General features: G+C 45.1%; 1 protein-coding gene across 2 annotated transcripts; it reads left to right on the top strand.

The window, feature by feature from the left end:
- The first annotated feature begins 1,002 nt into the window (after positions 1-1,002).
- On the top strand, positions 1,003-226,684 carry SLC2A4RG (SLC2A4 regulator). 2 transcript variants are annotated; one of them, XM_085619616.1, is made up of 9 exons: positions 1,003-1,293; positions 72,850-73,088; positions 184,415-184,524; positions 185,167-185,408; positions 197,851-197,951; positions 198,321-198,585; positions 202,205-202,306; positions 202,429-202,550; positions 223,365-226,684. In XM_085619616.1, exons 1-9 carry the CDS (start codon positions 1,162-1,164, stop codon positions 223,474-223,476), a joined length of 1,425 nt encoding a protein of 474 aa, XP_085475742.1. In that variant the 5' UTR covers positions 1,003-1,161; the 3' UTR covers positions 223,477-226,684. The 2 variants fall into 2 exon arrangements, with proteins under 2 accessions (XP_085475742.1, XP_085475743.1); XM_085619617.1 differs by having other exon boundaries at positions 1,005-1,230.
- Positions 226,685-288,358: the final 61,674 nt, after the last annotated feature.

Consider the following 288,358-nt stretch of genomic DNA (forward strand, 5'->3'; position numbering starts at 1 on the left):
ATTTTGAACAACAACTGCATCTATTTCCCTTTCAGGGAGGGGCGTTTCACACACCCCCTTTTAATTTGACAGTCCAGCGGCTAACGACCAATCACAGGCGAACCCGGTGATGGCCACGTGCCAGAAGAGGTTCATGTTGATTTTCGTCCTACTTTCCTTTCTAAAGGCGCCTCAGCTGGGGGAGGGTCGGGGACTCGGACGTCATCTCACAGCTGAGCGCTTTGCCTGAAAACGTCTGGGCGGAGCCGGGGCTGGAAAGTACCGTTTTGCGTGATTATTGACTACGGACACCAACACAGTCTCTACCCCCTTTCAGAATGGGATGGGACGCACTCCACTCCACTAGTACTAAACGACGACTCTCTACATAAAAGGTCTCTCGCACCTCATATTTTCACAGTTATAAAGAGTAAACTATTTTACCAAAATCCTTGACGTAGTTCACATTCGCTGTTGGCCAACGCCTGTGCGACCTACTTCTGTGATCACTAAAGACTTTTAGCAGCACGACACACATGGACACTTTTCTACATTCTCACTCATGTAAAAGGCGCTCACCGCTTTGCTCTCAAATGGCCGCGTTATTTTTTTATTTATTCAACAGGAGACTCGAAATAAAGGCAGTATTTCTTCTGTCTCTAACCCTCAAAGTAACGCTGCTGTGGGACGATGCTCGCATGGTAAGAAGGATGTGGCTCGTCGAAGGGGTGGAGCACAGACAATGATTGACAGTTCTTGAGCAGATCGGCCAGCTGAGGCATTACTTCTACAAACAGGTGTTTACTGAAGGAGCGTGGACAGAGCCCGAGGGTCATGTCATACTTTGGGTCATCCTCTCATGGGCGTGGTCTGTTTCAGCACGCGGCTATTACGTTGAGGGGCGTAGGGTATGTGCGGAATACAGTTTGGAAATAGTGTGCCTCCAGTGCGTGGGCGTCTCTTACGTCGCGGTGGGCTGGTACTCACGGTCTCGCGCAGTGGGGCGTGTCCTCTGCTTCCCGTGTACTCTTTGGGGCGTGGCTGACGTTGTGACGGGCGTGTGCCACCGGCTCGCGAAGGGGGGTGTGGTCCGTGCTTCTGACAGGCGCCGCCATGAAGAGCGTCACCGACCGGTACCGGCTTTCGGACAGTTAGGTGTTGAGGAGCCCCGCCCAGCCGGCAATGGAGCAGCCGCGGCCCAGCAGCCGAGGTCTGCCGGCCGGGCGCAGAGTGACGGCGGCGGGGCTGCAGGTGAGGAGGTCTGGGACTGGAAGCACGGGGAAAGGAATGACTGTTGGTCCGGGACACACCTTGGTAAGGCCTCCCGCCTCCATTGAGCTGAAATATGTATCCGAAAGTTCCCATGCCTTGGCATTCGCTCAAAGTTGTACAAGAACCGGGACGCCAAAGGCACGCCCCTCCCACTAGCCTCGGAACCACTCCCCTTTCTGTGCACTCTTGTAAGCCACGCCCAGTCAGCTACTTTCATCCGGCCACGCCTCTTTGAGCAACTGACAGCTGGGATATTCCCGCCTTTTTACTTGAAGACATTCCAATACACAGGATCTAAGGTGGTGGCAGAGATGTCTAGCTGTAGTTCCATTGACAATTGTGATTTTTATATGGTTATAATGAAAAGTCATGGGTCGGCTCTCGGGATTCGCAGATCCACAAGACTTTTTTTTATTTTTTATTTGTAGGCTCTCAGCTTTGATAGCTGATTTAAGTGAGTTAGGTTCCAGTTTATTGAAAAAATAGGCACTCCGTTTTGAAGTGGAGGCCACTGGCTTCTGTCCAAGAACCTTTTTTGTTTGCGACCCTTTAAACACACGAGTGGCAGTGTGAAACCAGTAAGAAAACAGTTATGTCTACCATATTGAGTGTTGAAGACCCACCTACATTCTAGCCTTCCAATTCTGAGGTCCCTGAATAAAGACAGGACCTACCCCCTTCCCATCATTCCCAACCTGGTTCACTGTCTGCATTCTCATGAAAAAAGATCTCCCTCTCCAAACCCACTCATGCACTGGACTTCGGTGCCCATGCCATTAAATTTAGGCACAGAACATGCTTATTTTTTACTATTGGTTGCAGGCCCAGCATTCATTTTTTGGATTAGGACTTCTTTCTCATCATCAACATTATATATTGGTGCAGAATAAGTGTAAGAAAAGGAACATAAATCTAGAAAATCACAGGGAGAAAGCAGGGACAAAAAAGAACCCCCAAAAGTGGCAGCCCTGCCAAGTACCATGCAAAGAGGGTTAGACAAATGCATTTTAGTGTTAGTGTCAGTAAGCTGCCTTCTCTACGCAGATGATCTTATCATGGATTTGACGTAAGTCGGTCTGCAGAGAAAGCTAGATGTTTTCTCAGATTGTTGCAATATGGAAAACTTTAGAATAAATATGGAGAAAACTAAAGTGCTTCCATTAGGGGAAAAAGAAGGTAAAGAATTACTGGTTCCTAAGTAATACTAACATCTAGATAGTAGATGCAAGTAGTATGTGAAGAATCTGTCCCAGAAAGGGTACATTGCTTTTTTTTTTTTGCAGGAAAAATCCCTTTCATCTGTGGAGGGACTTAAGAAATTTGATAAAATGTATGGAAGTCCCTTGCTGAGACCTGTATTGGCAGCATGTGAGGGAATAAATTAGGCCACTGTTCCAATATGGCGCTGAGGTACTTTCCATACATAAAACAACAAATTGGGATCTTGAAGATTGTTGTTTTTTAAAAAGATTACTGCCCATGCCACCCTCTACTATGATCCAGGCTGCCAGGGTAGAGACTGGCCTACTGGCATGGAGCTATTTAGCCTTAGCGGGGACGCTAACATTTTGAATGAGATTAGATAGGGCAGAGTTACCCAAAATATCTACACTTTGTACAAAGAAAATTATAAATAGTGTATTAAAATGGGCAAGATCCGTCAGGGACTTAAACAAAAAACCAACAATAAAATGCAACATACCAGACACAATGAAAGTTAGCAAAGCCGATCTCCAAATGTTGACAAAAAACATAGCCAGGGAAGATGATTTGAGATAACTAAGAAACTAAAAAACTTCTGATTACTTCATGGCAGGAGGAGGAAACATTTCCCTATTTTGAAAACTTACCAAATGCACATTCAAGATTGTGCCTCTTGAAATTTAGATGCGGGGTCAACCAGTTTTTAACTTCCCCAAGCTAAGGGTTCCCTTTTAGACAAGGATAATTTTAGTAAATGTGGTTTCGAAACGAACGGTGATTTAATGCTCATTTTAATGGATTGTCTTTGATTTCTACTGCAACAGAAGGCATTATTGAGGCCAATTTTAGAGGAATTGATCAGGGAAATGTGGCAAACAGCTATTTTTCTAAAATTTATTTTTTGTGTGGTTTCTTGACGTAGCCGGCGCTCTGGGGCAATTTTTATTGTCTGCGAATTAAGTTTTAGCAAAAATGTGAGTGTCTTATTGTGTTATTTTTTTCTGGGGTTTATTTATGTCATCTGTTGCAGATCTGGGACTGGTTTTATCTTGAAATGGCATTACCAGTTTATGTACATTTTTAATTATGAGCTTTTAAAATATGTTTATATAATTTGGTATGCTCAAGGTATAGGCATATGAACTAATGCGCTCACCTTAAATGAAACAAAATGCAAGTGGAAATAGTTGGTGGGGGGAATGACCTCTTTTACGTTATGAAAAATCAATTTTGCTAATGCAGTCACTGCAGTTGTCTGTGTTTGTGTTCTTAATTGGAAATAAACAGATTTGAATCCTGGTAGGTGCAGTGGAAAATATTGACTTTTGTGTATCTATAGTGCTAGAAGGTCCCAGCCAGCGACTGAAAAAGTACTGTAAATATGCATGTTATTATTTTGCGTATCACTAGTATTGTCACATCACTCACTTGATCGTAGAATGGCACTCATAAGTATACTGAAACCATGGGTGTGTCATACATAAGCAATCTGAAAATTTACCAGCTATGAAGTGAGGTCGAGAGGGAAAGTGTAGAGTGGTGGAAGAAAGCTTGAAGTGGGGTTAAACACTTGCCATTCTTTGTATTAAAACGTATAGATTTAGGCCCAAATCGCTGTACTGGGGGTGAATATTTGACATTGTTCAGCATTCCGTCCATCGTTGATCTTTTTGCATTTGCCACCCCTAGTGGTACGGGTATGCCCAGATGTGGGTCCCGTGCTCACCATGCCACTGGATTCAAGCTAGCCTGGCTGACGGGTGATACCCCGAAACTGGTCCCAGGATGCTTGTTTCCAATTCAGGGAGGACCTGGCCTGGAAGTTCGGGCTGGACTGTTCCCATGGGGAGCAGGGTCAAGGCTGATTTGCATATGGCTGGGTTTAACCTGGAATGGCATGGTGGGCAAAAAAGCAATGGATTTAGACCCAAAACGCTGTACTGGGGGGTGAATGTTTGACATTGTTCAGAATTCCGTCCATCAATTGTTCTTTTTGCATTATTCTTTGTATTTGACAACCCCAGCATTTGGCAGTGCTGGCTGTGTGCTTCTAATAAAAAACAAATCTAGTTCTTGCACTATTTCTGTTTTTTAACAAATTATGTACTGAGTCCAGGCATTCCAAGTTACCAATTACTCACCTCATGACTTATGTCAAGCCTTTTTGCACTCAGTTCAGCAGTAAATAGGGTTGTCATCTTTGTCAAAAAAGCCGGCCAATTGTTTACTTTTTGTGACTCTGGAAGGTGTAAGAGCTGGTACGTGAATAGGAATTTGTTTACAATTCTCAATATTCTTTTTAACATGACAATTATCCATATGTTTGCTTGAGTGACCATTTAGAAAAAAAATGGTTCTGATGAGATTACCTAACGTGTTTGAATATATTTTTAAGGTCAAACAAAACCAGATTTATTTATTTAGCTGGTCGTGTCATGCAAATATTAGCAAGGCTAGTACAATATCACCCAGATAGCAACCCTAGCAGTGACACCACAAAATGGAGAGGAATAGTGTAGAAAGGAGTAGTAGGGTAGGGTAGAGTTACAAGTTTACCTTTTCTGAACAACTGCCAGATATTGGCACAATCCGTGCTGGGAATTGCTGCATTTATTTTGTTTCATGTTTGTGTTAAACACAATGAAATAAGTCCGTTAACTAAGATTTGCAAGATTTGTATCCCTTACTGTAGTGTGTGAATCCTCTTTGTAGCTTCCCCTTCAGCGAGCACTAAGCCGTATTTTATTGGACTGTGTCAGGGACGCAAGACTCCAGGGCTCGGCTCTCAGCTGGATTACTTCCTTCCTGGAGGACTGTTCCCAGTCTGTTCGCCTCTCCCACTTTACTGCGCCTAACTTGAAGTCAACGTGCGAGTACCTCAGGGATCTTCACTATCCCTGCACCTGTTCAACGTGTATTTACTCCCTCTAATCCTGTCCTTAAGAGAAAGAAATGTGAGCACATGCAATTATGCAGATGACCTGCAACTAATATTCACCATCGACAACCCGTCCGATTCTATCTCTGAATTCTAAGCCACCATGCTGCACATCCGCAACTGGATGAACAGCAACCACTTAAAGTTAAACCCAGACAAAACAGAGTTGATCCTGATAGGAGGTGCTCGAAATCGTTGGAGCTCACACTTCTGACCAGCTAAGCTGGGCTCACCCTCAACTCCGTCCCCCTCAGCATCATGATCAACTGCGACCTATCCATTAGGTCCCAGATTGGAACGGTAGTCTCTATCTGTTTCTTTCAGTTGCGGAAGATAAGGAAAATCATTAGACTTCTTACTAGGGAAGCACCGGTGCAGGCAGTTCTAGCTCTTGTCTTTTCTCGCATAGACTACGATAACTTACTGTACTTCGGTCTCCTGCTGTATCTAGTCAAAAGACTGCAACTTGTGCAGAACCAGGCCGCAGGACGGATTTTTCATCAGTCCAGATGGCAACATGCTTCCCTTCTTATGCGGAGGCAACATTGGCTCCCCATATCACAAAGCTGTGTTTTCAAAATCGGGTGCCTAGTTTTCAAATCCTTGCATGGCGCTTGCCCAGAATTTGTCTCAAATATTATTCAGACACATACTCGCCCGCAATTTGTGCTCAGCCCACTGAAACTTCCAGTCACACCGTCCTATAAGTTGAAGCGGCTAGGCGGCAGCAGATTTGCAGTGCTGGCCCCCCGTTTCTAGAACACCCTGGCCCTTGACATCAAATCCTGTACAGACCTCCCTAAATTCAGGAAACTCCTCAAGACATGGCTGTTCACTCAGGCATATGAAAACTCACCAGAAATCAGGCTACTCATATATATATATAGCGCCAAGAAACCAACCGGTGTACGTGTGCTCTACAAATAATTTTAACATAACATTTGTGTTAAGTACAACAAAGAAAGGATGGCACGAAAATATGCAGGTGCATTTAAAGAAGATTGATAACAAAAACACTATCCGGAATTTCTCTGAAGGCAGTATAAGATAAATACATTATAATTCCCAAGGCCCAAATTGCTGACTTAGTACTGTTGTACAAAGTTCAGACTGCCATATTTTAATAGAGTTGATATGCACCACTGAGAAGAGATTGACGCTGCTGAGTCCAGTATGCAGAACTGTATCTGGATTGGAGTGGGGGCAGAAAGAGGAATTAAACATAATTCACACACATTCCATTAACACCTTTGACAGCTAGCATTGCTAAATATTCAAGGTGAATTAGTCACTGAAGGCTAAAGCCAGATGCCTGGCTCCGGCTCAACCTGAGGTCCTCCTGGACCTTCAAACCCAAAAAGAAGCCAAGTTTAGTCTATAAATTGCCTTTGTGTGCAACCTACACCCTTACCTAATGTTCAAAGCTCTTAACTTCCACTTGTCCTGGCACCCATCCTCCTGCAGCAGAGGTGCTGTGTCGTGCTGGGCTGAGATGAGTGGGCAGTGCTCTGAGAGGGACATAATGCTATTGATTTTTAAAGTAGCTCCTCGTCGAGCAATTTCCAAGGACTTTGCTGGGTCTAGACATGCAGCCTTCTGAACTGCTGTCTGCCCCACCGGCCCCAAGGGAGTAATTATACATACACAAAGCTCTGCTTGAAAGTCTGCAGCATTTGCATCGATTTACCAGACTTTTGTTTTGCTAATATGTGTAATTGGCCGTAGTGAAGTTTTAAGCCTCTCCTAAAATTGGCCTTTTAGTCGGGTATGCTGGTGATACCAACATTAAAATAGTTTACCTGTCCTTCAGTTAAGTTTGTGAATTGTTTCCCCCAACAGAAAGGCTATGTGTCAATTTTATATCATACCAATTTTTATTTAATCCAGTGTCCAGATTTAGCTTCTCAAAGACATATACACCAAACATTAACTTTTGATGGAAAACAGGAGCCAGAAAAAGACACCCACCTTGTGGCTGAATTAAAAAACGTGAAACAAGAAAATGTCTTTCTAATTCTGCTTCCTGGCTTGATCAAATTGTCCGATCCTAGGCAGTTACTCTATTATGCCTTCATTCCTTCAGTAAATTTGAGATCACATTGAAATACACCAGTTCATGTGTGCTGTACAAAAACCTTTCGTATGTTTGTTTTAATAGACAATAACATTACCCCATCTATAATATGTACTTAGTCACCCTGTTTGTGGCACATGACAACTAACTTGCCTCTTAGTTCACAAATGGCATTGTCTCGAGGGTCTTGGTTGGGCACAACTGTTTCTAAGTTAATGCATAGAAACTATCATTTAAAATAAATGCCTCTCCAAGAAGAAATATAATCGAATGCACTAAGGTAAAAAGATCCTGCATTTAAAAAGAAATTTAACTTTTTGAATTTCTAAGTGCCTTTAACATATTTGTACCTCCATGTTTTTGAATGATTTTCCTGCCAAATATTCGGCCTGTGCTCTGGATCTTAGAGCCAAGCTATATCATTGGCTTGGCTCCCCATTTCAAAATGCTGACTTTCCCACCTCCCATGACTTGTTTTCTGGATCAGAGAGGACCTGGCTTTGCAGTTCCCACTACAATGTCCACAGTTCTGCAGAGAAATATTCTTGTTTTCAACGTTGGCGTCTCTTTTTCAGGTCTCGCCTAGCGAAAGCAGCGCTGCTTTCGCCTTGGCGAGACTATTGTTGTTGGTTTGGTTTCGGAAGGGAGACAAACCATGTGCGCGCACGGACAGGCGATGTGCACGCGCATGGCATCTCCTCTGAAGGGGGACAGGAAATGTGCACTCCATACGCGTGCACATCTCCTGTCCCCTTTCATCCCTGTTAATTTCACAACTGTCCCCAGGCTCTTACAGTGAACCAAAGCATTGCTTGTTTGTTTCAGCAGCGGTATCGGCTGGTGCAAGAAAACGAAAAGCAAGACAGAGGTAATTAATTTAGCAATTCGGGAAATGGGGACAGGGGAAACAAAATTACATTTGGCAAATTAATGTGTGAATAAGTTCAGGACGGCCAGTGGGTGCTTAAATCTACAGCACCATTAAAGTCAAGGGCCATTTATCTCAGATGATTGGAAAAAGACAGTTTGACAAACTGTACAGCACCATTAAAGTCAAAGGCCATTTATCTCAGATGATTGGAAAAAGACAGTTTGACAAACTGCAGATTTCTAATCAATAATAATAATAAACAGGGCAGCAGAGCGCGTCGCAGCGGGGGATACATGCCTGCTCTGTCGACATCAAGTGGTATGTAAGGGCTTCGCCAGCAATTGGATATCAGCGCGGAGCATATGCTTTTATAAAAGTGCAGCCTGATTTTACGGAATTCTTGTCACTGAAGAAGGGAAACAAGGAACGTTAACCTAGAAAATGTGAGAAGTGTTGATGTCAATGAAAGACATTTCCAATGAAAGCACACACATAAATGCCTCTGTATCCGCGCTATGTTTTACATAACTTAAAATTATAAAGATGGTTTGTTTTAATATTTTCTTGAATTTTTGAGCAGTTGGGGTATTTGTGCATCCTGCCACCATGTTTTAGTCCATACAGTGGGGCATGTAAGCTAACCCATGCTTGCACAGCACTGACCTGAAAGGTCTGCAAAACTGATACTAAACACATTTGCTACCGGCTACCTTATTTTTTTTTTGTTTGTTTTTTTTTTTAGCTGCAGACAGGGCTTTATTTTTTTATATTGCCACTTTGTTTGAAATACTCGGTCACTAAGACTGGACAATCTTTCTTTGTTTTTGGTCTTTCTGGCATAAGGACCCTCCGATCTACGGTGTCTGTACCATTCTTAGCTACTGTTATAATTTTTGGTGTGTCTCCCAGAGTAAAAAAAAATATTTTTTTTTAAATTCAAACACAAAATCTTCTTTCTCATTAATTGAAAATATAGTTAATTATTTTTTAGTGGCTATTCATGGAAACTTGTTCAGTGCAACATATTTCGGTCAATGGTTTCTGAAAGCAAATTAGTCTTCAAGTTAGAATTTCTGTGTTGTGCTTGTACAGCCAATAAATCAGCATGCTCATAACTTGTGGGTTAATGTGATTTAAACACGTTTTGTATTTGGCGCACTTAATCCATCTCAGTTTCTTCTCTGGCATTGTCTGTATTAGGTAGGTGTTATCTATATACGGTATACTGTTATTCCTACATTCCATTCATCTTGCTCTAGAACAAATTATTCGAGTTTATGCATGAAGAGGTTGATAAGAAAAGTACCCGGAGACCAAGAAAATGTGCATCGTCTGGAAAGAAATGTGCCAGGCTGTGAAGTAAGAAAGCTAACATAAAAAAGAAGTTGCTCATTTCAATTGTTCTCCGAGAATAGTTAGTTCAGCTGCTTCCAATCTGCTGGAATGATGATGGATGTGCACAACGCATTTTGGGAGAGGGGGTATTGTCAGGAGGTATTTTCCAAATTCATATGTGCCTTGAATAACAGATAAATGTGAGGTATCCTTGAATATTCTCGTCTTAATGGCGTTCAGAGAGACACCCATTTATGAGATCCTTTTCTAACTTTTTGTTTGTTTGTAAAATGGCTTGGCCTTCAATCGTAAGATCACATTCCAACAGTAACTCCGTTTGGGTTCATCCAGATTTTCTCTTAATGTTTTGGCAGACGATTCACTAACCATTATGAGGTTAGCCTCACCATTGTCGGTCAAACACATGGTGATTTGTAGCTTTTGTGTATTCATTTGTTTAGTGGGAAACATTCTTTCAAAGACACGTTTTCTGATTTGGTCTATTGACGATAGCCCAGTGCTTTTATATCATTGAAAATTAGTCTTTCAGTTTGTCTAGTAATCTGTGTCTCTTAATGGGCATGAAGTTGGAATTTATTTGAACTTCTTAATTGTATAACCTAATTGTGGCTGGGTGATTGGGTGCTGAAGAAACAATTCTATGTCAGGACCGGAAGCTCCGACTATGCTTCTCATTTCTTTACTACTTTTTTCAGCAGCCAATCAAAACAACCACCATATCACATGACAAACAATATAGAGTCCTATATAAGTCCAACAAGGTCTGTGTCCTCTTTCTTTGCTGCTCCGCAGCCAGTTAAGTGCTCTTCACTTATATCTCTATATGTGATGATGTTTATGGTTTTTTACGGTAAGTCATGCTGCGTTATGTGGTTCAATTAGGAATTATTCCCTGTTAATTGGTGGTTTTTTACTGCTTTATGTTTTCGAGTTCAGTCTCGGTTGAATTTACATTGTTATCCCTACGCGCACATCTCCATTGTTCGAGCGTCACTCACTGTGCATGCTTTCGGAGCGCATTGCCTCCCAGTGGGGCGCCCTGCACCCGTGTCTAATATCCGGTGGAGCGGGAGGAGGGAGCTAGGACGCGCAGTCCTCTTTCTGTATTTAATGAGCGATTAGGTCCGCAAATGCGTGGCGGCCATTTTTAATGCCTCCCACTGTTTGAGAGGCTTAAGTTGAACGTGGGACCAGCATATAACTGCTCATCCATCCCTGACCCTCGTAGCTGCTCCCACTGACGCCCTGTCTGTATAGCTGCAGCAGGTTAGTATAAATTTGGCATATGCTTTGCCTAGAGTGGTTTTTAGAAAGCCCTCCCTCCACCTTTTTATATCGTTTTTTGCATAGCAACTATTGAGTGACTTGACTGGGGTAGCTCAACACCCCCTATATTGCTCCTGAATCGGGGTGTCCCCCCCCCCCCCATCCCCCTTTCTTTTGGTTATTGGTCCTCAGTAGTTGAGATACTAACTCTGCACTGCAGACTCTTACCATGGCAGAATTCTATGAGGAAGAATACTTTGAAGAGGAGCCCTCGGTCATTAGAGCAAGAATTGGTTAATGCATTTGATGCAGTGGTGCAGCATTATTTTAATAAGGCCTAGTCCGGGCCATAGAGCCCTTGAAACGCCACCTTTGTGGCTACGCTCAGCAACAGGGCTGGCTCCCGGCCCCTTCTTTGCAGACCAAACCCAGTGGGAAAGTCCCTAAAGGCCCCCACACAGCGGACTTCGCCAGGCTGGCCAATAGCATGGCCAATGAACACTATTACAAGGCTCCCTCGGAATCGGTGATGGCGGAATCTGTTTTGGAGGAAGTGTAGGACTCCTCGTCCTGCCATACTTCTGACCAGGAGGACGCCCCCAGGCCTAGTAAACGCTTACATAAGGAGCGCCATATGGATCCTCCAGCTCAACCTAAATCGCTAACGTTTGAACCCTCCGAAATCATACACCCAAATTCTACAGCCTGGTTACCACCCCAAGATGTGGCGGATTACGTTTAAACTCACCTGCGTCAGGCTTTTGACAAAGACGTCTGGGCAAGATTGCGATATGAGTGCCTGAAACCAGACCTTCTGGGTAAGGTAGCTGATACCCCGGAGGTAGACCCCACCATGGTGACTTACCTAAAGAAGTACTGGAAGGGCCCCAAGAAGGGGATAGACCGGGCCTGGCGCTCTTGCCAGGACAAGCTCCTCGATATGACTGGCCCCTTGACCAAGATGTTATAATTGGGTTATCGGGCAAAAGAATCGGCCATGTCGATTAGATCCGGAGGAGCTTATAGGTTGGGCTCAACAGGCCATATGCCAGCTGGGGAATGTGAACTGCGCCATGTCCAGCGAGAGACAGCCGTCTATCCTGTTAAAATTAGACCCCAAGCTCCCTGAACTCGCCATGTCCAAAGCCAGTCCACTAGCACATGGCCTTCTTTTTAGACAGCCCTTCCTCAAAGAACTAACTAAGTTTGTGGCTACTTTTAACAGCCTTGACAAAGCTCAAGGGTCCCTTTGCAGAGCTTTCAGACCGGTTTTCGGCAGGGCCGGGCTATTTAGAAGGCACTTGTTCGGCCGGGGTTACCAGTAAAGCCCCCAACGTGGTCAATTCAACCAGCAGCGCAAGGGTTATCAAGATCCTAACAGCGCCTCGTTCTACCCAACCCTACGTTCCAGAAATCGCTTTTAGAAAGGGTAGATACGGAGGAAACCAGGGAAGAAATCAGGACTCAGGAAATACAGGTGAGACTTATTCTATGTTCAGAAGTGATGTTGAATGGCAGGATTCATTCCTTCCTTCATGTCTGGCAATCAATCTCGCAGAATCCTTGGGTACTAGATACTGTGCCGGGGTACAGACTGGAATTGTACAACTCCCCCAAGCAAGTATCTTTTCTCCCAATGATGTCTTATTCCCGTCAAGATCAGACTTTAATCTCCTCCGAAGTTCAATCTCTACTGAAACAAGCATTGAAAATGCAATAGGTCTCGGCTTTGATTAAGTTAAAGCCATTTGCTTTGCTAATGGTATTGTATAGCAAAGCAAATGGCTTTAACTTAATAAAAGGAGAGACCTATTGCATTTTTAATGCTTTTTTCTTAGGGGTGGGTGGCTGGGGTGGGAGTGCGGAGGCTTAATCGGGGAAGGATAAATTGGTGATAATGCGAGGTACTGCACGGTTTGTGTGAACGCGTTTATCGGTGTATATTCTGTCCGTGGAGACCCGAATCACCAGGCCCAGGCAGGCCTGCGCGCTGCTCCCTTTAAAACTGCGACCAGTCCTCACACAGGAACCCTTGGACTCATTCCTTTATATATTTCTCGAGGACTTGAAATAAACTCATCCTGTACATTAGGGGGCCTTATCCCATATTTTGAGGTGCAGTTGTGACATCACAGTGCCTGCTGTCCGAGCCAGCACACACTACGACAAGAAGCGGCTGAGCAGCACACCCCTACAACTCACAATATTAATGAAAACTTTGGTCATCCTTGCATTTTCCTTCCTTTAAAATTCTCATTGCCTGATAAGGAGGCATTTATGGTACTCTTTTTATTGCCCTAAACATTCTAAGCCACAAAGCCAGCTTAAAAGAAGTTGGTAACAAATTACAAGCTGGGTAATGCGTGGCCGTTTTTACATAACCAGTTCCGCTTTTCCTTTGCATGTAACAAAAATAACACTTCCATCAGCAGGAGCAGTGCTTAATTTGATCCGGTGGTTGCAGGTGGGAACCGATGGAACTTATTTTTGCGGTCCTGCACTTAATTCTCCTCATTAGACTTTCCCCCAGAGCAGGAGAGAAAAACACGAAAGAGGGAAAGAAAGAGAAGGACAAAACTGTGACAAAGGGAAAAAGCAGGGTTGGAAAAGAACCTGCAAGAGTTTGATAAAGAGATGGGGAGTGACTGGTGGTGGATGAAAGAGGCATCATGTGGAATCAGGGCTACACAGCCTTAGTACTCGACAATCTCGGATATTCATAGCTCACGCCTCAGATCTTTGACCGACACATTAGGTCACCGGCACTTATTGTTTGACAAACTAAGCACTGAGTAGGAACAAGCATCTAAGGATTTAAAACAGCAGGTTAGGGAAGGGTGATGATGCAACCATGTATTATAAGCAACAAAACATCCCCTATTGTGCAAAAAAACACATTGCATAACACTTCAGAATGACCAGACCATACAAAGGAACTCAGCCTCCAGCCTTGCATTTTCTCATTCATTCATTTAAATCTTTATTTCGACGCATTTGTGTCATAAAAGAGCAATAGAACATTTGTTATCTTACATTTTGACATTTGCTAGCACAAAAGAAAAAAATAATAAAAATAGCAGTAAATAAAAAGCTAACCTATTCGTATATATCCATAGCGTCCATGTATACAATGTCTAGTTTCATAATCTTTGTCAAACACATTTTACCCGGGCGGAAAATTTACAAGGTTAAAAATACAATTTAACAATAAATATAGTTTAAAAACTATTAAAATAGTATTAAATCAGTAACCGCTAGGGCATTTTTTATATAAAAGGAATTCTTAAAAATTCGTATGAAATTCATAAAAAGCAACAACCACATATACCTAGTTGGAAAATAATGAAGCAACAATTACATGTTTTAGTATCATGATCCTATTTAAAAATATCAAATAATGTATCTCCTCCATTTATCTTTTACTTTAAAAATGTAGACCCAACTTTATTCTAATAAAATTAGCAGCAAGAAGAAACCTACTAACTCCAAAAACTATCACCTGGCTGGTGTCAGTTTTTAAAATTCTACCAGCCTCCTTATAGGATCTAGAGCCTATTTTATGGCAGAGTGGTACTATCCACTTTTTCCTTGGTGTTACATAGCTGGAGCAGAATAGAAGTATGTGTAAATCATCTTCCTTAGTACCATGAATACATGAAAGACAGAGATCACTTCCTGATTTCGCCCAGCTTTTTTCAAAGGCCTTAGTTCTAAGGGTACCATATCTAAATTTTAGGTACAAGGTTTTTGATAAAGGCGGATGGATCTCGTCTAAAAAAGGTTCAAAAGATGCAACATCCTTAAACAATAGGAAGTTTTCAGTTAGCGGTCCATGAATTCTTGCATATACTAATTCGTTGCTCACATATGACCAGAAAGATAATTTAACAATTTTCTTGGAGCACGAATTCATAGCCTCAGGATCATTCCAAAAATGGGCTAATCCAATTATGCCTAACCAGATTCTTACATGCTTGAACCAATAAACTTTATTGCAATCGTCGAGATCCATAACTTCTTTCAGGCCATTCTTGTAATTAACTAGTTCTGGGGTCGTCCACAATCTAACCCACAGCAATAATGGTCTCAATATTGCGTGTTGATCTGTTCGTTTCAGGTTTAGATCTAAAAGAAGTGGTATTAAAGGGGTATTTGTAGGTATTTTTATCAACCCCCTAAGAAACTTGTTCTCCAGGTTTTCAAATGTATGTCTACATACAGGACCCCATATTTCCGCCCCATATAATACTGCTGATTGGACTTTATACTTAAAAATCTCTATCGCAGGGGTCACTGCCTTATTCAAACATTCGTTGTGTCTCTTAAGAATTGGTAGACAGTTTTGTTTGAAGATGATCTTATTCTTTTCTAGCTGCGGTCTCCAAGCTAAGGAAGAGTCTATAGAGACACCTAGATATATAAAATTCTGCACATAATCAAGCTTCTGTCCATTTAACATTAAATTTTTCTTGAAGTTCCTATGTGGGCTCAGTGCCATGTATTTCGTTTTTTTTGTATTGATTTCTAGGCCCTTCAAGGAACAGTACGACTGGAATCTATTTAACAAATTTTGAAGGCCCCGTGGTGTTTGGGTAATGAGAATGGTGTCATCTGCAAACAAAAGGGAAGAAACCCGTTCACCCCCTAGTCTTGGAGCGTCGTTTTCACTACACTCCATGTAAGATGGTATATCATTGACAAACAGGGAGAATAGGGTTGGCGCCAGTACACATCCCTGGCGTACTCCTCTTTTTATGGGGATAGCTTTTGTAAGTTCCCCAGTAGGACCCCACCTCACCTTTGCATAGTTGTCCATATGTAGTCCAATAACCAATTTTAGTAGTCCTAGCGGGATCCCCTGGGATTTCAATGATTCCCATAAAAGATCTCGCGGTATAGGGTCAAATGCGGCCCGTAAGTCTACGAATGCCACATACAAATGACCTTTTCGAATAACGACATATTTCCAATACAGACAACAGAGCCTTAGGACTTGGTCGATGGTTCCTGTTTTTACTCTGAAACCTGCCTGAAATTTCGTTAAGATTTGTTCTTCTTCCAACCAGGTATTTATGCGGTTTAGTATATGCCTAGCATAAATTTTTTGGGTAATATCTAAAAGACTTATGGGACGATAGTTAGCAGGATTGCTTCTATCGCCCTTGCACCTCTAGTATGTCATGCAACTCCTCTGTGGCTTGCATTATACAATTGGGAGCACACTATTTCATGTATCCCAAATCAATATCAAGGGAGAATGCTGTTCCTTGCACAGCATCTATTTTAATGAATGTATGAACACATAAGTACATAAATACAACTGTTATTTGGAGGATGGGTCATCAACACACTCGCACACACCTATCAGCACTGAAAGTCCTACAAACACACAGGTTCAACAAAATAAAAATTCAAAACGACTAACAGTTGAATGGGAAGGTCCTGAGGCGGAAGCCGGGACCCTGTGCTAGCGTATGTTGAGATTGTGATTTATTGCTTTACTCTAACTTGAACTTGCACTTTACTCGTTTTTATGCTGATTCTGATTTCATTTTAAATACAAGGTTTCGCGCACTCTGAGTTTGTACTCACATGCTGGGAACCCATTGTCCTCCTCGAAGCGCCATCGCACCCATTGCAGACGATTAGGTACTGCTTGGGGTTGACGACTTCGGGCGCCATCTTGAGTGAGGCGAGGAGCTGGCGAGCGGTCTAGTGCTCGGCCCCTCCCGCCACACAAGCATAAAATGGTTCCCTGGCATAGGAAGCGCAGCGGACGGGCGCAGCGGACGGGCGCAGCGGGCGCGCCAAAGGCGAGCCAAAGGCGAGCCCGTCTGCGCCCGTCCGCACCAGTTCCGGGCCTAGGGCCAGTTACGCTGCCGGTCTCCATTCCACCCTAAGGCACTCCTGGTCTAGATCCCAGCTAATGGCCTTGAACAAGGAAGCTTGTATTCCCCAGGTGCGGTGTAATTTGACCTCGCTTACCCATCCTTATTTTAAATGTAAGCAATGCACTTTTTCTTTTTCGACTAATACATCTATCCCTTCCCCTACATTTACTCCTCCCACTCCGACTCGACTCTACACGGCCGGCCTATTAAACTGACGCTCTCTGCCGTGTCACGCAAGCGACATATGGCTACTACTCTCTGAGATGTCCTGGGATTTACTTTTTCTCACAGAGACGTGGATCAAGGACTCTTCAAATCCAGATATTGCCTTGGCCACACCCCCTGGCTATCGCCTAATGGGAATTAGCCGCGAGGGAGGAAAGCCTGGAGGTGGAATTGCTGTTATTTTACAGAATCATTTAACTATCACCTCGAGGTAAATCCCCAATATAGGTCCTGTAGAGGCACTCTACTTTTCCATCTCAGATGCCTCCACTGCCATATTTTCAGGTGCTCTGGTATACAGCCCCCCTAACACTCCCCAGCCTGCAATTGCCTCATTACTGGCGGCCATTGCAGATCTCTCCCTTAAACACCCTCACTTCACTGTACTAGGTGATTTTAATCATCATATTGATGTATATGATTGTACACGTGCCAAAAGTCTTTTAGACTCCATGCAAGGTTTGAATCTAACCCAAAAGGTTAAAGGCCGCACTCACTCTGCAGGACATACCCTTGATTTAATTTTCTCCAGTTGGTTCGACCTTAATGTTCTTCCACCTAGGCCCCTCACGTGGTCTGACCACTACTTGATTCCGTTTGAAGTTTCTACTCCCAGACCACCTAAGATGACTCCTACCATCAGAGATCAGGGTAGAAAGTGGCATAAAGTCACATGTATGGCACTGGAACAATTGTTTAGGAGCAGCCCTGATCCTCTCGATGCTGATCTTAATGTAGTTGTATCTACTTTTAATAAAGATCTTTCTGCTGCCATTGAACAAATTGCCCCTTTGCAGAACCTTTCCTCTTTACGATCTAAACCCTCAGCCCCATGGTTCTCAACGATACTACGGGATAATAGAAGTAAATGCAAAAAACTGGAGCGTATCTGGCGCCGATCATACGATCCGGGGTCCAAAGCCCTCTACAGATCAGCTCTCAAAGAGTTTCATAAACTCAAACACATTGTCATGAAACAGTACTTTACGGATAAAATTAAAAGAGCTGAAAATTCCACCAAGGCCCTTTTTAACATTATTAAGGAGTTCGCAAATCCCTCTGCTTTGGCATGCCCTGTTATCCCTAGCCAAAAACTTAGCGATGGCTTGTCGGACTTCTTTCATGAGAAAATCGTGAACATTACGGCAACTATTCAACAGATTCCTATAGCAGTTACTTCAGCCAATGACACCACGTGCGCTGAAGTATTTACCTCTTTTAAACCTCTGTCTGAAGACCACGCCTTGTCCTTGTTTCTAAAATGTAAGTCCGGATCCCCGCTCGATCCAGCCCCAGCTCAGATTCTGAATGAAATAGCTCCGCTATTGATTAAACCTCTGTTAGAAATCTGGAACTCCTCCTTGCAATCGGGCCTTTTTCCCTCTTCGTGGAAACATGCGTCGTTACTACCAATCTTGAAAAAATCGGGTGCCGACCCATTATGTTTTAGTAACTACCGGCCCATTTCACTTCTCCCTAAACCAGCTAAAGTGTTAGAGAAGGCGGTACAAGAGCAATTGTCCGAATATCTAGAAACGAACCATCTGCTTCATGACACCCAGTCAGGATTCAGGCCAAACTTTAGCACTGAGTCAGCCCTGCTGGAAGCGTCTGAATCAATCCGCGAATGTGTGGATAGGGGAGAGGAGGCCATGCTGGTCCTCCTCGACCTATCCGCAGCATTCGACACCATCTCCCATAACATCTTGCTAAACCGTCTTTTGGAGGTGGGCATTGGAGGGATCTCGCTAACTTGGGTGAAATCATTTCTGACGGGCAGATTCCAACAGGTCGCACTTGGCTCTTTTGTTTCCACGGAGAAACCATCAATATGGGGGGTTCCACAGGGATCTGCCCTGAGCCCACTCCTATTTAATGTGTACCTCAGGCCGTTTGTGAAGGTGGTCGAATCTTGGGGCGTCAGAGTGATCTTTTATGCTGATGATACTCAGCTTGTGTTCTCATTCAAGGATCACTCCGAAAGCTCCTTAGCTAATTTCCGCCAATGCCTGGTTAACATCGCATCCTGGATGTCTATTAACAACTTAAAATTGAATGCTGATAAAACGGAGGTCTTTTTTTTCAATCAGAAATCTGCCATCCCTCCCAACATTTGGTGGCCATCTGAACTTAATCCTCCCCCGGCGCCAGTTCAAGCTGCCCGCAATTTAGGCTTTCAATTTGACACAGCGCTTTCCTGTAAAACCCAAATTAATAAAGTTTCATCATCCTGTTTTGGAAAACTCCGAATGTAGGAGAGTAGGGTCTGCTATCCTATGGTCACCCCAAATTTTTGCTTTTTGCTTCACTGGTTTTTGACATATTGAGGCTGTGGGCCTGCTAATCAGACCCCAGCCTTCTGTTCTCTCTAACTAAATTGACACTATGCACCCTAGGTGCATAACCAATTGGAAGTGGATCACCCTGTGAGCCCCTGTACCAGTGTACACTAGGTACCCAGGGCATTGGTGTATCTAAGGCCTGCCAGGGGCTGAAGCATGTATTATGCCACCCCAGGCTTGGCCTAACAAATTTGACACAACTGGCTGATCACTCAGCTGGGGTAAGTTGGTGTAACCACCTCTTACTTGGGTGTAGTATACCTATACCTAACCTTAAATGGGACACATGTTAACCTCTAAGTCACTCCTATGGCAGGCCTTAACAATCCTGAAGGCAGAGTGCTTGGTTCCATGTGAGATGGTGCTCTGGCATGAGCTGAGCCTGTCTGCAGTGGTCGGAACAACTTCCTTCTACCGTTTCCAGATATCGTCATACCATATACTCTTAAGTGCATTATGAACCTCGTGGTTAAATGCTATCTTTGGTTTGGCTTTATCAAAACATGTCGAGTAAGGTGTCATACGAATTGGAATACTAACCCCTCGCCAATTCTGGCGACGGGGTTAGCATTCCACCCTTCTAGAGGGACACGACATGTACAGTACCTGAAACCCGGGTAAAATCAGACATAGCCTCAGCTCCACAAAATGGATGCTGCCACCACAGACACAAGTCTGCCCTCCTGCTGCTGGGAGTCCTTCCAGCTTGGGAGACGTGGACAAAGGGTTTCCTGCCAGGGGAGGTGCGAGCACCACCCCAGACAGGATTTTGTGTATTGGTCAGGTAGGGCTTGAATGGAATCAGACATGCCTGAGGCTCACAAGGAGCCTCGGTGCATATGCCAGTTCAAACCGGTCCTGGGGCACACCAGCCCCGGACCTGGGGCGAGCTGGACAAAGGATTGGGGGTGTAACCACCCCCCTTCCTGGTCCCACTCTTAGGGAGGGACCTAGCAGGTAGTCCGGCCCCTAGAATCCGCTTAAAGGTAGGAGCTGTGTCCTAAGACTTCAGACATCCTGGAATCAACTTAACCCCAAGAAGAAGACGGGAACTTCGACGCTCTGCTGCACAGAGGACTGAAGGAAATCTCCCCTATGGTCAGGGAGTGACCATCTTGCTAACGCAAGCACCAACCAGCTATTGAACGTCTGCTTTGCCGCCGCCTCCAGCCGGAGCCCGAGCCCAGAGCCCGACAAGACCTGGACCTCCAGACCTCTCACCGCCCGATCCACAGTCCCTGAGAAGAAGGAACCCGTGGAGGCACCGAGACACGTGGAGCCAGCCATCTTGAAAGACCGACGACAAGCTGCAAGCGCAGCGACAGAGGCTCCCTCCAAGTTGTGCTTTGGGTCCTGAGAAGCCCAACCACCGAGCAGCATCTGCACCAAAGGTGAGCCCTCCAGCATCTCCACGATCTGCGTGGGGCCCCTCTGCTCTTTGCATCTCGACGCGCCTGCCCGGTCCCTGGCCCGTTGGCTAGTGGCCATTTTGGCGACCTAAATTGAAATCAACGATGCTGGTCTGGTTGCTCCAGACTGGCCCTAGCTGCTCTCCAAAAGAGCAGCCCCTCTGACCTTGCTGGTCAGAACAAACAGCTTTCTTGAACTTCCACGACTCCTGCCTTTGCCAAGGCTTGTTTGCTTCTTTCGAGTCGCCGACACCGCCGACAGCGAGAGCCTGCGTGGGACAGCTCGGGACTCGACTCCTGGACGTCGTCGACCTTCAGGGACCACGTGGCTGCGGAGACAAGCTACACCTAACCACCTGTTTGCACCCGACATCGCCTGGTACCTACCTGGTGCCACGCCGGTCACTGGCTAGTGACTGTGAACACTGTCCCCTCTGCTTTCAGGTCTTCTACAACTCCGATCCAACGCAGCTCTTCTGGACCGACCGCCTGCAGCATCTTTGTCACCAGGCTCCATTGAATCGATAGAAGAAACCCGACGCACTTCGAGACCTATGCACCCGCTTCCTGTGGGTGAGGTAAAGCTGGCACTCCGGTGCCCAAGTGTAGAGAATCATCTCTAGTGTCTGTGTTTCAAATCTTAAGATCGTAGTCCACCCAGAAGACCCTTTCTGCAGTAACTTTCTAACTTTTACGCACCCATTGAAAACCTATGGGAGCACACGTGTGACTTTCCGCACTGCACATGCGACCCGTGGACCTCCTGGTCACTAACTGAAGTTAGCTCCTTGTAGGCCCAGCGATTCTAGAGGCCCTAGGCCTTTTCCCTTTCCTGTTCGTGGTACTTATACCACTATTTTAGTATATGGTTTGAGTGGCCACCAGGGCCCATCCATATAAAGTGCAACTTCTGTATATTATAACGTTGTCTTGTTTAACGATTTGTGCTCCTGTGCTCATAAAGAGTCTAGGGGATACTTTGAGAAATAAATACATATATATTTTGAATATATATCTGTGTGGTGTCCTTTCATTGGTATAAAGGGGGGTTGCATTTGGTAAAACAGCCTGCTTAACACGCTTTAACGAGTTTAGCCTCAAAGACTGCTTAGCCTACGCTACCACTAGGGCAGCTAGTCCGAAAAGGTTGACTTACAACCACACCATAAGGGTTGCTTGGCATGGTACAAGGTGGTCACTTTAACTAGTGAACATCATATACCAGGCCAACTTCTCACATTGGTGAGCAGTGGTTGGATTTGAGCTTGCTGTGTTTTACCATTGTAATCTCTTGGTTACCAATTGAAAGATCACATCGGTACCTGTAGGTACATATAAAACAAGATAGATATACTTAAGTTCTACTGAACTTAGTTGTTGTAGAGCAAAGGGAGTAGCACACCCTGACTACAACTACTAGATAGGTTTAGTAGGAAAACCCAAGTGTAGGTAGATTGCAACACATCCACCCACACTTAAGAGCAATTGCTGGGGCAGAGGGGTCCAATGTACCCATCTCTGTTGAGAGTGACCCCCAGAGGGCACCATCCATCTTTGCTACCCTAAACCAAAATGAGCTCAGGCAGTTGGCAAATATCAGGGGCCTTAAACAGCCCAAGAACCCTACCTCTGCTGAACTCAGAGAGCTTTTACAAGCTGATGAAGATCAGAAAGCTCTCAAGAAAGCCTCCCAGTTAGACCCCTTAGGGACAGGAACAGGAGGCCCTCCTTCTGAAGATGCCACTGAAGTACCCCTTTCCCACAGACACCCCTTAGTTGAGAATCTGACTACAGATGATGAGAATCAGCATAGGGACAGGGATGACAAAGGGGGTGAATCTGACAGTAGTAGCAGTTCAGATGGGAGAGATAGCCCAGTGCCAGACCTGGCTCAGCTAACTTAAGGCTACTGGGGACTGATAATGGGTTCACCCCATTGGATCTCCCTAGTGGACTTAACCAGGGGTTTGGGAGGCAAAGGAATCACTCAGGTGAATCTAATGCTTCCCATGCCTCTAGAGGCTCTCAAGGTCACTCCAGGAGAAGGATGACCACCCCTCAGAGGAGGGAACATGAGGCCAGAATGAAGGAAGCTCAGCTGAGAATCAGGAGACAGGAGCTAGAAGTAGCTCTGATGGAAGATAAACTGAGTAAGGCTAGGCAACCTAGAGAGAGTGGGTCTATACCCACTGGTGGCAGCATTGTCCCTAAGGACAAAGATAGGGTCTTTGACAATAGGAACCTGTCCAAGGTTGTGCCCCCCTACAAAAGTGGGGATGACATCCACAAATGGATGACTGCTCTTGAGAGAGCCTGCAAAGTGCAGCAGGTTCCTGAAGACCAGTGGGCAGCAATCTTATGGCTCTCCTTTGAAGGAAGAGGTAGAGATAGACTCCTCACTGTTAGAGAGGAGGAAGTCAGAAACTACAGAGCCCTGAAGAGTGTCCTAGTTGATGGGTTAGGCTTAACCACTGAACAGTACAGGTTAATGTTCAGAGACACCCAGAAGACACAGACTCAGGACTGGTCTGAAAACATTGAATGTGCCACTAAGGCTTTGGAGGGTTGGTTGCTGGGAAGTAAGGTATCTGATTATACAGGATTGTACAATTTGATGATGAGAGAACAGATTTTAAATAACTGTCAGAACCAGCAACTGCATCAACACTTGGTTGACTCAGATCTGACCTCTCCCCAAGAATTGGGAAAGAAGGCAGACAAATGGGTCAGAACCAGGGTTAAGCAAACGAACCAGAACCAGGGCCAAGGGGGTGATCAGAAGAAAACAGACCAAAAGGGTGGAGATCAGAAATCTAAAGACCAGAAGTCTTCAACAGGGCCCCAAACTAGTACTAACAAGGGTGGGTCCCAGCCTAAAGGGAAGAAGAAAGAAGGTCCAAAGAAACCCTGGTTCAAATCTTGCAAGAATACAACTCACTGGACTAGTGATTGTAAGAAGGGTGGAGCCCCCAACACTGTTGCCCCCAAGGCACCTGCTCCCAGTACTACTGTTAGCAGTGTTGGTCCCCAGACAAAGGGTGTAGTGGGAATCACTATGGGTACTGAAGGAGATCCTGACTTAGACAGAACCCTGACGCAGGCAGTCTTGATCTGTGATGGGGACATGGATTTGTCCCTGACTGTGAGCCCCAGTAACCTGGGCAAGTACAGACAGACTCCATTGATAAATGCAAAAGTGGCTCAAGCCTACAGGGACACATGTGCCAGTGTCACTATGGTGACACCAGGCTTTGTGGACCCTGGACAGTACATACCAGGTGAGAATTACCTGGTGACCAATGCCAGCAATGCCACTACTTCACATAGTGTGGCAGTTGTTAACTTCTCATGGGGAGGGGTAACTGGCCTCAAAAGGGTTGTGGTTAGTGCAGACCTCCCAGTAGAATGTTTGTTGGGCATTGACCTAGAGAGTTCTCTATGGTCAGAAGTGGAGTACAGGACACATGCAGAGATGTTAGGTATATCACCACATGTCCTTGCTGTGACCAGGTCACAGGCCAAAAAGTGCCTTACTGAACCACAGGTCTTGGATCCTGGAACAATGGACCAAGCACCTACCAAGAAGAAGAACAGGAGGGTTAAGGCTGTGCCTTCCCCCCTGCCTCAAAGTGATGATCAGCCTTCCCAGGAAGATGATCTAGAGGACCCTGAAGGAACTGTCCCTGAAGAGCTTGAACCTGATCAGGTTGAGTTTCTGGGGACAGGGGGACCTTCCAGGGCTGACTTGGGGCAGGCTCAGTTAACCTGTCCATCTCTTGAACCCCTCAGACAGCTGGCTGCTGCTGAGGCTGCTGGGGAATGCTCAAGGTACCCATAAAGTGTATTGGGATGATGGGCTCCTTTATTCAGAGGCTAGAGACCCAAAACCTGGTGCAACCAGGAGGTTGGATATACCTCTGCAATTTAGGGGCTTCCTTCTTACCTTGGCCCATGATATTCCTCTAGCAGGACACTTAGGCCAGAACAAGACTTGGGACAGGCTTGTCCCTCACTTTCACTGGCCTCACATGAATGAAGATACAAAGGAGTTTTGTCGCTCCTGTGTGACCTGCCAAGCCAGTGGCAAATCAGGTGGCACAACAAAGGCCCCCCTAATACCACTACCTGTGGTGGGGGTCCCCTTTGAAAGAGTGGGAATAGATATAGTGGGTCCCATGGATCCTCCCACTGCATCTGGGCACAGATTTATACTGGTGGTAGTGGATCATGCCACCAGGTATCCAGAGGCAATTCCCCTTAGGACCACTACAGCTCCTGTTGTGGCCAGGGCCCTGCTAGGAGTATTCTCCAGAGTGGGGTTTCCTAAGGAGGTGGTTTCTGACAGAGGTACCAACTTCATGTCCGGATACTTGACAGCTATGTGGAAGGAATGTGGTGTCAACTACAAGTTCACCACTCCTTATCACCCACAATGCAATGGGCTTGTTGAGAGATTCAACAAGTCCCTAAAGGGTATGATCAAAGGATTACCTGAAAAGCTCAGGCGAAGATGGGACATCCTTCTACCCTGCCTTCTGTTTGCTTACAGAGAGGTCCCACAAAAAGGAGTTGGCTACAGCCCCTTTGAATTGTTGTTTGGGCACCCTGTGAGAGGCCCACTGTGTTTAGTGAAGGAAGGATGGGAGTTACCTCTCAAAAAGCCTAAACAAGACATAGTGGAGTATATACTCGGTCTCCGCTCCAGGATGGCTGAGTATATGGAGAAGGCATCCAAAAACCTTGAGGCAAGCCAGGCCTTACAGAAAGCTTGGCATGACCAAAAGGCTGTCTTGGTTGAGTTTCAGCCAGGACAGAAGGTATGGGTGTTGGAGCCAGTGGCCCCAGCAGCACTCCAAGACAAATGGTCTGGACCCCATACAATCCTGGAAAAGAAGGGAGAGGTTACCTACTTGGTGGACCTAGGAACTCCCAGGAGTCCCCACAGGGTACTCCATGTTAACAGGTTAAAAGCATATATTGACAGGGCAGACATGGACTTGCTCATGGCTACAGATGAGGGACAGGAGGAAGAGAGTGACCCTCTCCCAGACTTGTTGTCTCAGAACCCTGAAGATGGCTCAGTTGAAGGAGTGACCTTTGGAGGCAACCTCACTGATCATCAGCAGATTGAATGTAGACAGGTTCTACAATCATTTCAACATATGTTCTCCTTGATACCTAGTCAAACTGACTGGTGTACCCATGTGGTGGACACTGGTGACAGTCTGCCTGTAAAGAACAAACTTTACAGACAACCTGACCACGTCAGGGACTCTATAAAGGCTGAGGTACACAAAATGCTGGAATTGGGTGTCATTGAACCCTCAGAGAGCCCCTGGGCTAGCCCAGTGGTTCTGGTCCCCAAACCAAAGATGGCAAGAGAGAGATGAGGTTCTGTGTGGATTACAGAGGACTCAATGCTGTCACTAGGACAGATGCACATCCTATTCCAAGGGCAGATGAGCTCATAGACAAACTAGCTTCTGCTAAGTTTTTGAGCACATTTGACTTGACAGCTGGCTATTAGCAAATCAGATTAGCTGAGGAGTCTAAGGCCAAAACAGCATTCTCAACCCCAAGTGGGCATTATCAATTTTTGGTGATGCCCTTTGGTCTGAAGAATGCACCTGCCACCTTCCAAAGGTTGGTGAATCAAGTCCTTACTGGGTTGGATGACCTTTGTGCATCATATCTTGATGACATTGCTGTCTTTAGCTCCACCTGGGAGGATCACCTGATCCACCTGAAGAAGGTACTTGAGGCTCTGCAAAAGGCAGGCCTCACTATCAAGGCTACTAAGTGCCAGATAGGGCAGAGTAAGGTTGTGTATTTGGGCCACCTTGTAGGTGGAGGCCAAGTTCAACCACTGGAGAGTAAGATACAATCCATCAAGGACTGGTCCCCTCCAACCACCCAGACTCAAGTTCGAGCTTTCTTGGGCTTGACTGGGTACTACAGGAAGTTTGTTAAGAACTATGGGTCCATTGTGACTCCTCTTAATGATCTGACATCCAAGAAGATGCCCAAAAAGGTTCAGTGGACAGTAAGCTGTCAAAAGGCATTTGATGACCTGAAGAAGGCCATGTGCTCTGCACCTATCCTGAAAAGTCCTGACTACTCCAAAGAGTTTATTGTCCAAACAGATGCTTCTGAGTTGGGTGTGGGAGCTGTGCTGTCACAACTTAATGTTGATGGTCAAGACCAACCCATTGCTTTTATTAGCAGAAGGTTGACCCCCAGAGAGAAGAATTGGTCAGCTATTGAGAGGGAGGCCTTTGCTGTGGTGTGGGCCCTAAAGAAGCTGAGGCCATACTTGTTTGGCACTCACTTCAAGATTCAGACCGACCATAAGCCCCTCTTGTGGCTAAATCAGATGAAGGGTGAAAACCCCAAACTGCTTAGGTGGTCCATTTCCCTACAGGGTATGGACTTTACAGTGGAGCACCGGCCAGGTACAGACCATGGGAATGCAGATGGTCTCTCCAGGTACTTCCACTTAGGACATGAAGACGAGACTGGTCAAGGCTAGTTTAATGTCCCTGCGTTTGTGGGGGGGTTGTGTAGGAGAGTAGGGTCTGCTATCCTATGGTCACCCCAAATGTTTGCTTTTTGCTTCACTGGTTTGTGACATATTGAGGCTGTGGGCCTGCTAATCAGACCCCCAGCCTGCTGTTCTCTCTAACTAAATTGACACTATGCACCCTAGGTGCATAACCAAGTGGAAGTGGATCACCCTGTGAGCCCCTGTACCAGTGTACACTAGGTACCCAGGGCATTGGTGTATCTAAGGCTTGCCAGGGGCTGAAGCATGTATTATGCCACCCCAGGCTTGGCCTAACAAATTTGACACAACTGGCTGATCACTCAGCTGGGGTAAGTTGGTGTAACCACCTCTTACTTAGGTGTAGTATACCTATACCTAACCTTAAATGGGACACATGTTAACCTCTAAGTCACTCCTATGGCAGGCCTTAACAATCCTGAAGGCAGAGTGCTTGGTTCCATGTGAGATGGTGCTCTGGCATGAGCTGAGCCTGTCTGCAGTGGTCGGAACAACTTCCTTCTACCGTTTCCAGATATCGTCATACCATATACTCTTAAGTGCATTATGAACCTCGCGGTTAAATGCTATCTTTGGTTTGGCTTTATCAAAACATGTCGAGTAAGGTGTCATACGAATTGGAATACTAACCCCTCGCCAATTCTGGCGACGGGGTTAGCATTCCACCCTTCTAGAGGGACACGACATGTACAGTACCTGAAACCCGGGTAAAATCAGACATAGCCTCAGCTCCACAAAATGGATGCTGCCACCACAGACACAAGTCTGCCCTCCTGCTGCTGGGAGTCCTTCCAGTTTGGGAGACGTGGACAAAGGGTTTCCTGCAAGGGGAGGTGCGAGCACCACCCCAGACAGGATTTTGTGTATTGGTCAGGTAGGGCTTGAATGGAATGAGACATGCCTGAGGCTCACAAGGAGCCTCGGTGCATATGCCAGTTCAAACCGGTCCTGGGGCACACCAGCCCCGGACCTGGGGCGAGCTGGACAAAGGATTGGGGGTGTAACCACCCCCCTTCCTGGTCCCACCCTTAGGGAGGGACCTAGCAGGTAGTCCTCCAGCATCTCTTCGATCAGCGTGGGGCCCCTCTGCACTTTGCATCTCGACGCGCCTGCCCGGTCCCTGGCCCGTTGGCTAGTGGCCATTTTGGCGACCTAAATTGAAATCAACGACGCTGGTCTGGTTGCTCCAGACTGGCACTAGCTGCTCTCCAAAAGAGCAGCCCCTCTGACCTTGCTGGTCAGAACAAACAGCTTTCTTGAACTTCCACGACTCCTGCCTTTGCCAAGGCTTGTTTGCTTCTTTCGAGTCGCCGACACCGCCGACAGCGAGAGCCTGCGTGGGACAGCTCGGGACTCGACTCCTGGACGTCGTCGACCTTCAGGGACCACGTGGCTGCGGAGACAAGCTACACCTAACCACTTGTTTGCACCCGACATCGCCTGGTACCTACCTGGTGCCACGCCAGTCACTGGCTAGTGACTGTGAACACTGTCCCCTCTGCTTTCAGGTCTTCTACAACTCCGATCCACCCTTGGATCCAACGCAGCTCTTCTGGACCGACCGCCTGCAGCATCTTTGTCACCAGGCTCCATTGAATCGATAGAAGAAACCCGACACACTTCGAGACCTATGCACCCGCTTCCTGTGGGTGAGGTAAAGCTGGCACTCCGGTGCCCAAGTGTAGAGAATCATCTCTAGTGTCTGTGTTTCAAATCTTAAGATCGTAGTCCACCCAGAAGACCCTTTCTGCAGTAACTTTCTAACTTTTACGCACCCATTGAAAACCTATGGGAGCACGCGTGTGACTTTCCGCACTGCACACGCGACCCGTGGACCTCCTGGTCACTAACTGAAGTTAGCTCCTTGTAGGCCCAGCGATTCTAGAGGCCCTATGCCTTTTCATTTTCCTGTTCGTGGTACTTATACCACTATTTTAGTATATGGTTTGAGTGGCCACCAGGGCCCATCCATATAAAGTGCAACTTCTGTATATTATAACGTTGTCTTGTTTAACGATTTGTGCTCCTGTGCTCATAAAGAGTCTAGGGGATACTTTGAGAAATAAATACATATATATTTCGAATATATATCTGTGTGGTGTCCTTTCATTGGTATAAAGGGGGGTTGCAATTGGTAAAACAGCCTGCTTAACACGCTTTAACGAGTTTAGCCTCAAAGACTGCTTAGCCTACGCTACCACTAGGGCAGCTAGTCCGAAAAGGTTGACTTACAACCACACCATAAGGGTTGCTTGGCATGGTACAAGGTGGTCACTTTAACTAGTGAACATCATATACCAGGCCAATTTCTCACACCGAATGATTTAAAAAAATCATCCCTTTTTTGCCTCTTGAGTCCCGCAGAACTGTAGTCCATGCCTTAATAACATCCCACTTGGACTACGCTAACAGTTTGTACGTTGGGGCCCCAGTGTACCTCATCAATCGTTTGCAGACAGTACAGAATTCGGCTGCCAGGCTGATCTGTAACATTCCTTATCGCCATTCGACTTCACCTTATTTGGCCAAACTACACTGGCTTCCATTGAGAGATCACATTCAGTTTAAAGCTCTAGTCCTTGCCTTCAGAGCTCTCAATGGCCGAGGGCCTGCATATCTAATGCATAGACTCAGGTTGACTCAGGCGACGCGGGATCTGAGATCTAACCATCTTCGCCTTATGTTCTGCCCACGCTTCCGCCTGGCTCGTACGGGCGGCAGGGCCTTTGCCGTGGCCACTTCCAGACTGTGGAATCTACTACCGTTGGAACTCAGATTTCTGACATCTGAGCCTCTGTTTCGTAGGAAACTGAAGACATGGTTCTTCTCTCGCCCCTAGCCTCTTCGTTCCTCTTCAGTTTACCCTCCCTGACCTTCTTATTCTCACGTTGTCAGCGCCGAGACACCCCCGTCGGGGGTAGCTGAGCGCTTTATAAATTTCTAAATAAATAAATAAACTGAATGTCAGCAAACTAATGAGAATGTATTCTGAAGAGACAATGTGTCTTATTGGCTTTTGGGAGGGTACAGGAAAGGGTGTGCAGCAGAAATATAGAAGCTGGGATGGAATCACGCAGACCCCCCCCCGTCTTTAACAAGACCGCCACCGTCGTTAGTATCTCTCACGCATCCACAGTGCGTCGCGAGTTGTGGCGCAACCGTGAAGATTCGTCCCACATTTCCTGTATTATGCGTGACAAACAGTTGTAGGTACCTAAACAGTGGTACTTGTGCACTGCGGTGAAATGCTGGTAAACCTTCTTAAATCAAAAAATGACTTTCCTCTTTCTGCACCGCCATCACCCTGGATTGTGCCGAGAGACCACTGGTGGCCACCACGTCCCATTATTTTTAACAGTGGACAACACGTCTGGAAGCGGCCAATCTCCTCCCGCGGCGCAGCCACGACATCATTTGTTGAGTTTCTAGTCAATTAAATGGCAGCGCAGTGGTGCATCCACCCCCTGGCGCAACATAGCGCGAGCAGGTCGGTGGACGGTGCGTCTGCGTGCACGTGCGCCCCGTGTTTTTGTGCACCTCCGTGTCGTACACGCCTGCTTATGTATACGATGTCTTGCATCGGAGGTGTAAAACAAACGGGCAGAATGGGGGCGCGGGGAGTCTGCTGAGGAGTCGTCGTCGCTGTACATGGTGAAAGGGAATACATACACGTATGTCGGTGTGTGCATCATCCAGCCCTCCAGGGGCTGGAAATGGGATCACGGCCTGTATCTCAACATCCATCATTCACTGAGCACCGCACAGGTGCGATGGGATCGCGGCCTCTGTCATACAACATCCGTTAATTCACTGAACACGGTACACGTATGACGGATTAGAGCCTTTTACCTCCCCGCCATCCATGTAGTCAATGAACACCACGAACCACTCAGACATATCTACCTTTGCAGCGTACTTGTAAGTAAACGTCATGTCAATGTATACGAATATCTACACTTCCCTTAGCCCACACACTGCACCTTATGTATACAAACATCTACATATTACACGCCCTGTGCTGTTTCACACATTACACCCTTACACATAGAATGCTGATACGCACTGTAACACTTGCACACATAGTACACGCTCAAACACAATGTACCCCTCTTAGAAATGCAGAAACCACTGTTACTCAAACTGCCCCTTTGCATGCGCAGACCTACAATGCCCGTGCACACAATATACCCCAGGACCGCTCGATTCCACCATTACATAATCACACCTGCACACTCCTTCACACCTGCACATACTCCTCCCCACAGCACAATCCCTTACACAGTCACAGCTATTCTATGCCCACACACACGGACATATCGCAAACTCTGCACAATCACACCTAATCCTCTTTACACACAACTCCCTTACACAGTTACACAAAGATGAGACTTGCGCACATGCGCTTCTTACACGTGCATAGCAGCGCCACACACACACACACTGGGCTCGCATGGTGCATAGCATGGCACAATACACAACACAACCCTTACCCTGCCTTTTACACATTACAATAGTAAATAGTCTACAAACATATTTATAAATAGCTATGCAATACCGTAGAGTACAGTACAACAGGAAACAATGGGAGGACGATGGTGCTGTGTATACAATAAACCGCAAATCAGCCACAACCAGAGATGACGGACAACATGTTTGGGTACTTTCCACACCACCCGTGGCACAGCATCACGCCACATAACATGCCCTATAATCGAGACTATAAACGTGTGTGTCGTGTCACTGGCAGCAAGCCACTCATTCGATGGGAGCAGACCCCCGCCTGCCCCCCACTTCCCTCCCCTGTAATGTCCACCATACCTGGATGTGTGAGGGGACCTGCACCCCTCCAGTCCTCTCTGACATTTCTACCATTTTGTCTCAAATACCCCAAACGAGGTGACCCTCGCTTGACTAGGTGTAGCTGATGTGTCCACAGAAATAAATTCCCCACCTGTCTCAGGTGCCCTCCAGAGCGACCTTTCCCGGGCGACCGTGCTTCTGAGGGGAGCACGGAGCTGCACACTGGGCACTGAACTAGCCGCCAGCTGTGTGCATGGGCACTAACCTGACACAGGGGTGTATCTGAGGGATAGATAGATATAAGGTGGGTGTTCTGAAAAAACGCTGGACAAGCGAGGTGCGGAGCGGGTTAGACAGAAGCAAGGTTTGAGAGAGAGTTACAGAACCAGGGCACTGGGTGTTGCAGAAGCAGGGCACGGTGAGGTTGACAGGTGGGGACGGTGTGGTTGACAGGTGGGGACAGTGACAGGTGGGCACAGAGGGGGCGCCAGGGTCACACAGTGCTTGTGCGCAGAGGAATCCCTCCCGGTGTCTGACAGTCCCCGAGCTCTTCCTGGTTGTACTGCCCGTGCCACATCCTCCCCAGAGCCCCGTACCTGCTTACCTGGAGGTCACCGCGGAGAGCAGGGGCAGACCCCGGGGTGGGTGGGAGGGCGCAAGTTGTCGGGGTCGGCAGCACACACTCGATGCCGTGCGGGGGGAGCGTGCACCTCAGCCTCGCAGCTCCTCCGGTCCGCCTCTTCCTTCTCGTCAGCCGTGTGCATTCGCCAGGCTGCGGGCAGAGCTTCTGGGGTCCAGCGCAGACTGCAAGCCCTCAGCCCATACCTTGATATGGAGCGTGTAAAAAGGGCTGGAGAAACCACCGTGTCTCTGCACTGCACAGGGGCTTACATAACCCGGCAAGAAGAGTGTACTGTACTATTAACACCACGTGTGTGGAAGTATTGAGAGGGTGTTCAACACGAACCACGGCATTCGTTTATGCGGAAGAAAAAGGAGATTTTTATTTGTGTCAGTTTTACACTGTAAAATGAGAAAGTTCTTGCCAGCCGCACTGCAAGCATTGGGATCGCTTGTCTTTATGGGGCCATGTGTTTGAAACACATGGCCCCATAAAGATAAGAAACCTTTCACGACGCATGGAAGGCAGACGAGCCCGTCCAAATGGGACGGCTCAAAAAGCCAAAAGTAAACGTCACTAACAGCTCTTTCCCAATGGTTGGCCACCGTTTAGAATAAACGGTGACGCCAGCCAATGGGAAAGAGGGGCGGGGCTTAAAGCCCTTTACAGAAAATACCCAAAAACATAAAATCTCGCCAGCGAGACTGCGCATGTGCGCAGCCTATGCCAGCCGAGACCTAAAAAGGGGCCATTGTAGTCATGGGCCTAAAAGACGCATACTTATCCATTCCATTTGCGCACCACATTGACGTTTCTTCAGTTCGTGTGGCAAGGAATGTATTACAAATACAGAGTCCTTCCCTTCAGCCTCTTATTGGCGCCATGGTGCTACACAAAGCTCCTTCGGCCAGTTGTAGAATCTTTGAGAGCTCGGGGTGGAGTGGGGGGGTACGACTAATTTATTTATCTGGACAATATAATAATAGCACGCTCCCCCCAGCAAGTAGTCACTCAACTCAAATGGTCTATCGTGCGCCTTCAGAAATCAATTCTGATCCCGTCCCAATCAAGTACATTTCTGGGTTTCCAGATTGATTCCCCTCAATGTCCCCTGATTTTACCGACACAAAAGGTCAGGACTATCAAGAGAGAATTGAGATTGATTTTGAACAGGCAGACTGTGTCATTGAGATCAGTAGCCCACATGGTGGGGCTGCTGGCCTTTTTGATAAAAGCGATTTTTCCAGGCCCGCTTTACTATCTGGCACTTCTTCACAGACTCAAAATTCAGCATTTCCGGAAAGGCCTCAGTTATGCAGAACAGATTCTCCTCTCAGATGAAGCAAGGTTGGAGATGTTGGGGTGGCTAGATCACATGGAGGCCTGGAATGGCAGGGCCATTTTTAATTCCACTCTAGAGGTAGTGATAGAGTCGGATGCCAGCCAGTGGGGTTGGGGGGCTCCATGTGGTCCGATTTTTCCATCGGGGGATGCTGGTCACAAGACGAACTGTCATTACATATCAATTGTCTGGAGCTCCTGGCAGGCTCCTTTTCAATTCGTAGTCTCTCACCACAGAGGACGAACTGTTGTATTTGACTCCGCATGGACAATATCTCAGCTGTTCGCTACGTGAACAAGCTGGGGGGGGGGACAGGGTCCTGAGTTTTAGTCGAGATCGCCAAGGATTTTTGGCACTTCTGCCTCCAACACAGGATATCTGTAGTAGCGGAATATCTACCAGGCCGTAACAATACGGTGGCGGATTAGCAATCCCGGCAACTACAGGACTTCAGCAACTGGAAACTCCATCCTTGGATTTTCCATGCGTTGAATCGACTTTGGGGCCCATGCCGGTTAGATCCTGTTTGCATCTCGCCTCAACAGGCAGCTCCCAATCTTCTTCAGTTGGCACCCAGACCCGGAGGCGTTGGCCACGGACGCGTTTCACCAGGACTGGTCGTCCGCCCTGTGTTATGCATTCTCTCCGTTCTTAATGATCCCCAGAGTATTGGCACAGATGCGCCGTCAACGAGCAGAACTGGGACTGATTACTCCTTTCTGGAGAGCACAAGCATGGCTCCCAGTACTTCTGGAAATGTCCTGTGCATCCCCAATTCTCCTCCCACATCGGTGGAACCTCTTGCTGGATCTTTAGGGCTCCCCACATCCAATGATATTATCAGGGCAACTCCATCCGGTAGCCTGGTGGGTTTCCGGTACAGATGGAGTATCCCTGGCCTTTTGAAAGAAGCTGACTACTTTATCAGTGAGACCTGGTCAGCTAATACCCATAAACGTTATTCCTTGGCCTGGAAACAATGGTGTAGCTGGTGCAGTGAACGGGACGCCAATCCGTTAATGCGCATTTCTCTTCAGTGATCAAATAGCTATCTTCTATCGCTCCCCAGGGATGCCTTACAGAACTGTAAATAATTTTCGGTCAATCATCTCTGCAGTTCACGATCCGGTGGAGAGTAAACCGGTGGGAGAAAATCCCTTGGTGTGCAAACTTCTGAGGGGCATTTCGGATGGCCCGTCCGCCATGCCCAAAATATTCTATTTTATGGGATGTGTCCATCGTCCTACGATTTTTGGAGGCATGGCCAGACGATAAATATTTATCAAGAAAACAACTATCCGCAAAACTGACCATTTTACTTTGTCTTGTTTCATGTAAAAGAGTGTCAGATGTCCACACTCTGGATTTGGCGGGACGCAGATTTTCCCCAGAAAGGGTTATTCACTATTTCCAGACGAACTAAATGCAAACCCTCGTTGGTTTCTTATCCAGCTTTCCCAGATAACCCCAAACTATGTGTGGTACAATTCTTGAAAACTTATGAGGTGAGTATGGCTGAATTTCATTCAGATATGAAGGGTCAACTGTTGATCGCATTGCAGCACATTTCCGCCTAGTGACTCCAGCCACCCTGGCGAGATGGGTGCATTGGCTTATGGGGGAAGCAGGAATTGATGTTTCCAAATTTGAAGCCCACTCGGCTTGAGGGGCTATGGCCTCAAAATCCTTTGCATTGGGGGTCTGTCTTACTGATATCATGAGTTCTGCTGATTGGCCGTCAGAGACCAATTTCAAGACTTTTTATTATGAACCGATTGTAGATGTGGGTTCTGCAGTGGTGGCTAAGCTTTGAACAAGCATAATCGGAGCCTCCGGTCCTGACATAGAATAAGAATTTGCAAACATTCATGACAAGAATTTTCAATTCTATTAAAGACACGGAGGCGAGGATTATCCCACCCATGTTCAGTTATTTATATTGTGTCAAATGTAATGTATCTGATTTCATAATATTTCCCTCCCTCTTTTATTGTCATTTCTTTGTGGCACATGAGAGGAAATCAGTGTTACGGTGTTTTTACCACTACACTTCCAGGTGTGGATGCCAAATAATCGGCTATGGAAAATAAAATTCCTATGCAAGCAAATTGGGGTTTGGTGAGAGAACCGACATTCTTTGACCGGACAGTGGTCAAATTTCTGTTATCGCCGGATGCTGTGCCCGGAGTTGAGCTCCTGTTGGGCCCCGTTTGGGTTCACTAGAGAACGTTCTCCGGATGGAGCTGAATCTACATATTTCCTAGTTACATGGTTGGAACTTTCTTAACCGTTTTGGATTTCTTCAAAGAAAGGGGACACTGAGACCTTAGTTGGGACTTATATAGGGCTATGCTCTATGAATTGTCTTGTGATATGGTGATATCATGGGTATTGTAGTATTACTGAAGCGTTTGTTTTGAATGGCTGCTGAACAAAAGTAGTAAAGAAATTAGAAGCATAATCCTCGCCTCTGTGTCCTTAATAGAATTGAACATTTTTGTCAGGAATGTTTGCAAATTTTTAATTGAGCCTTAGTTGCATCATGAACCTGAACACACACACTTGCCTTTTGAAATTGTGTTTTATTTTAGGCAGGTACAAATTCCAATCCTTTTACAATTCTTTTTTTTCTGTTTACGCTCCAGTCCATTTGGAATCCTTTTTTCTGTTTACGCTCCTAGTTTTATGTGTTCTTTTAGGCTTCTTTGTAAATCGGACTCTGGGCGTAGTTTATTTTTCTCTATATTGTTTTGGGATCACCTCAGAACAGTGGCATGCAGGAATGTGATTTAACCTTAAGGATTCATAGTTGGCTGAGCCTTCAAGTTTTCTAAAACTATTGCTGCTTGGAAAGTATCCCAATTAGATGGAAAGTACCAGCAAAGTGTTACTCCAACCGGTCTGCTTTAATGGACTTTTTAGTTATATTACTGGTAATTTCATACTGTATTCACAGCTTCATTTAAAGTTGGTGACCACTAAATGAATACCATATTGGTCCCTGATGTTGTTTTTTTTATTATTAATGGACCCGTTAAAGTCCACCTTGCACAGATTTTAAGAGATATTTTTAAATGCTTCGTTAACAAGAGTTTGCGTGGGAAATATTCTGCTAAATTTTGCCAAAGGTGACGATGCTGGCAATGGTACTTTGAGCAAACTGGAACTTGTGAAGATTTGTTTTGGGAATCACACATAAAAAAGATGTTGGCATACTGGAGTCTGAATCGTATCAACAAACCCGCCAAAGCAAGATTTATTTTTGTGTAAAAATTCTATTTATCTTTTTGACAACAAATAGATGGCAGAGCGAGACAAGCCCTGCCTCTCAGTAAAGCAGACCCGCCTGGTTGAGACAGATATTTGCCAACAAAAACTACCACTTGAATTACTCCCTTATAAGGTAGGGTGTTATAGGGGAGAAGGGAAGTAGAATGAACAAACTGGCACTTGCTGCACCGCAAACTACATCCTACTGTAAACCTTGTAGACCCTTTTGTTTCATATTAAACAAGCTTTTAATAAGAACAGAATGAAAGACATAAAAGGTCCAGGCCAACTGCACTCCTTGTGCATTCAGCCACGTTTGGATTTGCCACCTGAATGCTGCCCATATGTAGCTGTATTGGTAGGAGTATTGTCTTGTCCTTCCAGTGGTGAGGAAACATACTTGGAATTCAAGAATAAAGTGTGTCTTTGGCTCTTGCAGGATTCGTTTTTTTCCATCTCGGAGTGCGATGATATTCTAGTAGTCGGAAGAATAGGGTGGATTGGCCATTCTGCTAAATCCAAGGATTGTTATCAACTGCAGATATCCGGCCTTGGCGTGTTGCCTGATCAGATCCGCCAGTAGACTTGACAGCATAAGCACAGCTGCCAGTATAGTCGCCTATGGCTTTTTCTACAGGCCAATATACCCTTGCCTTTTTAAGCAGCCTGGAGTGAGAGGCCCACAAGTGGACACACTTGGTGTTACTACCATCCCCACTACAACAGATTCTTACCCTCGTCAAATTTGGATGGTAATGATTGACTTTCCCAAGCCTCAGTCCAAGAGAGGATGCATGATGCAACGAGTGTCATAGTAGTGAGAAAATGTTCAAAAATGTTACCGTCTATTGGCATTGGAGACTCTCCACATCCAGTTGCTGATGACTGTAGTTCTTCTGCCAGTTTACCTTCTTTTCCTGCAGCTGACGGGCAGCATCCTTCTGTAGTTTCAGCCCTAGCTTTTTTCCAGTACTGTATCTTTGTCTAATACAGATTCTCTTTTTTAAATTGTTTCCTGGAACCTTGCTGGTATTAAGCACAAATTGCTTTGTGTAGATTGGGGTAATTTCGTGGCCATTTTGATATATGCATGTCCCAGGAAACCTGTGCTGTCACTTCAGTTTCGGTCTGGGTTTGCGAGTTTCCATCGACATGCCTGCTTTTCTGGTAAAGGCATGCCATAGGGGAGCCTTGCAATATGGATTAAAATAACCTTGCCCTGTACTACCAAAGCAATTGATTTGGGCTCTCCAGAGTGTGTTATTCTGCAATTCACTGTTGGGGTTTCACTATGTTTAATGTCTATTGCAGACATGACGGCAATAAGTCCAATTTGGCTGTCATCGATATAATTAATGCCTACCTACCATCCATACACGTTTTGTAGATGTTGATTTCAATTGCAATTTTAAACCTCTCTGTATTGCCACTGGTATTTTCAGTGGAGAGGAGGATGAAGTGGGGGCAGTCCCAGGGCGTTTTCTAGCACCTGTTGAAAAATGGTCTGCTGCTGCCCTGCAAATCAATCCTTTCACCCTCAATAATGGCTTAAGAGCCTGTAATGGGAGAACCCTATCTGATAGGAAAGGGAAAGATGTATTCAATAGGCAAGGTGGGTCTAGTTCTATTGATTATATACTGATGGATATCAGGTTATGGCAGCAAGTGTTAAATTTGACACTAGTGCTGTGGCAGGTTAGTGACCACAATGGCCTGGATCTGTTCTTGATCCCATTGGGGTCCTCCATTCCTTCCCATGACTATGAACCTCTGAACCGGAGAATTGTTCCCACCAGTAACCGTTGTAGGCTCATAAGGAGTGCTATTGCTACTTCCTCTGTTACCCAGACTAAGTTATATGAGGCACTTGCCAGTACTCTGGAAGCAGTGCTGACTCTGGAAGGGAAGGCTCTTACAGCTGCATCTTGGGAGGCTTATAGTTCTATCCATAACTCTTTGTTTTGTGACTTGGAGGAGCTATTTCAGGTGGAGTCTGAGTCTCTCCCTAAACGGGCTAAAGAGGGATATGGTATACTAAAGCCTGCAGGTTAGCAAGTCGTACCTTGACGGTTACGATTAAAAATGGATACAGGCTTTGAATCCGGGACGTGGGGGCCTCTTATAAGGCCACAATAAGTAAGGCTAAACAAGAGTTTAAATTGGCCAAATGAGAATCGCTACTTCAGGCAGTTAAATCAATTGATCACCGCTTTTTTGGGCAGATCATAGCTGACAGGGGCCCAGATCCTGATGCATCCTTAACCTGTAACATAAGGACTGCTGCGTGGGTTGACCACTTCACAAGTCTAAAGGCCCGTGGACCAGATCCAAATATGTTGGATATTTTGTCAGACCTAGGAGTAGCTGTAAGTGTACCTGGTGTGGTGCCCCACGTTCCAGCTATGCTATGTCACAATGGTGGCCCTAACGCATTTTTAGACATGATTGGGGATCATTGCCCAGTTAGTGACAGCTGCCCCATCTCTTTGAGTGTAGAAGCCAATGCAATTGATTAGATCACCGTAGGGAAGGCACCAGGGCTAGCTAAGGTTCCAGGGGATTTGTTTAAAGCAGAGAAACAGATTTGGAGTACTTACCTTGCCCTGTATTTTAATTATATTATGGACGGGTTACCAATGCCCCACACATGGGTGGGGGCTGAGATCATCCCCATCTGCAAGAAGGGTTTGAGGTCTCTACCATCCAACTATCTGCCCATTAGTCTTATTGATAGTTCACCAAAATTCTTTAGCCAGATTATTTTGACTAGATTGCAGGCTTGTATGGAAGATGTTGGCTTGCTGACGCCCCTGCAAGCAGGGTTCAGGCCAGGGACAAGTACCACTGATCGAGTGCTCCGACTCCAACGAATTCACTGGAAATATGTCGCACTGGGGGCAGTTGATTATATTTTATCTTTGTTGATCTTTGAACATCACTTGATCTTGTTAAGAGGGAGGACCTCTGGAAAGTTATGATTGACCTGGGTGCCCCTAGATATCTTGTATATGTCATTACAGGGATCCAAAAATCCACTCGCAGGAGTGGTATGGACTACTTGTCCTTTCATGAAAGTTGAAAATCCTCTAACTTCAAAAAGATAAACAGACCTTTGACCTCTGTCTCTGAAAGCAGAGCAAATGTGACCAGATAAGATTTAAAGGCATCTTTATTGCTCACAAAGTGAAAGAACAATAAAAATGCAATTAAATCTTGTTATCATGTCACATTTGCTGGCTCTCCGAGACTGAGGTCAAAAGTCAGCTTTTCTTACTACATTTATTTTTCTTTCTGTGACTTAAGTTAGAGGATTTTGTAAAGTGAACTGTGTGACAATTGAACTGTGCAAAACATGTTAAATGAAAGGCTGTAAGATGTCAGGCACAACACTGAAATAGCAAAGTGAACTGTTCAAACATTTCAAATATATTTCACCGGTTATGAAAACCCACTTTTGTAATTCTGTGGTGAAAAAATGTTTTATAGGATCAAAACAAATTAAAACACTTTACTTAGTGATGTGCACATTTTAAATATTTTTGCTGAAACCCAATTTCCCAAATTGCTTATGAGCTATTATCAGTAAAACTACATGCTAGTGGGGGACTTTTTGTCACCATTCCAATAGAAAATATGCTATCTGTAAATGACAATGCACTGCAACATCATGCTTTGGTAATATATTTATGAAAAGTGAGTTTTTCAACATGATTACTTATCCTGCCCAATATGACAATGCTATTAGTGAACTAAGAGGCATGCCACGAATCATGTGTACCCTATATATGGGCTCGATACTTGTTATACATGGAGCAAACATTTAGTCTAGTAAATAAAGTTGTTTTTTTTTCATCTTATACTGAATTGTTTGTGTTTAACATGAGGGATTCAAAATGTATCAATGCTTGTGTAATTATTTTTCTTAACTATACATGACAACTACATACATTGAAACGTCATAGTTATGTCACATATGTATCCCATATTCTTTTATTGTAGTTGTTGTATTTGTTTGTTTTTTCCCGTAAATGTTTCATTTGTAGCTTATTAATCATAGAAGTCTTTTAATATGCATTTTATTTGCTTGGGATTTTATTTCTAGCTTTGATTATTTATAGTTTTTACACTTGTTTGGCTCTTAAACACATTCATGCTCTCTGTATATCTTAGCCAGTGATCTTATACAGGTCTTGGGGTTATGATCAGATGTAGTATTTTTTTTTTACTGTATATCTTTTATATTTAAATAGTATTCTAAGTGTCATGATGTGCCTGGAAGAATGTGTATGAAAATATGAGAACGTATTTATTGGTAGTCTGTAATGTTTATATGTACCTGTCTGCCTATCGGTAATGTAATATACAATGTATGATATATATGTATTATTCCAGTTTCTTTGAAGCTTGGTTTTTAAATATGGTTTTTACAGTGCTTGTCTCCATTAATTTTTTGGTTCTCGAAGGAAGGTAGGGGAGATTATGAGAAATGGGAAATGGTATGCTAGAACAGTGGTGTATATATATATATATATATATATATATATATATATATATATATATTACCTACTGGCGGTCGCCAGTAGGTAGTTATAGTTAGGACCACGTTTCCATAGGAAAACCTCAACATTCTATTTTGAATAACTTTGGCGCCGGTCGACGAATCCTCGCGAATTTCTCAAAATAGGTGGGGCGCTACGCTCCGCTCCTACCCTGAAAGTCTCGGGGGGATTCGTCAAGCGGGGGCTGAGATAAAAGGGGGGTCCCAAAACGCGTTTTTCCCATGCATTTTTCCATAGGACCTTTAGAACGAGCTACAGCCCGAACGGCTGAACAGAATTACTAGAAATTTGGCAGAGAGGTAGTCCCTAGGTCAAGGAAGTGCCTTTTGTAGGTTTGGTGTAAATCTGTTCAGTAGATTCTGAGAAAATAGCCTTTAAATCAATATATATATCTGAGCCCGCTTACGGTACGCTTACCGTACGCTTACCGTACGCTTACCGTAAGCTTACGGTGGCGTGCGCGAGCGCGATTCTGATTGGCTCTTAGATCTTAGTAAACATTCGAATCGGCCGAAACCAGGAAGCGGCGTCCGCCATTTTGTCTCTCGCACTGAGTGTTGTTTATCAAACATGATGGCCAAAAACATGTTACGGGGCTGTTTTGACAACTCCCTCCCACATAGTCATGTTGAGGGAGTCCCCAAACATCCCCCAAGAGCAAAAACGGTTTTATTTTTTTTTCGGCAATTTCGCGGGGTACGCTTATCGTACGCTTACCGTACGCTTACCGTAAGCTTACCGTACGCTTACGGTAAAAAAATAAAAATAAAAAAAACACTATCCACACTTACCCCACCCCCTGTGCTTTTGGTGGCCGCAGGCCACCAAATGTGCAGGGCTTATTAATAGAGAAAAAAAACGTAATTTTGGCAACATGAAATTATAAAATCGAAATAAAAAAAACACTATCCACATTGACCTCACCCCCTGTGCTTTTGGTGGCCGAAGGCCACCAAATGTACAGGGCTTATTAAAGTTGATAAAAACCGTGCACGGAACGAACTGCGTTAAGTGGGCGCGCACGCCACAAATGGCGTAAAGTAACTTAGCATTTAAAAAACCGTACAAATTCACTGAAAAAACCATAGGTTTCACACACGTTATAGTTAGGAAATAGCATTTAAAAAACCTTGCTAATTCACTGAAAAAACCATAGGTTTCACACATGTTATAGTTAGCTGGACATTTTACTGATAAAAAACCAATGAAATTCCCCCGTTATAGTTACTGTAGGCAACTATAACTCACGCGACCGTAATCCTCTGCTGATGACATATGTGTCTTTATGAAAAAAAAATATTTGTAATATATGTATAGCTAAAATTTAATGGAAGAAGATATGGGCAAATAAGTGTCTAAATACAGTATTAGCATCAGCAGAGGATTGCGGTCGCGTGAGTTATAGTTGCCTACAGTAACTATAACGGGGGAATTTCATTGGTTTTTTATCAGTAAAATGTCCAGCTAACTATAACATGTGTGAAACCTATGGTTTTTTCAGTGAATATATATATATATATATATATTCAGTGAAAAAACCATAGGTTTCACACATGTTATAGTTAGCTGGACATTTTACTCGTAAAAAACCAATGAAATTGCCCCGTTATAGTTAGTTCAGCTAACTATAACTCGCGCGCCCGCAATGCACTGCTGATGACGTCACATATTACATCACTCATGACATGGTCAGTGACATCACTCATGACATCACTGATGACATCTCAAATGACATCACTGATGACATCACTGATGACATCATCCTTGTGATAGAGTGGCAGACCTCCTCTTCCCCTAATATAACCTTTGACACACACATTCAAAAATAGAAACTACAATGTTCAAAACAATGGACATACCAATACCAGATAAAACAACCTTTTCAGTAATTCTAAGATCCACATACACATCCACTCATTCACCAACAGTCCAATTCAGTCACTCATACATTTTTTTTTTTTTTTTTATTTATTTTTTTTATTTTTTTTTTTGGTACGCGTACCGTAAGCTCACGGTAAGCGTACGGTTTACGCAACGTCCGTAATCTATCTACGCTGCTTGCGTATAGTTACGCACTTTGCGTAGCCGCGCGTACTGCGCGTGGGACGCGTGCGCGCTTACGCCACACGCGCACGTTACGCGGAAGTGCCGGGAAATGACTGTTATGCGCATGCGCGCAAGCGCGTGTCTTTTTTACGCGCACGCGTACTTTTTGCCGTAAGCGTACCGTAAGCGTACCGTAAGCGTGCGGTAGGTCATGTGATCTTGAAACACAACTTTTGATTGGTTGAGACTACTTTCAGTTCTAGAACTCTCCTACACCACACCCATTCCCCTCATTTCTGCTTGTGATCCCTTGGGAGAAGGAGCTGGTTTGTCTTTGGGATACGATGGCAGAACAGCAGAGCTCTTCTGAGAGTGAGGCTAGCACTAGCAGCACTGTCTTGAGGCAGAGATCGAGGAAACAAAAGCCTTCTTATGTTTGGGATTATTTTACTTTTCCAGAAGGCCAGCAAAAGGTGAATGCACCCTTAGTTACTTGCAAGCTGTGTCAGCGTGTACTTTCTAGAGGTAATCCTAACAGGAAGTATTCCTTTGGGAATCACACCATGAAGAGACACCTCCAGGATGTACACAGAAGGACACATGGTCATCTTTTTGGAGGTAACTCTTCAGAAAGACGAGCCAGTACATCCACAGCAGCTCAGCCTGGACCATCACCTGCAGGGCTTACTCCTTCTTCTGCAGGTCAGGTGAGCCCTTCATCTGTGGGGGGAGAATCTCCTTTTGCTGGCCCTCTGGAAATGAACCCTCGATTTCGGAAGGTTGATATTCATTGCACATTTTGTAAAGATCTAATTTGCCATAGGGAGACCAGTGTTTCCCTAGTGAACAACAAAATAGATCAGCACATTTGTCGCTTTGAATAATTTTCCCATGCTTCCTTTCCTCTGTCCCTGCATGAACACAACGGTTCTTTTAAGAGCCAACCTTATCTTTCATCTTTTTTTTACATATGTTTTTAAAAACTTTTTTTAATTTTTTTTTACCGTACGCGTACGGTGCGCGTACTTTTTTTTTTTTTTTTTTAAAAAAACACTAAAAATCATTTATCACATTACATTGTCCTTGAGAGACTACAATTATTATTATTGACTTACCATACTCACTGAAAAAATATTTATTCATTTCTTTTTTTAAGAAATAGTTTTAAAAATGTTTGTAGTTTTCGAAAATTTTCTATATCTATCTGGAAAAAAAGAAAAAAGTATTAATATTTTTTAAACATTTTATAATACAGTACACATATTTACATTTTTTACCAAAAAATCTTTTTGCCTTATTTTTGCTGTTTTCAGAATATATTGCATTTCACTATAAATTGTGAAAGCAATTGCATTCATCATTTTACAGCGGGCAAAAAAAAATACCAATCACAAAGATTGTATTAAAAAAGCCCTGATTCTTTTTTTAATTAAACTTAACATTATAGAAATGCATAATATTGTAAAAAAATATCATCTAATACCAATACTTATTTCTTTAAAATACCGTCTGATATGTTTGTTTCAGAACTATAATCACAATATTATATCTCAAATAACTCCAAAATACATCTGATTTCATTTCCTTTAGGCCAAATAGTAATTTTTTTTTTTTTTTTGGAATAAATTTCCAACGGAAATCCAATAAAATTCTAAAGTTTAATTTGTCCAGATCTCACCGATTCTCTGTAACATTTTGGTTCACGAAAATTTTTTGAATAATTTATTTAGTCCACAATAGAATTGGTTACTTTTCCACATGGCCAAATAGTAATTTTTTAAATCATTTTTGAAAAAATTTCCAATGGCAGTCCAATAACATTCCAAAATTTAAAATGTGCAGAAGTTACCGATAATCTCTAAATTATTGGTTTTTCAAAATTGCATTAAAAATTAAAAAAGTCCACATTACAATTGGTTATCTTTCCATTAGGCCAAATGATAATTTTAAAAATCTTTTTTTTTACAAAATTGCAATGGTAATCCAGTAAAATGGTAAAATTATTTTGTCCAGATCTTGCCAAGTCTCTCTAAAATTTAGGTTTCAGGAAGATTAGATAGGAATTTGCTAAATCAAAAGGCAAACGTTGTTTGAAAATCAATTGGGAATCATTACACAGTGTCCAGCCTTTTTCACATTTTAGATAAACTGTGTAATGTCCAGAAGTAACAGTAGGTCCATCATGGAAAATTATTGCAACAGTTACAAAAGTTTTTCCTGAAATTGATAATTGCTGTCCTGTAAACTTCTTTATTAAAGTATCCAATTTTGAACCATCAGCTCTACATCGTTGCATCATTAAAATTACATACTGTCCGTATTCCTTTAAAATTAATGTTGAAAACATGTCAGAATTACACTCACCACATTTCATGCTATGATTAGCATCTTTAACTAATTTTGCAAAAGTGACTGTTTTACTCTCTGGCAATGTCAAATAAATAAACCTTTCATTATCAACAATAGAGCCACATATATTATAACAATTATCACAACTATGTTCCCATTTATAAGAGAGACCAAAAAAAATGTCAATGGGAACTCCTTCTTCTTCCACTACCTGAAGAAAATACATCAAAAATTCATGTGCATCTTGCTGTTCATTTTGAGAAAACTGTGTTCGTCCTGAACATACATCTAAAAGTTTTCTAATGTCAGTAGCACTTTCTACATGAGTTTTATCTTTACTCAACTTTTGAAAAAGGAGACTCAGCTCTGAACAGAATCTTTTTCCCTGATTTACTATTATCTGCTCTTGCAAACTTTCCAGATAAAATGCAACATTCAGCACTACATTTGCGTAGCAGTTGACACCAGAGCTATTTTCAAAATGACATCCTACAACCTGTTCTTCATTTTCCTTTTTGCTTGCAATTACATCACTCCTCTTTTTTTTCCTCTTCTCTACATCTTCACTACAGATATTCTCATTTTTTCTTTTACGAGAAACTACACGTTTCTCCAACACAGGATACTGACCTAAATGAGGAGCATAGCTTCTTCTTAATCTATTATACTCCTTTACACAATTTGTATCAGCACTAACTTTTGATTCTTCAAAGTCTATCATGAATAAACCTGATAATGTTTTGACTCGTGACAAAGCAACATATGCCATACCTTCTTTGAACACAGTTGAACCAATGTTCACAAATGCACAATCTACAGTCAATCCTTGAGACTTGTGAATAGTTACAGCATATGCTAGAGAAAACGGAAACTGCTTCCTACGTACATATAAGTCTTTCACAAGCATAAAACGAACTGTACAACGACAAATATCTTTAACTTCATCTATCTGATCAAATTTTATTTTTAAACATTCAATTCCTTCTTTTTTCTGATAATTAATAAAACCCACAACTCTTCCCATCGCTCCATTAACTAAACCTTTCTCAACATCCAAATTTCTCCTTAAAAACACTCTACAGTTCATGCAAACATATAGATTTTTTTCTAATCCAGCTGTTTTGGAGATGTTCTTCTCTAGTGAGTCCAATTTATTTTTCAGTTTGCCTGTTACTGTGACAGTAATTCTTCCATCCTCAATTTTGTCCACTGCTTCCAATTTCCTGATCTCTTCCTTTTCCAATTTCAAAAGCTCCTCATTGAATATTGAGCATTCACGTAGAGTAGGCATTAAGCAGATGACACTTTTGTTTTCTGCAATGTTCTTGTATATCTTCTCTGCAACTATTTCTTCCTTTGGAAATAAATTATGTAGCAGCCGAGTCTGTAATGCTTTTTTGCCAGCTTCTGTGAGTAGTCCAATCCTGATATTTTTCAGAATACTTCCATATTCTTCATCGTTTGCTTGCCTCATATTAGTTGTAAGTTCCTTGTACTCAAAGAAGGACCAAATATTTGTATTACCGATACTTCCCAATGACTTCTTCGTGTCTTCATGTGTCACAGTATTAAACACTGGTTGTCCTTTAACTGGAGTAAGTTGCAAAAGATCTCCAAAAACTATGACGTGTTTTCCACCAAATAACACGTCATAGTCTGTCTTCAAAATTTGCTGCATTCTTAAATGTTGTCTTTCCAAATTTTCTAAGTCTATAAATTCTTCTTGAGCTTGATTCATAGCTGTTTCCACTTCATTCATGGCTATTGATGCTTCATTTTCAACGATTGGTTGTCCTAGGGGATCTTGACTGTGTGTTCCTGAACTTTGGCTGTCCTGAGAACTGTCTCTAGCTATTTCTGCTGCAATTGTAGTTTCCTGTTCAATTTCTTCATTTAACATTTGCAGATAAGTTGTGAATGTATTGCATTGTATGCTGTCTTTGCAAGCATTAAATGAATCCTCATAGCTTTGAAATTCTCCCAGTAGTTCATCCTCTGTACGCCATGGTTTAAACAACTGTAAAAGAGCCAAGTAGTAAAATTCTTTCTTGTCGGTAGTGTCGCAACTCAGCTTCCGGTGATTTATCAAACTTCCTTTGGTTTGCTTCACCAAACATCCTTCTTCACCAACAACTTTATATTTTCCATTATTAATGTCTTCTGCAGCTTTCCGTGAATAAATGTAGTTCTGCAACACTTCATAGAGACACATGTTCTCCAGATGATGACTTCTCTTGGGATAATATGTGTCCAACATGTTTGTTTTCAATATATCTGTACTTTCTGGGTCATTCTCGGCCAAATATTCTATTTCTCCAACAGATTTCAGTACCCGATTTCTCATTGCTGCAAGGCCTAAACTTGCCCAAATTATTCTTCTTGACTTCGAGTAGAGACTTGCAGAAGATAACCTATCTGAACATTCGTAGGATCCAATTTCTCGATGCGATAACATCTTCAAACTGAAACTGTACAGCTTCTTACTGACAGTCTTCTCGTGAGAAATCTCTTCCCACATTTCCTTCAATTCTGTTTTTTCTGATTTCGTAATGTAAGACGTTACATATCGTGCAACAGCAATGGAATTGTCAGCTACATACTGTATATCCATGTTAGCGTTCCACATGGATAAAATGACTGGGTTGTAGTCATTTATATTTTTTGATTCTTCTTTTCTTTTAAGGTTGTAGGTATTCTTAGGTGATTTTCTTGTGATAGTATGTCTCACAGCTGACATAAAACTGTTTACTCTTCCATTTGAAAGAACAGGTCTAGGAAATCCAAATCGACATTTAGTGTAGTATTTTTCTTTGCTCTTGTATTTCCGTCGACAGTATTTTCCACACCGATGACTTTGGAAACGTAAAACTTGCTCCTTTAACTTGTTCTCTTCTGTGCTTTTTGGTATACCACATGTTGCATATTCTTCAATGTAAGATAACACTGCTTCATCAGTATCTGTTCCAAACTTTGGGGCATCCTTGATCCACAACAGCATATGAATATGAGGAGCACCTCTTGCCTGGTACTCTTTTCTCCAAAAGAAATCCACTACTTCTCCAAGGGGTGGATTTTTTTTATTGCAGATGAAGGACATCATAGCCTCAAATCTATGATTGAAATATCTGCAAACATTAACCGGATCCAATGAGCACAGTTCTCCTGCTGTCTTGTATTCAATGTTTTTAATGTTTGAATTGGCCTCTCGTAGAAAATCCAGTAAATCATCCCAAGCGTACTCGGCACAGCTTAGGGTAAGGAACCATGTTGGTGTTCCTAAATTGCGTAACATGCATTTTAGTTCACCATGGCGTCGGTACCAATATTCATTTGTCCCACGCTGACAAGCCATCAGATTGATCAGTTGTGTTTCCAAATGATCATCTCGGTGCTGCACTTTCTCCATAAAATCCTTAGCAGACACATTTTGTAAATGTACTCCACTTTTTAAAATGTGATTTACTGCATAAGACAGTGCAGACAAGTCGCTTTCAAATAAAAGATGAAACAAATAAGGAATACTTTGTCGAAATCTGGGATCTTCAGCATATAGTCTTGTAGTCCGATACTCTGAAGCTGGAATCTGTTCTGGACGTTCATCGTATCGTCCTCCTTTTCCCGTAGGAAACAGCTGGGGAAAACATCGAGCTTCCAAGCTCTCCTCCCATACACTCACGGGAGTTCCTTTTGCTTTCTTCATCTGAAAGAGATCAATATTGTCTCCCATAACTTCTTTCGAATGAAGAGGATGTATGCTAAAATGTTCATAAATTTCTTCTTCCTTTGTCTTGTCCACTTTTTCAATTTGTCCAGTTGGTGTTTCTGTGTCTTCTTGAAAATCTTCGTCTTCTTCTTCTTCTTCTATATAAATTGATTCATACCATTTGTTATTTTTTTTCAAATACAAATTTGCTCTTTGTACTTTCCGCACATCTACCAGCTCCTGCCAAATCTTCTTATTCTTTGTAGGTACACCATTAACCAGAATAATTAATGGTTCAGTTTCCAAAGTATCCGCATCAATAGTTTCCATATTTTTTTTCAAATCCAAGGGCAAATACACCACTCTACCTTTTAAACCTCTCAGTAAATCTGAAGGAGGTAATTTACCAGTTTTGGGCTCCATACGTACTATGGTCTGGAACGGATGAACACATTGAATGAGTATAGACTCATATGTATTTAATTCAGAAAGTTCAGCAGGAATAGCATCCAATTCTAAATTATTATGTACAGCTCTGGTCGGCATTCTATTTTCCTCTAACTTGTTGTAACAGTATTTACAAATACGCTGATCTTCACCCAATTCAAAACAATTTTCAAGAAATATATATGTGGCAAAATCCATCCACTTATAATTATCTTCATTTTCACTCTTTCTGTAGAGATCAACATTCCTAGTTTGTTTTCTATAATGAGTTTTGCGGCAACAAATACAAGTAACATTTGGTCTTTCATTAGAGACTATTGCAAATTTTGTTATGTGATCATTAAATGTCTTACTTACAGAAGGTTCTACATTCTCTTCCACTTCTTCCTCATTTACTGTGTCCTTCTCTGCACTGTTTTGTTCAGGACCAAAGTAACAAAACTGAATTTCATCAACAACCTTCTCTACATCTGATACCGTTCCTCGGAACAGAGCCCTATTCAATTCATTTAACTTTATTGCTGGACTTTTGGCAAAATACAACCGTCTCACAAACTTTCTCATTTCAGTATGATGAACAGCCAGCATCCTAAAATGATGGAAAACACTATTGCACACTTTTCTAGATAGACAAGCCAGAGAATGACCCTGCAAACCAGTATTCTCTCTCACTCTGCATGGATCCAGACTTTGAAGCACCTTAATCTTCTGTTTTACACTTTTTTTACTATATTCTCTTAGAAACTCTCGAAATCTGTCAATAGATTCCTGACGCACAGTGCAAATACTACTACAATTCCAAGTGTACACTGGGGCTTTAGGACGTCTCCCCATTGCCTCATCTGCCATCACTTGTACCTCATCTCTTGAAACCATTATCTCCTTCTCCATTATGCAACCATTTTTTACTTCGTATGAACGACCTCTGGTGTCAACTGCATGCAGCAAACTATTACTTTGAAAATAGCTCTCTTCATTAAAAAAAGGTTCACTACTTGAACTATGCATCCACTTTCCTAAAAACACTTTACAAAAGTTTGTTCTGTTCACTACTTTTTTGCTTTTGCTTTGTGATTTCAGTACATTAACCATTTTATCTAATGTACGCATCCTATTCAAAATTAATATGAATAGTTTCCTTTTTAATTCTAATGCTTTTGCTGCAATGGCTTCAATTTCTTTTTTTCTCTTGTAATATTTTGCCTTTTGCTTATATTTCTTCACATCCTTTATCAAATTGGACATAACTCTTCTCTGAAACATTTTTCTACGTATCTCTTTAAACGCTGTTTTTCTGTTTATGTAAAACTTTTCAGTTGCAGAAGGTATATTTGCATTAACTAAATTCTCAATTTTTTGCTGTTCTCTTCGTTTTGTTACATTCTTACCTGGACAGACATTTTGTACATTTTTCTTTGTTTTGAATATTTTTTTAAGAAATTCTTTTTTCTGCTTACCAGAAGATTTTTTCTTTTTCCCAACATGAGCATCTTCTACTAACTTTGGTCCTCCAGTTGTCTTCAAATATAGTTTTTTTTTAGCGTTTTTTGAACTCGAGATTTTGTAGGCATCTTAAATTTTGTTCACTGTTCTTCAGCAATACCTGAAAAAAACTAAAAAAAAATCCTTTATTGTATTTAAATATATTACTACATTTCTTTTCACAATAGTCACAAAACAAAATTTCTTTGCCAATTTGAATGCACACAAACTGCTCTTTTTTTTGGGCAAGTGAAAATCTCTTTTACAAACTGTCACATTATGAAACCACTTTTCAGATTTTTTAAAAAGCCCATGTCCAGAGTGCTACACTCCAGCAAGGGCAACCAGCCTTAGTGAAGCTCAATGTATTTGCATTACAGACTGAAACCTGAAAACCCCACTCGCTTCTAAATACTGTGCATGACTATACACGGCAAGCACATGGGTGTGTGCTAAGACTCTGCTTCTTCCCCCAAAAATTCGCTCCCCCTTTCCATCTAATGCAACTGTGAAATCACCAGAGCAAGACGCAATAAATCTCTGCCTATAATTCCTCTATACACACAGAGTCATTTTTTCACATTAGTCCCAAAACGAAATTTCTTTGCCATTTTTAAAGCACACTTACTGCTCTTTTTTTTTTCGGGGCAAGTGAAAATCACTTTTTACAATTGGAAATCACTTTTACAGACTGACACATTATGAAACCACTTTTTTTGATTTATTTAAATGCACATGTCCAAGCTGTTTTTTCAGACCACCACCATGTGTATTCTCTGTGACTGCCTACACTCCAGCAAGGGCAACCAGCCTTAGTGATGCTGAATGTATTTGCATTACAGACTTAAACCTTAAAACCCCACTCGCTTCTAAATACTGTGCATGACTATACATGGCAAGCACATGGGTGTGTGCTAAGACTCTGCTTTTTCCCCCAAAAATTCGCTCCCCCTTTCCATCTAATGCAACTGTGAAATCACCAGAGCAAGACGCAATAAATCTCTGCCTATAATTCCTCTATGCACACAGAGTCATGTTTTCACATTAGTCCCAAAACGAAATTTCTTTGCCATTTTTAAAGCACACTTACTGCTCTTTTTTTTTTCGGGGCAAGTGAAAATCACTTTTACAGACTGACACATTATGAAACCTTTTTTTTTAATTTATTTAATTGCACATGTCCAAGCTGTTTTTTCAGACCACCACCATGTGTATTCTCTGTGACTGCCTACACTCCAGCAAGGGCAACCAGCCTTAGTGATGCTGAATGTATTTGCATTACAGACTTAAACCTGAAAACCCCACTCGCTTCTAAATACTGTGCATGACTATACATGGCAAGCACATGGGTGTGTGCTAAGACTCTGCTTCTTCCCCCAAAAATTCGCCCCCCTTTCCATCTAATGCAACTGTGAAATCACCAGAGCAAGACGCAATAAATCTCTGCCTATAATTCCTCTATGCACACAGAGTCATGTTTTCACATTAGTCCCAAAACGAAATTTCTTTGCCATTTTGAAAGCACACTTACTGCTCTTTTTTTTTCGGGCCAAGTGAAAATCACTTTTTACAATTGGAAATCACTTTTACAGACTGACACATTATGAAACCACTTTTTTTGATTTATTTAAATGCACATGTCCAAGCTGTTTTTTCAGACCACCACCATGTGTATTCTCTGTGACTGCCTACACTCCAGCAAGGGCAACCAGCCTTAGTGATGCTGAATGTATTTGCATTACAGACTTAAACCTGAAAACCCCACTCGCTTCTAAATACTGTGCGTGACTATACATGGCAAGCACATGAGTGTGTGCTAAGACTCTGCTTCTTCCCCCAAAAATTCGCTCCCCCTTTCCATCTAATGCAACTGTGAAATCACCAGAGCAAGACGCAATAAATCTCTGCCTATAATTCCTCTATGCACACAGAGTCATGTTTTCACATTAGTCCCAAAACGAAATTTCTTTGCCATTTTGAAAGCACACTTACTGCTCTTTTTTTTTCGGGCCAAGTGAAAATCACTTTTTACAATTGGAAATCACTTTTACAGACTGACACATTATAAAACCACTTTTTTTGATTTATTTAAATGCACATGTCCAAGCTGTTTTTTCAGACCACCACCATGTGTATTCTCTGTGACTGCCTACACTCCAGCAAGGGCAACCAGCCTTAGTGATGCTGAATGTATTTGCATTACAGACTTAAACCTGAAAACCCCACTCGCTTCTAAATACTGTGCATGACTATACATGGCAAGCACATGGGTGTGTGCTAAGACTCTGCTTCTTCCCCCAAAAATTCGCTCCCCCTTTCCATCTAATGCAACTGTGAAATCACCAGAGCAAGACGCAATAAATCTCTGCCTATAATTCTTCTATGCACACAGAGTCATGTTTTCACATTAGTCCCAAAACGAAATTTCTTTGCCAATTTGAAAGCACACTTACTGCTCTTTTTTTTTTCGGGGCAAGTGTAAATCACTTTTACAGACTGACACATTACGAAACCACCATGTGTAACTACAACAAAAACAATTCCCATTTCTATTATTCATTTCTTAAGTTACCACATACATCCCCTCTCAAACTGTAAACTCACCTTTAAAATTAGTTAGTTGTGAAAGAAATGTGACACTCAAACAGCAGATTATCAGAGCCAGGATCTCTGTTGTGTTCACCTCTCTCCTCTCAGCAGAACCAGATAATGGCAAACTTTCCCTCTATTTTTCCACACATATACATGTAAGTTTCAAATCTCAGTCCTTCCCCCTTTTTTTCAAATGTAATCACACATTTCTATTGGTTGAAAACCAACCCTTTTCCAAAAGTACCCTTCCCCCAACTTGACTTCTGCCTAGTACCCTTCCCCCAACTTGACTTCTGCCTGCTACCATAGCAACAGCTCATGGAACACTGCTGTGTAGAGTTAGGTCAGAAGTTCGACACACAATGTTTCAATTCCACAGAGCAAGAGTGCTTGACTTTTCAAACCTTACAGCAAATCCATAGTACTGTTCTTTGGTTACACATTTTTCTGTACCAATACAAAACATGCTTCTATTAATTTACACATACAGCCTAGTTTTTATTCTAGAATGGTATGAAACAGCCAATCAGTTCTTTTTGTTTTGAAAAAAATATGTATGCCTCCATTTCCAAACTGTCTTTCTTTTCATATTGCCATTCTACTGAAAGACACCTCCTGAGTGCATCCAGTTCTCCTTTGAAGATGTTCACAGTGTGGATTGTAGGGCACAGCTATGTCTTCTGGAGTGAAAAGTTTGCAGAGAAAACAGGTATGGTGAGAGACCTTGCTTTGCCAAATGTAGACATTAAATGGATTGGTCAGAGAGGGTTAAAGTGGCACCAATTGATGCCATTGGTGAAATCCTTCATTCAAATCCAACACCCTGACCTCATAATAGTGCACTGTGGTGGCAATGACCTAGGCACTTTGACTGGGGTAGGTCTGGAAATGCTTATGAAGGACACCTTTGCACAACTGTTTACACTTTTCCCTAAAACTGCCTTTGTGTTTTCCAACATATGCCAAAGGCAAAAATGGAACTGGTCCAATCATTTCTGTCCGCAGATTGACAAAGCAAGAAAGCACGTCAACAAATCTGTTTCTGCTTTCCTCCGTGACTATGGTATGGGTGCCATTTACCACAACAACTTGCGTTATGACATGCAAGACATTTATAGAGGAGATGGTGTGCACTTCAATGATGAAGGGAACAGAGTCTTCCTCTTGAACCTTAGACTCTGCATCGGTACTTACTTGTAGGTACCACTAAAAAAATGACTTCATAAACACAACAGCTCTTTTTAGAGCTCCCTAATTTCTAAACTCTTAAATCTGCTTTTCATTTATTTATTTTTATTTTTTTTACCGTACGCTTACCGTAAGCTTACGGTACGCGTACCCCGTGATTTTTTTTAAAATCAATAAATGTTTTTTTTGTACTTTTCTGTCCTTCTTTGACCCCCTTACAAATGTTAGGGGGTCTGTAACTCTCCTCATTGCCCCCTTTCCTTGTTTTCTCTGTTTTTTTTCTGAGTGAAACACACAAAATGGCGGCCGCCGCTTCCTGGTTTCGGCCGATTCGAATGTTTACTAAGATCTATGGGCCAATCAGAATCTCCTTCGCGCACGCCATGTTTCTTCCGTACGCTTACCGTAAGCTTACCGTACGCGTACCCCGTGATTTTTTAAAAAAATCAATAAATGTTTGTTTTGTACTTTACAGTCCTTCTTTGACCCCCTCACAAATGTAAGGGGGTCTGTAACTCTCCTCATTGCCCCCTTTTCTTGTTTTCACTCTTTTTTTTTCAGAGTGAAACACAGAAAATGGCGGCCGCCGCTTCCTGGTTTCGGCCGATTCGAATGTTTACTAAGATCTAAGAGCCAATCAGAATCGCGCTCGCGCACGCCACCGTACGCTTACCGTAAGCGTACGGTAAGCGTACCGTAAGCGGGCTCAGATATATATATTGATTTAAAGGCTATTTTCTCAGAATCTACTGAACAGATTTACACCAAACCTACAAAAGGCACTTCCTTGACCTAGGGACTACCTCTCTGCCAAATTTTGAGTAATTCTGTTCAGCCGTTCGGGCTGTAGCTCGTTCTAAAGGTCCTATGGAAAAATGCATGGGAAAAACGCGTTTTGGGACCCCCCTTTTATCTCAGCCCCCGCTTGACGGATCCCCCCGAGACTTTCAGGGTAGGAGCGGAGCGTAGCGCCCCACCTATTTTGAGAAATTCGCGAGGATTCGTCGACCGGCGCCAAAGTTATTCAAAATAGAATGTTGAGGTTTTCCTATGGAAACGTGGTCCTAACTATAACTACCTACTGGCGACCGCCAGTAGGTAATATATATATATTGCAGCTCCCAAGACTCTCGTGAATCACACAGAGTTAAGCACTCACAGGAGGGGTTCTGTATCGATTATTCTTTTATTTCGGCAAAAATTAAAGTAGCAAGACAGACGCGTTTCGAATCGATCTTCATCAGTGTCTCGATGGCAAGACCGCGCGCCTACATTTAAATACAAATTACGTCATGTATTGCGCGACAGCGTGAAACATATTCACCTGACAGCCACTGAAACAGAAGATGGCTCAAATCCCACTTTTTACAATACTCTTGGGGCGGCCATCTTAGAATGATATATTCACTTATCATGTCCATGCAATTTAAGTCTCTTAATCAAAGAAGCCATGATGAAAGTAACAATCATATGAGAATAATTCATCAAATATTGCTGCATATTTAAATAAATCAACACATCGTCTTGAAAGAGGTATATACCATCATCATGCGGAAAACCGTATAACGCCATGTATTGGCCATGGCTCCCTATACATTCAAGGAGACAGGGGATGGACAGAAAAGGAAAAGAAAAGAAAAAGGAGAGAAGAGATGGGAAACAAATGTGGGACAGACAATGAAATAGAGAGGTGAAGACAGTATAACATTAGTAAGCATCACATGTAGGGATTTCAAACTCATTTCCATGATTCATGTATGTGTGAGATCAAGATATCTCCAATGTTAAAACTGATCAAAAAGAAACTTGACATACATTCATGTTTGTGTATTCTAGTTTACAGCTTAATTCATAATCCCTCAAGGTATGTAGTTCCATCTGTTTCTAGAACCAGAAAGTGTGCTCATCTGCCCAGGTGTACACTCAATTCTTCCCCACTGTTGAGACCGTGTGGGGCCTTTGTGTACAGATCTATAATGTAGCGGGATTCCAATCTACGTAGTCTTTGGACTCTGTCACCCCCCCTGATGTTTACGGGTACATGATCGAGACCAAAGTACTGTAGGAGGTCCCTGTTGCTATGGTGCATAGTGGCAAAGTGCCTGGCTACAGGGTAGTTTACATCATTCTTATTGATGGCGCGCTGGTGTTCCAAAATGCGCATTTTGACACTGTTGATAGTGCTACCGATGTATTTGAGCCCGCACGGGCAAATGAGACAATACACTACATGAGTGGTAGAGCAAGTGATAAATTTGTCTATGCGCCTTGGTTGCCTGACCCCTGGGATATTGTATGTGAGAACTCTCTTGCAGTTTTTGCAGGCTCTACACTTCCCGCAGGGGAAGAATCCGTGCAGGGCCGTGAGAGTACCCATGGGTTGTGGCAGGGGTGATAAATGGCTCTGCACCAATTTATCACGAAGTGATCTCGATTTCCGAAAAGTGATCATTGGTTCTTTCGGAATGTCCTTACCGATAACTGTATCGGTTTTAAGGATGTGCCAACTTTTTCTGACTATTCTCCTCAGTAGATTTGCATCATCCGAGAAGGTGGTTATAAGGCGAAATTTGCCCTCATGTTCAGCTATATTCCTGTTAGCTGTATTTTTATATGTCAGAAGTTGTTGTCTGGGTATTTTTCTCACTTTATTGAGTGTAGTAATCAAGTCTGTATAGTTATAACCCCTAGCTTGGAATCTCTTTATGCTTTGGATTGCTGCTTGTTCAAAGTCAACTTCTCTTGAGCAGTTCCGTTTTAGGCGAAGCAGCTCGCCATACGGGATACTGCGAATAAGTGTGGATGGATGATTGCTGTGGGCGTGCAAAATAGAGTTGCCCGCAGTGGGCTTCCTATATAACTCGGTCTCGAGGACACCCTCTCTAGCAAACACCTTCAAATCTAGATAATTCACCGTTAGGGAACTGATCTCAGATGTGAACCTGAGATTGAGTTGATTGTTATTGAGCTCCGATATGAATGTCCGAGCCTCGTCTGGTGACCCCCCCCATACCAAGAAGAGGTCATCTATGTACCTGTGCCATGCTATCACATAGTTGGTCCATTTACTCATATGGTTGCTAAGGGCGACCTGCTCCTCCCACCAGCCTACGAAAAGATTTGCATAGCTGGGAGCGAAGCAGGTCCCCATGGCAGTCCCAGACAACTGTCTATAAAGTTGTTCTTGAAATAAGAAAATGTTATTAGACAGGCAAAATTGGATAAATTCCAGGAGCATGGTATTGTGCTCAGAAAATTTCAGAGGTCTTTTCGCTAAAAAGGTGTGCTTCTGCCTCTAGCCCTTGGCTGTGTTCGATGCATGTGTACAGGCTAGTAATATCCAAAGCAATTAGTTGGTATGTAGGTTCCCACTTGATCTCCTTGATATGCATAATGAAATCAGTAGTGTCCTTGATGTACGATTTCAGCTTCAACACCAGTGGAAAAAGGAAGGAGTCAATATATACAGACATGTTCTCGGTAAGACTTCCTATAGAGGAAACAATAGGTCTCCCAGGCGGGTCGTTGGTGTTTTTGTGGATTTTTGGCAACTGGTAAAAAGTTGGTGTAATGGGGTCCAAAGTGCGTAGAAAGAGAAATTCGTTTGTTCCCAACATGCCTCTATTGCGCCATTTCTCTAGTAGATTGTGATATTGTGTGATGCTTACGTTATACTGTTCAATATTGGTAGCTTCATAAACCTTCACGTCGTTCAATTGGCGGTGAGCTTCACGACAGTATTGTTCTCTTGTCAGTAATACAATGTTCCCTCCTTTGTCGGAGGGTTTGCACACTATTTGTTCGTCCTTTGATAAATCTTTCAATAGGTATCTTCATTTTCCGTGTGAATTTGAATAAGTCAATACGTGTTTGCGTATATTCCATGTGGTTATTAGGGCAAAAGGAAAGTCCCAATTTGAGGGCGGACTCTTCGGCGTTCGTGAGTACTCTCGGTGTCAGGTTCACGATGGTTAGGTCGTCAACATCATTTACCATCTCCTGCCTCTGTTGTTCCGTGACCCACGTGTCGTTGTTTTGCCCCTTCCTCTTCCTCTTGCCCTTCCAGCCGCTCCTTCTGGTCGGTCTTCGTTTTCGGGTGGTTTGCTCTTGCCCCCCCTTATATATATATATATATTATAATAAATTTCAAAGCAGCAGTAGGCAAGCGGTTCGTGCGGCAAACATTCTCTCGAGCAATGTCTTTCCTGGAGTTAAGGGAGTGTGCGACAAAGAAAAGGAGCTTGTATTATTCTCTACCATCAACAAAGTATTACAAATGCCTCTGTAGGGCTCTAGGCTACACAAATAGGGATGCTATAGTTCAGCGGCGGTTCTTAACCTTTTGACTTCTGTGGACCCCTACTGAATTGTTACTGGAATCCGGGTACCCCCCTATTGAGTGATTTTTGGAAGTCGGGGAACCATGTCCTAAACAATGTTTTATGATTTGAACCTCAAAACAATACACACAGATAAAAAATAACTAGTATACACCATTCAAATGCTCAAATATTGAAACATTTTGTTTAATTTACAATCAAATATAGAACTTTTTCAATTTTGATACTTTATTTGTATATATTTTATTCATTTTAATATATTCATTTTGTAAAAGAATCGAGGACCTGCAGAGGTCCTTGACCACACCACAAGTTGAAAACCACTGGTATAGTGGGCATCTTCCGAAGGAGAAAAAAACCCACAAACAAATAGTTAATCGGGGTGATACAAAAAGTAATTTCCAAAGTAAATAGCCTTCGTCAGATTGGTATTGTCATCCTGGTAACTGACAATCATATGAAAATTTTGAGTAAACTTTCTTCACATTTGTTACATCAGAATCTGTATCCTCAAGTTCGTTTTCACTTGTATCCATCCATTCCTATCCGAGATCTTTGCTCCCTTTTTTAAAGATGAGCATGACACCCCTCGTTCAGGAAATTTTGATCAGTTGATGCATTTTAGAATACTCTCATCACAACGCAACCATAACTTTCAGTTCCCCTTGCATTGCAAATGTCATTACACACGGCATCCTTGATGACATACAGTATCCTTGATGATATATATGTGACTACATTGATTACACCACTTGTTATCACCATTGATATGACTGTTTGAACCATACCTTGTTACACCCGTTGATTTGCCTATGACATCGCAAGTGAAAACAACATTAATTTTTAAGGATGATGAAAAGCAATTTATAAAACATGTTTTTGTTGCTCTGCCAACTGTGTTTTTTATTTCCGATGAAGGTTGGCATTTTTGTTTAAAACAATACTTAAACGAATAGAATAAAGATTTTGTTTGAAATGCAAGAAAACATTTAAACAATGTATGGTGTCAGATTGTAGAGGACATACTATTGTGAAGTGGAATGTTCTTCTCCCTTCATTAAAGTCAGTTGTTTCTTATTTTGATAATTTTTCTTGTAATTTATATGCTCCGGATACATTTTTTTTTTATACTATCTCTTTTGTAGGTTAAATCTGTGGTCTCGTAAAAGTATTTTAACATTTTGTTTTTGCCTTTCATTTCATTTTTAGTTTTGATTCTTCGTAGCTTTTATTCTTTATTGTGGCACATAAAGACACTCAAGATGTCTGTATAGCTAGTGCTTTTATGTAGGTCTTAGTTTTATGGTCAAATTTTGTTTATTTGACTGTATGTCTTGGTATTTAACTAGCATTTAAATGGGTGTCACAGTGTGCCAGGAAGTCTGTGTGTGCATATGTAAATATTAGTGTATGTATGTTAGCAATCTGTAATGCTTATGTACCTGAGTGGCTATAAGTAACATTTACAATGTATGATATATTTTACTCCATATTCATGTTTTGCTTTACGACTTTATTATTTAATATGATTTTTAGAGTGTCTTAGATTTTTTCCTTCTAGTGTATTTTTTGATGCTTGAATGCTTTAAAAACAAATTGACTGAGAAGCGGTGTACAAATGTGTATTTCAGAGTATGGTTTGCATTGTGTCTCCATGCAAATGTTACTTTGTCACAGAGACTGATAGTTGTATTGCTAATAGTGTACCTGAGTGTGCCTCTAACTTTATTGCTGTACTCTCTGAATTTGAGCATGTGGTTTTGCACACATACCTGTTTCTATGTCTGCTTCTGAGTTTGACTCTCTGCCTATGTTATAAATAGTCTAGAGCAGAATTGTTGTGCAAACGGTGTTTGTGGCTCTGAATATGATGTTCTGCTTGGTGTATTTAAATGGCGTACTATGAATTTGTGTTCGTATGTGTTTCTGAGCATGTCTAAGCTCGCATGAATCTGAGACAATGGCGCTCTGCAGATGTTAATTATAATTAAGTTTTAAGCTTTTTTGTCTGATGTATATGTTGATTTGTGTTATGTCATCACCTATTGCATCAGTAGATGCTGTGTGAAGTCATAGGCACTCAAATGGATCGTGCAAGTTATGGTTCAAGAAGTCATGTCAATGATATCATAAGTGATGTAGTCCAGGTGGACCCATGACATCGGTGAATGTGTGCCATGACATTTGCAATGCAAAAGGAAGGCGAAGGTTATGTTTTTTACCGAGAGCCACAGCTGCAACTATCAAGACCGCCTGATCAATAACTCATTTTTAACCGTTTCTTTTTTTTAAAGACTACTTCAAAATGAGTATTAACACGAAATTTGTTTTCAGTGGGGATAGCATATGTTTCAAAATCAGCAATTTTTGTACCTGAATATTAATAAATATATATACCTTTTTTTTCTTCTAGTAATTTCAACCAAAATTCTACTGTACCTGCTTGCTAGTTGAAAAAAGAGACATTATTATTAACTCAACGTTAATATTTTGCTCTGACTGTGTATCTTGGCGAGTGTCAGTGTTTGAGATCTTGGACCTCTGTTGGACATATTGCCCACTTACCCTTAGTCTCCATTAGAGTCCTCAATTCTCTGTGATAGTTCTTGGATCTTTGTTGGCCAACCAATGGCTGACAGTGCCGTTTCTTTCATAAGTTTGCAGGCAGTAGCCCTGAGTGTATGTATGACTGAGCGCCAGTGTTCATGTTGTTGGACATGTGCCAGATGCAACCAGTTCTCACTGTACTTTCCCTCCTTCTTTGCCCTCAAATCTCGGATTGCTTCAATCCCTCACTATACTTTTGCTCCAGTTGGAGTGCTATCTCAAATCCCTCATTGTGGCCTTGAGTGTTGATGTGGGTGAGCGCGCAAACCTGGACCAGCGTTGGACATGCTCCATTGCACTATTTTTTGCTGCTGTTTGAGCGGTCCCACAAACCCCTGATTGTGGCCAGAGAGCGAACTTGGATATGCCTTTTATGCTGTTGCCTCTACTGGAGTGTTTTTTTCGAATCCCTGATTGTGGCTCTGAGGGCTTTCAACCAATTGCATTTTTTTTTTTGTGTGTTTTTTTTTTTTATTGCAACTATACCAAAGTGTCAGCCATTTAAATTCAACCTGGCACCTTTTGTAAACGCATATATCTTAAACAACTGGACAGATTTACACCAAATCAAATAATGCTGGCTTTAAGAATAAAGTTCTACACTCTTACAGGTTTGACGTAAATTCTACTTTTTGACACCATTCACTACAAGAGCTACCTCTGACCCTTAATTTATTTTTCTGTAGACGGATCACCATGGAATTTGCCACTATGAAAGATAGCTGCCAGAGTTGATTGTCAGCTTTCATGCAAATCTGTCATCCGGATCCAAAGTTATAAGCAAAGCAAAAGATGCCTCTTTCAATGGAAAGTTAGGCTGAAATATAACTAACTACATAGTAGCTATGGTACGTTAGACTTTCCATTTAAAAAACGTTTTTTGGTTTGCTGATAACTTTGACGCCATATGACAAATGTGCACAACTTTCCAAAAAACAGTGCTCATCCATTTGGGTTATCATGGTAAGCTGTGTGTAGATCTGTTAACCAAGGGGCAAAAGGAGGGGATGGAAATATTTCTCTCTCTCTCTTGATAACTTTATTTCGGTCAAAGACCATAAAAGTGCAAATAAAATACATACAGAGCACAAAAGATTAAAACAATACAAAACAACAATTGTTAAGAACAAGAATTAAACTCAAAAGGTATCAGAAGAAAAAATAAAAACAACCATACTCAATCACATATGTTATACAAAGATTTGCCTTCTGCGCCACATGCCATGTAGGAAGCGGGATACAGAAAAGACAACAAGGGGATGAGTATCGAAAGTCAAGACCCGACTGGCCTTCGCACAATGGCGAAATCCAAAGTTCCTACATAGTGGGATTAGCCAACATTTCCTTATTTTAACATATGCAGGACAAAAATACATAACGTGGGGAACGTCTTCACGTTTATGGTTACATACAGGGCAAGCTTCCCCATCTGATTTGGACCATTTAGAGGTAAAAGACCTAATGGGCAGGCTACCATACCTTAGTTGGAGATACAACTTCCTCTCTAGGGGAGGTTGTATTGCATCTAGGAATTCCTCGAATCGGAGTTCCATTTTTACTAGGAGGAACTCAGCGGACAGCCTGCCCAGGGTTGCCGATGTTTGCAGGGCTAACAGATTCTGCCTCCTCAACTGGGTTTGTAATTCCAATTTCGGCAACCTCGGATAAGACAGCTCAGGTGTCTCCCAAAGTTGTGGGATACCTACCCTCTTACTAAGAGCCCTAATATGGAGCAACCATGGAATATTTTTACTTTTTAGCAAGGGCCAAATCTCCAAAAACTCTGCTCTATAGGGAGCCAATTCAGGGACAGACCACAGCCTCTTCCAATAGAGCAAAGGTCTTGCAGCTACAAGCTCCTCTATCGACTCCAGCCCCAGATCGAATCGCAGAGGAATGAGTGGTGTACTTAGAGGTAATCCTACCAAATTCCTCATAAAATTCTGCTCCACCCTCAATAGATTAGATGTATTTTTATGGCCCAAAATTCAGCGTCGTAGATTGAGGCCATTCTAGCTTGGAGTCGAAAGATTTCAAGGGCCGGGGCAACCGGTTTAAGATCAGATATTCTACGAACTTTGCTAATGCCCCCAATTATTTGTGTTAGCTTGAGGGCCGATTTGGAAATTTGAAAGCCCCAATCAAAATTCTCCGTTATGGTTATGCCAAGGTAAACAAAGGTTTTGACCCTCTCCAGGGAAATACCATTGAGGACAGGGTTCGGGCATGTTTGCCTCGGGGGATTGAAGAACATAAACTTGGTTTTATCCAAGTTAATCTCCAATCCCCGCGAAGCACAGCATGCCGCGAAGCCGTCCAGAATACGCTGAATGCCCGATGATGTTTTGGATAACAACAGAGTGTCATCCTCAAACATCAGAGCGGGCACTCTCCCATTAGCTAGTCTAGGAGCATCATTGTCTATTATACCAGACAAATGATCTACAAGACCATTGATATAAAGACTAAATAGTGTTGGGGCCAAAACGCAACCCTGGCGTACTCCCTTCAAAACAGGGAAACGTTTTGGAAGGTCCCCATGCCTCCCGCACCTAACCCGGGCATAATTACCAGTATGTAGTCTAATTAGTACGGCCAAAAGGTAGGGTGTGAGACCCAGATCTGTCAGGACCTTACATAGCTTATCCCTGGGCACAAGATTGAAAGCAGCCCACAGGTCAACAAAGACAAGGTAGAGGCTGCCACCCTCCACACTTGCCGTTTTCCAAAATAAAACCTGCAGGCGAAATATTTGGTCCAGGGTGGAAAGCCTGACCTAAAACTAGCCTGGAAGATTGTCAATACTTCATTCTCCTCCATCCAACCCAAAATCCGATCCAGAATAATCCTGCCCATTAGTTTTTGAGTTGTATCTATAAGGCTAATGGGCCTATAGTTCGATGGGGATAACGGACAACCCTTCTTATAAATGGGAACGATCTCAGCTCCGAGCCATGTCCCCGGCAAGTCAGTCCCTGATAAAATCTCATTAAACAAGACAACCAAATATGGGGCCCATATTTTGGACTGGGTACGAAATAGGTCTCCTGGCAGTTTGTCCAAACCAGGGGCCATATTGGGAGATAACCTTCCTATTGCTAACTCAACCTCCTTCAGGGTAATAACCTCGTGCCATTGAAGATGGCACACTTCCCCCAACCTCATTATGTTCCCTCCTCTGCCGGCCGCCCAAGGCCCCCACCAATCGATACTCATGGCGGGAGCCCGGGGAGGCCGGCGGGTGAGGCACCCCGTCTTCCCCATGTTCCAAAACAGCCAACCCCATCTGATATAATCTCTAATTCGACGCTAGCATATAGAGCTTCAAAGTGTGCCTCCCACACTGTGGATGCTATATTGGGGGCGCATACCCGGTCGCCCCCGCCAGTGCCTGTAGCAACAATGGCCCAAAAGGATTTGGTGTCCCTGCGCTTAAGTGCAGATCCGAGCTCCTCCCACATCTTATCCTCCCAATCCTTCTTACCCCCTATGATTGCTTTTTTATAGAGAAGTCGAGAATTCTTTATACCTACTTTATCTTGGGCTTTAATTGATGCTAATAGCTCTTTTTTTGCCTTTCTACAGACGACATCGTACCAGGGGTGTGACTTAGCCCGCGGTGGGTTTACCACAACCGTGGAGCAAAGCACATCCACTAGCTCGTCTGCCAATTGCTTGTGAATTTTCACAGCTCTGCCCTTAGAGGCATCATCCCCCATTTCGAAAATCAATGGTATGGCTATATTATATATTTTAGCCCGTTTAGTGGGGGACTCCTGTAGATATGGCCATTTTACCCTACGTCTATTGTTAGCCATAATGTAGGGCGGGATTACACTAGTTGCTTCGGGCACCAAATTTGTCAGCCCAAAACTTCCAGCTTTCAATGTTAGTATGAGGGCATTGTGGTCACTATCATGTCTTAGTACCACCCTGAACTCCAGCAGCCTATCCCAATATTTTACTTCCATCATTATATAATCGATGATGGAAGATTGGCATAGCCTGTTAAACGTAGCTGTCCCGGGTCTATCAGGCTCCACCCGCCCATTGCACGCCCGCATTGACATTGTGAGAGAGAATGATTGTAATTGTAGGACCAATGGGGACCATGCCTTAACAGGGGGGATCTGTTGATCAGGAACATGCCAGAACTGATCTTCATCATCCTGTTCACCCTGCTCTGTACTCGCCAGGGGCTCACACTGGCAATTGAAGTCTCCTCCAATGACCAGAACCGTTGTTGGGTCAAGTGACTGTATAACATTTTTTAGTGCATCCAATGCAACAGACTCCTGCCCACTCTTAACTGGTCTTGAACAAATATTCAGTATAGCCACCTGGGGCCTATTTTCTGAGGTTAGAAGTACACATTGGACGTCTGGGGAGTTGGTAGGCATTTGTACAGCCCTGACACCCAGGTACGTGGCCACCCATATTGTAAGCCCACCCGATGGTCTCCCTCTACCCCCTGTTGTAGCCAGGATATCAAAGGTGGCAAAACCAGACATAGCGCTCTCCTCCAAAGCCCAGGATTCCTGCATTAAACAGATATTGTGCAAAGCCATGAAGGAATCCCACTCGGGCAACAACAATTTATTTTTCAGCCCAGCCACATTCCAGGACAAACTTTTTATGTTACCATCAGGTCTCACAGGATCGGATGGTGCTCGTTCCATGCCTGGGCGAATCCCGACACCTGGAATTAGATTTCTAGGCTCAGATATCTTTTCCTTGGTCTCACCACAAAGTGGTGGATCATTAGGGGCACTAGACTCCACAAGTTGTTTTGGTGCCCCCAATTGCATCCCATCTTCGGGGATACGAAGATGGTGTATTCTTGTGTTCACTAGTTCAGTGTTAGAATCCTTTCCCTCCACTTCATCGACTTGTTTATAAGTACTTTTAGCCATAGAAGGTATAGAGTAATGCCCCAAGGGGCGTCAGTCCACCAACTCCAAGGGGCTGAACCTATTTCTTTGAGGGAATAGGGAGAGTAAGGGGATATGTGGGCTTGTGCCCTCCCAAAATGAAATTCCCTGATGGGTACTAGAAGGTTCGTTGTAAGCGCCCTGCTGCCTAGAGCTCAGATCCCAACCTATTCTTCTGTGGGCAGTGGGATAAAAATATGAAAGAGGCAGGGGGAAGATTTGAGTATTCGACCAGATTGGCGATCCATTACATATGTGTTCTACGGCACATTTGTGCCTAAAATTTATAACCACACAATTTCCTGTCAGAGTTTTAGGTCCCGACCCAATCCAGTCGACTCTTCTAACAAATAGAATTTCTCCTGAAGAGCTAGGGGGAGAAGGCCTGTTGGTTCTTAACCAATGTATACGTTTATTTTTAAGGTCACTGTGATCCTCACTTTTCCCATATGCTAGGGGGGGATCCCCAATGAGGACCACAACATATGGCAGGGACTCAGGGGGTAGGTTAATGATGGGCAGCTTCATGGTATAACCCTTTGGTAGGCTATTTATACTACCTAAATCTTGTCGATCCGGGTTTCTTGTCCCCTTGTTAGACCCTCCCCTCAATGCTGTATTAGGGCCACTCACTACTTTCCCATCACTAGGCAAAGGCAGAACCGGTCCTGTGATTGGGTTACCTATTGCCTGAGAGGTTGCAAGTACAATGTTGTTGCTGTTACTATTGGACGAGGCCCGGGCACCATCGATTAATTTAGTGTTGTCAAGGGTTGAACAGACAGCAAGGTTCCCATCTGCTCCATTAGCAACTCGTATGGTAGGATTGGTGTTACTCGAGCTGAGTCCATTAACTTCTTTTACTATTAAGCTCACAGGTTTCGCCTTCCCTAGATCAATGTTATTAAGTGTGGAAACCAGTCTATCCAATCTGGATGCCAATGGTTTAATAAGTGAGCTGATAATCTGTTCGATATGGATCTGAAAATCAAGTAATAAGTGGATAATCCAAAGAGGGGTTCCTACAGGAGATGATAAAGGGCCGTCAACAACCTGTGTAGGTACAGTGGGGGGTGTATATTTTTTAGTTAATTTCTTTTGGATTTTACTTTTCTTGCTTTTGGGGTGAGATTTGGGTACCTTTTCCACTAAAACATGCGGGAGGGATTTGGACGGGAGTGGACTATTGGTAGTACTGATAGCGGCCTGGGCACAAGGTAGTTCAGAAAAGGATGTTGTAAGAAAAAAACTACAATCAAGGGGATTAACTGTGACTACAGAATTGTCCCCCACTTGTTGTAATGGGGGGCCAGCTGGGGTGATCGATAATCGCCTCTCCGTAATTTCTATTGCTGTCGCCACCACCCCTATCGTTTTTTGGAGCATCTTATCGATTGCTGTTAGACTCGGAAGAGGTTGAGTCGCGGCAACATGTTGTCTGGTCATCGGATAAGATTTATTACTATTTTTACCCATTGTGGCCATTGATACTAATGGGCTACTTTGGACAGAACAAGTCTCGTTCAAGGAATGTCCCCTTGCCACCCGCAAGATTTGTAAGCAGTATAGGCCAATAGAAAAATAAGGCAGCTATGATACTGGTTATATGTACCACAAAGACCCCTTTTGTCCGTCCAATGTACCTTTTGGGGTAATCCGCAATCCGATAACGGGGTGCAGATGTTAGAGGGCGAACCCGGCACGGCCTCTTCCGGCCTTTGACGGCCGTAGACGGCTCACCCTTTGCCCGAGCTTAGCCCGGCGCGTCCCGCGCGCGTCCTCACGGGACGAGGGACCAGGCGGGGCTTTATGCGCCTTCTGGCGCTTTGCAGTGACAGCGTCCGGTCCCAAAGGATCCTGGGGGATGAAGTCCTGGGCAACCAGACCGGCGGAGCCAAGCCCAGCCGGTCGTCTCAGCAGGAAGGAGCAGGATACGGAGCCAAGCCCGGCTGGAAAGAAGGTAGGGGACCCACGGAGCAGCGCCCGATAGATGTGAGGGCCAACCAAACAAACAAACAAAGGACTCGGCCCCAGGCGGGGCTTTATGCGCCTCCTGGCGCTTTGCAGTGACAGCTTCCGGCTTCAAAGGATCCTGGGGGATGAAGTCCTGGGCAACCAGACCGGCGGAGCCATGCCCAGCCGGTTGTCTCAGCAGGATGAGGAGCCAAGCCCGGCTGGAAAGAAGGTAGGGGACCCACGGAGCAGCACCCGATAGATGTGAGGGCCAAACAAACAAACAAACATATATTTCACATTTTAATTCCCATAGGAAGCTTTTTATTGGCGAATTAATTTTTGTGAACCCAAATAAAAATTAAATGAAGAACATGATTGGACGAGGGTGCCTATTCTCCCATTTCGGTTCTGCAGACATGAAGATTGATGACTGCAGCTTAAATTAAAGCACAAGCATTGGTAAAGCTCATAGGTCTCTTAGCTGTGTGTCTTCTGTGCACCATGGCTAAAATTGTAGGGAAAAAAAGCTCTATAAAATTTTTTATCAGCACTATGACGCGGGATGGTTAAAAAAAAAATTATGACATGGGACGAGGCAAAATGGACAATTGGGATGGTGATCGTTGAGTGGCAATATGGGCAGTAGGTGATGGCGATGCAAGGGAAGAAGCAACATGGCGGGCGGGGTAAGAGGTAAGAAGAAAAATAGAGAACCAGAGGGTTGAGAGGGTAGAAGGTAAGAGGCAGCACGGAACACAGGAGAGTGGAAGTTAGAAGGAAGAAGCTAAACTCCTGGGGATGGTTGCGGTGTGAGGGAAGAAGCAACACAGGGTTGAAGGGCAGAAGCAACATTTAGCAACATGTTGGGAAGAGGGGGAAAAAAGAAAAAATAGTACCTCAGTCGCAGCGGAGGAAGGACCCCAGTCAAGATGAAGAAATCTGTATTTGTTCCATGCTTCAGTGGGAAGAAGAGGAAGTGTAGCCGGCTTGCACTGCCAAGTAGGAGGAAGACTATAAGAGTGACAAGGTAGCCAACGAATTGTAAACTATGAGCATGCTCCAAGCCCATGTTGTATAAAGTATCTCTTGCAAGCAAGAGAGCATGAAGTGCGTATCCTGTCACAGTCGAGATGTAAAAATGGTGCAGTCACATTACTGTCCACACTTCCTGGGAAAAAACAATCATCTAGCCCTAAAGGGCCAGGGAGAGTATCCCCTGACCCCATGACTTAGGTGGAGGAGAGGGGCAAAAAGGACTGCCCTGATTTTCAAATAAAAAAAAAGCATTGTTATACTTGTGGGATTCGTGGACCCCAGGGTGGGTTCATGATCCTCTGCACGTCTACCGTTCTGCAGGCTATCTCGAAGTCTGTAGGCAGCAGGTGATGGCCAATGGCAAAGGGTTCATTGCGGGGCCCGGCTACACCACTGCCAAACAAACCAGACCTTAACCCCTTCGGTGCTCATGACGGAATGGTTCCGTCATGACCCACGGTTGAGCTGTGCTCATGACGGAACCATTCCGTCATGACCACGCCCGCGCAAGATTCCGTCAGCACAGCGGCGGAATCTGCGCAGCATCGAAGGGGTTAAAATTCTGTGCTTATGATCTCACAATATTTATACCAATAAGTAACAGTGCATAAAAGTTTGACCTAATTAAATAGCAATGCATACTCAAATCAATAAATAATATTAGATAGCTCTTTCATAGTCTTGTGATTATTTAGGACACTTGTAATTTATCAGTCACATCAAACTTGGGGTCATCGGTGTTGAATTTTGTGTTTTGACTCATGATTTGCGGGCCTAGCAACTTTAGGTTTTTATGCTTTACTTTTAACTAAAACTGCACTTTTAACTGTGCTTTTGTAAGTCCATTTCTGGGGGGGTTTAAGCATAAATTAAGGTGTTATAACCAAAGCTAACCATAACTTTGCTTTAACATTTGGTTTTTCCAGTGAAAACATATGTTTAGCTAGTTTTTTTTAAGCGAACGCTCGGACCCATAACTTTTTAGGTCTGGGTTGACAGCGGAGCTGTCTCCAGACCTCACGCGATCAGTAAACACAGAGGTTCCAGAAATTCTGGAGAAAAATGGGCTTTAGCTCTGGTCACATGTTGGTTCGCAAGAGTGCAGCTTTGATTCGGCAGAAGTCGTACACTGCCACGAAAGAGTGCTTATAGCACTCTGGCCCCCAAAGTGTTATGTGCACGCTTATGCTAGCCGACTTATCAAACCTAATAACATGCCAACTTAAAAGTGGAGTCCCTCCTTCCTCTATTAAACATCTAGGGTTATTGTATATGTTGCTAGTTTGTGCAAGAAAAAGGTAACTCTGAAATTTTGTGCAAATTTGGGCTATTTCTTTTTCATGTGGTGCTGATTCTGCACTGCATCTGTGTGACTCAGATTTCCTCCTCACCACACCCCCTCCTTAATCTGTGGAAGGTGGCCTGCCCACAGCAGCACTGCAGGTGATCATTCTTGGTTAATGAGCGAAAGCACTACCTGTGACTGCCCCTTCTTTGACCTCTCCTACTGCTCCTGTGACCCTGCTGGCCTGCCTCCCAACGTCTGTGACCAATTAGTGGTAACAACATATGCACTGGACAAGTGGGTGCACTCCTGTAGATCCCGATTATTTCTTTTACCCCTTGGCCTTTCAGGCTCACTCCCATTGTAATCCTTTTACTTCTGATCCACTCTGCCAGTGACATCACATGTACTCCTTGTCTCACCTGCTGGCAAGTTTAAATGTATTCTATTTTGTGGTTGTAGCATTATATATTCTGTTTGTTCTCCCTTCCTTTGCTCAGGTACTCTTAGCTACAAACGCTGAGCAACTAGTTATGGCTTGCCCGCTGCTCCTCCTTTCCCCACCAGGCCGAATGGCATTACCACTGCATGTTTGTACTAAAGTTATTGTGACCTGTGGTGAGTTGTAGGTGGCGTTCCTTAGGCCAGTGCAGGCAGTGGTTTAGGTCTAATTGCGGTACAGTGTGTGACGATGAGAGTTCCTCTTGGCTTGCAGATCTCTACATCCCACATGACCATTCTGCTGTTTGTCATCAGGCTTGCAAAAGACTACAGGTCCCACCATACGTTTTCCACAAGGCCTTGTGAAGATTAAGTTGCAGAATGCTTTCTCACCTCAGGAATGTCATCTACTTCTAGGAGCTTGATGCAACATTAATCCTCACTCCCACCATTATTCTTCTCCTAGACCCACCCTCCTTGTGACGGTGAAACACGTGCGGAAGATTGCATCCCATGCCATGGCCGACATACGCAGCTCGCGGGTGCACACCTGCTAAATGGCTGGAAGAAGGAAGAACCATGCTTGGTGAATGGGCACCACAGTTTGCTGGGACCTGTGGAGGTGGAGACTCTTCAGCATGTTGCTATTATCCATCCAGAGAAGCCCCTTCATCATTCTGCGCACATACCTGTCCCCATTCAGAGGTAAGGTTTGGTAAATCACTGCCTGTCAATAGTGACAATGGTATATTTGTTACAGTACAAAGTCTAATGCAACTACGCTATGAGTGTGCATTGTTATTTCTAAAGTTTACATTGTTTTATGCGTTGTTTTGCAGCACTGTAATTTATGTAATGATTATTTTAAAACTGTACTGTTTGGTTTTCTCCCACTACACACCGTGTGCATTAGACAGAATGCCTAGTATTATCTTGCTAACTACACTGCTCTAAGCCACATCTTGCCACCTCATAATTGCATCCCAATCAAGTTATCCCCGCTGCAACAGTACTCTTTAGACACAACCCAAAGAAGTCATGGTCTCATTGTCTCCGCTTTTGCCACATCAGCTGCAGATCTTTATAGTTTCTGTAGCCTACATAGTACCCCTCCTTAATAATTTACTGTAAGTGTTCCACACCTAGATGCACTCTACATGGCACTTTTTAAAACATTTCTTTTTTGTTTTTTAACAGTGTTAAAACAATAGTCAGTATTTCAATCTCATTACAAGTAAAATCATCTATATTCTTGAAAAATGCACTTGTTTTCCAAGGATTTGATATGATTGGTCTTGCATATCCTTCCGTGCTGTATCAGCAGACAGCATGTCTCACTAGTTTGCACTTAAACTAGATAATTCAAAAGACTCCTCCAAGATGAAAGGCTGCCCGACGCTGAGCAGATGAAAGAAACTGGAGAGTCCTTCAGCACCCACAGATCTGGATGTAATGCTCTATGAGGCTCCATAACCAGATCTACCCAGCCTCTGTCAAGTATAATGCAGTACTGAACAAAAATTAGTATATCCTGAACTTGCCGGCCCCAATCCAATATGACTTGTTTCTGAAAAAAACACGAAGGACTACCTAATACAAGACTGCATTTACAATGAGTATCCAGAACCTTACAGGGAGCTCAGTTTTCGGAAATTATCGGGTCTTGGAAATTGTAGCAATGTGCTATACAAATGCACCTAATATAACCTGAATCTTGGCGTGAAGGGTAGACCACTGGCTGTGGCAACCTCAGGCTAATAATGAACCCTCCTTTGTTTGCCTACGTCTTGGCATACACACCTATGTCACCCCATTTGTGAGCCCAGTGCCTTCGAAGTACAAACCCTATTCAAAGATCCTGTGTACACATATAGTCCATGTACTCGCTGTCTTTGACTTTTTTACTGATAACTAGCACTGCTCTACGGGATCTCTATAGGCAATGACTATAGACAAGTCTTATTATTATACCTATGTACAGTCTGGAAAAATGGTCTGGGTAGGTCACTTCAAGAGGTATTCTGTGAGCCCAGGCATGCGTGTTGGCGAATAGCGCTGTTCCATTTCCAAAGCATTGTCCAATTTCTGCACACTAAATTGGGTGAGATCTGAAACTCCATGGGCATTAGTGGGCCAATGAGCAGAATCCCATGTGCAGCCAAGGTAAAATAAAATGTTGTGATTTTGCAGGGTCTATTGTCTCTTTAAGAAGGGTGTACTGAGACATTGAGTAGTCAGCTAGGCATTCTGGCTGAATGAACAAAGTTTGTGTTAAAGAAGAACACCAGAATTGTTATCATTTAGTAGGAATGGGGGCTTTTCACACAGCTTAAAGTACTTAGACGTACCAACGTAAGAGAGAATCACTTAAATCACAACCTGTACCACTATGGGCACTGGCTAAGAATCTGTCTCACCTCAGCCAGCTGTAAATTTAGTTCCAGACTACAAGCTTGATGCCAGTTCTTTTACTTTCAAACCTTGTGCACGAGACAACATAGATCCCATTTAGGGCTTGTAGGGAGGTCAAAATGTCTAGCCAGTATGCATGCTAAATCTCAACTGTAGGCTGGGTGTGACCCTTACATTGGTAAGGAGCACCCTTGGAGGAGTTTGAATAGGGACACAGTTTTCAGATGATTTCAGTGAGTGAAACTTAAGCAAAGCCCCCAAACAATTAGTGCGATAACTGCTTCTCATCTCTCACTCTACCGGGTTATCATGCAAATGTTTTTTTATTTTTTTTATTAAGGTTTTTGCATTAGCAAACATATAACGGAATAAGAAAGAAAACATGATCGCATTTTAACACAGTATTGCTGTCGATATGATGGGTTTACCAGCCTTGTTGTTCCAAACATTATCCATCTTTAATAATATTACATACAGCACAAAGTGCACACATCACGAATGTTATTGCAATCAAGAAGTCATGGGATTTTATAATACCTCTCGACCAGTCTGTGCTTGAGTGTAATTCTAATATACGTAGACCAGAGCACGCTGTGCTGTACCAGTTATACCTACAATACGTCTCCGTCAGCGGCGCAAAGCCAGCTGGTGAATAGGGACCAGATATCTGTGGGACGGGATCTAGCCGGTAAGAGCTCCCAAAAGCATGACAGTTGATCCCTACAATATGTGATGTCTTTCACCCAGGCCTTTATGGTCGGGAGTGATAGTGTTCCCCAGTGCATGGTTACTCTTCTTTTGGCCAGCAGTAGCATTCATGCCGTAAGTTGTCTCACGGAGGTTTGGGTGTTGTGTATGTGTCCTAACAGTATCACCAGGGGAGTCCTATCATGCTTTGTTGAAACAGAACAGGTGTACACCAAAAGGAGTGGCTGTGCACGGTTAGAATGATGGGATTTCCAAAGAGCAAAAGGTGGACAAGGAGTAGGGGGCAGTGTGGAGGTCTAGGACGTTGGTAGAAGGCATTATACGTGGCGTCCAGACAGTAAGGAAGTGTATAGGTGTTGGATGGTGGGATGAGCAGACCAAACTGAGATGTGTAGCGGGTAGCCAGATAAATTGGTTGGAAGAGAGAACAGAAGGTGCGGTACGCAATGGGAACATGGTTTGTGGAGGATTGGTAGACTGGGAAATGTGCAGGGACCAGAAACGAGAGGGAAATACTAGGAACATAGCCCGATTTTGCCAGAAAGGTGACAGTTTCAGGGGGGGATTCAGAGGAACGCAGTGCAAAGAGTCCGAGTTAATGAGATGACAGTGCATTGAGGTGGAGCACAGGAGAACAGGAAGGCTGGAAGTAGGAGAACTAGTAGATGAGACCCTAAAAAGAAACAAAACTGAAAAGGTAAATACACTTAATTTTCAAAAGCTGTCTCCTTATAATTAATTCGACATGAGAATAGTCAACGCAAAACCCTGTTCTTGAGATAAATGTGCACTAAATTATTTACTCACTATATATGTGACATGTAATGAAGACAGTCCAATGCAAACATACATTAGCCAATTACTGATCTGTAGCTAGGACTCTATGTAAATTGGCTTGTAAGTTATATGCAGATGTAGTGTAAATGCCATCACATGTTTAAAAAAATAAATATTAATACATTCAGCACGAGCAGCAGACAGGCCGGTGTCATGACGAAGAGATCCAGTATCTATGCATATGCATATTGTCCAATCCATACATCTGAGAATAGAATCTAAGGAAGCTTGCTTTGCGACAGAGAGAACAAGCATTGGCATAGCCAATAGGTCTCGCCATAGGTACGTTATAAGTGTTTAGCGAGAGGTATTGGCAATGTTTTTAAGGTATGTGGTAGACTGTGTTTAATAAACAGGCCTGCTGGAATGAGGGTTACTTTTCACTCGACACCTGATCAGTGTCTGATAACAGAGGTACAATGCCGTGCAATAGGCTACCCGGTAAAACTGCAATTTTAGTGGTCACTCGTTTGTCTTCCTTTCCAACACACAGGACGAAAATAAACCTAACTATCTGCTAGCCTCGGGCTGTGCACCCTAAGTGCATTTACACAGCGAGAGCACGTGAATCCCGACGCACTCCCTAAGCACCTTTACTCAAGGATCAGCGAGGCTCCCAGTGCACGCTTTAAAGGCAGAAGGACACTCGCCACTGAGTCTCGCAGAACACACACATCCCCATTACAAAACGCACTGCCCCGACTGTACTCATCTGGGAAAGTGGCACAAAATATGTGACGGAAGCAAAACCTGCATGTTGTGTGGGTACAATTTTCCACTGCCTTCAGCCACAACTTCAGACCTGTCAATCATGGCCGGTTATAAACATCTGGAGGCGACTTTATCCAGAGCATGCACTATCCTGAGTTGTATGCTGTAGGGGAAAGAATCCAGAAACCCAACATCCTGGAAATAGCCAAAACTCGTAAAGAATGCAGGACTAAATAACGCCTGTAAAATATAAACAAGAACTAAATCGCTGATGGGGATTACCTTGTACGTATCTTGCATTCCTGTCACAAAGTCTTCGGATTTCCTTGTAGATCAGTTCTACCTTTTCCACAACCTAACCTCGCATGCGAACGAAAATAACAGTCGTGAAAAACGAAATGCACTGTAAATGCCTGGGTTTTCTAAGAATTCCGTTCCGGAAATCTGGTAATGCCCGTCGCGCCTGGGTTTACATGGGCGTAATCCACAAACTGGGTGATTGGAGTAAAACAGGGATGATTGGTTCAATTTACAGCAGATTACCATCAGTGTGGATGTCAAGGAAACAAAATGGAAACGTATCTCGCGGACATGCAAATCGGCACCTGAAGCAGGTCTGCGTTCAATCCTTTGGTGACAATGTACAACGGGAAATTGGCCAAAACGCCCGGCCCCCTGACGCGGTCTACAGAAGAGCTCTGGGCGAAGAGGCATTTGTGCCTGTTCTTTGAGCTGTCAGCTTTGTGCTGTTTGAGCACGTTACCGAAACAAGCCCGCTAGTGGTGCGTGCGCGCGCGCCACAGCGAGACATCTGTTTTCAATTATCACGCACGCGTCTGGGCACGATAATTCAAACCAGATGGTGCCTGTGCGGGTAACCGCACGCAATGAGCCGTGGGCGGAACAAAGGCAGGACATGCGCCCCCCTTTGCTAAATTGCGTGCTGTCTTTGTTAAAAACACGCACGCAAAGCCCAATAGCCTGGGACAAAACCAAAAGCGCGAGCGTGTGGTGAGATTTCAAAAGCCCTTACATAAAGTCGAGCAGCGCGTGCGCGCTGTGCTAGGCTCGACCTAAAAATGTGTGCTTGGCTGCTTTTATTGCCCTTCAAGTCCTGGTTAGCTAGCCTGCTCAGTCAAAGACTGTAGCGGAATGAGAATTTTTCTACTTAATCTTTGCATAAGATTCAGTTCTATTAGCGACTAATAGGAGTAGATCACACTTTCAACAATATTTATTACTGTCAGCCCCCTAGGCCAGCAAAAGAACCACGTTACCTAGAAACCATTGGGAAATAAACTTTGAACCGTGTGATCTTATCCAGCCATTTAGTTCATTGCAACATTAGCCCAATCACTAGCATATCCACAAATTTTTCTCTGCTCAGACCCAATAAGCAATCTTCACCTAATAATCTTCACAAGCCAAGATCTTAACCATCTTTTATGTCTTCTTCACCTCCGAGCCTGCTGACCAAATGAATTAGTTAGGTCAATCAATCAAACGCCTCATCAAAAATAACAATAATTTGGATCGTAAGAAAAAACATGAATTTAAAGACGTCCGATGTCATAGACCTCAAACAAAATCTTTCCTTGATGGGTTAATCCTACTCTGTGCTTTGAATAGAATTAAAGATTTCCTTCTTGACAGCTAGAAACATTGACATTCTGTTTGAAGGCGAGGAAGCTTGTATATTGTTTCTTATCACAATTAAGACCATATCAGCAACATGTTTATAACAAAATGTTTCAAACGTGGAGTTTCTAGGCCAAACCACAGTCATGAAAATAACTTTCGAACTGGATCCTAAAATATTTCTGTAGACACAGCATCACTCTAGTTAAATGCAACCCATGTTATGTGTTTACAAGTCAAACATGGTGTGTTGATGGAGAACGGGGAGCAAGAGGCAGGATGCATTTTGAGATGAACGAAGGTGCTAACAAAAGTGCACATCTGAGAAGTGAACGAGAGAGCTTGTGGTCTGTATGACCTAAAGCAGCAGGCTTTACCAGAGAATGTGCTCAATATTTAAGCTGCACTAAAACAATATCAACAATATACAAAGTCTGAAAACCAAACCTTTCCACACAAATTCAGTAACAAAAAGGAGAATCAAATTAGCAAAATATGACAAACATTGGTTAAAGTCAGTATAACACAAAATGAAAGGGAATGGTTGCAGTGGACAAGGATTTACCCTTGATTTCAGGCTAAGTTGGGGTAATGTTAGCCCAGCAGGTCCCTCAGGTCAAAAGTTATTTATTTACTTACTTAATTTGTAAGTCAAACTGATCCATCATCTCAATGAAGGATGCCGTAGGTGGTAAGGATCCCTTTCAGTCAAATATGTTGAGTCCATGTTCAGTAGAACATCTGGATTCTGCAAATTTTGATGTTGCTTCATGAAGTACTGGGAATTTTAAGCCCAGCGGTGCAGGGGAACACACCCTATGACTTCGGGTTCTTTCTGTTTCAGACCTACAGAAACAGAGTCTTCTGGGTGAAGTCAAAGATCAGTGTATTGGCTGCAGACCAATTACAGGTATCCTAGAAGTACAACAGCGTGTATGTTCTCAGGAGACTGCTAAAAAATCCCAGAAACGGGATTCTCCTTAAATACAAAATATCCTGCTTCAGGCATACATTCCTAGTTTTATGGCATGGTCATTTGGATGTATACATTTCAAACGAAAAGGCAGAGTCATGATGACCATCCCACATTCCAGTCAAACCAGCCCGCAATTATTTACCCAGCAAGGCTCGGATCCCACATCAGATATTGATAGGCCCCAATAAACATGAGCATCTCCTGTTTGGAAAACAAGCCATAAAGCAGGAACAGTCAGGTGTGAAAGAGATTAGCTGGAGGCTCGTGTAGGATGAAAAGGTTTTATGGTGTGTCAAGCCCTGATGCTAATCACAGGTGGCCAGAGGACGGGGAGCTCGTGAGACCGGACTGACCTGGGGCAGCGGAGCCAGCTGCCCAGGTCACAGAGAAGTCAAAGGAAGGCACATGTGCTCTAAAAGGCCCGTATTTGCTTCATGATATGTAGCCTATGTGAGGGCAACCATAAGATGGCCACCGCTCCAAGATGGAACCCACGTAGTGATGTATAATAACGTATACACAGTGCATTCATAGCTAAAACGTTACACAAAGCACTTGTACATACCGCATTGACCATTCGCGGTTTGCTAATACCGGGATAGACAGGGGTAGGGCCCTGCCTCCTACGCGGTCCCAAATTCTAAAGTACGACAGACCCTCCTTTTGCCCTTACATAGGCAATAACTATACTCGTTTCAATCCGAATCTAGGTCAATATTCACGAAGTCATGGAGATGTTGCTGTAGCATCATCCTATTACTTAGCTCGTCCCTCGATACAGGTTTCCTTACACATAATGTAGCACAGAGGCCACATATCGCAGGAGCACACTGTATGCACAGACAGAACAGGAAAAGGATGGCTAAGATCATTCCAATGACCATCAGAACTTTCCAACCCCAGGCAGATATCAGTTCCCAGAACCACCCCACCAGTGACCAATCTCCTTTATCCACGTGTATGGACTCAGATATTTTATGTAGTTTGGAGATGGCTTGATAAAATGTTGGAGCGTTGTCTGGTATGAAAATGCAACAACTAGATTGGATAACCTTACATACCCCACCGCGGTCTGCAAGTATGACGTCTAGAACCATGCGGTTCTGCAAAGTCATGAGGCGATCCGCTTGGAGCTCAGCTGTCAAATTACCAAGGGCACCAGCCGTAACGTTAACAGTGGATTCAACCACACGAGTCAGTTGTCTCAGGTTCCTACTATTGACCATCGGTCCCCAAAACGGCAGGAAACCCAAAAAGATATCTCCCGCTTCCTGACCGGCAGTATCCTCCTTACTAATCACGCCTCTCACAACTCTGGTCTTGTGATAGTCAGAGGCGGCAGTAAATGTTGGCGGTAGCAGATTTGCAATATAACATGTGCCCGAGAAATCAGGGGGCAACCATGTATATGCTCGGTCATTGCAGATAAAATATGTACCCTTGGCAGCCAAAAACGCATGGGAAAACTGTGACGGAAAAGTGTACGTTTCAGGACAGTAACTTCTTCCCAGTTGAGCTCTTGGATTCTGACCATTACCTTGCAAACAGAACCGACCTATGTGGGGTACAACCCAGATTGGGGATGAGATTTTTCGCTGTCTTTCACCCAGACTAATACTATACCCCGTCGCGTTCCACCCTACATAAGCTCTCAACTCTTCTTTGGGAATAGATGAGTATGCATCGATATCTCTGCTCATATCGGCAACTCCTTTCATTAAAGCTTTATTATTTGTGCTAGGTCTGATGGAACGCGGTTGTCGCGGGGAGTACGCATCTAGAGCAAAGAGAAACATGGTCTGGAATGCCCATGACGATCCATTGTAACTAAACGGCAGCACTAGATAAGGAATACCCTTATTAATGGTATGTGGCATTAAACCACACACCCAACAATTAGTTGTATTCATGACTAGTTGGTGCTGGTGCAGGAGCTGAATAAACGAGTTGTTTACAAATTCAGACCATCTAGCTTGTTCGTGTTCAGGCAGAGGGTGAAAAGAGTGTGAGGAGACAGTAGGAGGAGGCATAGGCTGTACAGTGGGTGCAATGGGCTCTTGAGAGGAGAAGAATACAAATCCTACAGTAAACACTACCATACTACATAATACAAACAGGCATAAAAATACAAAACGTTTGCTCTTCATTATTTTACACATTCTTGCTTTAAAGTTCATTTCCTCAGCGAGTCTCTCCATCTTACAAAACTCCATCCTCTAATCGTGCCGCGCGCGGCGGGTGAGTATCTTCTGCTAAGGAGTACGCCTGTCAGTCCAGGGAACGCCCTAGACCAGTGGTTCCCAAACTCTTGACTCCTGAGGACCCCCACTGAATCACTACTGGAGTCCGGGGACCCCCAAGCAATTTTTACCATTTAAATGTCAAAAAATTAAAACAGGCCGGCTTTAGTGCTGGTGGCGCCCTCTGCGACAATGTTTGTTGGCGCCCCCCCAATGACCACCTCCACCAGGGAGTCTCTCACTAGCACCCTTTAACAGTGACGAAGTCTCCATAACCACACTCTCTCAGATGCATTGAATTAGTTATATAGTGCCACTCATACCAGTGCAGGGTGTTCGAGCACTTTGCATCACACACACATTACACAGAGACAATCAATCATACGTGTGTAAATCAGTGTATAGGAAATGTTACATAAGCCAAAAGACTAAAAGTGTAGGAGTCACATGTCATCCATACTGGTAGGCAGTATAGTTTAAGAGTACTTGGTGTGGAGAAGCCCAAACTCAGAGTCGAAAAAGAAACTGCATAGTTGGGAGTTCTCTTTAATAATAAGAATCGATTTCTGCCAAATTAATCCTTTTTGCAACATTAATCAATTTTCTAATAATGTATTCTTTGCAGTGTGTATGCAGTTCTGGGATGAAAGTCAATAGCTCACTATTCTATATTAGGAATTTAAGTTATAAATTGCAAGTAACAAAAGGAGGTTTCTTTTGAAAGCAGTAACCTGCTGATCTGTACATACGCACTCTGTAATCACTTGGTACACGTTCTTTGCAGAAGGCATATTAACCCTCTGCACCAACTTCACATAAGTCAAAACCTCAACTATGCAAAATGCTGATCTGTCTCGGACGATAATTAATCACAGGAGTTATTGTGACATTTATGTGAGCCTGGTAATTGCCGGGTGAAAGAAACGCTGCAGCAGGTGCTTCAAAAGCGTAATAAACGTTCAAGCACGGCGCCCCCAGAAAGGTGGCACCGGTGGCACCGCCCTAAAGCCGGCCCTGGCGCTCCATGCTTCTTAAAGTTATAAATTGCAAGTAATAAAAGGAGGTTTCTTTTGAAAGCAGTAACCTGCTGATCTGTACATACGCACTCTGTAATCACTTGGCACACGTTCTTTGCAGCAGGCATATTAACCCTCTGCACTAACTTCACAGAAGTCAAAACCTCAACTACACAAAATGCTGATCTCTCTCCAGGAAGATAATTAATCACAGGAGTTATCTTGACATTTATGTGAGGCCTGGTAATTGCCGGCGGAAAGAAACGCTGCAGCAGGTGCTTCTAATCTAAAAAGCATAATAAACTTTCAAACACGGACCCAGGAAGCCAGCGGCCGGTGCGGTGGCACCGGTCGCACCGCCCTAAAGCCCACCGGCTGCTGGCTTCCTGGGTCCGTGTTTGAAAGTTTATTATGCTTTTTAGATTAGAAGCACCTGCTGCAGCGTTTCTTTCCGCCGGCAATTACCAGGCCTCACATAAATGTCGCGCAACACCCATTGTACTCCCGTTGTGTGTGTCGGCCCTCAGCCCGGAATGAGACTTCACCCGAGCACTTCAGAGGTATTTAGAAGCCCATTTGCACGTTATTGATGCCTTACTGTTTCACCCCTTCTAAGAGCCCTGCGCAGCTGCGGGGCTCTTAGAAGGGGTGAAACAGTAAGGCCACAATAACGTGCAAATGGGCTTTTAAATACCTCTGAAGTGCTCGGGTGAAGTCTCATTCCGGGCTGAGGGCCGACACACACAACGGGAGTACAATGGGTGTTGCGCGACTGGTACACCCGGCCTACACACGACGACCTAATTCCCCTGGCCTTGCCCAACAGGTGTAAATGTAACATTTTTAAAATGAATGATAAAGAAATAAACACTCACGTGCTCTAGTAGTGGTCCGAGGTGCCGGAATGCAGGTATTTAGCGAGGCGAAGCGGAGACAGGGCATTGGGCGGCAAAATGCTCCTGGGCTGGCTGCAGACGTGAGGGAAGACGCACTGCCGTGGGAGCGTGCGCGTCTATGAAAAAATAAGCCAATCACCCTTCAGCTTCCCCGGCCTAAGCTGAAATGGTGATTGGCCCGATTTTGTTTGGTCCCGCCGCCCCTGCGCTGTCATTCACAGTGCTTGTATGCTTAAATGCTTCGTAATATTTAAAAATAGCTGACTCGAAGGCACTCCAGTTCGCGGACCCCCTGGGAATGTGTCACGGACCCCTGGGGGTCCGCGGACCACAGTTTGGGAAACGTGCCCTAGACCAACCAGAACCGTTGACCTAACGTCTTCGGCTTGTACCCCAAAGTCTTGGCACCGCGACCCTGCGGCTGAACCCGGATGGTGGTTCCAAAAACAAAAATCAAGAAAGTCCTTCAGATGGGAGAGCTCTGGTTATCAAAAAATAAAAAGAAAAAGAATATTTATTTGTCCATAGGCCTTGGTCTTAGATTATAGTGGAGACGGCCAGGTACTGTTTGATCTTGAAACAAAAGTTCAGGCTCTGTGGTGTCCAATCGAATTGACGGCGGCACAGCTTCTTGCAAAATATCGTCACTCTGTTGTGCTGAAGTTGTGACTTTTATGCGTGCATCACTGAACGGCACAAAACGAGGTACAGTGTCTGTTTCAGAGTCAGCGATACCCTCCTGGACCCACTGGTCATATGGCAGAGGCAAAGGGATCCTTTTCACGTGGGCGCCGTGGATCCAGTTCTTCTTCCCCTTTACTCGAACAGCTGATCTTGTAGACAGAAGTACGAGATGAGGGCCGATCCAACGAGGCTCATCGTTGCCTTTGCGCTGAAAATTTTTCACCAAAACTCACGTGCCAGGGTCGATAGGGTGTCCTGGAGCCTCAGAGGCCTGGGGAAGAGTATTGTGCACCTGTTGGTGTAAAACACGTAATTTAGCCGTCAATTCGTACAAGTAATCAAGCAGTACTGGATGTTCAATTTCACTGAATTTTGTCGGTCTTGGCACACCCCATACATTGGCCGGGCGGCCAAAAACGACCTCGTAGGGACTAAGTCCCACTCGTGAATGCACAGTCATTCTGGTGGACAGGAGTGCTAGAGGCAGAGCGTCGGGCCATTTAAGACCTGAGCTCGCTTGGATTTTGGCCAGCTTGAGTTTTAGAGCGCCATTGTAGCGCTCTACTAATCCAGCTGATTGGGGGTGATTTGCAGCGTGGAATTTCTGCTTTATCCCTACTCCCTTACACACATTCTTCATCACTTGACCCACAAACTCACTCCCATTATCACTCCACACCATTCTTGGCATTCCAAACCTAGGGAAAAATTCCTTCACAAGGGCTTTGGCTGTGGATAGAGCAGTGTTGCCTTTTAGGGGATAGGCCTCTATCCATTTCGAAAAAGCGCAGACAACCACCAATACATATTTCAGGTTGTTGCACCTTTCCATGTGGATAAAATCTAGCTGCAAAACTTCAAATGGATATGATGGAGGCTCAAAATGACCAGCTGGAGTTGGGGTTCCCCTACCAGGGTTGTACTTCAAGCATACCATACAATTCTTGACCACATTCTCTGCACACTTGGGAATTCCAGCATTCTGCCATACTGGAGCCAACAACTTACAGATTCCTTTCGTACTAATATGTGCCATTCCATGTGCCATAGTAACCACTGGAAGCACATATGCATCAGGTAACAACCATCGCCTATGTTCTGACAGATCAATCCAACAACCATTCTCATCCAACTTACCCATACTTTCTCTCCACTTACTTAACTCTTTCTCTGTGGCTTCAGCTTGAAGGGACTTTACACTCTCTATTGTGTTTTCACACATTCCAACATCACCAACCCATCTGGCAGGGCCTGCAACATACATTCGAGTCTTCACATCTTTTGCTGTTTCTTTCGCGACTTCATCAGCAAACGCATTACCACGACCAACATCATCAGTGATTTTCTTGTGCGCACTGCATTTCATAATCGCAACTTGCAACGGTAGGGTCAGCGACTCAAGGAGATCATTCACCAGCTTGCCATTCTGAATCTTAGCTCCATGCGAAGTCAGGAACCCACGTTCCTTCCACAATCGCCCAAAACTATGAGCTACGCCAAAGGCGTACTGGCTATCCGTATATATGTTCACTTTCATTCCTTCAGACAGTACGCATGCTCTCGTAAGGGCAATCAATTCTGCTGCTTGAGCCGAATTTTGTGGTGTGCAAAGTCGTGATAGCATATGCAGCAGTCGTATCACCATTTGGAAGCTTAAAACACGAACCATCCACCCATAAAGTACCATCACACTCAGTCAGGGGAGTATCTTTAAGCTCTACTCTTCCTTTCGTCTCTTCTTCTGTTCTGAACAGACAATCATGTTGCTCAATCTCATCTAGGTCTGCTGGGATTGGTAATAATGTAGCTGGATTCAACGTGTTGCATCTCTTTATGTGTATATGGTTTGCTAACAGTGTCAGCTCATAACCAGATAATCGCGCACTAGTTAAGTGCTGTGTCTTGGTCCTGTTTAACAATGTGTCCACAGCATGTGGAACCATAACAATCAATGTATTTTCCATTACTAGGCCAGCAGACTGTCGAATAGACATAGCTGCTGCGGCTGTAGCTCTCAAACAACTTGGCAATGCTCTCGCTACCGGGTCCAAGGTTGACGAAAAATACGCGCATGGACGCGGTCTGTCGCCAAAAGGCTGTGTTAACACTGACAATGCGCAACCATCTTTCTCATGAACATACAATGTAAAAGGCTTGCTGTAGTCAGGGGTACCCAACACAGGAGCTGAACATAATGCATTACGCAATTCCAAAAAACTTTTCTGACACACTTCAGACCATGGAATAGGATTCGGTGTGTCTTTGCATGTTAATGCTAACAAAGGTTTTGCCAACAAGGAAAAATTGGGGATCCAATGCCTACAGTATGAAGTAATGCCCAAGAAAGCACGTACTTCTCTCTGTGTTCTTGGCACACTCAACTGTGCAATGGCTTGAATTCGTTCTGGGGTCAGTTTCCTTCCCTCCTTCGATAAGAGATGACCTAAGTAGGTCACTTCTTGTCGACAATATTGCAGCTTTGAGAGAGACACTTTGTGATGAAAGGCAGACAAATGACGCAACAATGACAAGGTAGCGTTTTTGTAAATCTTTTCAGTATCCGCGGCGATCAGTAAATCGTCGACGTACTGAATGAGGATAGCGCCACTGGGTAAAACCAGTGCATCAAGCTGCGCTTTTAAAGCCTGACTGTATATTGATGGACTTTCACAGTAGCCCTGGGGAGCGCGTTTAAAGCGGAAGCTTCGGCCTCCTAAACTAAAGCCAAAAATGTCTCTGCTCTCCTCTGCAATTGGGATGCTAAAGAAAGCATTCTTCAGATCGATCACTGAGAACCATGCAGCGGAGGCTGGAATCCTGGTTAACAAGGCAGTTATATCAGGGACAACTGGAAACTGTGGTACAACAATCTTATTAACCTCTCTCAGATCAATCACAAATCTGTAAACAGGTGGCTGTGAAGGGTCCGTTCGTTTTAAGACAGGTAAAACAGGACTATTGCAAACGTTGCCTCTTGTCTCTTCAATTACACCCTTTTTAATCAAATCACTGACAATTGCTAACAATGCTTTCTGACCTTCATTGGAGATCTTGTACTGGGGAATACGTGGCAATCTGACATTGGCTTTTAAAGTGACCACGTATGGCGGTATTTCCAAAAGACCCACATCATTGGGACCAGTAGCCCAAAGGACATCCGGAAGGGATGACAATTCAGGTGGCATTGCATTTTTAGATAAATACATCGAGAAAATCACTTTCTTGCCTAATGTTAGTTGTACTCCTGAGGGAGAACAATATAGTGTTGCATGCAATCTTTTTAGTAAATCTAAGCCTAGCAAATTTTCACCACAACCTGTCGTTAGGATGAGGGGTGCTTTTAGCTCACAAGGTCCAACAGAAAGTGACATAGGACTAGATATCGGGTTCCTAACTGGGGCGCCAGAAAAACCTACTGAGACATTCATTTCGCCAGACAAAGACGCGCCAGGGAGTTTTGAATGCATGATTGAACTCTTTGCAGCACCAGTATCCAGCAGAAAGGGCTCCGTTACATTTGCTGTAGTTACTTTAACATAAGGTCCACTCTGATCCACTGGCACTGAAACAACTCCCTCTCTCTGTCTACGGCAGTCCTAGTAATCATTATCTTCTACATTGTCATCTTCTGCATAATAATCATTGTTGTAGTACTGAGCTGTATTACCAGTCGCGTTGGCTTGCTGATCAAAGCTATTTATGGTATTTTGAGGCGGAAGAGGACGCGCGTTCTGGGGAGCATTTCCACGCCCTCTGCATCTAGGAGCTTGCTGATCACCTCTACCTCTTGCGCCATACGCATTACAGTTACGCTGCATTAATTTAGGGCAACTATATTTAAAATGCCCTTCCTCTTTGCAATATGAACATTGGTTGGGACCTACAGGGATTCGTGGTTGATAATACCCATTCATTTGCTGATTATTCTGAAATTGTTGGGGCTGCTGATAGATACCTTGGGTTTGCCTATAATTATTCTGTCCTCCACGTGGTGGATAAGCCTGCTGCAAGAGGACCTTTGTTTTTAGTTCTTTCGTTTTCTTATCTGTTCTATCCTTCTCATCTTTGTCTCTATTCTCATAATACTGTGCAGTAGCCAGTATTTGCGCTGAAGAGGAAACAGCCCACGAACTTTATGAGTCCTTTAATTTTTTTACACAACTCGGGAAGTAGATTCTGCACAAATTTATCAACAAATAACCGTTGGCCACCTTCCGTGCTCATGTCTTGACCACTGTGGTCGATAAACGTTTCTTCAAACCTAGTAAAGAAATCAGACACTGTCTCATCTTTCTTCTGCTTACATGCGGATAGTTTATCCCAATTTACGCGCATCGCTGGCATTATAGTTTTCATGTAGGTGATAATTCTACCAGGGAGTTCTGCTACTAAAGGGTCAGGTTTCGCGCCACCAACTTGGCCAGCATCTGCAGCAATGATATTAGCCCACGTGTTACCCAATTCTGCAGCGGGATCTACATTACGAATGGATCCCCATAAAGGCTGTGGAACCACATTCCCAAACAGCATATCTATGTCAGCCAGATTCATTACACACGATTCTGCAGTTTGTGATAACTCCTTATAATAACCTGTAGGGTTTTTACGGGGGTCAGGCAATGTCTGTTTAAGCGCTAACACTTCAGATCGCTTCCATGGAACATGTACCCAAACACGCTGAAAATGAGCTGGGACAGCTGGATTAGCATTTAAATCAGCAGGTCTCCACACTGGAGGAACCTCACGCATCGGATATTGGCGCGCTTTTACCTTTTTCCCCACAGGGAGTTCCTGTTCGAACAATGATTGCTGACAATCGCCATTTATGAAGGACAGTAAAGTCGCAACTGCTTTATCTACATTGGGACCCACAATTGTACCTTTTTCAAAATCAAATCGCACTCGACACAATTCCTGTGGGTTTGGGTTTGCACCATTATCCTCCAATTCCTCACAGAGGAATTCACACATTTTGTCAAAGACATACCTCTGTGTTGGGGCATCCCATTGGTGAAAAACGGTAACAACTGATTCCACATCATAGAGTGAAGGGAAACCAATCCACCTACGTGCCAGATGATCTAACACCTCTTTCTCGTCAGGACCAGGCAGCTGACTGCGCAATTGCTTACGCTGTAAGGCAGGAGTCGCGCTCGATGACCCAAAGAGAGGCGACATTAGACTAGTAACTACATTAGCTAGTCGTTGTCGTGCTGAAGGAGAAGTTGAGGCGAAAACGGGGGGATAGACAGAGGGAAGAAAAACAGATTCAGATACAGGTACCTGGGTAGTGTAAGAAGGAGCGCCAGGGGAAGCCGCTGGCGTGCTAGGCAAAGTCGCAGGAAGCGCGGGGGTAACGGGTAACAAAACTGGCGACCCTTGAGAGGGCTGCACTGCAGGGATAGGAGCCAGCTGAAGAGGAGCTGGCAGCTGCGGGAAGGCTTGCGGCATATTTACTGGAGGCTGCACATTTACAAGCTGTGGAGGTGCTGTGGCATTTTGCGCATATGGGGGTGGTGAACTTAACAAATGGGACATTAGGGAATCTTTCTCTTTCTCTTTTGTCTCATCTTGCACAAGAGGTGACAAAACAGGATAACATTATCAATCCCTAGTTTGCGCTGTCTGTGCAATTGCTCATTCATTTGCTCCTCCTCATTATCTTTAAATTGCATAGCTGCTTGCATCACTGACTTACCTCTTTCTCTCTTATTTCTTTTCGCTAGCTTAATTTCCTTCTGTTTGGCTTCCTTTCGCCATAGGCGGAAAGAATCAAACATCGCCGGCCGGGCTTTCTTTTTAAACAATTTCACTTCCAAATTATCTAAGATATCTGTATCGAAACTACCATTTTGGGGCCGTTTTAAAACACCGTCCTTTCTGGTGTACCGGATCCATACTTCATTGTATGCAATGGGGCCCACGCCATGTTTTACATAAAGCTCATAAGTTGGAGTTCCAATTGGAGGAACCGGACATGAATCCTCTAACTGGAAATCCCTTCCACAACTCAAACAAAACAATCTTCCAAATACACTAGCACCAGGCATCTTTGCTCACTAGTCTAGTTCCAAACTTCAAAGGATTATCGATTACGATAGTCTCGTGAATACACGAGTCCTCTGGCTTTGGGGTTTGCAAACTCCAAATCAAAATAATCCCGAAGGATACCAAATTCAAACTGGGAGACGCTCCACTTATACTTAACTGAATATTGATGATCAATGGCGTCACCAGAAGACTCTCTCGATTGTTTCGCTCTACCAAAATCGTCAAGGGTCCAAAACAGGGCGATTAATCAGGGCAGCAGTCCTTCGTAGCCGTCGGGACGCGGAGAACCTCGCAGAAAAGACTTTCGGACCACGTCGACATGCAGGGGTTGATGAAGTGGCGGCCTTCCTCCAGAATTTCCACACGAAGCTCCTCACGAACCTCTGGCTTGGACCAGTACCGCTGAAATCGCGCCGAGTTGGGCGCCAACTGAAGTACTGGGAATTTTAAGCCCAGCGGTGCAGGGGAACACACCCTATGACTTCGGGTTCTTCCTGTTTCAGACCTACAGAAACAGAGTCTTCTGGGTGAAGTCAAAGATCAGTTTATTGGCTGCAGACCAATTACAGGTATCCTAGAAGTACAACAGCGTGTATGTTCTCAGGAGACTGCTAAAAAATCCCAGAAACGGGCTTCTCCTTAAATACAAAATATCCTGCTTCAGGCATACATTCCTACTTTTATGGCATGGTCATTTGGATGTATACATTTCAAACGAAAAGGCAGAGTCATGATGACCATCCCACATTCCAGTCAAACCAGCCCGCAATTATTTACCCAGCAAGGCTCAGATCCCACATCAGATATTGATAGGCCCCAATAAACATGAGCATCTCCTGTTTGGAAAACAAGCCATAAAGCAGGAACAGTCAGGTGTGAAAGAGATTAGCTGGAGGCTCGTGTAGGATGAAAAGGTTTTATGGTGTGTCAAGCCCTGATGCTAATCACAGGTGGCCAGAGGACGGGGAGCTCGTGAGACCGGACTGACCTGGGGCAGCGGAGCCAGCTGCCCAGGTCACAGAGAAGTCAAAGGCAGGCACATGTGCTCTAAAAGGCCCGTATTTGCTTCATGCTATATAGCCTATGTGAGGGCAACCATAAGATGGCCACCGCTCCAAGATGGAACCCACGTAGTGATGTATACTAACGTATACACAGTGCATTCATAGCTAAAACGTTACACAAAGCACTTGTACATACCGCATTGACCATTCGCGGTTCGCGAATACCGGGATAGACAGGGGTAGGGCCCTGCCTCCTACGCGGTCCCAAATTCTAAAGTACGACATTCACTGCTTGGGAGACTTTGCTTCCTTGTCCCAGTCCCAATTTTAGCCTTTTGACTTCAGTTGCTTTTTTAGCTATCAAAATATTCCAACTGGGCAAGGCAGGATGCAGTATCACACAGGGTTAGTTATGTTTTTGCCAGTCTCAGTGTAGCTTCAAACATTTATTGGAAGGAGCACACAGTGTGATGAATTGCCAATTAATTGCCACCTAGGTAGTAAGGTTTCTTTGGTACCTTGCTCCGGTTTTCCTTAGGTCCTAAAAGTGCCTAAGCCCACTGTCTACTGGTGGAGACAACCCTGTTACTTGTTTCTCCTACAGATCTCTGGATTCCATGGAAGACTCGGTGGGTACGTCTCTCTCCAGCGAGGGCTTCAACACAATCCAATCTTCAGCAGGCCAGTGCAGCGATTTTCTAACTGAACTGTGGCTTCTTCCACGCAGGTTAAGCCCTTCTTCAGCTTTTACTGTCTCAGGGGCCTACTGGAGGCCTCAGCCCTCTTCATAGTCAAATCCAGTAGTAGATTTTTTTCATGTTACTCTTCAAAAGATCCAGTTGCATTCTGATGAGCTGGAGAGTGGAAGCAGCTTTTATTAAATTTTTAGCCAGCGATCAGTGATAACCAGTTATCTGATCCCTACAGAATTCCCACATACCAACCATACCACTTTTGAAGCAGTAACTGCAGTCTGTTCCACAAGATCTCGTTCAAAACAGTAGAACACTTGCTTCAGGGGCAGGAGTTCCCGAATTCCATTCTCAGCATGCCTTATTGAAGTGAGAAGTCACAGCTTGGAACCCATTCCTGACTGGTTGTGGGAATGCATCTCCCAGCCCACAACTGAAAGCAGAGAAAGGAAGTCTGGCAAAGAGCACAGATCATAGGCCTGTCTCACACTAGGTCCCTGTTCGACATAAATATGTTCAGAAAGGTAGACCTCAGCTTGACCCTTCACTTTGTGATACCACCTGTTCCTGACAAGTCCCAGCTCCCAAATTTCAGGTTAAGTGGCTATGAATGACTTCTCTGTGTTCCTGCTCAAAGGGGTGGCTCTGTTGTCTCTGAACATAGTTATTTTGCACCTGCTAGAAGGCCTATTCACTGTCAGCAGGTTAGTCCAGAAGAACTGAATTAATTACTACTAAAATGTTTAGGTAGCACAAACTGGGCTTTCTTAAGTTATTTTTACACTGTATTTAGCAAAAATACACTTGCACCATCTTGATAAATATTAAACATAAACACTAAATAAACTTTGTAGTGTTTTCCTAACCAGATTTGTGAACATCTCAAATGTCCACTTTCCCACACTAAAAGCTACAATGCCTATATCTTGAAAATAGTATTTTGTGGCCAGTTGCTGAAGGGACATTTTATTCTTAATATTTTGTATGCCTCACTTTAATACACTGAATACCGAGCCGTGTGGGCTACAAGACCTACTTAAGAATAACTTTCTAATCCCCAAAACTGTTTCTTTTGACATGTGCTACTGCAGTATTTAAACTGCGATCATTCAGGTTGCAATTATTGACCTAAAGCCTGTCTTTTATTGCAATTCATGTGCGTAGTGTAAATGTAGACTGCCTCCCACATTTGATGAAGTTGTATACTATGCCACTGGCGCATTTGCTGTACCAATTTACTGTGGCCTTACTTGAAATTTATCAAGCCATTTGGACATAGCTAATTTTGCACTATTCTTTGGGGCCAGAGCATGTGTACTGAGAGTCTGACTGGCGGTCTCAGTATCCAGGGTCTAAATGCCTGGTGGATAGGGGACAGAAATGAACTAGATATTTGCAGAATGTAAATTGTTTAGACCTAATGAGAGGTTAGAAGATTAGGTGCCATGGGGAGACTTTTAGATATAGATAAGAATAAATAGTTTGAGGGGCGCCATGTATGTAGCAGCTAGATGACCTTATGAAACTAGTCAGAAGTGGGTTTAATAATAAAGAGGCAGAAAAATCTGCAGGTTTCAGAATTAAGGATTTGATTGAAAGGGCTAAAGCATTCTGTGTAGGACTGGCTGAAAACTGTTGCAATAGGCAATCTTTCTTATGCCTAGGAAGTTAATTTGGTATTTATCACTGTGGATGGGATGTTGGGGGTGGGGCATTGGTACACCGTTTACAATCAAAAATGTCAAATTGGAAAATGTTGTTGAGGGAGGTGTTATCAAGAGAAATTGGCAGACCTCTGCATGGCTTGGAAAAACTGCCGTTCTCCTGCTTGCTTTTTCTGACCTGCTTTGTGTGTTTACTCTAGAGGACTTGGCAGCTTGAAGCACAGTCTGGGTGCTTTACTTTTATCAAAATTCAGCAGCAGAGTTTTGCTTTACTGAAATGCGTTAGCCCCAATATCTAAATCAAACCATTGTCAAGAAGGCAGTGTTCTTTTGTTGCACAGAATGGATGCTTTCCATTTAGTATGGTGTATAAAACGGCCCAAGACACGGAGCAATCCCTTGATTACATCTCCTTTCATTCCCCCACAACCTTGTTACCTGGTATCAAAAGACTAAACTGTTGGGCCTGCCCATTTCTGTAGGGGTATCCCCAAACCTTTTGCCTTCACCCTCTTGTTTTCTGAACCCATTTTTGTTGGCTTATAGGGCTCTGAGCATTTTAGCACATGCTTAGTAGTAGTAAAGTGCTCTCTCCTTTAAACATGGTATAATTGGCTCCCACCCAATCAGCGCATTTAATTTACTTGTAAGTCCCTAGTAAAGTGGTACTCCATGTACCCAGGACATGTAAATGAAATGCTAATAGTGGGCCTGCAGCACAAGATGCGCCACCCACTTAAGTAGCATTTTAAACGTGTCTCATGCCGGCCACTGTAGCCTGTGTATGCAGTATTAAATTGTCAGTTGGACCTGTAAAATAAAACTTTTGCCTGGCCTAAACATTCCTTTTTAATACATATGTCAACCCTAGTGTAGGCCCTAAACAGTCCACAGGGCAGACTGCAGTATATTTGAAAAGTTGGATGTGTGATTTTAAGTTTTACATGTCCTGGTAGTGAAAAACCTCTTACATTTGTTTTTCACTACTGCAGGGCCTACCTCTCAAATAGCATAGCATTGGGTTACTGTATTACATTTAATAAGTGATCATTTTAATTTGGAACCAGATAGGAATTTCGAGTTTAGTGTCTAAAGAATTGAAATGTAAACCCCTCTTTAATAGTAAAGTCTGATTTTAAGTCACAATTCTAAAAATGCCACTTTAAAAAAGTTAAACCAAAGGGGATGATGGACGGAGTGTTGAACATTGAAAGCACTCGCCCCCAGTCAACTGATCTGGGTTTAATCCATCATCATTCTTTAGCTCACTCCGCCACCCCAGTTCAGACATGGCCATATGCAAATCAGTCTGTCCCTGTGCCTCATGGGAACAGTCCATCCCGAACTGCCAAGCCATGTCTTGCCTGGACCGGAAACAAGCATCCTGGGACCGGTTTCTGGCTAATCAGCCAGGCTAGCTTGAATCCAGTGGCAAAGTGAGCAAGGGACCCACGTATGGGCATACCCTGCCAACTTAGGGCGAACAAAGCGATACCAAAGGGGATGATGGACGGCGCGCTTGAGCAAATCAAACACTCACCCCCAGTCAACTGATCTTGGTTTAATCCATCATCATTCTTTAGCTCACTCCACCACCCCAGTTCAGACATGGCCATATGCAAATCAGTCTGATCCTGTGCCTCATGGGTCCCAGGATGCTTGTTTCCGATCCAGGGAAGACATGGCTTGGCAGTTCGGGCTGGACTGTTCCCATGAGGCACAGGGTCAGACTGATTTGCATATGGCCATGTCTGAACTGGGGTGGTGTAGTGAGCTAAAGAATGATGATGGATTAAACCCAGATCAGTTGACAGGGGGTTAGTGTTTGATTTGCTCAAGCGCTCGGTCCATTATCCCCTTTTGTATCGCTTTGTTCGCCCTAAGTTGGCAGGGTATGCCCAGACGTGGGTCCCTTGCTCATTTTGCCACTGGATTCAAGATAGCCTGGCTGAAGAGGGTTAGGAACCCAAAACCGATCCGAGGATGCATGTTTCCGGTCCAGGGAAGACATGGCTTGGCAGTTCGGGCTGGACTGTTCCCATGAGGCACAGGGTCAGACTGATTTGCATATGGCCATGTCTTAACTGGGGTGGCAGAGTGAGCTAAAGAATGATAATGGATTAAACCCAGATCAGTTGACTGCGGGTGAGTGTTTGATTTGCTCAAGCGCTCCGTCCATCATCCCCTTTGGTATCACTTTTAAAAAGTTGGCATTTTCTTGTCCTAACCATTTGGTACCTGTATCCTGGCTCATGTGACTAGGAGTAGCTGGCATTTGGTCTTTGTGTATTGCTCCCAGATTGAGACAAAGGGGGGGGGGCAGGTTTTGGCAAGATGGACCATCTCTGACTTAATGAGGAGGAGAAGCTGTCACCTACCAAATTTACACTTCACAAATGTTCTGCCTGGGCATTCTCATAAAGGGTTTGGCACTAATATTTTGTGACCCCAGACACGCTGGGTCCAGCACAGGGAGGAAGGAAATTCAACAGCACCTTCAAAGTGGGCACCATTGGACCCAACTCTTCAGTACACCTCTGGACCTATGGAAGACAGAAGGATTGCTGTGCTGCTCTGCAAAAAGGACTGCGATTCTGTTGCCCTGCTGCCTTTGTGTGAAGGACTGGACCTGCATCTTGAACCTATGATCACCAGAGTGACTTGGACTGGCCTCTTGATCAGAGCTAAAAAGCCCCTTAATGAGAGTAGTTGACATCAGACTACTAAGTAGGCGTGCTCAAAGCCCTCCAACTGAACTTTCCATGGTGCTCCTATTGAAAAACAGAGTCACCATGGTACTACGGGAACTATGCACCCAAGTTGGCCAAATCGGCATCATCGGAGGTTAAGGAGCTACTGAGAAGCAGTATCTGTGCATTTTCCCAGACCTCTGCAAACCGTGGAGTATCTATATCACCCCATCCAGCCCCAGAGGGACGCTGAAGTTATTCATCTTCACCATAGGACTTGGCCTGGTTCCATATTGGCTAAAGCAGATCACTCTGGAACTGTTGAACCTATCTCTCTTACATTTGCACTTGGATCCTAACTCCAGCATTTAATTTCCAATGGTAATCTGTTAAGCTAGTCGGTGCCCCAGTCTGGTGGGTGCCAGGGCCACTAAAAATAGCAACCAATATGAACTCCCTAAGTTTGGTATCCCAGAGGAATATCTTTGTTGGTGCTGACCGATCCTAGACTTTGTCTCCACTATAAGAACCGTTGAACCTTAAAGAGACGTTATGGGAGACCAATTAAGACTCCTATGGATGTCAAGACATCCGTAATTGTGTCCCCTCTGCTTATAGTTTATAGAGTCTTAGCGCAATCTTAATTCCAAAGCTGCAGAGCCCTTTTAAGCAGAGGGACGGTCTTCTCAAAGCAAGCAAGTTAGGCTACATTTCTCTGTCCGGCACTTCTATCCCATTAACTGTACAACCTAAACTAAAAAATCTCAGACTTGCAAAGGTCCTGAAGAGATCCTAAGACAACACCATGTATAATATTGGGACTAATGCTCAAACTTATTGTAAAGTCTAGGACCTTCAACTGTATCATATTTTAAACCTTCTTGTTTTATTTGCATTTTAACAAAATCACAGCCATCTTGGAGGTTCTAGAGCTGACTGTACATAGTCCTTTATTTTGTTTAGCTTAATCAAGCCATGACTGAGTTTCTAACTCTTACTGTCTGCAGGAGTAAGCCTTGAATCTTTGACGTCTCTACCCCTGGAGAGGCAAGTGACCAAAGTGACTAAGTTGTCCTTTTGGATTGCAGTAGTACTGATAGTGCTCTTACACAATAGTCACATACGATACTGTTCATTGACCGCTAATTACCACAGAACCCCAAGAATGGACCTTACTAAGAGAAAACTAAGAACGCCTAGTGCTGTGCTGAGCCGTAGGGGATGCAAACGTTTTGAAGTGCTGGCAGGGAGAGCAGTAGAAGAGTAAGGGTGGTGAAATAGCCTGGAGGAGCACCAGTCATGAGCCCAGCTGGTGATTCCCAGGGAAGCAAGAGGAGCCTGCATGGTGGGGAGATTTTCTCAAAAGTTGCAGGGAGCTCAAGAAGAATGAGGATAGATTTAAGGGAGGCGGTTGGTAGCAGTGATGAAGTTAGATTCTACTGTGAGGGCAGTCTTAGTGGAGTGACATTTTGAGGCGGCTGATGTAAGGGGCTAGAATAGAGCAATGAAGGGGCTAGGGTGGTTGAATACTTTGCATCTGGATGGTTTTGAGAGAAATGGGGTTGCGAGTAGACCAGATCATAGTTTGTTGGATAGGAGGTGTAACGTCCATTTTGTGAGCAGCAAAGATCTGCATGGACAGCTCTCCCACTTAAAGCCAATTAAGACCTAAGGGAAGACATTGCAAGTAGGAACTTTTGTGTCCCAAATAGCTTAAACATTGTTTATTTCTTAATGGGAAACATAAAGCATGGATTTATAAATTGGAGGAAGATGGGTCTGCCTCCAATGGGAGTAGAAAAGCTTCTCCTCTTTAATATACATATGAGTTGCCAATGACATTAGACTCCATCGGACCATCTCTTCTGAACCCATGGTCAGATGTCACTAGATTTTAGAGAAATCAAAGGCTTTAATAATTGCAAGTAAAAAAAAAATACTGGCAGGGCCTGGCAAAAAGAATGATGAAGCAGTTTGGTCCTCGGAAATTCAGTTATTATAAAATATGATAAATTGAAATCCTATATTGGGGTGGGCTTGAGCTTCCTTTGCTTATCTTGTCTGGCAATAGATCCCTCTTGGTGATGGGCAATTACGATCAGAAGATAAAGATAATAGTAAGCTCTTAAGAAAAGCTTACTGCTATGAGGTCCAAATACTTAGTCAAATGAGATGATAAAATTATGCACATCTGATTAATTATCTTTTTCCTTCTACTGTCCTTTCTCTTTGTTGAATACCTTCAGTTGGAAGAGAGTGATTATAGCCTTACTCCAAAAAAAGATCGTATATGCGATACTATCATTTATAGACTTCTAGCTGTGTTGTACCCATGTACAAAATTAAAAGATCATAATTGGTTGTTTAGGTGCGTAATTGTCTCCCAAAGATGCAAATAGGGGTTTCAAGTGAAAATGTCTACTCAATGCTGGACCCCTACTTTGTGCCGCTTGCGAATTTGGTGACTGACTAATGTATCAATGTGCTATGGATAGACGGACCTCTTGACTACATTTGATGCAGCTGACCAGGCTATATGGGAAGGTAATTTATTCGGAAATGGAGGCGCAAGGGCTCTGGTTCGCTAGCAAAGGTGTTAATAAAAACTAGAGAGTGATTGCCACGTTACTGTAATGTACATTAGAAATATATAGCAGACTGTAGGTGTTACTGGAACAAATATCCCTAGCTGGGAGGCAACAACTTATCAACATTGATTTCCACTGGTGCCTTGACTTTTGGATGTTAACCCAGATGGGTCATGTAGTGGCATTCATGAACCAAGGGATTATGCTATAGTGAATAATCTTAAAATGAGTATCAAAAACCAAAAGGAATGAAATTAGAATGCGATGCCAGCAGGGCAAATTGTATAAGGAGACTGGCAAGCACAAGCTGTTCTGTGTATCAGTGTTTGGCCTGATACTTGATGGGTATGTTTCATGGCCTTCCCACGGCTGCAGTTAAAAAAAACAAATATTTTTTTTAAGTGTGTGTTTTTATCTACAGTGAGAGGTCGTGGGTGCTTCAAAAAGAAATATGGAGGCTCTTCTTAAGCTTTAAGGAAAGCCTATTGTGCAATATGGTGCGGCTGTAAAGTTTGCACAAGGTGCTCTCAATGTTGATGAAGTGGATATCCTCTATGGAAGCACATTGTGAATTTAAGGGACTTTGTGCTGTATGGAGGAATTAGATTACTGCAATCCTTGAAAATCTACTTGAAGAGCTGCTTCGTTTTGTGGCACTATAAGCTGGATTGCCGTTCCCAATTCATAACTGGAGCAGATAAATCTGTAATAGTATTCCTTTCTTCGTATTTGGTTTGCCATGTTAATTGACCAACTAGGCCTTGAATCTCTGTTCTGTGTGCTTCTTAGAGCATCTCAGTTAAAGGTGCACGTTAAAGCATCTGTGCTGGGGTATACTGCGGTTTCAGGCACGTTCTTAAGAACTAACAATCGTAAAAAATGCATATTATTCAGACTTTGATATGGTTCATGACTAGCCTATTTGAATTTAGATTTTAACGCAAGAACAAGATGCTGCTGTATGCTTTCCAAATTTAGAGCGCTTCTGTTATTGGATGTGTAAGGACTTTGACTTCACTGAAAATATGCTGGGGCAGGTGGGTAAATTACCAGAATGTACCTCAATTAAGTTCAATGAAGAGGTACCAGCAGGATGAGAGTTCCATTGTGAGGCAGAGTTCATTATCAATTTAGCCTGCCGTGGAGTGGTGAGGCAGAGTTTGCATGAATTATCAGGGGCACAACCCAACATATTGTGCTGGTTGAAGTTTTTTTAGCTTGGAGAGAGCATGTTTGCCTTTTTGCAAATAATATTGTCCATTTGGGAGTGCACCTGAGTCATTCAACATATGGAAAAGGCAGGTCAAACCAGTAACCATAAATAGGAGCTCATCTTGCTATCAAGTGCCTCAGGTAGAAGTGGTGCTTTCTGGACCACAGCACAGGGAAGGTCATGGATGCCTTGATGCAGAGCACCAGGCAGGATAGGGTTGGCATGGGACAGTAGAACATATGGAACGTTTTGTCTGTGATGTGAGTGTGGTTAGAGTGGATCAAGGGTTTGATAATGGTGATTGGCAACTATGTCTTAGGCAGATATTGCGAAGTGTTACACCATTTATGTGGCTATTGTTATTTGTGGACATTGTCACAATTCAGTGCCTTAACCTGGCTAAGTTGTTGTTTTCATATGGAATTTGTATGTGTACGTTGGATAAATCTTTGTTTATCCCAAAAGATTGTGGTGGTGGACTGAGAGAGGTTTTGCTGGTATATGAGGAGAGACATTGCCACAAATATGTAGAAGAAGAGCATTGTGGGAAAAATGCCTTGTTAGGGATGCTGAGAGTTGAAGAGAAAGGAGTTTAGATTGTGTGGGAATGTAACTAGTATTTGCTTTTGGAAATTTCGAATTTTAGACACCCAGTAGCAAAGGACAGTTGCAACACTTATGGAACCTTTCCAGGAGTACCAGGGCTGAAGGTGGTTACTGGGCTTAGACTCTGTCAATTGGAGCCTGTTACAACTGATGTCCTAGGCTTAGCGTTACTATTGGGCCCCAAACTGAGCATCAAGTATACACCTTTAGCACTTGACCTTCAGGCAACGTCTTACTTGGGCAGATGGTTTGAGTTCGGAAACTCGGAGCTCAATAAACCTATCAAAAATCAACATCTCCAGCAGCCAACGAAGATGGCCGCAGCCTAGGAGAGCTCCGCGACTGGCGGTTCTCGCAACCAATCCTGTAATTGACCTGACGGTTTATCGCGATCCAGATGCTGAAGGCGGCATCGGAGCATCTAATGCATGGCTGCTGCAAGTTTGAGCTCTGTAGAAACAACCGGCAGAATCTTAGACCTTGGGGAGGAGTCACGGCCTGGGAGCCGACGAAACGCCGGGGCCCCGCCCAGATCGGGCGCAGCCTAAAGCGAGGGCGGAACTGGCAAGGATCACTGCAAGTGTGAAAGGGACCAGGACAGCGCAGATAGCCCCAGTGACCGCCGCGAGCCAGAACGCACAACGCGGCATGTAGAACACCGACGCAGCTGCCCGGACCAGGAAAGACTCCTGGGGACCGCCCTTGCTGGAAAGCCCGGAGGAGGAGGAAAGTAACTCGGAGCCGCTGTGGGGCCCAGGCCGGGAGCGTACTCTGCTGCTACGGCCAAGTGAATAATCCAGGCATAGGCGGGAACCAGAGGAAAGTTGGGCGGCATACAGGAGAACTGCTTCCCACAACACTACCCGTGACGACCCGCAACGCGCAGCGGAGGTGCGCTCTCGGTACCAGCTACCACACGGTGACGAGACTAGGCCGGTTCGAGCTGAAATAATGAAGCTCCTACTGAGGTGGGTGGAACCACGGCAAAGCGACTCTGCACACTCTGGCTCATAAACTCACTTGCCCCCACAGGCCATCACCGGGCAGCCCTACACTACGTAATAAAGTATACCATTGACACCGTGTACGCATCGGCCCACATTTCCCATGAGTAATTGAACCACAGGATCCTGGTAGCTGCTACACTTAAGGGAGACACACCAATGCAGCGAGGAACTAAAACAGGTCAGGGAGCTAAGACGACACCGGAAGAGCTTAATAGATTTGCAGGGAGCGACATAATTCATAGAAGATTCCGGGTGGCGGCAGCACTGATAACTAAGCAGGGTTGAAAAGACTCACCCATGGCAAAACCTGCTCTTGGAGAGGCAACCGTGGAAACAGGAAAACCGACGTTGTTTCCGTAGGTAGGCAGCTGTTTTCCCCTCCCCCTGGGTGCCTGGCTGTGCCGCCCGGTGTGCTAGACATTATGGGAGGACGAGGACAACGCACGGTGCAAAGCTACAAGCTGGACAAATATACCTATCACAAAGACCAGCCGGTCACACAAGAGACACCCGCAGAACGAGGAGACAGCTCACAGACCACAAAACCTAAGGAGGTCACCCTGCAGGACGTCATCGCCGCCCTACACCAGGTACAAACATCTATTGGCATTATCTCCACAGACATTACACTACTACGTGCCGATGTCTCCAATATGAGTACGAGAATAGTGGGAGGTTGAAACTACCACAGCGGCTCTCACCACAGACACAGCGACTTTGCAGCGTCCGGTCGGAAAACTGGAACTGGCACACAAACAAATGGCAGACAAGCTTGATGATCAGGAGGGCGCTCGAGGCTTAATAACGTGTGCCTGGTCGGAGTACCGGAGAGTGTGAGGGGACGTAGAAGACCTCATTAAGACTCCACTGCAGCCGCATGGGCTGTACAGCTTCTCGGTGGAAAGGGCCCACCGGGTACCAGGAGGAAGTCCACGGCCGCTCTGAGAAGTTGGCCTCGTATATGCTGTCCACTAGTTATAGGGGGCACCTCGTACCAGTCCAAACAACCCTTATTGATGATAGGTTTAAAGACAACCTTTATTGAAAGCTATCCTAGTGGTAGCTATGGAGAGCAGCCTTCAGGCTAAGTCTTGAAGGAGTGCAAAGCAGCTTTGTTTACCAGATTATAACCTCTTGAATCACGAAATGAAAGGAGATCCACACAAGGTATGTATAAAATATAAGTATTTATTTCTAAACACTCACTACTAATCTCTTTATGAGATTAGAGTCCAAGATACACAATAATACAGTTCTAAAACGACAGTAAATAGCACGATATACAATGGACCCTAGGGGCGGACCAAACCCTATATTAAGAAAGTGGTATAAGAACCACGACTTGACTAGACACAGTGCCTAGAGCACGCAGAATCGCTGGGACCCCAAGGAACCACCCAAGGTAGTGACACAGGAGACCCACGGGGCACGCATGCAGTGTGAGAACACAGGCGCGTGACCCGTACTATTCTATGGGAAAGTTGCGGTTGGAATTTTAGAAGTTAAGGACACTTAGGAGAGGACTTTGAGCAAGCCCCTTTAGACTTTGGGGGTTCTAGGGCCAGCACCCACGGGAGCACCGGAGTACTCGAGTTACCTCACCCAGGGAAGCCGGGTGCATAGGTGTCAAATGGTGTCGGGAATTGTCGTTGATTTCAATGGCGATCTGCTGCAAAGTGCTGCTGCCGGGAAGAAGTAAAGTGTCCGGTGTGATCCAAGCCTGGATCGAAGATCAGAAGAACCTGAAAGCAGAGGGGACAGAGTCTGGGTCACTTGCCAGTGACCAGGGGCATGATAGACGAATGCACACCGATGTCGGGTGTTTCAGGTGCGAAGAGGTGGAGCTTGACTCTGCAGCCACGAGGACCAGCAGGTGTCAACGACGACCAGGAGCTGGATTCGAGCTGTCCCACGAAGGATGTCGAGTGCTGCGGTGTCGGTGCTCGGATCGAACCCAACAAGCCTTGGCAACAGCAACCCATGCAGGAAGAGAAAAGATGCTTCGGTGCGGACCACCAAGGTCTTGGGGACTCCCCAAGCGATGGAGAGTCAGGGCACGTCTGGAGCAACCAGGTAAGCCCAATTAAAGTTAAAGTTACCTTCACAGGGACCCAGCAGTCGACGGACTAGGGATCGCGAAGGGACCTCAAGAGAAAACACAAAGAGCCAGCTCATGGAACAGTCGTGGAGTGTAGGAGTACAATCTTCGGTGCAATTGCTGCTCGGGGTCAGGGCTACAAGTAACCCAAAGCTCAGCTGCAGGAGTCGCTAGAAAGCTGATGCTTCTGCAAAGTGACGCGGTGTCCAAGGGTTCTGGTTGCACGGTCGCCACGAGGGATACAGGCCTCAAGACTTGCTGTGGGCACTGATCGACCTCTAAGACCACGGAAATCCACCTCCTGTGTTGCAAAATTCTTTGGAGTCCTTCAGGAGCTTCGGAGATCAAACCGGTCAGATGCGTCTTTGGTGCCTGCCTTGCAGGGGAGTAACTCCTTTACTCCAAGGGAGATTATTCAGTCATCTAGTTCAATGTAGATCGTCGAAGTTCCAGTATTCTGTATCAGAGTTTCATCCAGGTGTAATCTAAAGTCCTGTAGCCAGGGGTTCCTATCTTATACCCAAGGAAGGGGTGGGACAAACTCTAGGGACCCACCTATGGGAGGGTCGGAAAGGGGTGACTACACCCATTCCCTCTGTCCGATTTCGCGCCAGAGCAGGGGCAACCAGTTTGAGCTGGATTATGCTCAGGGACACCAAATGTGCCCTAGTGCAGACTTCAAAGCACTCTTGGAGTGCACCCACCCAGCCCAATATACTAAAGCCTGTCTGGGAGGTGGTGACACCTCCCTGTGACAGCAAACCTATTGTCCGGGCCTCCCCTGCCGGCATTTCGTCCAGCAGCAGGAGGGCAGACTTGTGTCTGTTCCTGGCAGCATCCATTTTGTGATGCCAGGGTCTGTTAGGCTGGTACCGGGTATACCGGTGCTGTCATGTCTCTCCCTCTAGAAGGGTGGGATCATGCTCCCACGCCAGTTACTGGTGTGGGGGTATGATTCCACCGAACACAACATGTTTCCATGCAGCCATTCCAAAGTTAGCATTTACCGTTTGGTTATAATGCACTTAAGAGTGTATGGTTTGGCTGCATCACAAACAACCCCGGAATAAAAGTACCGAAAGCTGCAGAGGGGCTCTGCTCATGCATGAGCACCCTCTCACATGAAACCCAGCACCCTGCCTTCAGGATTGTTAAGGCCTGCCATAGGGGTGACTGATAGGTTTACACGTGCAGTGATATGGAGAGATATAGTGTACCTATATCTCAGTAAGGGGTGCATGCACCACCTTACCCAGGCTGCAGTAGCAGACCCGTGGTGTCATTTTGGAAGGCTTCCCGGGGGGTGGGGGGGCATAATACATGCTGCAGCCCCTGGTAGGCCCCTGGGGTACCTATGCCCTGGGTACATACTATACCATATACTAGGGACTTATAGGGGTACCCCAGAATCCAATCTGAAGTGTACCTAAAGTACTGGTAATCAATGTAGAGAGGAAGCAGCTAGGCTGGGGTCCTGGTTAGCAGGACCCCAGCCAGACTAAAGTCGAAAAATAGTGAAACATCAGCAGAAAGTGGGGGTAACTATAAGAAGCAGATCCTACTCTCCTACAGACACTTGTAATTGCAGCGTGCCATTGAGCTGTGGGCTTATGGCCGTTATAATATACAAGTTTAAGGGAGGGACCAAAGGAGATCGTTGCACGGCTCTCCCCCCTCACGCAAGTACAAAGTTCTGGGAATTAAGCACTCTGCTAAGTTGGGGTGGCGGGTAGTTCTAAGTCTGCCGTGCAGGGAGGTGGGAGGGGGGTAATGGTCAGTTAAGCGGGTTATTGTTTGGTTTATTACAGACAGATATAATTGATGGCATACATGATGGCAACATGACGTGGATAATACAGGGCGCTCTCCACTCTTACATAGATGATGTCACATACGACACGAATGGACTCACTCAGACGTTTCAAACACCCAATCTCGAACTCTAGGGGGATGCCGCCTCCTTTCACTGTGCTATCCGCAATGTAAATTGACTGGGTGACCAGATAAAGAGGGGACTGGTCCTCCAATACATTAAACGCAAGGGTCCAGCTGTAGCACTGCTGCAAGAATCACATTTGATGGGCTCGGCCTGTAAGGCCCTGGATAGATGGGGCTACAAAATGGCAACACACTCTGAATTCACCTCCAGTTCTCGGGGGGGGGGGGGGGGGGAGGAGGAGGGAGATCCTGGTTAACAAACGCTTCCCACTGATGCTAACTGGGTCTCGGACAGATGACCAAGGACGATTTGCAGCGATATCATGTCAATGTGAGGGGCGGTCATATAATCTGGTATCACTCTATATCCCACCGACGCTGCATCAATCAACCTTCCCGGCCCTGGGGAAATTCTTATTGTCACTCCCGCAGGGTAAACTTATTGTGGGGGGCGACTATAATGCTACGATTGACACATCCATGGATAGAAAACCCCCTAGAAACCCCAGTAGAGCAAATCTCAAATTAGTGGACTTTATTGACGCCATTGGTCTCATTGATGTCTGGAGAGCCAGGCCCCCACAGGAGCAACAGTATACCTTCCACTCGGGAGTTCATACTAGTCTTTCAAGAATAGACTACATAATTACATTGGCCGCAGGGCTGGAAAGGATATCAGAGATCCTACACTTACCCAGGGGCATCTCAAACCACTCGCCAGTGCACATCACATACGCATCTCACACCCCAGTACGACACCGACTGTTTCCACTCTACCCTGGATATCTTAAAAATCGAAAGATTGGGAAGGGTCTGCTCACATCCACAGAGCAATATTTCGCGGAAAATGAACACTCGGTATCCTCTCCGATGCCGTGGGAGGCATATAAAACTGAATTACGTGGCCAGGCAATCTCACTAGTTGCAAGGCATAAAAAGATACAAAGACAGCAGCTTGAGACTTTAGAACACGGGGTAGCCAAGGCGGAGGCAGACCATGCCACAGAAACCAGTGACGACACAACGCATAGGTTAAATTTAGCACAACAGGAATACAGGGCCTTTGCATGGGAGGAAGCGAAATCCAAACTCACCAACACGCAGCATACTATTTACGAACTTGGTGATAAAGCAGGCAAGCTCCTAGCCTGGCTGGATAGAAAGGAAAGAGCTAGCCGATGGGTAGCCCAACTCAGATTGGAAAATGGGATTATGACCTCAGACTCTCAGCAAATAGTTGACACATTAGCGTCCCACTACGAGAAAATATACACGCCCACAAACACAATAGAAGACAATCTAGCCTTTCTAAAGGACATCCAAATGCCCACACTATCTAGTGACACAACTCAAGCACTAGAAGCAGATCTGACTCCAGATGAGCTTGTCTTAGCGATAGGCGCATTGCATACGGGAAAAGACCTATGACCTAATGGTATTCCGGTAGAGTTCTATAAAAACGCAGCCAACTCGGCTTGTACCACACCTACTTAACATGTACAAGGATAGTTTGAAAACAGGGGAGCTGCCTAGAGATCAGCACCTAGCGACAATAATTGCAATCTATAAGCTGGGCAAGCCGCCGCAGGAATGCATGTCCTGCAGGCCAATATCCTTGATAAATGCAGAAGCTAAAATACTGGCTAAAACACTGGCCATGAGACTGCAGCCATATCTTACAACAGTGATCCACCTGGACCAGTCCGGACGTATGCCAAACCAAAACACAGAACTTAATCTCAGGAGACTTCATAGTGTCATGGCGTGTAGGTCTACTATCGAAGAAGACCCAGTTATTCTGTCCCTGGATGCGTGTATGGCATTCGACCTGGTCGAATGGCCCTTTCTCTTTGCGGTCCACCGACACATGGGTTTCGGCCCCAAATTCTGCGAATGGGTGCAATTGCTATCCAGAAAACACCTGGTGCAAGTTGTGGTTAATGGCCGCATCTCGGCGGACTTCCCTCTTGGAAAAGGGACGAGACAAGGTTGCCCCCTATCACCGCTCTTATTTGCAATAGTGCTGGAACCACTGGCAGCGTGGATACGGCAGGATCCGGTCATTCGTGGGTTAAAATGGACTATGGTGTGGGAGGATCGCATTTCGCTATATGCGGATGATGTGTTATTGTATCTGGCATCCTAGCACGTTCTGTTAACTGCCTACTGGATATATGCACCGCATATGGGCGGGTCTCGGGCGATGCTTTAAACTGGGTGAAGTCACAACTCTATATACTCCACGGCCCCCCGTCGACGCTTCCACGTAACTGCGAAATCCAGATTGCTCACAATGGATTTAAATATCTCCGCATATATATAACCCATCAGGCCACGCATTTCATTGAGGAAAACCTCATGCAGCCCCTAGCGCGATTCCGCTGAGATGTCAAACACTGGCGATCACTACCGCTCACACTACTGGGCAGAGCAGCCCTCTTCAAGATGATGACACTTGCCAGATTCTTATAGGTCTTATAAAACACCCCGTTCCCGGTTTCCCCCGCATACTTTATAACGATAAATGCCGAAGTAACCAATCTGTTATGGGATGGGAGGTCTGCCCGTATAGCCATGCATAAACTAGTGAAGGGCTGTATGATGGCGGCATCGCTCTCCCCAATATAAAAGTATACTACTGGGCTTCGCAGCTCATCGTAATAAATCAATGGCTTCATGCACCGCAGGAAGAACCAGCGTTCCGCATGGATAGGCATCTCCTAGAAACTGTAGGGATTAAGGGGTGATACAATAAACCCAGGAGGACGGCTCTCACAGGTCCAACGGCACACACAGTCCATGTCTGGCACACGGCACAGCGAGCACTGGGCTGGGAGGGAATTCTAACGCAGGTTACACCATTATGGGACACCCGGAAATTATGTAAACTGCGAAATACCAAGGGATTCAGACAATGGGACTTGATAGCTATCTCAAGGGTGGGAGATCTGTGGAAAAAAGGCGAGGTTGTCCAGTTCGCCCAGCTACAAGTCACTTACGGACTAGCACAGGCGGAAACCTTCAGATCTATGCAGATTAGCCATGCACTTGTACATCCACTATGTACAGAGATATGCATGAGATCGATGTATAAGTTAGCATGTCTAGATCGTTGATCTCTGTATGTTCTTGTTGTCTGCTGCTTAATGGTCAACAATCTTGTTGCAGCTAGAGTTCGGCATAACAATATGATTGACTCTATTCGTTATGGATAAGAACTAATTAATACTACGAATGTCGTTCCTGGGGGCATGCCTGCCCACTATATGTGATTGATGGAAGTTACGAGACTAAAAGATAGCCGAACCCCCGGTAACTTAGTTTAAGACCGGTAGCTTGACTTGCAGCGGTGAATTATATGTTTGGTAGCAAGGAAAAACGTGTTCATTGACAATTCCGACACAGGTGACAGATTTATACATTGTATAAATAAAGAGCTTTTGATATAAAACTGGAGTCAAATAATTAGGATTTATTTTATATTTTAATCTCTTCAAGTTTTGAAATTCCCAATCAAGTACATTGCAGGCAACCGTTTGTAATACCTACACAGTATGGCGGCTATTCCCTTCAATACGATTGAGAACATAGACGTGAAGGTAATACGGTAAACGCATGCGCGGACGCGACGCACATTGAAATTGAGGGCCGCCCACTGACTTCGCGAAGGGCTGAGACAACGCCAGACACTCGTGCTGTGCAGGTGAGCGTGCTGCAGATAGACAGAGGAATGGGAATCAATGCAGGCTTTACACCAGCTTTGGCTTTCCAGTGTTCACGTATTTTTATTAGAAACATGACCCGCTGTGATTGTTCATGGGCGTAATAACGTTACGCAGCTTCGATATCCCTGGGAAAAGAAAAAAAACGCTAAGAATTTAGTAAGAGGCAGTTGGAAGGATGCATGTGCTTTCATAATCGCCCGAGTGATTTCAGGAATGGCTCTGAGTGGACATTTACATATGAAGGAACCATTTTGAAATCATTTTTTAATATATGTGCATAAACATGATGCCAGCTTCTTTATTCCTCCATAGACTGATGCTATGCAGTATATGCGACAGCCAGTGTGATAGTGGACTGGGACACACACATACGAAATCAAAATAAAGGTGGTATAGGTATGCCAATGAAGGGCAACAACTTGGTAAATATATCCATATAATGAAAGGGACTTTCATATACACGATATTTTAATTGGTGCTGATTGATGTATGGTTGTTCTGTCTATTTCTGTCTCCCATAGGTTCACAAAACATAAAAACTGATAAATAATGGCGCAGTGTGGCTAGTTAACACTTGCCCTGATAAAATTGCCGCAAGTTCCCCGAGGCAATGAAACCTGGTTTTTTTTCTTTTTCTTTTTAAATGAGCAGACACACAGCACGGAATAAAGTAAGACAGCCAGTGATGTCTAGCTCGTTTTTAACCAGGATTGGCAACGTTTCTAACTAGACTTCACTACTCCTTATAGGGTTAACACTATTCCTGGCCCGGATTATTCAACCGGTGCAGAGATTTGACTCTTTGCAATTTTTCATTCTTTTTGTTTGGATCTATCACAATTTTTGTTATAGGGTGGCAGTTGCTAATGATGTGAACCTGAGGATGCAGGCAAGTACCAGTCTGCTAACTCCCATGGTGTTACTCCCGTGAGGCATTGCCATCCTTTTTTCACATTTTTCTTGTTCTCCTTTGAAATTGGTCACTTTACACTGTTGGTTGGGAGACAGTATATACAGACGCAACCTATTTTAATAAATACTGGGGTGATTCAGGACCCTCCTGTACAGACGGTATAAAGATAGCCGCTGTTTTGTCATGCCAATTAGGATGACTATAAATGTTTGAAGGGGTCACTGATGAAAGTATTCACTGGTTATCCAGAACAGGTCCATTGTTGTTGATGACTTTGAGTGGGGTCAACCTGTTCTTTACCCCCTAAGCTCCTTGTTGTATATGGAAGCGGAATCTAGCTCAGCACTGGGGCTCAAGACCGACACCTAACCATCAACAGTGGTGTCGTGATATGGACGGCACACTGATAACCGAGAAATCAGTCTATGTCCACAGGGGATGCCCCAAAAAATGGACTCGGTGTGGAGAAGGTGGAATGCATTCTGTGGCAATATCTGCGAACCCCCACAGGAGGTACCACTGTCAGATGATGGTGACTAAACAACTGTAGTCAATGGGTGAGAGATGGTACTTGTTGATCAATGTAAAACATACACAACTACTGTATAATGTCACGCCACATTATGTATGCGCTACCGAATATTCCAATGATGTATCGATTGTTATCTAATGTAAAATGCCAATATTTTTTTTTTTTTTTAAATCAATAACTCTATGACAAGTCAGCGCTTAGTCTTAGAAAAGTAATTTGCTCCAATCACACACAACATAATAGTGTACATAACATTGCAGAAACTGCAAATAATGGACATTACTACTATCCTTCAGCAATATCTGGGGGCGCTGCTTATGTTGGTCCGATGGGACAATGTGTTTTGTGACTAGCAGTATATACAGAGAGCGTGCTATGGATCAGCAGTTCTCATGCTGTGAGAACTCCAGAGCTATGAATGTGGTAGTGATCGAAGGCTTCTTTCTTAAAGTCACAAGTTTATTTATACTGACAGTCACTACAACGAAAAGACAGAATGTAGAAAAAGAGAAATCCGAATTGGCATGATATGGAGACTGAATTTGTGGACATGAAGAAGCAATATAAAATTTGAAAAACCCGTGCCAGCCTGAGAATGTTTATATTACAGTGTTAATATTGTATCTAAATAAATTCGGATGAGTTGAACTAACAGGATCACTTGTGTGCTTACCTTTTTTTAGGTCTCGCCTAACCCAGCACATGCGCTGGTCTGGCGAGACTTTTTGTGAGGGCTCAAAAAATGCTACCATGGCCAGCCTAGAGTTACAGTGCATGTGCGCGCGCTTAGGTGCAGAAGCTGGCAAACCTCGTCATGCTCATTAGGCGCCAGCGATCACTTTCGCCCGCGATCACATTCACGGCGCCCCTTTGATGTTCTCGTTCAAAAAACATCAAAGAACATGTTGTTGTGTTAATGCTTTGCTGCGCCCGTTTGACTTACAATGTGCTTTCTCCTTCCACAAACTCGATGTTTGTGTTCCTTTATTTTGAGATGCTTTTAGTATTACTGTCACACACACAACCACACGCACCACACGCACAACCACCACCCACACAAACCACACCCACACACCCAACCCCACACACCCAACCCCACACACCCAACCCCACACACCCAACCCCACACACCCAACCCCACACAACCACACACACAACCTCACACAACCACACACATAACCCCACACACAACTGCACACAACCACACACACAACCACAAACAACCACACACACACAACCCCCCACACACCCAACCCCACACACCCAACACCACACACCCAACCCCACACACCCAACCCCACACAACCACACACATAACCCCACACACATAACCCCACACACATAACCCCTCACACATAACCCCACACACAACTGCACACACACAACCGCGCACACACAACCACACACACACACACACACACACACACAACCACACACACACACAACCACACACACACACAACCACACACACACACAACCACACCAAGCATTGGCATAGCCAATAGGTCTCGCCTTTGGGACCTTATAAGTGTTTAGCCACGCAACAGTTGATGTGGTTGCACCAAGGATATTGTGCTGCATAACTAAATACTTAGAATGTCCCAAAAGCGAGACCTATTGGCTATGCCAATGCTTGTTTTTCTTTGCATTTGATGCATTGCCCACCTCGCCAATATGAAACATTAATATTTGGTAGTACAACAAGGCATGTTGTCATACAGCGAAGGCCTACACAGTGATGGTCAAATACTTTTTTCATTTGCTTAACCAATGAGAAAAATCTTATTTTTTTTTATATATGAACCAAAGGAAAAAATATGCTAGATAACATGACATGTAGACCATGTCGGAAATGCCACCTTTTAATGATTGCCTCATTGAGCAGAACCGAACTACCATAGTCAACGTTGTAGATCAGAGAAAATGGGCGCATATGACAGAATAGAAGCTGATGGCTCTGAACAGGTTAAACCTCACGCAGCAGATGCCAGCTCGGCCATATTTGTAGTTTTTACCCCTTTTAGACTACAGTGGAAGACAGCTACAGACCCACCCAGAAAATCATATACAGCGAAGTTGTTTTAGGAAGCAGAAAATGAAAACGGCCGTTACTCCCCCTCAAGTTGTAATTCCAGAACCAAGTAGAATTTACGTAAAAGCGCAAATGGTGCATTTTGTTTAAAACAAAAAACAAACAACATACAAAGCACAGTGCAGGCATTGGTCTCTAGTAGAAGGTACGGTTCTGGTTGATTCGATTCCTAGGAACACGAAGTTTCCGTACGATTTATCTTGGGCTTTGGGTACCAGTAAACTGGCCTATTATAAAAAATAAAAAAGATTGGTTGGTTTTTCAATTGCTTTCTTTTTTTTTGCATTACCCGTTAATATCATAAGTGGAATCTGTATGGTCAGGACCCAGAGTGAATTTTTTTTTCTTCCCCCATCTTTTTCATCCGTAGAAAATACGATATGACTATTGTGTTTGCCGCATTTGAATAATCCACCGCCTTCCCTACTGAATATTGCCTCTACGGTAGTAAATGGGCTGGGCGACATTATATACAGAGGGTGTAACTTTTCATCCCCTGGCGACCCCTTGTATCGCCGATATTAGATGGGGAACTGTTTTCTGTCTCCACCTCATTTCTGTTAAATGCTGGGCTCACCCCCACCTTCATGACACATGGAGGTTTAATCTTCGCGCTTTCACCCCATGCGCCGAGGACACCCTCGCTACTTCAAACACGGCATTACGTCTAATTTTAGAGTAATTTATTATGATGTTGTGTGGCACGGGCAGCTCGGTGGCTAATATTACAGTGCGTCACTCGCTGTGGTGGCAAACAGCCGGGCTTGGCCGCCTGCCCGCTCCTGTCGAACTAGAGGTTTGCTCCCTCCCTCGCGCTGCCTGCAAAGCCCCGGCTGTTTATCTGTACACACATTTGACCTGGCACGGCAGCGAGGCGGGCATGGCTTTGTGTCCGTAAACACGGGTAGTTTGTGGCAGGGCTTCAGTTGATTTGTTTAAAAAGTGCGTGTGTGTGGGTTCCTCAAAACGGGCGCGGCTTAAGAAGCAAACTCGGAATCCTTTCCTACGTAATTAAGAACATGACTTAAAATTAAAACATGTACATTTAAACCCTGTGCTTTCCATTACAGCCACCCGACGAGTATTTTGGTGTCTCTGTGAGCTTTCGGTTATCACATCCAACATATAACAACTGACATAAGCCTAAAACAAGCTGGATCTATTGGCTTAGCCAATGCTTAATAGCTGTATAAGATAAATAAGTAACAAATATCTTGTTGTGACTCATTAGAATTGTAAATATTTCTGTTATGAAGTTTGAGTGTGTGAATTAAACATTACAACGGTCTGTGTAAGGGGTAGAGGTTTTAGGAGTCTTAATCACTTCCTTTCACATCTCTTTCCTTTGGTCTCTCTGTTTGAACAGTGTCTGCCCTTTTTCTCACCACATCTTTCTGAAACTCTCCACCTGCACATCTCACACCTCATTTCTTTCTTCTTCAGCAGTCTTTCCACTGACTCTCTCCTGGACATACTTCCTTGCATCTGCAAGGCATCGCCCTGCACACAGCCACTCACCTGTAAGCAATGCCTTTTCACCTTTTCTTTTACTTTCTCCTTATCTGTATTTTGATTGCTGTGTGCCTCCTTCACGCATTTTCAAATAGTATTACAGTTGGCACCTGTGACCTTACGCTTTGCGCTCTGCAAAGAGGCCAAGGATTGAATGATTCTGAACACTTTTATGACCCTCTGACTGGCACTAGGAGAAACCCGCACTTGCTTCAGCACTCAGTTGTGCCCCATCATAAACAGCCACCCATAACCTGAACCAGAGGTCTTTAAACTTTTTTGCTGGGAGCCCCCAAAACAAAATGTTTTGAAGTCAGCCCCCCTCCAAAAATGTATGTCAAGAATAGGGGGAGTGAGAGGGGCAGGAATGAGCTCAGGAACGGCGCTTAGGAAAATGTTCATGCATATTTTTCTGTTGCTCATAATCCACACTATATGTGAGATTTATAAAAGTAAAAATATATCAAACCAAAACAGGAATTGATCAAAAACAGTATTGTCCCGTCATTGAGGTGTTATGAGCCTGGGTCCCAATGCAACTGTACCTGCTGCACTAAAAGCCCATAAAGCCCTCCCCCACCTTCCTCAAGGTATCTCTGAGGAAGCTAGCTCTATAATTTGTAATCTAATCCCCCCCCCCCCCTATAAAGTGCCAGTTCCTCTGGGCTCTCTTTGATGCTATCCAAGGATTTCACTACTTTCCACTTTTTCCATGACCGTTACTCTCAGGCTCAAGGGGTCCAGATGTTAAGAGCGCTGCGAACATGACCCTCCTGGCCTCCTCTCTGTCATCCACTCTGTCATCCACTCTGCTCACCTTAAAGTACAGCTGCATTTAACAGAGGTTGAAGTGGTCAGGATCTATGGGGACCCACATGCTTTAGATTTTTACAAAAGCAGTTCCCATACTTTCCTTTAAAAAAACAACCATCCCTGAACCGTTATTGTGGCCCTTGAAGTGCCTCTGCATAAAAGAGAAGGGAGGGTGAGGTTGAGGTGGGGAGGAGTTTTTCTGTGCTGTGAAGCTCAGGAAAGGACACAGAGCTAAGGACGAAACTGGCATTCTCACCAGGGTGCCTACCTGAAAAAATGTACATGTGTGAAATTGCTTAATCACCAAATGTAAAGGCTGCTTGGAAGCCAGTTTAGGCTTTAATTGATGGCGTAACCTGAGGCTTCATGGGGGCAACGAGTTATTCTTTTTAATACTTAATGTCGGGGTGTTATAGCTAAGTTCTTGAAAGAGTACATTTTATAGACAAATGTTTTCACTAGGAATAGTTTACCTATTACTAATATATATGTATGTTTAAAGCATTTGGTTTATCTTTAAAAAAATATATCATTTTGCAGCAGTCTACCTTATACTGTATATAATACTTTTTAAAAATATTGACTTGCAAATTTACAGTGCTTTCTGCTCCAGGCTGGTAACTTGTAGCACTATAAATACATAAGTCACATTCCTCACATCTGCATTGGTCACATTAACCAAATTAAATTTCATAACTTAAAAGAATGTATTTCTATCTTATTAGCTTAACTTGTATTTTCGTTTAAGCTTTCCGTATTATGTTATAAGTAGTTAACAGGAAATGAAAAACAAAACAATTGAAGAATATTTTGTTCATCCTTTTGACCCTGCTACCACATGACTGAAAGGAACAAAATATTCTGTAAGTGTCTTGTTTTTCATTTTCAGTTATCTGCATATAAAATAATACAGACACCTTAAACGAAAAATAAATGCAAGTTACGCTAATCGGAGGGAAATACATTCTTTCTCATTATGAGATTCCCCATGTATGTTTTTTTTAATCCACCAAGTACTGCATGTAAATGAAGACCGCCTGGAAACGTGCAAATTGCGCTTCCAGGCCATCTTCACTTACAAATACTTGTTGAGCCATTTGCGCCTCACTGGGAATAAAGGAACGGCCCCAAAGACCTCTGACCTGAACTCACAAAAACACTAGCGGTGTCTCTAATCACAGTACTCACTATATGAGAGTAATATACTACACACAAAAAACCTACAGAAACACAATATCTCGGAAAAAGCAGACACTCTTGGGGAGTACACGGTTCAGTAGAACAATTGAAATGTAAACCAGGACTGCATCCCTAACCTAGGTTATTTAAGAGGTTTTACAGTTATTGCTCTGAACTCGATCAGGTATTTTGCCTTTAAGATAAAGGACGTGAACATGGGCCCAAAAGAGATCCATTTCAATAGCCGATTTTTAGAATTTTTATTATTACTGATCTGAGACCTGGAGGGGTCTGGCCCTGGTTGGGGGAATGCCGCCCTCTGGTAGCAAATGTTATCTTGCTTGAAATGTTTGCTGTGTCAGTCAGTCAGTCAATTACTTTTATTCGATCAGTTAAAGATCATAAAAAGAGACAATACAAACAGATAGTCACATAACATCAGATACAGGGCAAAAATTCATCATTTACAAAGATAATTATGAATGACATTATCAAAATTTAAAAAGTTTGAAGAGAACATATTTCTAAAGTTCAATTCTGAGTTAAAAAAGATAAATAAGATTCAAAGATAAAATTGAAATTTAAAAGTCTAACAGGGATAGAATGCTCCATGACAAAAGACCACCATCCGTCACACCACGTCAGTTATGTTAAGACTGGGCCGTACTCTGACACGCTTCTTATTGATGCAAACAGCTGCAACCAGAAAGTTTGCTACATAAAAAGCAATAGTAACGTTAGGCAGAAGTTGCAAGAACAGAAGCTCTGGTCGCACCTGGACGAAACCAGCCCCTTTAAGTAAGGGTAACAAGTATTTTGTCCTAATCTGTGCATAATGTTCACAAAACATAATAAAATGTAGTGTGTCTTGACAGGAAAAATTATCACAGTCACATGGGGTAGCATTATCAGGGGTAGCCCATGTGGGATAAAAACCTAGCACAAAATGTATTAGATTTAAACGGAATTTAATTAGGAGAGACCTGTGAAGTGGGCTGGTTACAAATGCCAGGTAAGGTTCAAGGCCAGGAACAGTTATTAACCCATAGTTCCTTCTCACTAGCGGCTTTTTTAGTTCCAAGTCCTCCCTCTCGACCATAAATCGTGTCAGTAGTGCAGTCTTGATCTCCAGGATATCCTTCTTGTAAATACAGACAGGGGAGTTAAATAGCTCTGGTCTGCCTACTATTGCCAGCATCTTTTTGACGTATACCAACCATGGGATTCTATGGGCTCTATCCAGGGCAAGACAATCCTTGAGTATCAGGTGGGTTAGAGGAATTTCCTGGTTAAACCAAGTTTTTAACCAACATATGACAGGAGCCAGTTTGATTAGGTCTACAACAAACCCCATACCCAGTTCTGAGTGAATTGTGAAAGTGGGTGTGGACTGGGGAACAGACAGCAAGGATCTTAAAAACTTGTTTTCCGCCCTCTGTATGGTGTCGATGTTAGTGTAGCCCCAAATGGCGGAGCCATATGTGGCTATTGCCAATGATTTAGCTTTATAAACTTTCAGAATGGCCTCCAGAGGGCAAGCTCCCAACCGTTTGGCAAAACCAACTATAGCTGCAGCCGATCTTGCCACAGAATTGCCTTTATATTTATATTGCGGGCCCCATGTGCCTTTCTCATCAAAAATGACCCCTAGGTAAGTAAAAATTGGGACCCTTTTGACCTCGTGGCCTAGACAAAAAAAGGATTTAGATTTCTTTTTCCTAATGGCCTGACCAGTGATCATAACCTGTGATTTTTGGGTGTTAATTTTCAGGTCTAGTGAAGTCATAAAGTCACCGAAAGAGGCCAATAGTCTATCAAGAGCCACCCCTGAACGCGCCAAAAGCACGGCGTCATCGGCGTATAGGAGAACTGGGATCTTAGTATCTCCTACACGTGGTACATCCGCCACTGCATTGGCCAGGGCTGGGTTCAAGGCGTTTATATATAGTGTAAAGAGGAGAGGTGCCAATATGCACCCCTGCCTGACACCCCTCTCTGACTTGAAACAGCTGGTGCACCTTCCCCCTTGGGTGACTCTCACCGAGGCTAATAAGCCACAATGAAGATCTGCCAAAAATCCAACCAGAGGGGGATCAACCCCTATGTCCAAAAGAATACTCCACAATTTTGACCTGTTAACCAGGTCAAAAGCTGAGGAGAGGTCCATGAAGGCCATATATAGGGACCCCTCCTTTGCAATAGTATATTTGCAAATGAGTAAGTGGAGATTTAAGTATTGATCCTGCGTGCTCCTATTAGCCCTAAAACCGTATTGGGCATCTGATAATATGCCACTACCCTCGAGCCGGGTGTTCAATCTACCCAGAATGACTCTGCCTAAGATTTTGACGGCGGAGTCAATTAGGGAGATGGGCCTATAACAGGCCGGATCATCCCTCTGGCCTTTTTTAAAAATTGGGATGATTATGGACTTTGCCCAAGACTCCGGGATATTCTTATTTCTAGCGGCATTAAAGACGTTTGTTAGTATTTTGGCCCACAGTTTAGGAGAAGACCTATATAGGTCTGCAGGAACGCCATCAGGGCCAGGCGCCTTGTTGTTAGATGTCTCAAGGATAGCTTTTTCTACATCCTCCTCCTTGAAGGCCGAAACTGGATCAACCTGGTTCAAAGGTAGCAGCCCCTCTAAATTCCCAGACGAGAATGAACTGTAGATTTTTTCAAAATGGGCTAACCACTGCTCGTCAGGAATGCTACAATCCATAGCCTGGCTCTCGCTACCGGAAAAGAAAGGATGATTTATAATTCCCCAAAATTTGGCGCTATCCCGCAAAGTTTCCGGTGACAATAAATTATTCCAGGCTTCTTCCTGAATTTCGTTTTTACGAGCTTTGATGGCCAGTTTATACTCTTTCCTCAAAGATGTAATCAGGGGTCTGTTTCTCGGTTTACCCTTTATTGCCTTCAAAAGAGCAGAATGAGCCTTGGTACAGTTAGTATCAAACCATTTTTTTGCCTGGTTGGCCACCTGACTTAAATTTGACCAGGAGAGCCGCATTTATATGTAGGCAAATGGTATTAAAGGCCTCAACTATCCTTGGGTTGGTATTGGCATGGTCTAAACATATTGCCACCTCCGGTTCAACCTTAGACAAAACTCCTTGTAGAAAGGTAATCGGGGTTACATGAGCCCATTTTAATCTCCTGCCCTGGTCTTTTACTACAGTGGCTCTAGGTCCCAGATTTCTTAAGTATTTAAAGGCCAAAAACCCTTCCGAGGCGACCTCAGCTATCACAGGATTATGGTCACTGAATACGGAGTCCTCAACCCTGTAATTTAAAATCAGGGGTAAAATCAAAGAAGAAACAAAAATGTAATCGAGACTGAACCTGAATCAGTTCCTTTAAAAGTACACAGTCTCTGACCTTCCAAGCAGCAGCCGGGTTCGGAGAGGTCTGCGGAAGCCAATAGGCTCTCCAAAGCCTCGCCTTGTTTAGTGTGTTCAAAGTGTGTGGGTGATGAATAGGAGAATCCATCATCATCATCCAAGATACAACCTAGGCTGCAGGGATGGATATTTAGGTCGCCCATTAGGATGACCTCAAAGCTATTATGTGACGCTCTGAATTTGTCCAGAACCTCCCCCAGAGATTCTAGATGCTAATTTGGGCCGACACTGTCTTTGGAGTTATAAAAATTAATCAGAAGCAAAGAAGGGGAGTTTGCCACCACTAGTTCTACAGCTAAGCAATGTTGTGAGCCAGATTCTACCTGTTTTGCCGATCCTTTTAAGTTCAATGAGACCAACAAAGCAAGGCCCTCCTTTGCCCTCCCCGCCAAGCTAGGTATGGCTGGAATATAAAAATGAACATAACCATCCAAAAAAAGTTTATTTGCTGTGTCCCAGGTTTCCTGCAAGGCAATGATATCATGGGACGCAACGTAACCCACCCAAAGCTCATCCTGGCTTTTGAGTCTAGTGCCAGCAATGTTCCAGCTTAAGATTTTGCATGACGTTTTTTGGCTGAACTCATGCGGCTCTATAACTTCAGCTCCCTTTCCCTCAGATCTAACTATTAAATTTTTTAGAGAGGGAGACGTGCTAGAAGAGGACCCCTCCAGCCCTGGTCAAGCTAAGTCATCCGGATGGTATGTGTTGTCAATAAGCTCGGGGGGGGGGATATAGCAGAGTTTGGGTTATTTCCCCTTCTTTCCTGGTTTTGGCCAAGACTTCTAGAAGTGTTAGAATAAAAATTATAAAAATACCATAAATCATATACCCTTATTTCTGACCTGTCACGACTGGGTGGTTGGTCACAAATAAAGCGCACCACACGGCTATCCTTAAAGTTAATAATGATATAATCCCCTGGGACGTTTTTTGGTCTGGGACCCACCCAACTAACTCTTCTGGCAAAGAGAATCTTCCCGTCCAAAAAGTTCGGGATCGGTCTCTTTTGATTAAGCCAAAAAATTACTTTATTTTTGAGTTGTTGATAGGATTCCTCTGTGCCGATTTTAAGTTCCGGAACACCGGTCAAGACAACAACATATGGAATAGAGTCAGGAGGTAGGTGGATATGTATATTAGCGGATTTAGTTGTTCTGTCCCCGCGGTCTAAATTTAATCCTTTATGTGTACTCCTACTATTAGATTTAATTCCTGGTGGGTCCATTAAACCAGCCCTGACCTGGCTACCACCTTGAGTGGTGGTATTATCTTTTGTCAGAGTTCTAAGGGGAGATTCCCTAGAATTAGCTATAGATGGTGCATCAGTGGTGAGAGGAAAAGGTGCCGGAGCAGCAAGAGTGGAATTAACCTTAATAGGATTGACACTGTCCTTGGTGGCTAATTTGATAACATTTTTTAGTGAGCAAAAATTATCTAGGAGGGTTTGCTCAAGTCGATCAACTTTATCCGAGACCAACTTTACCCTTTCCAGGAGTGGCAGTATTAGGGAGCGGACTACTAGCTCGATCTGGGACGTCAGATCACTATATTGGGGCTGGTCCGGAAACCTATTAGAAGTTTCATCCAGAAGAGAGTTGTCGACCACCTGGACCTCACCAGTCTCCAATGGTGTATATGTCGTGGTGTTAGAGTGCTTAGCCTGTCTCCCACCCTGAGTCAGCCCATCTCTCTTCCTCTTGCCAATTACACTTTTGACACCCTTTTTACTAGCTCTTGTCTGTGGATAAGTAGAAACAGGTTTAGGATGAGTAGGGACGCTAATAAATAAGGGGGCAACCTCTCCCGGACCATTATTTGAGTCATTTCGAGCGGGTGAAGTAATGGTACTGTCCCCTATAATCCCCTGCTGCACAACATCTCCCAAAACCTGCATTAATGAGTCCCTAGGGGATTTTGCTGAGGCAAGTATTCCCATGGAAGAACGCCTAGCTTGAATTAACTCAGTGGATAGCCGACGCTCAGTGATTGCCAGTTCGTGTTCTAAAACAGAGACAGCTCTTGTGATGAAATGGTCAAGTGTGCCAGACACAGACCCACCTCCTCCCAAGCGCTTCCCCTTGCCTGCCATCGTATACTGTGTACACCCCTGTAACAATGCAATCTCAAAACAATATTAGCAATGTGGTGTAACAACAGACTGAATGTTAAGTCACAGTACAACTTTACAATAAACCAAACAAAGAGGCCACTAGCCCCGATTAACATATGCAGTGCACACTAGTCATGTAGCCAATGCAAATTAGAAGTTCAAATCTACCTTTCCTGCAACTGCACGTGTAACATTGTTAGGGGGGTGGCCCAGTCCAGTCAGGTCCAGGCAATGACGGGCCTGCCCTTGGCCCGGGCTTCGCCCGGGCGCGGCCCGCGCGCGTCCCGCGCTGCGGATCTTCAGCCGAGGCTATGAACCCTCCCCGGCACTGCCTGATGACAGGGTAGGCAGGCGCCCGGGAGAGGGAATGATGGGGGTGGTAGTTCTTAGGTTGCACCGCCGTTCCCCTCACGGCACCGGAGAAACCAGGCAAAAGGATCCGGATTAAAGGATTGAAGCGCCGTTCCCCTCACGGCTGGCGAGGTAAGGATCACCTTACAAGTACAGGGCAAGAGCGTCCCGCGCTGCGGGTCTTCAGCCGAGGCTATGAACCCTCCCCGGCGCTGCCTGATGACAGGGTAGGCAGGCGCCCGGGAGAGGGAATGATGGGGGTGGTAGTTCTTAGGTTGCACCGCCGTTCCCCTCACGGCACCGGAGAAACCAGGCAAAAGGATCCGGATTAAAGGATTAAAGCGCCGTTCCCCTCACGGCTGGCGAGGTAAGGATCACCTTACAAGTACAGGGCAAGAGCGTTTACTGTGTCATTTAAGCGAGTGATCTGGTGATCTGGTAAAAATATTCATACTTGATTGACATGGCCAGCTTTGCCACAGCACATAGGGTTAAAAAAGAGATGCACTGCTGCCTTTCGGATGGGTTGGCAAAATACCAATACTATATAAATGCATACAAGAAAATATCGTACGTAAGCACCAGGATTGTTTACCAAGAAAATCAGTTTTGCACGTGTTGTGTCTCCTCCAGTGGCATGTGAGACACGTTTTCTTGCCCTCGCTGCAGTTTTTGAGAGGTCTGTAAGCACAAGGTAGAGTTTTGCATCTTCTGTTTTTCTCACAAAGCTTTGTTTTTCTTGACTGATGAGCAAAATTAGTGCCCTATATATTTTAGGATGCTGGGCGGTATAGGAGATGGTGTCCTTTTCTATTGCCCTTGTTTACACTGTAGGCAGTTCCTGGCCTCGCTGAGTTTCTTGATTGATTTATACCAACCTCTCTGTATTTGGTGACCATGTTCTTGTAGTCTCTTTTTCAGATCATAGCCAAACATTCAGCAAGCTTGAAGCCTCATCTTTACAAATGTCACTTAGCACGTAGGAGCCTACAGTGATATTTTTTTAAACCGACTGGGGCGTATAATTCATTTGGACATTCAACCCACTGTGATTTCTCACAAAAGCTATTTGGTTACTCATCTGGGTCCGAAGTGCAATATAAATGCCGTGGCATTGCATGTTCTGTAATATGTTTGTAAGAAGCTGTGTTTTGGAATAGTTTGTGTAATGACTCTGAAGGACTTGTTTTTAGTTTCTCAGTGTTGTGTCCTCTTGTGGGAGGCTTCTGATAGTGTGATCAGGATCAAGTGGTGTGGCCCGCGGAGGGATCCAGAAGATAGGGGAAGGAGTCTGGCAAATGTAGTTAAGTTTGTTATTGGGGAAGAAATTAGAGATAGGATATTGATAAGTGTCCACTGGAGTGAAAGGAAGGAAAACCAGTAGCGTGTGAGAGAAGAGGTAATAGTGGTAATGGAGCAATTGTTACAGGCACCTAAGATCAAGCATTGGCAAGGCCAATAAGTCTGGCTTGTTTTGGCTGTATGTGTTAAATTTTATGTCTGTATGTTGTTGTGCTAGGTTTACATTATGTAACAGAAAAACGTCTACAGGCACCAGGTCTCTTCTGGTTCACCGTTGGATCCCATCCCTCAAAAACTTTGTAAAGAGCTGGGTTCTGAGATCTTTCCACTGCTTCACGAGTTGTGTAACCAATCTCTCAGCAGTGGAGTGGTTCCGTCTTGTTGGAAGGAAGCGATAGTCTCACCTCTCCTCAAAAAACCTTCATTGGACCCTAACTGCTATGGGAACTACAGACTAATCTCCCTTTTACCATATCCAGTAAAGATAGTGGAGCGCCTGGTGAGCCGAACACTCTCTGGCTTTCTGGAAGGTAATAATAAGCTGGGGGAAGATAAATTTGGTTTCCGTCCAGGCCATGGGACTGAGACCGCACTGGTTACCGTGTTGGATAATCTTCGGATGCGTGCAGACAGGGGACAATCTGCGACGCTGATACTGTCGGACCTGTCCGCCGCATTAGATACGGTAAACCACGCCACCCTACTGGCAAGATTGGAAGAAGTGGGGGTGGCAAATACTGCCTTGCAATGGGTTCGGTCTTATTTGGCCGGTAGACGGCAGGCCGTCGCTTTGCCTCCTTTTCAATCAGACTTTACCCTCCATGAGCATGGGGTCCCTCAGGGGTCCTCAATCAGTCCTATCTTATTTAATGTTTACATGCGGCCGTGGTTGGGTGTCATCAAAGCCAACAATATAAGTAGGGTTAACTACGCCGATGATACCCAATTGATTCTGTCCTTGGAAGGCGACCATGCGGACTCCCAGGAAATATTACATAAGTGTATGTGTGAAATGGTGTCATGGCTGAGAAACAATGCGCTGCAATTTAATAATGACAAAACTGAGATTTTGCACTGTGGGGTGGGCAGAGTGCCGATGGCTTTACCATCTAACTTTTGGCCTATCCCTACAGATGCACCTCTGGTACCTGTGAGCACGGTGCGCAATATGGGGGTCAGCTTTAATGAGAAGCTTAACCTGGAATCGCATGTAAACAAATAAGTCAGGAACTGCTATATGCTCATTAGAGGACTTCGTAAGGTGTTACCACTATTGCCTCCTCAGGTAAGAGGTACAGTGGCTAGGTGTGTTGTCCTTAACCGCCTGGATTACTGTAATGCCCTGCTACTGGAGTCCCAGAGCTATTTGGTCTCGCGGCTTCAGAGTATCCAGGCGGCAGCAGCAGCAAAGCTTGTTTTAATGAGAACTCGTAGGTCATCAACATCTCGGGCATTAGCTGAGCTGCATTGGCTTCCGGTGAGACAAAGGATATTGTTCAAGTCCTTGTGTATTGCCTTTAAAGCGCTTCACGGACTTGGACCCAAACCGCTTCAGCGTAGGTTTAGTTGGTATGCACCTGTACGTAGCCTGCGTTCTTCGGCAGCTAATTTGGCAATAATTCCGAGGATAAAGAGATCTACCATGGGGGGGGACGAGCGTTCGGCGTAGCAGCCGCTCGCCTATGGAATGTCTCCCCCCGGAATTGAGGCAAATTCAGGATCTGCTGCTGTTCTATAAGAAAGTTCAGACCTGGCTCTTCCCTAGAGCATAACCAGCTGGCCGGCTTAGTTCTGCAGCTTGCTCTTTATCTTATTTTTTACTGTGTCTTAGCGCCAGGATGCCCGTAGGGTTACAGCGCGCATTATAAATGTAAATACATACATACATAGGAACATAGACAATGCACATATGTACATAAATACACACATAGTCACACATGCACTCAGGCAGCACCCGTAGGCACAGGTTGATGTTGGTTGGATGCCTGCAATGATTAACAGCTTTATGGATCTATACAGGGAGGAATAGATGGTTGAATGAAGATGGGTGCATAGAGTGATGAGTGGATAGTTGCGTCCGCGTGATGCAGGGAATAAGTAAGCCATTTCGAATGCAGCGATTATGTAGTGAACAATAAGTATTTTATTAACAAGAATTCCAAAATTGCTGTGACACGCGATTCGACAAACACAAGCTTACCATGTGATTCTCTCAGCCCTGTCTGAACACCATTCCAAGCACAGTTGTCTATGGATTGACTGCTGGGACTGCCAGTCGTGTCCTGCATTTGCGCTGCTCTCACCTTCTCGAAATTATAGTGACCAATGAAAAAGTTATAGAAATTACTGAGTGAACTACTGATACTCCACTTTATGGGGTTTTTAATTATTTTTTTGTTTTTTTAATATATTGTTTTTTCAGTTTTAACAAAAAAATATGCAACATGCAAGCTTATATTACAACATCATTTTACCTAAGCGTTATTGTAGCAGTGGAGTTGGTCGCCATCAGGTGGGCATATGTCAGATTGTCTGCGTTGAAGAGACCACCCCACCTTGGTGCGGGGAGGGAACGTCAGATGTATAACCAGATCAGTCCTAGGTGTAACTTGCAGTGGGTGGGGGGGGGGGGCAGCAGATGTGTTGGCTTTGGGAGGGGGACGGGGGGGGAAGGAGCACATTGTTTAGTCAAAAAAAGTATAACTCCCTGAGGAGTGGGAGTTGAAAGCACATGAATTTCAGTTTGGAGAGCTAAGCAGTCAATGGGCACCATTAGTAGAAGTATCTCTTTTCTGTATGGAAGAGCTTGTGAGATAGATGTTCCGTTGTCCGGATCTGTCATAGTTTATGGAACCAAGATGTGAGTGAGTGGGGTTCCTGTTGTTTTCAATTCAGTGCAGGGAGCTGTTTGGCCATCCTGGTTATATGGTGCCTTATGGTCCAATCAGCATGTGTCATGTCCTCGAGCGGAGGATTTCATGCCCAGGACAAGGGTGGCAGGTTACAATTGGAGGGGGGGTATCCCAGGGACTCCTTGATATGCCCAAGAATGTCCTTACAGTATGTTTGAATAATGGATCAGGACCACCAGAATTGTAAGAATGTTGCCTGTATCCTTGTGGCAACACCAGCATGTCTTGGGCATGTTGGGGTACATGCGGGACAGTCTGTTGGGGGTTAGGTAGCATTGGAACATTACTTTCAGAACTGATTCTCTGTGAGGGATGCTTTGTGGGTCATGATGATTTCCCTCCAGAGCTTGTCCCACTGTTTATATGTGAATGTGTGGTCCAGGTCTCTCGCCCAGCTTGTCTGGAATGCATGTGTGGTGCACGGTTTAGAGTCCTGTATTGCAGCGTAAATATGCTAGATGAGTCCTTTGGTGCCTTTGAAGTACCATAGCAGTCTGTCGAATGGGGTGAGTGAACATGTTGCTTGCTGTCTGTGTGTTCTGGGGGTATAGTACACAGTGCCACAACTGACCGTATTGGAGGAGGGCAGTTTCTGTGATCTGGAAGTCCTATTTGCATTGCTGAAACGATTGGATGAGGGGGCCCTGGAATTGATTACGGAGTGTCCTACTGTCCCCCTCTAACCAGGCGCCAAATGCTCTGTGGTCATGGGCAGGGGAGATGTCCATATTGCCGAGGAGGAGGGTGTTGGGTGAGGGAAAGGATGTGAATTCCTAATTGGTGGCTATGTCGTCCCATAACTCAAGGACAGTGTGGTTGGGTGTGGCTATGTACGCACTCTTGGGGTGGTTGTGTTTCGGCAGTCAGGCCCCATATCGACCTGTATGCCACTGCTCTGTTCATATATGTCATACATGTTTTTTCTTATTCTCAAGCTACCCATTCCCAGATATTTTGGAGATGTGCTGCCCAGTAATATTCGGTCACGTTGGGGCAGGCCAGCCCTCCTCTGGTGAACGAAAGAAGCAATAGCTTGCTTGAGAAGCCCGGTTTTGCGCCCATCGCCCCCCTCCCCACGCCTTCCTTAGAGAGAAGTGTGCAATTTTCTTTGGACTGTGTGGATGTCTGCCTCAGGTATCTGAGTTGGAAGGGATTGAAACAGGTGGAGTACCCTGGGTAGCACATTCCTTTTGATGTCGATGATCTGACCCAACCAGGAGATGTAAAGGGGTTTCCATGTCCGGAGGTCCTCCCAAAGGTTACCAGGCCGGCCAGTTAGATTTGGTCCAATCCTTAAGGTGGGGTGTAATGGTGAGGCTCAAATACCAAATGGATTTAGGTGTACATTGGCAGGGGCTACTATCTTGAGGTGGGTAAGGAGGTCCATCAGGATAGTGAGGGCGAAGACTTGTGATTTTAAAGCTGTAGACATTCTCAAAGCTATCCAGTGCCTGAACCACCACTGGGAAGAAGCCTGCGGGTCAGTCGAGGTAAGGAGTAGGTAATCTCCAAGCATGTTTATCTTGTGGATGATTCCCCCTGCCTCTTCAAATTGAATCCCAGAGATAACTGGTGTATCTCTGATCAAGATGGCTAGTGGCTTTACCACAAGAGCAAAGGGCAGAGATGATAGTGGACACTCTTGCCAGTTCTATCCTGAAGGGGGTGGGTCGAGTTCATGTTTTGTAGATGGGCTATAACGTCTGCTTTTGCTGTGTTAAAGGGTTTTGGTCTAGCACCACATGATCTGAGGGGTTGACAGATAGTGCACCACTCTGACTTCCATTCTGGTATCTTAGGTGGTGTGTTCAAGTCCCTTTCAGTGGCACCCTCCACCGCTGTGAGTTATAAGAGTTTTGCAACTTCCTGGAGGGAGGGGACCTGCCTTGTTCTTCCTTTCCAGGTGAATTTTAAGCTAAAAGGATTGCCCCACCAATATTTAACATTGTGTTCCCGGAGATGGTCTGTGATAGGCATGAAGTCTTTGCGTTTTCTAGGAGTGATTGGCGGTAGGTCTTTATAGAGATGGACGATTGAGCCTCTGAAGATTGCGCCTAGCCTTGTGCATGATTTCTTTTTTGTACTCAAAAAGTAGACACAAGTGAGTATGTCTTGGGGGTCGTACCCCCACCCCCATGCATGGTGATAAGACCAGTGTCCTATGTGCTCGGTCCAGTCGGATGGGCGGCAAGTCAGGCTAGCCCTGAATTGCCTGGAGGAGGTTGCAGGGTGTACCCGAGTGTCAGCCCGCTCGGGCACCCCTGTGATCCGTATGTTGTTGCAGCAGCTTCTGTTTTCTAAGTCTTCCTGCTTTGCCTGTAGTTCAATCTGTTGATCTTCCAGTGAGTGCTTCCATTGCCTCAGAATTTCTCGTTCTTCTAATCTGGTATCTAAGGTGCGCTCCATGTCGTCTGCTCTGTCATCCAAGTCTGTAACTTCTTTACGTAAGTCCTAGAGCCATGCTTTGTGGTCTGTTTTAAAGGAGCCAATCTCAGAGTGGATCTCCTGGAGGAAGCGACCCAGGTATTCCTGAGTGATGGAGTAGAAGAACTCGCCTCATGGGTGATGCGGACTGGATACTCACATGATGACAGGGCTGCATGTGTCGTGCAGCTTTAGAGGTCCATTTCTGAGCCTTCCTTGTGTTGCCTCCCTTTCACCATTGTGTCTGCAGGTGTGGGTGGATTGGGTGGTAAAGCGGGAGATTCGGGGGCTGGTCTAGGAAGGTGCGGCCTGTGCTGCGTGCCACCTAGTCGGGCCTGGTAGCACTCCTGGGTGGGGAGAGGTAGGCAAGCAGTTCAGGCTTGCGAAGTGCTCCTAAAGCACCAGGGGGCATAGTCCCCACACCCAGTGTGCAGGGTGAGCCCCAGAGTTGGCCCTGCGGCTCCAAGAGCAGGCTCCAGGCCCCTGTGTGGGTTCTCGGGCCGGGCGGGCCAAAATGCTCTTGTGGTGGACGGGTTTCCGAAGGCCCCGCAGGATCTGCTATGTTCACAGGCGGGGAGTCGGAGTTTCCATGTGTTTCCAACAGCATCGACGTGGTCTCCCCAGATAAAGCCTCACAGGCCAGGAAACCAAGATCGCGGGTGGTGTCCCGTCTGCTGCCTGTACATGCGCAGGCCGATGTCCTGCACTAAGGTCTAGACGGGGGCACTCACAGGTACAGGGTACTCCCCGGAACCACCAGTGTCACCCTACAGTAGCGGAGAGCCAAGTAGGGACATGAAGGCCGGCTTAGAGCGGTATGAGACACGTCTCACTTTAGTCCCCGCTAGGCCACACCCCCACTTTATAGATTTTAATGGTATGATTGTTGAGATTTATTTTATTCAGATATTTTAAATATATTAAGATATATAGATATATTAAACAAATTAAATGCACCAGGTATCCTTTGCAACCTCGAAGATTGACTAAAAATGTTTATTAGTTTGGGCATTGTTTATAATAATTAGTGTATACTATTATTCTGTGTATTTTTTCTTATTTGAGGAGGATAACTGAAATTTGGTAATCTTGCGAACCCCTGAGGAAGGATATATAGTGTGCCTTAAATGTATGTGTGAAAGGAATGAATTGTCAAGGAAGTTGAACCAACATTTAAACACTTAATGTTGGTGGAATGAACAAGTGAAAAGTGAACATTCAATAGCACATTGAAACTTTATTGATATAAACATACACGTTAAGAATTAAGGATGATTTACACACGTTTGCAGGGATGTCGGATTGAGGAGAATAAAGCCCCCTACAATTTAACTTTGATTGTTTTTATGTTATGTTTCTTGGTGGAAAACTGTTGCAACCCATATAGCTAACTAATTAAAGTAGAACAGTGTTGAGTGCAAAGTTGTTACCAGATGTTGTTACAACATAAATGAATAGAGGCTGCTCTGGCTGAGCTCTCTGAGATCCTGTCATTGTGTTTTCTTTATTTTACTTTAAGACGGAGAAGAGGCAATCTTATGTGTGGTTCCCCCATTACTCCTCAGCCCCTGCTTATCTTTCGAAAGCCGGGACAGATGATTTTGGGGGCTGTCCATAAAATAAAGGGATAGATGGCTAAAAAGTAGATAACGGATGTTTTTCACCTTAGGGTTCTGAGTGACACCATAGACAACTCTAGTTTCGCTCTAGTCTATTTGACTGTGGTCTCATTTACCACACCAGCTGTGATCGGCTGTCTATACTTGATATCGGTGTGGCGGTCTCCGCGCCACATGTCCGGTAAAGCCTGCATAATTACGTTTACCTCCGGCCCTTGTCTAAAAATTGGTGCACTGGTTATTGCAGCCTATTCCTACTACTCTATTACGGCCTTGGTTCAATTCATTGCATTGATGTACTTTATATATGCTTATTGGTTCCAGACCTTCATTGATGGTTTTCCGCAGGCATTTTTCTCTCCGGCATAATCGCTTATGTCCTGATGATGATCCCTACATCCTCTAAGGGTATCAAAACGTCATCGACAATAGTATCAATTGTTTAAATAATTATTGTTCATGGTAGCATTGGTACTTCACAGTATATGTAACATGACCATTTGTGTTTTCATTTTAGTCACATGGAGAAATATCTGAGCCTAGAAGTTTTCAAACTTCTCTCTTGAGGAGTGTTTCTTGAAATGACATATGAGTGAAAGATATTCCAGAACACCCACAACAGGGTGGAATAAGAAAAATATATCACAGTGAGAAACAGCATTATCCTTTCCACATAGTGGTGATGTGAATATATGAGGTGATAAATGATGAATGCCATTGTTTATCCACGATGTTTTTCATTTCAGGTTGTTTTGCAGGATATACTATTGGTATATGTTGTTAACTGCCCAAGGCATATGTACATTTATAATATCACCCAGTGAGGTGCAACAGGGATCTGCGGAAGAAAGCCAAGGGGATGGCTTCTGAAACATGTCGACCTTGTAGAGGGTGACTCATCAAAGAACACCATTCTACACCTCCCCATTTTGACTATTCTCAGCTAGGGAAGTCAATAAAGTATATTTTTTGCACTAGCCAGAGAATTTTTAAACCATCACATATTTTTTCACAATACCACGCACTACACATATACACTAATCACTAAATTAAGTGCTCCCGCGTCTACGTAGGTCATAGCACGCCCCGTCCCGTAGATGGGCGGGAAGACCCCAATGATGAAGCATGACACTGAATCAGGTTTCAGTGTGTGAGGGGTATTTTACAATTATTTGAACACTGCCCTTCCTGTAAGTAAGAGAAGGTCTTTAGATTATTTCTGACACCATCATGTATGTATGACTAACTCTTTCAGATTAAGCACACACATATGCACGTATATATGTTCAGGTAAATAATGGTAGAATCCCTTTGTTGAATAACAATATCAAGAGGAGGACGATTCTACCTTTTTCCTCTTCACTAAGCTCCCCCCCCCTTTGATTTTTTTGGTCTTCTGTGTAGCAGCACCCACAATGGCCCTTCTTATTTCCTGTAGAATGAGGGAATAGTCAGGGCTTCTCTATCCGGAGGGTCAAGCGTGAACAACTCTAAATCCTGCAGGAACTCATCAATATATACTTGCCGATCTGCGGGAAGTGGAGGGTTTACAGCGCATTGTAGTACATCATGAAGGCCACATGTATATTAGCTTGGGTGGTAAGTGTGCGATTTGCGAATTCCCTGATCCTAGTGGTGGGGACCACGGGCGTCGCGCTACGCTGGAGTCATGCTAGCAATCGGCCTGACTTGTTCCACTTGGTGTGCATTTTAGCCTGATAAGCCTTGAAGTCTAAGCAACATAATTTCTCGACCAGGCGAGCATGAAGCTCCAGCGCCTCGGTCAAGGTACGCTTTTCTGTAGGGTTCAGGAGGGCCGCCACTTCAAGTGGCCCCAACGTCTCTTCAGTCCACAGAAGGTCCATATGCAGGACAGTCCTAGCTCCCACCACTGCCCGAATACATTGGCCTCTAACCACTATTTGTACCGCCTCCCAGTCCATTTGTCGGAAGGTAGCCAAGCCCCAGTTTTTCTCTAAATAATGTGTTATGGCCTCTCCCATCACTTCTCTGAAGGCCTGGTCTTTAATGTGGTTGGCTGGAGTCGCCAAGTGGGAACGGGGGTTCTATTCTATTCTATTCTATTCTGGGTTTGGTAAAGCGCAACAGCTGCCCCAGCAATGGGGCGTCCCGGCGCTGAGAGAAGTCACAGAACCTACCAGGAAGAGGAAGGGGGGGGGAAAGGGAGCAGCACTAGTCGGAAGGAAATAGGAGGGTCTTGATTGCCTTACGGAAGGCAGAAAGGCTGTCTATGGAACGTATGTGAAGAGGTAGAACGTTCCACAGCTTGGGTCCCAGGACCTTGAAGGAGCGACCTCCAGTGCGATAGAGCTATATTCGGGGTACATTCAGAAGGAGCTGGTTGGAGGAGCGCAACTCACGGCTAGGAACATAGGGGCAGATGAGGTTTTGTAGGAGAGTGGGGCTTCCCTGTTTGAAGATTTTAAAGATCGTGATGAGGGCTTTGAATTTTACTCTGTTTTCAACGGGCAGCCAGTGGAGTTTGCGGATGGTGGCTCTGGCTGAGCATCTGCGGGGAAGACCGACCAACGTTCTTGCCGCCGCGTTTTGCACTCGTTGAAATCTAACAGTTTCTGCTTTGTTTGCACCTAGGAGGAGGACGTTCGCGTAGTCCAGGCGTGATAAGATAGTTGCCTGGACAATCAGCTGGCGAACCTTCGGATCGAAAAAGCCAAGTATGAGCTTAAGATTTCTCAGAAGACCTATACAAGTGGTTGCCACCTTTTTGGTATGTGTCTGGAGGCTGAGAGTGGCGTCCATCCAGACTCCCAGATTTTTGACACTGGATTTAGGGGGTGGGGTGGTACCAAGGGATGACGGCCACCAGTGCTCGTTCCAATGGCTGGTGTTTCTGCCAAGGAGGAGCACCTCGGTTTTCCCAGCGTTCAGTTGTAGATAATTGTCCGTCATCCATTGTGCCACTGCTGCCAGGCCATTTCTGAACCTGGACGCCGCGATGGAAGGGCTTTCAGTGAGGGTGACAACCAACTGGGTGTCATCGGCATACGATACTAGAGTAAGCCCCCACTCTTTGGCCACTTCCGCAAGAGGCTGAACGTATAAGTTGAAAAGGGAGGGGCTCAACGCTGAGCCCTGGGGAACTCCCTGTGTTATGGGATAAGGTTTTGAGAGGAAAGGGGGTGGCTGACACCCGAAAGGATCTGTCCTTGAGAAAGGAGCGGAACCAGGTTAAAGCAAGGCCAGACACACCGGCCATCTCCAGACGTTTAAGAAGAATGTCGTGGGATACCGTATCAAAGGCTGCGCTGAGATCAAGAAGGATCAGCGCAGCACTCTGACCGGAATCTAAAATCGTCCGGAGATATTCGGTGGTGGCCAACAGGGCAGATTCCGTGCTGTGGCCCGGTCTGAAACCATTTTGGGATGGGTCCAGGATGCCATTTAGGTCCACATGTTTGGAGAGAATGCCGTTGACGTGGGCTTCTGCTATTTTAGACATCCAGGGGAGAAGGGATATAGGTCGGAAGTTTTCTGGCTTCGAAGGATCCAGGGAGGGTTTTTTGATAATGGGTGATACCCAAGCCTGTTTCCAGGCTGTGGGTACAGTGGCGGATGAGAAGGAAAGATTGAGTATTTCGATCATGGGGGGTAGGAAAAAGTCAAGTGAGTCCAGAAAATGAGAAGGGCTCATAGGATCCCCAGGGGAGCCAGATTTCACTTTTTTGCAGAGTTTGATTAGGTCGATAGCAGAGATAGCCGGGATTTGGGTGAGAGGGGTGATATTGGAGGTAAGGTTGGTGGGTTCACCAGGGTGAAGAGGGTGCTGCGAAAAGGTTTTGTAGATATTCTGGACTTTCTCTACAAAATATGTGGCAAGCTGTTCGCATTTTTCAATGGATGCAATTTTGAGAGAGGGTGACCTAGGACTCTGAAGTTCTTTGACTAGTTTGAAAATCATTTTAGCTGGATTTGGGTTGGAGCTGATTTTGTCAGCATAGAAAGCAGCGCGGGCAGTACGGATGGCTTTTTGATATATTTTAAGTTTGGATAAATAGTTAACTTTATCCTGACAGTCAAAGTCTTTTCTCCATTGACGCTCGGCTCTTTTGCATTCCTTGCGCAAGGCTTTAAGGGTGTCATTGTACCAAGGGTTAGATGGTGTGGACCGACTTTTGGTCAATTTGGCTGGAATGAGAGTGTCAAGTCCACCTGTGATCCAGTTATTGAAGGAGGTATAGGTCGTGTCAATGTCTTGATTGGCTTCCCGATGAAATACTCCTAGGGTTTCATGGAAAATAGGGGTGGAAAGTTCTCTTCCAGGGGATCCTCATCAATAGTCATAAGCACTGAATATTCCCGCCCATGTGCGGGGACCCCGGAAATAATAAAATTATATATGTAAAAAACACATATATACAGCTCTGTATATGTATAAACATATATCATTTTTTCCAAGCAAATGCAGCTCCCATAAAAAGGCTAGGCAATGTAAATGTACACATCCAATAACACATATATACTTATATATATATATATATAAAAAGGTATAACAATACACCTAAATCTCTTTTTTTTTTTTTTTTTTTTTTTAATGAGGTAAACACTCATGAGAAAGCAAAAAATAAAGAGAATAAACTGTGGAAAAACACAGATGTACAACACATTGCCAGCCTGCAGGCTGCATTGCAATATAATACCATAGAGACTAAAAAGCCCTGTACAGGTAAAAACTGGCACCGTGCCTTTAAGGCAGCCCTGACTTCCATATCCCATCATGCCTCAGGGGTGACAGTTAGGTCAGTTGTTCTTTCCGGCTCCTTCAGTCAGGACCCTGGAATTCAGCTCTCTTCTTTTTTGACTCTTTAGTCAAGAATTATTACAACTTTAAGATTTTTTTTGGACTTCTTCTTACAACATCTGTGAGGAAGTTAGTATCCTGTGTTTTTTCTGACTTTTTTGCTGTTTTGTCAGAAAAATGCCTTCTTTATTTGTTCCATGTCCATCTTGTGGAAAAAAGAAGGCTGCTTCAGACACACATGAGGTGTGTATTATCTGTCTGCCGGACTCTCACTCTCCAGCAACATGCCATCATTGTGAAGACCTTTCCAAAAGGACTTTAAAGGAGAGGGAGAGGATTAGGCTGTATGGCCTAGCAGAACGGTCGACGTCGAAGCAGTTGGTCCCTGTTTGCTCCCCATCGACGTCGGGCTCGGCGTCGAAGACTCCAGCGGCGGGATCGTCGCTGAGAGGTGAGGAGTCAAGGGGAAGTCATGCTGCAAAGAGAAAATCGTCGTCGACTTTAGATTCAGCGTCGAAGCGGATGCGTTCGACGTCGACGGCGTCTAAAAGCTCGGCGTCGAGGACTCGGCGCCACAGTTCAACGTCGAAGAAGCATCTGTCGACGTCAAGAGAAGATCGATCGACGTCTGCACAGAGATATCGTTCGTCGTCGAAAGAAAGACATCGTTCGACGTCGAGGTCGGCGAGACATCATTCGACGTCGCAAGAAGTACGTAGGCGATCTCCACAGTCGACGTCGACGTCGAGACCAAGATCGCCGTCAAGATCAAGATCGCCGTCGAGGAAACATCGTTCGGCGAAGAGGCTTTCGACGTCGTCGGAGCATTCGACGTCGAGACAGAAGTCTCCGTCAGGAGTGACGTCGAGGCAGACGCCTCCGTCAGGGCCGACGTCGAGGCAGGAGCCTCCGTCGGAGTCGACGTCGAGGCAGAGGCCTCCGTCGGAGTCGACGTCGAGGCAAAGGCCTCCGTCGGAGTCGACGTCGAGGCAGGTGCCTCCGTCGGAGTCGACGTCGAGGCAGGTGCCTCCGTCCTCACAGGTCTCCAAAGCTTTGGTGAGGTACATGAAGCCTCCGTCGAAGATAATCTCGACGTCGAGACAAGAAGCTCGGAGCCTCGAAGATTCGAGTCAAAGATCTCCGGTGATAGGCCTATCACCGTCGAGGCAGCCCTCTGTTGAGGGTACGCAGGAGGTGTCGCATGTTCGCCTCACGATTCGACCAGTCTCAAGGCGAAAATCTCCTCATAGACTGATATATACAACTCCTGAGTCACCGCGTCTCATATCTATCTCGCCTTCAGGATCAGAAGGCTCAGGTTCAAGATCAGAATCACCAGAGCTTGTGCATCAATCTCCAGTACCTGCAAGAGAAAGTTCGCAGGAGGAGGACAATGCGGTACCTCAAAGTCCCGTAAGGGAGATGCCTCAGGACCATGCTGTGCCAGACGCGATAAAGGCATCGCTTACAAGAATAAGGGGTGTGGTATTCCCAGCGACACCTATCAGACCAAGATCTCGAGAAAGAGAATCCCGAAGTCACTCTCGAGCACCAAGAAGGCGATCCAGGTCTTCTTCCCGCAGAAGGGAGTCGACCAGATCGGAGAGAAGGCGCCGTAGAACCCCTTCTACCTCCCCCTCTTCCAGGTCATCCAAAAGGGATTATTCACCGACACTCTCGGAGACGCCACCCTCTCGGGTATCTCCGGTAGATGATATTTCTACGTTTCAAGAAGTGTTGTGTAGAGGAGCTACAAAGTTAAATATCCCTATGCCGGTTCAGGAGACCACTTCATCCATAATTTTTGAAACGCTTCATGAACGCACAGTGTCACGCCCGTTATTGCCGTTAGTCCCCGGTTTGCTACAACCGGTAATGGATGTTTTTCTCACACCAGCAACCACCAAAACGGCGCCGGCGAGAATTCTAAAAAAGTACCGTCCAGCACCGGAGGATCCTCTATTCCTTAAATCAGATCCTCCACCGGACTCTGTCATCACCGCCGCTGCCAGGAAGACACATGCAGTAGCTGGATCTTCAACGGTACCACCAGATAAGGACAGTAAGACACAAGACTCCTGGGGGAGGAAAGTTTGCGGCTCAGCATCCTCAAGCTTAAAGGTGGCGAGTGCCTCGGCGCTTCTGGGGCGCTATGATAGGTCATTATGGGACTCTCTGCAGAGGTTCATTGGCAAAGTTCCACAAGAGGACAGACGGGACTTTGAAGAGATTTTGCATGAGGGGAGTCTGGTTTCTAACCAGATCATAAGTGCAGCGGCGGATGGGGCAACACTGGCAGCGCATGAATATGCACATGGAGTCACAGCCAGAAGATCATCCTGGCTTAGATTGACGGCCTTGAAACCGGAAGCGCAGGCAAGAATTTTAAATCTGCCTTTCTCCGGTACTTCTCTTTTTGGGTCCCATGCAGACGAAGAAATGGCCCGTATGAAAGCAGAGCTGGAGACCATGAAAGCTGTCGGGCTTGAAAAGAGAAAAGAGTTTCGACGCCGCAAGGGAAATGACAGGCGCAGTTACCAACAGAGGGTTCAAACCCCTCATTGGCAAAAGAACCAGGACCAGCAAGGTCAAAAGAAACAACAATACCAGTCCCGCAAGCCATCCAGGGGACGAGGTAACAACAGGCAGTCTAATGCTGGAAACAAAGCTCCGGGGAAGCAATGAGAAACCGCTTCCTCCGATGCTGTCCACCGCTCCGGTGGGAGGAAGTGTTGCACATCATCTTCCAGAGTGGCAGTCCATCACAAAGGACAAGTGGGTACTGAATATACTGCGTCATGGGTACTCGCTTCGTTTCTGAAGTCACCCCCCATCGATTCCTCCTGTCAATTCATCCCAGCATCTAAGGCAGCTCAGAGAAGAGGTAGCGACGCTTCTACTCAAATCTGCAATAGAGAAAGTGCCCATAAACCAAAGAGGAAAGGGAGTTTACTCCAGATACTTTCTCATCCAAAAGAGGAGTGTGAAGGTAGAGTTCAGACCCATTTTAGACCTACGGATACTGAACAAACACATAAGAAAGGAAAAATTTCGCATGCTGGCGCTCCACCAAATATATCCTCTTCTCCGGATGGGCGATTGGATGTGTTCACTGGACCTTCAGGATGCATATTTCCATATTCCCATCCTAAGGAATCATCGAAAATTTCTCAGGTTTGTGGTAGGCAACTCTCACTATCAGTTCAAAGTCCTCCCATTTGGCCTGAAGTCAGCTCCTCGAGTATTCACAAAATGCGTGGCAGTAGTAGCGGCTGCTCTGAGGCGCGCAGGAGTCTTCGTCTATCCCTACCTAGACGACTGGCTAATAAAGGGCTCATCGCCACAGAATGTGCGGTCACAGCTGTCGCTATGCCTGAACTTATGTCGCAAGTTGGGTCTCAGAGTGAATGTCAAAAAGTCAAATTTTTCACCAACGCAGAGGATCCACTACCTGGGTGCAACTATAGACTCCGTAGTAGGAAAAGTGTTTCCTTCGGAGGAAAGACAGTCATCCATTATGCTAAAAGGCAGACAGATTATAACCAGCGATCTGTCGTCGGCAAGGCAAATCTCATCTCTGCTAGGGGCCATGGCATCCTGCATCTTCCTAGTGCCCAATGCCAGGCTAAGGATGCGTCCTCTCCAGCAAGATCTCGAGGACAAATGGGATCAAAGGAACTCCCTGTGGGAAGAAAAGGTTTGCCTCTCCTCTGCAGCCAAACAGTCAGTCAAGTGGTGGCTGAAGCCAAGGAATCTACAAGTGGGGATCCCCTTCCATCAAGAGCCCCCAACTCAGACCTTAATCACCGACGCATCCCTTCAGGGATGGGGTGCGCATTTTGGGACTCTGCAAACTCAGGGACAGTGGTCCAGCAGCGAGCAGTTGTACCACATCAACATGCTGGAGCTCAGGGCAGTCCACCTAGCCCTCAAAGCGTTCCTGCCTGCGATCACGACGAGTACCATTCTAGTGCAGACGGACAATACCACCACAATGTACTACCTGAACAAGCAGGGGGGTACTCGATCCAGAACGCTCTCGCTGGAAGCTCAGTCCCTGTGGCACTGGATCCTAGCAAGGAACATCTCATTGAAAGCGGTGCACCTACCAGGAGAACTCAACGTGCAAGCGGACTTGCTCAGTCGGCATTTTCAAGAGCCAGAGGACTGGGTAATCAACGACGAGGTGTTAGAAGACATCTTCGGGGAATGGGGGCGTCCGCAAGTGGACCTCTTCGCGGACGAGCAAAACACAAAATGCCGAGGCTTCGCCTCAGGATACCATCGACCAGGATCCCTAGGGAATGCCCTTTTGATCAATTGGTCAATGACATTTGTGTACGCTTTTCCGCCTCTCCCACTAATTCCCAAGGTGGTGACCAAGCTACAGAATTCATCTGCCAAGATGATCCTCATAGCACCGGACTGGCCGAGGCAGTGGTGGTACACGGATCTCCTGCACATGTCGATCCGACCCCACAAGCGGCTGCCATGCAGGCCGGACTTGTTATCCAAGATGCAGGGGAAGATTTACCATCCCAGCCTTCCCTCGCTGAGCTTAACAGCATGGCTCCTGAAGTCCTCCAGTATGGCCATCTAAACCTCCCTCAAGAGTGTATGTCCATACTGAAGGAAGCCAGGAGGCCTTCGACAAGACACTCCTACTTCTGTAAGTGGAAAAGATTTTATATATGGTGTGCTCAGCATCATTATGATCCCACTAAATGCCAGGAGGATGTAATTTTGCCCTATCTTCTACATTTAGCAAGGGCAGGGTTGAAATTTTCATCCATAAAGGTTCACCTAGCAGCCATAACAGCATACAGGCGTTCGCCTTCACAGCAGTCATTTTTTAAAGTGCAGGTAGTGAAGGATTTCTTGCAAGGACTCAAGAAAGTCTATCCCCCTGTTAGACCTCCCTCTCCTTCCTGGGAGCTAAACTTGGTTCTGTCGAAGCTCATGGGTGCGCCTTTTGAGCCTATTCATAAGGCTACCCTACAGCACCTCACATGGAAGACAGCATTTTTAATAGCCATCACTTCAGCACGGAGGGTCAGTGAGATACAGGCCCTCTGTTCTAAAGAACCCTACACTATTTTTCATCTAAATAGGGTGGTGATGAGAACTCATCCTTCGTTCCTACCCAAGGTGGTATCGGATTTTCATGTAAACCAAGCCATATCCTTACCAACCTTTTTTCCCAACCCCTCCTCTCCAGCAGAGAGGGCGTTGCATTCTCTAGATATCAAGAGGGTCCTAAAATTCTACCTAGATAGGACTAAGAATGTCAGGAAATCTGATCAATTGTTTGTGAACTATGGGGTTGTACGTATGGGTTTTGCTGCATCCAAACGTTCCATTGCTAGGTGGATTGTTTCAAGTATTACATTGGCCTACCAACTGGCTCAGAAACCATTGGGGGCGCGCCCTAAAGCGCATTCGACAAGAGGAAAAGCGGCTACCGCGGCTTTTCTCAATAATGTCCCACTCTCCGAGATCTGCAAGGCAGCCACTTGGAGATCTGTCCACACTTTTACCAGGCATTATTGTCTGGATTCGGACACCAGAGCAGACACTCAAGTAGGACAAGCCTCCTTGAGGAATCTGTTCCATGCATAATCATTTTCATGATTCGCTTTCTCCATGGGTGATACAACCTTAGTTTCATTTGCCTGCTGGTGGAAGGGGAGCTTGCTACTCTATTCAGTGCTTATGACTATTGATGAGGATCCCCTGGAAGAGAAGGGTAAGTTACTTACCTGTAATCCTAGTTCTCTTCCAGGGGTATCCTCATCAAAGTCATAAGCAACCCACCCACCTCCCCAGGCAAATGAGAAGAAGTGTATTATTCATTATGGAAAGGATATATCTTTGTGTTTAGGACTACGGTCCCGCAAAGAACAACTGACCTAACTGTCACCCCTGAGGCATGATGGGATATGGAAGTCAGGGCTGCCTTAAAGGCACGGTGCCAGTTTTTACCTGTACAGGGCTTTTTAGTCTCTATGGTATTATATTGCAATGCAGCCTGCAGGCTGGCAATGTGTTGTACATCTGTGTTTTTCCACAGTTTATTCTCTTTATTTTTTGCTTTCTCATGAGTGTTTACCTCATTAAAAAAAAAAAAAAAAAAAGAGATTTAGGTGTATTGTTATACCTTTTTATATATATATATATATATAAGTATATATGTGTTATTGGATGTGTACATTTACATTGCCTAGCCTTTTTATGGGAGCTGCATTTGCTTGGAAAAAATGATATATGCTTATACATATACAGAGCTGTATATATGTGTTTTTTACATATATAATTTTATTATTTCCGGGGTCCCCGCACATGGGCGGGAATATTCAGTGCTTATGACTTTGATGAGGATACCCCTGGAAGAGAACTAGGATTACAGGTAAGTAACTTACCCTTTGTGCCATGGTCTTTTAAGGCGGCGGTTGGATTTGGGTTTGTACTGACGTCCTGGAACTGGGACGGTTAGTTTGATGAGGTAATGGTCCGTCCATCCCATAGATATGGGGACTTCTGTGACTGCCTCTTGGATGTTGGTAAAGACCGGGTCCAGAGTATGCCCGGCTAGGTGGGTGGGAGCCTGGATGAGGGAGTTAAGCTGCAATGCCGAGAGATCAGTAAGAAGATTAGTAATAGTGTGATCGTTGGATATGTCAAAATGCAGGTTGAGGTCGCCCAGAATAGTAAAGTTGGCAGATTTGGTTATAAGTGCGGTAGACACCTCGAGGAGGGCGTCAATGAACCTGGAAGCAGGGCCAGGTGGGCGGTAGATATATAGACCCGACATTGTGAATTGTGGGCTTGTGGTCATTTTAAATTGGGTGCATTCACAGTCTGGGAGAGCTTCTTTAATAAATGAGCAGGTGAAATGCTTCTTATAAATTACCGCGATGCCACCGCCTCGTGTATCGCGATTTAAGGTGGCCAAATGATACTCGTCTGGGAGCGTAAGGTTGGGAATGGCAGAAGCGCCATCTCGTAGCCACGTTTCGCAAAGAAAGAGGATGTCTGGGTTTTCATCCAATATGAGCGAATTGACCTCTAGATGGTGTTTAGTGAGTGACCTGACGTTAAGTTGAAGTATCGTAAGGGGCGAGGTGATGGTTGTGCCTCGGTTTCCCCGAACGCGATTTGGGCTGTCAGTAATAAAGTGGCAAGAGTTGCACTGGAGTTTCGAATGGCCAAGGACGCCTGTCACATCAGAACATCTTTGTCTGTGATTCACGGCAAGGAGTTCTTCTCGGTTGTACCGTAAGGGCATATGGGGCACGGTTAGACCAGGGGAACTGGCGAATGGCGATGTCGTGGCGATGACGGGCGCAGACGGGCTTGCCTTAGGCGCGCCTTCGGTGCGCAAACGACGCGCCCGCTGCGCCCGTCCGCTGCGCGGACGGTGTAAGCACATTCTGAAATAGGGAGGGGGAGGCCTGGGGGCGTGGCCTCACGTGGGCGTGGCCTCAAGTGGGCATGGTCTCGGAGAGGGCATGGCCTCAGATGGGCGTGGCCTCAGAAAGGGCGTGGCAGGAAGAGTGCGTTTTGGAAGTGTCCGCGACCAGCGCTTAATCGGCTGTGCGGTGCTTTCAAGGGCAGAGTCCTGATGAAATAATAAAGTAAGTGCTCTTAAAATCAGCAATAGTGACAATCAAAATTTTTAAAACAGGCTAAATCTCCCGGCTTCCGCCTCAGGAGGGTTCGTGCTTACTGGCAGTGGGCGCAGGCAGTGGGCGCAGGGAATCGGTGTTCTCCATTCAACATTTACCTGTAGTGGGTTTATGTTTATGCTTTGTAAAGTGCATGGCTACCCGAAGGCTTCCCCGCGCTGGTGAGTACTGTGCTCCGAGTAGGGCCTCTGGTACATTAACAGGGAAACAGCCATGTTTTAAGTTTCTTCCTGAAGGAAAGTTCATTTTCCAGTGCTCTGAGACTGGGTGGAAGATTGTTCCACAACTTCGGTACTACGTGTGCAAACTATCTTCCTCCCCATCTCATCCCTTTTACCCTGGTTGTACTGAGAAAATGAAGATGCGAGGATATCAGGTGTCTAGTTGGAACATAAATGGTTACAAACTCTCTGAGCTTTACTGGGCCCTTGTTATTTATGGCCCTATGAGCAATACAGAGGGATTTAAACTTAATCCATGCCTCAATTGGGAGCCAATGCAGCTGTTTGAGGGGTTCTCTTGCGGAGACATTGCTAAGAACCTTTAGAAGGAGCCTTTCTGCTGCATTTTGCACAGTCTGAAGTCTCTTTATTACGTATTTGGGTGCGCCCACATAAAGTGAGTTGCCATAATCCAGATGGGAAACTATGAGGAATTAAATGAGGGGAGGGGGGGGGGGAGGCCCATGTCAACAGGACAGCTGATCAGAGGTCTGTGTATGGCCTGGTTTCCAAGGATCACTAATTCCGTCTTACCACCATTCAGCTTTAGGCAGCAGCTTGACATCCAACAGCGCAGTTTATACCAACAGGGTGCCAAATGTTTATTTCCTGGATTAGGGCCTTCTGTAAGAGAGAAACGACCAGCTGGGTGTCATCAGCGTAGGAGACCACTGACAGGTTAATGTCCTGCACTAAGGTGGCAAGCTGGCGCTCATATAGAACAACGTGGGGCTGAGAGACGATCCCAGAGGGCCACCACAAATCGTTGGAAAGCTGTCAGAGGCAGTCTTTGTCCATGACTTGGTAGGATCTGTTTTCCAGATATGAGGTGAGCCAATCTAATGCTTTGCCCTGAATTCCCACCTCGCAAAGACCATCTCTTAGGATCTTATGATTCACTGTGTTGAATGCCGCACTTAAATCCAGTTGTAGGATGGCGGCTGAGCCTCCGTTATCCAGTATAGCTTTGAGCTCCTCTGTGACCACCAGAAGCAGTATAGCTTTGAGCTCCTCTGTGACCACCAGAAGTGCGGCTTCCGTGTTATGGTGGGATGAAGAATGTTATTTTCCAGAAAGTCTGCTAATGTCCAATTGACATGTTTCTTTAGTACTTTTCCTAGAAAAGGGAGTAATGAGATGGGTCGTAAGTTGGCATGGATTACTGGATCTAGCTGAGGTTTTTTCAATAGTGGCCTAATTACTGCATGCTTCCATTGCTTAGGGACCAAGCCCGCCTCTAGTGAGAGATTAAGAAGCTTCATAAGTGACGGTAATATGTCCTCTGCCACTTTGGATAAGATATTTGGGGGAGCTGGATCTAATGGATTTGCGGATGTGGTTGTCTTTATAAGATTATGGATTGCCTCTTTGGCAGGCGTAGGGAATTTTGCTAGAATTGGAGGCGGTGGCAGATCCCTGCCCTTAGTTACCTCCCCTAGCGCTGTTTCGGGATTGATCTGGAATTGATCATAAATATCAACCACTTTTTTGTGGAAGAAGGATGCTATATCATTGCAGCTTTCTTTTGTGGTTTGGGGAACGGTGTTACTATCAAGTGGAGTGGATAGGGACTCTAAATAGTTCTTTTGGGGATTTCAAAGCCGGAGTGATTATTTCCTCATAGAATTTGGGGTAATGATCGGAGAATAATTTCCCCAGGTACTCTGCACCTGTAACATGTGTTTGGAGAGTGGAGTGGCAGAGGATACGATCTAATCGCACTTGTAGAGTATGTGGGACCGAGTAATGTGAGTATTCTCTTACCCCATGGTATAAGGCACTCCAGCCAACGAGTAGGGACCAGTGTGTGAGCCATTGCAAATGACACTTGGCAGCCGCTACCACTGGTAAAGTGGGCAGCAGAGGATTCGAACGATCCATGCGCAGATCAAGGACACAAAAAATCTCCTCCCAGAATCCAGGGAGATTAGATCAATGGGTAAGTATGCCAGACAGACGTGCAAAGAAAGTTGATTGAGCCGCGTTTGGTGTATAAATACTCCCCAGCAATAATGGCTCACCATCGATTTGGCCTTCCACTAGAACGTAACGCCCTTCAGGGTCTATCACTTCAGCAATGGGGCGGGTGTGATCTGTATGATGTATATCAAAAGAGAAATCCAGAGCTTCCAACGCAGGGTAGTCTCCTAATGTGACATCGCCCAACTAGAAGACCCATGACTGGGGAACTCTTAACACTCGCTCACATACACAAGAATCGTTACCGACATACAGCATGGGTCGAAAGGAGGGAAAGGAGGAGGAAAGTGCACGCTGGAAAGCTGCTTGCAGTTAAATGTCTACCACTGATGGCATTTAGAGCAAATCAAGAAAATGAAAGAGAAGAAAGTGGGGGCAGCATGCTAGACCCATTTCTGCATTACAAACATTAAATGACCAGGGATAATGTTACGCTCAGATCTTCAGAGCCAGGATTCAGGTCCTCTCTTCGGTCACGGCCTGAAATGCCTGCGGCGGTGATGCAGGTGTGGTCGCTGGGTGAAGGGCAGTCTTACAGAGAGGAGCTGCAGTTCTGGCAGCCGCCGGTTTCAGGTAATAACTCATTCTGTCACTGGCTGTAATACTCGCCAAAGGATGACCATGTCTTCAAATTAGTGTCAGCTGTCTGCTGCGTGACATCAGGGAAAACCACAGAGTCAGCATTGTCCACGGAATCACAAGAGTAGGTCTCGGAGTGATTGTAATCTGCCAGCCCTGGGGTTGGGGAGCACCTCTTGGGCCACCCGGATGTTGTGGTCGGGTCAGGGACTGATCTTCCTGTGCCATTCCACATCTTCTGTTCCGGCACCGGCCACCCCTTTTGGGACCGTGAAACAGTGGCCTCTCTACGAGCGAGGCAGGAGTGGTGATATCATACTGGTGCTGTTCTACCCAGTCCTGTGGGCTCAGTGAACAAAAACTGGTGTTATTGGCTCTAAATTTTAACTTGACGGGAAATAGTAGAGAATATTGAAGTCCTGGGCGAGTGCAGTTGAATGCAGCAGACAGGCAAGTGAGAGGACCCAGCACCACCCACTCTGCTGCGTAGCTCAGATTTGATGAGGGCACTGTAGGAGAGTAGGGTCTGCTTTCTATGTTCACCCCCACTTTTTGCTTTTGCTTCACTGGTTTTCGACTTAGATGTGGCTGTGGGCCTGCTAATCAGACCCACAGCCCACCTGTTCTCTCTCTAAATTCATACTATGTACTTTAGGTACATAACCCAATTGGTAAGGATCACCTTCTAGGGCCCTGTACAGAGTACCTTAGGTACCCAGGGCATAGGTGTACCCTAGGCCTACCAGGGGCTGCAGCATGTATTATGCCACCCCTGGCTGGCCTTCCATTATGACACAACTGGCTGATCACTCAGCTGGGGCAAGGTCGTGTAATCACCCCTTGCTTAGGTGTAGTATTCCTATACCTACCTTATATATAGACACATGGGTAACCTATCAGTCACTCCTATGGCAGGCCTTAACAATCCTGAAGGCAGAGTGCTTGGTAACATGTGAGATGGTGCTCTAGCATGAGCTGAGCCTGTCTGCAGCTTTCGGAACCATGTCCTTATAGCTGTTCTATGATATCGCCTACCATATACTCTTAAAGTGCCTTATAATCCTCGCGGTTATGGTAACTATGGTTTGACTTTATCAAAACATGTTGTGTAAGGTGTCTAACACTTTGGAATACTACCCCCACACCATTTCTGGCGATGAGGATGAAGACCTACTACCCGGTTAAAGTTAACCAGAGCCCCAGCATCACAAAATGGATGCTGCTGCCACAGACACAAGTCTGACCTCCTGCTGCTGGGAGTCCTTCCAGCGAGGGAGGCTTGGACAATAGGTTTCCTGCCTTGGGAGGTGCTAGCACCACCCTAGACAGGACTTTGTGTATTGGGGCAGGGAGGGATGAATGAAACGAGACACTGCCTGGGGCACACAAGGTGTCCCATGCATAGTCCGGTTCAAACCGGTAATGGGGCACTCCAGCCCCAGTCCTGGCGCGAAACTGGACAAAGGGAAGGGGGTGTAACCACCCCCCTCCCTGGTCCCACCCATAGGAGGGACCTAGCAGGTAACCCAGCCCCCCAGATTAGTATAAGAGTGGGAGCTGAGTCCCTAGGACTTTGGATTATCCTGATAACTGAAACTTGAACAGAAACTCTGGACCTTCGACTACGGAAGAAGACTGAAGAATCTCCCTTGTGGCCAAGGAGTGGCCACCCTGTGCAAACAGGCACCATCAAGCGACCTGCCGTTTGCTTTGCCCGAAGTTCTACGAGGAACCGACTGCAGAGCCCGACCAGCGCCTTGACTTCCAGACTTCTCCGACCCTGATGCACATCCACAGCAAGGCTGAGATCCGTGGAGGCGATGAGAGGCGTGGGACCGGCTACCTGGGAAAATTGGCTACTTGCTTCCAGTGCAGCTTCTGAAGCATCCTCGAAGTTGTACTCTGGGGATTGAGAAGCCTCATCCCCGAGCACAATCTGCACCGAAAATCAGCCCTCCACACTCCACGAGTTCTGCGTGGGGCCCTTCTGCATTTTCCTGCTCGACACGTCTGTCCGGTTGCTTGCCCGTTGGCTAGTGACCTCTCCGACGATGAACCCTTGACTTTCCACCACTGGTTTGGCTCCTCCAGACTGGCCCTTGCATCCCTGTGAAAGAGAAGCACCTCAGGCCTTCCTGGTCTGCAACAGAAGCAAATCCTTCAGTCTGCGTGGGTTGCGCTTGCCAAGGCTTGTTGTGTCCCAACTCGACATCGACACCGCCGACAGCAAGAGCCCTCGTGGGACAGCTCGCCTCCTGGTTCTGGACGTCCTCGACGCCTCCTGGTACCCGTGGCTGCTGCGACAAGATTCACCTCTTCACCTGCATCTTCACAACATCGCCTGGTTCCTTCCCGGCTCCTGGCTGGTGACCTAGACTCTGTCCCCTCCTGCTTGCAGGTATCCTCCTTTTTGATTCCATCCTTGGAATCCACCGGACACTCTTCACTGACTGCCTGTCAGCATCTTTTCTTCAGGCATCCATAGGAGTCGACGACGAAACCTGACGCAAGTTCACACCTATGCACCCACAGCCCGTGGGCTAGGTAACTTGAGTACTCCGGTGCTCACAAGGATATTAACTATCCAAGTGTCTAGTTTCCAAGTCTCTAACTCCTAGTTCCTTCCGAAGTGTCCTAAAACTCTTAATTTCTAAATATTACTATTTCTATCGACTTTAACGCATTACGCGTGAGTGTTTCCACTCCTGAATCCCGTGGGCCTCCCACTGCCTAGCAACTGATAGGATAGTGTAGCCCCAGCGATTGCCTAGGCCTAACCTGTGTTCGTGACAGTGGTTCTTATACCACTTACTTAGTATATGGTTTGCGTGGCCCCTAGGGCCTAACTGTATTACTTACCTGTGTGACTTATGTTTGCTTAAATAAGACTGCGTTGTACTTACCTCGAATCTCATAAAGAGTGCTGAGGGTATTTTGACTAGAATAAATACATTCTATTTTTATAATATATCTGTTGTGGTGTCCTTTCATTTGGTATTCAAGGGGTTGCAAATGGTATAACAGCTGGCTTCACATGCCATACAGAGTTTGGCCTAAGACTGCTCTTGTCCATGCTACCACTAGGATAGCTGGTCTATAAGGTTGACTTTACAACCAATCATCATAAGGGTTGTTTGGACTGATACAAGGTGTACACTAGAACTAGTGACTAGAACTAGTGACATCATATATCAGGCCAACTTCTCACAGGCACCACCTGCACTGCTGGCATTAGCGGTCCGGCGGTGATTCAGTCCTCGCTTCATACGTGGAGACGTCTCATAGGGGCCCAGTTGTGTGGCAGGGTTTCCACCTGGATACCTGCACCAAGCGGCGCTGATGCTCTCCACCGCCAGAGGTCAGCTCAATCTTGTAGGCAGCCACCGCACAGAGAGCACTCGCCACCTCTGATAGTTTGAAGTGGGTGGAGATCCTATTAGGCGTGGTTCCTGCTATCTTCGCTGAGTATCGGGGGTCTCCTGGCCAAGGGTGAGCAGGCCTAGCCCCCTGAACTCTTGCTTGCAACGTGGGTGCTTCTGTCACAGTCAGAAGATCCTATCCCCCAGTCTTTTTGCCAACCACCTCATAACTGATGGGGTGGCACAGCGCCTTTGTTCACGGATTGGGGGGTGCCCCTCTACCCTTAGCACCTCGCTTGTGGCCGCAAAGTTAGGGAAATTTCACCATTTGTTTTCCTGGGAGCGGGGGTACTCACAGTGGCTCCCCGGCTGTACTCCTTCCGCCTCCAAGTCTCCGGCTTCAGAAGCTGGCTGTACCATGGACAACCCAATCCGTCCATAGGATCCGCTCTTATGTTTCAGTCCGCGCTGCACAGGTGGCATCTGCCAGCAGGATACCCGCTGCGGTTCACAAACACCGTTTAGGCCTCAGGTCGCACAACATCACCTTCTGCACTCTTTGCTGATCACCCTCTCATGCCCCCTAAGGCCAGGAGGTTGAAGGCACGCGACTCAGCTGCCACATTCTTCGGGGCCTAGTGTAGGGGAGCTTACAGGCCGCTGCTGTTTCCATTCGGTCTAGACCTTCATGCTCTGTCAGGCCCAGCATCAGGACTCCACCCCCTACATAGGTCATCAAAAAAGGGTGCCTCTATATGTCTGTGCCCCTCTCTGCAATGGAGTCAGGCAGGAGCAGCACGGATTGCAGCGATTACCAGATCGTGAGTCTTGATCGCGGAGCTCAGTTAATTTGCGTCCGCCATCTTGCCAGGCTAGCCTCGCCCCCCATCTCTTATAGATATGTTTACCACAAAAGATGACCGAAATACCACCTCTTCACATTCAGAAACTATGCCTTGCATCTATGGGAATGCTATGTCCGCGTGTTTTTCCACGATCTCACTGTCTTTTATCCAGTTGTTTTAAGTATGACATCCATGAGAAAGTACAGGACTTATTTGTCCACAAAGATGCTCTTCATTTTCAATTGGGGCAGCCAGGTTAAGGGACCACCCCCCACCTTTACAGGCTTTTGTCATGTAATAAAATACCTTACTTGTCCATGGGACAGGTTGCTTCCTAAATCTACTTGTCCTATAACAAAATCCACTTGTCTCTTTGGTGTCATGTAGTGCTGCGACACATTGTGACCGCAATCTAATGATGTATGAGCTCTGATAATAGCCTCTCTGATTATGCCAGGGCTCATATTCTAGTAGGGTTTGAATACAAGCAGTTTGCTTATTTTGCCACCGGCAACAGTTCCAGGGTTGGAGTCTGTGTGAACCTACTAACTTGCATGTTCTAACTTTCATGTTTTAGGGGTTTTGGCCACTACTTCTCTATTTCTTTTCCATACTGTGAACAGTAGGAAATCTACTCCTGACAAGGGCAGAAGTAAGACTTTTTCCAAGGTGGTGGAAAAAAGTGGTTGGAGGGAAAGTGACGTTGTAAACTCTCAACAGATTTTTTCATGATCAAATTACACACGCATATTTGCTCATGCTAAAATGCAGTTCACAATTCTTTTCTAAGAGTATGATTTCCTGGCCAACTTTTGTAATTTCCTTGTGAATTTATGAAAGTTATAAATCTGCACTAATGTAAGGACATAACATCAAAGGAATTTTGAATCTCCAAAAGCAACATTTAATTGTAGGGCTACATTCAATCACTTTTGCGTCACATTTTGTTAATTTAATTGAAATCAAGGTAGCCAAGTACCCTTTGGCTCTACCTGCCCAAGATGGAGTAGCTGGGCTTCGCATACAATAGAAACCTTTTAATCAAAATTCTTCATGTGCCACGTCTTTTGCAACACATGATATCGGCATTATTAACAATAGATAACCAGTATGGATTGATCAATTTCGAAACCAGTATGGATTGATCAATTTCGAATGGATACCTACGATCTTTCTTGAGCGGAGTGTGAGGCCCTGCAATGGTAAATCCTGCAACCTGCTTGCAGATTAACTGTGGGAACCACCTCATTGTCTGATTGCATTAGGTCCCCAGCTGGACATTCAGAGATGTACTTACACCCCAATAATTCTAGCCTCATTTGAGAACCACGTCAAACGTAATCCTCCAAAGATGTTAAAACATCAAAGCTGTTTCCTCATTAAATATTGGCACATCGTTTGGAGTCTGAGTCCATTGAAACAGTATGTATTGTTGAAAGACTGATGATCTATAAAAGTAACCCTGGGGCAGGGCCTAGATTAAACCTTGCACTCTATTCTGTTTATGTGAACAACCAAGAAGAGCTTTTATGTTATGGGGGATTCAAAATTGACGATCACACAGTCACTAGGTGTTTCTTTTTCACCAGTAGAAGAAGTTCTAGCCATAAGCTCTTCTGCCGAGGGATCATTAGAGTTTGATTTTAGCCTGTGAATTCTCGTGCTTTTTTAAGGCAGTGTGATCTTCATTCAAAGTTGGCAATACTATAGGAACATCCTTTAGGACTATTGTATGTGTGGTACGCTGGTGGGAGCTAGGGATAACAATATTTACTGTTTAAAGAAGCCCTCAAATCCAAAGAACTGACTGTGGTTTCAATAGTGTAATTTTAAACCCTCATTCTAGCAGCATGATATATAGCTTCCAAACCAGGATTAGGGGGCTTGATCTCTGTGTTCATACCAGTGCCTCCCTCTTCGAGATTAGTTTGACTTCCCTGAGATTTACAAAGCTGTTCGATAGGAGTCTTTAATTTGTCTAGCTTAAATTGAGCTCTTTTAGATTCCCAAATATATCTGTGCAAATTTCCTTAATCACAGCCTCCAGCTTATCAAAGCAATTTGAAAATTGGGTCGTTAACACGGAGTTTCAGATCAGACAGATCCTTCAGGGATATATCCCTTCTACTGGTGGTTTGTTTCTTCTTGGAAGCCCTAGACTTCCCCTTTTTTAGGTCGAGCATTTGAGACCTCTTGTATATACTTTAGTAAATACTTATATGTGTATGTACTTTGTGGGCTCTGGAGATCAGCCCTAGGACTTGTCTGCTTCCTCTTAGGGACTTTTTTTCTGTTCAACTGCGTCTATTTAACTGTCTTAATAGAAAACGACCAGCAGACGTCCGTAAAATTCCAGAATTCCTTTCTGCTTAGGGACTTTCTTTTTTTAAATTTTTCTGGCAACTGCCTCTATTTAACTTTCTTCATAGAAAACGACCAGCAGACGTCAGTAAAATGCCAGAATCAATTTAGCATTGTCTAGATTCCAGTCCATAGAAATTGTCTTCCATGAGCACCCGTAGACAATATTTTTTTTTATCTTGTATTTTCAGTGTTATGACCACCAAAGGCCCTGATTTTATATTAAAAACAGAGCTTTGGACTATACCATTTCCTGCTGAAAGGCAATATTTGTCTCCATGTGTTCCCATACCTGGTGTGTCACACAGTTTGGTGCTTATTTTCCCTCAAAGTTACTGAAACAGTTGATGTTTCAGCACCCAGGCTAATGTGCTGCATAGCTAAATGCATATAAGGTCCCAAAGGTGAGACCAAGTGCGTTGCAAATGCTTGTTATTTCCAGGTCCCAGTTTGGGTGCCGCTTCAGCTCCTTTAGGCTGAACATTATCCTCTTTTTCCTCTTCGTAAGAGAAGAAGTGGATGAAGAATGTGCAGCCTCCAGTGGATCACCCCCCCCCCACATTCAAAGTTCCTACAGGACTTTGAGTGAAACAAGTTTCACAATCTTTTTTTTTTTTTTTTTAAACATCTTTATTAAGATTACAGCAAGCATTACAGAAACAAATATACCACAAATAGTCATGCATTCAGATATAGGGTAAACAAACTTCATTCCAATCATTGATGATCTCACTCTCCACCTCCCATTCTTCTCTCTGCCCCCCACGCGCCGGGGGTACTGCCTCAGGGAAGGGTGGCTGCAGTAGTAAATTAAATGGGGGTAGCACAGGGCCTTCCTCTCTAAACATTCCACTTGCCCCAGAGCCTCTCCTTCTTTCAGGGGCAGCCCCAGCTTTCTTAAACCACTTTCTTGGCTATTGTGCACCAATCCATGCCCCTTTTCGAGTCCCTTAGGGGTGGTGCGGACGTCGACCTCCCCATAGGCGTGCTATGTTACTTTTGGCAATCGCCATGCCCAAGGTCATCTAAATCTGTTCCATGTGGTTCAAGTCTGTTGCATCCCACAAATTGAGAAGACACCATTTGGCAGAGATTGGCATGTCACTTCAACATATGTCATTTATGCACTCCACCACTGATTCCCAGAAGTGACGAACTGCTGGACACCAGAAAATTGTGAAAGAAGGTCCCTTCCTGGCCACACTGCCTACGACAGCTCACATCTGAGACACTGCCCATTTTGACCACTGTGTTGCAAGAGACGCAAGATATGTGGAGTTTTTGAAGCTGCACCAACCGGAACCCTGCCCTGATGGCCACCTCCCAGGGGGAGGCCAAGGCCTCCGGCCATTCATCATCTCTTAGACTTCCCTGGTCGTTTTCCCATTGTATCCGCAGCTGAAGAAGTATCTGAGTTGTTGATCAACTTTCGGTATGTAAGGGAGATTGCTTCGCGGGTCATGTGATTGAGTAATCTAACAAGGGGGTGACAATTCAGGGAGGTCAGGCCACCGGGAAATAACTGCCTGGAGAGCGTGGCGTATCTGGAGGTACCGAAAGGTCTCGGAGGTCACCAGCTCATTATCCCTCTGCAGATCAGATAAAGGGACAACCCCGACTTTAGAGATACCTATGGGATCGATTTGTCTAAGCTGGATCGAATACCTAGAGTGCCCAACCACTCTGTGTCCCACAATGGTATGGCTTGGGTAATCCTGCCCTCCTCCCCACTCCCCAGCCCGGTGTTTTGCGTGTCAAGTCCCAGAGTCGCATCGTGAGTGCGGTGGGCCCCTGGAGGGTCACGTGTCATGGGTTGATGTAGAGGGCTCACAGATATCCCCCCCGTGGTAGAACCTGAAGGTCCATATGGTACGCTGGCTCATCTTCAGGGTGGTGAACCCATTTGTTAATGACAGCCAGTTGTGCCACAATCTTGATTTTCCCCTCGCTATACTATTGGCAGAGCTCTTCTGCTCATTTTCCCTAGCGGTAATGGGGCTTTGGAAGTCTGAAGCCACTCTAGGTTTAATGGCCCGCATAGCCGTCATCCGAGAACTGGTGATCGACTTAATCGTAGAGATTTCAAGTGGGCCATTAGCTTTCCTCTTGCTCATAATGCAGATGGACTACAAAATAAATGTAAAAGACTCGAAAAAGAAAAAAACAATAAAAATGTCAATACCTTAACAAGACAGCTATTCAGACCGAAAACTACAGCCCAAGAGTGGGCCAAAGCCAGCCTTGACTGGTCGCGGACCGGCGCAGACTGGCCTGCTCTTGACCCGGGTGCATCCCGCGTTGTGGGAGACCCGCAAATTATTTATGACCTGTGCGTCAGGTAAATTGATGAAGCCCCACCTCCTGAGGGCAAAAGCAGACTCTTGGTGTAGTCCGCTGGTCGGCCCCCTGTGCGGCAGAATGTCCGCCTATGTAGTCAATATATATATCTTTCCACAAACAGCTGGTGGTTGCTGTTTTAGGGCAACTTCCTTCTTGTGTGTTTGATCATATCTTAGGCAAGACAAGCAAGTGTCCATATGACTGCAGATTCTTTTACTATGGGGGCTATCACCCGAGTGTGATTAGCATATCTTTAGCGTTTTGTCCCTTAATGTAACTATAGCTCCCATGACACGTGTAAAATCATTTCCTGCATTTGAATGGGTATACCAAAGTGTGTGTTCCTGGCTTTATCTGCTTGTGTGACTAAATTTTTACACTGTTTCTGAGTAATCTCTCTAGTGTTTTAGTGCCTCAAAACCCTACCATAGGAAAACCGGTTTCTCCATTGTCCTGTGCTTGCTGTATGCCCTTCCAAAGAATGTTCTTGATTTCAGTGTCTTTGCTCTGCAGTTCTCTAAACATTTTCAACTTCTCTTCTCTTGTGCTTTGCTGTTTACATTGGGCTCTTGTGAAGGTGTGTGTGCGGTTTATTGATGTGTGGAATTCCATGTCCCACGTAGGTCCTTCTGAAGTGAGGGCATGTGCTCTTATTTTCCTGACTTTAATCCTGTCAAAGTGGGATGGGGCGTCAATGTGCCATTCTCCAGAGATTTTTATACTTGACCAGTTCCCCGACTGATCTATGGAATCCTCGTGTGGCTCAGTCATTGATGTAGATGGTGCAACTTTGGAAAACAAAGTCCGAGTCGGGGCTCGTGTTTATCTGTGTTGTGTTCTTTGGCTTGCATTAAAGCTACTAAGATTGCTGCCAATTCTGCATATTGTGCAGACCTATTGCTTGTTTGTTATCAAAGTGCCAGTGACTAGAAGCCTATCCTCATCCGTGTAGAGGTATATGATCAATATCCTTATGCGTCCAATATATTTGTTGTTCTCGAAGTGTGAGTATCGATCTATTACAAATGATGTGTACACGGTCTGGACATTTTCCTGGGTACATGGTTTGAAAGTTGGACGAGACACATTAGTGACTTCCACAGTGCATTTGTGATGAGTGACCTGCAATGAGACTCCAGTCAGGGCAGGATGGAAAGGGGTGACTCGAAGACACTCTCTCTGCAAAGCTGCTGTCCGTTTGGCTATTCTGATGTGCCGATATTCCCTAGTTGCAACTTCCCTAATCTTTGAACTTTCAGTTGTGTGATTGGTCTTAATAATTACTTTTTGGTTCCCAAGAAGTAGTGGAACATGGCCAATGACCCCATACACAGTTAAAGTCCTCCGCTTACATCTGGTATAGCGGTGTTCTACTTGGGATCGCACTTGAGAAGCAAACCCAGTTGTAATGTTTGCCTCCCTTCAGTTTTGTTATTGTCACCGCCGTAGTATTGTTTGTTGATATGGGCCATAAATAATATGTAAGTTCAGGGCTGGGACTGACTGATGCTGGCGCAGCCAGCCTGTAAACCGCATTTCAAGTTGGCAACTGCATCAGTATGTTCTTCCATCCATATCTGTCTTGGCACATAATGGGTCGTATAGGGATTAAGCATAATGTGCATAATGTGCAAGCAACGGTGTGAATGTTCTTGAAAAACTGAAAATTCTTAACCGGGACTGAAGGTCACTCGCACGTGTGTAGGAGCAGAGTCATTATAGCTTCCAACCCGTCATGTGCAGTGGATCTTCCTTTCGGGTGCATTGGGAGGCACAAAAGGGTTGCTGAGAGGCTTGCCAGTGTCAGTCTTTATCAGAAGCCCACCATACTGCAACGCCTGGCATACATTAGCCAGGCAATGTGCTTCTTTTTCACTGACAGTCAGCATCTCATCCACATACTGTATGACTCTTTAGTGGCCAGTGATATTTGCAAGTATTTCTACTACTATCCCATGAAATATAGTTGGCGGTGTTCTCAGACCCTGGGGAAGTATATTAAAGACATACAGATTACGGTTGAAGTGGAAGGCGGCATACATTCTGCTATTTTCCATGAGGGGACAACTCCCAACCTCATGTCTCAAATCCAGTGAAGAGCATATTGTGGCCTTGGGGCTGATCTTTGCAATGAGTTCAGGCAAAGCGGCCACTGACTGCCATTTAGGCCAGAATCTTTAGCTCTTTGTAATCTACACACAAGCGGTAATCTCATTGTCCATTAGGATTTGTCTTTTTTCTTAATGGGCAGCAATCGGCATAGAACCTCACTGGTGGAGGTGCAGGTGGAATCACACTGTGCTGAAATAGCTCTTCAATTACTGCACCAATGCTGGGTATGCGGTCTCTAAAAATCGGGTACATCTTTTTTTTGCCCTGGATCGCTCATTATTCTTGGACCTTGCTTGTATCAGTTTTATTTGTACTCCTAAGAAGGCTGTATGTCATACGTATCTTTATGAAGCACTGGTCTGTAGTGGATGGATGCAATAATTTGTATCGGAGGTTGTGATGGCAGTGAGTTGGTCTATCTGTATACCCTGCGGCCCAAGCCATAGGATCATTTTGGGTATATCTCCAAAAAGGTTGTGGTGCTTCATATCTTTTGACCGCTTCATATCTTTTGACCCGAACAAGTGTTGTGCGCCCGCCCCCCCCCCCCCCCCCCCGTTTTGTTGCTACTTCTGTATGAGATTGTAATTTGGTTCCTAATACAACTGCCAGGATTTTCATGGGTGAATGATGTAGTCTGACATGTATGCCTTGCGACATCGTGGTGTAAATCATTGGTTGTTGTGCTTGATCTTGTATTACCATTGTCTTTGCTGCACCTGTATCTGGTAACAATGTGGCTTCATCCCCGTGTATGGTTGCCTTTTATTATGCTCATCTCCACTGATCTGCTTGTAAATGAGCTATTTTGATTAACACTTTGGGTGGGGGGGGGGGGCTGGCTATTCATGGTCAGTCCGCTAGTACCGAACCAGCCTCTGCGGTGTTAAGTTACATGAAATCCTCATAATATTCAGGGTTTAGAGAGCCACTGATACAACTCCTTATTAGTGGATCTGCTGCTGTGATTTCTGAACTCTGCCTAGGGCTTCATCTGTAGTCTTTGGTGCCTGGTACTGGTTATTATACCATTGTCTGATGTCCTCAGCAGTTCTGACTTTGAAAGTGTTCTTTTCTGCATCCCAATCATCTCCCAGGGGATACCCTATCATCCTTTCATTTAGGCATGGGTGTCTCCAGTGCCTCTTCCTCATAGTCTTCCCCTACTACTCTATAGTTGACGGGCAGTGAGGCACAATATTTAGCATTTTTCTCCTAAGGTGTCTAGGTTATGAGCTGCAGTTATTGGCTTATATAATTACTGTGTTCACCAAAATACAACTGTTTGAATTTTTCAAATTAAACTGAAGTTTTCACTTGAAGACAGGCTCTAACTGGCTGCAATTATTTTAAGTTCCTTCCGCATTTTTCCCGTATGGTAAGCCCAGCATTTTGTATTTCTTCTATACTTTACCCCACATGGCTCTGGTTTGGACAGACCTCCCACAATAACATTAAACACATTATGGTAATACTGGCTTGGCAACTCATGTTTTTTTCTTCAAATGATTTATATCTCATGTCTGCTGTGGTGAGAATCTGGAATTTTATTTTTGCTGTGCATTTGAGACTTGTGGTTATGACTTGTGGTTATTTTTTTCATTGCAGACATATGCCATAGAAATACATAGAATCAAACGCAAGCTGCCACCTAAATATGGTAGCCACCTGTACTTGCAAAAAAAATGTATATGTATTCATTTTTTAACCATCGCATATATATTGGTTGAACAGTACAAGTGGTTCCTAGCAGGCACGTGCGCTTAGACCAGGAATAAAGACCCCATATGACTTTAAAGCACAACACAGGACAGTATTACTCTTATTGGCACAAATAAAATCTGCTACTGACTTCGAATTAATATAACCTGAAAACATAGTTTAATCACAGAGGGTGATTAAAACATAATAGGATAAAAAATGGAGGAAAAATCGTTAATTTGGCTGACTCACCATCCCATGCTAATGCTGTGGCAGGGAGAAGCAAAATGTGAATGACGATTGTACAGACCAATGGATGAAGAAGGCTGAACAAAAACCCTTCTACATATATATGCATTTTTATATTTATGGATTTCTGATTGAGTAAATTTAGCAAGATAGCTGGATCTGTCTCTAGGCCTAACCTAAAATGAATGTCGCCTGCCAGTACTTGATTTGAAAAAAAAAATGAAGTGCTGGGGCCCAAGGTCCATTGAGCTTGCACTACCCACATATCACTTTAAACTCTAGTTTTAAGCCCTAGTTCTATCATCTTTTTTAGCTAATGTTAAATAGTTGAATGATCCACTAATTATCTCTACTAATAAAATATACACACACAGCGCCACCATGTTGTAGATTCCCTCAAATAGGTCCCGGTGTTTATAAATAGGCTAACTCGAGCACAAATTAAGCAAGGTGGACCCCTGCCTAAGAGCACATACTCTTAAAGTACAGAGGCATTCCTCGCTCTCCCCAGAGCGCTCTGTGAAGAACAGAGGGCTGTAGGCGGGTCTTTAAGTGGGCCGGGTCTCACCGGTGCTGAGCACCGGCAGTTTTTAAAGGAAGACTCGAAACGGGTCTCTATCGGGCTCTGTTTTGTGCCCTGGGACAGGCGGTCCGTTTTTCCGGACTGCAGTGACAGCAGGGACACCTTGTCCGCTGTTCACACTGCTCACATCTCACTAGTGGAGAAGTTACGGCATGAGGTCATGCCAGGTGAGCGTAGTAGGGGAAGGGAGGAAATCCTTTAAAGTCATTTTCTCTCTGGATTTCCCTTCTCTTTTGAAACTCAGGAGCAGCAACATTGTCGTGGTGTCACCAGGGCTTTAAGTGGAAGTTTTTTTCAATATTATATACAAGCCATAGTTGCTGCTTATTTATCTTATGCAACTAACCATTGACAAAGCAGATAGTCCTGACTTGTAGGTTTGATGTTAGTTGTTGTATATCTAGATGCAATGACAGAAACAGCAAAATATAAGTCGGGCGGCACACGATGCTAAGCACAGATTTTTAGCTTTTATGTGTTTTTAAGCCACACACTTAATTACATTGGCCACGTCCCTTTGAGAGCCCCCCCCCCCTTTTTCCATCCCACTTAAAGCCCTGGCTGCAGGTGAAGAATGGGGGGCTTTGCGCGAGCTGTCTATTTAAAGTGCTTGTAAAAAGGGCAGTGGCAGGTGAGGTCTGTGAATATCTGACCCGAACTCTGTAAACGCCAGGACTAACATTTCAGAAGATGCAGCAAGTCCCGATCGAGGTGCATGTGGATCCAAATATTGGAATGCAAAGCTATCAAATTTCCTTTGCATGACTATCTCACCCAGTTCAGATTTTTTGAAGTTGCATGCATGGATTTCTACTTCTATTAAACTCATTCTAAAGGTAGCACTACGAGTTCCAGAATTCGAAGGTAAAAACCGGGAAAAGAAAGGTGCATACGCTTGAAACTTGAGAGCTCGGATATAGGGTTACGACGTCGTCGGTTTTATCAGTCCAAGGCTTGTCACCCGTTACCTTATCCACACGAGACCCGAGAGTGGACTTGTTTGACAGTGTGCCTTGCTTCTACAAAGTGCCCGCTTTCCTTCTTTGCCTAGGGCTGCTCTTTTCTCTCTCCATTGTGAAAGCTGCAGCTGCTGAGTTTGCTAATTTTGGCTCCGACGCTCTCGCAGGCCAAACGCCGCCACAGGAAGTCGAGTGGGAGTTGGGCCCGCTTGCCATTGGATTGTAACGAAAGGTCACTATCATACCCAACTGCCAACTAGTGTCTGATTGGTTCTTCCGTTTCCATGGCTACAGTGATGGGTCGTGGGGTGGGTTGGCTTTAGAGTAATAAATCTTTGGTGAAAGGGGAAAAAAAACGATGTTTGTTTTGAGATAACTTTCTGGCAGCTGGGATGCTGCTGGCAAGTGGCGTAACATAGGCACTCTAGGGGCCCCGTCAGCACAGCTCACTGGCTTGAGAGCTCCCGATTAAGTCCGGAGGGGGCCCCCTCCATGTACCTTGCAGCCCCCCACCGTGAAGTTTCGTTACGCCACTCTACAGTCTTTCCTGCCCCTGTAAACGGGCAATCCATCAGATGAGATTTACCTCACAAGTGGATTACGTCAGGTTTCACAATGTTGTTTTAATAGCTAGCAATATATTACATACTAAAAAATATAGGAAGCTGTTCTGAACCCCCTCTGTTAAAGCTGCAGATCTTTTATATTAAAAACATTTATGGGTGTCTTCAAACACACAAAAACGTTTTTTTATGGTGTTAATAAATACGGATAGGCGTTATACTTGGATAGGCTTAGCTGTGTTTTTGAGAGTCCCCAGGACAAGTAAAGGCTTTTCACGAATTAGGTTTTAAATGTTATGACGATGCAGCTAATGCACCACCTAGTGGGCGCCAGACTCTGCACACCCGGCCTGCACTCCAAAGGCCGGTGTAATTCATAAGGGACTCTCGCCTCAGCAACTGCGCCCCGGCGCTGCTTTTGGTGGTGCAGCGGGGTGCCGCAGCACACAGTTTGGGTACTACTACTGCCATAACATAAGTGCCAATCTTGTAATGTCTCCCACGTACTGTAGCCTCAATTCCATATGCTCTATCAAGAGGGGACATTAGGCGGGAGTGAATCTGTGCAAAAATGTATTTTCGCTAACTTGGAGCAAAGTGTTATCATTGTATCCCCAAAGGCCTTCCCCATAAGTGGCTATTGGTACAGGTCTGGCTTTATATATGGTACTAACAGTGTCTAGAGGCATAGAAGCCAGCTTTGCACATAATTTAGACAGAGGCTGTTGTTTGTTCAAATTGAGTTACTCTCACCTTTCGCAAATGTTTCCATGTACTTGAGCTATCAAATGGTACCCTAAGATGAATAAAGTGTTGTACACATTTAAGGGCCTTGTCATCAATATAAAACGGAATTGCCCTACTCCGAGGACGACCACAAATCATAGCAAAGAATTTAGTTTTGTTAGTGGAGAGGCCTAAACGAGACCTAAAAGCAACAAAGGTGTCTAGAAGCTTCTGAAGGCTTCTCCCCATTCTTGCCATCAGCACACAGGAGTCTGTGTACATTAAGACTGGTAGCTGCCGAGACCCTATCCTTAGAGGATCAACTGCTACATCCATCAGGGCACCATCTAGATCGTTCATATAAAGGCTAAAAAGGAATGGGGTCAGCACACAACCTTGTCTGACCACCATCCTAATTTTTATATAGGGAGTACACTCACCATTTATACATGATGCTACATTCTACGTCTGCGCGGAGCTGGGAAAGATGAATAATTTTTGGGTTGGCACTTTTTTCTATTTATATATTCCAAAGAGTTCCCCTAGGAAAATTGCCAAAAGCTGCACTTAAATCCATAAATGCTAAATAGACATCCCTCTTTGACAGTCAAGTACCTGCTGATATTTAAATGCAGATTTAGGCTGTGTTAAACAGTGCCTAATCTCCAAAAAACACATTGTGTCCTAGTTGAAATTTGCTTCTCATTTGCTCATGTTTCAAAATGATGCAGCAAAATTCTACCCAACACCTTTGCTGTGGAATCAAGTAACGATATGAGTTGATAATATTGGGAATCACTCCTATCCTCCTTTTTAAAGATTGGCTTGGTAATTGCCCTAGAATAGGACCTAAGAGGGCCAGCACATACAGCACTTTGTAATACATTCACCAATATTGGTGCCCATAGTGCTGGGTTGTCTTTAAACAGATCAACTGGGACCCCATCCGGTCCTGGCGCGTTACTGCTGGGCGTCTTTTCAAAGCGGAGATAACCTCTCCAAGAGTGATTACAATACCCTCTCATGCTCTAAGCTTGTGACCTCCCTTGTCTTATTGTCTTCAGAGTAATCCCACTCATTTGTGTCATACAATTTGGCAACTTTTCGACCCACAGATGCTTCTGAATGGTCGTGGCTATGCTAGTCAAAGAGCTATTTGTAAAAAAAAAAAGGGGCATTAACTACCTTTCAGGATTACGTCATATTGTTTGTAGCACAAGCAGCTGCCAGTTGATCCCAGTCCTCCCTCCTGACCTCATCGTTCCTTACTTTGACATCATCTTTCTAAAGCATCCTACACCTCCTTATTTCTGTTGGAAGCCTAGGTACACAGTTAAGGGCTTGTTTAAGTAGGGTAAGAGCCCGAGTACGACTTGTCAAACCATTTGTTTTGTCTTTGGCCCTGATTGGAGTTAGGTAATAATTGCTCAGAGACCCTTTTACAAATCTCACGATAAGCCCCACGGTTCAAGTTCAGCCCTTAAACACTGCTTGACATGATCCATCCGGTTCTCCAAAAGCTGGGCTAGGAAGGCCTGTTGGTCGATATTTCTCCACTTGCGACACCCCCCTCCCCTATTTCTCATATACTCAATTGGGAAAGTCATCTTGTTATTACGTGCTGGAGGCAACCCCATGGCAAGGCTTAACAAAAGTGGATTGTGATCACTCAGATGACGCTCTAGTATCTGGAACTTGTAAACCTTCCCCGCCCAAGCTTTGGGTAGTGCAATAAAATCTATCACAGACCCCTTTCTTCTACCTGTAAATGTTACCTGTTTCAAGATCTCCTTAGTTTGCATATCAGTGCTAATTATAAGACCACACATGTCTATCCTCTAATTCATGGCATTGCCACACAAAGAATGGTCGAAGTTTGTAAAGTTACCAGAATCAGACTCCCCTCCTCATAAGACCACATAATCCCCATTTATGACTGTTAGAATTGCTTCTAGAACAGAGACAAGAAAATCAATAATTTGTGTATTACTATTAACAAAATTATTGTGGTAAAAATTTATAAATATCATTAAAGGTTCGCCACTCGGGGATAGACAAATTATTGGAAAGAACGTAGAGTCCAAATAAGTCTTTGTTATCTTGACTGGCAGCGTGAGTGTTCTAAGAGTTAATAGTCCTCCACTGTGATGGCCAGACAATGCCACAGTTGCAGGTCAGAATACAAAGTGAAAACCATTTACATGTACAGTAGACGACAGCCAGTTCTCTTGTAAACACACAGCATGCTTCTGAGATATTAAAGCGATACCAAAGGGGTTGATGGATGGAGCGCTTGAGCAAATCGAACACTCACCCCCAGTCAACTGATCTGGGTTTAATCCATCATCATTCTTTAGCTCACTCCACCACCCCAGTTCAGACATGGCCATATGCAAATCAGTCTGACCCTGTGCCTCATGGGAACAGTCCAGCCCGAACTGCCAAGCCATGTCTTCCCTGGACCGGAAACAAGCATCCTGGGACTGGTTCCAGGTTCATAACCCTCATCTGCCAGGTTATCTTGAATCCAGTGGCAAAGTGAGCAAGGGACCCACGTCTGGGCATACCATGCCAACTTAGGGCGAACAAAGCGATACCAAAGGCACCCAGTTGCTATTATTCAGTTTATTACTCAGTCCTGCAATATACCATAAGAGGCCGGACATATCGCATACCAGTTGCGCCCTCCCTTTTTAGACAACGGTGGCCCGACCTTCTAAAGAAAGCGTAACATTATCAGGTACATTGTATCCTGAGTCTGCTGAGCAAGTGAGAGCAATTTCAGCTGGAAAGATTATGGGATTAGTCCAAGTTCGCTCAATATCAGTCTCTGTGACTGATATTCTCTCTTCGGGCATGTAGGCTGGGGAGTGTCCCCGCAATGAGTCACCTGGAGTAAGGCGAGGAGAATGACTCTCACCAATAACAGTAAAGCTTGGGATTTCTTCCTTATAGTCATTTTCCACAGGGGAAGCGCTCATATCTTTAACAGACCCAACTAGTCAATCGACATATTCGCGAGCCGCAAAGTGCTTTTTAATGGGCATGGAAAAGATGCTATTGATTTGTGAGTTTTCAGTTGAATACGTAACCGGTTCAGTTCACCTTGGCTTATAATAGACTAATGGGACCAGATAAATCCTTTGCAAGAGTCCCTGCAGACCACCAAGTGTGTGTAAAATAAACTCTACCAGTTTTGGGTCCGAGAGGTTTGTTACAACTCAATCGCCACTTTCCATCTTGGGGCTTTTCCCCACCAAATGAACTCTGCGCACTCCTTTAATTGCTCTAGCAAGGGTATTTTCTTCAGTATTTATAAGTGCAGAGCTAAACCAATGACTTGGGTTGTTCTTCAGCTGTGGGGTCAGTTTAGTTTGGCATGGGCTCAAAGGAGGTACTTTATTCATGGGGTACATTCCGAGGGGAACTGCAGGGTATGTAGTTTATCGTCCATGTCAATTGGAACCGTGTTAACCAGGACCAGCAGAAAAGGGTTAATACTATGATGTTGAGAAAAAACATCCCCAGAAGCCTGTGATGAAACATCCGGGATGTTGCCCTGCTTACAGCCTCCCTCGTCATTTTTTCTCCCCTCGGGAATTGAATTCAGCGTAGCAATCTGGGGGGCGAGATTGACGCCCCATCTCCGCGGGAAAACCAGGCGACTTGTGCTTTTGATTCACCTGCCCCAGCAGTTCTTTTAATGATTTAACAATACTCTGCAACGCTGATGTCATTGGGGCCATCAGTTTTGCGAGGGCACTTTCTATCTGTCCAAGCGACCCTCCATTAACAGATAAATTTACATTGCCCCTAACCCCCGGGTTCTCATGGGTTTTATCATTAATTATAGAAGACTCGCCCCCATTCCCAGGTTTATTACTCTCCTGGAGCGTGTTCTTTTGGGCTCGCACTGAGCGCCTGTTGCCCTTCTTTTTATTCGGCGGGGAGACTGTTAGCAGCAGCTGCTATGACATTAATGTATGTATTTGTCTCAGTATGAGCTGCTGCTCCTGTGGCACGGGTACAATGCCTAGTTACTCCAGTATTGGAACTTTCAGAGATTCCCATGCTTGTATCATTCCCCGTCGTCGGAATGTGAGTCCCCGGAATACATAAAATAGCAATAGAAACCATTACCAAAACAGAACCTAGGCCTAGGCCCATTCTTATTTTGAAACCTATCCACCTCTTTTTGTAAAAGAGACCAAAAAAAAAGATCAACCAATCAGATTAGCCTCACCCCCTAGAACCCTCCTGAGAGAAGCTCAGAACCTTAGATTTTCTACTGCACGTTGTGCAAGGGAGTCTCCACTGAGCTCTGCTCAGTTCTTTTCCTAGAACTTGGATTCTACAACTTTTTCAGCAGTTTTTTCTTCAATTTCTTCAGGATATCGGATAAATAGAAGAAGGCCATCTTTAAAGCATGTGCTACCTGTGCTAAGAAGAGGTTATATATTGAAGACAAGCACAAGGACTGTATTTACTGTCTGTACCCAGACCATAAGGTTGCAGACAGTAAGATATGCCGCACTTTTTATACCAAGACTTTACGTGATCGTGAAGGGCGTCTTTTGACCTGGCTCCAGAAGCTGAAGTTAAGAAGGGAGCCAGTGTCCAGTGATGGTGACGAAACCTCTTCTGCGACCTCTTCCAGAAGGTCTGTAAAAAGAGGTAGAGCTTCTCCTTCACCTTCTGAGAAACGCCCTGGTAAGGCCTTGAAAAAGACCTCTGATAGGTCTGAAGGGCTTAGTCCTGTCAAATCTCCTCACCAAGGTGTAAAGGAGAGGGAAGGACTATCAAAAGGAGCAAGTTCTCAGAGAAAATCCAGTTTTGTTCCTCCAACGTCTCCTCCTGCAGCTTCAAAGACCTTCAAAAAGCCATCATCATTGACTTCTGAGGTGAAATCATCAAAAAAGACTCACTCGACGACGCCGTCATCGATTCCGTCGCCGAAAAAGCCTATGGTACAGTCTTCTTCATCTTTCACCCCATGAACGGGCTCGTCGACGATGGTTTCCTAGTCACCGGTACTGACGCAGGGCTCTATGTCGACGAGTTGAACACCGGTGGGATTTGTGTTTGTGTCGAGTGCGTCGACGACGATGACATTGACAGCTGCATCGATGACGGTGATTTCTTCGTCGACGATTCTTTCGTTGACGGTCCCGTCGGCATTGTTGACGGTGGAAAAAATTTCAATTTTGCTAAAAAAACGACAAATCACACCGGAGATGACTTCGCCAAGGAGGGTGACTCCTTTACCTCCTGCACTTCTCCTCGAAGAAAAGGAATCTGATGAGAAGGGGCCTTTTGGCTATGCTAATAGTCCTTCTCAGCTACATGTCAAATGCCAGGACACGGATTCTGAAGGGGAGTTTGAGGATTTTGAGCAGTATGGACCTCCCTCTCAATATCAACGAGACTATCATCAGGAGATGGTCCAAATGCCTTCCTCCTTGCTAACAGACTTACAAGCTATGCTCTTGGATTACAGGAAAAGATTTGCAACACAACCTCCTGTTCCAGTAGGAGTGCCGGTTACTGCTGTTCCTCCTGATCATCCTGTGGCCCCTCAATCACCACAGCCAAGGCTGTTCCACCGGTTACGCCTCCCATCTAGGATGATACCTCTGACTGCGACCAAGGCAATGTCACAATCCCGGATCCAGATGTGGAGTGGGATGTATGTTATTCCGGATCCAGCTTCTCCTGCTCCAGCACCTTTTGATTGCCCCCCTGTGGATATAGGGGGTTTCCATAACTTAATGGAGAGGGCCGCTAAAAGGTTCGACCTGCCCATGACCAAACTGGAATCTGAGTGCTTCCTTTACGATTTTAAGGAACCTTATAAGAAATTGGTCCGGTCAATTCCAATTGTGGACCATGTTTGGGAAGAAGGCTTAAAGGCAATGCAAAATCCAGCCACGGTCATTCCAGTTTTACCTCGTCTGGAGAAGAAATGTAAGGCTCTGGAAATATAAGGCTCCGGAGGGTAGCCCAGCCTGTTTAACCAGCCAGCCTAAACCGGACTCTGTCATCTCACAGGCCGCTCAGAGGAAATCTAGAAATCCTTCAGCTCCCCTTACCACTCCTCCAGATAAAGAAGGCAGGCGTCTGGATAATGTGGGCAAAAGATTTTCGTCTATGTCCAGCCTGCTGGTCAGAGCAGCTAATTCTTTTACCCTGGAGTTTGTCCAACCACCACCATCCAAGCCCCCTAGCACCATGGTATCGAAACATCTCCGTCTGCTACGGTTAGAGGTCCATCAAATGCTCCTCAAAGGAGCTATAGAACCGGTCCCTATCTTTCAAAGGGGAAAGGGGTTTTACTCCCGGTTCTTCCTGATCCGGAAGACGTTAGAAAAGTGGCGCACTATACTAGATCTGAGGGAGCTCAACACCTATCTCATCAAACAATCCTTTCGCATGGTTTCTCTACAAGATCTCCTTCGACTTCTCAACTCAGGGGATTTCATGGCTACTCTGGATCTAGAGGACGCTTATTTTCACGTACCCATTCACCCAGCTCACAGGAGGTTTCTTCGCTTCACAGTAGACAAGAGCCATTTTCAATTCAGAGTTCTTCTGTTTGGACTGCGATCTGCTCCTCGGATCTTCACAAAGGTATTGGCTCCGGTAGCAGCCTTTCTGCGGAAACAAAAGCTTCAGGTTCTCCCTTACCTGGACGACTGGTTGCTAAAAGCTCCTACCTAACAGGCAGCAGTGGAAACAGTCATAACGTGTACACGCCTGTTTGCCAATCTCGGCCTAACAATCAACGAACAGAAGTCTTCTCTCAGTCCGTCAAGGACAGCCAGATTTCTGGGAGCCATTCTAAACACATCCGTAAATGAGGCTTTCCCAACCTTGTAGAGGCAAGAGAAGCTGAGGTCCATGGCTTCTCAACTGTTAACAAGGTCACTTTCAGTTCGCCTCTACAAGTCCCTGCTGGGTTCCATCTCCTCATGCATAACCCGGATTCCTCACTGCAGATTAAGAATGCGTCCACTCCAAGAAGAGTTAGATTTGCAGTGGCGCCAAGTCGACGGATCCTTCTACAAGATCTCAGTGACCGAGACTATGAAAGAGGCCGCGTCATGGTAGATGACCAAAGAAAACATTTCTCAAGGTCGGTCTTTCAGGCTAGCCCCGGCTCCACACATAATAACTACAGACGCCTCTCTCAAAGGCTGGGGAGCGGTGTTACAAGATCTTCATGTAAGCGGCTGGTGGTAGCCTCCGCATAGTCTGTTGCATATCAATCTGCTGGAGCTCAGGGCGATTCGTGTAGCCCTTTTCTTCCACAAATTCAACAGTCGACAGTTCTTATACATACGGACAACACGATGGCCATGCGTTATTAAAACAAAGAAGGAGGTACCAGATCTCAACTGTAGTCGCAAGAAGCCCAATCAATCTGGGAGTGGGCAATTCAACAAGAAATATCACTCCGAGCGGAACATCTTCCAGGTGTCCTCAACAAAGCAGCAGACACTCTCAGCAGACTGAAGTCTGTCAGTCACGAGTGGGAACTGGACAACTTCACTCTTCGGAAGGTTTTTCACAGATGGGGCACACCTTCCATAGACCTCTTTGCCACTCCGGAGAACAAGACATTCCGGTTCTATGCAAGCAGGATTCACCATCCGGGATTGTTGGGAAATGCGCTTTTGATGGCCTGGTCAGGTGCATTTGTTTACGCTTTCCCCCCCATTGCTGTGATCCCCAGACTTCTCAGGAAGCTCAAAGCAGAACGTGCAGGATGATTCGGATAGCCCCTACGTGGCCCAGACAGTTTTGGTTCACAGAGCTTCAACTTCTCTCCCTGGACGTTCCTCTGCCCTTGCAGCCGATTCCTTCGCTTCTGACGATGTCCAAGGGCCAAGTCAGGCATCCGGATCCTCAGTCACTTCATCTCTTGGCATGGCTACTGAGCAGCGAGAATTTCTTGGTCTGAATCTCTCAGCAGAATGTAAAGAGGTACTTTCTCAGGCAAGAGCCCCAGTACGAATTAGACTTACAGATTGAAATGGAAGCTTTTTTGTGTCGGGTGTCAACACAATGGCCTCCATCCTTTTGAATCACAGCAGCATGAAGTTCTTCCATACATTCTATCATCAGCAAAGGCGGGACTGGCCCACTTTTCTATCAAAGTGCATCTGGCGGCAATTTCTCCCTTCAGACGCATGTCTTCAGGCCCTTCCCTCTGGTCGGCAAGGATAGTTAAAAAATTTCTCAAGGGGCTTTTCAGAGTTTTCCCTCCAGTCAAACCTCCTCCTCCTTCTATTTGGCATCTGAACATGGTTCTCACCCAGCTTATGAAGCCTCCTTTTGAACCGATTCACAAAGCAGAGTTGAAATTCCTCTCCTGGAAGGTAGTGCTTCTTCTAGCTTTGACTTCTGCGAGGCGTGTGGGAGAAATGCAGGCTCTCACCATTCAGGAACCCTTTCTACAGTTCAAAAGAGGAACAGTGGCACTACGTACTAACCCAAAATTAATTCCTAAAGTTCCTTCGGGCTTTCATTTGAATGAGCCGGTAATTCTTAAGACCCTTTTTTTTCCCTCAACCGGCTTCTTCAGAGGGGCTTAAAGTTCTATCTTCAACGAACAAAAGACTTCAGAAAGTCTTCTCAAATGTTTGTGTCTTTTGGTGACCCTCATAAGTGATTTCCCCTTTCCAAGCAGGGGATCGCTCGTTGGATCACTAATGCTATCCAATATTGTCACAAGGCAGCGGGCAAGCCCCTGGCAGGGCAGGTCCATGCTCATTCCACGAGGGCGAGGTTTTCTTCTATAGCCCTCTTTGCTGGTGTTCCTATCCGGGAGATCTGCCGTGCAGCGACCTGGAGCAGTGCAGATACGTATACAAAGCATTACTGCCTAGATTCTGTGACGCAGAGTGACACAGCAGTAGGCCAAGCAGTCCTGAAGAACCTCTTTCACTAGTGGTGAGCTTTCCCTTTCATCCCTCCTTCCATGTTACTGTTTTATCAGCTCTAGTACATTTTTTAACCTTATGTATTTATGTTTCTAATATTTCTAACTATGTTGTTGACCATTGAAAATGTCTTCGTGATTTGTTTACTATGGCTTTGTTCCTAGTCTGATATTGGTAATGGTTCCAAAAGATGTGCTGATAACTGCTAGCTACTCTGATACAGGGATGCGAATCTATGAAAGTTCCAATACTGGAGTAAGAAAACAAGTTACTTACCTGTAACTTTGGTTCTCCAGTATTGGAAACTTTCATAGATTCCCTTGCGACCCACCCGCCTCTCCTGGGAAAGTTCAGCCTCTGCCATCTTCAGTGGTTTGGTTACACAACGGCTACGGAAATCTGAGGTTCTGAGCTTCTCTCAGGAGGGTTCTAGGGGGTGAGGGTAATCTGATTGGTGGTTCTTTTTTTTTTTGGTCTCTTTTACAAAAAGAGGTGGATAGGTTGCAAAACAAGAATGGGCCTAGGTTCTGTTTTGGTTATGGTTTCTATTGCTATTTTATATATACCGGTGACTCCCACCATTCCGACGACGGGGAATGATACAAGCATGGGAATCTATGAAAGTGTCCAATACTGTAGAACCAAAGTTACAGGTAAGTAACTTGTTTTCTTCCTCCAAGTGCACAGAACAGTTGGATGGGTTTCGACAGGTGAGCTATTTACACTACCCCCTTTCCCCTCATCATTTCCAGTAATCTTGGCTGTGTCTGAGCTTGGTTGAATAACAGTATGCTCATTCAATGTTAGCATTGTCAGAGATCATCTAGTAGCCCCCAGTCTCTCCTCCACCGAATTAATCTCTGAATTGATGACAAATTTGGCAGTGGTCAAATAATGAAAGGAGCAATCATACTAATAATGACAGTGGTATACAGCCACACTCCTTTCTCTAGAATCTAATACATTATTATTATTAACCTAACAGGGGGGACCCCATACCGTATAGATCAGCTTAGTAGAATCACATCAAAGGATCAGCTAGCTCTCTCATGCATCAGCTCTTCTGTTCGAATGTGTGCAAACCCAAACTGTTCTGCAATATTAAAGACGCTTGTCCTTCAGATATTGGCAGCTGCATGTATGATATGTCTAAGAAGTGGTACGATCAATCTAATCACAACACTCTGTACCTTCTAGTGACCCAGACTCGTTCTTTGCATGATGTACAGACCAAGGGCACATTTCACGGTTAAGAATGTGAAACAACAGTTTGTTATCCTGTAAGGCAAAGTCGAGTCAGCATTTCTAAAATGAATAACACATAACAACAGTGTCGTGTGCAGCGCAGCAGAAACGACAAGCTGGCTTGCTAACAATTATCTAGTTTATGCTAACTTAGTGTTGTAAATAGGGCGTGGCTTAATCCATCCTACAATGGATATGATTCTTTTCTTAGAAAAATCACAGACCTATATTTTAGGCTTGCTCATTTGTCTTGTTTCGTCCTGTGATCGAGTCCTCAGTAACATTAATCTCATACCGTTCTTAGTAATCTCCTTCTCTACATTGTGTAAATTTATGGTGTGCCTTAAATGAAATATTTTGTCATCACGCTTGGTGTGGACTACCAGCTCTTGTTCTCTTAATCTATAAAGTGTGTACTGCCACTAGCTAATGGGAATAAGCAGCGAGGGGACCCTTATGTCAGTCCATCCCTCCTGTACAGCCATGCCCTTTTCCCATCACCGGCATCCTTCACCCTTGGGTCAGTTAGTCTTGCTTATCAGTTATTGAGCTTTGGATGGAAGGTGGGAATTAATTATGGGCGATACAGTATGGATTGGATTGCATATCTACTTAAATATATATTTAATTTACTCCCCGATTCTTTGGTTAATTGAGAACCATTGTGAACAATTAGCAATGTAGAATGGGCTGAGGCCTAGCCAGTAATGATATAGGTTCAAGTCAAAGGCTTACAGTAAACAGCTTGGTCCTGTATTTTGTACAAGCCACTGTGACAGTTTGTTATCCTGTAAGGCAAAGTCGAGTCAGCATTTCTAAAATGAATAACGCAACAACAGTGTCGTGTGCAGCGCAGCAGAAACGACAAGCTGGCTTGCTAACAATTATCTTGTTTATGCTAACTTAGTGTTGTAAATAGGGCGTGGCTTAATCCATCCTACACCCCCCCCCCATGATCGGAGCACTAACCAATAGGGATACACTTATCAAGAACGCAGAGTTCAAGTGATGTAGAACGGAACCAAGGGCATGAACTATAAGTCCATATAAGATAAGTGTAAAGTCCGAGAATAAAAAGGAAGAAAAATTTGTTTAAAAAAAGAAAAACGATGTCTTAAAAATATCAGTAAAAAAAATTTCGAAGAAAATTAACCGCCCTGGATGCACCCTGGAGTGACAATGTCAATCAGTCAATCCATAAAGGTATATGCACCGTAAGTTGCAACAGCTTCCAAGAGGAAATCATTGGAGCATTCCGCAAAAGTATCTGCCATCCAATTTAGCAAGGGAAAGGAACACACGTGTTCATCAATTATCGGAGCATCCAGCACCACAATAGGACAACTGTCAGCATCCTCGATATAACTCCTTTCAAGGAATTCAATAGCCGCCTCTCCGATATCCCAGTCAGCAAGGACTTCTTGTGCAGCACCCAAAGCTATAAACCCCACACCAGAACAATCAAAATCATGAGCCACTAAGGGACACATTAGTTCATCAAAATCCGGGTCAGGTGACGCCAAGGTTGACAGGCACAAGTCCAGAGCCCACTGGAAGGGACAATCTAGGCAATGAAAGACAGGTTGCACACAGGTAAAAAAGGGAAACCGGAAAGACAATCCATACTTGACGCTTAAGACCGCCAAAGGGAAAGTGCCGTAATAATCAAGCATCCGGCTACGAAGATGGAGCAGGCGGAGCATGCTGTCTTGCAACTCCTGGTGTGCAGCCATATCGAAGTGCGCAAATCAACAAGAGGATCCCGGCCACCAAAGCGAGGAGCAAGAGGAACCCTCCGAAGACACTCGAGAAAATAGAATGTAAAAATGCGGGGATTACACCAAAAACAGTCTGGAAAGATGTCACGAGGCCCGAGCCCACAATTTTTAAAAAAATGAACAAGGCCAGTCGTAGACGAGGCATTAAAGATAGTTTGAATCAAGGTTCCAAAATGGAGGGGGAGGTCAGTATTTAAAAGAGCTTGTACCTCAGTGCGTGTGTTCGCCACATTAAGAAGAAATGTTTCACGGGACGAAGTCAACGCAACCTCCTTTTTAGACAAAAGAGCCCTTATTCTGCTCATCCTATTGAACTCTGCGTTCAAGGTCGGAATCGCCGGCCAGATGGATATATCGAGTCGGCCTTGCGGGGGAGGGAAAAGGACGTTATTACAGCAAACCACCTTTTGCGAAACAGTGACTATGTAAGGAATACCCACTAGCATCCCACAGCAAGCTTCACTATTTAAAAGCAAATAACTACCGTTGGCAAGCAGCTTAAAAGAAGACGTTATAACTGGCATTGGAATCCCCTTTAGGACACAAGCCCAATTTTGAGCGTGTATATTGCACGCGCCATGTAATTGTATATGTCTACAAACCACAGAATGATCAGGAGCGGAAGTGCATTCTTCACCCTTTAAGTAAACCTCCTTGCCATCCCTTACGCATCTGTAAGTGAACGGAAGTGACCAAACTTCGTGCAAAAACGCATCACCAAGTTGTTCATATCTACCAATGACATAATGCTTCATGCACGAACTAAATTTAAACAAACTAAAAGGTAAAGTGACCAATCCGTGTATAAGCTACACGGCTGAATTCAACTCAGCAACAGAAAAAGGTAAAGGTTCTAATTTTTCAATGTGCGGCAATGCATAAGTTGCATCTTTCATGGACATGAACTGCTGTTTTTCTGTCAAATTAAAAGGAAGGAACAACGATGAAATATTCATGTAATCCCAAGGGACTTTCCCTGCCTTTAACGTTTGCAATGTCCATGCAAACTGCATAATTGAACGCAACTGATTTTGGCCATGATGCAACACAGATACATCATCCTGCACAATGTCTACGACAGAAGAAACAATATTATCTAGTGTATAAATTCTAGAAGACAAAGTATTAATAATATTATCTATCACAGCCAATACTTTTTCCATATTGGCCTGGTCAATAGCACGTAATCTTGAAGCAGCTTCAATTTGCGACAATTTCCAAATTTCATTGTAAATAGCATAAACCCATCGTTTAGACCTGCCATTTGCAGGACCCTTAATAAAATCATTCAAATCTATTTTGTCATTTAATCGTGATAAATGTAGCTTAACTGAAGTTAACGTGGAATGCTGTAGCCACGACTGACATAACTTACCTACAGAGTAGGTAGTCACAGTGTGTGAAGATGTAAAACGAGGGTTAACCCTAAGTTGTGTATACCCTGGAGCCAGATCCAGAAACCGTCGTTGACAGGAATCTGAGCTTGTTTGCCAAACCAACCAACCCTCAGGATTCAATGTTGAAATATTGAACGTGTCGTTGGAAACAAGGAACTGCAACATAGTAAGGGACAGATCTGAGTGATTCTCCCAACCAGGGTAAGCACCCAGATCCGGTATCGAGGGGGAAATTAATTTTTTAGACATAGCCAATCCAAAACAGGTGGTCTGAAAAATAGATGAATTCAAAAACAATATATGGTTTGGGATAAGACAGGCACGATGCAACGCTTCTGTTCCTTGTACCTGCCACGGTTTAGTTCCCCAAACCGATTTAAGATCGATAGTAGCTTTCCATACGTCATAACCGCCAATAGCCAATTCATCCATAAAGGATTTGGAATATAATAATTTTGTGTGTGTCAATCTGACCTTAGAAGTGGGTTCTACTGCCACCTTAAAATAAAAAGAATCCGGGTTTGACACACTAAAATCTGAAAAGTATGTGAATTTTTTCAATAAAGTGGCAGAGCTGCCAGGCATAGGGACAGGACAATGTTCCCATTGATGGAAATTAACAAAATTCCAAAAAGTATTTGCTCTATGTAGGAAATGTGTGCCATAATGTTGAAAACAAAATTGCTCATCGTAGTTTGCAGTATTTAAATACAGGTCTTCAGTATCAAATGCAGCATAATGTTTTAAATCAGAAAACAATGCTTCTATTGCTTGTACATCCCAATCATCTGAGCGGATGTTTTGTTTAACTACATCACCCATAGAAACACGAAAAACAGTTGGCACATTAATAACTTCGGTGGGACCATGAATTTGAAAGTTCACTGCATCCCAAGCAATCCCATCACGTACAGGCCAGGCGGTGATGTTCACAAACGTCTGGTCTCTTTTCATGATGTGTGATGAGGAATGGGGGGCCAAAGTTCCATCAATTAATTGAATTGTAGAACGCTCATTCAGGTAGTGTCCATTTATAAGTCTAAAAAACACTACCACAAAGCCAATTGTCATGAATAAAAAAATACAAATCAGCACCAACCAGATGTAAGTCCAAGGTGCAACCAAAAAATGTCTCTTGAACCAGGCAAAAAATATAGAAATTTTGGAAGGGGCAGTGGAAGTCAATGATTCAGTTTCAAAGGAAGAATGGGACTGGGTAAGTGTTGTTGTATGTAATAGGGGCAAAGGGACTTCTGCAGGATAAGCATACTCAGGATCATCAGGCAAACCACCAGCAGTAGGTGGCACAGGCGGATCAGTAACTGTAAGCATCTCAATGGAAACCTCAGGCACGATGATAGAGGGTGGCATCACAACAGAGTTTCTCAGCATCGAAGGGGAGGAAACCGAAGGTGTCATACTATGGAGAATCGGCCACCCTGTGTAGCTTGACATTCTCAATTGAAATGTACCTGTTACCCTTGCGACCAGGAAGTGGGGGTAAAACAACTGTACGTGTACCCAATACTCCAAGCACCGGGACTGGTGCACGATAAGAGGGGCCAAACTCCTTCTTGTTCTCCACCTTCTCACAGACCAGGTCACCAACACCAGGTAGCCAGCCGACTACCGTAATCAGGAGCGCTTCTTCAGATGTAGAGGGCACGTGTTCCTTTGCCAGAGTGTCTCTTGCTTCTTGTAGATTCTGCAATACAGCACAGTGGTCATCTAGGTCAAAAGGCGCGGCAGCCGCCGCCATGTCTAGACCTTCAAGGTCCGGAACAAACATTCTCACTCCAAAGAGCATCATGTACGGGGTCCTCCCACCCAGAGACCTTCTAGGGAGGTTATTAAGTGCACGTTGGACGTCATACAAGTGGGCAAGCCAGTTCCGGCCTGTACCTAATACCTTGGCTGTCAACGATTGCTTTAGGTCACGGTTCATCCGTTCCACAACACTATTGCCCTCAGGCCGGTATGGAGACGAAAATTTGACTTGGACCCCCAAACTTCTCATTGCTTCTTTGTACGCCTTAGAGGCGAACGCCGGGCCCTGATCAGAGTGAAGGGTACCACATGCAAAACTCCCTATAAAGACACGCAATGCTTTGATGACAGTCCTGGCATCAGCACTCCTTTGTGGCCACACCCACAGAAAACGTGTGCACGAATCCACTGCAACCAAGATGTACTTGTACGCAGTATCAGAGGTAAAAGGACTGCAGTGATCTAAATAAACACACGCAAGTGGTTGATTAGAAATATGCAGCTGCGTTGGAGGTGGACGCGCAACAGAAGAAGGTTTAATCTGCTGGCAAATGTCACAACTAAGTACATAAGCCCGCGTTTGTTTATACAAACCTTACCACCAGTAACGTTGCTGTAAAAGAGACACAGTTGCTGACACTCCAGCATGCGCAGACGCAGCACCTTCGTGGGCAGCCGTTATCAAACTTCGTCTGCAGTCCGCGTTGGGAATCAATCTATCACCAACGTCGTTAATCCTCACTAGCGGGACGTTATCAGGACTTAAGTGATAATGGTATCGAGAAGGGAAACCTCTAGGGAAGTTTGTCCCTGTCTCAGAAGCAGCAATAGCTGCTAAGATGTCAGCATCAATCTTAGATTTTGATCTTGTAACTGCTGCTACTAAATATGTCGCCACTGCGGTTTTAGCTGCCTCGTCAGCCAAACTGTTACCGACAGCATGGACACCAACTCGTTGGTGACCAAGTGTGTGAATTACATTCACAAGTGGCAGACTCCCTTTAAGTTCTGCCACCCGAGCCCAAAGCGTTTTATGCTTTACTGTGCCACCTTTGGAATCACGAAAACCATTCATAATCCAAAAAAGCAAATTGTTGTTGTAAGATTGAACACAATAGTAAGAATCACTCACTATAAGAGTAGTGACCCTGTGATCAGCAAACTCAAGTGCAAGCACCAGAGCATGAAGCTCCGCCAACTGCGCGGTACAATCACCCAATGACTGCGTATACACTGCATCAGATTGGAACTCTCCATTTACGAAAGTACCGACTACAATTGCGCAAGCCGCTGAATAAGCGTGCCTTGATCCAGTTGCGGGTTGCGCCGACCCGTCAGTGTATATGACACAATGGTATTCCTCGATAGGGCGCAATGACAGAGGAGCAGGATGAACAAATTCATACTCCAAACTCTCCTGAGTCTGCAACGCCGCGTCAAAGATATATTCGACGTCAGGCGAAGCTAAGGAGGTCGCCCATTGTATCCACCTTGGATGCAAAGCCTTAGAATTCGGTACACTAGCTTTAGTGACTGCTTCGAGAGCAGGAAACGGTGTTACCACCAGCATGTGCTTTCCTTGTGATAGCGCTCGTTCTTTCAGGATCGCCATCTGAACTGCTGTCAAGACTTTTTCAACAGTGGAAAATCGCAGCTCAGCCGAAGTGTACAGATGAGATTTGTAAGCAATGGGGACTGTGTCGCCCTCATTGAACGTTAAGTACGTGAAACCTTCCGCGCCTGGAACAATTCTAATGACCAGGTTGGTGTGGTTATCACGAGTTTGTAAAAATTTTGCAGTAAGAAGATCAGTCTGCAAAGAATACAATGCAGATGAATGCTCTGGCAGCCAGCAAGATCTGGTAAAAGTTGGTTGTACCAAAGCATAAAAAGTCTTGATACGCTGGGCATAATCAGGAATGTAGGAACGACCGAAATTCAGAAAGCCCAGTAATGATTGTAGTTTTTTCAGTGTCGTAGGGATACGAAGGCGTGCGCATTTCTCAAGGAAGTGCGGTGCCAAGCCTCGACCTTCATTATTGAGTTTGTACCCCAAGAACAACACTGTGAACTCAGCAATGTGGGACTTCTTAAAGTTAAACTTGTAACCGAAGTCTGCAAACATAGTCACTATGTTATCCACCCAAGCAAGGTGTGGAAGCAACTCGTCATCTGTCAGATAGATGTCATCAACATACGAGTATGCCTCCGGGTCTACCATCTCCAAGAGAGAGACCACGCGAGTGGAAAAAACTCCAGGGCTGTTTTTATAGCCCATCGGGAGCCTCTTAAACAATTTTTGTTTTCCACCCGAGGTAAATGCCGTCCACTCATAACTATGAGGGGCTATGTTATGGCAATAAAAGCCATTTGATAAGTCGAGCGTGGTTTTGAAACGTTTTCTCACAAGACTATCGACGAGAGCCGAACTATGAGTATTTTGTACCACACACGTCCGGCAATGCGAGTTTAAATGCCGGTAATCCAAAACTAGGCGGTACGACCCGTCAGGCTTCGTCACAGTGAATAAAGGATTATTCATGGGTGACACACATGTCTCAATCACTCCTTGATATTCCAATTGTTCAAGGATGGACGCGACGTGAGATCTTGCCTCGCGACGCATGGGGTATTGGGGTTGAGGCTGGGGATCGGACCGCAATGGAATCTCATGATTGGGAGAACATTTATCCCAGCCAACCTGATTACGATATAACGCAGGTGCAAGCACCTGTGCCCACTCCCCGGCTAACCTATTAGACTCATCCGTGGGCACTGCGTGCCCAAAGGAAGGAAGAATGACTTCCTCTCCCCTAGGAGCATCCAAAATGAAAGCCGGAGGCCAATCTTTCTCCGCCAAAAGAATATCATAGGTGGTCGTAAGATTGTCCCAAAAAACCACTTTATTTTTGCGTTGTATGTCACCCTCAATATTAAGGACTATTTCAAATAATCTTTCTGGGGGAGCTACGCGAGTATCAGCAGTTTCAACTGTCACATAAATGTCAGTTGCTGTCGCCTCCAGAAATGGACGCAATGCTTGCCGCACTACTGTAACTTCCGCCGCGCTGTCTAGCAGCGTTAGTGCCCATGTCAGATTCCGAAGCTGTGTCCTGACCATCTGAGGCATATCTCGCTGAGATAGCAGCAACTTTCTTTTTCTGAAACTGTGGTCGTTGTCTGGCAGTGTCTTCCTGCTTGCCTTTACCGTCAGTCTGGCGGGGCTGGTCTCGACCTTGAACGCCCCGTCCTCTCCCACGCTCTCCACCACCAGTGTGCGAAGTCGATGTGTCCTGTGAAGAACGAGGAGAGCGTTGTTCAGAAACCTGAAACCTATCAGGCGACTTAATACGAGTACGATCGCGCAAATCATAAGTGCGTTCACTATACGACTGGACCGGTGAGGCAGAACGAGAACCCTGTTTCTGTTGCTGTTTCTCTTGTTTTCTGGCTCGCCAACTTTGTTTAGGAAAGTTGGGCTTTTCGTCTTTTGTAGACAAACTCACCTTAGTTTGCTGTACTACATCAGGAACTTTGATGGTGGGTTTCACGCCTAAGGCACTACGTCCAACCATCCTGTAGGCCTTCGCAATAATTTTTGCGAACTTCCTTGGCTTATCGGCATCATCCACAAGTTCCAGCATATTACCAACTTGGAACTGCATGGCATCTCCTTTGAGGTTGCCCATTACCATGGAACCAACCACATCGAAACTGTCGACAAGCCTTAATCCTAACTCAATAGCCGCCTCCGCACCATGAATTTCTTGGACTTTCTTGATGACGGAGGGTAGTACAGACATAGACGGAGTGCCGTAGCACTTCGAATAGGTCGCAGCAAAGACCTTGCCCCAATTGTCACAATCAACAAGATCAGGGACCAGGTCCTTCGGCAAAGTAATGGTGAGTATCCTGTGTTTATCCACAGGTGTAGTGTTTGGAAACACGGCTTCCAATTGATCAAATTTTTCCGCAAGCCAGTAAGGAAATTCATCCTTACTGAGGGGGCGCTTGCCGACAACCGCATTAACCATAACAGGGCTAATCACCACCGCGTGATGGTGATCCGTCCCGTGCCCAGCAACCGCAGGTGCTCCCACCTGAACTGTGCGTGACACATACTGCACTAAAGCCCTATGGACCGTAATCAGGGCTGTGTGTAGCGTTCGTAAATCACCCACTTTCACCGTCAGGTAGCGTGGGTGCGGAGTATATCCGGCCAGTACCGGCCAAGTGGCCCCTGCAATCGACAACGGGCCCATTCTCGCCGATACGACCTCATGGGGGAGGGCGCCATTAAACCAAATTGTATGCTCCCAGGCAGAAATAGGTATTTCTAGTGTCCTATATGGGGCATAAGCCGCAGGCACAGGCATGGCTGTATATTCGTGGAACAAATTATCGTCCGTATCCACCTCCTCAAAGGTCACCCATGAGTAAAACAACTCATAAGGGTAGGTGGCATCAGCACTGACCACAAAGACCACGGCCATCCCGTCATCAGGTACCCCATAAGCCCTCAAATGAGCGCGCAGAGGAACCCTACTATGAGTGGGAATATTAACCGCCATAAGGACACCCTAAAGAGTAACAACGATCTTTACAGTAGCACTTGGGCTCAAAAGTTATAACCTTTATAATTTTCAAGCTTGTAAGAACCTATAGTCAAAACCTAGGTAGGTTAAACCGTCACTCCTGTTATCCGGAAACGAGAGTGAGGGTGGTTGTGGACTAACACAAGTACTACTAAAGCGTCTCAGATCATAAGACCAAACGTTAGGTGCGCCATGTTGCAGGGATTCTGCTTATGCACAGAACTATGCGCAGGAGACCAGGACCTCAGAGAATTGTGGTGTACCAGAAAACTCCCCTCAGAACCCAGAACCCCGTTATCCGACTAGCTTAGTATCCCATTCGTTAGCCTAGATTTAGCTAGGCGGTCCCAATGTATAGACAAACCAGAACAAGCGACTTAGATATTTCTCAGGAGTGGTGGGAATACGAAATACCTGTTCGTAGCTATTTGTTAGTCCACAACATAATAATACAGACACGGTAAAGTTTAAAGAGTTTATTTTATAAACCTCGCGTCCTAAGATGCAGTACTTTGGCTAACACTAGCAGACTAACAGTACGGATCAGAACCATAAGCATTATTACAATACCATACAGAATGAAAGGAGCAATCATACTAATAATGACAGTGGTATACAGCCACACTCCTTTCTCTAGAATCTAATACATTATTATTATTAGACTATTAGAAGGTCTCTTAGGTTAACAGGGGGGACCCCATACCGTATAGATCAGCTTAGTAGAATCACATCAAAGGATCAGCTAGCTCTCTCATGCATCAGCTCTTCTGTTCGAATGTGTGCAAACCCAAACTGTTCTGCAATATTAAAGACGCTTGTCCTTCAGATATTGGCAGCTGCATGTATGATATGTCTAAGAAGTGGTACGATCAATCTAATCACAACACTCTGTACCTTCTAGTGACCCAGACTCGTTCTTTGCATGATGTACAGACCAAGGGCACATTTCACAGTTAAGAATGTGAAACAACAGTTTGTTATCCTGTAAGGCAAAGTCGAGTCAGCATTTCTAAAATGAATAACACATAACAGTGTTGTGTGCAGCGCAGCAGAAACGACAAGCTGGCTTGCTAACAATTATCTCGTTTATGCTAACGTAGTGTTGGTAATAGGGCGTGGCTTAATCCATCCTACAATGGATATGATTCTTTTCTTAGAAAAATCACAGACCTATATTTTAGGCTTGCTCATTTGTCTTGTTTCGTCCTGTGATCGAGTCCTCAGTAACATTAATCTCATACCGTTCTTAGTAATCTCCTTCTCTACATTGTGTAAATTTATGGTGTGCCTTAAATGAAATATTTTGTCATCACGCTTGGTGTGGACTACCAGCTCTTGTTCTCGTAATCTATAAAGTGTGTACTGCCACTAGCTAATGGGAATAAGCAGCGAGGGGACCCTTATGTCAGTCCATCCCTCCTGTACAGCCATGCCCTTTTCCCATCACCGGCATCCTTCACCCTTGGGTCAGTTAGTCTTGCTTATCAGTTATTGAGCTTTGGATGGAAGGTGGGAATTAATTATGGGCGATACAGTATGGATTGGATTGCATAACTACTTAAATATATATTTAATTTACTCCCCGATTCTTTGGTTAATTGAGAACCATTGTGAACAATTAGCAATGTAGAATGGGCTGAGGCCTAGCCAGTAATGATATAGGTTCAAGTCAAAGGCTTACAGTAAACAGCTTGGTCCTGTATTTTGTACAAGCCACTGTGACTTCAAGTCTGCAAAATAACCTTGACTGCAGTCCAGGTTATTTCCATTTTGGACGACACGTGGGACCAAAGTCAGCAGAGGATGCAAAACACAGCTACAGTGCTAGTACTGTTTGTGTTTTTTCGGTCAGAGAAATAAAAGGCCCCACTGTATACCCATCTGCCTTTCTCACGGGGCAAACCACGGCTGGATGGTCATTGCTGAGACAGCCATGCACCACACATTGTAGCTGTCCATTCCGTGTACTGCTTTCCTGGAGCATCAGGACTCACAAAATGCAAACATTTGAGTAGGAAATAAGTACTATGGCAGCTACATCCTTCAAGGATGCAAAATTCCCTCGCAATCCTTGGCAGTTACAACCATCACTTGTGTGGACATCAGCCCCAACCTAGACCTCCCTCTGTAGGACAAAAGAGAAGAAACCAAGGCCATTTTGAGAAAGGTAGAAGATACCTCCTCAGTGGAAGTTGATATAACCATGAACCTTGCTAGCACTAGATTTCAGCGGCATCCTCCGGTGCAAGGGAATGCTTAGGAGTACATTGCTTTGATCTTCACATGGGAATAGTGCTGGGCATGCACTTCAGTGGTGAAGCAATGTTTGGCGGCATGTGGCTACAACTTGGCAACAGCTATACAACATATCAAATCTGAGACTTTATGGCCTTTAGGGTACCGCAGCTCATCTGCAGAAGCAGTTTTGTGGAGCACGAGGCTGGTGCCAACAACACTTGCGGGCAGGATATGAAGCCTGCCTGCACCTGCAGCCCTGCAATGCCAAATGATCTTTCAGATCCCATCAGAAATCATAATACTTATGGTAGTCCTATTACTTAAATGCCAAACATTGTTTTTCGATTAATGATGTTGTACCAGTTTGGAAAGGTTTAGTTTTCTTTTCTCTGTCCACCGCGTTATTTGAAGAACTGAAGCTTATGACGTGAGTAAACTTTGTCTCCCTTTGTGCCCCAAGGAAGCCATCGGAAAAAGCTGACCTCGATGAAGTCATCGCTGCTGCTGTTCTCACCAGCCTGTCCACCAGCCCCCTGCTGCTGGGCCAGGGGGCAGGCACTTGCACTACAGGTAAGGAGGTTAGTGAATTCGGCGGGTATGGTCCCAACTGCACAGTTCAGGAAGTTTCAGAACTCTCCTTCGTTCCCAGAGCCACACTGCATGAGGTCAAAGGTGTTTTGAAAGCGAATGGCCCTCTGTGCATGGTGTATCTGTAAACGCATCCAAGACCTAAACAGCAAAAGGAGGATTTAAAAAATCTAAAATAAAAACACCAACACGTAAACTTGGTTAAAGCACTACTCTAAAGATTCATTGAAGAGAAGATGTGAAAGCAAAACACCTCAAATATGTATCAGACTCTGTAAAACATGGAATACTTGAGGTACAAAAAAAATCTAAATTGAGTGCTAAAATATCTCCTACCATAAAGGGATTTTTTAAAATTGCTTTAAACAAAATCCCTAAAAATAAAGCGCGCAATTAGTATTATTATTATTTTTTAAAATTTTTGTGTTGGGTTTTTGGTCTCATCCTCTTTCTATGTTATGTGATTTTGGGGTCTTCTGTTATTTATTTTGACAAAGTATCTTGCATGGTGTACACAGAGCATCAGCCTCTGCTCTTCCTTCCCTACAGGATCGTGCTAGAAGAGACTTGTTCTGCCTCCCTGCCCCTTGGTGATTGTCATGCCTTGTTCTTCTTACCCCTCAGAGCCATGCAGCAAAGTTTCCAAAGAGGCTGCTTTGATTTCATCGAGTTACAGCAGCAGTACCAACAGTGGTGACTGGAACTGGGACTTTCAGGGTGACCCGTCCATTCCATCCACACCCTCGCCGCCACTGTCCACCGAGGTTAGCAAGACCTGCCTGTCATCCGCCCAGTCCGATGACGGGATAGAGGACACCGATGCTGCCCATTTCCTCTTTGGTGACCCGATTCCCAGAAAGAGGAAGGTAAGTGAAGGTCATTTCTCTGTAATGAGCTGTTTTCTGTACAGCATCATCTGCACATCTGCACATGGCAATCAGCAGCACCACCACGAGTCCACTGCTCCTAGGGAAGCCTGGTTGCAGTAGTTTGCATGTCATGTTACCGATCACTATTGTGATGGGTGGGATTAGTATAATGTTTTGCAAATTGAGTTTAAAAAGGTGACGCAACGTTTTTAAGTGGGGTGTGCCACACTGTTTTGAGACTGAATAGAAATGTCGTCAGCGCTGGAGTATCCCCGAAGACATCTTGAACCCATCAAAACTCATCCAGGTCAAACACTGCCTAAAGAAAAGCATCAGCAAAGTGTTGTAAAGCAGTCAAATAACTTTGTATTTCTGCTAGCACTTTTTAGATCTCGGCTGGCGATAGCAGCGCACATGCGCTGCTCTCGGCATTCGAGAGCTTCTTGGAATCAATACAGATTCCAAAGCTCTCGGAGGCAGAGTTGAAACCCAGGCCATCTTTTTAATTGGGTAGCGTCATATTCCATGCAAAACGCTGGCTTCTGATTGTAAAGGAGGCTTCTTAGTCCCTCCTTGTTGCTGCCTTGTCTCCTATTGGCCCCGTCCACCGGGATTGGATCGTTTACTGGTGGCGTGACACTGTCTCCTTCATTAGTCGGTACGCACTTTTTTTTTCACATTCGGCTGTGGCAAAGTCAGCCGCGTGTTTATTTTCGCATCGCACTTTCACTTAAAGTGAAAGCGCGATGCGAAAATAAACAGACGGCTGACTTTGCGGTACCACGCTTGTTTTACTTGACCTGGACTATTCAAAACTAAAAAGGTAATTTCAAAGTTGATTAGTTGCCTCAGGCCAATGTACCTCAAGGTAAGTGCGTCCTAGTTGTAGAGGGACTTTGAAGGATTATGCCATAACAATATGCACTTGGTGCCTCGTGGTAGAAGCTGCAGCTGACTTGCGCTTCAAGAGTTAATGCTAGCGCCGGCATTATGCTCCAGGTTCTAAGGCGCTTGGGCCTCTAACTTTAACACTTGGTTGCCTCAGGCACTAGGTGAGACGCACCTTGAATGGTTAACACAGACTTGTTTGCCTCGTGTCCTGGATCTCTGAGACCTATGCACTACCTTCAAGGGTTAAAAAAGCCCTTGGCACCTCAGTTAATGGCACTTCAAAGGGTTAAGTCTCTTTGCTTGCCTTCCCCCTGGATACACAGGTCCTCACCCCGCAAAAGTGAATACTTTCTGGTTTCCTCGTGCCCAGAATGTGCAGAATGTGCCAGGACAGGTTCTTCCAGTCCTAGAGGAAGAGCTGGGAAGTCCGTGGTGCCACTCCCCAGCCTACCGCAGAACTCGGCCTCCCCTATGTTGGACTCAGCCCCGCCCAGCCCTCCATGCTCCACTGCCTGATAATTTGCACCTGGGAGAGCGTGTGCCGCGCGGCTCCTTGCGTAGACAGGCAGTGCACAGGAGGTCTGGACGCTGGCGCCCCTCCTGTGCCACCCTAACACACAAGACCTGACCTGGTCCAGCTGGAGGGGGCGGGGTGACAGGCTGCGGCAGTGCCTTCAACGCATAACCGTATTGTCTTATTCGGGTGGGGGCATTGAGTTCAGCAGGCCGCTCCCATTTACACACGAGCAGATAATGCACTCCCTTGGGTGAAAGTGAGACGGCGCTGCGGTTGCCTCTACGCATGTGTCTGACAAGCCACACAATTTGCAATTCTGGTACTCCTATGTTATGGTATGGATAGTAAAAGCAGAGCCTGGCCAGGAGAGATCGGAGATTAGGCCGGAGAGGCCTGCTAAAGCCCGAACGAAACGTGTTGTATCGTAATTGCATTGATATAGCGTTTACGACCCCGCCCAAGGCTCTGAAGCATTCTTGCCCCCTCACAAACTTCCCGGGCTGTCGAGTCCCACCTACTGTGGGGGAAAGGAGGCATTGGTTGAGAACAGCGAATGCGAAAAGCTGCCCCCTCATTCCACAAGACACAGTAAAAAACAGCAAAGCAACGAGCCACCAAAATATCACCAGGCAAACGCAAGACAACATGGACATCAACGACAGCCTGGATATGGAAGGCATTGCTGGAGAGACCAGAATATCGTAAGCCACCATGCAGGCAGGTGCACCCCTCATCAAGAGATGACCGTGGGGCTCTCCGATATTACAGACAGGTAAAAAAGTGAGAGGCAGTGAGCTATGCTGAGGGTGCAAGAAACACAGCTGGACACCGTTTTAAATAACAAACAGCATAACTGGGCAATGGTAAAACGAGTGACACACCTGAAAAGAGTGAGAGAGCAGCAGTTAGCAGGAGAGTGCTCAGACCAGATGTAAAGACACAGCGTCACACTCAAGTCAGCAGCAGCCTGGTCTGCGCTCCTAGTTTGCCAATTTTCGGTCTCACCTGAGACCGCACATGCGCTGTCTATTGCAAGACATGTTGTCTACTTATGGGGGACTTAGAGCCCGTCCACTGCTTACTATTGCTTGGTTCGATCGTCACTCTCGTTTCCTTGCTTGTCTTTGGCCAGTGCGTGGCAGCTTCACTTACACTTCATGCGTTTGTCCCTCACCAGGGCATGGCCCGAGCACTCCTCCTGGGGCTCAGTTCCCTTCCACTGCTAATGCTTTCGGAGGTACTTGTTTCTTTTAGGTGCAGCACTCCATAGAGTGCCTGAGTTTGCAAAGCACTGCCCCCATCACATTGTTGCTTGCCAGAAGTGTTGCTTTCCCTTCCACCATCCAGTACTGCCTTGTTTGTCTTGTTAACCCTCACACTTCGCCCTGCACCTTTGCTTGCCCCCATTGCTCCTACTGCCCTCCGTCCCGCAGAGCAGCGTTGCAAGGGTGGCAGGGGAAATAGCCCCTTTAAATGCTGTTTGGGCAGTAGAATACAGCAATTAACATGGTTCAATGTGTCACGCACGGCTGTGGGACCCGGTACCACAGCATCTGCTGCACCAATAGTAGCAATACAGCTGGACCTGCGTTGTTGCTTGATTTCCCCCCCCCTCCCTCCCCAGTCACGCATTGTTGCTTTAATCTTTCCACCCTCCCGCATTGCTGCTTTCAACCCCCACCACGGTCCCACAGTAAAACAAGCATTGAAAGTGCAATAGGTCTCGCCTTTAATTAAGTTAAAGCCATTTGCTTTGCTAATGGTATTGTATAGCAAAGCAAATGGCTTTAACTTAATGAAAAGCGAGACCTAATACATTTGTAATGCTTGTTCCTCTTGCAGTCGCCTCGTCTGACACCAGCCCTTACAGGGTGCTTTTGGTTTGACCAGCGTTTGAGTTTCATTGTCTGCACACCTGTGCAAGTTGTTTTGAGCCTGGGTGCACTTAAAATATAAAGATAGTATTGAAAGAACTTTTGATTTTAGGTACATGGTACAAAAGTAGCAATATTTTTTGTTTTACCATATTAGAAATGAATTGAAGGTGCGAAGTTAGTCTTTGCAGCGTAAATGCTATCCTTCTCTGGTAGTTACTTACCTGTAATAGAAGTTACAAGTCAGTAGCTTCCCTTCTATTGCTTAATCGCGTGTGCCTACATTGGTTCTCTCATTATTATGAGTGAAAAAAGAATGAAGCTGTCTGATTTCGTTCGTAATGGTACAGTGGTTTAGCACTTCTTTGGTGTGTTAATGTTTGAGTGGAGAGTTTTTCTGATCTTAGATCTGAGTTGCGGCAACGGAAGTGGGTTTAGCCTAGTTTCTCTCCAAGGGAGGCAGTGAGGACTGATAGGCCTCCGGATGTCTCAGGTCATTCAGGGCAGCAACGTTGTATGAGATCGGTTAGTTGATTTACCTTTGTAAAAAAGGTGGCATACTTGATTAAAAAAGTTCAGTGCATTACTCGAACAGTGGCTCCCAAACGTTTTAGGAGCACAACCCCCTTTTTAGAACAAACCACTTTTGCGACCCACCTACCTTTTGATGGACATGAGGAGGGGCGATTTTTTTAAATATAACTAAAGCATCATGTGGTAGCGCATTGCCATTTACAGATAGCATGTTTCCCCTGAAGTCGTCCAGAACTTTGCACATATATACAATTTTACTGATAAAACTATACAGCCCACAAATTATAATGAGTGCAAATCGGGTTTCTGTGAATGTGTATCATTTTTGCAACACCAAGTTAAGTGTTTTGATCTTATTAAAATCTTGGTTTCCATCACACTTTTAATTTTTTTTAAAGTGAATGATTTTTGCTTTCCTGACTGCTAATGCATACAGTGCATTTACATGTTGTATGTTTCAAAAACAGACATCGTACAGCCTTTCCGTTTAGACTCTGTACTCCAGCAAGATTGTCATATAATTCACTTTAAAAACTCCTCTCACTTTGGAGTCTGAGGGAAAAAAGTAAACCCCATTTCCATGTTAAGACTAAGCAGCAATTGTCCGTAGCCTAGCCTGACAATTGAAGGCAAATGTGACAACAAACACAGAATTTTAACACTTCTTTATTTATTGCTCGGACTTTCCCGACTCACCAAAAATCTGCTCGCGACCCAGTAGTGATCCAGTACCCACTTTTTGGGAGACACTGATTTAGAAGGGATTCACAAGACTGGCTGTTAGATCTTTTTCAAATGTTACTGCCCCGCCCTGTAAATTAACATAGCTTGCTGTGTCTTCACTGTAAGTGGGAATTTGAAAAGCTGTTATGAGTGGGATGGCTTTGAATTGTTTTACATTTTAATTGACTAATTATTTTATTTTGTTGGCAATGAATTACATTCGTAAAGACGTATTAGTTCCCTAGGTTAAGCTTGTTGGTGTCAGGATGCACTAACCTCTTTCTTGAAATCCATTGGGATTGATGCACTCTTCCATATGTAATAACCTCATATTCAAGGACCTGAGGGCCAGTGGTAGACAGTGGGAATGGGATAAGAGAGAAAACGGACTCTGGACTCCACCTTTCTGACTCGTAACTTCTTGAAGGGTTGTCTGCAGGACGTAGTGGGTATCCACAGACAAACAATATGTTTAGTAACATATGAAGGTTCTGCACAAAACTGTACCTGTATATCTTACCAGTATCTTTGTATAACCAACTCTTTGTACTTTGGTGTGGAACGTGTAATTCCTAAAAGTAGAAAATGCAAAACTTGAGTACCTTAAATATATGTTCACTGGCACTTCTCTTTGTGACAACAGCATCACATTGCAGCATATCTCCATAGCAATCTATTTGTACATTTATCGGAGATATATCTTGAACATTAACAACCCCCAACTCCCCAACTCCCCCCACCCCATCCCCCGCGTCACACCATGTCCATGAACTCCCTGCCACAGCCCCAAGGCCCCGCTGCCACATCGTATTGTAATAAGATGAATCCCCCGATCGTCCCCTCTTGCCTGGCGCCCCCTCCTCCCGACTAGTCTCCCTAGACCTCCCCATGGTTACTCCTCTTCTTCCACTGGTGGCTCCAGCCACAACCCCCGGTAATCCGCCCATCGTTTCCATATTTTGTAGTGCTTGCGTGGACACCCTCGGGCCACAAATATGGGCAATTCCAGCCCCATACAAAAATCTAGGCAATTTTTCCATGCTGCGAGCGATGGGGCTCTAGGCGCCTTCCACGCCATGGCGATATCCCGCTTTGCCAGCGTAAGGCCCAGCCGTAGCAGGTGCCGCTTGTATATGTTGCCCCCGATGCCCTCCATGACATGTAGTAATGTAAAGCGTGGCGTGCGCGGGATCACCCACCCCAGCACCTCAGCTAGACAAGTAGTTAGCCCCCTCCAGAATCGGTCCAGCGCTGGGCAGTGCCATATAGTATGTATAAATGTCCCTTCCTCCTGACCACACCGAAGACAGTCCGGAGCAGCAATGAAACCCGCTCGGAACAGCCTGGCCCGGGTAAAATACACCCTGTGCAGATATTTAAATTGTATAAGGCACAGCCGCATCGCTATAGCTGCTTCCCTTGGGGCTGCCAGGGCCTCCCTCCAGTCGTCCTCATCTAAGGCCCCCACGTCAGTTTCCCACTCCTCCCGCAACTTCTGAAGCTTCGTAGAACAATGGATCACTAGGGCCTGATAGATCCTGGAAATTTTTCGGGTCCCCAGACCCCCCATAAAAAGTCTCGCTTCTAGTGGGCTAAACTCTGGAAGCGATGTCAGTCCCTCCAGACTGGGGTCAGTGCATGCCGCAGTTGCAGATATCTGTAGAACTGTGATTGGGGCATAGAGAATTCCCTCTGCAGGGCCTGAAATGATTTAAGTGTCGTACCACTCATAACATTTCCCAATGTCGAGATGCCAATGGCATCCCATCCGCGGAAACCTCTCCCTGCCATCAATTCTGGGAAGCGCCCATTACTCCAGAGGGGAGTCTCTTCAGTTAGGACATTCCACCAGCCCATCCGACGCAATATCTGCCGCCAGACCAGGAAAACAACTCGTGTGACCGACGGCAGGCTGCTGCGCACCGACGCCGAGTACAGGATAGTGTGTAATGTATTAGTTCCCATAAGTGCCCTTTCCAGCGCGTACGCCGGGTCTCCCTATCCCCATACCACCACTCGTTGAGAACAAGGAGGTGCGAGGCCTGATAGTAGGATAAGACATCCGAAGACGCAAGTCCTCTGCTATACGAGGATAGGAAACACGTTCTAAGGGCCACTCGCACTGTACCCCCTTCCCACAGGAACTGCCCAACACGGAGTTCACCTGACGGAACCATCGAGGCGGGATCGGATATGGATAGTTTTGCAGCTGGTAGAGCAGCTTAGGCAGCGCCACCATCTTAAATATTGCGGATCTGCCATACAGCGTCAACGGCATTCGAGACCAGGTCTTGAGATCCGTGCGGATCTTTTCCCATACTGGCGCTACATTGCGGTCCCAAGAAAGCTCCGGGGCCTCCGACAGGAACACCCCCAAGTATTTCAATCCTCCCACTGCCAGCTGAATATCCTGCGCCCATTCCCCAGGCCCGGGCCATCCCCCAGCATCCACAGCGTGGATTTGGAGGGATTCATATACAATCCCGATGACTCTCCAAAGATCTGCATGATCCGCAGGAGTCGTGGCCCCGACGTGTCTAACTCCGTAAGGAAAAACAAGACATCATCTGCATATAATGCAATTCTGTCTGACACTTCCGGAGACCACTCGAAGCCCCGAATCTGCGCATCCATACGCACCCACGCTGCCAACGGCTCCATGGCCAGTGCAAACAGGTACGGGGACAGGGGGCATCCCTGTCTCGTGCCCCGTTGTATGGGAAAGACTGTAGACGTCACCCCCGCCACCCGCACCGCAGCCGTCAAGTCCGTGTATAGGAGCTGGAGATAGGAAAGAAAATGCGGACCCAGATTGAGTCGGCGCAATAAGGCAAACAGATATACCCAGCTCAAAGAGTCAAAGGCCCTGTCCATGTCTGCCAAAAATAATGCCGCCCGCTCCCCGGTCTGCCGAACCGCCGCCACTGCCACGTGCGCCCGCCTTATATTGTGTCTGGTGGCCCTCTTGGGCATGAATCCCGCCTGATCTAGATGTATAAGAATCGAAATGTGGGGCAGAAGGCGATTGGTGGGTGCTTTGGCCAGGACCTTTGCCTTCACATTGAGGAGGGAGATAGGTCGATACGAGGCCCGCTGCTCTGGGGGCCTGCCGGGTTTGAGAAATACCACCACCTCCGCATGTCTCCAGTCCGGGGGAAGCATGCCCTTCTCCCTGGCCTCCTCCACCACAGCTCGATAGTAAGGGGCCAATTGTACGTTATAGCATTTGAAAAATTCACTCGGAAACCCATTGGGCCCAGGCACCTTCCCCGAATTTAAGTTCCCCCAGGGCCGTGCTAAGCTCTTCCTCCGTCAACGGAAGCTCCAGACGATCCCGCACTTCATCTGATATCGGTTTAGGGGGTAGGTCGGCTAGAAATTGTTCTATGGTGGCCGCTGTCAGGCACTCCCGGGGGGGCATATAGCTCCGCATAATAGGCAGCAAAGTTTTCAGCTATAAGGAGCTGATCAGTGATCGGGGCTCCTGTATCATCTATTAAGCCCGGAAGGGTCTGCGTGTGAAAGGCGCCCTGGCAGAGCCGGTATAGCATCTTCCCGGACTTATCCCCCCCCTGATAAATCCTGCTACGTGTCGCCAGCCAAGTCTGGCGGGCTTCATCCATAAGAAGGGCTGCGCATGACTGTTGAGCCTGGAGCATCTGCCTCACCCACCGTCGTCCTCCCTCCTCTCTAGCCTGTCGCTCGAGTGCCTCAACGGTGGCCTCCGCTCGCATCAGTTCTTCCCTACGCTTGCGGCGAGCTGCCGAGCACCAGGAGATGTCCACCCCGCGTAAAGTTGGCTTCAAGGCCTACCACAGAGATCCCACACTCAACACCGACCCTTCATTGGAAGCAAAAAAATGGGCAATGGCTTCCCTCATATGAGTACTATAGGCTCCATTCTGTAGGTGCCACGGCGACAAGCGCCAACGAAATGCCTGTCGCCCTCTGCCCAATCTCCGCGCGTATCACTCCACTTGCGAGCGCCCGGGGAAGAAATATATAGTCCAGTCTTGAGAGAGTGGCATGGACTGCTGTAAGATACGTGTATTCCCGCCTATCCCCATGAGTCCACCGCCAGACATCAAGACAGTCCAGGCTAGTCACTAGGGAGCTGAGTTTTTTTGGGCCACCTCTCCGCTCACCGCCCTCCCCCCCCACTCCGGTCCGTGGCCAGATCTATGAAATCATTCCAGTCCCCTCCCACGATAGACAGCATATCCGGCATATCCGCCCATAGGGCCAATACCCTCTCCACAAAAGACCACTGTAAGAGAGGGGGGGGCGTACACACTTCCCAAGATCACGGGGGCTTCCCCAATCATACCCCTGATGAATAGATAGCGACCCTGCGGGTCTATCCACTGCTGTACATGCACATATGGGAACCTCCGATGAACCAGGCTCGCCACCCCTCTGGACCCCCTGGCGAACCCCTCATGAAATATCTGATGATACCCATATTGTTGCAAACCCAAAAGGTGTGTCTCCTGTAGCATTAGAATATCCGCCCGAGCCCTCTTAGCCTGATGCAATATCGCCCCTCGCTTAATTTTATCAAGTGCCCCCCCTCACGTTCCAGCTTAAAATTTGGAGGGTACCTGGGACTCCTGCATCCCCTATCTGTTCACTAGCCATTGGAAAGGAACCTCATCTCCCTCCCCCATAGAGGACTGCAGCTAGGTGTAGAGCCAATATCGGAACCCACCAAGAAAGTGCGACACAGAACCTCCACCCCTGAGATCCAGGTCTCCGCCTCCGTGATGCGAGACACTGCGTTGCGCAGATCCTGGCGCAGTAATGTGACATCTGACCCAACCGCCCCGATCTTAGCATCTAACATGTCTCTGGATTGAGTGATGGCCACCATCAGGGCCGCATTATCCGGAATAGTCTCTGGTGGTCTCTGGTGGTCCCCCGGTCGTGCAAGCCACCGCTCCGGGACCAGTAAATTTATCGATTAGGCCGTGGCGAGCGGAGCCACCGCCTTTGTCTCTCGTCATACCTTCCTCCAGAGATCCCCCACAGGATCAGTCGTCGCAGGGCCAAACGCAGGAACAGCCGCCCCAGGTCCCAGGAATCCCCTTCTGGGGGCCGAACCCCGCGGTCTCACGCAGAAGTAGGCCCACAGTCAAACCAGTCCTGCCAGATATGGGGGCCTTCTCCAAGCGCCTCGGATACCGACCGACCAGGAACCACCTGCCCTGCCGCCCTCAGTGTAGCTGTCCACCAGGCCCACGGCCACTATTACGTTGCACTTCGGCCAATTTCCCCCCCAACTGCTCACCGCTAGAACGGTCCGCTGAGTCCCAGGTGCTGCCCTGCGCGTGTCGGCCGTCCCAAAATAACCACACTCCGCTCCTCTGTGCTGGGGCCGTTCTCCGAGCCGTCGTGAATATCACTTCTCCTCCCTGCGTGCCTCCACGGCCCGGTCCGGCCGTTGCAGCCTCAATCGCCACCCCGTTTAGGCCCCTGCTCGCGTCCTGAAGTAGGTCCTCACCCCGACCCTCAGCAGAAGGCCGCTCGTGTGTGGACAGCCTCTGGCGTGCAGACGAGGATCGGAGCCCCGTCAAGCAGCCCTGCCAAGGCCCAACACGCCCAGGGGGCCCTCACCGCCTTCACTCCGGATCGTCCCTCCACTTCTCTGGTGGCTGCGCTGGCTCCCAGCGCTTCCGGCGCCAGTTCTCCACGCTGCAGTGCGTAGGTGCAGGACCTATCCCCTCCAGCGGGCCCTCCGCTTCAACCGCCACTCTGATGTGCGCCGGGCCGGTCCCACGTTGCTCCTCTCCTGGCCCCCAGTGGAGCGACAGATTCTGGTAATGCCTCCACTGTGGCCCGCAAGCCGCCTGCCCCCAGCGTCGCCCCCACCTCTCGCCGTCAGCTGGGGCTGGGCGCGGCTCGATCCGCCACCGCCAGGGGCCGTCCGGAGACAGCACTCGACTCCCCGGCTTCAGCCGCGTCTCCGGGCCCGGGCCGCGCGCGGCGCGACTCCACCGCCGATAGCGCTCCCGGAGTTCCGTCGGTTGGCTGCGCGGGGGGGTGGGAGGGGGGGACGTCCCCACACACCTTTCCTGCTCAAGATGTGGCCGGGGAAACCAGGAAAATTAAGGATATCGCCGCGGGCTGGACGGAGCTCTTCTAACTCGCGTCCGCCATTACGGCTCGCTTGGCCACGCACCCTCCGAGAGTTCTTTTTAAATGTTCAAATGGTTCGAAGTTCCCATTTAACCAAGCAAGGTAACTTTTCGAAATGTTTTTCGATACAGATCAGAGAACTATAGGAAGCAGCTGGTATTTTGTGAAGGAAATCTTTGATCCCCGTGGCAAAGTTCAGGCTGCAGCAATATTGTGTTGTGATTGTCTAATGGCGTGTGCCGCTTGAGAGGTTATACCCAGATGTCCAAGACGCCCGCTACTTCTCCATATTGCTTGGGAGTTCATGGATTGCTGGGAAATGCAGTACATTGTCTGGATGCTGTTGTGTGTTGCATTCTCTGTACACGCAAACTCTCAGTCTAGACAGTACTGACACTTGGAAGGAACCTCCAGACTTTCGTTCCCTGAGAGACTGCGCATGATTTTCGAGCATGGCTCCCCTGTGCTTGTCAACTTCCAAGCTACAAGCAGTACTTCCAACCCTTCTTCCTTACAGGTTGATGGTTAATCTGTGGGTTCTTTGTGGTAAGTCATGGTGAACAAAGTCCCAATGATCAGCTCTTTATCAAAGTCCTAATAATCCACCATGACAGGTGATTTATATAGCAGTGCAAACGAGCCAACTAGGATTTTAAAAGTTGAAAAATATTTCAAGGGGAAAATATTTTCAACTAATAAAGTGGTGCACCCATATATAGGTTACCCTCTATGTTTGCGGTAAAAGGAACATTTTAGCAAAGGCAGACCGATTTCCTGTGGGGAGTCCTTCAACAACATAAGCATCAGATAGAAATACAGAAGTGGCCATGTGGCCCATTGTGTGAACTTGGCAAAAAAAGATCTGTAGCATATTTGTTACTTCTGCCCAAAATATGGAACTTTGAGACAGATGCTTTAGGGATATTGAAAAATCTGCTCCTGGCTGAAATCTGCAGTATTATTTCTTTATCAGATATCTCTATTTATGTACCTAAAGCAAATGCTGGTTTTTCAGCTTAGAATGTGCGAGAAATCTACTTTTCCACACTCAAAGCGAATTAATTCAAGCTGAAGGAAAGAAAATATCCCATGCCTTCAGGTAAAGTTGCAAGAGACCTTGCTTTGATCTGTGGGTCACACGCGAGAGGCAAGAAGCACTAATATGTGTTGGACGGCTTCTCAGTTTCTCAAGCAGTAGGATCCAGAGATTGAGGATTTTTAGTTTGTTTCGATTGCCGTGCCGTCTCTCACCCGTAAATATGTCCTATTTTGGACAAAGAAAGAGTTTTGTAAACTCTTATCTTTGCACATCTGAGCTTATGATTCTGGTGAGGAATTATAAGAGCTCAGTCTTTGTATTAGTGAGACATGTTTTTTAATTTTACCATTGTCAAGTCACCTCCCTCCCAGTGCAGCACACTTTCATTGTATAATGTGATTTCAATGTTTACGTTGTGACAATTTGAGAGAGCATCTTACTGTAGGATTTGCACACAGGTGTACTTTATTTTTATAGAGTCTTCTCTATCAAACATTTGCATAATTTCCTTGCACAGATGTGGCTTGCTTATCGGCATGCAGTGTTTGTGATTTCATATTTTTTTCCTTTATTTTTTTTGCGTATGTATATATGCACGAATGGGGTGAGCAAAGAGAGATTAATAGAATCCTGTCCAAGTTGCTTGGGTATCAACATGAGTATGCTAATTTTGGAGTAAGAATATAAGGGGGTCTAGTTACCTGATCAATCTTACTTTCTTCCTAGAACTCTGTGAAGGTGATGTTTAAGTGCTTGTGGAAGAATTGTGGGAAGGTACTCAGTACCTCATCTGGAATTCAGAAGCACATCCGAGCTGTCCATCTTGGGTAAGTGACCTAGACTATTGCAGAAATGAAAGCAACCTTGTGGAATTCTCACCTTCTTGCAGTCTAGCTGAGGTGAGTGGTTGAATAAGGGGAGAAAGTAACAGAAGAGAAGATTTGCTAGAGCAGCACATCGTAGCCAAAAAGCTAGTCTTTTCACTAAATGTCAGATGGAATGGTAATTTAATGTAGAGAAAATTTGAAATCTTTCTACCTTCTCTCACCTATGTCTTTGTACATGGGTTCAGAGGGAACCCCCACTTTGCCCCATCATCACTCCATCTTTTGGACCAGTGGCTGGAAGCGAAGGGCTTCAATCATGTTTTTCTTCCACATATACAAGATATACAAGTGTATTTGTGTTCCTTGTAGCCGTCTGGCTGAGCCGGATCATAGTGATGGCGAGGAGGACTTTTACTACACAGAGGTGGATGTGAACATGGATTCCTTGACCGATGGCCTGTCCAACCTGACACCAGTGTCTCCTACAACCTCCACCCCCCCAGTGTTTCCTATATTGGAGCAATCTGCCTGGACCCTGCCTGCATCAACTAAGCCGGAGTTTCCACTTATGACACCCTTGAGCCTTTCTGCTCCAACCAGCTTGTGCCACGTCCAGACCGATCATGCCTATCAGGTGAGCGTCTGATTGAGGTTTTGTTAGTGGTGTCATTAAGACAGTTGCTATGGCTTCATTTATACTGAAAGTATTTTATATGCCTCTGCTTTATTCCTGTAGAACAAATAATTGGTTATAACAAGTAAAACCTCAATTCCTTGATGAATTTCAACATCCTTTTGTTGTCAGACCTTGATTTAAAATCTCTAGGAAAGCGAGCTGTCATGCCCTTAAGTGCTTTCTGATTGTAAGAATAATCTAATGCGTTCCCTTTGTCTTTTTGTTTCTCTCTTCCTTTTCATATGTTGTAATTTGTAGAAACTGTGATAAGGAAAAGAGCTATGTAGGCAACGTTTAGGTGCTTTGTTCAACATTGTTGATAATTTGTGAGGTCACCCTGGCCAAGAGCAAGCTGCCTCTTACCAAAATATTACTGTAGATGGCTGCATCTCTTGGCAGCTCAAACTAGTTCATACAGTTTTATCTATGTCTACCACCCAGTCACTTGATGGAAAACAGCTTTGGAACTGAAGCGAAGTCACTGCGGTTCCCTCAATGACTAGGATGTGATTTCAGAAGACGGGATCCCATTTTATGGGATAGTTAAATAGTGTGTAAATGCAAGCGGTGTTGCATCAGGCTTGCTCCAGTGCACTGTGTTTTTGATTGCCTGGTCAAAGTCTTGCTTTGAGATTGGAACCCAGAAGTAAGTAAAGTACTTGATTATTGGTTAATGTATTGGCTCTTTACTAACTTAAGTTGTATCTTCCTAATAATACTGTTGTGTCTTCTAAGACCACAGGCATTGTACAGAAAGTCCAGGTGATAGAATGTGTCCCAAAGATATATAAAAAAAAAGGAAGTTAGACGGTTAAGAACAAAGCCTAATTTAAATTAAGTTCCCCTTCATGCTTTGGACAGTGTAGACCAATACACCTTTGTTTGGACAAAACGTTAAATGTTCCTTTGTTGCTCTTGTAAAAGGAGAAATGCACTGTCTTAGGAGCATTGGTTTGGACTTTACAATGGGCGTTCTAGTGTGATGTAGTTTCTATGGCTTCTCAGATAGGAGCTCAACAGAATGTGAATTCATAATGACCAGCGTGTCTGTTGCTGCAGCGCTTCCACAAGAAGCCCACACCAAGGTATGGAATGTCGAAAGATGCGCAGCCCACTAAATGCCAAGTAGATGTTATATCGTATTAGTCAAAGTAATCTCATCGATCAATCTTCTATGTAAAATGAAATTAATGCATGTCCACTTCTTACAGGTTTTAGTTCAGGTCGCTGGGTGTTTCGGAATTTCCCGCTTCAGGGCAACGGTCAGATTCCAAACCGATTCAGACTGATTCAATAGTAGAATGGTGTAAATCAATGCCATATGTAACCTAATGAGCCTAAATATCTAGAAATTGCCTAAAATGCGATGAAAACGAGCAGCTTCATGAAAATTATTTATACTGTGCAACCAGAAACTGAATGCACAGGATGTAAACAAACCTTGATTTATAGCGACCAGTAAAAGATTGTGCCAGATAAGTGTTAGTGTTGTCAGAGCTGTGTGTGCCAGTAGAAGCTGACATGCAATAAAATACCTTAATGTACCCAATTGTAGAATACGACTCCTGGAGAATCACAAACCAGAATCAGAGAGTTGCTCAGTCAGGAGGAACAAGATAGGGGTAACCTGTGTTTGCAGAAATGTGAGATGCTCGTAAACCAACCAGTGCACAAAAGTCTCATTGAATGATGCACAGTTAGAAAAGAGATTGGTGCACAGCAACCAAAGATAGGTGCAGAGTGGTAAAACAGCGAGCAAACAAGTGGCTAAAGTAGTCTTTACAGTATGTGTGTGGTGCATACTGTACTGACCAGTAGTGGACAAAAAAGCAAGTTTATCTACAGGAGGGTGGTCGTTTTAAGGGGTCTGAAATGCATGAAAATGTACCAGGAGTTTTGCGTCATTGATCCCTCCTTACCCCACTCACCACTTTCCAAGACGGAAGTCAGCTTCTTGTTGACTAAAGGAAGAACTGAGTTAGACGCGAAAGAACAAATCGTTCTTACGTGAAAGTCGCGTCCATGTTAGCAACATTAATTTTACTCCTTTAATCCCAGGTGCAAAAATCTGCATCAATGGAAAAATGTATAGGATCAAAGTGTGCACCTTAAGAGGAGGATAACCTATTCTGTGCCCTTGCTCCTTTGTACATTGGGACATGCATTGAGAGGAGTAATTTGTTTGTGTTTTACACAGGGCTAACATTACACTTTTTTGCCAGTTCCAAGAGCTTGGAGACACCGTTAACAGATAGAATACCAAAACTATTCTGTCCCCACATAATCATAGTAGGGTAGAGTGAGCACTGTGCATTAAGAGATTTGCCTTAAAATACAACACTTTCATCTTAGTTTCCAGGTATTCATGCTAGCTGATCCCCAAAAGCTTACAAATAAACATGTTTTAGGTTGGCAAACTGCATTGAAGAAGGGATATATTTGGATTAGTACAGGCTTTTATCGGAGCATGCGGAGTGTGTAATTCTTTGATCTGGGGTCTGGTCAGTTCATAAGTGGTGGCTGACTCTATATAATCCGTGACTCAATGGACAGTGTCGTACATCATTCTGTCTGGCAACCCACAAAGCACCCTTTGAAGGTCCTAAGGCCCCTTGAACGAGAGGCAAGCCAGCTACATGGAGCTCCTCTGAGGTATGTACCGGTTTCTGTAGGTTGTGGAGGGGCAGCTCGAATGTCAGTTCAAATCTTTGATAATTACTGCCACTTGCACCAGACTCCACACTCAGAAAATACGTGGGTCTGGCATTTGTGCCAAACTCATTCTTTTTCTTAATTCTGCTCACCCTCCTTCTGCTATGAGGGATGAGCCTACCCTTCTAATTAATATTTATTAATAGTAATGAAGATCCTAAGATGTAGAAAGAAAGGTTACTTATTATAATCCTGGTTCTCTCTCGTGGAAATCTCCAATAAGACTGACTAATCATCCTGCCTACCCAGTGATGCAGGAAAGTGTGTGGGAAATGAGCCTTTCTCTGATCTGTCCACATGTACTGATCCGAACTGTTGCCTGAATGGCTCAATTTTTAAAGTAAGAATTTGAAAAAGCCTTCTTTACCCAGCTGTACAGCTTAGTTCTTGCATATTAATGGACATTTAAAGAAAGTTAACTTTTTTAGGATGCTAGCTTTGAAGATCAAGTCGGTCCCCCAATTAGACATGAGGAAATGACCAATTTGTTCTTGAAAGTTAGCATCCTAAATAATAATAATATAGGGGTATCATCTCTACTTGTTGCTTTGCTGTGTTTGAAACAACAGACTGTAACCTTAAAAGAACAAAACGTGAACTGGTCTGCATCACTGAAAGACATGTGGGTGAGATGCTCATTGCTTTCAATTTGTACTTATAAATATGGTCACATCAAGAGTAAAAAAAAAAAAAAATCAGACCCCGACATGTGCATTTTACATGCCTGAAGAAAGGCATCCGTAAAGTAGATTGTCTATTTAATGAGCATTTGAAATTGTCTAATGCTGACAGATTGCTTTAGAAGGTAATGTATGTTTTGTCATCTTTGAGAGTGCCTCAATTGATTTACTTAACTTCTCTTTAGGCAACGTCCTCTATCAGTGTTTCTGCCGCCAAGCTTTTGCCAGGGAATGCAGGCTTCAGTTTCTCCTGGCAGCCTCCGCCAGTCCTTTTCAAAACACCCCCAGTAAGTATTGAGCAACTTGCTTAAGTTGAATCTTTTACTTCCAGCAAATACTGACAGGAAAGGGACACCCTCTTTATAAATGGTTAGTTGGAGTTCCTTTACCCTCTCTTTTCCTTTTTCAGGGAAGCCTGAACTTAGCACACATTCGTGCAGTTGGTGTTAGCGAAAAGCGACTTCAGATGCCACACCAAGCTGTAGTGAAGACTTACTCACCTGCAGTTTCTGCACCAAAGACTGGGACGAGGTATGTGTTTCTGTGTTCTATCCCAGCCCCCTCATGTGGCTTAGTCTCCCCTGAGCATCCAGTACAGAGCACTCTACATAGTTCCTATAGATTCAGTAATGTCTCTCCATACTTTTATTATGTTCACTAGATAGAATCTGCTTATATTCCTGCCTTAATGGTGCAGCCTTTCCCACTTGCCCCTTTGGGTGCCTCGCCCTTAAAATTTCATTCCTCAATCCTGAGTCTGGAAGCCGTGATAGATAGGGAAAAACAGTATCCTGGCCCAATGTAGCAATCGAGTAACTAATGGATAATCTCTTCTTTAGATACATCAGGTTGATAGATTCTGACGCCGTAGAAGCTGATTCCCTCAGTGCTAGTTTGCCTGGAAATGGGAGCCAAGATGTGACTGTACCACTATTTACATGAAGGTTCTTTAGTGCAATTATTCTAGTTCTTACGGCCTTTGCCCACATCCTCTCACTACTTTGGATCTCTTCCCAACAAAATTTGGAGACTTTGACCACCATCATCCTCCGACAATGTGTTAAAATATCTGCTCTGGATCCAGGCATTGGACCTGCAGGATGCCTATTTCTATATCCCTGACCTGCAGGCTCAAACACACTACCTGCGGTTTGGGGTGGGCCATGAAAATTTTTCTGTTTACTGAGCTCCCTTTCGGCCTCACCAGTGTCTCTTGATGTTCATTATGGTGATGGCGGCAATAGTATGCAAAAGATCTCCAGTGGTGGCTACTCATATGTAATTGGACCATTGTAACACCCCTCTCCCTGCCCCACCCAGAGCGGACTGTAATGACTGACACATTGCTGTTGGGATGAGGAGACCACCCGGAAGAGGTGGAGATTAGAGGACTCTGGTCTCTGATGGAGACACGCCCCCTCTCCACTTGCTGGAGTCACAAGCCAATCGCATGGCGTTGAAAGCCTTCCTGTCATCCAAAGGAAAGTGTGTTCAGGTCCCCCCGAACAGCACTACTGCTTTACTGTATTGCAACATACCGAGCAGGGCAGGTGGGGTCCTGGGCTCTGTGCCAGGAGGCTTCATCTCTGGACCTTCCTGAATTATCATTGCATCTCCCTGACTGTACAGCAACTGGCGGGATCTTTAAACACCAGGCTGGACTAACTTGACTGGAGACACCTAGTAGATCACGAATGACCACTACTCCTGGAGGTGGCGCAGAGAGTCTTCCAGCAATTGGGAGAACCCCGGCTTAAACTCTGCAACTGGAAAGAGTGTGCAGTATCACCACTTTGTTTTTCATTGGAGTTCTCAAGAAGGCTCTGTCTCTCCTGTCTGTTTTTTTTTTTTTAAGAACATCAGGAATGACCAGGCTCAAGTCATTCTAATGACTTTGGATTGGGCCAGGAGAGTGTAGTACACCGAACATTTGGGTATGGGATGAGTGGCAGCAGTTGGCTGCATTTGATCTACCTAGTGGATGTCGTCCTGGAAGCCAGGAGTAGTCCTACATAATCTGATTACACCAGACACTGAGAAAAGTATGTGGCTTGGTGCGGCACCTGTAATACGGACCTCTAGCAGGCTAAACTCTGACGTGTTACTGCTTGTTTTACCTTTCTCCTAGCAAGATTTGCAATGGACACTATTAAATGTTATCTTCTGCCCTTTCAGCATTTTTGCTTTCACCAAACCAACACTTCTTGTTCAAATCACCTGTTGAAATGCGTTTTCTCAAATTTTTGCCTCACATGTTTCTTCCTAAACCTTACGTGGTGTCTCAGTGGGACCTTAATTTGGTCCTTACTTTCCTTATGCATGCCCCTTTTGAGTTGTTGCATAGCTGTTCCCTATGTCTCCTGAATCTGATCTGTCTCATTGCTATCACCTCCGCTTGCGTGAGTGAGCTTCAAGCTTTCGCAGTCCAGCTGCCTCAACTCCACCTTCTTCCGAGACAAATTTGTGCTGAGGACTCAGCGGCCATTCTTCTGAAAGTCATGACTGTTTCATGTCTCACTCTTCCGACATTGTTTGCCTCACCTCACCCCTCAAAATAGCCCATCACTTAGACCCCCACAGAGCACTCCACTTTTATATCTAGCATATCAATGACCATCTGGTGGAAGAGCAACACTTTGTGAGGTTCTCTGGGGCAAAGGAGGGCAAGACAGTGCAGAAGGGGAAGTTATTCAGGTGGATAGTCCTCTGTATCAAGATCTTTTGTGTTTTGACCATGACGCAGTCTCCTGAAGGATTGGGGACCCACTCAACCAGGCCTACACTGCGCCACTGCTCTGGTACATGGAGTGCCTGTCCTTGATATTTGTTGGGCTGCTATAAGGGTATCAGTGCACACATTCCCACAAAGCATTATTGCCTTGACAGCCAGGTCTAGCAGGAAGGGCATTTTGGCCATTCGGTCCTTAAGGACTTTGTGATCTTACTTGTTACACAGACCCACCACCGATGGAGGTACTGATATCTGTTCCAAAGGTGAGGAATCTGCTATTTCATATATTCATCAGAATAACAAGTTACTTATCCCTAAGCCCTTTCTGGGGATACTCTATCTGCATATTGCTCACCAATCTCTCCCCTTATTCCATTCTGCGGAATCTTATCCATGTGAAAAGGCCCGAAATTAGAGACCTGCACATTGGCACGAACAATTGATTTTTGTTCTCTGCCTCCAAGGTCATGGACAGTGTATAAAAAGAATCTGATGTTCGCTTGCTTGGCAGTCCCTAAATGTGCTTCCAGTTGTCACTTCCAGGGGCAAGGTGGAGATGACGTGGTGTCGCATGACGCCACCTACTGGCGTGCAGGGGCAATGCCGAAATATTTTCTGGATCCAGTGTGGTGCCTGAGGAAATTCTTAAGGTGAGAACTCTGTTGGATGCAACTTGACGCTGGAGCATATACTTTACTGAATTTTGAATCTTCCAATTTTAAGACTGTTTCTTAGCAAATTGGTAAACTCCAGCTTCAAGTGTTCAACCATATATACTTTTTGCATGCCAGTTGCAAATTTACATGCATCAGTCCTTTCTTTGTTCTAACTACATTAACTAGGATATCATTATCCCTTTGTTCTTCACTGATAAAATGTAGTATTATAGACATGAATCAGAATAATGGGGATGTTTTTCAGATGGGTGTTCTGAGTGACATCAGATAGTTCATGAGAGGTATGCTTGAATTGTCCTCGATGAGTACTAGGAACCCTCGGTGGAAAATGTCCCCTTTAATCAGATATTCATCTATAATGTTATTTTAATAAAGCCCCCTTACCCGTTTAAGATCCCCTTTCTCTCATCAGCTGTGCATGGGTAGACCACAGAAAATATGGCCTCCCTGCTTCAGCCCCATGCCCCGTCTTACACCAGCAGCCCTGCCACCCACCTTAACACTGTTGCAGTGCATCTGCTCCCCTGCTCAAAGTAAAAGAAAACAAGCCTTCCTGGCACTCTGCCACCCTCCTATACCACCGTCCGCATTACCAACCCTCCCAAATATTAAAGAAAAGTTATCTGGGGTCCTGCCACCCTCTGCTTCCCTGCTCAAATGAAAAAAAAATTGGGTGTTGTGCATTCCAACCCACATCAACCTCCCTGTAGGATAACACGTCCCCTGGTTTCCCAACTACAGGAAAAAACGCTTGGCTTCTTGCAAACCACCCACAGCAGCCTGTGTGCCTTCTCCAGTATTGGGTTATCTTTCATAGATTCACATGCTTGAATCATTCTACGTCGTCGAAGTGGGAGTCCCATGGTACATAAAAAGCAATAAGTAATTGCTCTCACATTAAAGTTAATAGAGAGAAACCATTCACTTTAATAACTCATCCTAGTCATTAGATATGGTCCAAACTCCAGCCAATCGGGCGACAGCACCCTCTAGAACCCTCTCCACAAAGGCTCCAGGCTCTCAGATTTTCTACCGCACGTCATATGAAGGGAGTCTCCCTGAGCTCTGCTCAGTACTTCTATTTGATCTTCTGATTTCTTCAGATATTACTTCTAACATGTCTTCTTCTAAAAGATCTCTCTTCAGGCTCTGTGAATCTTGTGGAAAATTCAGCCTTCACTCTGATGATCCCCACAAGAAATGTATCTACGGTCTTCACCCAAACCATCAGGTGAGAGATTGCAAGATCTGTAGAACATTTTCTCAAAACACCTTGAGACACAGAGAAGGGTGTCTTCTTCTGTGGCTACAGAAGCTCAAGACAAAGGACAATCCTTTATCTGATGAGGCGAGTGATTCCTCTTTAAAGACAACAGCTTCAAAAAAGAGAGCTAGTGAGGCGGAGCTGATCTCTCCTAAGGCTTCTAAGGTGTTGAAAAAACATCATCACACCTTAAAACAGGAAGATCAGCCTTCATCTTCTAAAAAGACATCAGCCTCTCTTAAGGGTCAGTCTGTGCCCGCTTCACCTTCGAAATCCCCTTCCAAATCGAAGCAGCCGTCAAGGTCTCTTCTTGAGATACTTTTAGCTCACAAAAAAGACGACTGTCGACGAAGACGTCGACTATTTCCTTCAACGATTTCTTTGACGACAAGATTTTCTGTCGCCACAACTACTATGACGACGACATCGACTTTCTTTTCTACTCAGACCAAAATTATTGTCGTCGGCATCTTCTCCGCCGACGTTAGTATCCGTGAAGGTGAGACAGTCTGTTATGTCAACGTCATCGTCGACAAAAAAGAAGCGGCCCTTGTCAGGACCTTCGTCGATGGAAGCACCATTGCTGCTAAGGCTGTCTGCCGCTCTCAAAAGTAAATCTTCGTCGACGGTAGCCTCGTCGTCGGAGCCGAAGACATCCGATACAGATCCTCATCGACGTAGTTAGTCGACGGAAGAACCATTAATAAAACCTTCATCTTTGACATCTGTGGTAGGCTTGACATCCTCGTCGATGCTTGTTCCATTAGCTACTTCCTGGGATGATTTAGACCTGCCTAAAACAAAAATTTCTCAAGAGGTTTTATTGCCTATTCACACCTCTCCTTGTAAGGTGTCTCCTTGTCCTCCAGAAGAAATCTTCGACTATGCAGCAGATAAAGAGGAGTCAGGTGACGATGATGGGTTTCGGGCTACTCACAGTCCTTCTGAACTCCTTATAAAGTGCCAGGACGATGAAGAGGAAGATTACGTTTTTTGCCCTGAGGTTACAAATCAAGAAAGACGAGCTGAACAGACAGTGCAAATGCCAATGTCTCTTGTCTCAAACTTGCAACATATGGTAGACGATTACTACCGCAGATTTCCTCCCTCGGAGCCAGCATCTTCTGTTCCTCAGACACCTATTCTGCAGCCTTCCTTGCTCATCAGATCTCCCACTCCGGTTTCCCCAGTTCCTGCAGTACCTCAAAATCAGGACCAAGAGGTTCAAACTACTGATAAAGAAAGAGAAGAGGGAGAGTTGGAAGAGATATCCCTTCCTAACAAATGGGATGATTACCAGATACAGACACCATCGCCTTCCACTCCACCTCCTATAGATTCACCACCTGGGGATATAGGGGGCTTCCATACCCTTATGGAGAGAGCGGCAGAGAAGTTTCAGCTTCCTATGGTCACCAAGCAAGCTGATCGTTTGTTTCTTAAAATCATATAAGCAACAAATAGACAAGTCAGGTCTATCCCTATTGTAGACTTCATATGGCAGGAGGGCTTAAAGGTCATGAAGGCGCCAGCCTCAATTCCAGCAGTCTTGCCTAAATTAGAAAAGAAATACAAGGCTCCGGATAACTCTCCTGCCTGCCTTATCGGGCAACCTAAGCCTGACTCTGTGATATCACAGGCGGCACAACGCCGTGCCAGGAATCCTGTGTCTCCATTATCGGCCCCTCCTGATAGAGATGGAAGACGTCTCGATTCCATTGGCAAAAAATCTTCTACCATGGCGGCAACAACTTTCAGAGTGGCCAATTCACTCGCTATCTTAGGCAGATACGACAGGTAAATGTGGTCGGACATTTCGCCCTTTATTGATTTGTTGCCGGAGGAATCCATAGCTGAAGCATTAAAAGTTTTACAGGAGGGAGAAAGTATCTCTGCCGAGATCATTGACTGTGCAGTGGATGTTTCTTCCACAGGATTCCGCCAACTGGCTGGGGCTGTGGTCCTGAGGTATCAGGGCTGGTTGAAGTCTACTTCTTTTAGACAAGAAGTTCAAACAAAGGTGATCGACAAGCCTTATGATGGCGCATCTCTATTTGGCCAACATAAAGATGATGCTCTTCAGACCATAAAGAAAGATACGGATACTGCAAAGGCTCTCAGCACTCTGCAATTCAGAAACAGCCCTTCGTGGAGCAAGAGGTCGTGGTTTGTCATCCTTTTGAGGAGGATACAATCAATATAAACAATATCAACCGTACCAAGGTCAACCAAGGTACACATCTACACAGCAGCAACAGTCATTTAAGCAACCTACGGCCGCTTCGTACAAGCATTACTGAGGAAAGTCTGCCTACAGAGGCAGAGACCACTCCAAAAAACAGTGACAACCGCCCAATGCCAACCACTTTTTCCTTCAATCCGGTCATGGTTGGAGGAAGAATGTCCAATTTCTTCTCCGATTGGTCTGCAATAACAGATAGATGGGTTTTGGACATAATTTCCAGGGGTCACACTTTGGAATTCTTAAAGGTTCTGCCAAATTATCCTCCCAGAGGTCCTTCTCCTGCTCATTTAAAGGAACTTTTGTCTCAGATAAAAATAATGTTAAAGAAAAGAGCGATCTAAGTAGTACCAAATCTACAGAAGGGAACAGGGTTCTATTCGAGGTTTTTTTCTCATAAAAATGAAATCGGGAGAGTGGTATCCCATTCTAGACCTTTGTTACATCAACAAATTTCTAAAAAGGCAATCTTTCCGGATTTTGTCTCTTCAGGAAGTGCTTCAGTTGATAAATCGGAAAGATTTCATGGCAACCCTAGACCTTCAGGATGCCTAGTTTCATATCCCTATCCTTCCCAGACACAGAAAATCCTTGCGCTTCAGAGTGGCTGGCAGAGATTTTCAATTCAAGGTCCTACCTTTTGGTCTTCGTTCAGCGCCCGAGTGTTCACCAAGGTTTTAGCACCAGTGGCGGCTCATCTTTGTCAGGATGGAGTCCAAATCTTCCGTTATCTGGACGACTGCCTCATAAAGGCAAAATCTTTTTCAGTGGCAAGCAGTCACACTCGAAGATGTCTTTCTCTCTTCCAGTCCTTAGGCCTCTCGATAAATCTACCAAAGTCCCAGTTAACCCCTTCAAAGGTGAAAACATTGTTAGGGGCAACCTTGGACACTCATCAGGCAAAGGCCTTTGTCTCACAAGAAAGACAACAAAGGATTTACAAATTAGCAACTCCACTGCTCACAAAAAAGTCAATTTCCGTCCGCAAGTTCAAATCGCTTCTGGGAATGTTGTCCTCCTGCATTCCCCTAATCCCCAACTGTCGTCTGCGAATGAGACCCTTGCAAAAGGAGCTGGACAAATAATGGCTGCAGATCTCGGGGTCCTTCGACGATGTTATCAGAGTAACACCTCAAATGAAAAAAGCGCTACTATGGTGGACTCGCATCTGAAACGTATCAGCAGGCCTATCGTTCATAGTGGACTCACCAGGCTTTACAGTAACAACAGATGCATCCCTCGAAGGGTGAGGAGCACATCTACAGGGACTGACAGTGAAGGGAAAATGGGATTGTGAACAATGAACATTGCACATAAACCTCTTAGAGTTGAAGGCAATATTCCTGGCTTTAAAATCCTTTCGTTCCATAATATCAGGAGCTTCGGTTGTAATTCGGACCGACAACACAACAAGCATGCATTATTTAAACAAGCAGGGAAGTTCAAGATCAACTATGCTATCCCTTCAGGCAAAGCAAATCTGGGATTGGGATATACAACATTAGATCACACTGACGGCAGTACATGTTCCAGGAGTGGCCAACATCTAGCGGACTCTCTGAGCAGGTCAATTACATCCAACCACGAATGGGAACTTCATCAACCAACGTTGAATCACATCTTTCGGCTGTGGGGCAAACAGAGTTTGGATCTATTTGCAACAAGTCGGAACCGCAAATGCTAATTCTTCGCCAGCTGGCTACCCCAACTGGAATCGTGCGGGAATGCGTTTTCGATAATTGGTCAAAAATGTATGCTTACGCTATTCCTTTAGTCCCGAGGGTGCTTCGGAAGATGAGGAAAGAACCCTGCCGAATACTTCTTATAACCCCCAGGTGGCCTCGCCAGTTCTGGTTCACAGAGCTTCTACTCCTGTTGGAGTGCAACACCAGACTATTGCAACCATTACAGAACTTGCTAACAATGAACCGCGGCCAAGTCTGCCATCCGGATCCAGCATCTCTAAGATTAGCAGCCTGGCTCATGAATACTATGAGTTTGCCGACCTAGTTACACCTGCTGATTGTCAAGAGGTTCTAGCTAATGCCAGAGCACCCTCTACTATAGAGACTTATAGACTTAAGTGGAAAAGATTCTGTCATTGGTGTGAAACTTCTGAAGTGCACCCTATTCAGTCTTCACCAGAACAGTTGCTGCCTTTTTCCCTCCAACTAGCAAGATCTGGCCTTTCTCATTCTACTATTAAGGTATTCCTTGCCGCAATTTCCAGATTTAGACGTAAAAAAGGTTCACAGTCTCTTTGGTCTTCAAGATTTTTTTTAAAAAATTCTCAAAGGATTATTTAGAATGTTCCCTCCAATTAGGCGACTTCCACCGCCTTGGCATCCTAACATTGTGTTAGCACAACTCACGAAAGCTCAGTTTGAGCCTATTCATAGGGCTGATCTGAAATATATTTAATGGAAAACATTGCTTCTTTTGGCTCTTACTTCGGCTAGATGAGTAAGTGGCATACATGCTTTCACTACTCGACACCCTTTCCTCCAGCTCACTAAGGACTCTGTTGTACTTTGGACAAATCCTACCTTTATTCCTAAGCTTCCATCAGATTTTCACTTAAACGAACCAGTCATTTTAAAGACTTTCTTCTCTAATCCACAGTCACCAGCGGAAAGGGCCTTACATTCTCTGGATGTTAAGAGATGGATAAGATTTTATTTACAGAAAACAGCCTGTATCCGTAAAGCTTTGTGTGGCCAATGGAAAGATAAGAAAAGGGTATCCAGTGACTAAACAAACCATTGCACGTTGGATTTCCTGTGCGATTCAATTTTCCAATCCGCAAGCGGGTAAACCTCTGCATTCCACAGTGAAAGCACATTCTACGAGAGCAGTCTCATCTACAGGTCTTTGCCGGTGTGCCTAGTCAACAAATTTGCAGAGCAGCAACTTGGTCCAGCAGGCACACTTTTACCAAGCATTACTGTCTTGAAGCTGCTAGTAATGCGGATACAGCGGTGGGCCAGGCGATGCTACGTAATCTCTTTATGTAAGGTGAGCCTCTATTATTCCCACCTCCTTTTAAGTTCTAAGATTGCTATTTATAGATATATTCAAGATCGTTATGAATCTATGCATGAACAGCTGCGCGCATTACAAAATGTTATTTAATTTTGTAATGCGCGCAGCTACTTCGAGGAGTGTCCCGGCGCGAAATATATATATATATATATATATATATATATATATATGTCAAACAAAATGCCCTGTAGCTTTGGGAGCGCACTCGAAGTCACTCTGCCATCCGGCTTTCAGAAATGCAGCCTGCCTTAATGTTCCACTTTTCAATTAAGATGCCCAACGCGTTTCAAGGTTCCACGACCTCTTCCTCATGGACTGAACAAACAACAGCATTTAAAACTCACATGCCTGCATTTCCGGTTTTTATTCATTTGCATGTTTATCCACAGTGGGCGTGTGCATAAAGCAATGATTATTAAGATGCATGCTGGGACACAGTGTTCCTTTGACGAGTTTAAATGCACAGTTCGTTATATTCCATTCATTATTACCTTCGTTTTTTCCTTTAGTAGGTTGTGTCACAGGCAGGCAGGCTTAATTAGCATATAGAGTGAAATGCTGATCCGTTTTTGAGCAGTTCAGAACGGCAGCCTCCCCAGCTGGTTTCAGATTCTCTCCCAGTTGGTGATGGTGCAGCTCCCCACGACCGGACCGCCGTGTGAAAAGTATGTCAAACAAAATGCCCTGTAGCTTTGGGAGCGCACTCGAAGTCACTCTGCCATCCGGCTTTCAGAAATGCAGCCTGCCTTAATGTTCCACTTTTCAATTAAGATGCCCAACGCGTTTCAAGGTTCCACGACCTCTTCCTCATGGGCTGAACAAACAACAGCATTTAAAACTCACATGCCTGCATTTCCGGTTTTTATTCATTTGCATGTTTATCCACAGTGGGCGTGTGCATAAAGCAATGATTATTAAGATGCATGCTGGGACACAGTGTTCCTTTGACGAGTTTAAATGCACAGTTCGTAATATTCCATTCATTATTACCTTCGTTTTTTCCTTTAGTAGGTTGTGTCACAGGCAGGCAGGCTTAATTAGCATATAGAGTGAAATGCTGATCCGTTTTTGAGCAGTTCAGAACGGCAGCCTCCCCATCTGGTTTCAGATTCTCTCCCAGTTGGTGATGGTGCAGCTCCCCACGACCGGACCGCCGTGTGAAAAGTATGTCAAACAAAATGCCCTGTAGCTTTGGGAGCGCACTCGAAGTCACTCTGCCATCCGGCTTTCAGAAATGCAGCCTGCTAATTAAGCCTGCCTGCCTGTGACACAACCTACTAAAGGAAAAAACGAAGGTAATAATGAATGGAATATTACGAACTGTGCATTTAAACTCGTCAAAGGAACACTGTGTCCCAGCATGCATCTTAATAATCATTGCTTTATGCACACGCCCACTGTGGATAAACATGCAAATGAATAAAAACCGGAAATGCAGGCATGTGAGTTTTAAATGCTGTTGTTTGTTCAGCCCATGAGGAAGAGGTCGTGGAACCTTCAAACGCGTTGGGCATCTTAATTGAAAAGTGGAACATTAAGGCAGGCTGCATTTCTGAAAGCCGGATGGCAGAGTGACTTCGAGTGCGCTCCCAAAGCTACAGGGCATTTTGTTTGACATACTTTTCACACGGCGGTCCGGTCGTGGGGAGCTGCACCATCACCAACTGGGAGAGAATCTGAAACGAGCTGGGGAGGCTGCCGTTCTGAACTGCTCAAAAACGGATCAGCATTTCACTCTATATGCTAATTAAGCCTGCCTGCCTGTGACACAACCTACTAAAGGAAAAAACGAAGGTAATAATGAATGGAATATTACGAACTGTGCATTTAAACTCGTCAAAGGAACACTGTGTCCCAGCATGCATCTTAATAATCATTGCTTTATGCACACGCCCACTGTGGATAAACATGCAAATGAATAAAAACCGGAAATGCAGGCATGTGAGTTTTAAATGCTGTTGTTTGTTCAGCCCATGAGGAAGAGGTCGTGGAACCTTGAAACGCGTTGGGCATCTTAATTGAAAAGTGGAACATTAAGGCAGGCTGCATTTCTGAAAGCCGGATGGCAGAGTGACTTCGAGTGCGCTCCCAAAGCTACAGGGCATTTTGTTTGACATACTTTTCACACGGCGGTCCGGTCGTGGGGAGCTGCACCATCACCAACTGGGAGAGAATCTGAAACCAGCTGGGGAGGCTGCCGTTCTGAACTGCTCAAAAACGGATCAGCATTTCACTCTATATGCTAATTAAGCCTGCCTGCCTGTGACACAACCTACTAAAGGAAAAAACGAAGGTAATAATGAATGGAATATTACGAACTGTGCATTTAAACTCGTCAAAGGAACACTGTGTCCCAGCATGCATCTTAATAATCATTGCTTTATGCACACGCCCACTGTGGATAAACATGCAAATGAATAAAAACCGGAAATGCAGGCATGTGAGTTTTAAATGCTGTTGTTTGTTCAGCCCATGAGGAAGAGGTCGTGGAACCTTCAAACGCGTTGGGCATCTTAATTGAAAAGTGGAACATTAAGGCAGGCTGCATTTCTGAAAGCCGGATGGCAGAGTGACTTCGAGTGCGCTCCCAAAGCTACAGGGCATTTTGTTTGACATATATATATATATATTCACTGAAAAAAACATAGGTTTCACACATGTTATAGTTAGCGGAAATTTTACTGATAAAAAACCAATGAAATTCCCCCGTTATAGTTAGTGCAGGCAACTATAACTCACGCGACCGCAATCCTCTGCTGATGCTAATACTGTATTTAGACACTTATTTGCCCATGTCTTCTTCCATACATTTTTAGCTATACATATATTACAAATATTTTTTTTTCATAAAGACACATATGTCATCAGCAGAAGATTGCGGTCGCGTGAGTTATAGTTGCCTGCACTAACTATAACGGGGGAATTTCATTGGTTTTTTTATCAGTAAAATTTCCGCTAACTATAACATGTGTGAAACCTATGGTTTTTTCAGTGAATTTGCAAGGTTTTTTAAATGCTAATTCCTAACTATAACGTGTGTGAAACCTATGGTTTTTTCAGTGAATTTGTACGGTTTTTTAAATGCTAAGTTACTTTACGCCATTCGTGGCGTGCACGCCCACTTAACGCAGTTCGTTCCATGCGCGCACGGTGCGCTTCGCGCACCGTGCGCGCACAGTGAGCACGCGGTGCGCTTCGCGCACCGCGCCCCCACTTTACGCAGTTAGTGCCGTGCACGCACGGTGGGCACGCGGTGCGCTACGCGCACCGCGTGCCCATGTTACGCTACATGGGCCATGTACGCACGATGCGCTTCGCGCACCGTGCGCACATGGAGGACATATGATGCACTTCGTTTTGAAAGGTAATATTTTAATTTTTCGTATATGTTATAAGCCATGCACAAATGGTGCCCTTCTGGCACCATTTGCACACGGGGTGAAGAGAGTGTGGATAATTTTTTTTTTTATTATTTTTTTTTTTAATATTTTAGTTTAACTCATCAATAATAAGCCATGCACAATTGGTGCCCTACGGGCACCAATTGCGCACGGGGTGGGGAGAGTGTGGATAATTTTTTTTTTTTATAATTTTTTACCGTACGCGTACGGTAAGCGTAATCGGCGAAATTAGCGGAAGAAAAAAATTCCGTTTTTGCCCTTGGGGGATCTTTGGGGACTCCCTCAACATTGCTATGTGTGTGGGAGCTGTCTAAACAGCCCCTTTACATGTTTTTGTGCTTTATATTTTAAACATCACTCTCAGTGCGAGAGAGAAAATGGCGGCCGCCGCTTCCTGGTTTCGGCCGATTCGAATGTTTACTAAGATCTAAGAGCCAATCAGAATCGCGCTCGCGCACGCCACCGTACGCGTACGGTAAGCGTACCGTAAGCGCACCGTAAGCTGGCTCAGATATATATATTGATTTAAAGGCTATTTTCTCAGAATCTACTGAACAGATTTACACCAAACCTACAAAAGGCACTTCCTTGACCTGAGGACTACCTCTCTGCCAAATTTCGAGTAATTCTGTTCAGCCGTTCGGGCTGTAGCCCTGTCTAAAGGTCCTATGGAAAAATGCATGGGAAAAACGCGTTTTGGGACCCCCCTTTTATCTCAGCCCCCGCTTGACGAATCCCCCCGAGACTTTCAGGGAAGGAGCGGAGCGTAGCGCCCCACCTATTTTGAAAAATTTGCGAGGATTTGTCGACCGACGCCAAAGTTATTCAAAATAGAATGTTGCGGATTTCCTATGGAAACGTGGTCCTAACTATAACTACCTACTGGCGACCGCCAGTAGGTATATATATATATATATATATATATATATATATATATATCCACCAAACTTTTACCAACAAAAGTGATCGACGCCGTGTCTGTGCGCAAAATTAAAGTTTTAATGCCAGCTGAAAATGCTAGACGCGTTTCGCCTGTCCTGCAGGCTTGTTCACTAGCAAAGCAATAAAGTTACAGTGGCTTTTTTATCCGTGAATGTGCTCGAGTCACATGCGAACTACAACAATAAAAATGGACAACAGACTAGTAGTTTTTCATGGTGAGTCACAGGTTAATCAAGGTGAAATACCCAAATACATTTTAGCTTAGTGCTTTTCTTAATAAATTTCATTTTAAATTTCATTATATCACAATGCAAAATTACATTGTAGTTGTTTACGCCAACAAGAGATCATCATCGTACAACATTTTAAACCACATTGCCGACCAAAGTGGTCATTAATGGCCTGATCCGGTTGAAAAAACCGAAAACAAATTAACCATTTTTGTTTAAGTAAACCCAATGCGTTCAAACGGGATTATGATGATCACAATTCATTATTCAATGAAGATACAGCCCAAGTGGGCATATGCATACAATTGACATACTTCAAACTGTGTAACACAAATTGTCTGTAATGTAACAGTGTCCAAATATCTACAAAACCTAAAAAAACCCTTAAAAAAGGAGGGGATAGGGAGGAGCCTATAAGTGGGTATGCAGATCCTCTTCCATATTTAACCCGTCCGGGATCTTAGTATTGAGTCTCATAATATAACAAGATTCAAGTCTGCGAAGTTTTTTCTCCCTATTGCCCCCCCTGCTACTAACAGGGACGGCATCAATAACAAAATACGAGAGACCTGTGGCGCTTCTGGTATGGTATTGATCGAAATGACGAGCCACGGGGTAGGCTTTATCCCCGTTCTTAATGGCTCGCAAATGTTGCAACACTCTTTTGTGGACCGGAAGGATGGTGGAACCTACGTATTTCAGCCCACAAGGGCATTGAAGCACGTATACTGCATAGTCTGTTTTGCAGGAAAATTTCCCTTTTATTGGTTGTACAGACTTATGATCAAAGCCTACTGGAAAATTGGTTGTAGTTTTTCCAAAGCTGCATGCTTTACATTTCAGGCATTTGATAAAACCATCCTTTCTGGTTAACCATGCACTGTTCGGTCTCACCCTGGTCTCACTGGGTAACATATTGCTGACTAGAGATTGGTGAAGGGATCTGGCTTTTCTGAAAGTAAACTGTGGTCGTCTTTGTATGGATTTACCCAATACAGGATCATTACGAATGATATTCCAATGCTTGTAGATAATATTTCTTAGTGCATTTTGTTGATTGTTGTATGTAGTGATGAATCTACACGTATTAGGCTCTGACTGTGATGGTTTAGCTGCCTTACTGTCTTTGTTGAACAATATCTGCTCCCTAGTTTTCTGCTTAACTTTGAAGGCAGCTTGGTTCACACATGTTGTCGAGTACCCTCTGGCTTGAAAACGGGACTTAAAACCGGATAGTTCTTTTTCAAAATCCTGTTCTTTGCTACAATTACGTAAGGCCCTGAGACATTCCCCATAGGGGATACTCCTAACTAATTTCATTGGATGAAAACTAGTAGCGTGTAGCAGTGTGTTTCCATCCGTAGCCTTACGGTAGAGTTTAGTCTGTAATTTACCATCACTGACATATACAGTAAGATCTAAAAAATTAATCTCACAAGCACTTATTTCACTGGTCAGTTTCAAATTTAAGTCATTTGCTTGGAGTTTGTTCACAAACTCCTCTGCATCTTTTATGGTGCCTTTCCAAATGATAAAAAGGTCGTCAATGTAACGACTCCAATGAATTACATTATTTTGCCACTCATCCTGCCAAAGCGATTGGACCACCTGCTCCTCCCACCAGCCCATATGCAAATTCGCATAGCTGGGGGCAAAGCAGGTTCCCATCGCGGTTCCGCATATTTGGTGGTACAATTCGCCATTGAAAAGAAAAAAATTATTCTCAAGACAGATGGAAATCATTTTGAGTATCATTTGGGTATGGTGCCAAAACCTAGCGGGACGGTTGCCCAAAAAATGACGACAAGCATTTAAACCATCTTTATGGCGGATACTAGTGTATAGCGTTGTGGCATCTATGGTAAGCAATAAAAAATCATCTTCCCATGGAATATCATAGATCTTACGTAAAAAATCACCTGTGTCAAGAATAAATGATGGTAAGAGTTTGACAAGGGGACAAAGGAACGAATCGACAAATTTGGAAGTGTGCTCAAATGCACTGCCTATGGCCGAGATGATTGGACGGCCAGGAGGGTTTGTCATGTCTTTGTGGACTTTTGGGATTAAATATAAAACTGGAGTGGTCGGACATGAAATTTTTAGGAAGGACATTTCATCCTTACTAATTAGGCCTTGTTGATTCCACTCCCCCAGTAAGGTATTGTACATAGAGTAACATTCTTCCATGACATTTTCCTTTACCTTAACATAATTAGATCTATTTGTAAGCTGTTTATATGCCTCTGTTAGGTACTGTTGCCTGCCCCAAAGCACCACATTACCCCCCTTGTCCGCATTGCGCACGATGCAATCATTATTGTTACTCAATTTGTCTACCAGGTTATAGTACTCCTTAGACTGTTGAGTAGGTGATTTTTTCTTTGCCCCCAGCTATGCGAATTTGCATATGGGCTGGTGGGAGGAGCAGGTGGTCCAATCGCTTTGGCAGGATGAGTGGCAAAATAATGTAATTCATTGGAGTCGTTACATTGACGACCTTTTTATCATTTGGAAAGGCACCATAAAAGATGCAGAGGAGTTTGTGAACAAACTCCAAGCAAATGACTTAAATTTGAAACTGACCAGTGAAATAAGTGCTTGTGAGATTAATTTTTTAGATCTTACTGTATATGTCAGTGATGGTAAATTACAGACTAAACTCTACCGTAAGGCTACGGATGGAAACACACTGCTACACGCTACTAGTTTTCATCCAATGAAATTAGTTAGGAGTATCCCCTATGGGGAATGTCTCAGGGCCTTACGTAATTGTAGCAAAGAACAGGATTTTGAAAAAGAACTATCCTGTTTGAAGTCCCGTTTTCAAGCCAGAGGGTACTCGACAACATGTGTGAACCAAGCTGCCTTCAAAGTTAAGCAGAAAACTAGGGAGCAGATATTGTTCAACAAAGACAGTAAGGCAGCTAAACCATCACAGTCCGAGCCTAATACGTGTAGATTCATCACTACATACAACAATCAACAAAATGCACTAAGAAATATTATCTACAAGCATTGGAATATCATTCGTAATGATCCTGTATTGGGTAAATCCATACAAAGACGACCACAGTTTACTTTCAGAAAAGCCAGATCCCTTCACCAATCTCTAGTCAGCAATATGTTACCCAGTGAGACCAGGGTGAGACCGAACAGTGCATGGTTAACCAGAAAGGATGGTTTTATCAAATGCCTGAAATGTAAAGCATGCAGCTTTGGAAAAAATACAACCAATTTTCCAGTAGGCTTTGATCATAAGTCTGTACAACCAATAAAAGGGAAATTTTCCTGCAAAACAGACTATGCAGTATACGTGCTTCAATGCCCTTGTGGGCTGAAATACGTAGGTTCCACCATCCTTCCGGTCCACAAAAGAGTGTTGCAACATTTGCGAGCCATTAAGAACGGGGATAAAGCCTACCCCGTGGCTCGTCATTTCGATCAATACCATACCAGAAGCGCCACAGGTCTCTCGTATTTTGTTATTGATGCCATCCCTGTTAGTAGCAGGGGGGGGCAATAGGGAGAAAAAACTTCGCAGACTTGAATCTTGTTATATTATAAGACTCAATACTAAGATCCCGGACGGGTTAAATATGGAAGAGGATCTGCATACCCACTTATAGGCTCCTCCCTATCCCCTCCTTTTTTAAGGGTTTTTTTAGGTTTTGTAGATATTTGGACACTGTTACATTACAGACAATTTGTGTTTCACAGTTTGAAGTATGTCAATTGTATGCATATGCCCACTTGGGCTGTGTCTTCATTGAATAATGAATTGTGATCATCATAATCCCGTTTGAACGCATTGGGTTTACTTAAACAAAAATGGTTAATTTGTTTTCGGTTTTTTCAACCGGATCAGGCCATTAATGACCACTTTGGTCGGCAATGTGGTTTAAAATGTTGTACGATGATGATCTCTTGTTGGCGTAAACAACTACAATGTAATTTTGCATTGTGATATAATGAAATTTAAAATGAAATTTATTAAGAAAAGCACTAAGCTAAAATGTATTTGGGTATTTCACCTTGATTAACCTGTGACTCACCATGAAAAACTACTAGTCTGTTGTCCATTTTTATTGTTGTAGTTCGCATGTGACTCGAGCACATTCACGGATAAAAAAGCCACTGTAACTTTATTGCTTTGCTAGTGAACAAGCCTGCAGGACAGGCGAAACGCGTCTAGCATTTTCAGCTGGCATTAAAACTTTAATTTTGCGCACAGACACGGCGTCGATCACTTTTGTTGGTAAAAGTTTGGTGGATGTTGATGACCGTGATTGGGAGGTCATTGCTTCGACGCGCCCTTTGGTTTGGAGGCAGCGGGTTTTCCCATTCGCCCGTGGAGTGTGTGTGTGTATATATATATATATATATATATATATATATATATATATATATATATATATATATATATATATATATATATATATATATATATATATAGGATTTATAAGTTGGTTTACATTGGGTAACATACAGTGTTCTTTCGTACTCTGTTTACAATATTTTTTTCTGTATGAAACATTCATACCTGTCTTAACTGCTATCTACTGTGATTCAAGCATGTGAATCTATGAAAGATACCCCAATACTGGAGAAGAAAATAAGTTACTTACCTGTAAACTGTGTTTCTCCAGTATTGGTATCGTTCATAGATTCACATGCCCATAGAGGCTCCCCATTCTCATATTGTACGTTTATACTACAGTTGTGCTCGAAAATCAGCCTGGAGCCTCTGTGGAGAGGGCTCTAGAGTGTGCTGTCGCCTGATTGGCTAGAGTTTGGACCATATTTAATGACTAGGCGAGTTATTAAAGTGAATGATTTCTCTCTATTAACTTTAATGTGAGAGACTTACTTATTGCTTTTTATGTACCGTGGGACTCCTACTTCGAGGACGGGGAATGATTCAAGCATGTGAATCTATGAAAAATACCAATACTGGAGAACCACAGTTTACAGGTAAGTAACTTATTTTCTTCTCTCCCCTTCTCCATGAAGCAGTGAGATGGTGTTGTGTGGTAAGACTTTGAGTGGTCTCATCCCAGCTTTCAGTTCTTTGTCAGAGCAGGGCCAGCAGAAACATGCATCTGACATGGAATGTGGCAAAAACAGAGGAAGTGCCATCCATGTTCTCCAGCATCCGTCGCTAGGTTTGCTTTCCACTTTTGCTATGTCATGGCAGTGAATAACCAGATTTAGAATCCGATATTCAAGTTAATGTCTCTCTGTGAGAGCAATAAATGGCAATGTATTTAGTTGAAGTGGTTAGTACTGCAGATTCCATAGTCTTCAAGCTAAAGAGGAAATGTTGAACAATCTTAGGTACAAAGGAAATTAAGTACCTCGACTCACCAGGTTGTCAGATGTGTCGTTACCTTTGGTGCGATGCTTCATCCAAGCAGACTAGTGGTTCCTGATTCATCCTTCATCTCTCTTTGCGGAATGTCATGGAGAAGCCTTCTTTGGCTGTGCTTGTTTCGTTAGAGCGAAGGCATTGTATGTGGCTTTGCTTAAGTGTGTTCCATTGAGGAGATTTGAAGAGCGTTTGCTTTGTCACACGATTTATTTAAGCTTTGTTGCATGATGCAACTTCAAGGGATGCTTCTCAATCGTGGCTACATTTTTATCAGCCTGTTCACTTGGAACCTGTCTTGGGCCTGAGATAGCCACCTCCCATAGTGTTTGTCTGGAATTCGATTGCTGCTTTTCGAGAATAAAGTAACTGTTGTAAAAATATGTCTTTTGTCCAAGGTGACCTGCAGATCTTTCCTAATGTTTGTAGTTCAGACTCTGTTGCTCGCAAGAGCCGAAGCCTGATTATTGGCGTTGAAGATGGCAACGCTCAACACCTTCTTGTGATTGATTAGTGACTTCTCTCTATGGGATTTTAGTGAGACTAAGAAAAGTTACTTACCTGCTTACTTATTCTTTTACTGTTAGTCGTTTGGTTACTCTTAATAAGAGGAGAGAGACAATCTGACCAGGCCAGATGCAAGAGACCCACCCACTGGGAAGGGTGGTAGTATGTGCAAGTGAGATGAGAAGGCAAGATGCAGCATCCACCTGAGGGAAGCGACTGTGCGGTACCTGCTCTATGACTGATAATAAAATACTTTTGGGTTTGTAAGCATCTACAAGATGGTGGCATTTCCTGCTGGTTGGTAATGGAGGAGAATGTAAGGGCTTAAGAGCAGAGGAGTTGGTAAGTACGTAGTTTAAACTTTTTATTTTAGCCCATATTGAGCAAGTCCCTTAATGCTGGCACTCTGTCTTCTCAATCTTTTTATAACTTGCTGAGCCAAGTCATATAAAGCTTTTGGAGGATTTTACCATTTGTGATGGGGGACAGATTGTGGGCCCTCACTTCCAAAGGATTTACTTTACTGTGGCCTCATGCCTTGTTTTTATTTTTTCGTAATGGTGCAGCAGAGCTTGATCTTCCTCTGTGAACAATGGGGTCTGTGTTTTTTGTTGCTGATCACGTCTGCTGCAACTTTAGTTGATGATAGCTGGCCAGATAACAGGTAGATGATGAAGCAACTCGTCCTTGCATGGGGTTGTCGGTTTTATGATTTGCAGGTGAGTGGGGGCAGACCAAGGATCTTAAACGTCAGCGAGTATTCTCCTACAAATTAGTTTTTTCCGACCCTACTTTCTCATCCCTTGTGTCCAGAGGCTTCCTCTCGCTGACTGTTACCTTCTGGTTCCATTGGCTTTGCAGATATGTGGACTCTGAATACTATGTTGTTTTCATGCATTCTATCCAGGACTTAACCATCATTTCGTTTGTGCCTTTCCTAGGAAACCTCGTGGAGACGCCAAGAAATGCAGGAAGGTGTATGGAATGGAAAACCGTGAGATGTGGTGCACGGCCTGCCGCTGGAAGAAGGCATGTCAGAGGTTCATGGACTGAATTCCCTCTTTCTCCTGCTCTGCCGTCATCCACGGGCTGCGTGTGTGCTCCGACCCCTTTCTGCATGACACTTGCCGGCTGAGTAGCCTCATGTTTGAAGCGGTCGGTACAACGACAGTGGGCCCTGCTGTTTTGACATTTTGTACTAGAGGATAGGAGGAGGTGCTTTTTGCCTCGCTGCCTTTTTTAATAGACATGTGCCCTGCGGGATTTTTTCGCATCTTTTAAAGTTGTTTTGCAACAAAGAATCTTGGATAATTAAGCTCTGAAATTCATTATTTTCCTTTTTTAAAGACATTTTCCCTTCGGATATTTGTGAAAAGGTATTTGTCTCTGAGATTTCAAGATTTGACCCATTGTATTTTCTAAGACACTGAAAAGATAATTTTTCCTTTTACAGATAAGCTAGCCCCGACTGTCCTGTTGCTCTTTTTCGCCTATGGATGTACACCCTTTGGTGTTAACATTTTCCACTCGCTTACAGAGCTGGCATGGCAGGCATTTTTTAACTTAATTTTTTGGGTGCACACTGTGAATGAATCTGTAACTGCAAGCTTGGAAACATTTGGAAGTGATGGGGTTCATGCAACCCATTGGAGGCCTTTTAAAAAGTGAAAAACAGAACTGGTTCCTGAAAGATGCTTTTAGAGTACTGTGAATATATTGTTTGGTTACAAGAAAGACTGTTATGAAAGTGCTTCAATATTTGCTGCGACAATCAATGAATGGCCTTACTGGAAATGGATCATGTGTACTTTCCCGGTCCAGCGAGCTCAGACACTGATGACCAAGTGTGCAGGAAATTGGTTGTGCACAGCAGATCTGTGGTGTGACCATTCAGCATGAACCGTGCTGCAGGACATGGGTGGTCATGGCAAATGAGTTTTAAGATCATATGAATCTGTGCTGCTAAAACTGGATTCGCTGTGAAGCCCCCGAAGACCTCTCGCCTCATCAAGCAGTGCTGCACGAAGTGGGCTGTCCATAGCAAATCCTCACAATGTGATCAGACCACTTGTAGCAGTGATGAATATACACGCTTGGGGCATAATGAACCGATTTGCTTTGATTGGTGCAATGCGAGTGCTAGAGGCTCTCGTGATGGGCTGGGTTTGGCAGTACAAGGTTTAAAAGTTATCCTGCTGGTGAAGTATTGAGCTTGGCACATCTTTATGCAGTTGCAATGTTTGTTTACTCAAAGCTGCGAGCACAATTATCATGTTCCACTCCTTAGGGGCGTCAACCTGGAGAGACCTACTTAAGAGAGGGAATAGTGGGCAGAAGAAGTGAGCTGGTTGGGTTAATATTCTGTTTCCCTCCTCTGTCTCAGTTAATCTACCACCTGCTTTTCAGTAGAGGCTCTGCTTTCACCCCTGCTTAAGTTCTATACAGACGCACCGAAGCACCACTGTTGCCATAGGGATCCCTTTTTTATAGCTTGTTCCCATCCTCTGAACCTTCTCTGATTTCTAGTAAGATCTTTATTCTGTAACCTCTGCTTTTTGTTGTAGGATTGTCATCCAAATGGGGTAAGTGGTCTGATGGCAGTGATGTCTGTCGGTGATGGGATTTGTTAATGGTGGAGTGTTTCCAGGGCACGAGTGTTCCAGCACTACTACTGTTATTAACAGATGATTGTTGTACTTCTGTTTGATGTTTATCAGAAAGTTGGGATGGATTCCACAGCAGCTAAACGTCAGTGGCATCAATGTTACATACAGCAAAAGCATATAGTTTAAAGAGCCAGTGTAGTTGCAGGTAGAGTGATAACCTTTGTTAGGAGGACATTTGGCAGGTAGTCTGTGTACAGATGTTCAGTGACACAGTGGTGGTCAGTCACAGGGTGTGATATTCTTTTGGGGGGGAACAATTATATTTCAATTAATGTTGACACAGTTAGTGTGCACTTTAACTATCCTCACTGAGGGGTCTGAGACTGACTGAAAAGGAAATAGAAGCATTCCTGTGGCTTTAGATGGGCAGTGTGACATTCAAGACCTCATAAAACGTTGATCCTTTTACCTGGGTGACCTCTCAGTCTTGTCTCTATATTTTTCACCAACATAGTTCTTGAACTAAATTACCACTTAGCCGAAATAATCTTTCTTTTATTCTAGAATTTCCTCAGTGATTTTCTATGTGAGAGATTTTAGTTTTTTCATTTGGCTAAAATCACCATTTTGTTTCTAAAGGGCGGGCTTTTGTAGTTTGATGTTTAGCTGGCTTTGGGCTGGTTGACATTTTAAGCTAAGGTTATTTTCCAAGTATTGCTTGATCAGAACCCCAGCTTGTGCAGCCTTCAGACCTTGATACTACAATGCATGTTGAAGGTGGGTTGGTTATAAGGAAGGAACAAAAGTAAGCCAGTTTACGCCTTTATAGTATGTCACTTTAATTAGCAAGCCTGAGAAAGGCCTTTTGCTGTGGGTATATACTGTTTGAAGCAATCTTTTACAAGACTGCCAATTCACAAAGCTGAACCTACCTCCTTCAAAGGAAGGGTTAAAGCATCACGACTTGGCTGTGACTGTCTCAGCCAGCCATTGGATCAGTTGCTCCTATCATTACTGCAAACCTAAGCATTTTCTTACTGATGGATACTTCTAACCGCAGATTCCTCACGTTTAGAATATAACCCAGGTGCAGGACTCGATCCGAAAGTTTTCATAGCTGTGCTGATGTGTGCCACAGCATGGCATAGTGCGGCTCCCCATTAGCGTTGTCTGCCCCAGAAGTGGCAAAGCAGAGCAACATATTAAGCACCACCCCTGCGCATAGACGTCAGATCCCCGTACCAAGGCACAGATAGAAAGGAACCTGAGCGCCACACCTCTTTTTCGGTTTATGAATTCCTTTTGACTTTCTTTCCACTGTGCCTGGAAACGATGTCCCCACTGAACACTAAAGGATTCAAACTGTGCCCTAACTATCGGAAGCAGATGTCTGTGACATATCTGAACAATGGCTGCATCTGGTATTTGGACTCTGGGCACAACACCATGTCATGCAAAGAATGTGCCTTGAGGCACCCGGAGGCGATCTGGGACTGTGAAGCTAAGCTGTATGTTGCCAAACACAGAAAGAAGTGACAAGCCTTGGGTAAGTTCTGCTCCAGGTCAAGGGCGTGGGCTCATTCCCACTCGCTAGCCTTCTCCTGCTACAGGCCCTCCTTGCGATAAGTCATTCTGTAAGTCCAAAAGAAAAGAAATTCAAGAAGTCAAAGTGGGATTCGACCCCATTCCCTCTCCTCTGTCCAAAGAGAAGTCAGGAGACCATCAAGCTTCCAACCAATCTCATTCCTGATTGTAGAAACAGTCCCATAGCGGATATCGTTGTGCCTCATTTTTCCGGGCTATTGGCAGCGCCACAGCAGGTCAAGGCCTTCAAGGAGGCCATGCTGCATATTTTGAGCATTCTTTTGGCCCCCTTGGTGTGCCTTCATGCCCCAAAGATCCACTGGTGCTTTAAGTTGGGTACCTGCTGGGGGTTTTGACCTTTGTGCCTTTTGTACCCCAAAAGCCCACCTTGGCTTCCACATCGAGGTACAGACCCTGCTGACTCCAGTGTACAATATCGAGCAGAATCCTCTTTGTCCCAAACCGTGCTCACTCCTTGACTTCCTCCAGAGCACCCAGTTCCATCCATGCTCACTCCTCAAATTCCCTTCAGAGCACCCGGTTCCTGTGTGCTCTGATTCTGACAGGACTGTCCCTCTCCCTCGAGGCCTTACTCAAAGGCTTTATTACCTTTATGGTTCGGACTCTTATCAACCTAAAAATAACTATGGTGGTGATAGGAATGATTTATCTTAACACTGTGATTATGAGGATGAAATGTATATGGACTAGCAGAAGAACAGGACTTGATACCTCCACAGATACAAGGTTGGTGTCTCCCCTTGGGTCCCCTCCCCATCCTCCCACCCTCACCATTTGCTGTGGTGATTAGACGTGCAGCTGAGGTCCTGGCCATACAGCTGCCTTCACTGGAGTCAAGACAGTTCTCCATATGCATGAATTTTGGGATATGGCTAGAAAGATCTTACCGGCAGTCAAGGATGTGTTTCAGGCCTCTTAGGCTCAGGATGGTCAGTATGCAGCAGAGTAGGTAATTAGGACAGTCTTTGATATGACTGATTACTTGAGACAGGAGGTGGGTATTAGTTGGGGATGTTTAAGTGTCTCTAATGGCTATGCCTTTTGGTGGGTCCTGCCTTTTTAGTGAAAAGGCTGATTCTGCCCTCAAGCGATTTAAAGAAAGCAGAGTCACACTGTATTCGATGGCCCTTTCTTCCCCTACTTGGCAGTTTCCTTAGCAGTCCCAACTCTTTCAAGCCTACTCCAGGGGACTTACATATAGGGATCAGCAGGTCCAGCCACCCCAGCAACATGTACTCCATTCCTTTCATGGCTGTGGGCGTGGATCAAGCAGGCATTGAGCAAGTTGCCAGGTACAATGTTCCACGCAGCCTTCTTCCCCTGCGGCATCTGCCTCCAAGCCTCTGAGGTTTGCTGTTAGTGGCACACGGTCACCCTGTGGGAGACAGGATCAGGCATTTTCTTCCAGTGTGGCAGATCATCACATCCAACAGGTGGGTCATCCAGATCCTCCAGCAGGGCTATGCCTTACCATTCCTTTCTGACCCACTTCAACTCCCTCTCTCATCAGAATGGCTTTGGTAGGAGCACTTATCCATCTTATTGTAAGTGGTGTAGGCTTTGTTGGCCAAAGGGGCCTTCAAGAGGGTACTAGCTTGAGCAGTAGGGATGGGTTGCTACTACCTCTATTTCCTTTTTCCGGAGAAGCATGGAGGCATTCATCCTGTTTTTGTTCTTTGCGTTTTGAATGCCTTCCTCCAGAAGAACAAATTCAAAATCTTCACCTTGGCATTAATTGTTTGCACTGTTTCAGGAGTATTTCTGTTTGCTGTGCTCCCCTTTGGCCATACCAGTGCCCCTTGGGTGTTCACAAAAGTGGTGGTGGTTGTCGCTACCCATCTTCAGAGATTGGGCATACCAATTTTTCTCTACGTTGATGACAGGCTGTTGAAGGAGGGCTCGCCAGTCAGTCGTAGACCCCTTTTAACGACGTAGAACCTCCTGACATAGTTGGGCTTCTCGATCAACGACCTGAAGTCACACCGGACTCCTTCCCACAGTATTCCTGTCTGTAGAAGATGTTCTGGATACAATGCACTCCAGGGTTTTTCTTCCTTCGTATCAAGTCCAGGACACTTGGGCTATGATTCTGATGTTTCAGCATTGGTCCTAGATCTCAGTCAGAGCAGCTGTGAGGCTTCTGGGCCTGTTGTCCTCCTGCATCCTGCTTGTTCACTTCACCAGGTGGCAGGCTCTGCAGTGGACGATGGAGTTTCAGTGGGTCAAGCACTGTTGCGGGGAAACTTTAAAAAAATAAATATATATATGACTCTTGGGCAAGGCAAAAGCAGGTTTACTGTTGCAGCAGGGAGAGTAGCTATCTCCACACAGGTAAGCAGCTGGTCTCAAATTGCTGTTTGCAGGCGGCCACTTAAATAGTCGAACAATGTGTCTTACAAAAGGTCAAATAGGGTACTCAGTAATTACATATTCTTTGAATTCTTCAAATTCCTAACCTTTTCTCTACACTTTCTTTATTGTAATTCTAAACATACTTATCAAACCATTTATTTGCTTCTTTCATATGCATGTGTGTTTGGGTTTGTTGCTCTGCTCCTAAGACTACTATCAGATTCTGTGTACCCTTGTCTAACTCTAGCCCTTATTCTTCAAGTGACGTCTTTAATTTACCAGGAACACAAAATGCATACTTGTTGCTGTGACCATAAATTCCTTCAGGCTTGTAAACACAGATTTTCCTTTAACTAAGACCTTGCTGATCATGCACTCTATTTTTTATTGAACTATTCACCTATCTTGCATCATTGTAGATTTTCGGCCTACACTGCTCTTTCACCACATATAACTTTGTGACGCTTTCTACTGCTGTTTGTGGTGGTGCAACTTCTTCACATTTAGTTTCCACTCTAACAGCACCAAGGAAACCTGTTGAATGTCATCCAGGTTTCGGAAGAGACTGCACATGATCTGCAGTGGTGACTGCTCGACCACACACTACCCAGCGGCAGACCACTTTTCCTCCTCACACCAAGAGGTGTTGGTTAGTGACTTAAGCATCCCTGCTGGCCTGTGGCGATCATCTGGGAGAGGTGGGGATCATAGGACTGTGGTCATTGGTGAAAATCCAGCTCCACATAAATTCCTAAGTGGTGTAGGACATCTTCCAACAGTGGGGAGAGCCCTGGCTCGAGCTTTTCGCCAATGTCTAGAATGTGCAGTATCAAGACGTCTGCTGGTTGGAGTGCCCAAGAACGCTCTCTCTAGGAGAGACCTTAAGACTAGAGTTGAGCAGAGGGCTCCTATATCCCTTTCCACCGCTTCCTCTCCTGCCCCGAGTTCTGAAGAAGATCAGGAACGACTGGTCCCAGTTCATCCTAATGGCCCTGGATTTGGCCAGGAGAGAGTGGTATCCCCAACTTCTGAGCATGAGCATTTGCCCTCCAATCAGTGTAGCACTGCAGGAGGATATTCTCTTGCAGCAGCAGAGCAGGGTTCTGCACCCAAAAGCACACAATCTAGGCCTTCATGTGTGGACTTTGATTGGTGGCAACTGATGACGTTCGATCTGCAACCTGAGGTTGCGGATGTCATGCTCGCATCTAGACTTTCTTCTACAAAGTCCATCTACGCACGATGGCTGGGACACATTTTTAGACTGGTGTGAAGTCCGAAACACAGACCCCTTACAAGTCAAACTGTCACATGTATTACGATTTGTTTTGTCTTTGGCCCAGCAAGGTCTTGCATTTTGCATTACTAAATATTATTTGTTGTCCCTTTCAGCCTTTTCATGTTTGTTGGACCAACCGTCTTTGTTTAAATCACCTGTTGTGATGCCTTTTATTGAAGATTTGACCCACATGTTCCCTCCCAAAACGTTTACCACAGTTGGATCTCAATTTAGTCCTAACCTTCCTTATGAGTACCCCTTTTGAACCCATGCATAGCTGCGTGTTGCGGTTTCTCACCCATTGCATAATGAGCTCCAGGCTGCATCTTTGCAGCTGCATTAAAGCTCCTTTTTCCAAGACAAGCTGGTGTTAAGGACCGGGTTGAGCTTTTTACAAAAAGTTGTGACTCTGTTTTACATTGGGCAATCCATCACCCACCCTGCCAGTGTTCTTTGCTCCACCTCACCCCTTAAAAGAGGAGGAGGGACTTTGTTGACTGTATTCAGATAGAGCTCTGAGCTTTTATTTTGACCCGATCAATGACTGTCAGGTGTATGATCAGCGCTTTGTGGAATTCACCTGAGCACCGAAAGGCAAAGCTGTGCAGAAAAGTACACTATCATGGTGGATAGTCCTATGAATTAAGACCTGCTACATATTGGCTGATTCTACCAAAGCCAAGGCTGCTGCCACTGTGCTGGTGCACATAGTGCCTGTTTTTTACATATGCCAGGAGACGACATGCGCATCAGTGCACATGTTCAAGAAGCTCTACTGCCTTGTCAGCCAGATCCGACTGGAATTACATTTCGCCCATTCAATCCTGCAGAACGTTTTGATTTGAGCCCACTGCACAGATCCTTTACCTGTGGGAGGTACAGCTTTAGTGTGTATTCTAAAGGTGAGAAATCTGAGGTTAGTAGTAGCCATCAGAAGAACAAGTTACTGACCTTTAACGCCTTTTTGGTGGGTACTATAACTGCAAATTCCTTACTGCCTCCCACCTCCACATTAGTGAAGTGGTCTTCTCGTCACTTATTAAGGTTCTAAATTGGAAATCTGCATAATGGTACCTCAGATTGTTTTTGTGTTCTGCATACAATGACGTGGACAGTCACACAATAAACTGACATTGTTAAGCAAGGGTGGCGCTTATATAGCGGCTCTGCTCCATCACTTGCAGGGCAAAACAATGCCAATGAGGAGCCACACCACACCACTTAGAAGCACACTGGAGCTCTGCTATGAAGACTTTATGATCCAGTTTGGCACCTGGGAAATATTCTAAAGATGAGAAATCTGCAGTTAAATGCAATATCCACCAGAAGGAGTGTTACCGAAGGTAAGTAACTTGTTCATCCGAGCTGCTGGGCTCCACTCTAAAGGTCTTGTGATTCGCTCTGTGTCTGACTCCCCAGAGACTTTGCTAACCATGGTGCCTGCACGCCTGCTTGTGTCCTTTTTCATGGCGCGTACATGTCAGCTTGTGTCCCTTCTCCAGGAAACCATGCCTACCTGGTCCCTTTCTTGGTGGCCTGAGGACCTGGGCACACTTCCTTCAGTATGCTCGGCCAAGAATCTGGGAGTTCTCTTTGATAACCAACTCATATTTGCCAAACACATTACTGAAGTAGCAGCAACCTACTCACTTCTACTTCGACCTCTTTACAAACTTTTTCCGTTGCTACGCATACATGCGTGTAAAACTGTTGTACCGGCATATATTTATTCTAGAATGGTTTATTGTAACGTGCTGTATTTGGGAGCTGCTCAGTATCTTGCTCACTGGTCAGTTAGTGCAAAACGCAGTGGCCCACCTGATCCTCAATCTCCCTCAGCATTAGTCAGTCCCAGCACAGCGGCATAGCTTGCCGGTGCATAAGCATTGTTTGAAAGCTTGTCCTTTATGCACAGAGCTTTTTACAACTCGGGCCCTGTTTACTCACGGAACAAGGTGGTACACCATAAACCTCTTAGATGGCTTTGTTACACCAAATGTTACTTACTAGACATAGTAGGAAAATCGGACACAGCATAAAAGGTGGAAGATAATTTTCTTTATATCGCCGACATTGTGGAACTCTCTAACCTTACATATTCGTGAAATTCGAAATTACCTTCTTTCTCAAAAAACAATCTCAAAAACATGGCTATTCTAAAACACATCCCAATTTAGCTGCAAAGGAGATTTTCTTTATTTCCTTTAAGTTTCGTCTTAAGGTCTGTTAGTGCCAGGACTCCCTTGGGTAACTGTAGCACTCTAGAAATCAACATTGATTGATTCATTCATTCATTCATTCAGCCTCGGGTAAACTGTCATCAGCCATTGACCTATTGCTGGACTGCAAGCCAGTGTTGTCACAAGTGTTTCTCCTCAAATCCTCGCTCTCACATGGGTGATCTTCTTTTGGAAGATGAAGGGTGAGTTGCCTTAATTTACAGGCTATAGATTTGGAATTGTCAAACCAAAGCAGGATTGCCTGATAGTTTAAAACAGCACGAAGAATTTTGAACATTCTACCACAAGACAAAATTCCTTTTGTTATGGAAATATCTGTTCATATATGTATTTATATAATTCTGTACACTGCTAGCATTACTACAAAACCTGTCTGCCATTTTATCAAGCCAGTGAATACTGCTCGTGTTATGGAAAAGCCTTTTATTTCTAAGCATCTTTTATTAGTTGTTTCAAACATGTCACCAGTACAATATTTTCATAGAGCATGATCATGAAACACATTTATAAACATCTAGCTGGACCAGGATTCGCACAGGGAAATACTTACTTTTGAACTGAATCTTATTCCTTCATTTCTTCTACCAAATATATATATATTCGTCTTGGGGGCGAACTCAAGGCTTCGTTTGTATTACAGAAGAACATCAAGAGTTCCCTTTACTTTTCTACAATGGACAAGTGACTTCATCTTCCGGGAGACTTTCTTTGCCAGGATTCTTTGTGCCATCCCTTCTGTCACTCTGCTGTTTAGGAAAATCAGGAAGATTGACGGTGAGGCAAGTCTCTTCCTAATAGCTTTTATCACATGTTCAACAAATTATCCTCCAGTCAAATCTCAGTTGCTACAATACGTTATCTACTCAGGGTGGCAGTATAATGTGCACTAGAGTCTGTAAGGCTGGAGTTTGAAAATTTGACTCCCTATGAGGAATACATTAATATGTTTTATACAACTGGAATTAGTTTGTTAAAACGGAGCCTTTAGCAGGATATTTTAAGCATCTACTTCCTGGGTCCCAATATTATATGTAGTGTGCTGCTGTGGAGCTCATTTAAAATGGTGGAAAAGATCTAAAACATAATTGTGTGGGATAAATAAATAATTTTTCTGTAGATCAGATGTGCTGCAGGTGATTTCTACCAGACCATCACTACTACTGCTCCTCACGTTTTCAGTTGTGGTGGAAGCCATGACCTTCAGTTTAAAAAAAATATATATATTCGGCCTTCTACAACCATAAGTATTTTTAGCTCAGGACCCTGGTTTAAGACATTTTCAATCACATTTTGAATCAGCCCACAGGTCTATTTTAGCTGTATCGTATTTCTATTGTCCGTTGAGTATATCCTTCCACTTCTTTAAGGATGCATGATTGACCAGCTTACATCTGAAACATATGATCAGCCTTCTTACAGACACTCGCGTGCACACAAATGTAGAAGACCGTGGCTTACAAGTCATTATACAATACCTATTGACTAAATAACATAACGTGTGTTTGTAAAGCGCATGTTCACCCAAGGGTATCTTGGTGCTGAACAACAGATGTTTATTGTTACCCAACTCAATAGTACTCATTTTATCGACCTCACACTGATGAAAGACTGAGTGGACCCGCTGCGATTTAAACCTGTGACCATGAGGTCGAACACTGGCCCCTACAGTGGATGTATGTGGAGTAGTGTGGCTCACTGGTTAGAGGCAGCAGACCCGGAAGCAGAGGACGGCCCGGGACCAGGGTTCAATTCCCGACGCGGCAGGGTCTTGGACCAGGGCCAGCGGACTCGATAATTCTCGCCTCGGTGCCTACTCTAACCAGGGATCACACTCGGCAACTCTGGGCATTAGCTTGCCTCATCTCCACAACGGCCCCCCACATTCGCCGGGGATGCCTGGTTTCACCTTGGAGATACCCATGAGGGACCATCTCACAGGGATAGCCAGGACGGGTTCCCCAGTGGTCTACAGTGCCACGACGCCTCGGCAGCAGTGCGCTTTACAAAAAAAAAAAAAACACTAAGCCATCAGACCCTTCTTTGGACAGAGCTTGTTTCTTTTATTTCATCTTTTGTAATTGTCAGAAAAAAGAATGAAGCAATAAGAAATGGGCAGGAAGGTTGTGGGGAAACCGCGAGTCCAACAGGGCTTTGATTTTCTTTTCATTGGTGTTGATTTTTAAAATAGTGACAACCACTTATAATACCAATGTGGTGGAGGAAGCAACGTTCATGTTGTGTCGTACTTTTGAAGACTTGTTTGCCCTTGTTCCAGTAATGACCTGTGATTGCAGCGCCAGGATGCCTGTTAGGTGATAGAGCGCTTTATAAATGCCATAAATAAATAAAATAAAATTGCGGCGAGATATCCAAGGTCTCCATTTTGCTTGCACAGATCAGATTTTCACTTTCCCCAAGTGTTGATCGGGGAGAGGGATAGTTTGCTAATGTCCTGCAGCAATAGATTGCAGCTTTTGATATCATGTAAAATGTAAATGGTATACAATTTTACCCAGGAAAGTTTATGTCCCTTGTTAAATGGTGATTTTGTTATTACAGTTCCCTGTTAAAAACACCATCATTGCTAATTAAAATGAGCAAAATGTATTCCACACCTCCTCATTATTTCCATCTTGTGAAAATGGACACTTGAACGCCGTCTTATGTTCTGGTAGAAAGTATAGTAGAGAAGACCTCTCCACCCAAGGCCAGTTACCTGGCTAACCTTCCTCGCTTATTATTTTCTTAATGTTTTGTCAACCTTAAGAGCTTAAGCCATGAATCAGGTTTCCAATCCGTCTCAAGTTTACCCAAATTATACTGTGGGTGCTCGTTGTGTCAGTCATGGAGCCAGGTAGATACTTTATAGACTGGAGCTTTTTATAGGCCACCTAAAACATCCATGGTTGTTGCATGAGTAGACTCTGTAATTGATCTACATTTGATGCTAGTTGCTCAAATTTAATTTCTGTAATATGTCACCAAACAAGACTAACATAACTCAGAGTTGGACTGGGTCCTAAAAACAGCCCTAGAAAATGTTTCACAACATCCTAGTACTGGACGAAGAGTGACGCAAGACTGCTCCACAGCTTTTGAGAGCTCGCCTCTCACACTGTAATTGCTTTTAAAATATGCCAAACAATTAATTTTAAAGAATGATTTCCCAAATATATTGGCTTAGGAGCCAAAGATTTTTAAGGTAAATCTGAAGAGAATCTTATGAAATATTCTGAAACTTCGGAGTTTGGCCTAGTACAAGAGAGCATTATTTCATCACAACAGCAAGTGGCACAGCAAGGCGGGCAGGAGACCTTCCTAAACGAAGAAAATGGCCACTGTGACCCTCAAGGTGAATTGAACAGCCATAATTAAGGAGCATTGGTCCTCTCACTCTTGTGCCCGAGTGCCAGGAGCCCCAGTGCAATAATATCTACACCCCTAAAGCCATGCATATTCATGTAAGAACATTGTGTACTCTCTGGCTGATTTGAGTGATGATGGTCTCACGGCTTGTTTACAGCTTGTTGGAGATAGCATTTCATAATAACTGTTATCCCATTTCTAAGCTTTACTAGTTTCCACAACTATAGCAAGTGAGGCTTCGACAACACCCGACTTAACATGTTTCACACAATGTGTTTACTAAGGAAGTTTGGTTAGAATCCATGTCTCTTGGAGCCATGGTTGGAAAGCTAACCACATCACATCTTGTGTTATCCTGTTTGGTCAGCTTATTAAAGCAAGTTACAGTCTGTGCCACAAGTACTACTGTATGGAAGTAACTCCAACAGATGATCTTCTCTCGGAAGTAGCAATCACATTTGACATCTGTCAGAAGCTGCTCTACTTTGAAGACTTTCATCTTATTTAAGAATTTTGAGTCAAGATTAAAGGTACACTCAGGACCATGATCAGGATCAATGCATGAGCCAGGTTAGGGTCAAGTCAAGGCCTAGCTACAAAAATAGGACTGGGACAGAATTTGGACTATGGTCATAGGTTATGGTCAGGGTTGAGAGTAGGGCTAAGGTATTTTCCAAACATTTTAGAAAAAAATAAAAAATTATATTGCTGCAAAAGAAAGGTCTGTTATTGGGATCATTTTTAAAATCCTAGTTTTCTACTTAAGAGCCTATTTCATAATGGGTAGGGGGTCGCAAGACTTGCCTTTTTAACTGAAACTGTTTTCAGGGGAAAAATTCAAATGAAGTTGGATTTCTGTCAAATGGAACCAGAATAAATGGAATCTCGGTAAAGTATAAATGTCCTGCCTTTATGAAATTACAAAGACCAGAACCCATTCTCATTGATGCCAGTTAACAGTTGGGGCTGTTGAAAAACTGTGTGAATGCAATGGGTCTAAGTGGCTTAAGTTTGGCTGAAGAAAGTTATGATGGTGTGAAGCAGGTGCATCAAAATATACTCCAGGCTGCAATCTTCCTTTGGATGAGGTCGAAGTTCCAGCAGTCAGAAGTTTTAGATTTTACTCTTATTGTGCCTTTAGAGCTGGAAGGGACTGTGTGTGTATGTGTGGGGTCAGATCACTTCTTTTACAATCTGTGAAATTAAATCTCAGTTGATGTGATGCCAGCAGCCTTATGCATCAGTATTGACTAGGTAGTCCCTGGAGGATATCGTTTTCATTGCACACATGAGGGGCAGGAAATGCCTTTAAGTCCCCTCATCTGAGTAGAGCTGTAACCCAGGGAATTCTTGGTTGAAGAACAGGTCTACGTTTCTAGTCATTTTTGTATTGTATTGTTGTCATTCCAGAATGTTTTATAATCTACAGTATTGTAGACTTTATTTTTTAAATTTCTGGAGGAGAAACTGTAGAATTTCCTTTGTCAGACATTTGAAATGCATACAGTTCTGGGAAAGTGAGGCAGCTGTATGAACCCCGACAGCAAGTATTGTAATGGGATGGGTGATGTGACAGCACACAGGACCCTATCTTAACCTTCTGAGGATTGTGTGTGTGGATTATTGCAGATGCTGTGCTTCGTTTAAGAATATTGTATGCTATGTGCCAACAGTATAGATGGAAACTTCCACAGCTGTTCAAAAGAAATTAAAAACTAGCTTTTTTTGTAAATGAGCAGTCTGTCTCTTTATTTGTTGGTCACAATGCTACATTTGGGTGGGTTTCTTCTAGTATTCATTTTAATAATTTGTCATGCAAACAGGTTTTCAGCTTGTCTGTACTGCTTAATCAGTGCTCTTGTGTTTTTTTAATATCACTAACCTGATAAGATCAGGCGTAAACTGCCAGGGTTTAGTCTGGTGAGTGCTGACTTTGGTGTTTCAAATGACTCAAAACAAAGCTGTCTTAAGAAAAGCACTGCCTGGATATTCTGTCTGGTTAACATAGATGGCCCACCCTCCCTTTGAAATGAAAAAGCAGTATTCGTACTGAGACAGAACACTGGTGACCTTAATGAAAAAACAGAGCTTAAAATGCACCTCACAAGACCCCTTTCTCCATCAGCCCTAAGTATGGAATGCCAAGGCAGAAGTGGTCAGCATACTCTTTACTACTAGAACATTTTAGGACCTTAAAGGAGATTGAGTGACTGACCTTCCTGTGCTGCACCCCTTCTTTCCCATTCAACATTGTCAAGTCAAAGCAAGCTTTATTCGGTGCAAAATATATCACCATAAAAGCATTTTTAAAAGAGAAAAAAAACAACCATCACAATTAAAAAGAAAAGGAGAATGTACAGACACAATTAAAACAGCAAAAGATCATACTCAATGAATAGATCAAGTACAGTACAAGTTTGCATAATATATAGTGCAAATAAGCAAAATAGCATATAACTTTTATATACAAAAAATGCTAGTGCATATCCCAATATAGGGTACAGTACAAAATGAATAGAGTACCCTGCATCATATAGATACGGAAAGTGTATTGTGCTATTATATATCTCTGTAAACAGTGCTTAATGTAACTACGTGGTCTATAGCAGTTCAATATGAATAATGCAAAATATTTTTAGATGCCCCGGTATAATGCACAGGACATAATGTGCAACAGAACCTACATCATGTAAAGACGTAAAGTGCATTGTGCTATCAAGAATCCTAATGAGCAATACATAGAATAAGTACATACACTCTTCTGATTAATGATGTAACAGTGCTACTAAATGTGAGTGAATCATTCTTCTTCTTGTTGCCATTAATATAAGATTTAATGATTAAAAAAGGTTTAAAAATTGATTTGTTCATTAGATAAAATTTCAAGAGAAGATCATTCTGCATCTTTAAACACGGGACACAGCAATTATATCAAAAGAAAGACTAGATATAAGTTTGAAATTATTAGTTAAGTTGCTCCATCTAGAAGCATTATTTCGCAAAGTAGTAAAACAGTGCATTCTAATAATTCCAGTTTGGCAATAAAACATATTCACTTCGCAAAACTTATTATTTTTCTTTGAGTATTTTTTTACGCTTATTCCATGCACAGCCTAAGAACTTGGCCACCCCACAAACCAATGATGGAGTGCCATCTGTTTTTAGAATTCGGAGGGCGGCCAGATGCTTTGTTGTTCCAAGGTTTCTGCAAACTGGTTTTAACCATCTAGCCCTTGCCGATTTATATGCAGGGCAGGCAAAAAGAAAATGGGCAATGCTTTCCTCTGGGGCAGGGCAGCATGGGCTTGAATGTAGAGAGGGTTTCGGCGGATTCCATTTGGCTGTAAACGAATTTAGGGGTAAAGAGCCTAATCTGAATTGAATGTACAAGGTTCTATCTCTTGGCACTTGGATAAAATCCATGTATGGTTCGTAACAGCTATATTGTTTATGGGAAAAATACTCCTCGGTTAATTTTAAGATCCTCTTTTGAAGGAGGGATCTGGCTTGCCCATGCCCCGGACAGCCCTAGATCAGTTAGCAATTTCTTGAGGTTCACCAGCCATTTGACTTTATTGCCCATATCTAATGTCAATACCTCTGAAAGTGCGGCTGCATACCCAGAAAGCTCCTGTGTCCGCCGGAGACGTGCCCAAAAAAACAGGGGACGGGACCTGGCGATATCACTAAAAGAGCGCCTACCCATATCTTCTAAAATTGGTCTCAGCGGAGTACTAATGGGGAGTGAAACTAACTCTCTGTAGAATTTGTGTTCGGACTTGGTAATATCATCTGTATTGTCAAAGCCCCAGAGCTCCGCACCATATAGGGCCGAGCTCACTGCTTTGCTCTCATAAACTGCCAGGGCAGGAGCGACCGGTTTGCTTATTGATAAGCTTTGTGCTTTCCTGATAGCTCCTGTCACACGCTTGTGATTTAGTAACATTTTGTCCAGATGATATCTCCAATTCATCTGATCAGAGAGTCGAACCCCCAAATAATCAAAGGTTTTGACTCTCTCTAGCTTAGTTCCATCTAAAATAGGGTTAGTTCTAAGGTGTTTACAAGAATTAAAAGCCGTAAACTTCGTTTTTGCAGTATTTATCTTGAGACCACGGGTTGTGCAAAAAAGATGGAATCGGTCTAATAACTTCTGCAGACCAGCGGGAGTTTTGGAAATAAGCAATGTGTCCTCGGCAAATAGGAGGGTCGCGATTTTTTTTGCCAGCCAAGGTGGGTGCGTCGGCAGGATCTTTCCCCAAAAAGTCAACCACCCCATTGACATACAATGAGAATAGGGTGGGAGCCATGACGCACCCTTGGCGGACCCCCATACTGACGATGATCCTATCAGTAACTTGGCCCTGGGCGCCCCATCTTACACAAGCATAATTGTCCTCGTGTAAGGAGGTCAATAGGTTCAAAACTTGTGACGGTGTGCCCATTTCTGCCAAAACTGACCACAAGATCCCCCTGGGTACCAGGTCGAACGCGGTCTTAAGGTCGATGAAGGCAAGGTATGAACTGCCCCTACCAATCACTACCACTTTCCAGTAAAGGAGGAGCAGCCGAAACACCTGGTCAATAGTCCCGGTATTCCTTCTGAACCCCGCTTGATATTGGGAGATGATGTTACCATCATCTATCCAGTCCTGAATCCTGTGTAGGAGGACCCTACCAACCACCTTTTGGATGGCATCTATCAGGCTAATGGGCCTGTAATTGGCAGGGTCCTCCCTATCCCCTTTTTTATATATAGGAACTACTTCGGCTCCTTTCCAGGAGTCTGGGACCGGTGCGCCCTTTGCAATTAAGTTAAGCAAGAGCAAGATGTAATTAGCCCATCTGACTGGATCTAGTCGCAGTAGTTCCCCCGGAATGCCATCCGGTCCTGCTGCTTTGGCAGGAACGATGCAATTAATTGCATCTACAATTTCTGTGATATTAAAGGGTATGGCATCATCGACAGAGTATGAATGGTATGCGCTCTCTGGGATCTGCTGGTTAGCCGAGGTATCCTGACATGAGTATAGTCCAGAGAAATGGGCATGCCATTCTAAACTAGTAATATGATTGGGTATTGGAACAGTGCCTTTAGAGTCAGCAGCCTTAATCAGATTCCAAAAAGTTGTGGAGTCCCTTGGATTGCAAGCATCTTTAAGTGCCTGCCAGTGTAATTCCTCCGAATCGCATTTTGCTTTTTTAATCGTGGCATTATATTCTTTCCTGGCTTCTCTAATTTTGGAAAGAGTTTTTCCTTTTAGGGCGAGGGATAAGGCTTTCCTCTTTAGTCGACAGTCCTTAGTGAACCAGGGATTGAGTCCCTTTTTGTTGTTATATTTACGATTGGAAGGTTGCCCAGACTGGAAGTGCAAACTCATCTGACTGATGGTTGCATTGTAAATAAGAGTTGCCTTAGATGTTGCTAATGGGTCTTTTGCAACTGACTCAAGTTCCTTGGTTCTGATCGTCAAAATTTCAGAGAGAGAATGAATTTTAAAATCTTGCCCTACAACCTTCGTCCACTTCAAGAACCTACCGGAATTAGAGGGGACAACATCTTTGGTGACTAGGATAGGATCAGTACTTAGGGTTTTCTCGGGCCATAGCCAAGAATTCTGTAAGCAACAGGACAGAAAGTTATGGTCACTATCCACTGTGGGACCAATTACCATGTCAATAGATGCAGTCCAAAGGCGGATGTCCACTAGAATATAATCAATGCGTGAAGTGGATCCTACTCTGTTGTAAGTATGAGCTCCTAGAGGATCAGGTGGAACTCTGCCATTCAGTGCCCTCAAGCCAAATTCTAAAATAATTACATTGATTTGAATAGCCACCTGGGTCCACTTCTTAATGGGAGGTATTCCCCATTTGAGATCTTCGTCTACTGTCCCCAAGAAATCATCCAAACCTAGAGGTTCGAAAGTACAATTGAGGTCTCCTGCTACCATAATTTTCGCAAGTGCGTGGCAGCTGCTCAGTTTTTCCACAAGAAGTGAGAGAGTAGGTGAAATTTTGCCCGTAGTCATCCCTCTTACGTAAATATTAAAAAGCTTGAGGGTTTCCCCTCCCTTTGGCCCTTTTATGGTAAGCCACAAAATATCATGGGATGGAACTATATTTTGTTTCACTGTCCACCCTAGATCAATACTGACCCACACCATCAGCCCGCCAGATGGGCACCCCTTACCAGCATGAACCGCTGGAATAAAAAAGGTGGTGTAACCTGACTTATGGAGTGGTGTCAGACTCCAGGTTTCCTGGAAGATACAAAGATGGTGATCGTCAGCTAAACTGCTCCAAAGGGGCAGTGATAATTTGTTCTTAAGCCCTGCGACGTTCCAAGAGAGTATCTTAAGGGGAGTATTACATTTCTCAAATTCCATGGCCACCGCGTCAGTAGCTATATCCACTATAGATGTCATGGAATTGGTTTTTGGTTGGTCGTGACCTAAGATTTTCTGGCCTACCTGGACTGTATTTAAGGAGACCAAAGAAATAACATGTGGGGAGGGTCCCCCTGGTGATGAGGAGTCCAAGGATGAGTTCTTTGGAAGATGAAAATTAAAAATGGGCCCTTCACATCCCCTTCTGTCTAGATCAGCAGTAGGTACCTTACTATGGTTTCGAAAACTAGCCATATGCGGTGTCCGATACAAAAGGAAGTGAGAGGGACTGGGAGAAAAAGCTTTGTCTTGATGAAAATATATATTCTGCCTTACAAACTGAACAGAGGTATTAGGTAGTCAGTCAATTTGAGTCAATGGTGAGGGAGGGTCACACACTAAAAAATCTTGTTGGGAAACAACTCTTTTCTCAACTATAGGTGGGCAACGCCTGATCTGTATTGAAGATGACTCTGGAGAAGACGTACGATACTCTAGTGCAATCAAATTATCCGCCAGATCTGCGTTTGACAGCGTTAGTTTGATGTTGTCAAACACCCCATTTGCAGATGGACACCTGCTTGCTCTTAATCTATCCTCCCGTATGATGGAGCGGCAACCTCTAACATGTCTTAGCCAGTGGATAGACTCATTCACTAACGAATCTTTACTCTCGACACAGTGGGTGGAATTAAGTTTAGGGACATTAACCATAAAGACAGTATGCATTGCTTTCGATTGGTCCCTATGGTTAAGAAAGGGTAAGGAAGTCGTTGAAGCCCGCGATTTTGAATACGTTTGGGAGTCAGGTAATGATATAGTACTCCTAAGCATAGAATGTTTGTTGGCTTGGGAATAATTCTCAGAGGGATTCTCAATACAGGAAACTTGGGGTATCTTATAAACGTTACGTTTATTTTTGTGCACGCAATGAAGCGCGTTAACCTGTGCCATTCCTAGCCCTTCGCATTCTTTACCAGTACTCGATATTATGCTAGGAGGGTACTGTGAGGTGGTAGGATGCTGATTTGGGTAACAAACCGGTGGGAGAGACCTGACTGAATTAAGTCCTGTAACCATATTTTTTAGAGATTTGACTTCTGCCTTAAGGGACTGGACAATTTTAATCAGGTTATTATCATGACATTTGCAGGAACAGTTCCCATTCAGATGGATTTGAGGAGACACAGTAGGAGCCGTGATTTCCACCGGAGTGATAGTGGAAAGATCTGCTAGGATTTCAAACCTGTTTGAACAGGGTATTTGAATGCCTGATTGGCTCGTGGTTGGACTTAAAGGATCAGACTGTAGATCCGGGGCAATAACTACAAGTTGTTTGTGGCCCAAGGACTTAGCTGATTGCTCGTCAGAGTTCCATGAAGATTTCTTAAACATTGATGGTATAATAGTTGTCGGGCCTGTTTTTATATTGGCTACTATTGAAAAGGGAACGGGAGGTTTATCAGTCAAGAGATCCTCACATTCTCTCACAAGAGTGTCTATCCGATCCATAGCACAGTTGTCACCAGCATTTTTAGGGGTCTTTCTGGCCTTTTGCGTCTTCCCCACAGAGATATTAGAGCCATTTCCACCCCCAGCCCACTCCATGATTTTCCGCTTCCCCATTATGACACCAAAGATATACGGCGGGCCAAAGATACAAGAACAAGATGACAATACAGTTTGATTAATGTTCCTTAAACCCCTTAGAAATTCAACGGAGCTTTCGTTCGTCTCTCAATGTTTTTAAAAAGGCGATCTCCTAATCCCAATAATCACAATACCTCTGTCATGTCTGCAACTTACTGGCATGCGAAAGTGAGAGAGTGGGCCCAGCCCAGCCACCTCCAGGCAGTGACGGGCAAGGACGGGCCCGCCCTTGGCCCGGGCTTCGCCCGCGCGCGTCCCGCGCCGTGGGTGTCAAGAGCGCGTTTTGAGCGCGAGATTGTTGTTGGCCCCTCCCTCCAGGGAGTGAAGGTCTCTGGGACTTGGAGTCCCTGGAGCGATGCTGGCAAGGTGCAACAGAGGCGCGTCCCGCGCCGCGGGTGACAGGAGCGCGTTTTGAGCGCAAGATTGTTGTTGGCCCCTCCCTCCAGGGAGTGAAGGTCTCTGGGACTTGGAGTCCCTGGAGCGATGCTGGCAAGGTGCAACAAAGGCGCGTCCCATGCCGCGGGTGTCAGGAGCGCGTTTTGAGCGAGAGATTGTTGTTGGCCCCTCCCTCCAGGGAGTGAAGGTCTCTGGGATTTGGAGTCTCTGGAGCGATGCTGGCAAGGTGCAACAGAGGCGCGTCCCCTCAACATTGTGTCTTTCTTGACTCAAGTTTCTTGTAATGGAGTGTTCTCTTCCAGGAGATACTCATCAATAGTCCTAAGCACTAAAGACCCGCCCACATGTGGGCACCCCGGAGCATATACAACATGTATATATAATATATGTTTAACCAAAAAACGTTTAAGTACGAAGTAACTTCAAACATACATAAACATGCAGCCTAAACCATTCAATAGGCTAAAATGTCAATATTGCATTGTGTTTTTTATTTAAAATAAAAACACATCTATGTAGCATTTCTGTAACATATAACATGCACTCCTTTGCTTTTAACATTGTCTTTATTTGCAAAGTAATAGCATGTAGTTAGCCCATAGGCTGCATAGAGAAAACCACAACAATACATGTGCCTTTAAGACCTCTAAGACCTCCCTGCTCCCATCATGCCCTACAGGTGACAGTTAGGTAGTTCTTTTTTCCGACTCCTGTGAGGATCATGGAGCATTGAGCGTGTCCGTATTTGGCTTTTGCTGTAAAAAATTGATTTTCTAGAGGGTTTCCTCTGAATTCACTCGACATCTTTGACTGCTGGCTATTCTTTTAACCTAGTTTTTGACAATTTTGAGAAGATTTTTTAGTCGGAAATTCCAGCATTATTCAACAAATGCCCTTCCTGTGTGAAGATGGCCACACTCCGTCTGTATTGTGTGTTTGCCATCCTCACACAATCTAGATAAGTGTTACTACTGCCAACACTTTTGCAAGAGGACACTATGTGACTAGGAGAGGATCAAGCTGCATGCCTTGCAGGAGAGAGGAAAGGTGAGATTCACAAGTGGCCTTGGAAGCAGCCAAGCTTTTAAAGAGTCCTCCGCTCATGAAAAATCTGAGCACAGGGGCAGAAGAGAGAAAAGGAAGCATCGCTCTGTCTCGCCATCAACGAAAAAGATCTCTGAGGCAAGTACCTGATCCCCCTTCGGCATCAAGATCAACGTCGGAAAGACATCAGCAGCATGCGGCGACGTAGAGGGACAAATCGCCGTTGAGGCGATCAGCACCTTCGTCGACGAAAGCCAAGTCTATGTCAAGAGCCCCCGCTTTAACAGGTTTGGAAGATACAAGATCGACAAAGTGTAAGTCGGCGTTGAAAAGTGGACTTGGGTCGACATCAAGGAAGTCTCTGCATCGCTATCCGGCGACAATCCAGAGCAGCAATGGTCGGCGTCCAGAAATCCACCGCCGGCGGAGCATAGGCGGTCGATGTTGAGAACCCTGCCGGCATACAGCTGCAAAGTGTTGACTTCGAGAACTCCGCCAACTGGGCATAGGCGATCGACATCAAGAACATCACAATCGATGTCGCCAACTCCAAGAAGGCGTTCAGTGTCGAGATGCACTCGGGTGGCGATTTCATAGTCAAAAGATCCAGCAGCGTCGACATCCATCACGCCGCCGAGGCTCCAGTTGACGGAAGTACAGGGAAAACACAGATTGATGTCGAAATCCAGACGGTTGACTTCAAGAGAAATATCCTCCTTCCCAGGCAGTAAGATTGTACAGATCACACCGGAGGGCTCTCCTGTTCCAGAAGACTAAACGCCACTTATTAATCGGTGGTTGCAGAGCGTCAGAGTGGTGGAGAGTTCAACAGAGAAGTCCAGAGTCAGATTTCTCACAAACCTACTCTCCTTCCAGAGTCTCAGCTAGTCGTCCTCCACCAACAACGACTGCTGAAAGATCTCCACGTAGGTCTGCAAGAAGAACAAGGTCTCATTCCACATGAAGATCTTGATCCAGCTCTGACGGTCTCTGTCTCACTACTCTCGCTCTTCCAGTTCTCGAAGAGACCGACTAAGATCGCCGTCATGGTCTACAGCATCATCAAGATCTTCCGTTCGGGACTATTCACCAACTCTGTCGGCTACTGCTCCAGTCAGAGTGTCTCCAGTAGACGATATTGTCAGCTTCAATGTAGTCATTGAAGTCCTTAGCAGAGGTGCCAATAAATTGAACATTGAGGTGCCTACACCAACAACTTCGGCATTGTTTATAATCGAGACACTACATCACAGGTCTTCAGCAAGGCCTCTACTTCCTCTGGTCTCTAGTCTGCTAGAAACAGCTCTGCAAACTTTTTTAACACCAGGTGCAGTAGAGTCTGCACCACCACGTATCAGTAAGAAATACAAAGCACCAGAACAGGACCCACTGTTTCTAAGAGCAGATCCGCCACTGGACCCAGTAATAGTGGCGGCAGCTAGAAAGGCATATCAAGGAGCTTCCTCCTCTTCAGTTCCACCCAAGTAGGAGAGTAAACAGATGGACTACCGAAGAAAAAAGATGTATAATTATTTGGCGGCTTTTATGAAGGTTGCTAGTGCCTCTGTGATCCTAGGGAGGTATGACAGGGCACTTTGGGACTTTCTGTCAAGGTTCACTGACAAGCTAGCCAAGGAAGACCAACAAGACTTTCAGGAGGTCTTACAAGAAGGCTGCCTGGGAGCAAATCAGGTTATCAGCCCGGCAGCTGATGCTTCGGTCCTGGCAGCACATGGGTGCCCGGACTGGCCGAGTGAGGGGTAGGACAGACGCCGACCCGCTTCCAGTGGTACTGACACTACACCTTATTGTCTACACCGGCCAGTATTGTTGCGGTCCATCGCTGACCCTAATGGGGTTGTTTTCTGATCTAAAGGTACCACTTTTTAGTGTGCTGTAATGGTGGTCATTCTCTCACTAAACTGTGTTACTGACCACTACCAAAAAGTGTAGGTAGATCCTAATTGGTCCTGAAGAATTGCCATCAATTTGATACAAGGGCAAGAAACATGTTGACCGATATCACTAGCGTAGAGCCTCACATCATAGAGTGAATATACGCGCATTGTTTATTTTAGTTTCATTAAAATTATCTTGAATGGACCATCTCTCCCTATTTTAAATTCACATTCCCCTACACATCACCATCACCTACACTGATATAGGGCCCTCACATGGACTACACCCAACGGCATACGGAATAAAGACCTCCGCCAAGAATGCCCCATCACGGGCGCCGATTAGGTATTGCAGCGCCAACCCGATAAGGAGCAGACCCGATGATGAAGCATGACACCTAGCTGGCTGGGTGTGTGAGGGTCTTTTTTCGAAAAGTAGAAATTTTTCCTGATTTCTTACTCCATGTGGAGCACCTGATCTTATCCAATAACCTGCTTTGAATATTAGGAACTGCATACCAGTATTGTTTAGATAAGCACATGGGTGCTCCCACGGCATCTGTGCAAGGTATTCCGCTTGGATACGACTTGCAGGTCTCAAGCCTGAAGCGCAGCGTAGGATCATAAACCTCCCCTTCAGCAGTGACTCCCTATTCGGCACACGTGCAGATGGCGAAATGGCCAAAATGAAATACGAGGCACCCTGAAGGCAGTCCGTCTTGAAAAGCTTAGACTTCCAGCGCAAATATGGACCTTATGACCGGTGGCATTTTAACCAGAGTTCAGACCCCTCACTGGCTGACACAACAACAGCAATCCAGGTTGCATTATCATCGACGTCGACCAGTACGAGGAAGAGGCGCATCCAGACCAGCACCCTCCTCAACTAAACAGGCGACAAAGCAATGAGCAGTTGCTTCCCCTTTCCCAGTTTCCCACTCTGGGTGGGGGTGCGGGGGGCGGTTTTGGGGAGTGAAAAGTATCAACTATCACCTGAACAAGTGGAAAAAGATCACAAAAGACAAATGGGTGCTCAATATTGTGCAGAATGGTTCCTTGATCAGATTCAAGTCCCCACCTCTGACAGTCCCACCTCGGAAGACCGCCTGTCCATCAACACCATTTACTTCAGTTGGGGTAAATACCCTGCTACAAAAAAGGGCCATTGAGAAAGCTCTTTTACCCCAACAATGACAAGGACTTTACTCCCTCTACTTCCTGATTTTGAAGCAGGGTCCAACCCGTGAGTACAGACCCATACTCTATTTTAAGAAGCTTAAACAAGTTCATCCGCAAGGAGAGATTTCGAATGCTGGCACTGCACCAACTATTCCCACAGCTCCATCAAGGTGACTGGATGTGTGCCATCGACCTTCAGAATGCATATTTTCATCGGAAATTCCGGAGGTTCTAGGTAGCATCGGAACACTTCCCGTACAAGGTCCTCCCGTTTGTGCTCAGATCAGCGCCCCGCACGTTCTCGAAATGTATGGCGGTAGTAGCAGTTTTTCTACATAAACAGAAGATCTTCATTCATACCTGGGCTACTGGTTGCTGAAAAGCTCGTCACCCGCTCTACTGCAAAAAACTTTCAATGCTGCGTTCGAGTGGTAGGCCATCAGGGCCTACAGGTCAACTACAAAAAGTCTTTTGTCAACCCAACTCAAAAAATCCATTATCTGGGTGCTACCCAGGATACCATAAGCACAAGCATGTGTCCTTCGAAGGAGAGATTATCCTCAATAATCAGCAAGTGCCACACTCTTCTCCGCATACAGGTTCCCACGGCTAGACAGGTATCCTCCCTTCTGGCCTCCATGGCGTCTTGCATCTTTAGTGTCCCCAATGCCAGGCTGCAAATGCGCCCTTTCCAGCAGGCATTAGAGAATCAGGGGTCACAGATCTCGGACCGCTGGGAGGAGACAGTGGCTCTAACTCAGGTGGCCAAGGACTTACACCTATGATGGATGAAATATTCTCCCCTGCTGAAAGTAGTTACTTTCCATCAGGATCTTCCCAGCCAGACGATCATCATGGACTCGTCCCTCTAGGGTTGGGGAGCTCACATGGGCCCTCTCCAAGTTCAGGGGTTGTGGTCAGAAGCAGAGAAGGGGTATCATATAAATATGTTAGAACTGAGAGCTGTACATCTAGCACTCCAGTCAGTTTTCCCTTCCATCCAGGCACTCTCCCTGTTGATTCAGACAGACAACTTCACGAGCATGTATTACCTGAACAAACTGGGAGGAACCAGGTCAAGACCCTTTACACAGGAGGCTCAAACTATGTGGAAGTGACTGCTCGCACAAAAGTTGAGCATATATGCTACCCATCTCCCTGGCACTCTCAATGTTCATGCAGACTCCCTAAGTTGAAACTTTGTCGATGCTCACGACTGAGTGTTAAACTACGAGACCTCTTACAACGATGGGGAGTTCCAGACATCGATCTGTTTACGGATGCAGCAAACTCCAAATGCTGCGTCTTCGCATCCAGATTTCACCAACCAGGCTCCAGAGATAATGCGCTTTTTTTTTAATGGTCAGAGACTTTACTATATACTTTTCCTCCAATTCCACTTATTCCTCTGGTGATCAACAAGGACTACAGAGCCAAGTCCAGAATGATTCTGATCGCACCAGAGTGGTCTTGCCAGTGGGGGTACCTAGACCTGCATCTATCGGGGACCCCACACAGGAGGTTCCCGTGCCATCCGGACCTCTATCCTATCTCTGAGGGAGGCTGTTCCATCCCCACCTTCTATCTTTGTGATTGATAGCTTGTAAGTTTCTCCAATATGGACATCTAGGTTTATCTTTGAACTGTATGAACATTCTTAAGGAGTCTAGGAGGCCATCTATGAGGAAGTTGTACGCTTTCAAATAGAACAGGCAATACATATGGTGCACCAGCAATGGCTATGATCCCATTCTGGGGCAGGAACAGGTTATTCTTCCCTACCTACTGTATTTGGCTAAATCAGGCCTTCAGTTTTCCTCTATAAAGGTTCATTGGGTGGCCGTTACAGCATACAGAAAATCACCCACACAGGTTTCCTTTTTTCCAGATGACTGTGGTCAAAGACTTCCTAGAAGGGTTAAATAAACTCTATCCCCGATTAGGTCTCACTCTCCTCCCTGGGAGCTTAATGTGGTCCATTCTAAGTTGATGAGTCCCTTATTTCGAACCCATTCATAAAGCGTCCCAGCAGCATTTGACGTGGAAGATCGCTTTCTTAGTGGTGATTACCTCTACTCGCAGAGTGAGCGAGATACAAGCTCTGTGTTGTAAAGAACCTTCTCTCATTTTCCATGCAGTGTGGTCCTTAGAACTCATCCTCGTTTCTTACCTAAGGTTGTCTTTGATTTTCATATTAATCAGGCTATTACTCTCCTTACTTTTTTCCTGGAACCTTCAAGTCCTCCTGGGAGGGATTTACATTCTATAGACGTTAAAAGGGTTCTCAAATTCTACCTAGACAAGACCAACGGTTTAAGGAAATCTGACAGTTTGTTTGTGCATTATGGTCCCATGCACACTGGTTTTCCATCATCTAAGCAGTCCATCTCTAAATGGATAGTTTTGTAAATTACCTTGTCTTGAAAAACACAAAGAGGGGGGACGGGGAGCTAAAAGAAAGAAAGGTCCAGACCCTGAACTCCCAAGGCTTGTGTATTAATCACTTAAGGGTGACTGAAGAAGAGAGAGAGCTAGCCTATTTGGTCGCTAGAAGACATTGTGAGTGAGAATATCTCACAGAGTAGGTTGGAAGCGAGACATTATGAAGGTGGGGGAATTCCTCCTTTTGGAAAAAGTGCCCTCACACACCCATGCGGGTGTCATGCTTCATCGGGCGTTGCTCATTGTAAGGTTGTGCTGCATGCCCCCACGGGCCCCGCGAGAGGGCTCTTTATCTGAGTTCTTTTCGGAGAAACGCCGCAGTGGTGAGTGCGGGTTTGTGAGGGGGAAGAAGGTGAGTGGATTACAAATACTCCACTGGTACCCTAAAAAACCTTTATTCTAGGGTCCGTGTAGTATGGTTAAAACAGATGACAAGAGAAGACCCCTAGATTAATTAGATCAGAGGGGTGAGTATTTTCCTTCTGTTTTATTGTCAACCAGTGAAAGTGATAGTGATCGGTGAATCAGGCCGACATGCTTCACGCCTTAAATCGGTCCCTTATGGATCCCTTGGCGTTTCATCAGACCCGTGCTCAAAGTGAAAGAGGTTAAAAATAAGAATCTGTGACGTCACCCAGTATCCCTATAGAACCTATGTTCAGGTTTTTTAGGCATCCGTGCACCTAGAGGAACGCACACTTGGAGTTCCAAATTCCAACCTGGAAAGAAAAGAAAAAAGGGCAACATTTTTTTGGGAGAGATCGTCATAGCACTCTTTAGTATTGTGAACACATAGTGCGTTTGACTCGTACACTACATTTGTGTCATGATTGGGACAAGGAGGCATGCTGTCACAGTCATACCCCAGTCGCCGGGAACTGGCTATGCAGTGCTCACACACACCGCAATATCAATGCCCACAGTTTGTCACTTTACATGAAATTCACAGCACCTCAACACACAGGTGCTGTGTAGAAGAGTCAGCATACTGGTGTGCGCAAACTCTGATACGTGTATCCACATTCATGATAAGAGAAAAATGAAACACGTCTGTGATGTCTATCGAAATGGCGTGAGAGCCGTGATTGGTGGTGCAGTCCGTTTAAAAAATACACCTGCTATGCGTGTAACGGTGTCAGAAATGATCGTGAGACAGACAAGCAAATAGACATACACCATATATATCCTACCCCACCAGTAGTTAAGGCTGGCCTCATCGGCGTTGAAGCGCGGCATGAAGAGGACTGCCTGAGAGTGATATGGTGGAAAATGAGCAGTGGGCGATTATGGCCAAGAGCATACCTCTTTCGATGTGCAAGCCAGATGGAAAATGCTCACGGAGCCTCTCCTGGAATGCAACGTATTACCTGCCCTCCGCTGCTCGAATGCCGGCGGGAGGTGGTAAATGCTGTTTCCGTATATGTGCCACGCCCAAGCGTCACCTCGGAGAGCCGAGTGACCCGGGGGAGTGGAATGCGGTGTTGTGCACGACTGTGTACGTGCGTCTGTTTTGTGCCGGCCATATTGGGTGTAGGAATGCCCCAATATCTTCAGGGTTAAACGAATAAAGTGTTTAACGGCTGGCCCCATTAAAAGTATATATTCAAGTTAAATTTGAAATGTGTGTATGCATAAACAAAGAAACATTGTCAGAGCTGTCGGCCAGGATAATTGGACCGTGCAAGTGCATCTTAGTACAATGGTGTATTGTGGCGGCCATATTGGGTGTAGGAATGCCCCAATATCTTCAGGGTTAAACGAACAGTGTTTAACGGCTGGCCCCATCAAAAGTATATATTCAAGTTAAATTTGAAATGTGTGTATGGATAAACAAAGCAATATTGGCAGAGATGTCGGCCAGGATAATTGTTCCATGCTAGTGTATCTTAGTACAGTGATGGTAGAGGTATCATGTTAATACAATAGAGGAAGAGCCAAGTTAAGTATCCTGGCCTGGACACAACATAGTGGAACAGGGGGTGTGTCATGATGGTCATGTTGGGTGTATGAATGCCAGTCTGTTTACTGAGTTTAAAAACAAATATTTGCCACGGAGTAGCCACAGTAGCCATGTTCAGGATGATTGACACAGGTTATAAGAGGACATAATGGCTCGAGACAAGGCCATAGTGAATGGTCCATGACTGTGTGAGTAATGCATATACACACAAGTGTGGTGTCTATTCACACAAGAGTTATGCATACACACTCAAGGATGGGTGGAGACAGGGGATGGCTGGCAAACCAAGGAAACAGGTTGAGGGTAATTGCTGAAGGACAGCCTCACGCTAGCAATCAGTGGTACGGAGAGCTCCTGTATGTTTCAGGTAATTGAAAAGAAAGGCGCACCTGTGTCTAGAAATGTTCAGTCAGGGTAATGTAGGTGTTCAATGACCAGGGTGACCTAAGGTTGGAGCATAGATCAATTGATAAATTCAGCCCAGGGGATGTCATCATTGAGGCCTCTGGTATTACTCTGTAGGCCGAACACCCAGCGTTCTTGTGTGAAGAGGGTTCTTGCCGACCAGCTGTGATTGGACTCGATAACGGTCCACCTCAGACTGTCAGGTGTGTGGCTGGTCTCAGAAAAGTGACTTAGCATCCTGGTGTTTGTCTTCTTACATTGAATAATGCTTCTATGTTCACTAATCCGGACCTTGACAGGTCTCATGGTCATACCCACATTCTGCAGATTACAGGGACATGTAATTAGGTATACACAATATCTGAAAGAAACACGTTAGTTAGATTCTGTACCTTAGAATATCCCCAGGCGTCAGGCTGGATCCGGAAAGATTTTCGTCAGCAATACCCTTGCGTGTCGCTAGGCGTCGTCTGTGGCTCCGCGTACGTTGGCGTCGTGATCGCCGGGATGATGTCGTCGGAGTACTTAGACGCCGCCCTTGCGCGCTGACGTCAGTTCTTCTTTTTTCTGCGCCAGTAAGCGCAGATCCGGGAAGAGCATACCCTTTAGTCACTTTTTGACTAAACTTTTTGAACTTTTTTGGTTCCTCTTTCGAGTCGACCTCGACTCCTGGTGCCGTGCCTGATGTCGGTCCCGGATCACCACTGTCGGTGTCTCTACTGCCTTGGGGCCGACCATGATGCCGAGTCATGCCTCCACTGCCGGGCCTTGACCTCGAAGGCTAGGCGGGAGCGGTCCCGCAAGCTGCTCAAGATCCGGCAGTCGGCTCCGTGCCGCTCAAGGTCCCGGTCGAGGAGGAGGTCGAGGGACCGGTCGCGGAGCCGCAGCCATCACCGCTCGTCTGGATTGAAGTCCTCGCATTCCGGTAAGTTGAGGCACAGTAAGAAGTCGTCGAAGAGGCGACATCGCTCTTCTGATTCCCCTCACCGGTCGCGCGACTCGGCTGAGGGTTCGGGTGGCACCACCCGCGCGGCTCCATCGGAGCCGCAGGAGTCGCACCCGGCCCCATACCCTCCGGTCCCTGGGCCTAATGCGACTCTGGCGGAGATCCGAGACTTCCTCGTGGCCATGAGAAGTCTCGCTTTGCCGTCGAGGCCTGCCGGCGTGCCTTCGGGCCCCGCAGGTCCGACTGGGAGACCTAGCGAGCCGGCGGGATCCAGGCCTGGATCCCGGTCGACGCCAGTTGACCTAACGACCCCTCCGCCCGCGCCGACCCCTTCGGTGCCGCCCACGGCGCAGTCTTCGGACGACATCATCCCCAGGTTCAGTCCTGGTCCGAGTCCAGGTCCGGTGTCGGAGCGGCACCGTCTCCGGCGCTGATGGATGAGCAATTCATCCGCCGCCCGCCTCCGACCTTTCAGCCTGTCTACCAGGAGTCGGATCACGGGGACGACTGGGAGGGGTCTGAGGACCCTCTGGCACTGCAGTGCCAGTTTGATCAGGACTGGGCAGAAGAGCTGGGGGATGCCAGTGGTCTCGACACCTTCCCTGACACTGGCTTCATCTCTCCTTCCTCCGTGGCTACGGAGGAGGGTGCTACCTATTCTGTGTTTTGCTGCGCAGGGCTGTCGAAGCCCTTCATCTGGAGCTCCCTGCAGTGGCCGTGAGGACTAACCTCCTCATTGAAGTGCTTCAACCGCCAGTAAGCTCCTCGGAGCCTCTGCTGCAGTTCAATGAAGCACTGACTGACGTTCTGATGGACACCTGGTCCAAGCCCTTCACAGTCCCTCCTGTGGACCGGAACGTGGCCCGGCGCCACCGCCCGCACCGGGTGCCCCAGCTTTCTGTCGGTGCACCCCACCCCTGAGAGCCTGGTTATCCAGACTTCGACTTACTAGACCGCCTTCCCGTCCGCTCCTCCGGATCGGGGATCCAAAAGGTTGGAACAGTTTGGGAAGAAACTGTTTTCCTCCCTTAGTTTGGGGTTGCGGTCTATCAACACCGCGTGCCTTTTGGACCGTTACACCCACTCCTTGTGGGATACGGTGGCGGAGGTGCTGCCCCAGTGTCCGGAGGGGGCCCAGACACGGCTCGCCCAGGCTCTTGCTGAGGGGCGGGATGCAGCACGGTACTCGATACGATGTGGGCTTGACACAGCGGACTCGCTAGGTAGGGCAATTGTGACCATGGTGGCGATTCGTCACCACACCTGGCTGAGGTCCACTAATTTCTCCGGGGATGTCCAGAGCACCCTCATGGACATGCCCTTAGATGGCCGTCGCCTTTTTGGCGAGAAAGCGGATAGTGCGCTGGAGCGCTTTAAGGACTTCAGGGCTACGGCCAAGTCCTTGGGCCTCTCGGCCCGTGCCCGCAAATTTCCGCATTTTTGCCGCTTTCGTGGCCAAGGAAGGGGCGCCCCCACACGTCCGTCTAGCTGCAGAACCAGCCTCAACGCGGTCGCAGACGTGGATTCCGCCGAGGCGGAGCAGGGGGACAGAGAGACGGTTAGCCCACATCTGCCCCAGCAGCATCTGCCTCAAAGCCTTCCTAGTCTGAGCTTTCAGGCCCATTTCACGCCAGTGGGAGGCAGAGTTCGCCATTACCTGCTCTACTGGCGTACAATCACATCGGACAGGTGGATGCTGCAAATCGTCCAAAGGGGCTACTCCCTTCCCTTCGAGGCGACCCCTCCAGCCATGCCACCGCAGTACCACCGCATGTTGGGGGATCACTTGCAACTTCTGCAGGAGGAAGTTACGGCCCTCTTGGCCCAAGGGGGCCATCGAGCGCGTTCCTGGCCCAGAAGTAGGTCGGGGTTGTTATTCCCACTTCTTTCTGGTTCCCAAGAAGGGCAAAGGGGGCCTACGACCTATCTTGGACCTCAGGAGCATCAACTCCTTCCTCCAGAAGGAGAAGTTCAAGATGCTCACCTTAGCTCAGGTTCTGGCTGCCCTAGACCCTGGAGACTGGATGGTAGCGTTGGACTTGCAGGACGCATATTTCCACATCCCCGTCCTGCCGGCCCACCTGCGTTACCTGCGGTTCACGGTAGGCCATGAGCACTTTGTTTACCGTGCTCCCCTTCGGCCTCACCAGTGCCCCTTGGGTGTTCACGAAAGGGATGGCGGTGGTCGCAGCTCATCTGCGCAGATTAGGGATTCCAGTCTTCCCCCCCTATCTCGACTGGTCGTTGAAGGCGGGCTCGCCCCAGGTAGTTGTCTCCCACCTCCAGACTTTGGCCGACCTCCTGCATTTGCTGGGGTTCTCCATCAACGTGCCAAAGTCACATCTGAGTCCCTCCCAGAAGCTCCTTTTCATCGGAGCGGTTCTGGACTCGGCGCAGTTTCTGGTCTATCCTCCGGAACAGTAGGTTCGGGATATTCAGGCTCTGATTCCGATCTTTCAGCCTTTGTCCCGAGTTTCGGTCAGGTTGGTGCTGCGGCTGCTGGGTCTGATGACCTCCTGCATCCTGCTGGTACATCACACCAGGTGGCGGATGCGGGCTCTGCAGTGGGACCTGAAGTTCCAGTGGGCTCAACATCGGGGCAACCTGTCCGACCACGTCCTGATCTCGGAGGGCACTGCAAGATAGTTGCAGTGATGTTTCACGGACCGCGATTGGGTCAGTGGCAGATCCCTCTCCCTACCCCAACCGGAGCACGTAGTGGTGACTGATGCGTCCCTCCTGGGATGGGGAGAGGCGGACTCTGGCGGAGTCCCGGCTCCATATCAACCTATTGGAGCTGCGGGCGATCCGGCTTGCACTGAAGGCATTCCTTCCCTCTGTTCGGGTAAGTGTAGTGCAGGTGTTCACAGACCACACCACCGCCATGTGGTATTGCAACAAAGAGGGTGGGGTGGGGTCGTGGACCCTTTGTCAGTAGGCTCTGCGCCTCTGGACATGGCTGGAATGTCAGGGCATCACCCTGGTGGTTCAACACCTGGCGGGCTCTCTGAACGCCAGAGCGGACAAACTCAGCCGCCAGTGCATGATGGATCACGAATGGCGTCTGAACTCTGATGTGGCGCAAGGCTCTTTCGGCAGTGGGGAGAGCCTTGGTTAGATCTATTCCCCACCGAAGAGAAAGCGCAATGTCATCAGTTCTGCGTGTTGGAATTTCCAAGGCAGCACTCGCTTGGAGATGCTTTTCGTCACGAGTGGATTTGCAGTCTGTTTATACGCCTTTCTGCCTATACCACTTCTGCCCAGAGTACTGAAGAAGATCAGGCGCGACCGGGCCCAAGTCATCCTTGTGGCTCCGGATTGGGCACGAAGATACTGGTATCCCCAGCTACTCAGTCTATCCATCGATCCCCCGATTCGACTGCCTCTTCAGGAGGACCTTCTGTCGCAGCAGCAGGGGACGGTCCTCCACCTGAACCTGTCCAGCCTCCACCTCCATGCGTAGAGATTGAGCGACGACAGTTGATGCCATTTGACTTGCCTCCTGAAGTCTGTGATGTCATTCTGGCAGCCAGGCATCCCTCCACTAAAATGGTACACACCTGCAGGTGGAATAAATTTGTGGCATGGTGCACAGCAAAGGCTGTGGATCCCCTTTCCGCCCCTCTTTGAGAAGTTCTCCTCTTTCTTCTTTCCCTGGCCCAGCAGGGCTCTGCTCTGGGCACCATCAAGGGATATCTTTCAGCTGTTTCTGCTTTCATACGGCTTCCTGATCAGCCTTCTCTTTTCAAGTCCCTTGTTGTTGCTCGATTCTTTAAAGGCATTACTCATATGTTTCCTCCTGTCCCTTTCGTGATGCCTCAGTGGGACTTTAACCTGGTGTTGACCTATCTGATGTGCGCTCCTTTTGAGCCACTTCATAATTGTCCTGTTCGTCTTCTGACTCTTAAGACTGCTTTCCTGGTTGCCATCACCTCTGCCAGACGGGTGAGTGAGCTCCAGGCTCTTTCTTCTAAGCCTCCTTTCCTCTCTGTCCATCCGGACAAGGTTGTTCTCAGGACTTTTCCTTCCTTTCTCCCTAAGGTGGTAGCTGCCTTTCACATCGGCCAGTCTGTTACATTGCCCACCTTCTTTCCGCCTCCGCATCCCTCGAAAGAGGAAGAGAGGCTCCACCGTCTGGACCCAAAATGAGCGCTGTTCTTCTATCTGGACCACACGAAACAGTTCCGGGTGGACGACCAACTCTTTGTTGGCTACGTGGGCGCTAAGAAGGAGCGGGCAGTGCACAAGCGCCTGTTATTCCTTGGCTAAGAAGGAACCTCCTGTGGGGCCGAGGGCCCATTCCACTCGGGCCACAGCGGCTACTACTGCCCTGGGACGGGGAGTCCCTCTGCAGGACATTTGTCAGGCAGCAACGTGGGCCTCGCTGCACACGTTTGCCAAGCATTATTGCCTGAACAGTCAAGTCCGCAGAGACGGCTTCTTTGGCTGTTCCGTTCTCCAGGACTTCCTGGTATGATCTTGGTTCGCAGACCCACCGCCGGGGTTGGTATTGCTGGGGTATCTATTCTAAGGTAAGGAATCTAACTAACGTGTTTCTTTCAGATGAACAAGTTACTTACCTTCGGTAACGATATATCTGTAAGAAACATTAGTTAGTTAGATTCCTTACCCCCCCCCACACCCATCCTCCCTGTTCTGCAAACTGATATCTAGGGTTAAGGTCATTCCTTTCAGGGCCCTAGATTCTTGGCACCAGTGTCAGTTTCTTGCATGGCTCTGCATTCCCGGCGCGGAAAGCTATGTACAAGAACTGACGTCAGCGCGCGAGGGCGGCGTCTAAGTACTCCGACGTCATCCCGGTGATGCAGACGACGGACGCGGAGCCGCAGACGACATCTAGCGACGCGCAAAGGGTATTGCTGACAAATCTTTCCGGATCCAGCCTGACGCCTGGGGATATTCTAAGGTAAGGAATCTAACTAATGTTTCTTACAGATATATATTTACCGAAGGTAAGTAACTTGTTCTTTTGGTGTAACAATTGGTATGTTTCTTTTGGTGCCAAGGTCATTGGAGACCCAGATCTATGTGTTTAGTTGCCGTAGTCAGGTGGCACACGGCACAGGACCCTCAAGGAAAATGTCCTTCTACTGGAGGAAGAGCCCATAGAGTTGGTTGTCTTGTCTGTTGGGGTTTTGGGCGAGTGTGTACAAGTAAATCCCTCAAATTCTGGTTACGTTTGAAGGCAAACAAGGGGGTAGGCCTTGGGGGAAAAAAACTGCCCGTCTGTAATATGCCCCAATGCGTTTTAATCACCTTTTGTATCCTATTAGACTTGGGGGTAAATGTGGTGACACACGTGAGGATGTCAGTTGGTGTCTTAACCCTGGTTTCTAAGAGGCTTTCACTGTGGTTATGCCTGGTCCTTCCTCGGAAAGATAAGGCTCCGGGCTTTTTTTCAGAACAAACCCGAGACCCCAGTAACGGGAACAGGTCTAAAAAAAAATCACGGTTCACGCCCCCCGCAGCAATGACGCTCCACGCGATCCTTACCTTCGATCATGCAATCCTGAAGGACGTTCCAGCCATTATCAACGGATTGCCATTCAATAATCTGTCTACACAAGAAAGACTTGCTCAAGGCACTCACGGAGGACACTACTATCATAATAAAACTAGTCGATAAAGGCGGTGCCATAGTCATCCAGGACGCGAGCACATACAACAAAGAATGCCACCGCCAGCTTACCAATACCCGGTACCACCTCCCCATTGAGGATGACCCGACTGGACGCCTTGCAACGAAGATCAAGAGTTTGGTAACAGAAGCAGAGACAGAGGGCAGTATCACTTCACATGAAGCAGAATTCTGATCAACAATCAACCACGGACCCCATACTTCTACACCCTCCCGAAAGTTCACAAAGGAGTCAACTCTCCACCTGGACGACCTATAGTCTCAGGCATCAAATCCCTGCTTGAACCTTTAGGCAAATTTTGCGACTTCTATGAGGCCAGCCTTAACTACTGGTGAGGTAGGATATATACCTCACACTGGAGTAACTTTGTTACTGGAAGTGGCATAGCAGGTGTAGTTTTTAACAGACTGCACAACCAATCACGGCTCCCACGCCATTTCGACAGACATCAGAGATGTGTCATTTTGCACTTATCATGACTGTGGATACATGTATCCGAGTTTGCGCACACCAGCATGCTGACTCTTCTACACAGCACCTGTGTGTTGAGGTGCCGTGAATTTCGACTCAAGCAAACAACTGTGAGCATTGATATTGCTGTGTGTGTGAGCATTGCATAGCCGGTTCCCAGCGACTGGGGTACGTATGTGAAAGCATGCCTCCTTGCCCCAATCATGACACGAATGTAGTGCGAGTCAAACACACTATTTTTCACGATACTAATGAGTGCTATGACTGTCTTCCCCAAAAAATGTTGCGCTTTTTTCTTTTCTTTCTAGGTTGGATTTTGGAACTTTGAGTGGCGTTACTCTAGGTGCACTGACTCCTAAAAAAACTGAACATAGGTACTATAGGGATACTGGGTGATGTCGTCTCAGATTCCTATTTTTAACCTCTTTCACTTTTAGCACGGTCCTGATGAAACACCAAGGGATCCATTAGGGACCTATTTAAGGCGTGAAACAGGTCGGTCTAAGTGATTCACCTATCACTATCCCTTTCACTTGTTGACAATAAAACAGAAGGAAACTACTCACCCCTCTGATATAATTAATCTAGAGGTCTTCTCTTGTCATCTGTTTTAACCATACCGCACGGACCCCAGAATAAAGTTTTTTAGGGTACAGTGGAGTACTTTTAATTCACTCACCTCCTCCCCCCCACACACCCGCACTCACCACTGCAGCGTTTCTCCAAAAAGAACTCAGATAAAGAGCCCTCTCGAGGGGCCTGTGGGGGACTGCAGCGCCACCCCCACGAGGAGCAACGCCCAATGATGAAGCATGACACCCGCATGGGTGTGTGAGGGCACATTTTCCAAAAGGAGGACTTCCCCCCACCTTCATAATGTCTCGCTTCCGACCAACCATTACCTTGTCTTACCAGCTAGCCAATAAACAAATCCCTGGTCAACTAAAGGCTCACTCCACCAGGAGGGAAGGCCACTGCTACGGCCTTCCTCAAGCATGTACCGATTGCAGAGATGTATAAAGCTGCCACACAGCGATCAGTACACGCATTTGCCCACTGCTATTTTTTAGACTCCAACACTCAGGCCGATGCTCAGTTTGGGCAAGCCTCTTTAAGGAACCTTGTTGAGTAAATTGTCCTTACAGTGTTTTAACCATGCTGGTGTTTGTCCGATTATGGGGATGGGCCTGCTATTGTATTCAGCGCTTATGACTATTGATGAGTATCCCCTGGAAGAGGATAAGTTACTTACCTGTAATCCCAGTTCTCGTCCAGAGGTATACTCATCAAATGCATAATCAACCCACCCACCTTCCCAGACGAATACCTTTGTTGTAGTAGCATTTTGACTCTTTATGATTACTACACATGATGATACACCATAAAAAAAGACCTAACCTAACTGTCACCTGTGGGACATTATTGGAGCAGGGAGGTATTGGATGTCTTAACAGCACGGCACCAGTTTTATTATGTTGTGATTTTCTCCATGCAGCCTATGTGCTAACTGCCTGCTATTACTTTGCCTTTTTCTTTGAAAATAAAGGTTATATCTGATAGAGACTGTTAGTTGTAGATTCCTTGCTCTTAGAATTTCTCCCAGGCGTCAGTCTGGATCCAGAATTTTTTTCTTCACTAGTATCTATGCACGTCATTAAGTGGCGTCTGTCGGCTCCACGTCTGGCGTCCTGGGCACCGGGATGACGTTGCGGGACCTACATACATACCGCCCATCAAAGCTGACATCAGTTCTTTCTTTTTCTGTGCCAACCTAGCGCAGATCCAGAGAGCTAACCCAAGACACTTTTTTAAAAACTTTTTGTCAACGTCTTTTTTGAGTCATAGACTCCTGGTGCGTCGAATGTCTGACTTAAAGTCCTGCGGTTCCTGCCACCAGATGATGTCTGTGATGGATCCGCACCTCATGTGCCTTTTAGTGTTTGGAGTGTGACCACGACCCGAAGTCGTGCTCCAAGTCGCTCCCATTCTTGTCCCAAGGGAAGGTCTCAAACGGTCAGGGAGCACACACTCCTCGCACTCGAAGTTTTCGGGGAGATCTTTGGGTAAGTCATGAAAACACAAGAAAAAGTTGAAGAAGCACATGTGGTCTTCAACTACTCCCCATCAGTCGGCCGACGGCCACGGGATCTGAGCGTTCTCGCTCGAATGCTCCATCTCCGAAGCCTACTTCTGAGACGGCTCCGCGCTCCCTCCGAGCATTTTCTGCCCAATCCAAAAGTTGTACGAGGACTTGTACCTCAAATTTGGGCAGCTCGGCTCCGCTGCGCACCTTCGGGCCCCACGAAGCCGGTCGGGGGTCCTAGACTTTGATGCCAGCTGCTTCGGCCCCGGAGGGTCCCCGTGGATGCAAGCCTAGATCCGGATGAACGCTGGTCTATCTCACTCGACCTTCCCTGACATTGATCACGACTACTACGCTCCTGGCGTTGACTGTGCCTTTTGGTGGGCGCCGACCCCATCCTCATTCCCGAAGTGGACACTGTGCCGGACCGATGTCAATTCCAACGCCGGAAGGGACTTTTGTCCCAGTGTTCAATCCTGGCGTTGCTTTTGGGCCTGAAGGTGAGGAAGAGAACTGGGAGGGTCCCCTGAGCCCTCTAACTGAACAGCTTAGAGACCGGACATGGTTTATGCCAGTGGTCTGGACACTTCCCCTGACACTTGCCTGCTTTCTCCCTCTACTGTGAATACAGAGGAGGAAGCTTCCTGTACTGTTGTGGTGAGAAGGGCAGCCAAGATCCTCGGCCTCGAGCTCCCTACGGTGGCAGTCAGGACTAATCTCCTGACAGAGGTGCTTCAGCCTGCATCTTCTGCTTCTGAACCCCTTTTGCCTTTCAATGAATCCCTCACGGACATCCTCTTGGGCCCTTGGTCCAAGCCCAGCACAGGGGTTCCTGTGGATAGGACGATGGCCCACTGGGCTGCTCCGGGCGACCCAGCGTTCCTGACCAAACGCCCCTCCCCCTAGAACTTGGTAGTCCAAGCCTCTTCATCAAAAGGCGCATTCTCTTCTGCTCCCCCAGCAAGAAGCTGGACCAGCTTGGGAAGAAAATGTTCTATACCTTCATCTTGGCATTGCGGTCTGTGAATACCGCATGCCTCTTGGGCCGCTACTCCCATACTATCTGGAATTCGGTCGCGCAGGTGCTGCCTCAGTGCATGGGAGAGGCCCGGGCCGTTCTCACTCAGGCAGTGGCAGGCCGGAGATATGCAGCCAAATTCACTATACAATGTGGACTGGATACCACCGACTCACTGGGCTGAACTATTGCCACGTTGGTAGCTGTTAGACTCTACACCTGGTTTAGGAATTCTGACTTCTCAGGGGATGTCCAGCCTTCTTTGATGGACATGCCCTTTGATGGCACTGGCGTTTTCGGCAACAAGGCAGACTCTGCGCTTAAAGGATCCTCGAGCTACGGCCAGATCTATGGGTCTCATGACTAGCTCACGTCCATCTTAGTCTGCCTTTCGTGGCTACGGAAGGGGTGGCCAGCCACGTCCTGTCCAGTCCAGCCACAGAGTCATGCAAACTGTCCAACCTCTGCACCCTCAAGGAGCCAGCCGGTGGGCCAGTCTACCCTTTCCCCCATCCTGCCGCAGCCTCCAAACCTTCCTAATCTGATGTTTCAGGCCCATCAACAGCCATCTGAAGGCATGCGCTGCCGTCACCACCTCCGCTGGCAATCCATCATGTCTGACAGGTGGGTTCTGCAAATAATCCGAAGGGGATACTCCCTCCCCTTCGAGACTTCCCTCCCTCCATGCCACCTTCTTACGATCGCATGACGGAGGATCATTTGTCACTTCTCTGCCAGGAAGTATCGGCTCTCTTGTCCAAAGGAGCTATAGAGAGGGTCCCTGTGCCAGAAGTAGGTCGTGGTGGTTATTCCCACTGCTTTCTGGTACCCAAAAAGGACAAAGGCCTGCATCCTATCTTAGATCTTGGAGCCCTTAACTTCTTCCTCCAGGAGGAGCAGTAAAAAATGCTCAACCTGGCCCAAGTTCTGTCTGCACTTAACTGAGGTGACTGGCTGGTGGCATTGGACATGCAGGACCCTTATTTTTATAGCCCCATCCTGCCGGCCCACAGATGTTACCTTAGGTTCACGATGGGCCACAAGCACTTTCAGTTCACCGTGCTTCCCTTTGGCCTTACCAGTGCCTCTCGGGTGTTCCCAAAGGTGATGGAGGTGGTTGCAGCTCATCTGCGCATATCAGGGGTTCCAGTCTTCCCCTTTCTCGACGACTGGTTGTTGAAGGTAGGCTCTCCTCAGGCTGTTATCTCCCACCTCCAGACTACGGCAGACCTCCCGCATTTGCTGGGGTTCACTATCAATGTGCTGAAGTCCCGCCTGACTCCCTCTCAGACTCTCCCTTTCATTGGGGTGGTTCTGGAGACAGTGCAGTTTCGGGCCTATCCGCCCGAGCAGCGAGTCTGGGATATTTGGGCTATGATGCCGATGTTTGTCTCTATCCCGTATTTCGGTGAAAATGACTCTGAGGCTGCTGGGACTCATGACCTCCTGCATCCTGCTGGTGGATCATGCAAGATCGCATATGTGGGCTCTGCAGTGGGACCTGAAGTTCCAGTGGTTGCAGCATCAGGGGAATCTTTCAGACTACGTCCAGACTTCGGAGAGAACTGCGCACCAACTGCAGTGGTGGCTCACGAACCAAGATTGGGTCAGAGGCAGATCCTTCTCCCTTTCCCAACTAGATCGATGGATGCGTCACTTCTGGGATGGAGCGGCCAACTTGGGGAGGCAGAGATCAAAGGTGTCTGGTCTCCGGTGGAAACCGGCCTCCATAACAACTTTTTGGAGCTCTGGGTGATCAGACTGGCACTGAAAGCATTTCATCCCTCTCAGGGGAAAAGTGGTGCAGGTGTTAACCGACAACACCACCGCCATGTGGTACTGCAACAAACAGGGCAGGATGGAATGGTGGACCCTTTGTCAAGAGGCTCTCCACCTCTGGACATGGCTGGAATATCAGGACATAACCCTGGTGGTTCAACACCTGGCGGGCTCCCTGAATGCCAGGGTGGTCTAACTCCAGCTGTCTGTGTGTAGTAGATAACAAATGGCATCTCCATCTGGAGGTGGCGCAAGGTCTCTTTCAGCGGTGGGAAAAGCCTTGGATAGATCTGGTCGCCTCCGAAGTAAATGCGCAATGTCAGCAGTTTTCTGCGTTGGAGTTTTTCGTCATGAGTGGAGCTTCAACCTCCTGTATGCCTTTCCGCCTGTACAACTTCTGCCCTAGTGCTCAATAAGATCAAACGTGACCAGGCTCAAATCATTCTCGTAGCTCCGGATTGGGCACAAAGAGTCTGGTTCCCTGACCTTCTGAGTATGGCCATCGATCCTCGGATAAGAGTTCCCCTTGGGAGGATCTTCTGTCGCAGCAGCAGGAGAGGGTTCTTCACCCGAACCTGTCCTGTCTCCACCTCCTTGCCTGGAGATTGAGCGGCGGCAGTCGACAGCTTTCGACCTTCTGCACGATGTCTGTGATTTTATCTTGGCAGCCAAGCGTCCAACCACTAAAACAGTATACGCCTGTAGATGGAACAAATTTGTGGCATGTTGCACAGCAAAGGGTGTTGATCCACTTTCTACTCCTCTTTCAGAGGTTCTCTTGTATATGCTTTCTTTGGCCCAGTAGGGGTTCTACCTTGGGCACTCTTAAAGGATATCTTGCAGCCATCTATACTTTTCTTCGGCTGCCACAAGTCCCCTATTATTAACAGATTCTTTAAGGGCCTTACTCATCAGTTTCCTTCATCTCCTTTTGTAATGTCCCAATGGGACTTGAATCTGGTTCTCACCTTTGTTATGCGTGCTCCCTTTGAACTTCTTTGTAACTGTCCCCACAGGTTGCTGACTCTCAAAACTGTCATTCTTGTTGCCATCACCTCTGCTCGCAAGGTGAGCGAGCTGCAGGCTTTATCTTCGAAGCCCCTTTATCTATCGGTCTATCCAAAAAAAGTGGTGCTTCCGACCAAGCTTTCATTCCTTTCTGAGGTCGTCGCGCCTTTTTATGTGGGGCAATCTATCACTCTGCTCACCTTTTATTCACCACCGCTTCCCTCCATGCATTGTCTTTTTATCTTGATTGCACAGAAGACTTCCGGGTGGATGATCAACTCTTCATTGGCTATGTGGGTGTCAAGATAGGTCAGGCTGTTCAAAAGCAGACCATCTCCCGATGAGTTGTGCTCTGCATCAAAATATGCTATGCTTTGGCAAAAAAGGACCCTCCTGTTGGATTGCGTACTCCAGAGCAATGGTAGTAACCACGGCATATCCACCTGGAGTTCCAGTCCTTGACATCTGTCAGGCAGGAACGTGTACATCCTTTCATACGTTTATCAGATACTACTGCCGGGATAGCCAAGTCCGAAGGGATGGCTACTTTGCGTGTTCGGTTCTCCGGACTTTCTGGTTTGATCTGGGTTTGCAGACCCTCCTCCGTGGATGGTATTGCTGGGTTATCTATTCTAAGATAAGGAATCTACAACTAAAAGTCTCTATCGGATGAACAGGTTACTTGCCTTCGGTAACAATGGATCTGGTAGAGACATAGGTTAGTTGTAGATTCCTTACCACCCGCCCATCCTCCCTGCTCTGCAAATTGATTTCTAGGTATAGGGACTCCCCTAAAGGGCCCTAGTTTTGACGCACCAGTGGTCAATGTCTTTCATGGCTCTGCGCTTCTGGCGTGGAAAGTAGTGTTAAGAACTGATGTCAGCGTGCATGGGCAGCGTCTAGGTAGGTCCCGCGACTTCATACTGGTGCCCACGATGCAGACGACGGACTCTGAGCTGACCAACTCCACCTAACGACGCGCAGTGGTACTGCTGAAGAAAAAATCTCCGGATCCAAACTGGCGACTAAGGATATTCTAAGGTAAGGAATCTACAACTAACATAGGTCTCTACCAGATACATCGTTACCGAAGGAAAGTAACTTGTTTGTTAAAACAGCAAAGGCGTGCATGTTCTATGTTACAGAAATGCTATATAGATATATTTTTATTTTAAATGAAAAATGCAATGCAATTTTGGCATTTTAGCCTATTGAATGGTTTAGGCTGCATGTTTGTGTGTGTGTGTGTGTGTATATATATTTGTGTGTGTGTATATATTTGTGTGTGTGTATATTTGCGTGTGTGTATATATTTGTGTGTGTGTGCATGTATATATTTGTGTGAGTGTATACATATTTGTGTGTGTGTATATATATTTGTGTGTATATATTTGTGTGTGTATATATTTGTGTGTGTGTGTGTATATATTTGTGTGTGTATATATGTTCCTTCTCGTCACTTTCAAACACAGCGCGCTCTCAGTAAAGAAAGACCCAGCGTCAATCAAGATTGCTGTATAATCACAACGCGTTTCACCTATCCAAAGGCTTGATCACGTGAAAAGAACAACCAATATTGGCAAACATAAATAGTGTGCGAGGTAATAAGCAGCAAAAAAGGAGACACATAAATCTTGATGGCAGACATATTGGAACAGCGAATAGTTAAACAGCTACATGTATCCAATATCAACACAAACAGTTGGAATCAGCAACTAAATGCATAATATAGTAACATGATTCTCGATCCATATTAAAAAAAATATATATTCAAAACAATGTAAACATATTATAATATCACTGTTCGTGGTAATAATATACCAGCCTAAAACGGAATCGTAAATATGCTGATTAACATGCAAAGTGCGTTAGCGTTCGTGTCTCAGTCTGCGTGTGACCCAAATGTCGGCCTACTAAATAACTAGTGCCAGCGGCGGTGCGTCCATTGGGGCGCAGGGGCGGAGCCCCACTTACCGTCCGACACGCACGCAAATCAATCCCAGACCGGCAGCAATGGCAATGCAATGATGCGTTGCGTTGCGTCGGACATGAAGGGGGTGGGGCCGGGGGCGAGCACTGACACAGTTGACAGGCAGCGGCTCGCAATTTTATTGCACATGCTCGAGTTTGTCTCACGACAAGCACGAGCATGCGCATTCGCTGCACTGTCTGCTACTGACTACTACTGAGAGGAGGGGGCCGAGAAGCCGAGGGTTGCCTCATGCAGCAGCCCCCCTCTCGGTATCCGGGCGAGCCCTATCCGTGCTCTTTCGCCAATCCAGGGCAGGCGCTGCTAATGCAGCGTCTCTGGATTGGCTGAGAGCCTGATACAGTCTCTCAGACCCGTGGCAGCCTACGAGTAACCGCTAATTGGGTGCCGCGCAACTATGGCCAATCACTGTGGCTTATGTCTGAACACAGTGACAGTGATTGGCCATGAGGTGCGCACTCCAGCAGTCGGTCGCGTCATCACGCACGCGGTGGTGCCACACTGTCTGTGTCTGCATAACCTCGTGGCGGCGGTGCGTACAGGAGTCAGGATCCGTCGTGTGACTGAGTGCCTCGTGTGTCGGACTCGTCACTGTCGTGGTGTGGTGACTGACAATTAACTCTTGTCACCTTGCGTACTCTACTGTTCCGGACTTGTCCATTGGTGGTGAGTACTAGTGCAGTGATGCCCCGGGTCTGCAATACTCTCGGATCTGCATAATGCCCGCTGCACTCTTGCCTTCCTGTCCCGTGTCTGTGAAAATCCATACGTCACTTTATTTTAATCAAGGGATGTGCCGTGCATTTCCCAACCGAGGCGAGGCGTGCACGGCTGCACTGAGTGCACCGGCGAAGACTGTTTCACCCAGGTTTATGCGCCGTGTATCATTGTGGCGTTCAGATAATTAATGAGGGTTCACTGACTGCTTAGGCCAACCTCCGAGTCCCAGCATGTGCTAACAGGCCAGTTTCCAGGCTGGCTTGTTTATAATGAGATATAACGTCACGCGTGCCCCTCACCTTTCACACAAAATACTTCTTCTGTCCTTGAAATGCAAATTCAGAGAACTGGCGACATCCTGGTCTCGTGGTCACTGCACGCGTGACACTGTTCACTGCCTGCACGCGTGACACTCCGACCACTGCCTGCACGGGTAACACTGTTTACTGACTGCACGCTTGACACTCTTCACTGACTGCAGGGGTGACACCCTTCACTGTCTGCACGCTCGTCGCTCTTCACTGCCTGCACGGTGACACTCTTCAATGACTACACGCGTGTCACTCTTCACTGCCTGCATGCGTTCACTGTCTGCACGCGTGTCACTCTTCACTGTCTGCAACTGACTCTGTTTACTACCTGCACGCTTGACACTTCACTGACTGCACGGGTGACACTTTTCACTGACTGCACGGGTGACACTCTTCACGCAGTGGCGGTGCGCAGAGGCGTCCGCCATTTTAGGGTTGGCAGTGGCACGGAATGGCGTTGTTGTCGCTGCACGGATCCCTGCGGCTTTCAAAAGTGAGATGCTGAATTTGCAGCCCGGGCCGTGCTCTTTATGAATATGACGTTCGGTTCGGAGAGAGCTTTGCTGGCCGGTATGAGTTATTGCTCTGGGTCTGAGGAAATGGGGTACAGCTGGCTGTGAGGCAGTTCCCTTGGGCTTCTCTACCTGGGCACTAAAACACAGTGCTAGCAAGTTGTCTCATACTTTGTATTCTTAACTGTAGCCTGCATGAGATGGACACAGTATATGGGGGGGGGGGGGGTTAAGAAGGTGGCAACTGTGCACGTAAATTATGCTCCGCTTCAGCTTTGATACCAAAATTAGCATGCCGATTTTCCTACTGTTCAGATTCTTTAGCTTACATTTTTCTGTAAGGCTGCGTCAAGGTGCAGTGACTTGGGTGGGTTCAAGGCTCTGTTTTGTGTTATCTGTCAGTGACCAAGCTTTCTGTGGAAAAATAAACCCATGGTACTGCACACTTTTGTTTTTATGCAGATTTATATAGCGTGAACTCGACCCGAAGGTATTGGGGCGCTGTACATACGCACCGGTTACATTACACAAGGACACATTCAGGCACGGGGAGGTTAAGTGATTTGCCCAGAATCACAGGATGTGGACGCGAACCCGAGGCTCGAACCCTGGTTTCCAGCCCCAAAGTCGGCAATCAGACTACTAGCCTCAATTAGTTAAGCCCGGTGTTCTATTTGTTTCAGGCACAGAGGAATTTACTGACGCAAACACACTTACACAATACACTCGCTGCCTGGGTTCTGTAGATCCGCCTACACTGCTGGAGCGGAGACTGAATAGGTTCTTGCACATATTTACACTATTTCACAAGTTATGGTTCTCTGCTGCACTTCTTAATGTATTGATTAAAGGATAATTTGAATTTAAAATTGTGATCTATTATATTCCATAAAGATACTGAAAGCTAAAAATCATATCATTATTACATTTAAATGTAAGCAGATTCCAATGGATAATTTTAACGTAGCAGACTAAAAAAAGTCTGGTTTCCCCGAACATCAAACAAAATAAATATTTTAAGAACACTGTAGTTATTTTATGTTAACTTGAAGAACTGACGCTGGTAAAATTCATTGGGATTACTTGTATTTGAAAAGCAATGCTTGTCTAGTTACAGCACGTTATTTTTATTTTCAGCACCTTCCAAAGCTTGACAACCCTTACCAAATTTTTGGTCATATTTCCGGCGAAGAACAAGACCTCCTTTGCTGCTCTTTCACCCCGGCTACGACCCAGCAAACACCAGAGTTAAAGGTAAGGAAACTGATGCTATTTTTTTTTTAGATTGGAGTTAGAGGTATGTGTGTGGTCACTGTACATGGTGGTTGGGGTAGGCACACATTCTGAACATTGTACCCTCAGTGGATGGAATTTACTAACACCCTTAGCCCTGTGATTTGGGCAATAACGGTTGTTAACAGCACTATCTATCCCTTGCCTTGTTCAAAGCCCTCAAGCAGTGTCTGTTTCAGTGCCTTCAGCAACCACTATGGCACACAGAGGCAGCAGACAGTAAGGCTGTATTTTTAGCAGTCATGTTGTGCAAAGGGGAGCTGTTGGAGATTTATTGCGATACTGCACAAGATATATGTATTTATACTGCAATTTTATATTATTGCACCGCACCTTATATGTTGTACTTTGATTATTGGCAGGTTTCTTTAATATATATTGGTAAGGCCAGCATCGTCATCATGAATACAGTACAAGAGCTGATTACAAGGTCATTCCAGGCACGGCCACTTCAAGAGAAAATAGATTTAAAGCAATTGGGACCTCATCGGCCTGACCTAAAACTACAGCAAACTTCCCAGGACAGAGGAAAAATGTCCACACGTACATTCTCAAACGCCTGGTACACAAAAGCTGATTGGCTTACAGGGTGCCCATTAAGAAATTCTCTGTTCTGCTTCCCCTGCTTGCTGTTTGGTGGTGAGTTTACTTGGACAAATCAAGGAGTAACAGACTTGAAGCATTTGTCTGAAAAAATAAAGAAGCATTCACGCACAAGAAAGCATATGGAAAACCTGACTAGACTGGGGATGTTGGGGGAAGATGCTCCGATTGAGCAGCAGATAAGTGATGCATACCGCAAAGCAATACAGAAACACAATGAAGCAGTTGATAGGAACAGACAGATTCTATCCAAAATAATTGATTGCATTCGTTTCTGTGGTGCTTTTGAACTGGCATTACGAGGTCATGATGAATCGGAAGGTTCCCCAAATCCTGGAATATTCAAAGGCCTTGTGGATTTAATAGCAAGCATAGACAAGGATATGGAAGCACATTTAGCACGTGCTACAGTCTTTAAGGGCACCTCTAAAACAATACAAAATGAACTTCTTGAGTGTATGCTCGAAATTATGAGAAGCCATATTGTGCAAGAATTGCAAAACACAGACTTTGTGGCTATTCAGGCTGATGACACCACTGATGTGGCCACTAAAACACAGTCCGTATTAGTGTTTCGATACATTGACAATGACAGACAAGTTGTGGAGAGGTTCTATGGTTTCACACATTTAAGAGACTCTAGTGCAGAAACCATTACTGCAGCTATACTGCGTCAACTGAGCTTAATTTTTCCAGAGCTGCCTCAAAAAAAAAAACTTATTGCGCAAAGCTATGATGGTGCGTCCGTAATGAGTGGAAGCCTTAGTGGAGTTCAGAAGAGAATTCGAGATGTGTACCCTAATGCTCATTATGTGCACTGTTACGCTCACCAACTTAATCTTATTATGCAACAGGCAGTATCAAAGATCACCGAGACACGAATTTTCTTTCAGGATATAGGAGGCATGGCAGCATTCTTCTCGCGTTCCCCCAAAAGAACAGAAGCACTTCATGACATTGTAGACAAAAGCGTTCCAAGGGGATCCTCAACTCGTTGGAACTTTAACATCCGTACAGTCAACCTAATCTATGAACATAGAGAGGACCTTCTGAAATGTTTTGAAGCCATAGAAGCCAATGATGAGTTTGATTACAAAAGTCAGATTGAAGCCCATGGCTTTGGTAGAACACTACAAGACAGAGAGTTTCAGTTCTTACTGTATTTATTTCATGATATAATGGTAGCTGTCGACCTGTTATACAATCAGTTACAAGCACGAGAGATAGATACTGTCAAAGTGCAAGTATATACTACTATGTTTGTACAAAGCATAAGCAAAGTGAGAGATGGGGTTGACAATTTAGACAGCAAACTGCCAGAGAAATCTTTTTTCACAAACCGCAGGAAAAACATCACCACTATGGTCCGAATTGCAAAGGAGATCTGTGACATTGTAATTGTGCAGGCACGAGAGCGTTTTTCTTTCACTAAACATTTGGTGAGTGCCACATTATTGCAAAGTCAACAGTTTGCCAAATATGATGAATCCTTCCCGGAGCGTGCTCTGAATGAGGCTGTGGGAGCTTATCCTATGCTCAATAAAGAAGAGCTGAGAACTGAGTTGACTGTACTGTACGGAATGCCTGTGTACCGGAAGGCCACAAGTGCCTTGTCTTTGCTGGCTTTAATCCATAAACTTAATATGGAAAAGTCACTTGGAGAGACAGTGGCTTTACTTAAAATTGTCATAACCACTCCTATGACAACAGTCGAGGCAGAACGATGTTTTTCAGCCTTAAAGAGGATTAAGACATTCCTGAGAAACACTATGCTTGAGGAAAGACTCAATGCTTTGGCAATGCTCTCTGTAGAGAGCAAGCTAGTTCAGAAAATCCCGGACTTTAACACTAAAGTTATTGAAAAGTTTGCTGCTCTTAGAGAGAGACGTGCTGATTTCATTTACAAAAAGTAAACAATGTTGAATGCTGCTACTTTGCAACCAGTTTAGTTTGTTAAATAAAAAACATCTGTGAGTGAGGTACTCAGAAATGCATTGTATCTCGAAGTCTGTTATGAAGCTCTGTGGTTATACACTGAATAAGCAGCTACCTATGTTATATGACATCTCTTTATTAATGTTATAACTGCACTTTCACAATTGCTTTATTAACCTTCCTGCTTTCTCAAATTTGCTTGAAAATGCACCATTTCTCTTCTCTTTTTTCAAAATTTTCTCGGGGGGAGAACCCCCCCGAACCCTCCTTATAGGGGTTCGGGCTCGCTCGCTACGCTCGCTTGCAACGGTGAAGTATACCAATCAGATTACGCCCCACCACTTTAAAATGTCACCAGCCGCCCCTGACTAGTGCACGTCTCAACGTGAAACCCCATGCCGCTTGTCAATAATTACGTAAGTACTTTCTGGATTGTGTCCGGATAGACAGTGTGTAAACAGGGTGTCATGAACAGTCTAAGTGTTCTACTGATGGTCCAAAAAGGTTGCCATGATAATGCCGTGCAACAAATTGGTTTTTCTGATGTCGACAAACTCATCACCCGTAATAAACATCCTGGTACTCAATAAACAGTGACCATACAATGACAAGTTACGGCCATACCGGCCCGTATTGGCAAGTGCCTACTGTCCAGAGTGCAAAAATAAAGGAGAGAAAAATGTATCAGTTGTACACCTGCGCAACAGAAGACTGCAGTCCAAATTTGGTAATATGCAATATACAATGCGGTGTCGGCATTCGGCACACATGTAATTCCAAACACAATGTACACCACCATCCTCACACGGAAGGTAGCCGGAGTGACCCAGAATATTCCTGTGCTCGTTAGGAGAGAGAGAAAGGGTAGACAGCCCAATTAACGATGGTAACAGCTCAGTGGCGTAGCTAGAGCTTGTGGCGCCCGGGGCTATCCCTCAGATTGCCCCCCCCAGGGGGGGGCATGCACTTCAAAGCGGTCCGAGAGAGACGTAGTATCGCCGCTAATAGTTACCTTGATCATGCAAGTTACATGCACATACATGACACGGTCCAAGGCTACACAGTTGAATACACCGGTGACTGGCAGTACAAAAGAGAACATACAGACTGCATGATCTAGCTGGGGACTCAGAAAAACCGCATGTGACATCCATCAGAGAGCTGCGTGAACAATTACCTGGTAATCCCCTCAACACAATGCAAACATGCACATACATGACACTGTTCATGTAACCTTCATCTACAGCTGACATTAAATGACCGTACATCATGCCCCCCCCCCCCATTAAAGCAGTGGGGACCTGCACAAATGTGATTTGCTCTGTGGACCCAAAACCAACTTAACAGTGTCGAAGCCTGTGATTCTTTATCTTTCAAAAACAGCAAATTAATTATTCACAGGGAATGACTCAATGTGTGCCCTTAAAACTAAACGCGTTACAACAAACAAATGATGGACGGAATGCTGACAATGCAGACATTCTCCCCCAGTCAAGAGATCTGGGTTAAATCCATCGTTCTTTTGCCCACTACGCCACCCCAGTTTAGACATGGCCATATGCAAATCAGTCTTGACCCTGTGCCTCATGGGAACAGTCCAGCCCGAACTGCCAAGCCATGTCTTCCCTGGACCGGAATCAAGCATCCTAGGACCGGTTTCTGGCTATCAGCCGTCATCAGCCAGGATAGCTTGACTCCAGACTGATTTGCATATGGCCATGTCTGAACTGGGGGACCGTGTTTCCATAGGAAATCCGCAACATTCTATTTGGAATAACTTTGGCGCCGATTGACGAATCCTCGCGAAATTTTCAAAATAGGTGGGGCGCTCCGCTCCGCTCCTACCCTGAAAGTCTCGGGGGGATTCGTCAAGCGGGGGCTGAGAAAAAAGGGGGGTCCCAAAATGCGTTTTCCCCATGCAATTTTCCATAGGGACCTTTAGTCCAAGGTACAGCCCGAACGGCTGAACAGAATTACTTGAAATTTGGCAGAGAGGTAGTCCTCAGCTCAGGGATGTGCCTTTTGCATATATGGAGTCAATCTGTTTAGTAGTTCCTGAGAAAATTGCAGTTAAAAGCACATACATATCTATAGCCGTGCACCGTGCGCGCACCCTAACGTGCGCAAGCGTAATTCTGATTGGTGGTTACATGTTAGTCAATGTTCGAATCGGTCGAAATCAGGAAGTGTCGGCCGCCATTTTGTTTGTTTTCAGTGCGAGAGTGAAAAAGGACGGTGGCGAACGTGAAAAGGGGCCAGGGTAGAGATTTCCTGACCCCCTAGCCTTTGTCAGGGGGTCTCTGAAGGACCCCGAAGGCAGAAAAAAACATTTCAATTTTTTTCTTAAAAATTCACGGGGGTGCGCGCACGGTGAAAAACAAAAAAAAAAAAAAACCGTACAAATTCACTGAAAAAACCATAGGTTTCACACACGTTATAGTTAGGAATTAGCATTTAAAAAACCTTGCAAACTCACTTAAAAAACCATAGGTTTCACACATGTTATAGTTAGGTGGATATTTCACTCGTAAAAAACCAATGAAATTCCCCCGTTATAGTTAGTTCAGATAACTATAACTCGCACGGCCGCCACTCTATCACAAGGATGATGTCATCAGTGATGTCATGAGTGATGCCACTGACCATGTCATGAGTGATGTAATATGTGACGTCATCAGCAGTGGATTGCGGGCGCGCGAGTTATAGTTATCTAAACTAACTATAACGGGGGAATTTCATTGGTTTTTTACGAGTGAAATATCCACCTAACTATAAGATGTGTGAATCCTATGGTTTTTTAAGTGAATATGTATATGTGTGTGTGTGTGTGTATGTGTGTGTGTGTGGGTTTGTGTTACTATCCTTGTGGGGACTTGAGTATGATAACACACTCACGCTGTGGGGACTTGATTGCACTGTGGGGACCTGAACCCAAGTCCCCACAAGGTAAAGTCTCCTACATGATTGGTAATGACTTGAAATACATATGCACAAATTTTTACAACTTTTTTTAAAATTGCCTTGTGGGGACCTGTGTTTCACGAAGTGTGTTTATTTTCTTGCTCAGCTCTGCCCCTGTAGACAGGAGGCGGTACTGTAGCCTTAAACACACTTAGCATATTAAACACACTGCAGGATTTTGAGCTCATCTAGCAACAGAGAGAATAGTGATTTTAAAGAAGTAAACCCATCAGAAAACATAAAACTTTAATACAATGACCTTTTTAATTGTACGTAACTTTTTTTCCAAAGTTTATAAACCACACAAATAGAAGCATGTGGGTCATATTGCATTATTTCCTAATTATAACAATTGTAAGTATGAGAAGATTCGGATAGTTACATTAACCATGTATTTGCTGCGCAAATATTTCCCTCAATCTAAGCTGCCGTTAATTTCATTCTGTGTCTGAATGCTCAGCCCATGATAAATGGAAAGCAGTTTTAAATGTGGTGAAAGCATATTTTCATTTGCAGCTGGAAAAGAATGACAAAGGTGAAAGCATTTTTCTTTTTATCTTGTCATACTGTAGTTTATACAGCGTGAAAAAGTGCAATTTCAGGAACACACAGGAAGACGGTCTTTCTAATCTCATTAAAGTATTCAAGAATTAATTCCAATTCCAGTTAAAATCGTCAAACCCTCCTGGTCCATTCTCAGGAATGAAGTGAAACCAGTCAGGGAAGTTGAAAACACCGTGCGAGGCCAAGGTCAATTTGCATGTGAAAGCTTAGGAGCAGCTCGCTCACAGTGCCTTAACTGCTCTGTTTACAATGAATAGCCTGCCATCCCCTCCTCCCACGGCCTCAGGTTAAAATGTAAATTAAAGGGCACCATCACATTTGACTGTATGGAGGCGGCCAACTCCTTAACTCTCTTAAACTCTTCAGCTGTGTTCTGCTTCTGAACCGAATAAATAGAGAATCAACCCATTGGTTATTTCACTCTTTTCACAAGTTTGCATTAAGCTATTGGGAAGGTATCTGCACACATGTTCTCTTAGGGGAGTCAGTAAGATAAATGTAGTTCCATACTAATTTAGCGCATTAATTTTTATTTGTCAGTTTTATGGAGCACAAATTTGACCCGAAGGTACTAGAGTGCTTAACATGAGCACCAGTTACATTACACAAGGACACATTTGTTTCATAGGTACTGGGAGATTTGGGGGCACATGCATCAAGCCTTTTTCTGTTTGCAGATGGAAAAAGACCTTTTCAGATGCATGTAGCTTTTGTCATTCGCAATTTAAGGAATCACAATTTTTTGTGATTACCTAAATTGCGAATGCATTTAGGTAATCACAATTTGTGAATCCCTATTTGCTGATGCATTTAGCCTTTCCTAAATGCTAACTGTGCATTTAGGAAACGCTAATTACCATCAACTTCAAGTTGATGGTCATTTCTGAATGCTTTGAAAAATGCACAAAAAGGCATTTTTCAAAGTTCCATCTAGTGCACACATGCCCTTAGGACATGTGTGCTTCACATGTGCACACTTACCTTTTTTGGGGGGTGCATCAGGGGGGCCTTAGGCCCCCAGGCACCATTGGATTTCCATTCACAATTTACGATTACCAATTTGGTAATAGCAATTTGCGAATGCATTACCATTCATTCCAATGGGTTTGTAAGCCCATAGGAATGAATGGAGTCACATTAGCTAATAGCGATTTGCAATTTCTTAATCCCTATTAGCTAATGAAAAGGAATTGCACATTTTATTGCGATTCCTACATGCATAGGCATTTGTGATTTCCAAATAGCATTTCCTTAAAAATCACTATTTGGTAATCGCAAATGAAGAGTTTGATGCATGTGCCCATAAGTGATTTGCCCAGAATCAAAGGATGATGAGCTGCTGCCGAGACTCCTACGGGATTCCCCAGTTTCAAAGTCAGCAGTTTTGGCTGTAACACTAATTCATCTCACCATTAGATTATTCATTTTGTTGTATTAGCAGAATAAGATCAATAGGCGATATGTTAAATTGTTGATGTAGACGAGGAATATTTTTGAAACTTGTGCTGATTGTATATTGCATATAACAAGGCAAATAAAAGTTTGAAAACATCTACCCTTCACTGATTTACCAGAGTGAACACTCCACACGCCAGTGACATATCCACACACTTGAAGGTACTCTGTGAGTGCCCCCAGTCACATACTAATCTCATCCTAAACCACTGCCCCACATATGCACCTTTCAAAAGCCTTACAAAGCCATAGTAATCCACAGGTTACAAAAATCAACTGACTCTTGTCTAAACCCGATCTCAGGAGACAAATGATCATACAGGCTCAGGTATTACAGAGTACAAATTCCTGGCTCAGACATAACACAGAGCGATTCCCCTCTTCTCATATACAGTAAGTGTTGTCTTTCATGGAAAGCAGCAATATTTCAGATTTACAAACTTCAAAAATCGAATTCTCGCACAGGCCGGCTATCTTTCAAATGGGATTTCAGCCATGGCATATGTACTGTAATGGGCGAATGCCATGGCATATGTACTGCAATGGGTGGATGCCATGGCATATGTACTGCAATGGGTGGATGCCATGGCATATGCACTGCAGTGGGTGAATGCCATGGCATATGCACTACAATGGGTGAATGCCATGGCATATGCACTACAATGGGTGAATGCCATGACATATGCACTGCAGTGGGTGAATGCCATGGCATATGCACTACAATGGGTGAATGCCATGACATATGCATTGCAATGGGTGATTGCTATGACATATGTACTGCAATGGGTGGATGCCATGGCATATGTACTGCAATGGGTGAATGCCATGGCATATGCACTACAATGGGTGAATGCCATGACATATGCACTGCAGTGGGTGAATGCCATGGCATATGCACTACAATGGGTGAATGCCATGACATATGCATTGCAATGGGTGATTGCTATGACATATGTACTGCAATGGGTGGATGCCATGGCATATGTACTGCAATGGGTGAATGCCATGGCATATGCACTACAATGGGTGAATGCCATGGCATATGCACTACAATGTGTGAATGCCATGACATATGTACTACAATGTGTGAATGCCATGACATATGTACTGCAATGGGTGGATGCCATGGCATATGTACTGCAATGGGTGAATGCCATGGCATATGCACTACAATGGGTGAATGCCATGGCATATGCACTACAATGGGTGAATGCCATGACATATGTACTACAATGTGTGAATGCCATGACATATGCACTGCAATGGGTGAACGCCATGACATATGTACTGCAATGGGTGGATGCCATGGCATATGTACTGCAATGGGTGAATGCCATGGCATATGCACTACAATAGGCGAATGCCATGGCATATGCACTACAATGGGTGAATGCCATGACATATGTACTACAATGTGTGAATGCCATGACGTATGTACTGCAATGGGTGGATGCCATGGCATATGTACTGCAATGGGTGAATGCCATGGCAAATGCACGGCAATGGGTGAATGCCATCACCTGCTTTGGATGCCCCTTAAAGTATATGCTCCCTTCTTTCAGATAAAAAATGAAATGAGAAAAAAGCTTTCTATGTTACAAACGAAAATATTTACATACTTGATAGTAAAAACTCATCCATGTAAACTTGAAAATGTGTTATATCTGTTTCTAGAGAAATAGATATATTCTGAATACGTTCTGTTCATTGAATTGCTTCTTGATACAAGGTGTACAGTTTTGTAAAATAAGGAAATAACATTTAGTGACATTCATTACAGAATGAAAATATGAGACACAGATTTCTCTCTCAGCATGCATCTCTTATCTGCTGCTGTGCTCTTGGGCAATGACCTGTAGTGGGTCTCAACTGAGTAGCAAGTTGGAAACTTGCAACGCACCTGATAATGGTCTGCTTAATCTTGTGCCCGGAGCAGTCGTGTCTTGGGTTGCTTTCACTATTTATGAGCCTCTAGCCATCTATACTAGGCTTTCCTGCCCTTCACTTTCAGTAGTAAGCATATATATAAATGTAATGACACTAGCAAAAATGACAAAATTCTGTATGTTGTGCTGCACACATTTTTCACAGTACACAATTTCTCATAGTTTTGCCTACATAAGACTGGTTAATGCAGAAAATATCTTGCTGCAAGGCAGTCTAATATATGAGGCTTCATAAGGGGTGACGGAAAAGGGGAAAGAAAGGTTTTGTCTGCATAAATGTCTTAGCAAACACAAACAAGTAGATCACATCGCTAAGGGAGGTGGTGTAAAGCAAGAAAAGGAGATGACCAAAGTCAGAACCTTGGTGGACACCAGCTGGTTGTTGTGGGGGGGGGAGGAGATGATTTGATGGATTGCCAGTCCTCAGAGACAGACCAGCCAAAATAGGTGGGAGAACAAGTTCAATGTCGAGTCTATGATGCTTAGGGGCCTTAGAATGTCAAGTAAGGTATGTGGTTAATGGTGTCAAATGTGGCAGAAAGTCCAGGACTATGATGGCTCAGAGGACGTTGCAGTATGCTGGTTTTATGAAGTTAGCTATGTGAATGAAGAACATTTCAGTGGAGTGGATGGTTCAGAATCCCATCTGGAACACATGGAGCAGGTTGTAAGAATTGAAGGTGGTTGAAGATGAGACATTAGATATTTTGGAAAAAGAGGGCAGTAGAGAAATTGGATGGGGAGGCAGGGTTTGCCGCTTTTTTGTAGGGTATCTTCTACATAGTTTTAAAGTATGAGGGGTAGATGCCAAATAAGAGAGTGTGAGGCATATGGATGTCAGGATGTCAGACAGTCTTACTCTAGAGGTTCAAGAAGGAAGTTTTATGTTTGATTTCAGGATTACAAGGGTAAAAAGCTCACAAAGTGTTACTAGATTTGAGTATTGAAGAAAGGTCCAGTGGTTTGTACAGGCAAAGTCACGATGTGTGGAAAGAGGAAAAGTTAGTAGTGAGGCTAGGGTTTATCTGATGGTGATTTTTGATGAGAAACTGGTCGCAAAGTCTGGTGCGTAGTTTAAATATGCAGATATAGCTGTTCTAGGAGGAGCAAGAAAATTGTTAAGTGTGTCTGCCTGTCTGATATTGGAAGGCGACAGACCTAGCATTGTTAAGCATTCTAAATAGCTTGTCCAGGGTTTCTTAGTATGTATGTAGGTTTCCATTAGTCATGTTCATCTGCCATCTACAGAGGAGTGTGCTTTGTGCTGCCTTGCCTTACTTTTCTTTTAACAAGGCCATGCTTATCAGGATTTTCATGGCTTTTTAAATCTACAATGGATTTTGTATCTTGACTGCGCCAAATAAGTGTTGCAACCTTGACATATCTTAGTAAATCTGGGCCTGGCTATTGTATAAAAATTAATCTCTGAGATGAAGGCATGGTGATGATGCAGTCATTTTTTAAGTAAAAAAATGATTTTTACCACTAAATGAGGGCCACCTGAGGGCAATGGAAGAAGGGCTTCTTTTGTTAAATGATAAGCCAATTATTTATAGACTATAAGGTTTAGAAGACCTTCAAGCCCAGTTCTGCACTTCATATTTGGTTTGTGCACAAAAATCGCTGGTTTCAAAAGTAGGATGTGCTATTGCATATAGAAATAGACTTTCATAGCTAAAAATGTACCACTGTTCCTGTTCCCAATCACGTTTTTCATTAATCTTAAAAATGTAACCCAAAAATGTAGATGTTTAAACTTCTAATCCAGCCTTTTCTACGCAGAATAGTGTGTCTACACCCTTACAGTTTTCGGGAATTAGTGGACTGAGACACATGTAATGGACTGATGTGTCCAGATCCATCGGTCACAGATTGCACATATGAACTAATTAATTAATTTCACAATTAGTTTACAATTAAGAGCCAGAGCCCTGTAGGTAGTGAAGGAAAATTGCAAACACAAAGAGATGACAGACGGAGTGCTGAAACTTTTCAAACACTCACCCCCAGTCACAGATCTGCGTTGAATCCATCATCGTTCATTTGCTCACTTCGTCACCTCAGTTCAGACCCAGCTATATGCAAGTCAGTCTTGACCCTGTGCCTCATGGATCCAATTTGCCAAATGCATTAAAGACAGATTGAGCACACTACCTTCAGCGCAGTGTCCTCTCCCCGGGAGTACCCTCACTGTGGAGGCAATACAATGGGTCCTCAGTGTGGTGATTTTACACTGGCAGCTGCCTTTTTTTGTTTTGGCATCATGCCAGGCAGTGCCCTCACTTTACTCCTTCACATTGCAATGACGTCACCTTGAGAGATTCCATTACTGCAGTTATGTTATAAAGGGAGCTACCCTGCAGGATTGTGATTTTATCCTTGGAATTTCCGTACCTGCTGAGATGTCACCTTGAACCTGCCTAAATTACCTACAATGATTTTGGGAGGTGCCTTTGCAGTAGTGATGTCACATCGAGACCTTTAATAATAGTAATGAAGTTGCACTGGAGGTTCTCTTGTTGCAGCGGAGTCACATTGGCAGCTGCCGTAGATGTAGCAACTTTTCCATGGGGAGCTGCAGTGATTCTTGAAAGAAACAAATTAATCAAACATTGGCAAAGCCCATAGGTCCCCCCAACAAGAGAGCAATTTACATTGTCAATATTGTTTAGTCATGCTGTATAGCAGTATGGGTTCTGTTATGTGCCGCTGTATGTAAAATAAAAGTGCCATGACATGTCCAGGTTTGCCCGCATAATAGCGGGGCTGGCAGGGGGGCAGTATGGAGGAAGGGCAAAACGGAAAAAGACCCTCCCCTTCTAGTCACAAGCCACATTATAGCACTTTTTTGTATAATATCGGACGAGAATGAGTGTGGAGGCGACACAGGAGGGAGGTCAGTCGAGCTGGGGGCAACTTGTACAAAAAAGGATGTGAGGGATGGGCTGGGAGCAAGACCACAGACAAAAGTGGAGGGGGTTGGGGCAATGAACAACATGGGCAACATGATGTCCATGGGTTAGTGATGTGAAAATTAGACACACTATAATCGAATACTAATCTGTGCCTGAGAAGGAATGATTTAGCAAATTTGGCATTGTGTTGCCTTTATTGTGGTTGACCCCAGCACTGTAACTATGCAAACATGCTTTACAAACACTTTTTGAAAACAAAATAGAGTATTTCGTATTTTAGATGGACTTAAATAGTACGTTTGTTCCTGCTGATGATAAAGACCCTGCTCCACAGACATCTGAAGCTAAAACAGGACTGTTATCCCATGCTGGGAAAATGTCACCCCTTTTCTAATGCCAAAAATATCAATTAACAAATGCTAGATGGGCGAACAAGTTGTGAACTGTCCAAGTGCACTTTGCATGCATCCGTCACAGCTAGCTTAAAATTGTTGGAGCAGCTTTTGTTGCATTTTTGCTAAAACCAGTAAAATCTGCTGAGACAATTATCAACTATATCAAACTAGAGAAACATCATGCAAGAGAGAGTGGTACTTACGAGAAACACATGGGAAAATAAAGTATTTACGAAAAGAAAATTCTGGTGTATTTATTTAGAAACGCTTTTGTGAGGCCCGCAGCCTGTGCCATCTCACAAATGCAAGCATTATTAAGAATCATTTAATCGGCTTTAGTACCATGTGCTTCTGGGGGGAGCTGCTTCGTCCACCCACTGAGTTTAAAATATAAGGGGGCAGATTTATGAGCCCCTTGCGCCACTTTTGCGTCACTTTTAACATGGGAAAAGTGACGCAAAAGTGGCGCAAGGGGCTCATAAATCTGCCCCAAGGGATTTAACAAAACCCGCCTTTCCTAACTGTAAAGCTTATATATGAGACAAAGATCTAAGGCCTCACACAAACAACCCGAGCAAACTTGTCTTTTAGAAGAGACAATGCGAGGGAAAGGGGGCTACTGGGATGAAGTCCGAACAGCATAAAATGAGAGCACTAGTTTATTGTATCAAAAACGGAATTATACAGCAAGGACGGCAGTTAAATGATTCAGAAAGATAGGGAAGGCTCTCCCCAGACACGGGGGCAAAGGTTCGAAAAGTCCTGACAGGTGCTGGGAAAGTCAAGGTCTTTGTCATGCAGCACTGCTGTGAGCTCTTCTTCACACCTCTTCCTCGGCCACGGGCATGACAATAGAGGCTGCATTGCTCTGCAGGGTCCCCACCCTGCACACCCATTAGGGGGAAGGGCTGCCAAGGAGTACCGTCAATGAAAGGGCTCTTCTCCGAGGAAGGAGAAGAATAACATCTGCAAAGTACACGAACGGAATCTGCTGCCTTTGTCAAAGACAGATTCCATGCGTGTTATCCACTTAAGAAAAGGAGACCTGAATACCTGTGTTCTCAGCTCTCTGAAAACAGGAATTTCCGCGCCTTGATGTCCTGGCTGGAAATTCAATCTGAAAATGAACCAGCTACTAAACACCACTGTAGGTAAAGGGTAAAGGGTAAAGGGTACATGCCTCGAGGAACGCAAAATGCCGCATTTAAAATCTGAAAATAGTTTTATGTATTCCAGCTTTACAGAGGAAGTGTTTTTAATGGCACAGACTGTGAAATGTTTTTTATTTGCTCTGGGGCGTTCACTTATTTGATTTTATAGGTAAAATATCCGACTTTTGTTTACAACTTTGCCATTCTGTGCTTCATGACTTCTCGACAATAGGTTCTAGCAGGCCTCTTTGTCATTAATTCGGAACATTAGTACATAAACATTGAGCTCTCAAAGGGTAGTACATTTAATTCTACTTTTATCCTGTGCATTTGGCAATTTTATCATTTTAATGAGCATATATGAAAACGATAAGCCACAGAATGCAAAAAATAATAAAGACTAGTTGGAGTGTTCAATATTCATGGTAACCATTTTTTTAAAAATCAAAAACCATATCATTCTTTGAACACACTCGTAGAGCTATACAGAATGACTTAAATGGCAATGCTCATCAAGGTAGCACAGACAATGTGGCACAAGAAATTCAATACAATGATGTGCAGCTAAATACAGTGGCGGTATAGAAGGTGGTGGGGGAGTTGTAGAAACAAATAGGCAAAAAATAATTTAAAACTTCATGCAGCCTCTCCTCGTTGCCTGGGAAGCACCGGGGCTCCATGGCTTCCTAAGCCAATGACAATGCTGCAATGCAGAATTATAATTGGTTCCCCTAAGTTCCCTTAAGCCAATCACAAAGCTGCATTGCAGTGTTGTGATTGGTCTGAGCGCAGAGTTTCGGCGCTCAAACGGGGAGAGGGAGCCTGTGCATGCTCCCCACCAGGCTGTGCAATACAGTCTCATGGGGATCATACTAAGTGTGCATATGAATGTATGGCCAGGCCAAGATGGCTGGTCAAACATTCATGCGCACTTTGAGTGGGCAAACCATTCCTCCCCTCGCCCCTGCTCTGGCTAGCCCCGCCCCTCCCTGCACCTAGGAATGGAAAAAGGAAATGATAATAAGAAGTTTTGTTACTATCATTTTCTTTTTCCTCTGCACTGCCTTAAAGCATTGAGGTGACTGTCCTCCGCATTAGCGGAGGAGCCGCCCCTGGCTAAGTACTTCTGCACTAGAAGACAGAAGACATGAAAACTTGCTTTCTTCTGTGTTTATTTGAACTTCTCTGGAAATTGGAACAGGTCCTACATTTTCTGAAATTTTTTGGGATAAATGATAAAAAGTCCCTCAGATAGAAGATGCGTGCTTACCCTATAGACATTATATAAACTTGATCTGTGAAATTAACATGATCACTCGGCTATTTTATTCACTCGCAGAGAAGGATGGCAAATGCAGACCTGCTTTTAAAGAAATTGGTCCTTTGTCACTCGAATGGGCTCATAATTTATCTGTGAATTTCTCCCTGGCGAGCTTGGAGTAACCAGTCTAGTATACTATACTCAGGGCCTCTAGAGTTACAGTATAGAGGAGGACCACATTATACAGCAGGTTTGACACAATTTTGTGGCAAGAAAAAACACTTTTTGCAGCATTATGGGGCACATTTTGTGATAGTTTCACCTAATTGTTTTGTCATTTTTACATACTAACATTATCTGGGCAAAGGTTTCTTTCTCTACATTAGTACCAATTTTACACCAAAATACAGCAATATGCAAAAACAGTTACCAGTCACCTTTTGCAAGGGGCCTTCTACTGCGTGCCAACATTTGTTTATTCATTTTTGATCTGTTTAAGCTTGAAACATTGTTTTGGTAAAATCTGCAGATTATCTAGCCGATGATGGATTATGTGATAAATGGGACAAACCCATAAATATGTAGAAAACGCCATGAGCGTTTATATATATATATATATATATATTATCTACTGGCAGTCGCCAGTAGATAGTTATAGTTAGGACCGTGTTTCCATAGGAAATCTGAAAATTCTATTTTGAATAACTTTGGCGCCGGTTGACTAATCTTCGCAAATTTTTCAAAACTAATGGGGCGCTCCGCTCAGCTCCTACCCTGAAAGTCTCGGGGGGATTTGTCAAGCGGGGGCCGAGAAAAAAGGGGGGTCCCAAAACGCATTTTCCCCATGCATTTTCCCATAGGACATTTAGTCGAAGGTACAGCCCGAACGGCTGAACAGAATTACTTGAAATTTGGCAAAGAGGTAGTCCTCAGGTCAGGGAAGTGCCTTTTGCATATATGGAGTCAATCTGTTCAGTAGTTCCTGAGAAAATTGAGTTAAAAGCACATAAATATCTATAGCCGCGCACGGCACCGTGCGCGCACCCTAACGTGCGCGAGCGTAATTCTGATTGGTGGTTACATGTCAGGCAATGTTCGAATCGGTCGAAATCAGGAAGTGTCGGCCGCCATTTTGTTTTTTTTGAGTGCGATAGTGAAAAAAGAAGGTGGCGAACGTGAAAAGGGGGCAGGTTAGAGAGTTCCTGACCCCCTAGCCTTTGTCAGGGGGTCCCTGAAGGACCCCGAAGGCAGAAAAAAACATTTTAATTTTTTTTTTTTTTAAATCGCGGGTGCGCGCACGGTGAAAAACCATAAAAAAATAAATAAAAATGAAGACGTAGTTTATTGTAAAATAAATAAATAAAAAATATAATAAAACATACATAACTTAGCATTTAAAAAACCGTACAAATTCACTTAAAAAACCATAGGTTTCACACACGTTATAGTTAGGAATTAGCATTTAAAAAACCTTGCAAATTCACTTAAAAAACCATAGGTTTCACACAGGTTATAGTTAGGTGGACATTTCACTCGTAAAAAACCAATGAAATTCCCCCGTTATAGTTAGTTCAGATAACTATAACCTGCGCGACCGCCACTCTATCACAAGGATGATGTCATCAGTGATGTCATGAGTGATGCCACTGACCATGTCATGTGTGATGTAATATGTGACATCATGAGCAGTGGATTGCGGGCGCGCGAGTTATAGTTATCTGAACTAACTATAACGGGGGAATTTCATTGTTTTTTTACGAGTGAAATGTCCACCTAACTATAACCTGTGTGAAACCTATGGTTTTTTAAGTGAATATATATATATATTATATATATATATATACAGAAAAACCTCCCTCGAACAGAAAGGAAGAGGCCACACAGGGAATCCGGTTTGGAGGCTTTATTGGAACAACAGGTAAGCATAATGCATTTCGGCTGGTGGGGCCTTCCTCAGAAGCCGCTGTTGAAAAGGAACACAGTCTCACCCTCGCTTAAAATGTTCTTGCAGTCCTCTCATTGGTGAGAACCGGCACCATCCCCCAATCATGTGGTCACCCACCGTAAGCAGCGCTGTGGACACTGCATCTCCCAAAATGCATCTCTGTTGGGACGGTGTTGTGTGGGTAAATTAAAGATGAATTCAT

Source organism: Triturus cristatus, chromosome 7, assembly GCF_964204655.1.
Source record: "Triturus cristatus chromosome 7, aTriCri1.1, whole genome shotgun sequence".
NCBI classification, from domain to species: Eukaryota; Metazoa; Chordata; class Amphibia; order Caudata; family Salamandridae; genus Triturus; species Triturus cristatus.

Excerpts from the sequence above, each read along its gene's own strand:
- SLC2A4RG (XM_085619616.1), top strand. The coding sequence starts at position 1,162 with ATGGAGCAGCCGCGGCCCAGCAGCCGAGGTCTGCCGGCCGGGCGCAGA. Across the intron at positions 184,525-185,166 it reads GGCAGGCACTTGCACTACAG|AGCCATGCAGCAAAGTTTCC; the intron begins GTAAGGAGGTTA and ends CTTACCCCTCAG. Across the intron at positions 202,551-223,364 it reads GCACCAAAGACTGGGACGAG|GAAACCTCGTGGAGACGCCA; the intron begins GTATGTGTTTCT and ends TGCCTTTCCTAG.